The 288358-nt window shown below is 38.3% G+C and overlaps 1 protein-coding gene across 2 annotated transcripts; it reads right to left on the minus strand.

The window, feature by feature from the left end:
• Nucleotides 1-61951: 61951 nt before the first annotated feature.
• On the minus strand, nt 61952-216366 carry PRR16 (proline rich 16). 2 transcript variants are annotated; one of them, XM_063295301.1, is made up of 4 exons: nt 216243-216366; nt 215645-215841; nt 122525-123428; nt 61952-64609 (listed from the first exon to the last, which is right to left on the minus strand). In XM_063295301.1, exons 2-3 carry the CDS (start codon nt 215825-215827, stop codon nt 122670-122672), a joined length of 942 nt encoding a protein of 313 aa, XP_063151371.1. In that variant the 5' UTR covers nt 215828-215841; nt 216243-216366; the 3' UTR covers nt 61952-64609; nt 122525-122669. The 2 variants fall into 2 exon arrangements, with proteins under 2 accessions (XP_063151371.1, XP_063151370.1); XM_063295300.1 differs by lacking the exon at nt 216243-216366 and having other exon boundaries at nt 215645-216224.
• Nucleotides 216367-288358: the final 71992 nt, after the last annotated feature.

Here is a 288358-nt window from a genome sequence, read left to right on the forward strand (position 1 = left end):
TGTGAGAGGCCTTTGGTACAAGTAAAGTATTCTGTGGCAGTTATTCATTAAACAAAAATTTGAGGCTTTAATTTATAAGCACATTTATGTCTGGCTGATATTTAATACTAAAGTGGATCTTGCTATTTTTTGTCTGGCAGGATAGAGCTCTTTGGGAGAGCCTTATGCTTTTGATCTTTACCCCGACTTACTTTTCTGCTGATTCGGTATGTCTGTCTCTTACTATTTAATCACCCTATATAACCACACATCGTCTACAAAACAGCAGTACTTATATAAAGCTCCAGAAGGTAAAAATAATTCAAGGAGGGGGAAAAAAAAGAACAAATTATAGAAGTAGAACTCTCCTCATTCCTTTATTTGCAAAAAAAATTTAACATATATTTTGTTAGGCTTCAGTTGACTCAGTTCCAGATTTTTTAAGAATTGATTTGCACACATATCCCCAGTAGTTTTGAGAAATGTGTCCACATACAGTAATTATGGCTCAAATATAACCATTAATATCTTGTCTCTTAATTATGCTGAACTCTTTTTTCCCTTTTGGGGGATAGTTTAGTGTTTCATTATTTTTAATACCTGCATCACCTTCAGATACACTCATTCATGTGTGCCCTTTCATATGGTGATAATTTTGTACACTAATAGCTAAGAAAAATACTAGATGCTATTATTTCATAGGATAGCCATGCAAATTCACATACAGTACACATTTGTAATATCACACATAAAAAAAAGTTCCATCCAAGAAAGGATTTTAGTTGAAACCTACATTTCCTTAGGAAGAGTCTGATAATAACCAGTTAAAACTAAAATCTCTGTAAGTTTGACAGAAATGTGGGACAGAATAGTGACACCAACTGATTAACAGCATGGGATGTAAATTTTTACAATTGATAAAAGTAAAAAATCAGTCTTAGTTTTATGATCATATAATATCAGTAATTGTGTCTTTTTGCATATGATTTAGTGGGTCTTACTTTTGTTCCTCACTGAGGGTTGTAACCAGTTATATTTGTCCTCTGATAGAACCATCTTCTTCCTAGCATTTTCCTCCACTTTTCAGATAAACGAATGCCATTTCCTCTGATCGAATGCAGCAATTGGGTCCAGTTGGGTGATCTTCATTCCACGTCAATTGTGTCCTGCCACCTTTGCTTTGGTCTTCCACATGGCCATTTGCCACCAGTGTTAAAGTAGTAGGTGGTGCCGGCAATGGTGTGGGGTGCTGCTCATAGACCATGGCCATGCCACTGTAGGTGTTTTTCTTGCATTTTCTCTGTTATTGGTGCAACACCCATCTGCTGCCAGACTGTATCATTGCTGTCATGGTTGAGAAGGGAGATGCCTAATGACCAATGGATATCCTCTGATAGAACAGTATCTGCCAATAAAACAGACTTTTCCTCACCCACCCACATCCTCCCAATTGCTCTGAAGAGCTGGGAATCTGGGCAGGCTAGGATGGACAGAGGATACATGAAATGAGAATTTTCCTCTCTTAATGAGATTAAACTTAACATTTAAAAAGTAGATGTTCTATGTGGGAAACATATATTCTTGAGAAGTAGTTCCCCAGTCTTTTTTAAATAAGAATTTTATTAAGATTCAAGCAAAGATAAAAGCTACAGAAAAACAAAAAACTACAAAGAAAAAAGAGAAAAAACTAAAAAAGTGTAGAAACACAAGAGAATTTTTTTTCAAAATTACAAAAAGAGGTGACTTCCAACATTTAACAGCAAGGATATACAACCAATTTCCATATTCAATCCCTTACTCTATATTAAACTAAAATCACATTATTTCTATAAATCATTCCATTGGCACATTATAAAAATCACTACAGTTGCTCCCTCCCCTTATATTAAAAGAAAATATATATATAAACCTCCTAATCAACTTTCCCCCAAAGATAACACTTATTTAATTATTTCCTTCCTCCTATTCTATACATTCCTGTCTACTATAATAAAGATCAAACTAAAAAACATATAAATTGCCTGCCATTGTACTTGATAATACAACAATTTTAATAATCTTAATCATATTAAACCCAAAACCAGACATTTATTATTTTTTATTATACCTTACTAATCTTAATCCAAAACATTAAAGATAAATGAAATCAGCCAAAGCCTAAAAGCAATCCAGATAAATATTCTTAAACCCTTATCCCACTTCAAAATAAACCAGAGCATTTACATATCCCCACAATGTGCACAGAGCATTTTTCTTAAAATAATCAAACAGCCCAACTGCCCCCCACAAAAATTCCTACTTCTCTTCAGGAGTCCTCCCATACATAATAACCCCTCCTTTTCCATAGCATTTCATCAGAAGATCAATTTCAGTTATGGCTTGCAACTTGGTCTCTCCTTTTAACTTCTTCAACTCGACTATCTGATCTTCATCCAGCATTTCAACAGAAGTCCCGATCTCACTCTTAGAAGAGACATTTCTGTCACTGTTAAATTCCTCAGTTTCACTCATGAGATCGCCAACCAGATGACATTTTAGACCTCATGTTTTCCACAATGTACTGAATGCCTCGCATAAAAGCTTGGTAGGAATCAGAAAGAATCTGTTTAAAATCTTGTTGGAAGTTAGAGAAAGTCTGTTTAAAATCCTCCATGTCTCAAGCAGTACATTATGGCACCCCCAGGAACTTAACTAGTGAAAGTCAAAGATATGAAAGAATTCCAAAATGGGTTTACATAAGCGAAAGTGAGATATACAGACAGTTCCCCAGGGAAAGTAGACACAGAAAACTGGAAGTTCAAATCAGCCAATTCAATGTGTAGGAAAATGCTAATATCTTCAAATTTAGTACAAAAATAACAACAGGGAGACAATTTAATATTTGGATGGAAAACAAAGTCCAAAACTTAAAAAGATTTTTTTTAAAAAAAACTGATCCCAAAAGTAACGATAATCACCAAAAGAACCCACTTCTCCTTGCTGTAGAAAGCCTCTCTTAGGGTATGCATACTTAAAAGAAATATAAATTGGGTGATTTAGAAATGGGGTCACCAGTCTTAGTGTCCCTTTAAGACTATAGCGCAGCTTGGAAAATGGTGACGTCCTAGCTGCTCTTACTAGTCAAATGTGAATGCTGTTTGTAATCTTCTGGCTGCAATCAGCCATCTGGAGGACAGAAGGGGTGATTCCAGGTGTTTTCCTTTTTCCGGAAAAACACTCCTGGGCTTCAGGAAAAACCTGCCTGAGCCCAAAAAAACTGCTGCATTGTTGGTTCTGCCCACTTAGCCTGTGGGCACAGCTATTCAGTCTGCCATGTCCCCACCAGAAGTCTAAGAAGTAGTTCCCCAGTCTTGAAAATGTTTCAAGGCTTGGAAATCTAAATGTTCAGAGTATCAGATATATTGATTTAATGAGCAGTAGTCTGCATCCATTAAGTGCATCCCAATATCTCCAAACACAGTGTTCTTCTTCTTTCTACAGAAGAGCTGAAACTGTTTTGAAATCTTTTCCAAGAGGCTGCATAAAACCTGCTGAAAAATTTGGTTCCATTATTAAATCTCAGGTGGAACTGGAAGCTAGATGGAGTTTGAACAAATAATTCAGGACCAAAACTTCAAACAAACCCAAAGAAAAAATATTCTTTCCCTGGCCTGAAGATATGGAACATTTTTAGGTTGGGTCTTTTAGTTTAACTATCCATATTTTACAAAGCTGACCATGAGTTACATGAACTTATCTTTTTTTTTCCCCCAGAGACTACAAAGAGAATTCCTCCTGTTGCCCAAATTAAATATATTCTATAAAAATATCTCCCAAAATTGATAAATTTATACTCAGCGTAGTGTGCATAGAGCAAAGAGATAAAGAATCTTACTTCAAAAAATTCACTTTAGAACATTTTTGTTCCTCATGAATGTCAGAGAACCTTCATGATTTCATCTATATGCACACAAACTTGAACACAGCAAAAATGAATGTATTTCATATGAAAGACAAATACACATGACCTTGGAGTCACATCAAAATTAGTACATTTGTTTTTTCAGCATTTAACATTACAAAATTACAATTCTAAGGCAACAGTTCCAAAAAAGGGAACTTTAGGAAAATATATATATATTAGGACAACAAATCTTTGAAGGAATGCTTTACTTTAACAAAGGTTCAAGCGAAATAACAAAGGTTCAAGAGAAACATCCCTTCAAAGATGCATCATGAAGCCCTTTTGCTTCTACAACCATGCTCTTTTGAGCAATTCATATACTATAGAGTCTTCCAGCCTTACTCAGCCATCACTGAGGTATATATAGCCTATTCCTTTTAGTGTGATATCAGCACAATGATGATTTGGGTGACTGTAGAAAATGCTATATAACACAAGTGAGGATTCTGCTTCTCAGCAAAGAGAATGGTGGCATTGCTTCACTTACCTCTGATCTACTTTCTTCCTCCTCAGCCTCCTCCTATACTTGCAATACTGAGAAGAAGCTTATTGGTAGGTGCTGCACCTGGACAGAAGCCACGGATGGCTTTTGTACATGGCAGAGATGGCTGCATAGAGGAGGCAAGGGACAACATCAGCACATCAAGTGATCCAAAGTGATCAGATAACATCATGACTAGGGACTCACCATGGTGAGAAGTTTTCTGTGGATGGGGAAAAGCCATTTTGAGGTAGTCCATGCTTTTAAGAGACAAAGTATCACAACCTTGTGCTTTAGGAAAATTGGCTTACCTCCTACTGCCTGGCTTAATTAGACAAAGAAGCCCAGGTGCAAAACTGTTGTCAGTATTGCAGAAAGAAATGAAGTCTTATCATCAGAGTAAGCACAGAAACAGCTAGTCATTTTTTTTCTTTCTAAAATTATTTTGTGAAGGCGTTTAAAGTGGAAATACAAGTGTCAGGCTAAGAGAATGACTTTGATAAGGACTCTTTACTGGATATACAAAAGAAGCTGGCTGAATTTTTAAAAATTAAAGGGGAAATACAGATGATAAGCCAAGAGAACCTGGATAATATCTTTTTATTGGATTCACAAAAGAGGTTTGTTAATACTGCAAAGAAGCCTTTGCAAGGGGACAAAGTAGAATTGAAGAGAGATCAAATCCTACAACAATATTTGAACAAACTACAGATTAAGACTTTCAAAAGTAAAAGGAAGGAATATAAAGTTGGTTTATTTGATCAAGGTTAAAATAAGACATGATTTTATGAAATTCTGGCAACTTATGGAATTTTTGCTGACACCAGGACTGAAAATTTGATGTCTTATGGATTTGTTATAGATAAGGGATGGGCTATGGGAAGAAGAGATACCTGTTTGTAACCTTATGGGGGTGAAGAGCTACCAAACTTGTTTATACTCGTGATGAAGACTGGAAGTCACTTCTTTATATATTTCTTTTCTTTTTCATTATTTCACTCTTTCCTTTCCTTTTTTGTTTTACTTTTTCTTTCTTTGCACTTTTTATGCTCTCTTTTTATTCTCCTTTCTCTGAGTTTAGTTTGTATTGGTTTTTATTACTGTAATTAAAATCTTCAATAAAAGTTATAAAAATATATATATTATTTTTCTGTGAAGAGAAAGAGGGATGCGTATTTGAGCATGAATATGTTGGAATGGAATGAGACTGGCCAGTGACTGAGCACCAATTGGCTGAACATTTTCTTACTCACCTATTGACCAGAAAGAGCTGGAAGTACTTCTAGATTCACCAAAATGTAACCAGATCCATGCTTATGATGCCGTGATATATGAATAGAACTGAAAATTGGTGCATTTTTAAAGTGGAATCAGAAGAGTTAAGAAGCAGAAAGGCTGATCATCTGGAAATGTTCTGATTTTTTTTTCTTTTGAATATAGGAAATTTCAAAGATGAAGAGCTAACTTCTTGAGAATGGTAACCTTTGAAAGGAATACCATTTTAAAAATTCATAAATTGTGTGAGCAGCATATCACAAGTAATTTTAATTCTTTAAACGCTCTATTAATAGCCATTAATTCAGTTTCCTGAAGGGAGGGAGCAAGGGGGGAGTGTCTGGCTATCATTCTAAAAGCAGAAGCTTGTTGCACCTCAATTATGATCATATAGAAATAGTTATGACTAGAACACCTCAGAGTTGGTGAGAGGAAAACATTATTTTTCTATACAATCATAATAGAGGTGCAACAAGCTTTTGTTTTTAGAATAATAGCCAGACACTGCCCCCTTTCTCCCCCCCTTCAGAAAACTATAAAAATTGTTTGAAGAAGATAGTTTTGTACAGTTTCTATAGATAATTTTAAAATCCACAGTCTATACTTTGACCCATTCAATTAAGCTGAAATTATCTTAGCTTGAAAAAATAATTAGTCATGAGGAATATTTGATTCTTATTCTAGAATAAAATCTTGTGAGTCTTTCACTCATCCTATTTTTGCCATGTTATAGACGATTGAATTGCTTTCTGTAAACCACAGTGCTTGCCAAAATAGAAGCCCTGATGATTTTTTTTTCAATTCAGTAGATAACTTACTTTTTCCAATCATTCTGACAACTCACAAAAATATTTTTATGATGCCCATTAATCACCTTATGTAATACATATTTACAAGAAATTTACCTTAAATTGTTCTCCCATCCCGTTTGATTATTTTGATGTACTTCTATGACCAGAATATTACTAGGATGTCTTTCATGAGATATTTTCTCCTTCAATTCTCCATTTACAGTCATTGCTATAAGCATGGTATCAAGAAATGTTCACATATGGCCACATAGCCTTGTTCCTGTTTTATCTTGCCACAGGCAATTCATTTCTAACAGTTCATATCTATCTTGATTTACTCATAAATACAATTTCTTGAATAATATATACTGTACTATGGTTAATGTGATTGTTGAGATGATTCTGTCATTCTACTGAATATGTTGATGTCTAATCCCTGCGTCTCCTCCTCCTGTTGCTTAGGAATTAATTTCAATTTTCTACTATAAGTCTCTTTATAAATAATTTACTCTTGTAACTTCTTGGAGGCCATATTAATTCAGTGCCCCTTTGTACCTTGTAATCCTAGATGTAATTAGTTTTGACAAGATGTCGAATGAGGATTAGGTAGAACATGTATGTTAGGAAACTGCATAATGATGTTTCTTCAGAAATAGCTTTGAAGGTTTTTAAACAACGATATTAGTTTCAATAATGATCTGTGCTAAATCTCTATCTTTTAAAAAATGTTACAGGGCCACAACTTTTATGGAAAACATAAAGACTTATCTTAGAAGACCTTTCTTTAGCTGCTCTCACTTTTAGCCATATTCATGAACCAGTTACTGTTGAATCAGGTTAATTGAATAACAAGCTGTTGGACAAAATATACTTATGTTCTGCCAGAAGCCAAGATATGCTTCTGCACAAACTTCTGTATTCTTACAACTGCCATAACTGATACTGAAGATCTTCCTAACTTGGAACTGTAGACCAATATGTTATTACGTATTCTCATGTTAAAGAATAACGAGCATACAGACAAGTGATTAATGTTGAGAAATGTTTCACCCAGTTCATGATGGACAACCTAGCAGTAATTAGCACATACACAGACACATACATATAGAGGGACACAAGATAATTAGAATAACTGAACATGGAGTTTTAATACAAAAGGATAAATGTGAGACAGTTGGCATAAACCAGATTCTAAGACAGTTGGTACCCAGCCAATACTTTTCACAACACTGGCAGCACTCAAGAGGAGAAAAATAAGATAATAGAGAAAGAGAGGAGCCATGTGTGACAGACTAGCATAAGTAGTGCAGAGTGGAATAGCAATATTTTCATAAGAACATGTGAACATTCACAGATATATTTGCATGAAGGATATGAAAATTGATTTAAAAAAAGATTGAACGTGAGATGAAATGAAAGTGACAGATTCAGCCACAGAAAGAGGGGAAGAGGAAGAAAAAGCAAAAGTTAATGACACAATCACTTAGTAACCTGTAAGTAGCAGGTGACCTTTCTTATGTTCCTATACGTAACAGAAGATCTTTCACTAACAAGCTTCCTTTGTTTCTGGTGGTTTAGAACAATGAAACTTTTAGCAGTTAAATCAGGTATAAGGATTTGAAGCCCTCCAGATGTTGACTTATCATTCAACATTAACTATTGTGGCTGGGGATGGTGGGAGAGCCAGAATATTAATGAGTTAAATTAATGCTAGCTATGATACCCTTCAAATGAAACAGACAAGGCAGACATATCAAGACATGGAATACAAAATACAAAGAAGGATACTATTACTGTACCTAGAATAAGCCTGTGGCAAAGAAAATAAGGATAAGATACAGCTAGTCAGTTATGGCTGACAACTGCCCAGGCTCAGAACTGATACTGTTTGTGGTTTGTCTCTGAAACTATAAAAAAAATATTTCTGATCTGATCTAGTATAGCAACAAACAGTATAAAACCTTCAGATTTAAAGAGATGTCAAGTCACTTTTCTACGGTTTTCCACCCAGGATAATTCATTCAAGGATGTTTTCAATTAATATAAAGCAAACTTTGTCATTGCCAGTTTCCCTGTCAGTTTTGAGCCACTGTTGATAAAAAACATGAGAAGGATACTGAGTGTCTTGGCTAATAGCAACCATATGAAACTGATAAGAAAAAAAGCAGGACATTACTGTGATGTCACTTGTGCCAATCAGTTCTGGCTTTATAGTTTCCATGTGAGAAGATTATTGTTAACCACTTTGGTTCCAGCTTTTAAATCAATAAAATAGTAAAGTTAGGCATATAAAAAATAAACACACAGTGGCATACAAGCAAAGGGAAGCCATAATATGCAACTGGATGCATCTCATTCAGGCAGCCAAATCCAATGACTCAGTCTCATTCTGGCACATCACAATGAACAGTCACAACCACAGTCTGATCCATATGGACTACTACAACCACCAGGGATCTGGGAAAATACTTCCTTGAACTCTGTGATGATATTTCTGCTGTTGGTAAAGCCATAGCCAAGTTATAGATGACACATCAGCACTAAAAAAATCACCAGATGATGATTTCTGGCTGATACTTAGCACCCAACCTTAGTCTTTGAGTGTGTCTATTCTGCCACTACACCATATTTTATAGCCTAGCTGTTAATAGTCTCTTAGTTTATCTTATTTACACAGAACCTCATATATTTTATATGTTTTATACAACTTTTAATGGCCCCTACACCTTTTTATAGCATTAATGCTTCTATGCCTTCTTTTACTGACTGTATACCTTCCCTATACCTTTTGCTGCACTGTAACACAAAGATTTATTGTATTGCTTGTTACATATGCTGTAGAACATGCTGCTATGTTTATCTTGTTTCTTAAATTACTTACAGGCACACATTAGAAGTTTCGGAGACTCCAACATGTGGGCCGAGATGGGATATTCCCAGGTCTGATCCTTAAGCTAAGCTATCATGTGCTTCAACACAATGTGACCATTGCTTGTAAGGCAGCCGTTGGCTTTCCTCTTCTTTGGTAGACATTATGCTAGGGTAGTTGCACAACAAGAAAGGAGTTCAAAGATCTCAGGTCAATGGAGAAAATTAGTCAGTGAAACCATGAGCAGGAAAGAAAAGAGGAAAATGAGATTTACAACCTGTATAACCCAAACTACCTTTTGTTCAAGACTTTTGCCCCCTGTTCTCTAAGAAAACTCAGGCAGACAGCTAAATCTAGTTCCCTGTTTACCATTGTTTCTTGACTTCCCTTCCTCTGCTCATCTTTTAGGTCAATTATTAGACTGTAGGGTCCCAGGGAAAAGCATCTGGATAATAAGACAACACAAATTTACATTACATACATATATTAGTAGGAAATTGGGGGCAAAACTACACCACATGTAGGAGAAATTAGTGTTTTAGCCAATGAATGATGCAAAAGTTACAGGAGTAGGGATGGAGTCAGACTGAAGAATTCATATAAGAAAAAGGTTAATTCCAGCTTGTGGTGTGCCTGTGTGTGTATGTGAATGACTGGACAGATGGATCTTCCAGTAAGACAGAACTGGAATCATGCCTGATTTTAATGAAAAGTAGAAAAGAAAAGCTGAGAGAGCCAATTGTAGATATCCCACATTTTGTGCTGGATGACCCTTAAAAAGTCATCTCTATTGTGTGGACTATAAACTAAAAATCTGATCAAGCCTTTTTCCCAAACTGCCATGTTTTCTTTCACACACATGCATACCAAAATTATTTTCATGCGTAAGAGAATATTCCTATCCAGGAGCAGCTTTTTAGTACTCCTAAATTTAATTTGAACAAGAAAAAGCTTTTGAAATTTGTTATAATGCTTTGCAATTACAAACTCAGGAGACCTGAACTATAATAACATGATGTTCTTATTACCATTTGAATACTGATTCTAAGATTGAGGAAAGGAATTCAAGTAAATGCAAATGTTTTGTACTGAATGAAAAAAGCACTGTATATAAAATTAAATTTAGTTTTTATCTTTGACACAAAGAGAAACTGTTTATTAACTGAACTGAGATGGTTAACCTCCCTGACAACAGAAGTCCATTTTTAACACACACATCCCACACAGAAGAGCAAGTAATTACAATCTATTATTGTGTATAGCAAGAAAAAAAAAAAAGCTAATGAACCAAAGTGTCATAATGATCGTATTTAAAGTAATGAGGATAACAAGGAGATGTTCTTCCATCATGACCTTTATCTTATGGAACAGACTTCTCCCAGAAATGTGACCTGCCCTGACACTTATGGCCTTCTAGAAGCAAATGAAGATAGAGCTCTTCTGAATGGATTTTTAAACTAAGTTTTCAACTTAGCTAAGATGACATCATCTTGGGACTTAAATCAGTATTTATTATCTTGACTGGATAATACTTAGCAAGCCTACCTGGAGCACATGTGCATGCACACACACACATACACAACATGCATCACAGTGTTGTGATGGAAACCACTTGACTTACATACAAATGTATGAAAGTTGGGGGTTGCATTGTGACATCACAATGTATGTTGCATCATTTTTGCATCATTGTGGTTTATACCAGACACCCATGTTTCCAGGGCCTTGAATAGTGAAGTATTTTCAGCAGGCTGCCACACAGGACATGAAATACTGATTACCAGTTCTATCAGAAGGGGTGCAGGAATAGGAGGGAGGGGAAGGGAAAGGATTTCCTGCAACACTGAGCACAATCATATTATTCTTCAATATTCTATGGAACACCAAATACAAACTTAGCTTTGGATGTTCTTAAGAAATAGTTTCAGCCTAGTTTTTGTTTCTACATATTATTGCCTTCGTATAAGAATGAATGTTGATAATGAGTTTTCCAGGCTAAACTTTCATATACTGAAATTACAGCTCCAGAAGTGACTGATGTCTGCTATTTTTTTCCACAAATTTCACTAATTAGTGGTTTCCTGCTTATGAAGGATTAGAATAAACAAATGCATAGCCATTTTCTATGCTTCTTTTAAGTACCAGTTGCTAATACCTGCAGTTCTAAATTCAGCTGAAAAATATTGGAAGCAAGATATTGGACAAATGCAGAAGGAACTTCATATAAGCAGAGGGAGCTGTGAATGGAGTTGAGGAGGAGGAAACCTCTTGGAGTGGCCCATGGTTGGTTGTGGAGTTATCAGTAACTCTGTCCTTTCTCATTCCTACATCTCCAAAAAGGATTTCCATAGTAAGCCCCAACTGAGCTTCCCTAATAGCCCTGGCAGTAGAAATAATCAGTACCAGGAGTGGTACTGTGGCTGGAATCCTGTGGATGCAAAGAGTTTCTAGGTGTTTGGCAAGCTTCCCCTCTCAAAGAGGAAGCCTCCAGTGTTCAGTCAGGGCCAGCGAGAGCACATGCAAATCCAGGTCCTCTGCCCGGCATTGACATAGTACATTAATACATAGAAAATAATGCTTAAGTTGATAGAGTTGGCAGATTATTTTTTCTTGAATTAAAATGGTTGCTTCGTAGAAAAGGGGCCACAGTCTATCCACATCAGTGGACTAATACTGCTAAGAGCACCATAACTTGGTCATTTAAATATTTACATTCCATTCTGAGTAGGCTTCATTTGTCAAGTTCTTTTTCATGTTTAAACAGTGATTCACACACTGGTAACCTTTCACTTAAACAGCTATGTAGTTATTTCCTTGCATTTGGTTTAGAAGCTGCAGAATGCAGTGGGCAGGTCTCATGCTAAACACCTGGCTGTACCATTACACCAGTGCTGAAGCAACTGTATGGGTTGTCAGTTGTTCTTGTCTTACAGGATCTCAAACAACTTGTGACAAAAAGATTCTAGCCAGTTGTTAAGACTGTCTGGGGAGGTTCTCCTGCATTCGCCCAGAACTTCAGTGTCATTTTAGGACTGATCACAAGTGGGCCTTCTTGAGGATGGCACCAGTTTGGAATGTTCTCCTTCAAAGCTTCTTTTTGCAATGTATTTTTTTTTATACTATATCTTACTTATTGCATCTGTTTTTATCTCTTATTTTGTACAATGCTTATGCAGTAATAAAACTAGTAAAATGCAAAAAAGTTTATTAAAAAATAAAAAATAAACTAAATGTTTGTAACTAAAGCCCATTTATAGGTTCTGTTAACTTGCTATTCTGATTCTACTCATTTTTTTCTTCTCCTGAAATCTAACACAGGATGAATAATTGACAAAAAAAAAACCCAAACAAAATATAAAATACAAAGCATGCTTACCCACTGGTAAGGAAAATCATTTTAAAACCATTAATTACAGTGACCTCAAGCCAGTCTCCAGTACATGAAATATATTGGTCTGCGCAGATAATAGATTGTAAGGTCATATTGAACCAGCCTGCTGTAATTTTTACAGTGAGTTACAGTCCATGTAAGAGGAGTGAATTATTGTAACTCTGGAAAGCAGGAGAATGATATGCCTGCCAGAGGCTTTTTAATGAGTCTTACAGTCTGAAGACTTCCATTCATTTTTTTCTTCTTCCTAGGTGGCCATTTTTAAATATTAGCTCAAGTCTTCCTGAAACAAAGAGAAGATAGAGTATGTTTGAACTAACAAACCACTCATCATTAAGTTGTGTACTGCATTAATTTTTATACTAAAAGGACAAGAAACATTACATACTTTTGAGGGATATTTTGTCATTGTGAGATATATGCTGTACATCTTTTTCCCTACTGAATTTTTGAAGTGTTTTGGCATTTTGCATCTGGACTTATCTTCTTTCTGGGGTACTTTTAAAGACAATTCAACTGTAGTATAGAAAGTGGATTTTTTCTCTTGGCCTTTTCATGCATGGCCTTTCATAGGTCAAAGAGGAAAATTGCATGTGGCTCCATATATGGATTATGGTTCATTATGAAATGATCCAGTTGATCAGTACTTTTGATTCAAGGAAGTAAAACAGATTTGTTATTAAACTATAGCATCCCAAGAGTTGTTTCCTTGTTTGAGGTTTTTCCATAAACACCTATTTATTGGAGAAGAAATAATGGAATTTTAAAAAATGATATACTACACAGAATGTAGTAAGAAGGAAGTATATAGGTGGGGAGACAAGGAATGTTTTGCCTTCAGATTTTCAGTTGTAAAAAGGACCCTTTTTATAAGGGGAGAGAAAAGCTGAGATTGTTGGAGCAAAAGGCCAACATCTTTAAAATATTTGTAAAATGTCTTATGAAACTAAGAAGCCTCAAACAAAATATAGTACACAGTGAAAGAGATAATAACATAAAGAAATAAGAACATAATGAAAATTTTGTGGTTCAACTGACCAGGGAGTTGAATTACTAGCTTTACTAAACTAATAATTTAGTAATTATTTGGTAATAACCCCTTGCCATCTATTGTTACACTCCACAAATTATGTGGCTAATAGAGCTGTCTGTCTGAAAGTAAAAGGAATTTATTTATTCATTTGTTTGTTGGTTTGTTTGTTTATAGGCTTATAGGCTGCTCCAATCAACTGAATGGAATTCATCTGGATGAATGGGAAGTTTATGAAAGAGATAATGAATCTATTATGATGAACTCTCTAAAATATACAACAAAGCAAGATGTGGCCAACTGTTTCAACCATTCCTGAGTAACAACAACAGGTACCTATCTCCTAAGGGATATGAGGAAATCTGCCTTCAATTGTGAGTAAAAAGACTCGTATAATGTTGTCTAACATTGGATTACAGGCTGAAAAAACAAGTTTTTCATCATTTGAGGGGACTGTAAATTTGGTTAAATGAGAACCAATTCATGAGAAAATATTGCCTCTGAGAAAGGAAAGGAAAAATCAGAACATATTCTGTGAACTACACTCAGTTTTTGGTTGAGAAAGAAATCCTAACTCCCTAAGCTGTTGTAATACTTCCTGAAATCTGTGTAATACAAAAAGTAAAGAATATTTCAAATAGGATATTACATATTTGGGTAATCAAGTTAAGGAAAAACAACAAAAATTACTTTCTTCAAGCTTCTGATTCTGATAAAACAAAGGGCAAACAGTATTTCAATAATATTTGGGAGAAAATACATATAAATTCATTTATTTATTAGGTAATTGCAATTTATATAAATCAGGGTGAATGACATTTTAAATTTAATTTGGTGATTTGCTTTCCATCAACTTGTCAATTAAGTACAAGGGCAGTTGCAACCAGCTTTTAGCCCAAAATGTAACAAACATAAAGTATCAGTTGAATACCTAAGGAAAAACTGCTTGCCGCAACAATGCATTATGAGATCTATGCTCTTACTAAATGTCAGGGCAAGTTCATCCAATTCATAAAACTATGCCAAAATAATAATGGTGTGCATTAACTGTTTGATTCTGCTAGCAGTACAATATAAGCATCATGAACTCATTGCTAAAAACAGAAACAGATTTTAATTAAGCAACCACAGTTTGCTAATTCTTTGGCTTTAATGCACTTGCTCAGTGCCCTTGATTGTCCAACCTCTTGGTTTCTCAAAGAAAAATGAAACATTTCAATCAGTTGCTTACAAAACATATACTAAAAAACAACAACAACCCACAGCTTTCAAGAAAGTATAAGATTAGCTTTATTTGGAAACTCATCCTTATGGTAATGGTAATTTGTCTCTAATATTTTCTGCTGTTTGGGAGCTACTCTTGGCTTTCTCCTTTCAAGGCCTCTTCAGGTATTATCTTTGCATTTCAGTCCAACATAGGAACAGTAAGCACCCCACTCCTCTCTCTGTTACACTGGGGATGCAAGTGAAGAAACAGTCACCACAGTGACAGCATGGTGTTTAGAATGGAAAGACAAGCTCTACAAATGGCTGCTTCTACCTAAGTTGTAATCCACAAGGATCAGAGTTCTGACTCACATGCTGTATGTATAGAGCAGTGTTTCTCAAGCTGGGCAACTTTAAGATGGGTGGACTTCAACTCCCAGAATTCCCCAGCCAGTTAACTTCTGGAAGTTGAAGTCCACCCATCTTAACATTGCTCAGGTTGACAAACACTGGTGTAGAGATTCATCTTTGCTTATATCATTGTGCAGCAAGGAGAGTGGAAAGGCTGCTCACCACTCCTCCCTTGTTGGGCTGGACATGCAAAGGTAATTTCCGAACAAGACGTCAGTGCTTTTAATATCTAGAAGCTATCCACAATGTTTTCTGGGACTACTGGTTTCTTTATTTCACTGTATGGTAGGTAGCAGAAAGTGAAATAAATCTTACTGTAGAAGTCATTCATTTTGACTTTTTTTAAAAAAGCTTTTTGAACAGTGATGCATGAAGCCATTAGTGTACAGCATATACTTCAGTTTTAATTATTATTTTGGTTTAGTGTTACTGTTTTTCATTAGGCACGGCATACACATAAGCATGATTACAGGAGTTTAACTGCATGAAAGGCCTGTGGATATAGAAAGATTAAGTGAAAGAAAAGCTCCCACAGGAACAGAATAATCATGGCATTAACTTGGAGCTGCTTTTTCATTCATGTTCTTAGAATCAAAAATTAATGCGATTTCTGGATCTTTAGGCCATTAAAATTAAGTATCTGACTAAAATCTTAATTGTTTGATAACTGAATATAATTTGGACTAATTTTAGGACTTCTTTCATCTCTGCCAATAGTAGTCCCATCTTCCCCATAAACCAATTACCAAATATTGAGACTCATATAATTATTCATAGTTATATAAATGTGATAAAAGAATCATAGTATCAGAACACTTATTTTATTTATTAAACAAATTTATAAGGCCGCCCAACTCACACATGGTGACTCTGGATGGCTTACAAAATTAAAAACCATAAAAACACAATACACTTCAATTATGTTATAATAATTTTATTATATGAAGCTATTCACATCAATCCCATTACCAAGTTTTCCTTATCCTTCCTTTCCCTTCCCATCCATTTCTGTATATTGCACTGAATTTTATATGCAGGGGCTAGTTTAGTGGGTTTTCCTCATAATATGATAGAGGTAGGCTATGCATGTTATAATGTTGCAAAGAAAATAATGGTATTTGGTCATGTGTTACTTGTATTTGTATGTCACAAGTATGTATTTAATTACCTATCAGACTTTGATTCTGCTTTTTCCGAAGAACTCATTGTTCACCTATTTTATCCTAAGTACAACCCTCAGATCAGGCTGAGGGGAAGTGACTAACTCAACACCATCTCAGTTAGTGACTGAGTGGGAATTTGGATCCAGATCTCTCTGAGTGGAGATCTGGATCTTCAACCAATATTTCAGACTGCCTCTTACCATCATTTCCTACCCAACGAGGGTTAAAGGAGAAAGGATTCAACAATATTTCATAACCTACACATCTGTTGCTACTCCAGTTCCAGGAAAAAGCTGTTGCTTATATTACTATTCTCCATCTGGAATAGCGGTATACAGCAGCCTTTCCTTTGGATGTGTTGGCTTTCACTTCCATAAATCTCAACTGGTCTGATCTTTAGTGAGTTGATGTCCAACCCATCAGAGGAAACTTAGTTTGGGAAGGTTGTTATACAGGTCTGTGTGTGTGTAGGTGTGTGTGTGTGTGTAGGTGTATGTATGTGTATGTATGTGTATGTATATAGATATATAGATATATATATGCATGCGATATACTGTTTAGGTGATCCTATACACTGTAACTAACATTTTCATAACAAATAATGCTTCAGGTTTAAAAGCAAAAGAAGCTGATGAAGAGAGTTTTGTTCACACCAGTGTTTTGGGCAGTCTTACTGAAGTGTTTATTCAAATTAATAAGCAACATTTTCTCCAGAAGAGGATTTCAAAGTATCTTGGGGAGCTAAGAGGAATCAATAGTCTTTGGCCTGATGCAGTTAATGCAAGTGAATAATAAAGTTTTTAAAAATGAAGTTACATATTATTTTTATTTAAATTATCAAATTATATCCTACTGCAATCACAGGACTCTCAGCATCTTACAAAATAATAATATGCAATGGAAAATACAACATAGACTTAGGACAAATAAAACCTCAACATGTACATGGCACTGAGCCCCTTCAACTTTTTTTCTGTAATATGGACAATGAGGGGGACAGACAAACCTGCAGTGGGAGGTCATTTAAGAGATCTGGCCCGTCTCTGAAAAATAATGCTTCCATGCTTTGGTCCCCCTGACCTCCCCAAAAGTGGGGACAGCCAGCTGCTTCCCCAGTCTGATTGGAATTGTCAGGCTGACTTTAGGGGGAGGTGCTGTCCCACAGATAATGCAGGTAACACCAAGCCATAAAGGGCTTTATAGGTTAAAGCCAGCACTTTAAATTGCATCCAGAAGCAAATAAGAAGCTAATGCAGAGCCTGCAAAACCCAGTATAATGTGTGCTCAATGGTCCACACCCATTTGATCTCATTATAATTAAGGGCAGCAGCAAATTCAATACAGTATGCTTCAATGTCCTTTCTGTCTGGGAGAGCAGCAATAGCCAATGGATTATGCTGCATCATTGTTTTCAAGCAGTAGATGGCAGCAGAGATATTGTGGCAGTTCCTGTTGGCCCTATAATGCCAAGCCAAGAGGAATTGCGAAGTCAGATCCAAGCTATTTGAGCACCTCAGTACTTCTCATTGAAACAATTATTCCAGCCAGGTAAAAAATCCATGCCTTCTTGTGATTTCAGAGAATAATAATTCCAACACAGGATTTCTGTAGGAAAGTGTCATAAATACTCTCAACTTACTTACGGCAGGAACCTAGCAGTTCTTCAGTCCGTTACCAGAAATAGTAGCTCCCAGTCATGACTCCTATTGGATCTCCATTGCTTGAGATCCCACTGCTATTTGTTCTCAGAAAAACACTTTTAAAAAGCAGAAAAATCCAGTGATTAAAAGAAAAGAAGAAGAAAAAGTCCTGCTGGTTTTATTGTGTTTGGTTCAATTTCCACAAAGCTGGTCCTTTACAGGCATGTTCTGCTTAGTGATGAGAAGAAAGTTGATGAGAACACAAATGGGCGAGGGCACAAATAGGAGTTATATAGTGCAAGGATAGGCAAATTGTGCCCTTTCAAACTTTGGGGTGTGGTCTCCAGAGCTCTTGAAAACTTGCTACCTTACTATAATTCTAAATGTGACAGAAAAGGACATTATGGGGAGTATTTAATCAGTTCAATTTTAATAACATTTTAATTTAAATTAGTTCAGTTTAGCATTTGTCCTGATTCTGCCATTTCTTTTCCTCATCCCTCTGACTTCTTGGAATATAGCCAGCCCCAGCATATCACTCAAATAGAAACTGCGGTCCTTGGCCTGAAAAGTTTGCATGTGCTTGCTCTGTGACTGATGTTGCTTTTGTTGGCCTTCAGATATTGTTGAATTTCAACTCCCATCATCCCGCATCAATGGCCATGCTGGTTGAGCTGATAGGAGCTGGAGCTCAGCAACATCTGGAGGGCTACTTGATAACCCATTCCTATTTTACCAATACTGTAATCCCCAGATGCTTCACAAAACAGTATAAAATCAGGACATATTTTGCTTGTTCCATTCCACCATCTTCATCTTTTTCTGATCTAAATCATCAAGGAAAAGTGTGAGTAAAAGTGTGAGTACAGAAGGTAAGATATCTACTAAGCTTTAACTTTCGTAATAGCTTAATAGAGCTTGAATTAGCACAACCTAGCCTTAACTCAGATATTAACAGGTAGGGTTTGTTTTAGTCATTTAATTAAACATAGCCTAAGTATTAGTTTGAGTCCCCACTCAGCTGGGAAGTGAGTTAAATCTTAGACATGTCCTCACTTCTAATAGTGTCAATGGCAGCTTCTCTTCCAAGATTTTCTCTTTATCCACTTATCTATTGACCAAGTCACATTTCATTCCACTGTTCTGCACAATTCAATCCCCTTTAGTTGTCCTCAGTGAAGCCCTGTGGTATGCAAAAGCTTGCCCCTAATAAAGGACAAAGAGATGTTGCCATAGTTACAGTCCAGTGGATACCACCATTAGGTATTTTGTCTGCAATTACACAATGGTTGAACAGATTCAGGATCTATTTTCTGGTGCCCAGTCTAAGGTGTTTTAGTTGCTCAATTCAAATGTCATAAAGGCCAGTGGATTTCATGTGCTTAATGGCATTTTCTAACTCCTGACTATAAAAGAGCCTTTAAAATACTCATTTTCTTGATGTTCCTGCCATGACACTTTCTTTTTCAGCAATCTGTTTGGTTTGCCATATAAAAGGATTGGTATGCTACTTTGTTAGCTGTAATATTATGGTGTCGTTTCATCTTCCTTGGGCCATTGTTCAGCTTTCTGATAGTGATGTAGGTCATGTCCACAACAACAGGTCAATCAATTCCTGTCATGTCTTGTATATTTTTTTTCATAAAACTTTATTAATTTTTCAGAGTATAATTAAAACACAAAATACAGAATATAGAACATATAGAATACAAGTCTAAAAAAGAAACAAGAAAAATTAAAGCAGTGCAAGAATAGACAGAAAAACATAAAAGACGGGTGACTTCCGACCTTCTCCAACACAGATATAAAAGCACTTAAAAGTTAATATCTTGCTATTAATTAAACATTTCGTATCATTATTGCTCTAAAATCAAACCATTTAATCATCAAAACCCAAAATCAGAACTTCATTTTTTTTCTGTTACAAGCAAATAGTCCAAAAGCAGCTTCCAAATAGAAACAAATCCAGTTACAGTATTTTCTCTTACCAGTGCTGTCAGTTTAGCCATTTGCGCCAGTTCCATTAACTTAATCATCCAATCCTCCATTGAGGGAATTTGTGCATCCTTCCATCTTTGAGTGTATAAGAGTCTTGCTGCTGTTATCATACATAAGAACAGAGTTCCATGTTGCTTCTCAAACTGTTGGTCCATCAAACCCAAGAGAAACAGCTCCGGTTTCAATTGTAAGTCCACTTGGAAGATCTTTTGAATAATAATACGTATTTGATTCCAGAATTTCTTAGCTTTTCCACAAGTTCACCATAAATGATAGAAAGTTCTTTCACCATGTAAAGATTTTCAACAAACATTTGATACCCTGTTATATATTTTGGACAGCTTATCAGGAGTTAAATACCAACAGTACATCATTTTAATGATTTAAAAATTCTCTTTCAAATTATAATTCAAAGTAAATTTCATAACTTTGTTCCACATATTCTCCCATTGTTCAAGCATAATACTATACCCAAAATCCTTAGCCCATTTAATCATACAATCTTTAACATATTCATCTTCTAAATTCAATTGCAACAACTTTTTATACATTTTCTTAATAAGATGCTTATCATTTGTACAAAGTTCCATTTGAAATTGTGGTTTTTCATTAACAAAATTATATACCTTCTTATCCAAATTAAACCATTCTCACAGTTGTATGAAATTAAACCAGTGACAAATATGACCTTCCAATTCTAGTTGTTCCCTTGTTTTAGTTTAGGTATACTTTCCTCAAAATTTAGTAAATCGTCATATCTCAACCAGCTTGTCAACTCTCTTCTAAAAAAAGCTTCTTGAGGGGACAGCCACATAGGTATTAGGGAACCATATTGGTTTATATTTATTCCAAACCTTTATATTTATTCCAAACGCTCAGTATGGCATGACTAACAAAATGATTTTTAAAGTCTTTATTAGCTTTAACTTTATCACACCACAAGTAGGTGTGCCACCCAAATTGGAGATCATGTCCTTCTACTTCCAATAATTTCTTGTCCATCAAAGTCACCATTCATCCATAGCAAACAACAGGCAACAAAATACAATTTCAAGTCAGGCAAATCTAGACCTCCTCATTCTTTGGCATCCTGTAACAATTTATACTTGATTCTTGGTTTCTTCCCTTGCCAAATGAACTTAGAGATATCCTTCTGCCATTTGTTTAAACAGTAAATCTGTTGTCAAAATCGGTATTGTTTGTAACAAAAACAACATTCTAGGCAAAACATCTTAATCACAGATATCTGACCCATCGTTGACAATTGTAATTTTTCCCACCTTAACAAGTCTTTCTTAACATCACTCCACAATTTAATGTAGTCATTCTAAAACATGCAATTTGTGTTTGATAATGTCACCCCCAAATATTTGACCTTTTTTTCAATTTTAAAACCAGTCTTACCCATCAACATGTCTCGATTGTGTGTAGTCATATTCTTGATCAACATCTTTGTGTTTTGTTTGTTTACTTTGTCCAGCTAATGATCCAAATTCCTTTAATTTCTTCATAAAATGTTCAACAACATCCAAAGTGTCTTATAATATTAAAACGACATCATCAGCAAAGGCCCTCAGTTTGAAGACCTCCTTCTTTATCTTCAAACCCTTTATTTGATCGTCTTGTCTAATGTCTCTATGCAGGACTTCCAAAACTAGGATAAAGAATAAAGGTGACAAAGGACATCCTTGCCTTGTTCCTTTCTGTATATGACAAGGCTCAGTTAAATCGCCATTTACAATACTACGTGCTTTTTGAGGCACATAAATTGATTCAATTCCTTGTATAAAATTGTTTCCAAAGTCCATATTTTCCAAAACTTTGAACATAAAAGTCCAGTTCAAATTGTCAAAGGCCTTCTCTGCCTCTAAAAAGATGAGAGCTGCTTGCTGTTCACTGTGGTGTTGTAAATATTGCATAATGTCCAAAACTATTCTCTCATTGTCTCTTAATTGCCTTTTGGGTAGAAACCCACATTGATCTTGGTGAATAAAGTCCTGTAAAATTTTCTTCATTCTTTCAGCCAATGTTGAAGCAAATATTTTATAAGCATTGTTCAACAATGAAATCGGTCTATAATTCTTAGCTAAAGTAATATCTTGGCCTTCTTTTGGTAAAAGTGCAATATTGGCTTCTTTCCAAGGGTCAGGCATTGCAGAGCCCTGCAAAATAGAATTCATCAATCTTTGAAAAGGCTGAGGAAGCTGATCCTCGAAGCACCTATAAAGCACCTATATGCTGGCAAACCATCTGGACTTGGTACTTTCTCCAGTTTGGTTATTTTTAAAGCTTCCACTATTTCAAAAGTAGTTATAGGATTGTTGATTAGTAATTTCTGTGATTGTGAGAGTTTGGGTAATTTTTGTTTCTCCAAATACTCATCTATCTTTTCCAGAGAAACTTCTTGCCTTTTATACAAATTGGAAAAAAAGTTGTGAAACGATTTCTTAATTCCTTCATCATCCATTAATTCAATATTTCCTTCTTGAATTTTTAATATCATTTTCTTTTCTCTTTCCTTCCTTAATTTATAAGCCAACCATCTTCCAGGTTTGGTGGCAAACTCAAAATGTCTCTGTTTAGCATAATTCAATTTTGTCTCAATTTCCCTCACAGTCAACATAAATAATTGTTGGTGTAATAATTTAAGCTGGTGTAAAATACCAGTATCTGCTGGGTTTTTCTGTAACTCAATTTATTTTACTTTAATTTGATCCAAGATAGTTTGCATTTTTGTTGACACTTCTTTTTTATAGTACAATTATGGTAAATAAGGTGACCTCTCATAACTGCCTTACTGGTGTCCCAGACAGTTTTTACGTCAGTCTTTTTGTCCAAATTGATGTCAAAAAAGTCTTTTAAACTCTTCTTGCAATCAGTCAAAATAGCTTCATTCAATCTCCATCAAAAAGCCATAGAAGATCTCCTTATTTTCAAACTGACTAGAAACCGAGAAATTCTTTGGTAAAATATCAACCTTACAAATGTTATTGGCTAAATTATTTGAAATCCATATCATGTCAATTCTTGAAAAAGTTTTATGTCTTTCTGAGTAAAAGGTATTTTCCCTTGCCAATCCATTTTTGTGTTGCCAGGAATCTACCACTGCCAAATTGTCTACCATGTCAAAAAAGGACTGTGGGAGTCTTCCTTGTTTAAGCTTAATTTCCTTTTCAGATGTCCTGTCCAATCATGGGGAAGTTACACCATCCTAGTAGGCACCAGCTTTGATATGAAAAAGACAACAATTCATTCAGAAGATGTCTAAAAAATTTACTTTGATCCTCATTTGGTGTGTATATCCCCACAACAATAGATTTAAGTTCATTAAACTTAACTTGCACTGCTACATATCTGCCATGTTCATCAGAAAGCAATAAACGTGGTTTCAGCTGTGGTTTAACATAAATTATAAGTCCATTTATCTTCTTCAAACCTGCTGAAATAAATTCCTGTCCCAAATTTTTATTCATCAAATATTTAATATATTTTTTCCTTATATGAGTCTCCTGAAAGCATATCACATCATGGTTTAATTTCTTCAAATAATGATTTTTTTTTCTTTTGTGTGGGGCATTTGCCTCATTCACATTCCAAGTAAGGTAAGTGCAATCCATGATTAAGCAGACATCTCACAAAGTCCTTAGATGTAGCACCCTTGTCTATACCTTGTAGTGCAGATTCTTGGGGTCTAGTTCCAGGTGCAGGTTTCTCATCTACATCCCAGTCCAAACTAGATCCATATCTACTAAGGAAGTCCTTGACCTTATGAATGGAGATCACTCCGAATCTTTCCTGTTAGAACATAAAACTTACACCTTCCAATCTTTCCCATTGAAAAACAATTTTATTCTTTTTCAGAATCTCTGTTAAAAAAGCATAGTCTTTTCTCTTCCTCAAAATCCTTACAGGAATCTCTCTCAAAACAATTCTATCGACATTGTCAATATTTAATCTTGATTCAAAGTGAGTTTGCAAAGCCTGGTCTCTTATTTTCCTTCTAGCAAAATGATCCGAAACATCTCTTGGTTTATTATTTACAGCTGCATATCTTGAGTTGATGTGAAAAACTTTATCTAATTCCTCCTCCATTCTGTCTTCCTCCCCATCCATTAATTTTGCCAAAGCCTGTAGGACTTTTTTCAACAATATTCTCCCCTTTCACCACAGGAACTCCTCTCAGTCTCAGACAAAAATCCGTGTCCCTAAGTTCTAACGGAGCCATTTTATCTCGCTCTTTTTCTCTCTCTTGCTCAGTATTATCGATCTTCGTTTCTAACACCTGCACTTGATCCATTACTTGTTTCACTCTCCAGCAGTTTTTTCCATTTGATGTTCAATCTTTTTCTCAAAGTCAGAATATTTACTTTCCATAGTTTTCTCAAAGTTTCCATATTTAATTTCCATCTTTTTCTCAAAGTCAGAATATCTATTTTCTATATTCTTCTCAAAGGCATCAAAAGATTGTTTACAGGTATTAGTAATTTCTTCAATCATATTTCTCATCATCTCCACATCATCAGAACCATGATGAGCTTGTCTCCTAGAAGCCATGGTTAGTTCCCTCTAGTAGTTAAAATTAGCCAAATCTTAAAGTCAATGGAAAAATACTAGAGACTGAGATCATTCAAAAGCAAAAATCTTGGTACTAGAGGTGTTTATGGGAAGTATCCAATTAACTTATTAAGAAAAAAGCAACAATACTCACTTTCTCAAGATAACCATGAAAGTTATTTTCAGAACAGATTCATTAAATCAGATTCATTAAATCCCAAAAGGAAACAATAAAAATACTGCCAATTAAACAGATTTGTTAAATCCCAAAAGGAAACAATAAAAATACTGCCAATTAAATTTTTAAAAATATAGTTCTTTGCTTCTGTAGAATAAATTCACAGTTCAGCTTTCAGTTCTTTTTGCCCAAAACATAAAGTATAAAACCAAGTTCAAATGCTCAACCATTAAGTTTCAAAAATAATGTAAAAGTTACCAAGAGAAATCTCATCTCTGTGTTGAAAAAAAGCCTCTTTTAAACAAAGAAAAGGCAAATAAATTGGCGCATTAGTGGTAAGTTTTAAAGTCTGTTTAAACAGCTGCAGTGCAGCTTGGGAAAGATGACAATCCCACCTCCCAGCTGATCATGCACCGTTCAATCTATAAACTCCATTTACAATCTTCTGGGTCATAAACGGATCAGCTGTCCAGAGGACACGATCAGCCATCTGGAGCACACAGGGGGTAATTCTAAGAGTTCTCCTTCATCCAGGGAACACTTCTGGGCTCCAGGAAATCCTGCCCAAACCCTAAAATGCCAGTGCCAGGTCTACTTGCGAAGCTAAATTGCAAAGAGTCTCTGTTCAAGCTGCTGTTCCCATTGGAAGCCCTGTCATGTCTTGTATGTTCTTGAATCTGAAAATATTGTGTTTTCTACTGACATATCAGTATCGTATATTTAGTTGTTGTTATATATAATGTATGAGTGGGACACAAGATCAGGGCTATACCTTGTCTGTTTCTTGGAATAGGTAACCTGACATCATGTTGCAGATCTTTGACATACTGTAGTGTTCATAGTTTCTGGATCTATGTTTATAATCTGCCAGTGCTGTGTTGAGATGCACCATGACACCTGGCAATTACCTTTTTTGTTTAAAAAAAATAAATTAATGTAGAAAAATGTTATCTTTGCTATGCTTACTGAATGAACTTGACCAACAAGAGTGTACTGCTATGAATGAGGAATAGAGTCTATGACCATTTTGCTGCTTAATGAGGCAATATTACTGCTGACAAGATTCCATTCCCGAGGGCATTCATTTTTTCTATTGATCACAATTAAAACAGCTTGAGTCTTGAAGTCATGGCGTTGTATCAGTTACTTACCTTTCTCAAGATTCCATTAACTCACTGTCTTCATCGAACTCAGAACTTTTCCAGCTCACATTCATACTACGCATTATATCAGTTGAAATAAAAATGATTTTTAAAAATCCCAGCATGAGTGCCTTTACTGCAGTATTAATAAGCAAATAAGCAAACTTCACTGAATCTAGATGATGAAAGGAAAACATTGTGAAATATTTAGAAAGGTTGCTTCATGATTGTCTAAAATGTCTCTGTAGAAAGACATATGATCAAAAGCATTTCCAGGCCTTCAGACATTTCCTGATCCAGAAATTCTAACAAGTATTTTACTATTCAAATTATAAGCACCTATGTTACATGGAATTAGCTGTCAGATGGAAAGAGAATGAAAATCTAAAGTGACTCACACAACCTTTATGGATTACAGCCACTAAGTGGCTAACAAGATATTCACAAGAAATCTTTTATTATCTTGCAGCAATTCAATCTTGACCCAGATACTGGCTTCACTCTAGAGGGAATGAAGCTGACTCATTGCCCTGTAATGTGAATCACCTCTCACTCAACACTGAAGAAATCAATATTCACTTGAGCACTTGTCTGAAATACACACCAAACTAAGCAGTTTCATTACTATAATTTTATTACAGTTTATTTCCCAAATATATAGCAAGCTGCATAGAGTGTTCGACTAGAAATGGTGAACCTTGGGCTCAAGTTCTCACTTAGCCATGAACTCAGACTTTTAGTTTAATTGACCCACAGGGTTCTACAGGAATAAAACTTGGGAGAAGAACCATATAAGTTGCCTGGAATTCATAGAGGAAGAGTAGGATGTCACTGTGTATATGGGTGTATGTATGTGTGCTGCCAATAATAATGATAATAATAAACTTTTAACACCATCAAACCACACCATCTGCCTATCAGACTTGATAGATGGATAAAAATGCCAGATCCAGTCTTCACGTCTGGCTGTGTGACTAACAATAACAACAACAACAACACAGCACATGGTTTAGAAGGATAAAAAATACAAGAATTTAAAAAATTAAAACATCCTTCAGAATTCTATAATGAAAGCAAGATCCAACTAAAGCCCCAAGCAGAGTTAGAGGTCGCATTCAGAAGAAAGTTTGGTAAAGAAATAAGTCTTCAAGGCTTTCTTTAAAATCTGTCAGCAATAGGGCCTAAATAACCCTAGAACACCAAGGTATTCTATACATGTGGGTGAGGCCTTTGGAGAAAAGGCCCTGTCTTCCTGGACGCTGGTAAAGAAACGGGGGGGGGGGGACATGTTTTCTTCATGCCTTTCTGTTGAAGGCCTGGCACAGGAAGAGCAATGGATGCAAACAATTGGCTATGCAGATGGAGCCAACAGGAAAGGTTTGGGTTCTTTGGTAATGGGATGTATTTCCAAGATGAAGGATTCCTGGCAAAAAATTGGCTGTACTCCATGAAAGCTGTAAAGAATGTGTTTGGAAGGTACCTTGCAAACCTAATCTAACTGGCTTTAACTTGAATCCTTTGGGAGAGGAGAATAGAGCCCAGAAAACAGTATGATAGCAAATATTGTGAACAGGATTCAGAGTGATATACAGAATGTAAAGGCACCCAATAATGAGCTCATAAATATAGGTAGGAATAAGACAAGTTACATGGCCCAGGACTTCCTGTGTTTCTATACAAATGCATGCAGTATGGGAAACAGGATGAATGCAAAGTCTTAATGCAAAATGCAAATGTGATTTAGTATGAATTACTGCAATCTGGTGTGTTAATGGGTGAAAAAAATGCACATATTTTAGAGATCCAAGAATCTGAGCACAAAGTCAGGTTAAGGGCATCTGGATAAGAATTCAAAGGAAAAGAAACAACAACAATGTTCTGTGGATGTGCTTTAGACCAAATTATCAATTAGTACAGAAACAAAAGTAGTAAAATTTTAAGGTACTTAAGTGATAACTCTCTAAGGGACGCAGTGGCACTGTGGGTTAAACCGCTGAGTTGCCGATCGGAAGGTCGGCGGTTCGAAACCGCGCGGCGGGGTGAGCTCCCGTTGCTCGTCCCAGCTCCTGCCAACCTAGCAGTTCGAAAACATGCAAATGTGAGTAGATCAATAGGTACCGCTTCGGCGGGAAGGTAATGGCGTTCCGAGTCGTCATGCTGGCCACATGACCCGGAAGTGTCTATGACAACGCCGGCTCCAAGGCTTAGAAACGGAGATGAGCACCGCCCCCTAGAGTCGGACACGACTGGACTTTACGTCAAGGGAAACCTTTACCTTTACCTAAGTGATAACTCTAGGAAAAGCCAGTTTGGTATAGTGGTTAAGGCACCAGGCTAGAGGTCATGAGTTCTAGTCTTACCTTACACATGAAGCCAGCTGAGAAACCTTGGGCCAGTCACTCTTTTTCAACCCTGGAAGAAGGCAATGGCATACCATTTATGAAAATCTTGCCAAGAAAACTGCAGGGACTAGTCCAGGCAGTTGCCAGGAGTCAGCACTGACCTGGACTAGTCCCTGCAGTGTTCTTGGGACACACACACACACAGAGACACACACCACACTAGGAAAATAAGCATGGAGAAATGAATGTACATTTTAAACAATTAAAAGGCCTTTTTGGCTACTGTATGTCGGTAGTAACAGGAGGAAAAAGAAAGGGGAAGCGGGCACACATTGTCTGGAGAAAATTACAGAATTGTAATAGATGTTGGATTAATAGATCATAGAATTGTTAACTCCTCCATTGCTTCTCCCAAAGGAGAACTATACTCAAATGGGGCTAAGCTAAACAATTAACAGAAGAGAGGATGGCAACTCTTGGGAAGTACAGAGAGAGTTGGGAAGTATCTAACTACCATGAACAAATTTAAGGCGCCAGGACTAGGTCAATTACATTTGAGAGTCATGATGAGCTTGCAGATGCCATCTTGGAGGCCTTTCTGTGATCTTTAAGAAATCATGGAGAACAAGCAAAATGCCAAGGGACTGGTTTTTGTCTTTAAAAGGTGGAGGGACAGAAGACCAAGGTAATTATATATCAGTAACTTCACTTGAATACTGGGCAACACTCTGGAACAAATATTAAGAAGTCAGTCTGTAAGCATTTATAAAAGAATGCATTGCTTTGCAGGAACTAGTGTAGGCTTATCAAGAACAAACCAACCTGATCTACTTTTTTGATCAAACAACCAGTTTAACTGAACATGAGAATGCAGTACATCTAGCGTACCTTGACTTCAGTAAATGATTTGTCAAAATGTCCCATGAAGTCCTGGTAGAGAAGATAGCAAAATGTGGGCTGCACTATGTTACCATTAAAGGGATAAGAGTTGGTTGAACACCATATTCAACAAGTATATGTGAGTGGCTCTGTGCCAAGTTGAAAGTAGGTGTTAAGTAATATACTTCAGGGAACTGTTCCATAGATAGGTTGAACATATCTATAAATTACTTGGATGAAGGATTAACAAATACAGTTATCAAATTTGTGGACAACACAAAGATGGGGGGATAGCAAACACACCGAGCACAGTATCAAGATTTAGGAAAATCTTGCCAGACTAACAATGGGCAGAAATCGACAAGATTAATTTCAACAAGAACAAAGGCAAGTCCTTAATTTCAGTAGAGAAAACAAATGTTTGAGTATAGGATGAAGACACCATACTGGGCAACAATACATGTTGAAAGAGTCTGAATATCCTCTATGAGTGTGAGCCATTGGTATAATGCCACTTCAAATAAGCAAATGTGTGGCATTTTAGGAAGACATAGATAATGTTCAGCACATTCAGTGGAGAATAACTAAGATAATAAGAGGCCTAGGGGAAAAAAAAGTTATGAGGAATTATTGGATGATAGTGTATGGTTAACATGGAGAAGGGAAGACTGCAGGGATACTTGATAGCTGTTTCAAGTATCTGATGGTTACTATATAAAAGATGGGGTAGACATATTGATTTATACACTTTGGTTGATATGTCACTTCAATTCAGGATACTCAGAGCAGCTTTTTCCATGTCATTACAGCGTACAAGAAAAAGTGGCCTTAAATTACATGGAAGCAGCTTTCCATTAGATATTGGGAAGAATTTCCTAATGGTAAGAACTGTTTAGCAATGGAACTGACTGCCTTGAGGGAGGGTGGTTTCTGTTTCCCTGGAAATATTTAAATAGAAATTAGATGGCCACCAGGACAATACTGGGCAGTATATTAATGGAGTCCTTCACTAGGAATTATGTTTGATTAGGTGATCTCTAAGGATACTTCCAACCTTCGCATCATAGTTGTTTTTTTTTTAATGATTTTAAAAAATTCTGTTTTAATTGTTTTAGCATACCTAAAGGAAGCCAAGAGACTGGGATGTCTGTTCCTGACCTTAAGATGTGGGTAGAATATAGTCCTTCAAATAGTCCTTCAATTATGGATCAGAAAGGAACAAAATAAAGTTTCCAAAATCTTTTCAGTTATTTTAATCTCAAACATGGGGGATTTTTGGAGGCCACCTGAACATTGTGGCAAGGTAGAGGAACTGAAACATTAGGTTACCTTAACGGCAATTTCTGCCTTCCCAGTAGTTCCCTAAAGATTTCACAAGTAGGACTCTCATGCTAAGTGTATGAAAATACTGTACATATGTTTGGAACTTCTTCCTAAGCTACAGAAAGGTGGAATGTATTCCCTAATATGGGCCAGGCCAACTGATATTGTCATATGTAACAAGGGTAGGATCCATAAAAGGTGGATGATCTAAGAGTATGGAACAAATTGTACTGGAGTAGGCAGTCCTATAGGGGACGCGGTGGCGCTGCGGGTTAAACTGCTGAGTTGCTGAGCTTGCTGATCAGAAGGTCGGCGGTTCGAATCTGTGTGACGGGGTGAGCTCCCGTTGCTAGTCCCAGCTCTTGCCAACCTAGCAGTTCGAAAACATGCAAATGTGAGTAGATTAATAGGTACCGCTTCAGCGGGCAGGTAATGGCGATCCATTTAGTCATGCCAGCCACATGACCACATAAGTGTCTACGGACAAATGCGGGCTTTTCGGCTTTGAAACAGAGATGAGCACCGCCCCCTAGAGTCGGACACGACTGGACCTAATGTCAAGGGAAACCTAAGGCAGTCCTATAAGAAGACTGCACCTGACCTATGTAAGGCTTCATACACCATTTTGAGCCCCTTAAATTCCATGTTTTGTTTAAAATTAAATCATTCTTCTGACAATCCCAGCATTGTAGAGAAAAAATTTAAAAAGACCAATGTTTGTATTTTTGTTTATGGATTTTATGGATTCAGCATGCAATTCAATTTAAGATGAATGATTGTTAATTTTTTAAGTATGATTGTTAATTTCTTCAAAGTTGGATACTAGGACAAATGACAAAATCTTCATGTTTTGTGTAGTTATATGCAAAATTGTCATAAATCAGAAAAATGAATTAATAACACAAACTACAGAATGTCTGTTATGTAGCTTCCAGCAGAGCTTTCATTTGTCAGATGCAATTATCAAGGGGGGGGGGTTGTTTCTAAAAATTACCTACTGACTAGAATATAAATACACTAAGTATTTGTTTGGCAGAGACTCAGGGGAAAAAATAGTTGAGACCAATACCGCAATTGGCTATTTAATACCGGTAAATGTTCAACAGAGATGGTTTCCTAACAAATGGTCACAGGATTTATTTATTTAACCTCAATTATACCAATGTGCATTTACATCTCAACTGGAATCTTAATGGTACCTTAAATGCTAGCACATTTCTTATGGGTTAAGTTTTCATAAAATATAATCTACTTCATGAAATGGACTATGTCAATAAAAAGCTTAGTAGGACTGGGCAAATACATTCTCCAATACTTAATTTTTTAAAAAATCCATATGTATCCATATAGGTGTGTGTGTGTGTGTAGAGTGAGGGAGGGGTGGGTGGGGGAGAATTTTAGAGAAATTCTCATGGGTTGTATGTGGTGTTCTTACAGGTGGTTAAATTACATGTGATTGTCTTCTCCCTTTCATTGCACAATCCAGTGGTCTGCAGCATTTCTAGTTTTCTACATGTCTATTCAATCCAAAACTGAAATGCTGTGAGGGAATTTCTCGCATTGTGGGTGTGTGTTTGTTTTTTGGGTAGTGGTGCCACTGCTGCTGAAGAAATTGAGTTCAGCCCTTGAGAATTTGGGGGGAAAATTTCTCCTACTTCCAGAGAAATGAGTACACTTGAGTATCTGCCAAATCTTCATACTGGGCATAGCTATAGAATTTTCTGTCTCTTTCACCTTACCACATTCCCAGGAAACCACAGTAAGATTGGATTATTAGTTTTATTACACAGATTTTAGAAGCTATACACAAGCAAAGAAGCACACAGGAAGCTTGCCCTATATGTATGTCCATGCCAATATTCAAATTCTGGGTGTCTTCCTCCTGCCTTTTCTAGCTAATAGACCTGTGGCAGTTCTTTTCTAGACTTTGAAGTTCTTTACCATCTGTTCCTTGTTTACAAAATAACTCTTTTGGGCATGGGAATCAGAGACTTTTCTGATGCAAATCAGCTGCAGCACTTATCCCACCCTCTTCATCTGCCCACGGATTTGGTGGAGAATTAAAAGAAAAAAGGAAAAAAAGACATTTGTGGCCTCCTATTAGGGTTTGGGAGTTTGGGGTTTTTGTTTTGCTGTAACAGACTTATACAATTGCCCCTGTAAATGTAGATCATCAGTTATAACTATTCATTTCCAACTCTTGTCAATTAATTTTCAAAATACAGAAACTTGGAAAGCTCCATAGGTTTCTATGGCATTCTTCTTTTAGGGTCTACACATTTGCCTACCTATTAACTGGAAACATATAACTACAGAAAGTGAAACAAAATGTAAACATTTGGACAGTGCATTTGAACTTAAGTGCAATATGTGTGAGCTCATGATCTTCAGCAATGTGAATATGATGCCAAAATCAGTATTTCCAGTTGCTGTTGTCCAAATACTCCTAACATCAATACTAATGGTCTTTTCCCATAGATTTAATTCTTCTTGATTGTGACTGTATTTCTTTAACCATCAGAAGATAATTAATCATTGTAAGCAACTGAAGCATCATTCAGACAAGATGTGCTGCTCCATTGATCTCAGAAGGAATTTGCCTCACTTACAGTAACAATGCTACAATCTACAAAACATATACAAATCTATATATTGCTGTAACAACAATTAGAAAGTGTTAATTGATTTTTCTTCTCATTTTCCTGCCGACTCCAACTGTGACTCAGAATGCATTTCTCACATCTGAAAAATAGCCTCTTTTTAAAGAATAGCAATTCTTAGTTACAAAGTAATTTTGGAATGCATGGGACCGAAGTTCCTTCAAACAATTTTGCACAACTTAGGATCCAGCATACTAACTATTTGATAAAGATTTGAGTTGGAAGTGATTACACAACTCACACAAAACCACCTTGAAATCTGTTTCATGTTCAAGATTGTAAATCCTACAACAAATGCCTTCCATCAGGGTCCACAACTTTTCTTGTACACTCCTTCCTTATGCCAAACAAAATTTGAGTATTTGGCCTTCCATTGAAATTATATCATCAGTGTCAGTATTGTTTAATTTTGAAACCCATTATAGATTGAGAAGGGAAATCAGATCAAGCTCACCAGCCTCATCTCTCTTTTACACTGTGCTCATCAGCTTTCTCCCTCACTGATGTCTTAGTTATAAATTTTGCCCTCAGTGATGATTTAGACAGACTGTAAGAAATGGAGCCTTGTTCATATTACACACACACACACACACACACACAGCAATCTTATCCATGGAAGTGCATCTGAATAGGCCCTGCTCTATCTCCTTTAAAGAAGTGATATGTGCAAAGGGCCCTTTCTCATGCCTAAATACACAGAAAATGGATTCATTATTACAGTTGGTAGAACTATCTCATGTACTTTATCCCACACTGTTGTTGCCCAATTGTAGCTTCTCTTCAGGAAGCTTGTATTAATTCTGCACCAAAAGCCACTCATTGAGATCTGTAGTATTGGAAGACTTTTCAATGTCCTCTTTCCATAAGCAGCCCATTATGATAGCAAAAAGTCAGATTAATTCTAAAAATGGACTTTAACAAACAGACAGTTCTATGACCTAGAAAGGCTCTTGAGGATATAACGAAGAAACAAAGACAGAATATTTTTGTTTCAAAATAGAAACAAAAGGTGGTTTTATTTGACCACCTTAAAAGTGATCTTTAGTCATTCTTGGAAATAACACAGTCTCTTCTGATGGGAAAATGTTCTGATTGCATCAATTGGACAAAACATCTGGTTTGCATAATGAGAGCTACAGTGTTGACAAAAGAGCAAGGAATACATAAGACTGCCATAAATTAATTTTTTTTCTATAAGATTACTTTTCAGTAGAGACCACCACAGAACATTATGTCATAAACAGATGAGAAGAATTCTTGCAGGAACTAGGATGTAACAATGGTAAACAAATAGTTTTTAATCCCACAAATGTTTTTGTAGTAGGGAAACAAATGGTTTGTGCTGTCAGTCTTATGAACATTTTGTTTGGTGGCATCTAAAGTTAGACACACCTCTTGTGTTGTGGAACAACTTACCTCCTGATTACTGCTTGCCACCTTATGGCAAGCTTTTTCTAGTCTGGTGCTTTCCATTCCGAATTCCCTGGATCTAACACGGCTTGCCTAAGAAAATGCTGCATTGCTTGTATTAGCAGTAGTGAACATGCTTTCGGTGAGATGTCTTATACTTTATATTGGGCAAAAAACATTTTCCAGAGAATGAGGAAGTTTTCTTATAGGAAATTTTAACTGAATACAACAAGATAGGGGAAAACCAGCAAAGCAAATGATAATAAAATTTGCACAAAATGAAGGCTGAAAAGCAGTATAACATTTACATACATATGCACTTTGCAGTGCAAAATGTGTGTCCTTTACTAATAAAGAATTTAATAGACTTTCTACAGAAGAAGACCCTACAATTATTATTTATAAGCAGTTAAAGAGGCATCTAATAAGAAATCAGAATATCCACACATCCACACCAGCAGAAGCTATGCCGCATTCATTCATTCATTCATTCATTCATTCATTCATTCATTCATTCGTTTATTAAATTTCTCTGCTGCCCATCTCATACACAACTCTGGGCAGCTTACAAAGAATAAAAATAAATAAAAAGCATATAAATACAATATAAATATGAAATATAAAATTCAAAATGGGAAATAAGATCTTATCCTGGCACCCTCATGGGGCTAACCACTCCCATGAATAGCTGTCACCCCTGCCATCCCAGTCATATTTTATAGCCAACAAAAATTATTTGTGTAAATTGGAGACCTGTGCATTATTTCAGAAATATTTAGGCCATAATGATGCTTGTTTGATCAAAGTTAGCTAACAAGAAGATAAAGGAAATAGATAATGCAATTGCATGATTGCATTTTTATGATTGCAAAACGTGTGATATTACAAAGATGGAAGAACACACATTTTTGTCAGTTATGCAATGATTGGAATAATGTACCTTTTTTCTATGTTTGAACTTTTGTAAATTTTGTAAATTCCTATACATACATACAGTACATACTGTATATATATTTAATATTCCATATGTTTCTTCCTTTAAAAAAGAAGAGAACAGCCATTAAGATGATATAAGAAAGACTAATTGACTCATCTATGTGTAAGGGATATTTGACTTAAGTTCTGCTCCTTTTCTTCTTTTAGTTCTTTTTCATTTTGCAAACAATAATGTAACAGATAAAATGAGATAAAGTCTCATGATTAAACATGCAGTGCTTACTATAAAATAAAATAAGTATTTGTTTGGATTATACATAGTTATCAAAATTAAGCTAAGTGGGGTGTGTGTGTGTGTGTGTGTTTTCAATTTGGGACTCATCAAAGCCCCCCCCCCCCAGTGCAAAATAGATAAGGATGGATGATAAATGTGAAGCAAACATGGGCAGATGCAAAAGACTTTGACTTCAAAGATTTCCAAGCAAGGATTAACATTACAGTCTCCCAGGTCCCATAGACAGTATCAAATCTATTTTAATTTGTCTATCCTTCAGAGTATAATAAAAAGTACTGTATCCTGAAACTAAGGCTACTATATATAAGCAGCAAATATCTTGATGCCTGGATGGCAGCAATGAGGTTCATATAGTTCTTAACTCTTGGCTCCCATCTGTGATTTTTGCAACCCAGATATAATAGTCCTACTGAACCATTCTATAACATTCTACACCTTCCTCCCTGTAATGCATAATGATTGGAGAGTACTGATAAAACTAAATAATTGTGATTCAAATTTGATATTAGATCTATTGGCCAAAAACTATACTTGACAGTTCCATTTCTGGTTAACCTAAGCAGAATTTGAAAACAGCAATTAACCTTCATTTCAAACCTTGGCTATTGTCAATTGGAAATGACCAGTTACTGGGTTCAGAGAAAAGCCAACAACTACCGAGTTAAGGAACCAACTGAACTGACTGTAAGATGGTGGTGCATATGTACCATTAACATCCTGGTTGAATCAATATATTATGTGAATATAACCAGTTGAATCTTATGACTGAGTAAAAACACATAGGATTGTGCTGTGTGATGACTGGAACACTTGACTTCCCATTGAATTGCAACTCATAAGCTTTTGCTTAGAAATCTATTTTAATGGGGTGAAGCATTCAGTACAGAGAAAAAGTTGTGAATGAAAATTCCCAAACGTTTCTACAATTCAAAAGACCAGTAAAGCCAAATTCCTCCCCCCCACTCCACTGTCCCCTTAGGTATGTACCTTTCCTTCTCGTGCCAGATGTCTGCAATGGTTCTCTGCAGATGACCTTGGTGCTGGAAGATAGTCCAAACAAAATGATTTACACTCCAGCCATGCTCCCCCTCCCTGCTGGTCGACTCGCAGGTTGACACGCAGTGCACCAAAATGGATGTGAGTGCAATAAGATGTTCTGGGAACATTTGATCAGGGAGCATGACATGCTGATTAAATATTGTGCCCTTCAGATATAGGTCAGGAAAATAATGGTCTCTTGTCACCCCTGAGAGTATGCTTGAAATTATCTTTTGATCTTTACCAAAACCATATCAAGCCTGAACAAATTAATACCAGAGAGAAAGACAGAGAATATACATATGATAGAGGTGGAAAGAAAGGGTGGAAAGAAAGGTCTTCCCAGAACCAGGAGGGGACTACTCTCAGCTCCAGCCACAAGTTGTTCCATAGTCCAGGTCCCACCATGGAAAATGCAAAATTAGCCATTGATGACATGCATGTGCATGGTGAGATCTTCAAGCACTGCCTCTCTGGGGATCATGTGGAGGCTCTCAGAAGATCCAACCTGAACTCCCAGGAAAGGATAGGTACAGCTAGATGTGTCATCAGCATACTAGTGGCAGTAGGTAAAACTACACATGATCTCTCCTAGCAGTTTCTTATAGATGATAATAACATGGGAGGCAAGGTAGTACAAGAAGATTAAATACTATGAATTTCACATCCTGCTTGAAGAGAAATGTTTGAAGACAAATTTTGACATTAATTTCCCAGCAAATTACTGCAGCATTTCCAATTGTTTTTCTGTGCAAAGAATAGCTGAGTAGATAACTGCTTTTCAGAATCAACTTTTGTTTCCTATCAGGTTGTTTTATATTACTTGCTGAAAGTGTCAGCCACCATGATCTACAAACTCATACAGAGCTGTTTTATTACGATTTCCAACATACTGAAAGCCATACAGAAAGTATATCTCTGTCTGAAAGGAGAAGGTAGATGAAATCAATCATCTTGTGAATATTGAAAACAGATTGCTTGCTAAATGAAATAGATTTCAGAAAACATCCATTTCAGAAAACATCTATTTCAGTTCCATACTTATGCTATTCTAATCTAGTGTGTGCATGTGTGTATGCTGTGCATGTCTGTGCATGGGCTAATTTTTTTCAAATTGATATTTCTACAGTAATTGGATGCTTCCAAACTGTGGTGTTAACAATAAACAAGGTAACCTGTATTTGCTTGTTGCTGTGGATGAACCATGTTGAAAGAAATTTGTTTTGCTTGCAGTGTGGATCAGTACTGTTTGTTCATCTGTATGTTAATTTGTTTGTGTCCTTTGCACACTATTGCATTTCAGCCAGCTGTTTTCATGTATCTCATAATTTGCTTCTGCTTTAAAATTTTCATTTTCAAAAGTACTTGGCTTAATGACAGGAAAGTAGACATAGCAGTAGCACTTTTATGTGAAGTTCTCTAGACATGCTTAGCTTTCAGGGCTGTTATATAACACTGGCTGTCTTCAACAAAGTACGTCATGACTGTGCTGGCAACAGGAAGTTGTGCCGTGTTGTATAATTCTGTGATATTTTAAGATGGATAGTACTAATATTGATCACATTAAAATCTGACAGATTGTGAAAATAGAACATGTGATGGTTTCAGTGTCAAGTTGAATTAGAAAAGAGAGAAGCAGCTGTCCTTGTTTATTTGTTATGTAATAATGTATCTTTTTTAAAAACCTGAACTTCAAGATGTTATTATGGAATTGAAGAGAGAATTTTGGATTAACTGAGCAGGAAATTCTACATGCCAAACCTGATTATTGTTAGCGCAATTGATTGCTTAATGGATTGTAGGATGTTGTTGAATAACGAGAACAATTTTCCCCGATTTGGTCCCTCCCTCCAAGTATGGTGGACTACAGTTCCCATAATCATAATAATCGGAATAATAGAGAGTGAGCTTCAATAAAACATGAGGTCACCACATTGGGGAAAGTCCTGAAATGATATGCGCTTTTCTCCCTCTACTATTGTAATAATGATGTAATCTTCCTCTATGTGTATTTGTCTGGAAAAAAAATCACTGCAACTTTTAAGACACTCAGAAGACAGAAGACAATGGAAAGAGAGCAATTCTTTCTCTTTCTCTTTACTTTTCTGCACTTTTGGCTTTGTTCCCTCTTTTTCTTTTCTTTTCTTCTTTCTTTATTCTGTATATGAGTTTCTGTTAGTTTTTATATGTCCTTATAAAAATGTTAATACAGTTATATAAAAAAAGAAAGAGAGCAATTCCACAAAGTGGCTTTTGTGGGAAAGGCTGCTTAGGTAAGACAGGCTATGCTACATCAGACCTAAGGCCCATCTCGTCAGAATTTGGTTTCCATAGTAGTCAAGCAAGGTCTGTCAAACAGCCACCTAGACAGTATAACAACACTGTCCTAATTGTGTTATCCCAAAGCTATTCCCTGCCTGGAGGGTTGTAGCTCAACTCACTTGCAGGACACCTAGTTGGGGAAAGGCTGTTTGACAGCTGCTGGTGATAGTCCATCATCTTTTTGCCCAATGTTGAGCTGGTGCCTACAAGAATGGCTACATAACAATAGCATAGTTGGGAGTAGGTTTAAATTGTAGTGACAATTCTTTTTAAGCAAGCAGTGCAAGAGAAAATGCTTTGTGTGGAAACTTGTGTGACAGATCCTGACACAAGGCAAACCCCACTATGAGGAATGAGCAAGGTGCCCATCTCAAGTAGACAAGTATTGGTATTATGAAAGGACAGCACATTATTTATGACTGCTATATTTTTACTTCAGAGAGAGAATTTTCAGTCTCAGGTACTGCAGTAGCTATCTGGACACTACATTTTGGCTTGGATACAACTGCTTTTTTCCCACAGTTAATAAAAAAAATTGGTTTGTCCCTGATGATGAAGATTGAAAATATATCATCCAATGATTTGCAACCTGTAGCTTCAGGTGATAGACACCAATATATGTATACAATATACTGTGTGTGTGTGTGTATAAAAATAAAAACAGGATTTCATACTGGAACCCCAAAATCTTTGAGATTTAATTAAAATTTATAAATAAAGCAAGTCAACACCTTTCCTCATTTAAGAGTAATCTTCTCTGGGACTGGATCTTGGCTCCCTCATCATCAAAGGAGCTCACTCAGAGTGAGGGCACATATGAATTCATGTTACAGGTAATAAACCACTGTTATTCAGGTTCCTTAGCCCCAAATATTAAGGTATACAAAGCCAAAGTTACCTTTATATTGTTATATGGAGCTGAAATTTGGGATTTAAAACATGCACCATTACTGGAGGAAACACAATTACACCATCTGAGAAGTATTTTGAATGTGGATAAAAGGACCTCAGCTGCTGCAGTTACATCCCAATTGGGAATTTATACACTTTGTTCTTTGTCTAAGGGCATATAATTATTGGTGCAAAATCATTGCTATGGAAACTGACAGACTCCTAAAATTGTGTCTGATAGAACAGATTAAATCTCAATTAGAGACCTCCTGGATCGCACAACTCACAAACTATATCAGGAACTGTGATGTCCCTGTTTCTTGTCCAACTATCTCTGGAAAGCAAGTTAAAAAGAGTGCTGCACAAAGAATTTTGGATATAGAAGCTTAGAGCGATATAACCACCGTCATTAAGGCTAGCACATTGAAATGGATGAGCCACTATAAATGAACATTGAAATGGATGAGCACCTTCCAAATTGCAAAATATTTAAACACAAAAATGCCCGAACACCTTAGGGGGGCGGTATTTACTCAAGCAAGATTTAACACAATGGTTAAATATGGAAGGTTTAACCAAGTTCCTTACGACAAATGTACTTGTATTTGTGGAGTTCCAGAGATAGAGGATATAGCACATATATTGTTTGATTACTAACTGTATACGAAAGAGAGAGATCAATGTCTTGGGATCGGGATCCCTATGGGGGTTCCTACTGGGATCCATACATTAAAATAACATATTTCATGTGTGATCAGAACCCAGATATAGCATGGCCCTTTATATGTACAAAATAGTACTACTGAGAACTGCTTATGTGGATCTGATTGGGGTAAATTGTAGGGGTGACACAGAAATATGATTTACATTTCCTTTTAGTTCTTTCAGTTCTACTTTTTACTCTATTTTGTTACACATGGTCTTATTATTGTTCTGTATTTTGTATTCTGACATGACCTAATGGCTAATCAATAAAGTATTATTGTTATAAATAAATCCATTTACTTTCATTTTTGGACACTGTTGGGGTGGGAGAAATCAAATGTACCATGGTTTTCACAGGTACTGCCTTGAGGACCACCCTGGCTTATAAGGTGGTCCTCAAAAGCTTTGGATGATGATTTAGTGGCCACATGAAAGGAATAATTGGCAACTGATAATCTTATCTATGCATTTTATCTTATCTCAAGAGTGACATCTCTGTTCACAGGTATTTGAGTAAATTCATGGGGTGGCGGGGAAGGAAACATAAGAATTCCTAGTTATGGGTTTTTTTTCCCTTGAGACACAGTAATTTACAGCCTGCTGTAGTCTATCATGCATCCATTAAAACATTTTTCCCCCATGGAGTTTTCCATTCTTTTGTCAGTAATATTATATATCTCTTAATGGTCTCCCTGTTTCAATAGTTAGAAAATGTAAATGTAGCTACTGCTGCTGTATGGACTATTCTTCCTTTCTTGTTGTGAATTCTGCAGGTTCCATGTGAAGAGATCTTAGATCCAGTACTCTATAATCTAGCTCTTCTCCTTGCAACTTTCTGTGCAGCTTTTGGCGTGTTCATCCATTCTTGATACATGTGTTCAAACCTAGCCTTGCTCTTTAATATGCTGGCTATATAGCTATCTATTCCATTTATGGCTTTTCGGCCTTGATTAGAGTTTGCAAAAGGCCTCTTATAAGTCCTTAAAGTTTAATTAAAACCATATTTATTTCTTCTTGCAGCACAGTAATGAAGAAATTAAATAATCTTGCCCTCAGCTTAAATCTCTGTGTACTCCGTGGTATTAACTTTAGTCTCTCTCGTTTATTCATTCTCGATTTTTCTGGTCATTTAAAAAGTAACTAGGTATAGCACTTGTTCAGAATGAAAAAAACAAACAAACCATGTTACAAGGTACTACAGTAGCATGTAGAATTACACTAATTGGAAGTATTAAAAAAAAGAATTGCTGAAGTGAAAGTTAAAAAAATAAGTATATAAATTAAAGGCATTTGCCAATGACTTGATTTTAATTTAGAAAAACCCCTTAGAAGGAATAGATACATTAATGGAAAAACTAGGGGAATTTGGTGCATTGGCTGGATTGAAAATTAATAAGGAAAAAACAAAGATGCTGACAAAGAATATGAGGATGGAAGATCAAAAAGAACTGTCTGTAAAAACTGGGTTTCAGATTGAGAAAAAAGCAAAATATTGGGTATTACTATGACTAACATGAATTGTATGTTATTTCAAAATAATTATGTAAAAGTATGGAATGAAATCAAGAAGGATTTATAAAGATGAGAAAAGTTACTATTATCATTACTGGGAAGAATTCTGTGGTAAAAATGAATGTGTTACCTGGAATGTTGTTTTTATTTCAGACAATACCTGGTTTGAAAAATGATGCACCTTTTAAGCAATGGCAAAAGATATATCCAGATTTATAATGGCAGGGGAAGAAACCAAAGGTTAAATTTAAGATTCTTCAAGATGCAAAGGAAATAGGAAGATTGGGATGAAGGAACGGCTGTTGTTAAGAAATAACAGAATGTTAGAATTAGAAGGACACGGCCTGAGGTTTGGGTGGCATTGCTTTTTATGGTATGATAAAGTTAATGTAGACTTTAAAAAATCATTATATTAGGAGTGCCATATTATGAATATGGAATAGATATAAACCCAGACTGTGCCTAAAAATACTTTTATCGGCCTCAGCACAAGAAGCATTTTATAGAAAAGAAAGCAAAGAAAAATGGTTAACATATCAAGATTTGTTAATATAGGAAAATGGAAAACTTAAGAAGAAATCAAGAGAACAACTGACTGCAGAGGGATTTACTTTTCATATGCACAGCTAAGGGAAAGTTTAATATGGATTAAAAAGCCACCAGGCATAGAAAAACATGTAACAGAATTTGAATGGGTATTATGTACAAATGGTGAACATGTAATTTATTTATTTATTACTCAAATTTAGCCACCGCCCATCTCCCCCAGAAGAGGGCCTCTGGGCTGGCTATCCTAGGTTTTACAATGCAAGTGATGGTAAATGCTAAATATAGTAAAATATTCACTAAATATTAAATACACACAACTAAAGGGAAAAGGAAAGAGAAAAAGCATACTCACTAATAATATTTTAGTGCTATTTATATTGTTTCTAATTTTACATCATTTATTATGTTACAATTGTTAGCCACCGAGAGTCATATATATGAGATTGATGGCCATATAAATTTATTAACTCAATAAAATAAAATAAACATGAAATTAAAGAGGTGATACTATAGGGGATTGAAAAAAAGGGGGTGTGTGCTATTTTCCTCTAAAGGAAAAATCCTTCCAGTAAAATCATGTAATTTCTATGTAGGTTAATTTGGGTGGGGGAGCGGGGGTGGGGTGGACCAACATCCATAGGATGTGATATGCAAGATTTTAACATTTCCTTCTAAGTATTTCTCTCTTAACCTGCTGGTCTTCACATCTTTTGGTACTACAAGGGTCAGAATTATCAAACAAGCAAACAGTGAAAGTCTTTGGCTGAACACCAGATTATTCTATGCTGATTTAGGAAGACAATTTGATTGTCTCCTTGTAGTCAGCATACAACAGCATAAGCCTCTGGGGATGGCATTTGCACTAAAACTATATTTTAAAGCCATTTTAACAAACTATTAAAAAGGCATTAACTTCATGGAGAATAGCTTTTATTGTCTGAAGGAATGAAACTGCCCAGCCATTTTGTGTTTATTCTAAGTAACAAAATTGTTGTTTTCCATTTAGACAAGGAGTTACTTGGTGTTTAGAGATCCTTCCTAATCGGAGGTTTGAAACATTATTAAAACTGCAGTGGGTCAGTCCAGGAAACTCATTCCTAAAGGAGGAAAAGAGACCTACTCACCTTTTGATTAGCTAAAAGGGTTGAAATAGCCTAAGTGGAACTGGCAAGTGGAGGTGCTGACAGAAATCAAAAGATGAAATTAGAGTGGAAGGCCTAGACTCAGTGAACAAAAGAAGCTGAATTGAAAACAAGAAAGCCAAAAGCAGCATTGGAAAGAAATGTGTTGTTGTTTTTCTCTCTCTATTGCCAGGGGTTCCTGTACTGAGCAGATTCTGCAATTAATATTTGTAGGAAAGATGCTTTGAAAAATGTCCTGTTGCCAGAGACTTATTTATCTGGCTGGTGGGAAAGGGTCTTCTCCTTGTTCTCTCTGGGAATTGCATTTAGGTTCCATTCTTTCTGCCCTTCGATGAACAGTTCATTAATGTGAGTAGTAGTTTTAATTTAGGTAAAATTTTAGATTTTACGTTCTGCATTTTGTATGTTATTTTTTGTCAGCCACCTTGAGTTCTCAGATGGAGTAGAAAGGCAGGATAAGAAAAAGTTCATTTGCTCATCTCCCCATTCTTTCTGTGATGTAGATGAAAGGATCTTGTCTGTCATGTTGACCTTAATCAAAAGCAAGCCAATTTTAACCCCTTATTTTAGTGATAAGTAAATCACTTGAAATATGCAAATACTGTACTCTAAGATTACTTCTTATCCAGTACTTCTTATCTTATTCCACCTACAGCAGCTTTGCTTCTTGAAAAAAGAATAATAGTATTTATTAAAATAAGTACAGTAAATGAACATGGGAAGATTGAGGCTTATGACATTTATAAATGCCGCAGACTAGAAAGAGGTCAGCTCATTTGTTCCATTCAGCAGGTGGATTTAGAGTATCCAACAAACTGAGAAATATCTCAGGGGAACAGGGGAAGGGAAAATGCTACATAGATTAATTCTCAATGTATTTCCACATAAAACCTCACTGCATGATTCACTCACTAACTATAGACAGTGGTTCTCAAAAGAAAAATAGAAGTAGATGACTTCAAATGATTGGAGATTGTTTATATCTTTGTTCTAATTTACTAGCAGTTTTGTTTAATTTAGTGGATATTTTAGCATTTTAGCTCTTTTTATATAAACTGTTACTGCTTGCCATTTCATTTTGAAAATGAAAATGAAACTACTTGCATTAAATGAATCTGTTGAATAAAAGAATAGGACCTAAACTGTGTACACATAGATTGCATGACACCTGCAAACAAGAAGAATAAAAAAGTTGTTCATCCAGACTTCCCATTTCTAGGCCACATGAATCAGCACGGCTACAGTTCAGCACGAGGGAAATATAGCAGTATTATTTCACTCTATGAGGTACATTTACTCATGAAGATATGAATCTTCTTGATTCATATAGATTCACTGTAGAGCTGAACCTATAATCCTAGGTAATTAAAGGGCATGGTAATTTCTTTTGTAAATGTTCTGATGTTTCAGAAGGAAGAGTGAAATTCCCATTTTACCTTTCTACTAGGCAACAAAGCATAGGAAAGGGCTGAAATATCCAGTGCAGTATCTGTGGAACCAGCATTCCCACAAACAACTTCCTTAGCATCTTCCAGGTATTCTGCTACTCCTGAAAGCAATTTTAGTCTGAGATTTTATCTTACTTTATTTTATTTTATTTGAAATCTCAGGTGAGTCACTTATCTCTGAGCCTGTAAGTCTGCAGTCTGTGGAATGTGTATTGAAATAGAAAATTGCCTGTTCAAATGTTTGTTCTAATTTTGGAACTGAGAACCCTATCTTTTCCTTCTGGTTAGGTTTTTGAGCAAGTTGCTTTCATCTTTTTCAACTTTTTATCTGTCTTGGGAAATGGATGTTTGTATTAAGGCTGGAATACTTTGAATGGAAAATGGCAACCCTTTGGTGATGTTGCTCACAAGACACTCTCAGGATCCCAAGAGAGGCAATTGGTCTAAAGGGGATGGAAGCCTTGGATAGGAAAAGGAGTATAGATTTCAAAAAGAATCTGGAACAAGGCACTAGTAAAGTTACAGTCAATCAAAGTTATGAATGTGTACTTATGTATGTCTGCAAAATATGGCATTTACAATAGCACACCTCACAGAACAAGAAGCTGCCTCTCAGGTTCTTGATGGGATGGGATTGTCTTTACCTGAAGCCACAAGAGGAGAAAAGGAACAACAGGCAAGTGAATAAGTGCTGATCTCTGTGATCCCCCACCTGCATTATCATTACTCCACTGTTGCCAGTGATTTATTTATTTTTATCTCACGCTGGGAAAGAAAGAGTCAGCAGCCCCTTGCCCAAAGGGAAAGAATGTCCTCCTCTCTCAGGCAACTGCTTATTGTTTCTAATAGGACAGGGAGTAAGTTACTCTTTTTCTGCTTTCTTTGACTCGACTGCCTCTCTTAGGCACCTGCAGGAACTCTGATGGGGGTAGGGGGCTGTGGGTGAGAGAAAGCTGTAGTGTAGGATACTGTAATTTGTTTACACAGAGGCCTGTGCAGAATACTGTGACAGATTCACTTTGACAAAGAGATCACCAGGGTGGCAATGTGATTCTCTTTGTCAAAGCAAATCAGCAAAGTGATTTGCCTTAAAGAAGCAATTTGTATCACCTCCAAGTGCTATGGAGCGGTGCTGAGGGAGAAGCTCTCCTCCTCTGCTCCTCCTGTGTTGATCAAAGTACTTCCAGCATCTGGTCATTCTGAGGAAGTCTTGGCTACTTCTTTTTCTTGCAACTAACAGTATTTGTTGATAACTGGTTTGATAAATAAAAAAGGACTTCCAGTAAGTTTTTGAACACAGTGCACTGAAACCTAGTTTTAATGGACTAATTTGGGGAAGAGAAGGATCGTTACTCATGTATCTCCATTAAATGTGAAAGAATATCATTGTGGTGATTTGCATCATTTGCATAATGACATAATTATGCAAATGAAGCAAATAACATTGAAATGTGGCAGGGCGTGATGATGTTCTTACTCAAACGATTCAATTTATGTAATTACATAATGACACAAATGGATGTAAGTTGACAGAAATGATGTCATCTCAAAAATGATACAACTACATAACTTGCATCATTTGCTTAATGGTTTCACTACACAAATGACATACTTCAGGATGAAAATTTGGTCCATTGCATGTGGAGTCCATGACAATAGGGTCTATTAAATTAAGGACACTGCATATTTAAAAATCATGCAGATAAGTTTCAAAAAAGGGTGGCATTCCTCTTCTTTTCACTGAAACGAATATCTATTCTATGGGGTGCCAGCTGCATTATAACAATTTCACATAAAAATGTATGTGTGCATGTGAATGTTTCATTAAAGCAATTGTTTTTATCCATGTCCAAAGCTATGGAACTTCAGTTGGTAATTTAGTGATATAATTATCAGTTCTTTAAACTGACTGATAATGCAATTCCAGGATCTCATTATTTTGACCATAGATCTGTTATTTAGAAGATATACTGTTGACCCTCTCTTTTATCTCACTTATGAGTTCCTACTCAGGTCATTTCCTTTCTAGAAAGCTTAATGCAATGTCAACTTAATTTCCATCTCCATTGGACTTTATTCCAAACAGCCCATCTGAAATGAGGCTGTCAGAGGAAGATATTGTGCATGTCTAATATCAAACTAAGAGTGGAAAGATACTCTGCTGGCCAAAGTATATGGGGCATATGGGCCAAGTTGTGGGTCCCAAGAACTTCTGTGGCTTCCAGGGGTTCTGGGTAGCATTTTACAGTATATCCTTGTGACTCTGAAAGCAGTTACCCTTTCAGGTTGCTGCATGATGCTTCATTAGATTTGTCTTGTCTGGATTGGTTCTAAAACTTCCATCTCTTCTGCAGCATTTTTCAGAGATACAGATCATAAGACACTGCCTCCTATTGTATAAGACTACAAGAGACCAGCTGTGACTACAGAATTTGAGGCAGTGCTCTTTTGAGTCATGTGTGATGTTTGGGAGAAAACATAGAAGAATGGCTACAGTATATCACTGAGACAATGAATTTGAGTGGGTAAGCAAGCAGTGGAAAAGTCCATAGTTTCTAGATGTCTAGGTATCATCCTTCTGCTGGCTTTAAAAAAACACGGAAGTGTAAGTCTCAATAGACATATTCTGTACATTTTCTAGAAAATTAAGGTAATTGTCAATCATTTGGACAAAACAAAATCCAATTCAAGTGAGAATTCAAATTTGTTTAACATTTCCCAGTAGATAACCCAAATTGTTCTTCTACCTTTCATTATCTAATTTAACAGCTGAACACATTTATTTTGATCTGAAGAATATATTACTGTGGTATTCTTCCACTATTGCCCTAACATTGGGAAGTTTTTTCCTCCTTCAGGAAATAGATAATTGTGTAGCTACTAGGGTGTATGACTCGTAAGATCCTATCTAAATTTTCAATTTAATTACAAAATTCTATTTGGTAAAAATGTACACGTGTGTGTGTCCATTAAACCTTCCAACTTACTTGAAGGGTGAATCACTTTTGAATCAGAGTTTTGGATAATAATTTACAATACCCACCACCCATGGCCAGCTGAAGGCAATGGACATTGTAGTCCAATATTTCCTATAGGAATGCCAGATTGAAGAAAACAATACCACCAAGTAGTCCAAGATAAAAACTCCATTGAGACTACAAATCAATCATTTAATTGCTGAACCTGAATCAATCTTTACCAATTCTCCCAGGAAGACACTGGTAAGGGAAAACTTTATGCCATGTCTTTGATTTGTATTCCCCTAGCACAGAACCTTGCAATTGGGGTTAAGGGGCCTACTTGAAATTTGTTGTGGTTGCTTTCACAAAAGGGCTGCCATAATGAGCATAATCATTCATTAAAAGGCAAAATGATCTTGCTGACCTTCATCTCCTCTAGTCTTAAGGATCCTGGCTTACTAGCTAAGATTTCCTTCCTTCCTTCCTTCCTTCCTTCCTTCCTTCCTTCCTTCCTTCCTTCCTTCCTTCCTTCCTTCCTTCCTTCCTTCCTTCCCTCCCAGCTGGGTACATTTCATGTTTGTGTGTGTGTATAAAGGGATTTGGAGCTGATTCTGGAAATAGGAAAGGAATGAACAAGCTATTTAGGCGGGGTGGGGGGCTATCAGAAAAGATGACACAATCCTGAGAAAGAGGGAAAGTGAGAAATAAACTCAAAATAATCGTACCTTGATTTTCTTTCATCTAAGATAAGACAGAGGGGACGCGGTGGCGCTGCGGGTTAAACTGCTGAGCTGTCGATCGGAAGGTCGGCGGTTCGAAACCGCGCAGCGGGGTGAGCTCCTGTTGCTCGTCCCAGCTCCTGCACACCAAGCAGTTCGAAAACATGCAAATGTGAGTAGATTAATTGGTACCGCTTCGGCGGGAAGGTAACGGCGTTCCGTGAGTCATGCTGGCCACATGACCCGGAAGTGTCCTATGGACAACGCCGGCTCCAAGGCTTTGAAACGGAGATGAGCACCGCCCCCTAGAGTCGGACACGACTGGACTTTACGTCAAGGGAAACCTTTACCTTTACCCTAAGATAAGACAGAGAGAATCTTGGACAGTCTTGTCACTGGTGCATTCCAAACATAGTAGTAAGCTGCAGCAATCCCCATATTATTTCTATTTTTTAATAAAAGCTTCCTTTTTTTTTGGTAAGATTCTGGAAAAAAAATAATGTCAGGTGGGCAGAAAGCCTGGCCTTAAATTAAGAGAGCAGTTCACTAGTATCTAAGGGCATCATGTTCCTTAGCTTTAAACAATTTTAAAGTTCTTAAAATTGTGCTTTAAAGCTGGTGATAACTTGATAACAATAGGGATGACAAAACTGGGATCATTTCAAAATAGTTCTACAGTTTCAGAGGTTATTTTTAAGAGTCCTGGCTTTCTCAAAGCTATTTTCCTGTCAATGTTTCACAAGTTTTACTGTTGTGCTCCTGTTTAGATTCAGGAAAACAGCCTCAAAATATAAAGGAAAATCTGTTTTGTCTGTAAGCAGTAGTTATAGTCTATATTAATTTATAATGGGAAATTATCAGTAGTTTTAATCAGTGACACCATCAGAGTAAACTATCAAAACCCACATGGTGCAGACATCCCCAGCTGTCACAAATCTAAAGATTTTTGTTATCTGGAATGTGTGTGGGATTCCTTTCTATCAGAGAGGCCAAACTATTTTCACTGTGATCTGTAGTGCTGTAAATTAATCCAAGACTGACCTGCTTGCATTTGTGGGTCTGACTCATAGGAACAACTGGCCAGGAATGGGTGCATATTGTAAAATGGTGGATCACAATACTTCTTCTGAAGGTGATGATGAGTGGGAGGAGAGGGTGTGCATCCAGTGGCAAAGCGATACCCCTCTGAACTCTGCATATTTACATAAACAATAAAATATGTTTTTAAATCAAAATGTGATCATTTCCCCACAGTACTTCAATATGTTGGGTTTAAACAAATTCTAAAGGGCATTTACTACATGACTGGTCATGTAGAGACTTGTAGGACTGTGAATTCCCTATTTCAAGAGACTAGAACACATAATAAAAGCTGTCCAGGCAAGAGGTCAAGACCTGGATTTCAGGGCAAAAGTCCTTTCGTAAACCCACAAAGGTAAATTTCCCTAAAAATGCAATGGTAGTGTCCAACCTATATCAGTAAAGGCAAGCTAGTCTGATAGATACTTCCAAATTTCCCAAAGAGAACCATGTAAAAAAAGTTCACCTTACTGTCAATAAATATTATCAATCTATGTACATTATAGTGGTCATCACAGTGATATAAACATAGCCTCCTTCAAAATGCTTGCTTTCTAGGCTGTGTTAATTCAGAGACTGCAAAATATAAATCAGATCCTTTAGGGCGATGTCAAGCCACTGCTATTTACATAACCAGAAATAAAAACCAATTACTTACCCACCAGGGGCTCTTTGCAAGGATCTAGAGGGGGAGGCTGTTCACCATTTCACAGTTTGCCTGTTAAGAATTACATGATATTGTCTCTGTTTCCTTCTGTTCTTCATCAGCTTCACCAGAAGTGCAACACCACTCATGTCAACCAAACAAGATTGGCCTGAAGAAACAATTTTCTTCATCAAAACTCCAACAGATTTTGTTGGAATTTATCAGCAGCAGTCAATCATTCCATGGAGGCTGTACTTTGGCAGGCCTGAAAAACGTGACCTTGAGTTGCTCCAGCTGCTGGAGAACTCCAATCATGTAAGGTTGGTAGAATCTTTAAGTTTCTATTTGGTTGCCATCTTCAAAACTATAGGCCTCTGTTTTTCAAAAGCATGTAGGACTTCAAAAAGTCAAAGTCAATGTGACTTTCCAGGCTTACCAGGGCATGTAACCAATGACCATTTTACTAAATGACAATTATTCCTGCAGAATATGCTCTGCACATGGCTACAGTAGTTACTCTGTAACAAACCTTGCCTTGCAGGACAAGCTTTGTGCATCCATTGTGAGGATGTGTCAGTAATTAAACCTTTGTACACTGGAGTTTAAAGTTGTTGTTGTTTCTTAATTAGCTTTTATTTGCCTTCGGAAAGGCTCAAAATAAGGTGTGCTAGCTATGCTCATTTTTTCATTGCTTGCTGGAGGGTTGGGTGTTTGTGTGTGTGTATCAGTCAATGTACATTTTCAATTAAACTTCGTAAAAATACATGTCTTTAACCTTCAGAAAATACAAAAAGGCTGTTGACAGCTTAAAACCTTTTTTTTCCACATTTAAAGTAGTGATTTTAAAAACTCCAGAAAAATAAAGAGTTTTATTTCAAAAGCAGTGAAAACAAGGTTTGCTTCAAAATATAGGTTTTGGACAGTCACGTGTGAGGATTACCAGAGGCTGATGCAATCAAGTGGTGGGTTATGCTAATCATTAACTTTAGGACTTGCAAGCCGCCTTTCCTGATGGGATTCGGTAACACATACCAGGTAGTGTTTGTAACCAGGTCACATTCGCACCATGGGTTTTGAGTTTTTATTTTGATGATGCCACTGATTAAAGCTATTTGTAAACTCTCATAAGTTAGTATGTACTATAACTATTGGTAGTAAGCAATGACTATCATTTTGAATGTTTGTCTTTAATTTATAATTTAAAGTGGGAACTTTTAGGAGAAGGATTGCTGCCCCAAGAATCAGGGAAATTTGATGTAGGCCAGGTAGAATGTCTTGCAAGTTTGGGGCTGTCCTCAGCTGCAGCATCTGCTGTCATGGTTCCTGTTCCAATGTTCCTGTGAACATCGTAACCAGTTCCCATGCCATGTTGGTGCTGACATGTGTTACTGTTTGGGAAGGTGCTGCTCTTGTTCTTTTGTACCAGGCACTGATGTAGAGGCTTTGGAATGTCTATTTGGCTTATCTCGCCTGTTCAAGGACATTTTCCCAAAGACCGGCAGGAACCGTTAGGAACACCTGCAGGCTGCAGGGAGTGGACTCTTACTGATTCTGGGGGGAGGGATTGGAACTGTCTAAGCTTTAATTGTTTGAAAGACCTGTGCTTTTGCCATTCTCAGCTTTGCTCTTGAACTTGCATACTATCCAGTAATAAATCAGATATCCATAAGCTTCTTGTGTGAGCCTGGTTGGAAACTTGGGTAGGCATTCATCACATAAAGCCGAGAATCTCTAATTTCATTAACTCCTACCAAGAGAATATTCTTGTGAGGAATTTTAGTTGACAATGGCTACAGCAACCCAAATCACAGAAGGGCCAGAGGAGCCCTCCAGCTCTGCCCCTGAAACAGGGGAGCAAGGTGAAGGGCAAGACATCCCGGTTGAGCCATCCCAGGCACCAGCTGTTCAGTGTCCCTCCCCAGATGGAGGAACGGAATTGGACTTGGAGGAGGCAGAGACCAGTGGGGTGCTAGCGGAAGTACCAGGCCCATTGGAGTCCCTCACCGAGTCGATCATCCTAGATGACATCAATGAGGCACAGCCAGGGACATCTTGGAAATACCGGGTGCCGCTGACACCAGAGGGAGAATCCACCAAACTGGCCGGACCCCTGGGATGTCAGGTGAGAGGGGACTTGCCAACTCCCCAGAGACTGCGGGTGTTAGAAGCAAAAATGGAATCTATAGAAAACTTGTTTAAAAATCTCTCCATGTCGATGTATAGCTCATTGAAGAGAGGGGAGGACAGCTACCAACAACCCTCACCCGTACCGGCTGGCAGACCAACAACGGGGCAGGGACAAGCCGCGACAGGGGGGATCCCCGTCACATAGAACTCAACTCTCCATGACCTGGAGTGATGGGGCATCCGCCCCTGCAGCTCTGGCTCCTGCAGCCCCTGTTTCTGTGGCACCTGGCCCCAGCAGGGGTTTTAGAGAGCTGTCAGTTAAATTCGATGGGGACCCAACGAAACTGGCATTTTTCCTCACCAACACAAAGAACTATATGAGGGATTTTGGGATGTATTTTCCGCACAAAAGATCCAAGGTCGATGCAGTTGCAGCCCGGCTCAAGGGGAGGGCGGTGGATTGGTACATCCAGCTGTGTGATGTACCAATCCACGCCTGCTCTGGACACCATTGATGATTTACCACGCCTGCTCTGGACACCATTGATGATTTCATGTGGGAATTAAAGATGCATTTTGAAGATCCCCTGGCAAAAGAGCAGGCTAAGAAGGCCTTGAAATTGCTCTCCCAGGGCCATATGTCAGTAGCTGACTACGCCTTAGAGTTTAAAGCTCTAGCCAATAAAATTACCGATTGGTCAGAGTCCACCTTAGTTGAGTATTTTAAAGAAGGTCTTTCCAGTGACACATTGTGTTGTGCTTTAGGCTGAGACGATCCTACTTCTCTTTTTGATTGGATCTGCCTGGCCAGAAAAGCCAAAACTGCCAAATCTACCTATTTACAAGCCCAAAAAGCTGAGCGGTCCTACATGAGTACCCAAACTCTCAGAGGGGACCAGTTTGCCACCAAGAGAGCCCCAAAGCTTTGGGAGGAAGAGAGGAGTCACCGCTATGCAAAGGGGCAGTGCCTACAGTGTGGGAAGGAGGGACACTGGGCGGCTGATTGTCCGAAGCCCAAACCCGATCCCAAACATGGAAGAGTGCCTACAAAATCTCCGCCGGCGGTACACAGGCCACAGCAGCCAAAGGTGATGTTGACAGTGAGGATTTGTGTATTTCTCTGGGGAATCTGAGCCCGAACCCAAGGAGCCAGTGGGAAACTGCAGCTGCCTGCTGTGAAAAACACCAGTGAGCAGGCGGCAGAGGACAGGCATGAAGACTCCATGGTGAGTGATGACTATCCCACTTTGATGTTAAAAGTCAGACTGAAGTCCCAAATGAAAAATGCTGAAGTGTGGGCACTAGTGGATTCTGGCTGCTTACGTTGTTTGATGCACCCTGAATTGGTGGCAGCCTTGGACCTACCAATGTTTCCGCTTCAGTGCCTGCTGATTTTTACGCAGCTTGATGGTTCAGAGGCTGGAGGGGCCCAGCCACCCACTTTACTGGAACTGTAACCATGCAAGTGGGAAGCCATATAGAGACATTAAAGTTCGTTGTGGCTCCTGCAGGCAGTCCTTGTGTTATCCTGGGCATGCCTTGGCTAAAATACCAGAAACTTATATCAATTGGGAGTACAGAACTGTGACATTTAGAGATAGATTTTACAATGGCCCTGCAGAGGCAGTGTCTATTACGACTTGATTATGCAAGGTGGGGGTTGGTCAAGCAATGCCAGTGCCAGCACAGCTTGAGGGATTGCCTCCCCAGTATGAAGATTTTGCAGATGTATTTGGAGAAGCGGAAACAGACCAGCTTCTCCCCCACCATAAGACCCATTGAACTAGACCCAGAGGCAAAGCTACCCAAGCCCAAAATCTATCCCATGACCCAAAAGGAGCTGGCAGCTTTGCATGAGTTTATTGACAAGAATTTGGCATGCGGCTTTATTGAGCCCGCCAATTCCCCTGTGGGAGTGCCAGTTTTATTCTGTGAGAAAAAGGATGGGAGTCTTAGACTTTGCATGAACTACTGAGGCTTGAATGCCATTTCCACATTTTCCAAGTACCCCCTACTGCTAATGAAGGACATGCTAGCTTATTTAGCTAAGGGGAAATTTTTTTCCAAACTGGACTTAAGGGAAGCGTATTTCCATATTTGCATCAAGGAGGGGGATGAATGGAAGACTGCTTTCAATTGTCCTTTGAAATCCTTCCTATATAAGGTTCTCCCGTTCGGACTTTCAGGGAGAACCTTATATAGGAACTGGAGTTTTTATGCAACTAATTAACGAGGTTGTCCATGACCATCTATTTAAAGGAGTGCTGGTGTATTTAGATGATGTATTAATATACACAGAAACAGAAGAGGAACATGAAGCCTTGCTCAGGCAAGTGCTTGCTAAGCTTAGAGCAGCCAAACTGTATGTCAGGCTCTCTAAGTGTGAATTCCACAAATCACAGCTTGATTATTTGGATACTGGATGTCAGTGCGGGTCATTGAAATGGACCCAGCCAAAGTGCAAGCCATGGTGAATTGGGGGCAACCTCGCACCCGCAAGCAGCTACAAAGTTTTCTGGTGTTCGCCAATTTTTATAGGCAGTTCATCGGGGGGGTTGCAGAGATTGCCCTGCTACTCATTGACTTGTTGAAAACCAGAGACCAAGGGGAAACCCATAAAGTTAAAGCCTCTGGTGCCTTGCTTAATGGATCCCAGACTGCCAGGCTGCATTTGACAAGCTCAAAGCTTTGTTTATTGCAGAGCCTGTACTGCAACATCCAGACCCCAATCGTCTCTTTGTTATGCAAGTAGATGCCTCAGATACGTCTATTGGGGCTATTCTACTTCACCCCTCAGGCAAACTGAGACCTCGTGCTTATTTATCCAAAAAGTTCTCTGACACTGAACGCCATTGGTACGTTTGGGAAAAAGAGGCATTTGCCGTTAAAGCTGCATTAGAGAACTGGCACCATCTATTGGAAGGTACCAAATTTCCTTTTGAAGTTTGGACCGACCATAGAAATTTGGAAGCTCTTCACACACCATGGCTTCTTAGCCCTAAGCAAGTTCGCTGGGCTCAGTTTTCTAGTCGTTTTAATTTCCAACTTAAATATTTCCTTGGAAGACGTAACTTTTTAGCTGATGCACTTTCTCGTTTACCTAAAAATTACCTCGTTTACCTCGTTTACTCAGCAACCTGACATTGTTGACACAGTATTAACAAAATCACAACTAGGTTTGGCAGCTGTCACTAGAAGCCAAACACAGCGCAAGCAACACGAGCCCTGCAGGTGAAAAGCGGAAGTACCTGTTCAATTGCAGGCTGACTTCATGCTTTGAAATCTGATACTTGGTTGCAAGCTAACAAGAGACAAAGTGTCAACTTCTGATGGTTTCTGCTGGGCAGCCCGGATTTCGGCTCTTGGCCTGTTATTCAACAGGCCCTTGCTGATGCTCAAGCCACCTATAAAAAATATGCTGACAGACACCATTCTCCACAGCTAGATTTTCAGATTGGTGACAAAGTCTATCTTTCCACCAAGTACATCAGATCTTCCCAACCTCCTAAGAAACTGGAAGCTAAATTCATTGGTCCTTTTCCCATTATTGACATTATCAATCCTGTTACTGTTAAACTTCAATTGCCTCACAATTTGAAACGCCTTCACCCTGTTTTTCATTGTAGTTTCTTGAAGGCATTGCGCACTTCTGACCACTGGCACCCTTCTCCACCCCCACCTCCTCCAGTCGTGATTGATGGACACCAACACTTCGAATTGAAAGGCATCCTTGACTCCCGTTGCTTTTGGGGCTCCCTGCAATACCTCCTTCGCTGGAAACATTTTCCCCATCCTGAGTGGGTGCTTGCTCAACATGTTACTGCTCCTTATTTAGTTCGCCAAATTCATCTTGCTTATCCTGCAAAACCTTGTCCCTGATTTCCTTTGTACTTCACTGTTTTGTAGTTTAATTTTTTTTTCTATGGGGGCAGAATGTCATGGTTCCTGTTCCAATGTTCCTGTGAACATTGTAACCAGTTCCCATGCCATCTTGGTGCTGGCATGTGTTACTGTTTGGGAAGGTGCTGCTCTTGTTCTTTTGTACCAGGCACTGATGTAGAGGCTTTGGAATGTCTATTTGGCTTATCTCGCCTGTTCAAGGACATTTTCCCAAAGACCGGCAGGAACCATTAGGAACACCTGCAGGCTGCTGGGACTGGACTCTTACTGATTCTGGGGAGAGGGATTGGAACTGTCTAAGCTTTAATTGTTTGAAAGACCTGCACTTTTGCCATTCTCAGCTTTGCTCTTGAACTTGCATACTATCCAGTAATAAATCAGATATCCATAAGCTTCTTGTGTGAGTCTGGTTGGAAACTTGGGTAGGCGTTCATCACACCTGCTAAGACACGCTGTGACTTGCCCATGAAAACCTCTTCTACATTATTGAAAGCTATACTGACAATCATGTGGAAGACATAGATCTGCAAGCTCTGCTTTTTCATAAGCACAAAAATACACTCATGATCCTAATGTTTCAAACAGTACATTTTAACTTCTTGTTATTTATTTCCTTGCTTGCTTGAGTTATATAGCTGCCCATCTCATTTTTACATGACTCTAGGTGGCCTATTATAAAACAAATAAAAACATAAAGTACATAATAGAAAACAAAAATAAAAACCCATAGCAGCCAGGCATGATCTAACCTACCATCCATACAACTAGGAGATGGGCTTTAAACCATGCCCAGGACCTCAGGCTCAAGCACAAAGCCAGGTTTTCAAGGCCCTACAAAAGGCCAACAGGGATAGGGCCAATATAACCTCAGGGGGGATGATGTTCCAGAGGGCACATACCACGGCAGAGAAGGCTCTCCTTCTGCTCCCTGCCAGGTGATACTCCCTAGCTGACGGTACTCAGAGCATGCCCTTCACGCCAGATTGGATAGGACAGGTAGAAACAACTATGTAGTATGTATGTAGTTATGTAGTAATAATGCACTTTATGGACTAATTATTTTGATTGTTAAAATGCTTTCAAGAAAACCAGAAAATAAAGAGAAAAATCTATTTTCTCTTTATTTTCTGGTTCCTGCATGGCATTTTTTTTTTAATCCATTCAATCATGTCCAATTCTTGGAGACTGCCTGGACAAGGCCCTGCAATTTTCTTTGCAAGGTTTTACAGAAGTGGTTTGCCATTCCCTCCTACCTAGAGCTGAGGGAGAGTGTCTGGCCCAAGGTCACCCAGCTTGGCTTTCTACCTAAGGTGGGACTAGAACTCACGGTCTCCCAGTTTCTAGCCTGATGCCTTAACCACTACACCAAACTGGCTCGCATGGCATTAGTATATAGGTTTAGAATATACAGGTTGAAATAGTATCTGCAATTAAAGATTAACATCAATATAAGCCCTCTAGATAAAAAGCCATTAGTCATTATTTGTGACAATACCTAGAAAAATATCTTTAAAGGGGTTTCACTGATGTTAATCTGATGTTCAATAAAAACAGTTTAACTTGTGTACAGAGGCATTTCCACCATCCTGAATTCTAGGTCTGGTGAAACACAAACTGACATAGAATTTCATAAAATTCTTTGCAGGAATCACTGTGGTTGGCCCTGTTTTCACTGACCTTCCTTCAAAAATGTGCCTTCCTCAGTAGTAGATAAAGAATATAGATAGAATATAGTTTTTCAGTAAAGAATATCATTCTAAGCCTGAAGACTATGAGCTGAATTCATGAGCCACCTGCAGACTAACTACTCGTTCTTTTTGCGGGTGGGATGAAGAAGACAGCAATCTTTGTTGATTCTTTCTTCTACCTGCACATGTTTATGTCATCTGCCTCCCCATCTGTTCTGGTGTATTGGGTAGTTTCCAGAACACTGGATGAGATTGTCTTAACGGCTCCAAAGGGAATCAGTGAAAATTGCTTTTCATCTTTCCTACTGGAGAGAATATTCTGAGTGGAACTCATCTTTAGAAACTCTACCGCTGGCAGAAAAGTTGCTGAACACAGAAGCTCATTTTGTTGCTGTTGCTTTCATGCAAACAATATCAAGATATATGTTTGACCTGTAACTTAGTTTTATTACTAATACAACGATGAACAGCATGTTGCCTTAAATTGTTGTTGCTGCAACTTGCACTATTGAATTGAGTAACATCTGGAGAGCTGCATTCAGTTCATCTCTGAAGTTAACAGAATGCAAAGATGTCATCTGTTTAGAATTCTCTGGAACTGGAACAAATAGCCTGTTAGAACTAATACAGTAACCATCGATATGAATTTGCATGACATGGCTTTTTTTTTAAGTTACAATGGCAAAGAGTGCACCATTGGAAGACCTGAAAGACCAGGTAAGGGACAGATTGTCATGGAAAATGGATTACTGCAACACACACTGCATGGGGCTGCCTTGGAGAGTGTTTGAAGCTTCAGCTGGTGCAAAATGCAGCAGCGCAGGCAGTTATGGGTTGCTCAGCACATGTGACACCTCTGCCCCATAAGCTGCATTGCCTACCAGTATACTTCCAGTGCAATTTAAGGTGCTGGTTTAAAGTGCTTCATGGCTTAGGGCCGGGTTACTTACAGGACCATCTCTCCCCAGTGGTCTCTACCTATCCTGTTAGAGCTGGCAGGAGAGGCATGCTCTGTGTCCCATCTGCAAGAGAGTGTCATCTGTCAGGACCCAGGAGGAGATCATTTTCTGCCATTCTGCCCGCCCTCCGGAACAGCATTCCCCCCAGAAATTAAACTTTCCCAGACCCTGATGGCCTTTTGCAAGGCACTAAAAACCTGGCTTTGCCATTGAGCCTGGGGCCCTGATAGCATGAGTGAGCCTGTGGCTTGTCTGAGTAGTTGAGAGTCTTCTCAGCTGCAATTTTTATGTTATTTTTGTTGTTTTCAACTCTGGTTTTTATTGTTTTTTATTCTGTTTTAATTGTGAGCTGCCCAGAGTCATGTATATGAGATGGTGGAAATTGTGCTTTGACTCTATTTTCTCCATATTTTTAGAAAGCATTGCAAGGCATGCCACTTTAGTAGGACTTTTTAATGGCTTTTATTACAAATTTGTTTTACTTTTACTTTTACTTTTAATATTTGATATTTTATTACTATTACTTACCTTGAGAATGCTTATCAGATGGAAAGAGAGCAAACATCCAATAAAGAACATGATGTGGCTTTTTGCTTCAGTTATTATCTTGGTAAAAGAAATAGGCAGTGTTGCTTGTTTTAACATAATTACCATCTCACAGTAAAACAACAACAAAAAAGCAGCATACAGAAAAAAATAGGATTCACACTTTTAAGAAAATCTGACCATTTTAATTGCTTGAGATTAGCACTGGACTTAAATCTGTCCTTTTTTAAAAAAAAAATACTATGTGAAAGAAGCTTTCTTTTTTCCTAAAGGCAAGAGTTTCTCCTAAATTCCTTTTGGTGGTGTTTTTATTTATCATTGCAAAATAGATGAGAACATTGTGTGTTTTATTCTACAGCTTATCTTTTCATTCCTTCACAGCCTTTTTAGCTGCCTACCCTTCTTGATTTAACCTTGATTTCTTCCTTTGACTTTTTACTGAGCAATGGGAAAATGGGATGCTATAAATTGCTGAAGAGATGATTGCACCATCTGATAAAACACTCACAATCCCTACTCACTCCATAATGGAGGTAAGTGCAAAATTCCTTTACTATCACCCACAAAAATACAAACAGAATTTTCTATTCCCATGAAATGTATCTCAAAACCAGTATCTTTTGTATCAGGATTAAATTAGTGGAGTGGAATGGGTAAAGAATGTATATACATATTATAGTAATTAAGCTATTTTTATTTTATTGCTGAGCCAATTGTAATGAAATTTCATTTTAATGTATACTTTGGTGTATAGTGAAATGACAATAAAAGTTATTCCATTCTATTCTATTCTATTCTATTCTATTCTATTCTATTCTATTCTATTCTATTCTATTCATTAAATTAGTGGTTAAAAATGCAGAAGAAATTCTTGAAACAACTTCAGATCTAACAGTCAATAATTTGTTATAATTCAGTTAGGGAGCAACAGAGTGCTTCCAGCTAAAAACTTACAGGTAGGATTTTTTATTTATTCAGTGATCCACACTCCCTAGGCCAAGTTGGCCATGCAAAGACCTGTTTATCTTGTAAACGCCACTCATATAATTTATAATCACTTTGCTAAGAAAGAGGCTGAAGCTAGGCTAACTTTAAAGTAATAAGGAGTTTCTTGCACATTACGAGCCTTGTGTGACCATAAGAAGCTGCAGAAGCTGTGAACTGATGTCTGGACCCATTGCTAGTCTAGAATAAATTTAAATAACAAGGGGAGGACAGACTAGCTTAAATAGGTAATGGTGATTGTCTTGTTTTGGATGGAGTTGGATTCAATTAGCAACATCATTAGAACCGTGCAGTAAAAATGGCATGTGCTACTACAGAGTTTTTGTGAAGCCACATTAGTGGATGAATTTATTTGGATGTTTCCTCTTGTATAAAAATTAGTCTTGCAAATGGAAAACCTTCATATCAAAATGATTATTAGATTAAAAACATTATCTAATTTTTTCCAACAAGCAGAAACTTACATATTTGGGGCATGTGATTCAAGCAGATGATGGACAAGCATTTGGCAAGACCGAGGGAAGTAGAAGAAACAGAATACAATGGGTAAGATGGATGGACAGGATCAAGGAGATCCTAGAATGCCCTTGGAACTGATGCAAATTGCCCACATAGCCACCAGGATGGTCAACTAGATGATGCTGTTCAGTAAAGACTATTTCTACTTTCTTAAACTGTATCATATTCTTGTATGCCTAGTACATTCCACTGTTGATTTAAAAATGCGTGGTATCCAAAGATACTTTGAATGCCGTTCATTCTATGTGTGTGTGACTCTGTGTTTTTGTGTGTAAAATTATACACAAAACAGAGAACTCTGGAAAAGGAAAATATATATTTTATTCAAAACAATTCTGGCATAAAAGGAATCTATGAACTAATAACAGAATACTGCACTGAATGAGTACAGCAAGTCTTCCTGTTTGCAAATTATATTTAACAATCTTACCCAATTTCTCACTGTCTGATATCCCAAATTGTATCTCATTCAACAATGACATGTTATCAGAACTGTAAGTTACAGCTTGGAAATAAATCCCTGCTAAGCAAGAATTACATGGTATCATGTGTCATGTTTAAGTATCAGACCACACTGAAAGTTATTTTCTAAAACTAAAACCAGATATACAACATAGAACTGCATTGCCACACAGAGTTTTACATTCTATTTTTGCAGTAAGTGGACTTTTGTTAGAATTTAGGGATTCTCAGATATCATGCTTTTGTTTTGTTTTGCATTTTTGAAAAGAACACTGTGATGAAAATAAATATTCAAGGCTTAAAAATGGTATCTGAAGAAACAGAGAGAATCACTTTTTTTGGATCCCAATTTAACTTTTAGGGAAATTGACTTGATATTAGAATTTTCGGTGCCAAATGAAAGGGCTGCGTTGATCAGAATAACTTGACTTTCACATGTCTCTCTCTTCCAGTGAAGAAAAATGGCAATTGTAATGATGCCTGAAATCCATTTAAGATTTATAAGATTTGAAGTTAAAAAAATAAAATACATTCAATGCAATGCAATGATTTAATTCTTTTCATGAAAATAATATGCAAGTCAGGGACCAAATCCAGCCCTTCATTTATAAGTGAAAGTGTAGGTATGATACTGCATACTGGTCCCATACCAATCTGTTTTTTGATTAGAGAAAAGGAACAGAATGAGATCTTCTTGGGAAGGAGAAAGAGTGGGGACAGATCAGCCTACAACGGAAAGGGAACAATTTATATGACCCAGGAAAATTCAAAGCTGAAGTGACCCTTTTTATATTTCCCTTGACAGCACATGCATGCCCCAAAAGGGTGGAGTTTGCAGCACCTTGCTGCTTTGGTCATTTTGATAAAAGCAGGACATTTCTGTGGATGCCCATGGATATATCCATTATCTTCCAGCTCCATCCAAAATGCCACACAATCCTGCAAACTGGACCACCTGCACACAAAGGCTATCCTAGCTAACTAAAGGCCTGATTAGAAAACACTGGAAGAGTGATTTTATGGATGTCTCCTGTTACAGCTCTGCAGTGTAACATATGCAGAGATCAGGTGCTGGAGCATGTCTTGTGTTATGTACATGTAGCTTCATTTTAAACTATAGGCAACATAATTAACCGTATCTAAGACTCCCCAACAAACTATGCTAACTAATTACTTTCTTGGAATAGTAAAAATAACCTATGTATTGAAAGTAAAGATTAAAATACAGACTTTCTTACTTTCCATATGTATTTACCAGTAGAAATATACTTTATAATTCTACAAACAACATTTTATATTAAAGCTTTCAGTCTGCAAATCATTCTGATTTTAGCATGGCAAAATCTATGTTTTGGTTCTTGTCTTTATACTTCCCTTTTTGGTGAGAGAGAGAATAATAGTTGCGTAATGAAAATCAGCAAAAATAAGTAAATGCAAATGATAAACACATTTATTTAGAAAAATAAACTGAAAATGCCTATTTATCTGATACATTTTCCATGAAGAACAGATCTTTAGCTATAAAAATGTCATGTGTCAAATACGTAATACAAATATGTTTTTCCCCCTCTTTATAGTAATTGGGAGGTTACTGTCGGTATTCATTAGGAACATACCAGTTGTCTCGGTCAATTTCTTTGTTGTTACACTGATACAAAAATGTATTAAAATTAGATTGATTCTAAAATCCATGTTAGCTTGTTGATGCTTTCTTGTTATCATTATTGTTATCTCAGTTCTAAGGAGCAACTATTTTCTTTTTGAAAGATTCCAGCTGCAAAGTGATGGAGGGACATTATGTTTTCTTCACTTTTGTAGACAAATTTAATTTCTTTTGCTCTCAAGCCCTCAACATACATCTTCTTGTCGGCTAAAATTTCATGTGGCCATCTGTGCAAATGATGGCTTACATCATTCCCCTGAATGAAAATGACAGTGCAAATATTAGAAGTGCATTGAGATGCATGCTGTAACAGTTGAATTGTTTCAGCAGAGGACAGGAAACAACCTTTTTCCAAGCATTTTAGCATCCACTGTCTCTCTTCTATGGCTTTGAATTTGCACAGGAGACAATAATAGCCTTCTCTTCCACCCAAAATGCATTGGCATCGCCTGATCCATTTAAGTGCTTCCAACTTTCATTTTGCTACATCTGTTTCACACATTTGGCTGGATCACAGGAATGCTGTTCGGCGACTGTTGTTTCTGCAATGGTCATAAAAGTAACTGACTTTTGTTTCTTCTGTCAGAGTGCATGGTGCTTAAGGCTGTGGCTTTTGTCAGGACTCAGGTCATAGCTGTTGAATGAGGCCGGTGGATTAATGCAGATGGCACCGGTCATCAGTTGTGCTCAGGCTCAAGGGTGTTCATGCTCTAAGAAGAGTCCCTGTTGTTAGAATTTAGTACTGCCTGAAAGAGGTTGCACTGTCGAATCTGTCATGGGAGAACTGGTTATCGTGTAGTCAAATATTAAGATACCTTCCAGCCTGAAGGAGCTGCAACAGAGAAAAGAGGAAGAAAACAAGTTACCAAATAAACATAGGTATGTAAAAGAGTAGCTTATGATCAATTACATTCCTTTTCCTTTAGAAAATTGCTGCTCGTGTTGCTCAGAAAGAATGCAAAAACTACTTGGAATTCTTTGAATCATCTCTGTGGCAGTTCTCAACGCATGTAATAGTAGCTTTATTCTCAGTGGCTTTAGCACAGTAGCCCGGACCTAAGAGAATGGGTAGAAATCTTGAAATGAGTAAGGGAAGATCAAACTTGCGTCTCATTCCATATCCTTGAATCACCGAGGCCTTAAGGGCATGCCTTTATATTGTGGATATAAATTAAATAGTTACTATTCGTTTCTGAGGAGAAAAATGGTACTAAACTGCAGAATTTAATTTCAAATAAATTAGAAGCTTAATGCTAACTCAGAATCTTGGCTTTATTAGTAAATAATACAGTACAGGTAGTCCTCATTTAGCAACCACAACTGGGACTGGCAACTCAGTCGTTAAGCGAAGCAATTGCTAAGTCAAATCATGACTGTGCTTATCATCTTACTTCAGCTGTCCTTTGTTTTTCAGACCTGCAAAGGTCGTAAATCTGAGGACTGGTTGTAAAGTTACTTTTTCATCACTGTTGTAACTGCAAATGGTGGCTAAATGAGGTAGTCACTACACAAGGACTACCATCTCCAGCGAAGTCCACCGTCACACCAGTTTATTGCAAGCAAAAATCTAAAAATATTTTAGGTTTTCACAATGCAGTTTTACATGCCACTAATCAAAAGCAAATCCCATTGACTCTCAGGACAGACATAGGTGCTTGTTCTTCTGTTCCTTTCTCTCATGACTTTCTCCACAACGCTTAGGATAATAGGAGCAAGCTTAGGGGAAAGTCTCTTATTAATGTTTGCTTATTTTTTAAGAAAAGGTATGTCTCTATGAGCAATTAAACTTTTGCATTAATTTAAACTGTGACATATAGTTTCCTCACTTTATTGGAAATGGCCAACTGTGGACCAATAACTTTGCAAAGATAAAAATTTAAAACTTCTTCATGAAACATTTTTAGGGTTTTTTGTATGATACACACCACTGCTGAAAGCTAGAGCATTATTAAGTTATGTTCAATGGCAGTGATAAAATACTAAATATCATTTGAATGCACCCATGAAATTACCTGAGAATGTTTCACATGATCTCCAGACACTGAAAAAAATTCCTTAGATTTAAAATAATTCTTAAGTCTGTGTAAAGGAAGAACAGCTTCAGCACAGCAGAAAAGTCAACCCTTATTTTAAACTAGGCCCAACTCCTATGTCTAATATAACTCTATTATATTGTTAATATAAATATTTGAAAAATATTTATATTAAATAATACATCTTAGTAGGTTACTCTTTCCTTTCAGTCTGTTTCTATGATAATGCTTGTCATCACATGTTGCAAGAAAGGGTATGACTTACTGAGAAAGTATAGTCTACATATTCAGCTGACTCTTTGGAACAATTATGATCATTGATACTCAATGGAAGATCACCAAGTCTAACATTCAGGCAATAGGAAAGAAAAATAATGTTTCCAATATTCTGTAAGGAACATAAGGCTAAATCTCTCTCTCCCCCCCACTCTCCCCCCCCTCTCACACACAGACACACACACTCCACACACACACACACACACACACACTACAAAGTGAATACAATACATTTTTCAAAAAATTCAGCAAGACAGGACCAATAAGCTAGGGCTACCATATCTGAGCAGCAGAAATCCAGAAAACCGCTAAATGGCAATAAAATGATACAGATGCTACAGACTCTAACTCTGGATTTTTGCAGTCCAGATCTGCAAAAATCTTATGTCTCACTTGGGTGCCTTCTGTAGGAATCTCCTTGAACATTTTTCCTGATCCAGCACAGCTATTCTTATTCATGATTTTGATTAAGTTACACTGGGGATTTATTTCTAATACAAGAGTTGCTGGGACTCAGTCCTTTCCAGAGGTCAAATTTCTCTGATCTTTGCTACTTTGCTTCTTAATTAAGTGGGCCAGTACAACTTAAAACCCTTCAAAACACAAATGTCCCATTTGTGTTATATAGCAGCCCATCAGGCTTCTGTGAGCAGGACTGCAAAACTGAGTAACCTAACCACCTAACCAAACAACTGAGTAACCTAACAACACAAAATTCAAAGTTTCAGCTTAGAATGTTACATGTTGTACATGCTTTTTCCAGACTGAAGTTGGCAAGACATGGTCACTGAATGTCAATAAAAATGTATACCTGACCATCATGTATTCCAAGGGCTGGGACCTACCCTACCCTAAGTCAAGTGCTCTAGACCTAAACAGGTAAAAGTGGTACCCACACATCTGGCACATTCTGATGCCTCACTATTGAGAACAATGTATGCTTCAACTTACTGGGGGTGAGTTCATAATATTCTGTATCTGTTTGATTCTAATACTTGCCATATGGTATTTGCTGCTTACATTTCTCTTCATTCTGCCTTCTAATAGCCATTGTGATGTACTGTACATTTATAGTTCAAATCCTTGTTTAGCCAAGGAATGGTCTTCATATCAAAAGCCTGTGATTGCCCATTTTGTGGGGCAAAACTTTTGCCAGTCTTTTCAATTTTTAGAAAGGATTAAGGGGAAAAATGGGTATCTTAAACTCTGAAGCGTTGCCCATTCTAGCAATATCATGACATCACTGGCCATTCCTGCTTTGTTCCACAGAGTCTCCCAAAAAACAGGTGAAAAAAAGTGCAGCTCCATCAGAAAGTTATCTTATCCTACTTACTTCTATCTACTTAGAATCTTCTAATATCCAAGAATACAATTCAGAAACGAAGGATGGATGGATAAAAAAAGTCAAACATTTTAGTATCAGACAGCTCTGATACTTCCTATTAGTTTTAAATAGCTGCTGAAAGTTCTAACTCCCTAGCAACAGGATTTTAAAGTGTGTTCTTTACAGCTCACTGAATATCATCAATAATGAATATTTGGCAATTGGATCTTAGTTAAAGAATTTGTTGATGCAGGGAGCCAAAAACAAATCCATAGCACTTCCTCAAAGCTATTTTGGTTGTTCTTCTCTATCAAAAGTGTAACTAGAAATATTTATTTTCAATAAAGCAAGGTCTTCGAGTTTCCCTGCAAGACAGATTTTTAGAATATAGAAATCTATTGATATTTTTTAATAATTGTTTTTATCTAGTTGTTAAACTGAATAATAAGGGACGCGGTGGCGCTGCGGGTTAAACCGCTGAGCTGCCGATCGGAAGGTCGGCGGTTCGAAACCGCGCAGCGGGGTGAGCTCCCGTTGTTAATCCCAGCTCCTGCTCACCTAGCAGTTCGAAAACATGCAAATGTGAGTAGATCAATAGGTACCGCTTCGGCGGGAAGGTAATGGCATTCCGAGTTGTCATGCTGGCCACATGACCCGGAAGTGTCTATGACAACGCCGGCTCCAAGGCTTAGAAACGGAGAAGAGCACCGCCCCCTAGAGTCGGATTCGACTGGACTTTACGTCGAGGGAAACCTTTACCTTTACCTAAACTGAATAATACAGAATAAATACAGTATCTGATAACTGTAAAATCATTATGCCCTATACTCTTAAATGGATAGATTTAGATTTCAATGTAAGAGGGATTTTAATTAATTTACTGTGACACTGCAAGTATCTTAAAGTAAGTTTCAAAAGTCAGTTGAATGGACCTCCAGGAAACACAATTTCTGCTATTTCCCCCGTAAAGCAACTGAATAGATTAAAATTACATATGTAAGATCATCAACATTTCAGAATGTCTATAATGTGCTTTAATTTCTGATGGGTTTCTTTCCACAGTGGGAAAATCCAATAATAATACATGTCCTTTTCATGAAAGCTGTATTTTTTATTTTGCATGTGCTTTTAAGCAAACAGAGAGAAAAATGAAAAAAAGGACTGCATAATGAAAAGGAATGAAGAGAAAATAGATTAGAACAATGCATGTATCTGTATAATAGAAATAGGCCTACAACGATGAAATAAAAGTGAAGAGATAACAAACTTCATACACAAATTTTGAGAGAAAAAATGTGCTAAATGTTTGGAACAAAATTGATCCTAAACAAATATATATGACACATGCAAATAAACTTAAGCCATATGTTATTATCCAGCATTCTTACATTCATTGTTATCATTAGGCTTAGAAGAATCTAACTGTGAATAAGGGTGGGTTGCAAACGTAAGCCTTCCAACTAAATGTGCATGATGGCTGAAACATACCTAATTGATTTCATAAAATACTTGCAGTTATAGGAATATGGAAAGTTGTCTCATATCATTGATGCTTAGAGTCCATATAATAGACAGTGACTAGGTGAATCTCTCCAGGATTTTATGCAGGTGTTTTTCCAGCCTTATCTGAAGATAACACTGAAATAAGGACTAGTTTTTCAGCATGCGATTTCCTAGGGTAGGAAAACCATGCTACTTACTCCCCATCAGTAAAGGATATGAAATATCCATCTAGTTTTCATATCTATGAACAATCCATGTAAGACATCTGCAAATTTATCATTAACTTGTAAATGTGACAGCTTTTTAGTTTCCTTTGTTTCCTTCTATTACCCTCCTCCCCCTTACAATTAACACTTTCAGAAGCCTCTGTCCATTCTACATTTCCAGTTTTACATATTTTTCCAATTTCTCAAAATAATTATCTTGATAATTCTCTATGCCCGATATACCCATAGTTCCTCAAAAGTAGTTAAATCCCCCATTTTTGGAGCATAATTCAACATACCTATTTATAATTAAGAGTTTTCTTCACAAAAGTACTTATATATTTTAAAATACTGTTTCAAAACAATTCCAGGAGCACACAAGACCAAATCATTTGAGTCCATAACCCGTTAAATTTTTAAAATCATGACTAAAGAAATCTGAGGTTCATCTTTTCAAATGCATCCCTCATTCCAATAACTTGAAATAGAACCTTTTGATGAACCAATTTCAGTCTTAAGTCTGATGATACTATTTAACGTTCTGTAAAACAAGTTACCATTGGTGTTCCATTACTCCTGTTTTTCCTTCTTGGACTATTGGGTCTTTGGGTTGCTTAATACGTTTTGAAGAGTTTTAGTTGGTTAATGTGCTACGGTGATGCCATGTAGTTGTAACAGTCTGTTGGTGGTTTCTGAGATGTTTCTGATGTATGGCAGTGTTATCCTTTTCATAGCTTCTGTTGGTTGGGTTGTAGTGGGTTGGGTGGTGAGGCACTTTTTGATGAAGTTGAGCGGGTATCCATTTTGCTGGAAGATGCTGTACAGATGATCTGTTTCTTTTTTCTGGTGTTCTGGGTTGCTGCAGTGTGTAAGTGCTCGTCTGAATAATGTTCTTACACAGCTTCTCTTGTGGGAGGTTGGATTGTTACTTTGGAGCACTTGGTTGGTGTGGGTAGCTTTCCTGCAGACCAACTAAAACTCTTCAAAACATATTAAGTAACCCAAAAGACCCAATAGCCCAAGAAGAAAAAACAGGAGTTATTTACAACATACAGTGCAAAGACTGTAACAGCCACTATGTAGGACAGACAGGCAGAAGACTAGCAGAACGCATCCACAAACACCAACTAGCAGTCAGAAGACATGATGAGAACTCCTTAATCTCACAACACATGGACAGACTGAACCATAGTTTCAACTGGGAAACTGTGAGTATCCTAAACCAAGACAAATCCAAAAATGCCAGAGAATTCCTGGAAGCCTGGCACTCAGACAAAGCAGCCATCAACAGACATATAGAGGTAATCAACATTTACATACCATTCAAAAGAGTCAATAGAAAAGCCAAAAGACCAGTACACTCCCTTGCTGGCAATCAACACCCAGATATGCAAAAATCAACACTAGGATTAACACCAGATGAACAATCAAACAGCACAATACACCTTAATCAAGGAACTATTAACTCAGTCAATCAACCAAACAGCAAATAACAGCCCAATCAACTCCGAAGGAGAGAACAACACCCCCACCAACACAAGCAGGGCAAGCCACTGTATATAAACTGAGAGCAAGGCCCACTCCCTGTTCACACTGAAGATGTTGCCTAGTCTGGCAATGAAACATCTGCAAGAAAACTACAAGGGTCAGAGAGCACCAAGGACTCCACAGTTCAACCCTGAGCTACAAATATTCGCTTCGATTAGTGTGTGTGTGTGTGTGTGTGTGTGTATATCTCCCTTAAAATTAAATTCAATGAGGATGTGAAAATTCTGTGTCAAAAAGGTATAAATGTATACATTTTATTTGTATAAAGAATATTAAAACAAGCAAGTCTGTGTCATTCCCAAACATTCATCATTAGATTAAAAAGGGTTTCGATTTTTTAAAAATGCAAGTAAATTGCATTCTTATTATTTATTTATTTTTGCTTAATAATGTTAAAGTTTGCTCCATTTATGGAAGATAACATTTCCTTCTTAATAGTTATTGGTAAAGTCAAGTCTCGTTTAAACTGAACTTAACTCCTGGTGACATCAAGGACATGCCAAGTAGTTTTCTTGGTAGCATATGAATGTGGTTTGGCATGTGTTGTTCCAAGATATTTTAAAAACTTTGGAGTCTAGCTTACAGCTCTGGAGGCCTTCTATCCAAGTCCTAACTAGGGGTGAATCTACTTGGCTTCCAAACACAGCCAAACCAGACACGTCTTACTACCTGCTGAGACAATAGTTGTTATGCTCCATGGAGATGTGGCCAACTCCTGGTGACTCTGTAGATACAACTTGCCAAGCCATCCTGTCTCTTGTCACATTACACAATTGTTGCAGGTACATTTCTGTGACTTCGGTACTCTGCCTATCCACCTCACTCACTGTCAGTCTTGTCTTCTCCTTCTGTCCACCTTGCCCAGTATTACCATCTTGTTCATAGACGCCATGAGCCATCATGATGTCCAAAATATAATACTTTTTGTTTCATGATCCTTGCTTCCAATGTGTGTTTGATTTGCTCTAGTACTGAGCAATTAGTTCTCCTGGCTATCTAAGGTTACTACTAAATGCATCAGCTTGACTATAGATGTTCTGCTTTTATTCACAATTATATGTGAATCTCTAAATCCATGCCCAATATTGAGTGAGATTGGGCATTCTTCAGTAAACCATGTGTTACAATAACTCTAAATGATTGACAATATAATGCAATGTCCTAAATAATAATAATAATAATAATAATAATAATAATAATAATAATAATAATAATAAAATCTATATCCCTGAGAGCCTCTTAGAAAAATCTTTTTATTCCTTCTACATCAAAACTGCAAAACTGCTTGTATAGAGTACAAAAATTTGATCTGGAGAATAGGAACACATAGGACCGTCTGCTATTTTTACAATCCCAGGATGATTAGAAAAGGAATAAATCAGAAGAGGCTTCAGCAAGAAGAGTGTCATGAGCGCTGATGGTGAGCAGGAGGGGGCCCCTATCCAGGGGGGAAAACGCATGCGTAGTAGCGAGAATTTGAGCTGTCATTCAAAGAGACACAGAACAGATCCGCCTTGACTTTTGGGGTTTATCTGTATGGGTTTTCTCACACTTCAGTTTGTTAGGATTTTCTGTCTACTGTAGCAGTAATAAAACACTAGAGACCTATTCCTCATCTCAGCGTGGTTCCTGCTTATCAGGACATCAATCCTAACAAACTCCTACTCCCATTGAAAGAGGGAGAAAAGAAAAGAAAAAAAATTGGGGGGGGGGAAATGTCTTCGGAAAACCAGGAAATTCGTCAAGCCATTCAACAACTGGCAGCAGCCTTGCAACAACACCAGCAACAAGTAGATCTCCAGGTCAACACATTACAAGCGGCTATGCTACAGCAGTTACAACAACCAGCTCCGATCATCCCACAACCGGTGCCAGCAGCAGCAGCAGCAGCTCCGCCAGTAGTCTTGAGATCCCAGGGCAGTTTACCAGAGAAGTTTGGAGGAGAAGCAGGACAGTTGAGAACCTTTCTCACACAGTGCACAATGTTTTTCGACAGCAGACCGGCAGAGTTCCCAACAGACCGAACCAGAGTCACTTTTATTTTAAGTCTGCTAAAGGGTCCAGCAGCCAAATGGGCTATTCCCATGGTGGAGAACAACAACCCAATTCTCGATAACTACCAGAATTTTCTGGCAGGGTTCCGAGCACACTTTGATGACCCGATCAGAGAGGTCACTGCCAGCCAGGAAATTCAGAAGCTCAAGCAAGGCAACAAGAGGGTGGGAATTTACATTGCTGATTTCAAGCTGTTAGCAGGAGATCTGGAGTGGAATGAGAGTGCTTTGAAAGACCAATTCAAACAGGGGCTGGATGAAGAAATGAAAAAAGAATTGGTGCACCAGGGAACACCAGCTACCCTAAAAGCCTATCTTATCAGGTTTATATCAGCTGTCTGTGGTCACAGACGCCAGGCTAGAAGAGCTCAGACAGATGGAGCCGGGGAGAGGCAGGGGCCTCAGGACGCTTCCAGGATTTCCAGCTCTCTTTGCAGCATCTCTCTACTCAGGACCAGAGGAGCCGATGCAGATTGAGGCAAGCAGGAGCCTTATTTCCAAGGCTGAGAGACAGAGAAGGAGAGAGAGAGCCCTCTGTTTCTACTGTGGAGCCCGGGGCATATGGTGAGAGCTTGCCCAGCGAGAAACCAAGCAAATTCTGTAACAGCCCCAGGGCAAGCAGCAGAACCAAGAGCCACCTCCGCCTCTACTTCCAACCAGGGAAACTCCGTTGGTCTCCCTCCACAGAGCTCAGCAGAGAGACCATCAATCAATTAAGAAGGGCTCATTCTGAGGATTCCAGGCAATCCTTTTTCTACTTACCAGTAGAAAACCCATAGCACCATGTCAAGTTAGAGGCTCTTGTGGATTCCGGAGCTTCCACCAATTTTATTGATGTACAAACAGTACAAGACCTGAACATCCTGACCATGGAATTGCCACGTCCCATAGAAGTTGAGACCATTGATGGCCAGCCCCTCAAGGCAGGACCGATTTGAAGTTTCACAGAACCTTTGCAACTAACAATGGGAGACCACACTGAGTGGATCCAACTTTATGTAACTGTATCACTTAATGTACCTATAATCCTGCGCATACCTTGGCTGAAGCTCCACAACCCACTGTTGGACTGGACTACGGGAGCAGTCTCCTTCCCAGCTAAGGAATGCCAGCATCACAAGATTCAAGTCACCCTTCTCTCTCCAGCAACCAATGCAGTCATCAAAGCGGGGGGGGGGGGGGTGCAGTCGCCAGCCAAGTATGCAGATTTCGCAGACATTTTCAGCGAACAAGAGGCCACAGCACTACCCCCCCCTATAGGGACTGTGACTGTACTACTGAGTTGATACCAGGAGCCAAGATTCCAGCAAGGAAACAATATCCCATGTCCCCCAAGAAACTAGCCACCTTGAAAGATTACTTGGATACTAATCTCCAAAAGGGTTTCATCCGACCTTCTACTTCTCCAGCATCTGCTCCTACATTCTTCGTACCAAAGAAGCCTGACCCATTGGCACTGGCAGCTCAGGGGACACCCTTGAGAGTTGTTTATGATTTCAGCTCCCTCAATAAGGTCACGGTCAGGGAAAATTACCCACTTCCCTTAATAGCTGACCAGCTGGATCGCTTACAGAAAGCACACATTTTTACTGAGGGGTTGGACCTCAGGAATGCGTACAGTCTGATCCGGATGAAAGAGGGACATGAATATCTGACTGCCTTTGATACCAGGTATGGAAAATTTTAGTACCTTGTGGTCCATTTTGGATTAGCGAATGTGGCCACCATATTTTCCTGATTTATGAATCAAATTTTCTCTGATTTACTAGATAAGTATCTGGTCATTTATCTAGGTGACTTATTAATATTCTCTGAGGATGCCACAACCCATGTAACCCATGTATGTAATGTCTTACAAAGACTGAGAGAGAACAAGCTGTTTGCCAAGCTAGAGAAGTGTGCCTTCAATTTAACGGAATTACATTTCCTGGGCTATAGAATATCAACAGAAGGCATATCCGTGGATCCTTCAAAAGTCCAGGCAATTCTCTCCTGGCAACCTCCCCAAAATGTGAAAGAGGTACAAAAATTCCTAGGATTCTCCAATTTTTATCGAAAACTTATAAATAAATTTAGTGACAGGGCCAAACCCCTCACACAGCGTTTGAAGAAAGGATCAAAATTCATTTGGGGGGAGAGGGAGCACACAGCCTTCCAAGAATTTAAGCAACTCTTTGCATCCCAGCTGCTTTTAAAGCATCCTGATCCCACAAAGCAATTCATAACGCATTCAGATGCTTCAGATTTTGCTATCGCTGCTGTTTTATTGCAATATACTGACAAAGAAAGGAAGACACTGCTTCCTTGTGCATTTTTCTCTTGCACACTCTTGCCGGCAGAGAGAAACTATGATGCTTTTAACAAGGAGTTGCTGGAAATTAAAGCAGCATTTCAAGAGTGGAGGCATTGGCTAGAGGGTGCGACCTTTCCTGTGAAGGTTTGCACTGATCACAAGAATTTACAGCTTCTACAAAACACCAGATCGCTCACCCCACGCCAAATCAGATGGAGCCAGTTTTTCTCCCGTTTCAATTTTGTTATTTCTTATGTTCCTGGGGCGCAGAACTGTTTGGCAGATGCCTTGTCTCGATCCATTCAGGCAACCCCCGCTACTCACCAGGAGATCCAGGCTACTATATTACAACCTCACAACTTTGATCAGTCTATGAGGGGGAACCAGACAGAGATTTTAGCAGCAGGCAGACAAGCAGAGGACTTCTTTGCAAGGGTCAAATTTCAGCAGCAACAGGACCCATATGCCAGGGCCAGGATGGATGACCTCCAGAGGGGTCTACAAGACACCGCATCCCCATTTAATGTGGAAGCAGGAGTCCTCTGGCATAGTGGGCGATTATACATTCCCTCCTCATTGAGGGAAGAAGTACTGAGACTTTGCCATGACCATCAAGTGGCAGGCCACGGAGGTGTTTTCAAAACTCTCCATAGAGCTCTGAAAGACTACTGGTGGCCTAAGATGACTGCAGACATAAAGGGTTACGTAGCTTCTTGTCATACCTGTAGACAAGCCAAGCCTCTTCCAGAGAAGCCTACAGGACTCTTGCAACCCCTACCCACCCCCAGTGGTCCTTGGGATACAGTTTCCATGGATTTCATCACTAGTGGTGGTGGACCTTTTCACTAAAATGGCACATTTTATTCCTTGCAAGGGCCTCCCATCTGCGCAAGCCACAGCGCAGTTGTTTATAGACCATGTTTTTAGATATAGAGGCATGATAAATCACTTGGTGAGTGACAGAGGCCCTCAGTTCACTTCCAGTTTCTGGAGGGCCCTTTTCCAGTCATTAGGGGTCCAGATCCACCTATCATCATTGCATCATCCAGCTAGTAACAGGCAAGCTGAGAAAATTAACCAATGGTTACAGCAGTATCTACACCACTTATCAGCAAGACAATTGGCCAGCCCTGCTGCCCATGGCAGAATTTAAGTATAACAACTCTGTGCAGTCCTCTACCAAGATGTCTCCTTTCCAAGCACTCTACGGGGTTAACCCTCAGGTGTTGCCCACCTCCTCCCAGCAGGGAACTGTTCCAGCGGCGGCTGATTTTCTTAAAGAGCAACAAGCCGCACAGGAGTTGTTAAAGGAGCAGCTGAACAGGGCAAAAAATGGTTACAAGAGAGCTGCAGATGCTCACAGACAAGAGGGGCCAGCGATTGCTGTAGGAGACAAACTGTGGCTCTCTACCAAGTTTTTGACCTCTACCAGGCCTTCCAAGAAGTTCGATTCTAAGTTTGTGGGCCCTTTCACTGTGATGCAGCAGATAAATCCAGTGGCTTATTGTTTACAGCTGCCAGCATCCATGAAAGTCCATCCTGTGTTTCACAGAACATTGCTAGCCAAAGACCCTCCCCCAAGTGCCTTATGATCACAAATCCCCCCCCCCACCTCTAGTAATTGTCCCCTGACGGGAGGAGATGGGGAGGGACAAATTAGATAAATAAATAAATAGATAGATAGATAAATTGTGGATGGGGAGGAGGAAAGTCAAGGAAATTCTGGACTCTAGGAGGAGGGATATGTATGTATGTCTTATGTAGCAGCAATAAACACTACACACCTATTCCTCATCTCAGCATGATTTCTGACTGTTAGGACAGAGGGGAAGGGGCATCCAATATTTAATACACTGGAAAGGGTACCCTGAGGAAGAGTGCACATGGGAAAATGCCAGAGATGGGCACACACCAGCGCTGGTTCATCGATTCCATCAGCTTTTCCCTCAGAAACCGAAGCCTCACACTCTCCCAGAGATTCCTCACTTGGCTGAGCAAGCAGAGGAATCCCAAGCAGAGGAGTTCGAAAGTTGGCGACCTCCACCTCTGCCAGAGGCTCTGAGGCCAGAGCGAGAGGAGGAGGGGGAGCTGCAGCCCTCCACCTCCGGTTGCATTTCCCAAGGGGGAGGGGGGAAGAATCTTCTAATTATCTAGATATTTTCCAGAAGCAGCCACCTGGGCCAGAAGCGTTATCAGAACTGGAGAGCAGCAGTGATTCGTCCTTAGAGAAGTTTTCCTTTGAAGAATTTCCATCATTGCCCAGTTCCCATGGGAGCTTGGAGGGGGAGATGGACTCTCATGAGACTTTGGAGGGAGGAGGGAACTCTGGAGAGGAGGGGGCTGAAATGGAATGTGAATCTGGAGGGGAGGGTGATGTCATGAGCACTGATGGTGAGCAGGAGGGGGCCCCTATCCAGGGGGGAAAACACATGCATAGTAGCGAGAATTTGAGCTGTCATTCAAAGAGACACAGAACAGACCCGCCTTGACTTTTAGGGTTTATCTGTATGGGTTTTCTCATGCTTCTTCAGTTTGTTAGGATTTTCTGTCTACTGTAGCAGTAATAAAACACTAGAGACCTATTCCTCATCTCGGCGTGGTTCCTGCTTGTCAGGACAAAGAGAATGACTTTCCTGAGCATACATCAAATTAAAAAACAAAACAAAATCACAACACTGTTTTTTGTGGTAGACAAATTTTATAACACAAATGTTTGCTGCCCTCATTTATTAAATATTATTTGCATGCTCTAAAATACTGATTAAAATAAATTGGGCATATGTATATCTATGTGCAGGGACTTATGCTAGCATATGCTCATTTTAGAGGAATTCAAGTTTTATTAAGTTTTTAACAGCCCTGCTTGACATGCTGCACCAGAGATAGTGACTTGATCAGATCCTTTGGCAGTAGATACATGTCTGTTCAGAATTAAGTCTCACTGGCTGGGTTCACCCATTTAGCTAAATAAAGTCTAGGAAACAGATATCACCACTATCACAATGGCTGGATTCACACAACATGCTAATCAAAATCCAAACAACCCCAGCCACTGGATTAAAAAATATGGCTTTATAAATAAGGTATTTATTTATATCTTACATTTATATGTAAGAGGAGAAACTGAGTGGGTTTTGAATAGAAAGCCTAAGCTTTCTTCTGCCCTAGATCAAAATGAGCCACTGCTCCACATGAAGTCATGAATTCTGACAATGAATCAAAAGCCTCTTTTTATGGGTACCATTAAAGCAACATTCTGTGTTACAGAAACTTTAAGCCAAATGCTTTAAACTGCAGCTGAACAGAAAAGAAAAGAGCATGTTTAATTTTGCCCCTTCTATATTAATCTATCCAGGGCGAAGTGCCAGTAAAGACAAATGTTTGGTGGAAGCCAATAAATGTTGTTTACCTCAAAGCTCAACATTTATCTCTTGGGCCCTGATTTTTGTCAACTGTCTGCCCCACCTCTAAGCTACTCTCCTAGGACACTATGTTTCATCTACAACGTAGTATCTTTTGAGAGTGGATGAAGCACTGACCACTTTCAGCTCGCAATGGGAACCTGTAATGATTGCCTACTCTAATAGACTCAGACTCACAAGCAGGAACTTAATGATATCTGATTTATTAAAGAATAGTATGCAAATACAGAGAAAGCTGAGAATGAGCAAAAGCGTGCCAAATACAAACTAAAAACCCTCGGCTAAAATGTAATCCCTCCCCTCACCCTGCCATTGCAAACTCCCCCCCCCCCCCAGGTGCTGGTAACCGTTTCTGCTGATGTCCTGGGAAAGAAACCTTGAACACACAAGATAACCCAAACACATTCCAATCCAGCTACTAACATATAACAATCCCACGAGATGGAATTCTCCTCCCCTCCCAGACGAAACACGCATCAGCCAAATGACATGCGAAACGTTACGATGTACTGACAACATTGGAATGGTGAACATGACATACCGCCCCCCCAAAAACATTAAGGAGCAGGTTTGAGAGGATAAGCTAGATGAAAGCGGCGAACTAAAAGAGGAGAGTGTACATCACAGGTAGACACCCACTCAGGGTGGGGAAAGTGCTTCCAGCGAATAAGGTACTCCAGAGTGCCACATAGTCGGCGAGAATCAAGGACCTCCTTCACCTCAAAATGTTGTCCGTCAATCATGATCGGAGCAGGAGGTGGGGGTTGTGGATGCCAATGATCTGAGTGGTTGACAGGCTTGAGTAAGCTGCAATGAAAAACAGGATGTAAACGTTTCAGATTGTGTGGCAAATCCAGTCTAAACGTGACAGGGTTAACAACTCCTACAATGGGAAAAGGTCCAACAAACTTAGGAGCTAACTTCTTCGAGGGTTGAGGGGACTTAATGAACTTAGTGGAAAGGTAGACCTTATCACCAACTTTAAAAGCAGGTTGAAGGGCTCGTCACTTATCGGCATGCAGTTTATAGGCAGATTGGGCATCAGCCAACGCCTGTTGAATCACTGGCCACGAATCAGCCAGTTGAGCAGCCCAATAAGAAGCGGAGCAAGGCTGTGTGAAGGGTTGAGGCAACTCAGGAATGGGAACAAAGTCCCGGCCAAAAACAGTATGGAAAGGGGTGTGCCCTGTGCTCTGATGGACTGCGTTGTTATAAGCCACCTCAGCAAAAGGTAGGAGATCAACCCAATTATCCTGCTGATAGTTGACAAATGCCCTCAAAAATTGCTCCAGGGTCGAATTAAGAGCCTCCGTAGATCCGTCAGTCTCTGGATGCGACGCAGTGGACAACGCCTGCTTGGTGCCCACCAGCTTCAAAAATGCCCTCCAAAATTGGGAAGTGAACTGTGTTCCGTGGTCTGTGATCAAGCGGGAGGGGCTCCCGTGAATCCGGTAGATGTGGATTAGAAAAAGGCGGGCCAATTGCTGTGCAGATGGAATAGAAGCACATGGAATGAAATGGGCTTGCTTAGAAAAGTAGTCCTTTACCACCCAAATCACAGTCTTTCTCTGACTAGGAGGCAAATCCACAATGAAATCCATGGAAACCTCCTCCCAAGGACAGGAGGGGCTGGCCACCAGCTGCAGTAGCCCTTGCGGTTTGCCCCCCTTCCGTTTAGACATGGCACAGACAGGACAAGAAGCAACACAACTTTTTACATCATGTCTCAATGTGGGCCACCAAAATTGGCGGTGTACCAGATGCAAGGTTTTGACAAACCCAAAATGACCAGCCACTTTATAATCATGAGACCTAATCAAAATTTCCCTTCGCAAACTGTCAGGGACATAGAGGTGGTTTTGCTTCCAAGCTAAGCCTCTGTCAAATGTAACATTGTCTCTATTCGCTTGCAACCAAATGTCAGATTTCAGCTCTAGCAGGAACTGTTGTTGCAAATGCGAGGGAATTGGCGTCCTTCCCCAAGCCAGTGAAACCAAAGCTGGGGGCAGCTGTGCACGAGTCTGACTGTGTGTGACAGCTTGCAACCCCAATTGGGGTGCTGTCCACACTGTACCCACAACGGCAGATGCCTGGACTGAATCCTGGGGCAGGCAGGAAAGCGCATCAGCCAGGAAGTCTTTCGTGCCCGGAATGAATTTCAACTTAAAGTCAAAGCGACTGAAAAATTGAGCCCAGCGGATCTGCTTAGGACTGAGCTTACGGGGCATGCTGAGCGCTTCCAAATTTTTATGGTCAGTCCAAACCTCAAAAGGACATTTAGCCCCCTCTAAGAGGTGGCACCATGCCTCCAAAGCAGCCTTGACTGCAAAAAGCTTCTTTCTCCCAAACATGCCATCGCCTTTCCGTCTCGGAAAATTTTCGGGACAGATACGCACAGGGCTTCAGGCAGTCATCAGCATCCGCTTGCAGCAAGAGTGCTCCAATTGAGAAATCGGAAGCATCCACTTGAACCACAAAGGGTTTAGTGGGATCAGGGTGTTGAAGAATGGGTTCGGCAGTGGACAGGCTTTTAAGTTTGTCAAAAGCCAACTGGCATTCAGGTGTCCAATTGAGCAATGCCCCCAGGTTCTTTACCTTGCGTGTGTCCCCCAACCCCTTCGTACGTAACAAGTCAGTGAGAGGCAATGCAATTTCTGCGAACCCCTGGATGAAATGGCGGTAATAGTTGGAAAACCCAAGAAAACTTTGGAGCTGTGGGTACACGGGCGCTCCCATCCCAAAATAGCTTGAATCTTCGCAGGATCCATTTCAATGCCCTTGTCAGAGATCCTGTACCCCAGGTAGTCAAGCTGCATCTGATGAAATTCACACTTAGAAAGTTTAGTATAAAGCTCAGCCTTTCTCAGTTTGCTAAGCACCTGTTTCACCAAGCGCTCATGTTCCCCCTCCGTTTCAGTATAAATCAAAACATCATCCAAATAGACCAGTACACCCTTGAACAAATGTTCATGTAACACTTCATTGATCAATTGCATGAACACCCCTGGTGCCCCCGCCAACCCAAAAGGCAAAACTTTGTACTGAAAAGAACCCAGTGGACAATTGAAAGCAGTCTTCCATTCATCCCCCTCCCGTATGCGGATACAGAAATAGGCTTCCCGCAAATCCAGCTTAGAGAAGATTTTCCCCTTAGCCAGATGTGCTAACATGTCTTTTATTAATGGCAGAGACCTCATTTAATCCGCAGGAATCTGTACAAAGTCTCAATGTCCCATCCTTCTTCGCTCGAAACAAGACGGGGGCACCCACTGGCGAATTTGCTGGTTCAATAAAATCCCTGGTCAAGTTTTTGTTCACAAACTCCCTCAACGCTGCCAGTTCCTTTTGCGTCATGGCATAGATTTTTGGTTTGGGCAGTTGGGCGTCGGGGACCAACTCTATTGCACAGTCAGTTTTTCGATGGGGTGGAAGTTGGTCCACTTCTTTCTCACCAAACACATCTGCAAAGCTTTGGTATTGCTCCGGCAAGCCCTCCAGTGGGGTGACAGCGAAATGCGGGGTTGCTGCCGCCGCCCTCCCCACTGCAGCCTCCAGAGCATCGTCCTCCCCAGGGGCTTGATAGAAACCATCCCCAAAAGTCAAAGTCCTGTGCACCCAATTTATATATGGGTTTTGTTGGACCAACCAAGGAATCCCCAGAATGACTAAGGGATGCCCCACAGGCGCCACCACAAACGGCAACCCCTCATGGTGGCTGCCCATTTGTAACACCACCATGCCTGTGAAATGGGTGACTGGTTTGCCCCCTGCCGTAGAACCATCCAGCTGGGTGAAAATCATGGGACGTTGCAGTGGAAAGCTGGGTAACTCCAAAGCAGCCACCACGTCAGGGTGCATCAAGCAACGCGAACACCCTGAATCGATCAATGCCCAAACTTCAACCGTTCTTGTGCGGGAGCCTAACTTCACTTTAACGGTCAGTGTGGGATAGTTGGCACTCATCGAGATATGTTCGCGCCCATCCTCCGCCACCTGCCCACAGGCGCTCTTTAGAGCAGGTGGCTGGCGTTTCCTGCTGGCTGGAGTAGATCGGGCTCCCCCTCGCCCCCGAAGTAAGGAATCTCCTCCACTTCAGTTTCAGCCATGGCTGCCTTCATTTTCCTGGATAGAGAGGGAGATTTCCCTGGACGATCATCGGTCTTTCCCTTCGGGCACGCTGCCGCTCGGTGACCTTCCTTCCCACATCGGAGGCATTGCCCTTTCGCATAGCGGCGCTCCCTCTCCTCCTCCCAGACATGTTGACCGGACTTCCCGTAGGTGCAGCAGTGCAGGAACCCTTGCTGAGCCCAGCGTATCTCATCACCTTCCTGTGAGCGAAGGTCTCATGGGCATGCTCAGCCTTCCCTGCCAGCTGTATCCATTCATACAGGGTATCTGGGTCGTCCCTGCCGAGCGACCACCTCCGTATTCAGACCGTCCTTAAAAAGTTCTATTAATTTGGATTGGGACCAATCCTCAACCTTCCCAGCCAGAGTCTTAAATTCCAGAGCATAGTCTGCCACCGATTGTGGCCCCTGGCACAGCTCCCTCAGCGCCCGTTTTGCTCTTTCTTTAGCTAGCGGGTCTTCAAAGTGTAGTTTCAACGCCCACAGGAATTCTTCGAACTCCTCCAGCTCAGGGGCATCCGATTGACATAACTGCACATACCAATCGGCAGCCCGCCCCTTGAGCTTAGTGGCAATGGCATTAATCTTGGCTCTTTCTGAACGAAAATACTGTTCCCATTCATCCATATAACTCCTTGCATTGGTAAGGAAGAACGATAGCTTAGTTGGATCTCCATCAAATTTAACGGTAAAGTCCTTTACCCCCACTCCGGGCGGTCCCTTCGCCACAGCTGGGCGGTCGGGCTTCCTTTTAGCTCCCAGGGAACTCCGCTCTCGAGGAGGGGACCTTGAAATTCTCACCCTCGGCGCTCTTGCTTCCTCTCTGTGCTGGGTCCTACTCCTTTCCTCCGGGGAAAGTGGGGGCAAAGAAGGAGTCGAATGCCTATTACTAGACTCCTCTCTCCTCCTCTCCCAGGGACCCCAATCCATGGACATTTTCCGAAACATAAATTCTAGTGACTCCAAGTTGGCCTCCACCAGTTTTATACGGTCAGGGGTTTGGGAATCCTCCTTTCCCTCCTGCCTCACCATGGTTGGGGACATCGGGTATCGCTGCTTCCAAGACGTTTTGGACATCCCTGGTAGGGATCCCTGTGTTTCATCCCAGGTGATCAGCTCGCCTGGCGACTCACCGGTCGGTTCAGGGGCTCTTTTACCTCCAACCTCCTCTTCTCCTAGGCTGGAGCTTGACCCCTCTCGAACTTCTGAAAGCTCTTGAGGAGGGACTCTCTCCGTTCTTATCACTGTTGAGTCAGGTTCCCCCTCACTTGATTCCTTGCTTTCCGTGGTTTGGGGATTTGGTTTGCTCATCGCTAGTACTTCTCCCTCACAAAATAAATCTGGAAAGGGGCTAACGGAAAAAAAATTGGATTCTCAGCTTTATGTAATGATTGCCTACTCTAATAGACTCAGACTCACAAGCAGGAACTTAATGATATCTGATTTATTAAAGAATAGTATGCAAATACAGAGAAAGCTGAGAATGAGCAAAAGCGCGCCAAATACAAACTAAAAACCCTCGGCTCAAACGTAATCCCTCCCCTCGCCCTGCCATTGCAAACTCCCCCCCCCCCCCAGGTGCTGGTAACCGTTTCTGCTGATGTCCTGGGAAAGGAACCTTGAACACACGAGATAACCCAAACACATTCCAATCCAGCTGCTAACATACAACAATCCCACGAGATGGAATCCTCCTCCCCTCTCAGACAAAACACGCATCAGCCAAATGACATGCGAAACGATGTACCGGCAACATTGGAACGGTGAACATGACAGAACCCTTCATTCAGCCAAAACCCATTTCAGGCCTACTGTACAATCACTGTTATGACCACATGGTACATCTGCTGGGAGATCAGTGTAGTTTTAGAAGTTTAGAGAACTTTACATATAGTACTCCTTTCATGGGCACTGTAAGAACTGAAGTGATGAGGCAGGAACCAGTGGTTGCAAGGCTAAAGAAAGCTGTTACATATATGCAACCACGGTATGAAAGTAGAAGCTTTGGAGACATTAAGTAGAGTTTGGGAATTAAGGTTTTGCTGAATTATTTCCAGTTGCCATTTGTTTTCTTTTTATTCAAGTTTTTAAAAAATGCATCTCTCTTGGTCGTAGATAATTCACAAAATGTATCCACTAACCATTCTGCAGTTCAAACAGCTTTACAGAAATATAAATAGTTCATACTGCTATCTTTCTTCCCTAGTTACATTTTCACAACTTAAGCATTACAATTATTTACGTTTGTAGTGACCAAGCACCTGTGCAAGTAACAAATGTTTTGGCCAGAGAAGAGAAGAATACAAACCCCACCTTCTCTGCTCAAAGGGAATGTTTGTAAAAGCAAGAGCAAAAGGCAGAAAAACAGTTCCTCCACTTTGGATTGCTGCTTTGAACCTCTCACTGTTATCCTTTGGTTTTTCTACCTCTTAGTTTTCCCCACTTTCAGGCCTTCAACCACCCTCTTCTTGTCTCCTTGTTCATTTCTTTTCTCTGGTCTTCCCACTTCTTATCCCTTGTCCTTTCCCAGCTTTTTCTTGTCCTGTTCAACTTTTCTGATTTTGGTCTTGCTTTGCTTCAGCCCCTCCCAGGCCTCTCTGCTCCCAGTTTCCATTTGGTCCCAGTTCAGTGCTGCACCTGCTCTCCAGTTAGCAGGAGAATCTGTCTCACTGCTGCTTTGGCATTGGGTTTTCCTCCTAACCCAGGAGGTATTTCTTTTGGCTTTCTTCTGGACTTATTTTTTCCCCCCCCTTTTTTCTTCACAAGTTCAGGTGCTTCCCTTTTCCATGCTTTGCCTCTACCATTTTCACCTTTAGCCTTTCTGTTGCTCTTCTTTTTAAAGTCTTTCAATTTGCTCTTGCCCCTTCCTTCACTTACTTCTATAAGGTTCTCCTTCTCTAACTCTGTTTCTGAGTTCTGGTTCCTCAATTAATCTTTAATCTATGTCACCCTAAGCAATCTAGCTCTCCAATTTCCTTCATCCTGCATTCTGTTCTACCCAGCAACATTATTCATGCTTCCCAATGAAGAGAGAGGGATTCATAAACATAACTCAATTGCTTCCCTAGGCCACCAAGTGACCCAAATAATATCCATTAATTTGGAAGAGCAGGAGGAAGAAGCCTAGGCTTGAAATGCTGATCCAGTTACAGAAGTCACTAACTTGCTTGCATTGCAATAGGCAATCAATTGCTGTATTTGCATCGTCATTCTTCTTTGCACAAAATTCTGATCTAATGAGTCATGTCTGAGAGTCTTCTATCAAGTCTAGCCAAGAGTTAAATAAGAGTTCAGAAACCTATGATTTACTTCCAAGCCCAGAAGCTTGAGAACTTGATTGCTTCCTCTTACTCCCAACATTATTGGATGAAAGCTCTTGCTTGGGAACCAAGCACAAGGGCTCAATCCTCTACTTAACTCCACTAACTGCTGATCAAGTCGCCAATCATTTGTTCCAGTCTCAGAATCAAATGACACACTAGATGCACCAGTTAGCTCAAACAATAAACCAGCTAGCCCAGCATATGGGACAGAATCTACAACAAAGCCAGTCCCACACCAAGATCCTTCAGCCATTGTTACAGCAGCTGCAGCAGCCATAGCTCTTCGTTACTTTGTCCTTGTCTCCTTGACAGACAAATATGATAGAAATTCCAGAAAATGTACTTCTTCCATCACAAATGTGAACTACACATCTCTCTGAGACCAGATGGTTTCCTTAATGGCTGAATGTATCTGCTAATATACATTTGCTAAGGTAAGAGTTCCTGGTAGTCCTATCATCCATGAAACAGTCTAGCTTCCTTTAAATGATCTAAAGTGATGATAGTCAACACATCTAATGGCAATGAATTCCACTTTGTAAAGAAATACTTCCTCTTATTTTTCCTAATCTCTTTACATACAGCATCAGTGGATAAGCAAACTAATAATACTGAAAGAAAGAAAAAACTTTGTAATTTCCCATGTAATACATACATACATGTGTGTGTATGTCATGTTCACCATTTCAATGTATGAGTATTTGGGATTAGGCAACCATTACAGTGTAGCATATTCCACCCTTTATGAATCTTCTTTTAATAGCAGGAAAATCCAAACCCAAATGTACAGGAGCTAGTTTCGTCCTTGATAATTTACATTTTCCCTATTGTGCATCTTTTCTAGTTTTATACTCTTTTCCCCAGCTTTAGTAGTTTAATACTACTAAACAGAGTAGTTTGTTCCAGTCTCAGAATCATGACAGAGATGAGATATATGTTATTCTTTAAAGAACATAAACATTTAAAAGCTTATGAATATTTTTAAATAACCTCTTTTAATTAATCTATACATTTCTACTTCTAACAATTCACACCTGCATTCTTGGACATGGGAACGGGATTACTAAAATTTCCGGTGGTTCTGTTGAACTCACCAATATTCTGTTGCTGTGGGGAAAATAGGAGGAGAAGGGAGTATTAGGTATGTTCACTGCCTTGAGTTATTTATAAAAATAATAAAGGCATGATAGAAAACAAACAAACAAACAAATTTATTCTAATTCTTGTTTGGAAATCTAGTGCCTCATCACAGTAGAAAAAGCTGTTTGGTACTCCAATGAATGGGCAGCCAAAATAATAAGTTTTATAGTTTCATTCTGCACAGAATGGGGCTTTATTCATTGCCTCAATACAAGCAAGACCATACCACAAATGTATTTAAACTCTTCAAACCACTACAGATGCTGCTCTTCTGTTTTAAAGTCTCTGCAAAACATTTCATTCCCTGCATGAGACAGATAGCTGACTCGGTCAGTAGATTCTGACAGAGGATTTGATTAACGAAAAAGGTTAAATGGCAAAAATCAATGTAGCAGCATAGCTGAAGCAGCTACGGTAAACTGATGGTCTAGACTGATAGCCATTACATGCCTCTGTATCCAGAAATAGATTTGTTCTCCACATATCTGCTAAGAATAAATGGAAACAATGCATAGTTCACAAGAAATGACAGCTGTAGATTAGAAGTATCATTTCCAACTTGGTCTTTTTCAGGTATGTTGGCGCCAACTTCCCATAATTGTGTTGTTCATGCTGACTGGAAGATCACTGAACAAAGTTGCCATGATTACAAGGACAAAATCCACCGAAATCAGTCTATGCCACTGGTTGGGGAAGGCTAACTTAGATTGCCTATAATATTAAAAATAATATTTATACTGTTAAAAGGTTCTGAGACTTTTTGGATTTCAAGAGTTGTAATGTTTTGTAATCTGCTCCATATAGGTAAATCCAGATTTAAATGTATTTACTTATACACAATTCTGAGAACAGCAGCATCTGACTATATCTTTTGGAATGTGACTGTCCACATATGAAAGGCATGAATTGTCAGTAGCTCTGAAAAGTACGCTTTTTTTTCCAGATATGTATATACATCTTTTCCTAGTCATAAAATATGTCTTAAGAAGAATATTTTAATTTATGTGAGTTTCAACAAAAATCAACATCTAGTAACATTCTGGATGTCAACAAAAGTCAAAGAGTAGCAGCCATAACAAAGATAAACTTCCAGCTGAGGCTCATAATCAAATACAAGAACAAGAAATTGCTCTGCTTTTAAATCATGGTAAGCGATTGACAAATATGACTGATTAGCCAGCACATCAATCCAAGGAACAAGTCCATTTGAAGTAAAGAAAGGAACTGTCCAGGTGATAGACAAGAAACGTGGAAAACAGAAGGACTGGAATTTTCTAGTCAAACTGCTCACATAGTGAGCATCACAGGAATTATCATTAGAGGATCCACCAGAAACATTATCTCAGTCGATAGTTATATGTATGACATGATAATTGTCTAATACAAATTGGCCATTCTTAGTTATTGTATAAAATGAGAAATGATGGTAAATGGTTTAGCATCAAACTTTAGTCTTTGTCAATTGTGTCTAAAATGTCCTTGCTTATTAAAATTTGTTACATACTTATATAAACATTGTGGGAAAAATAATCACTTTTAGATTAGGAGCCCTAGGGGCATCAGTATGCCAGGGAATACTTTGGCACCCACTCTGTCTTTTAACTGTTTTTTTAAGATCAGTTTGCATGCTACAGATCCAAGCACTATCCTCCAGCATCATCTTTATTTCAATAATGCCTCTAGGCCACAAATGGATTCATAAGCTTTCTTAGAAAATAAAGCAATTACCAGAAATGTGCCCACCTGTCCCCCCCACCCAAAAAGAGGCAAAGATAAAGGGAGGGTGATAGGGAGTAGGGTTACCAGTTTGCAGTTTTCTAATAAACTGGTCCTCTGTTATCTACCACTGTGATAGGCATTTTTTAAATGTGCATGTTCTGTCCCCCCTTTCAGCAGCCTTCCCAGACAAAGGACAAAGACAAGCAAGGGTAAATGTATTATTCAGAAGTGGCTCAGGCAGATTCCTCCCTGATTAACTGGAGTATAAGAATGGGGAGGAAGTACAGCACAATCAGACTAGCAAGATTCTATTATAGCCAGTCTTGTAGTTTTAGCTTTCCTGTAGAGTTAATTTCCTGATTTGGTCCTACCTAGTGGGGCTGACACTCCCCACTCCTAATTCCTTGAACCAGTCCAATAATTGGACTGTACTGAAATCCATCAAGAAATCCAGGAGGGTCAGGATGGACACTTCACCCCATCCTGAGCCCTATACAGGTTATCTAGAAATTCAACCTATGCTGTTTCAGTACTATCACCTGGCTTGAAGGTAGACTGAAAAGGGTTTAGATAATCTGCTTCATCCAGGGCCCTCTGCAGCTGGGGACCTACCACCCTCTCAACAAACTTCCCTAAAAAGGGAAGGTTGGAGATTGGAGGAAAGTTGTCCAATTCTCTTGGGTCCAAGGACGACCTCTTGAGAAAGGGATACACCACTGCCTCCTTCAAGGCAGGCAGTCTATGAATACCTGCCTGTTCTGTTGATGGCCTTGGAAAGCACCTGATCTACAGTTCCTTCTAGCCTGCCGCCCTCCCCAGCTTCATTCCCTTTTTCTTAAAAAAATAAAAAGAATTTTATTCAGTTTCAAGACAAGGATAAACACTATGAGAAAAAACAAAAACCTACAAAAAAATAAAAGAAAAAAGAACTAAAAGATGTGAAGACAAGAGGATTTTTTTTTTTTTCAAAATTACAGAAAGATGTGATTTCTGACTTTTAACAGCAAGGATATACAAAAATTTCCATAATCAGTCTCTTACTCTATATTAAACCCAAACCACATTATTTCTATAAACCATTCCACTTTAGCTTATTATAAAAATCACTTCAGTACAGTTTATTTATTTTTCAAATTTCTATTACCGCCCATCTCCCCCCATAGAGGGGGACTCTCTCTCCCCCATATTAAAATAAAGAAAAAAAATCATATAGACCCCTGAAACAACTCCCCCTCAAAGATAACACTTATTTAATTATTCCCTTCCTACTATTTTATACATTTCTGTCTACTACAATAAGAATCAAACTAAAAAGCACATAAACTGTCTGCCATTACACTTAATAGTACAGCAGTTTTAATAATCTTAATCTTAATAAATCCAAAAACCAAAAACAATTCAAAACAGTAGCCTTAAATCATATCCTTAAATCCATCCAAATAAACATTTTTATACCCTAATAATCTTAATCCAAATCCTTAAAAGCAAATAACATTAGTCAAACCTTTAAAGCAATCCAGATAAACATTCTTTAACCCTTATCCCACTTCAAAATAAACCAGAGGATTTACATATCCCCACAATGTGCACAAAGCTTTTCTCTTGAAAAAAAAAATCAAACAGCCCAACTGCCCCCCTCAAAATTTCCAGCTTCTCTTCAAAAAACCTCCCACACATAATAGCCCCTTCTCTTTCATGACATTCCACCAGAAAGTCAATTTCACTTATTCCTTGCAGAACTCTCTCTCCATTAATTCTCCAACTCCACTATCTGATCTTCATCCAGCATCTCAATAGAAATCCCAATCTCATTGTTAGCAGAAACATTTCTATCACTGAATTCCTTAATTTCATCCACCACATCCCCAACTTGATGGCACATTTTAAATCTCATATTTTCCCTATGTCCCGAATAGCTTGCATAAAAGCTTGGTAGAAGTCAGAAAAAAATCTTTTTAAAATCTTCCATGTCTGACACAGTAGATTATAACACCCCCTAGAAGCTTAACCAGTGAAAGTCAAAGATATGGAAAAGTTCTGGAATATATTTACACAAGCAAGAGTGAGATAGGCAGACAGTCTGCATGGGGAAATAGAAACAGAAAGCTGAAGGTTCAAATCAGCCGATTCAACATGTAGGAAAATGCTAATATCTTCAAGTTTAGTACAAAAATAATAACAGGAAGACAACTGCTTATTCTCAATCTTCCTTTATATTTGGAAGGAAAACTTAAAAAGATTTTTTTTTAAGTTATCCCAAAAATAATGATAAGCACCAAGATAGCCAGCTTCTTTTGCTGTAGAAAGCCTCTCTTAGGTTACTCATACTTAAAAAAAACCCATAAATTTAGTGATTTAGAAATGGGGTGGCTGATCTTAGTGTCCTTTTAAGGCTACAGCACAGCTTGGAAGATGATGTCAGCCCTGCCTCCCAGCTTACCAGTCAAACGTGAAACGCTGTTTGCGATCTTCTGGCTGCAAGCAGCCATCCAGAGGACAGAGGGGATGATTCTAGGTGTTCTCCTTTATCCGGAGAATGTTCCTGGGCTTCAGGAAATCCTGCCTGAGCCCCCCAAAAATTGCCCTGTTGTCAGCTCTGCCTGCTAAACCTGTGGGCACAGCTGCTCAGTCTGCCATTTCCCCACCAGAAGTCCCCCAGCTTTATTCCTTGTACTTCCTGCTTCCTTACTGTCTTCCACCTTTCCCCCTCTGTGCTTAGAACTGGTAGGTATTCTTCCTGCCTCTCATTCTGGACAGGGTCAGCTGAAGGACACTATCCTGACTGAAGATAGCAGGAAGGAGAGAGAATTTCCATTTCTGCTTAGCTGAATTGATGAAATCTCCCTGTTTTCAGGTAACTGTATTCCTTTCTTCCTCCTGACAACAGTTAGAATGAAGGCATTTCCATCTCTACTTTTTTTTTTTTTTTTTGCTAAAATCTCTCATTCCAGAGCTCTCTTTGGATAGGACAGACTCTGTTCTCTCTCATTAGTTGCACAAATGTCTTTCCCACCCCTTGGAGTTAGAACAGCCAGCAGATGCTGAAGCCTGATTGTTTGCTTGGGCTTGTGAAAGTATCGCAAATGGAATTGTTGAAGGAAATGTGATGAGTGAATGTCATCTGCAGCCTCTCAAGAATGGTCAGTATGGGTAGCCCTGCCAAAGAATCATCTATTAATATCTCTTCTGCGCCAATAGTCCCAAATACATTCTAGCATGAATCTCACCTTTCTGAGTCAACGGCTAATTGACCATACTATTGATAATTTGAGAAAACACTAGATCTATGCTGACAGATTTTTTATCTAACCTGGGAACTGCTGGTTCCTGTCTCACCACTGATAATCCTTACAGTGTAGATTATCCTCGTAACATACTTTTACAGAACAGGAAAGCAGCCACAAGAAAGGAAATGCACAGGTTCATGTTATATTTCTGTATAATGTATTGCAAAACCTGAACTGACTTGTATAAGCTGTCTACTGACCACATAGGAGGATCACTCCTGCTTGATTCCTCCCCCTGGTGTCCATGGTTAAAACAAACCACTAAATCTTAATGTGTAATCCAAAATTGGGATCCTGACTTCTCATTCTTTTAAAATTATAATTCTTAACCTGATTTATTCTTGTTTAACCATCCTCATTTATTTAAAAGCTACAAGCCACAACTGTGGGTTTAGGCAATATGCTTTTTTATTTACTCATTCACACCAATAGGAATAGCCATGCAGAAGAGAACAAGCTGGGTCCACTTGTATATGGATTATGATTCTATATAAATGCAGAGTTTAGAAAATGTGGTGACTGTCAATCTCTGGGCAAAGATGAGTATGTATCAAAGGAATAGCTACTTGTGAATGACTAGTCTCACAAAGAAGTTAAATACTGGGGCATGAGGGCATATTGATTTATTTTATTTTTAAAATAAATATTAGTCCTCTCTGTTTTTCATTAATACTAACCTGAAAGTGGGATATAATAATACAAACTAATATGGTCAGAGGATGTAATAATATAAAATAACTACTGCCCCAATAATAGCTACATCTATGTGGCATAGCAGCAGCAGCAGTTCAACTAAAATCTAGACAAATAGCCAAGATGGATAGCCCAAGGAGTATTTCTCCATGCGTCTTGTCCACAGCCTCAAATGCAATTTGAAATTTACCTATAGAAATTAAATATATGAATAAATTCAACAATCTGACCAATTTTTACTGGAAATATGGAATCTAAATCAGAGTGGATGGAAGTGATTTTATCAGTAAGGTGTCTTCAAAGCATCTGAGGAAATTCATTAGTAACCTGATATTTGAAATGTAATAACCCCCTTACCTCCAAAGAAAGGCAGCTGGATAGGTTGTGTTAATGTAACTGAAGCAGAGAATAAAGACTTGTTGGTTCCTCTGTCATAGGGTAAACTGTAAACTATGGTGTCCATCTATATTTCACTCAGATTCTTTTCCACGGTCACTTTAACAGTGATATACATGCACAAATATAAAATAAATATTTCTGATACATTCGACTGCATCAGATTGTGAAACTGTATTACATATACAGCATAGGCAGATTTTTTTTTATTGTTGCCAAGAATGTTTTCTTCATGAGATGTTTCAATTATATATTTTTTCTAAATAATCATCCAAAAGCAAGTTCCTTGAATTACTGCCAGCAGCAGAGAATAGTCTATGCGAACTGAAATGAAAGTTGGCATGGTAAAAAAACAAATAATGAACAAAACATTTGATAATTTCTATTCTTCTGAAAGACAAGCATTCTTCTAAGACTGGGATGGGCAACTTTTCAGGGTCTGAAGGGACCACATTTTGCATTTCTGCCTGCATGGGGACTACTGGTTTTCGAGGCCATGGCTGACACCGAAATATTCAGCCTTTTTGTTTCATTTTTGTTGGGGGGGGGGGGAAGGAATTGGAAAGGGTTTTTGGGGGCATAATGTTGCCCTTAAAATTCCCTGGAAATGAAAAAAAAATGGTAATTTTTTTGTTGGATCAAGGTTTTTAAGGGGTGAAATGGCTTCTTTAAGCCCCACAAAACCACAAAAGGGGCCTTGCAAATGGGTGCAGAGGACCACAAGTTGATCGCTTCTGCTCTAATATACTAAATAAAAGCACTGTTTTTTATCACTTTATAGGAAGCACTGTTCTTCAGAGGTAAGGGTAGAGAACACATCAATACTTGCCAAGTATCTCAGTATCTCATGACCAACAGTTGTCCTTAAAATATATATACTATGTATGAAAGGAACATCTTACCACTGATGTAGACATTTCTATTGAGACTTACAAAGTCCAGAAATAAATGAGTACAATATAATAGGTTTTTTAATTTTAATTTTATTTTTATCCCACCTTTATTATTTTTTTAAATAAGTAACTAATACTCCTTCCTCCTCCTATTTTCCCCACAACCACCACCCTGTGAGGTGAGCTGGGCTGAGAGAGTGTGATGGATAGAATGTAGAATTACAGACTACTTTACAGATCTCTCATCTCAAGTCATTTTCACAACAATCTTGTGAAGTTAATTCTGCCTCATAGCTTTCCTTTATATACTTTATATACTGTCATACTTGCCAGCCCAAATTGAAAGCCATTTTAGAAGTCAGTCATTTGCTATTCCCAATGAATTATTGATTGTAGTTGAAAGGCAGTTTATTGTTAAACAGGGAGAAAGTAAACAAAGCAAGAACTAACTGTAATGTAATAGTCAACATGTATCGTGTACTGATATATAATCAAGATTTCTATAAATTATAAAATGGGCATGGTTTTTAACCAAACAAACAAGATAATAGAGAAATTATATATGCTAATCATACATGATGCTTCAGATGAACTGCTCTGCTTTCATTGGCTGGGAGATCCTTTAAAGCGCAGAACAAAATAACTTACTTCGGTATGCTTAGTTAGATTAATAAACAAGCTGATGTAACCAATATGACAGAATGTGAGATATGTAGATGTGATATAATTGGTTTGCTAAAAACTATCTGTTACTATGAAGAAGTGCTATAAGACTTGCTGCAGAGTGCTGATCCTGAAATATGTATGCTAATACATTGCACTGCTGGAAAATACCTGCCACTAATATCTAGAATTTAGTATACCAATATATTGTACAGCATTTTCACCTATAGCAAAGGATGTCTAGGTAGAGGGCATGAGAAGAAATATACTGTACTACTTCTCTGTTAATGTATCTGAAGAGTTCAGAACCAGCTTCTGCAACCTTCCTAAGTTCACGCACGATGACTTGAACTTAGGAAGTAACTGAATCCAAATTTCATGCAATTTTAAATTACTACAAAAAGGTTTTAACTTTGGAAGTGATCAAACTGGAACTCTTACGTAATCTTTGCTATTTGCATCCCTTGCCTAAAGCACCTGATCCATCCCTTAGTGCTCATCCACTGTTAAAACTATCATGATCTCATCTAGTCTAAATATTTTACGTGATATTTCTTGAACCACATAAATCATATGTATATGCATATGTATTTCAGTTTCTCACAAGGGAATCAGATTGTACGTAAAATGTGCTCTGATGAAGAACTGTACCAAAAGATCTCTTTTTGTATTAAGAATGAGGTTGCCGAAACTTACAATCAAACAGAAAATACACAAGACTCCAGAAAATAGGTTTTCGTATGAGTATCTGAACATTATACTAGAGGTATGTGGATTGTAGGTGATCTGCCATATAAAATCATAGGATATATGACTTGGGAGGGATCTTACAGATTATCTAGTCCTGCTCATTGGTTAAGAACGGTAATTGGGACCAGAATCTGAATCGCTAAGCAATGTGGTCATAAAGTATGATGATGTCACGTAACTGCTTTGATTAGCAATGGCAATCCCGGCAGTCCCCGTTGCCATCGTTAACTGAATCCCGATAGTTAGATGAGGACCCACTCCGATCCAAGCCATCCCCGGCTCTCCCAGCCCTGAGCCTCGGTAAGAGACTGCCTCCCCTGCCTCCTCTTGAACTTTTCCACCTGCCTATCTCTCCCTCATTTCTGTCCTTTGGTCACCTGCCTACCCACTGCCCCCACCGGCCAGCCCTACCTGCTACCACACCTGCTACATTGCACACTACTACTGTGCCACCCAGGGCCTTCTTTCGCACCAGTGCAGCTGAGATGTCTGTTCATGCCCTGGCCAGGGCTTCCGTTTGTGTGCCAGCTGGGGCCTCTGTTCATGAAAGAAGCCCAGTGCATGAAAGAAGGCCCCGGTTGTGCCAATGCAAAAGAAGGCCCTGGGCAGGGCATGAACAGAGGTCCTGGCTGGTGCACTAACAGAGGCCCTGGACAGGGCATGAGAGAAGTCCCAGCTGCAAGGCACAAAAGAAGGTGGTGCAGTGGGTGTGTGGCGGTGGGCAGGCAGGGTGGTGGGGGCAGCTGGTGGCAACAGATAGGTGGGTGGCCAAAAGGTGGTAGTAAATGCAGCTGGGCCTGAGTGGGCCCAATTTTTTTGACATGACCGCAGGGATGTTGCAACTTCCAGAACTTTAAGGATCAGTCTAAGTCACTTTGTTCAATGCCGTCGTAACTTTGAAAGGTTGCTGAATGAATGTTAAGTGAGGACTACCTGTATCCCCAGCTGATGACTTATCCAGCCCTCACATGAAAACCTCGAGCACTGGGGAATCCAGTACTATTCAAGGCAGACTGTTCCTCCGCTTAACAGCTCTTACCACGAAGAAGCATCTAATATGCAGCTTGAATCTCCTTCCTTTTAATTTCAGCATGTTGATTTCAATGGAGAACAAGTTGCATATGAGAGCCTTTTAAATATTTAAATATGGACCTTTAGTCTTCTCTACTGCAGCCATTCCCTTGTACCATTCCTCTGAGGTCATTGCTTTCAGACGCTGTGTCACACTGCTAGCTCCAGCTTTTCTATTTCTTTTGAGGGACAGGGTCATAATGAGTTTGCTAACGATGTAAAGTGATGGAGCTGTGTAAACACCTATGTCTGAGATGTTCAGTATTATTCCAAGATTAGAAACAAAAGTTAACACTAAGCAAGTTATTTTTATGCTTCATAAGACAAAGTGCATTTTAAAATGAGGCAGGTGGGTAAACAAACTTCATTTGCAATCAGCTTTGAAGCTTTCCTTTACTGGTAACATTCTCCAAGTAACTGTGTCACTATTAAGTACTGCCCAACATTCCTGTTGAAACAAAATATGCTGACATTACTAAATTTATTGTGAATGCAGTTTTCCAGAATTTACTGTAGGTTAATATTTTATAATAATTTGTTCTATTTCTCTGATTAGTTTTTATTAAACATTTATTGAGCCACTCTTGTGTTAAGCATTATTTTTCCCTTCTTCTTGCTTGTTTATTGTTCCAGATGTTGTCTATCTCTTTTCCAAAATTATCAGCCAAGTTGATAATTTGGTTTTGTCAGCCAAAACAGTGTGCAGTCCAATTATATAATCATTTCAATTCCTGAGCAGCAGTAGGAATATGCAGCATACAGACCAACATTATCATACTAGAGAATCTGGTCTGAAGATGCCAACAAATGACTGCTGCAATTAGAATCCAGGAGACTGGGAGTTTTAGTCCCACCTTAGGCATGAAAGCTGGCTGGGTGACCTTGGACCAGTCACTCTCTCTCAGCCCAACTCACCTCACAGGGTTGTTGTTGTGGGGAAAATAGGAGGAGGAAGGAATATTAGGTATGTTCCCCAACTTGAGTTATTTATAAAAATAATAAAAGGCGGGATAAAAAAATCTAAAAAAATATGCAGCATACAAACCAACATTATCATACTAGATAACCTGGTCTAAAGATACCAACAATATGACTTTAAGGGTTCCCTGAATCACAAAGTTTTGGAAAACAAGTTGGTATAAGGTATCTTTATATCAACGGCATAGGACCAAGCAATTTCCTAGCTTAATAGATATATCCTCATAGGAAAAATATGCTAACTTTTGAGGGATATACATAGAAAAGATAAATAAATGGGATGGCTAGATCTGTTTTAAAAAAGAAAAATAATTCTGAAGATACTTTAGTGCCTCTAAGAGGCTACAAAATCCTTACTTTAAGCAATTGCCTTAAGTTAATTACCATCTGTCACCATATCATGTAAGAGGTTTTTTTTTTTCCAGCAGCCCTAAAGGAGTTTCAATTAGTCCCCAGTAGACTATTTTGTCGTTAACGAGTTAAAATTAGATGGAGCTACATTTAAGCAACACTGCTTTTTAATATAGGAAACTAGAATATTATTGGTGAAAAGTTCTTGAAATGAGATGGGGGGAGGGGAACCTACACTTTTTACTCTGAATAGTAAAACAATAACAGAATGTGTTCATAGTTAAGCAGCTTTCAAGCTATGGCCCACTACCACCACACTTAGATCAACCATGTTTTGAATCTTGGTATTTACAGAAGTCCTTTATTTTATCCTTTCTCCAAACACTGCCTCTGTCAATTCTATTGCAATGATATATAATTTGAATGAGAGCCAGTCTGGTGTAGTGGTTAAGGCATCAGGCTAGAAACTCGGAGACTGTGAGTTCTATTCCCGCCTTAGGCACAAAGCCAGCTGGGTGACCTTGGGCCAGTCGCTCTCTCTCAGCCCTAGGAAGGAGGCAATGGCAAACCACTTCTGAAAAATCTTGCCAAGAAAACTGCAGGGACTTGTCCAGGCAGTCTCTGAGAATCGGACATGATTGAACGTATTAAAAAAATGATAGTAATTTGAATACATGCAGCCCTAGAGTAAAGTAGCAGAGAAATTACTAAGATTTGATTTTTTAAATTCCTTTCCAGGTGGTTCTAAAAAGTCAGCCTTTTCCTGCAGAAATTGAAGATCTCATTGCCTCTGGACAGATGCAATTAGGTAGAATGGGGGTAAATAAGGGGTGAATCAAGGAGCCTCTGACTTTTTGAAGAATTAAGGCAAAATAATGTATTTTATGTTTGACCTTTGCAGGCAAACCTCTTCTTTTACATTTCCACTCCGTTTGGTACGAGTGGGGAATCTGTGGTCTTCCAGAAGTTTTACTTTGTTAAATAAAAACCTGAAAACTTAAATACATAAAAATAAGTGAGATTAAGATGGTACTTGAGTGTTGCAGAGTGTTAACTATGTGCTATTTTTTACAAGCCTTTACCAACTGAAGTTTTATAACTACGTAATTTACCTGCTAATAAACATCAATGTGACTTAAAAATTCTTTTACGCATGAATGAAGAATGATTTCTTCGACCTTCTCAAGATAAATGATACTGGCATATGATTTGTAAGACTATATTTTTAAATGTAAAATCAAATTTACAGGTCTGAGAGCGATTTTTAAATGAGATTTCAGTATCTATGCAGGCAGTATCCAAATATCTGTTTTCACTGAAGGAAGAGTTTGTCTATAAAATCTTTTTGTCTGGTATGTCATATATAATATCATCCAAGCAATTCTGGGTGACATGCAAATAATGGTTATGCAGACTTTGGGAGGATGGGATAGTATCCTATAGGGCAGGCATGGCCACAGAAAATGTACATCTCCAAGGTCGCAGAAGATGACAGAATTTTAAGAATTGGACCTGGAACATTCCTGCACTGCTAGAATGAATAGGATGGAAAACATAATCAAAGAGATTCCCTCAATTATTAAACCACACTTCAGAGGAAGCGTGGCCCTGAATTGCTTGGAAGCCAGTGTGATTCATTGGTTAAGGTAATTATTTAGGACCTGTAGCAATTCTACATTCAGCTATTGAGACTAATTGATTGATTTTAGTATGGTCACTGTCTTTCACTTCCTGTATCTCCTAGGGTTTTTGTCATGAGATAAAACTAAAGGAATAATTATGTGCCACCAAGTCTGTTTTGACTCCTAGCAACTACATAGATTTTCTCCATGATGATCTATCCCTAGCCTGGTCTTCCAGGTCTTCTAACAGTGCACTCATTGCCACTGTACCTGAGTCCATCTACCTTACTGCTGGTGATCCTCTTCTTCTCTTTCCTTCCAGCTTTCCCAGCATTACAGCCTTTTCCAGAGAGCTAGGCCTTTGCGTAATGTGTCTGAAGTAGGATAATTTGAGCCTGGTCATTTGTGTCTCAAGAGAGAATTTTGGGTTGATTTGTTTGATGATCCATTGGTTGTTTTATTGGCTGTCCACCGTACTCTCACTCCAAAACAAAACTCTCACTTCAAAAGCATCAATGTGCTTCCTATCCTGCTTCTCCAAAGTCCAACTTTCACTTCCATAGAGTATCATAGGGAATACCATGGCTTGCATGAGTCTGATCTTTGTAGGTATAGAGATATCCATGGTATTTGAATATCTTTTCCAAGGCTTTCATGGCTGCTCTACCAAATGTTAGTCTGTGGCCTATTTCTTGACTGTGTGTTCCTTTACTATTGAAGGTTGATTCTAAAAGGCAGAAGCTATCCACCACTTCTATATCTTCATTGCCAGTTCTAAGACTAGTTGTACTACCTGTTGTCATTAGTTTGGTCATCTTTATATTTAATTTTAGTCTCATTTTTTCACTTCACTCCTTAATTTTTATTACTAGAGCCTGCAGATCCTTTGCATTTTTGGCTATCAGGGAAGTGTCATTGGCATAGCACAAGTAATTGATGTTTCTTCCTCCAATTTTAAAACCACACTCATCTTCTTCCAATCCAGCTTCTTTTAATTCTCTATATTTAGCATATAGATTGAATAAATAAGGGGAGAGATTACAGCCTTGTGTCATTCCTTTACCAACCTGTGGCCAATCTGTTTTCCATGTTCCATCTGTACTGAGGCTTCCTGACCTGCATATAGGTTTCTCATGAGGAAAATGAGATGTTCTGGGATTCCTGTTTTAATGAGCACAGCTTGATGTGATTGACACAATCAAAGACCTTTCTATAATCAATGAAGCACATAGTGATTTCTTTGTGGTATTCTTTGGCTTTCTCAATTATCCGGCACGCATCAGCAATAATACCTTGTGTTCCTCAGCCATTTTTAAAGTCAGCTTGAACATCTGGCATCTCTTTTTCCATGTAGGGCTCTAATCTGCATTGGATGATCCTATGTTATTTTGTTAGCATGTGAAATTAAATATGGGCTAAATAGGCTTTTGATCTGTGTTTTTCAGGATTCTTTTATGTTTCAGTATAACATTTTAAGACAATCTGCCATTAGGATATGATTTTAAAAGTTGATTTATGAAGCCACCTTCTGTATTCAATGTTTTAAATTCAGATTTTCCAATTCTTTAAAGGATCTTTCAATGGATGATGCTTTCAACTGCTATATAACTTCCTGTAAATATAATTTCCACTTAGCTATAGAGTTACCTGCATTAGTTTTACTAATGACTTTGTACTTGACCTGATCTAAATCCAGACAAACTGTGAGATATTCCTGCTGGGTTCTTAAATGAGATTTAAATTGACTACACAGATTCTTTAAATTGACTGCACAGACTGCTCAGTACAGACAGACAAGACTTTCCTTATGATCTCCAGACAACCATGAAGAACTAGCCTCTACGATTAATCACTCCTTCATTGTTTCTTTGCTTTTAAACTGTCATTCACCAAAAAAGACAAGTGGTTCTCACAGTATGTTTCAGATACATAGTGTATATGCAGTGTATATTATAAGTTGTTATAGCGTGTTTTAGATGCACCAGTTAAGTGCATGTTGGAAGGGTTACAAAGCTGACGTATTAAATACAAAAAGAATCTAAGGTAATGGGAAGTTCAACAATATTATTATTCCCACATGAAACATTTTTGAAATTAATGTTTCTCTATATGTTAGATTTAAACAAACTTAACTATAGGAACACTGTAACTTGATTTCTTTTGATCTCATTCATATTTTTTCATAGAGATATAGTCTGCATCAATGAAACCTCAACATGTTATATTTTACTGTGTAAGATTTTGATTATGATAAAAAGCTGGCAGGGTCAGAGAAACTGGATATTTCTGTATTTGAGTCCTTCAAGGCTGAGGTGGCTCCAATATAACTAAATAAATATTACCACCTTTAAAGCTTATATTTTAACATCAGAAAGAAAATTATCACATCTGCTTATACAATAGCATAATTCATATGAGATAACTAGTTCAGAAAACGTCTTTCTTAGAGTAACTAGTTGACTATTTTTCTTAGCACATTTCTTAGTTTCTAATCAAACAAAATCTGCCTTTTTCCCCAGGCTCTGGGATAGCTGGGATGCTTCCACCTGGATTGTACTATGTCAGTTTGCTATACTGTATGTTTGGTTTTCCCTATCATATTTATTTTATCTCTGTCTCTCTTTTGGCTTTTAACTACTGTGGTTGTCTTCAGCTTGTATGCCACCAAGAAATGGGCAGCCTTAGAAATCTAAATTATAAATACTTAAATAAATATTATACTGGCTGACATTTGGCAGTAACACTCTATTCTATAAAGAATTATTGGGGTACTATAGGCCTTCATAACATTTCAACAAAATACCAGTTTTTTAATTCTCAATTTTGCAAAACAATAATTCACCAATATTTTTGAGTTATATTAGGTACAGTGAATAAATAGTGTATCACTAATATTTTGTTTGGTACAGTAAATAAGTTGCAAGACTATATTTTCAAACAATGAAATACAAGAGGTCCTTGTTTAACAACCACATGTTCAATGACCATTCAAAGTTATGACAGCACTGAACAAGTAGTGCTTATAGTCCTCATAGTTGCAGCCATCGCAGCATCCCTATGGTCACATGATTACGATCTAGACACTTGGCAATCATCTTGCAATTATGATGTCACAGAATCCAGCAGTCACGTGATCAACATTTGTGACCTTAACTGCGGGATTCTGATAAGCAAAGTCAATGGGGAACCCAGCAGGAGGTTGCAAATGGTGACCACATGATGTTGTGCTTAACGATGTCACGAGATTTGCTTAACAATGGCAACTGGAAGGGCGCGGTCATGTGATGTTGCACTTTACAACCACATCACTTAGCAATGGAAACTCTGGTCCCAATTCCGGTCATTAAGTGAGGTTTACCTGTAATGTTAAAGGATGAAGCATCATCACAAAGTATGACATTTGTATTCTAAAGTAATTCTGAAATTCTAAGTACATTTACTGACAAAATATATTTTTATATATAAATACTTAACATGGAATTTCTGTATTATATATTACATACAGGTAGTCCTTAACTTACGACCACTTGTTCAGCAACCATTTGAAGTTATGGTGGCAATGAACAAAGAGACTTATGTCCAGTCCCCAAAGTTACAGCTGTTGCAGCACCCCAATAGTCACGTGATCAAAATTTGGGTGCTCGACAGCCTGCCGTACTTATGACCACAGAGGTGCTTCAACTCCCCCCACCCGCCTATTTACCCCCATGCCCTTTTGGCCCCCTGCCACCCTGCGCTCCTCCGCCCCGGCTGACCTTTGCCATCTTCTTGCTCCCACTGCTGATGAGGCATGCCTGGCCTGGCCCTTCATGAGGCAGCTGCTGGCTGCATGTCTCCTCGTGGGACCTGGGGAAGATGGCCTTGTGTGGCCAGCAGCTGCCTCGCAAAGGTTCAGGCCAGGCATGCCTTCTCGGCAGCAGAAGCAAGAAGATGATGATGGTCAGCTGGGGAGGCAGACCACAGGGCGACAGGGGCCTCAGGGTACAGGGTGGCGAGGGCAACTGCAGCTGGGATTGGCTGGGGTGGCTGCAGCTTTGTGCTGTGCTGCTGTGCTGGGCTGGGGCTGGGCTTCTGCAGCATACCAAGAAGACTTTTTGGACATGCCTTAATGCCTTGGCCATGCCATTCTGCTAGCTATCCTTCTAACACCTCGAAGACAAGAACAGAAATAGGACAATTCTATCCACTCCAAAGCAAGTGTGCTTGGAGTTCATTTCGCGAGCCCCTGGGTAAAATTTCACTCCCCTTCATTCGTTCACCCATCTGCCTTCTCTCCCAGTTCACTGCACTGACCCTTTGACTTCTGCACCCAGCCACTGTGGCCGAAGCAGAAGCGCCCCATTGCCTTTGCTGTCTCCTTTTCAGACCCACAGCCGCCATGCTACCCCAGGGGCTCCAGCTTCTCCAGCGAACACTTCCTACATGTGGCTCCCCCTGGTGCTTTCCCACTTGGTGAAACCGCTTCCAGCCTTCCCCATTGGCTGGCATTCTTTGCACAGTGCTGCTGGGCCAGGCTGGGGCATTCACTGGAGAAGCTAGAGAGCCCAGGGTAGCATGACGACTGCAGGTCTGCAAAGGAGACAGCAAAGACAGTGAGGCGCTTCTGCTTCGGCCACAGTGGCTGGGCACAAAAGGCAAAAGATAGAGAAGGCAGCTAGGTGAACTAATGAAGGGGAGCGAAGTTTTACCCAAGGGCCTCAGCAGCTGGGTGCAAAAGATGAAAGGTCAGTGCAGGGAACTAGAAGTGAAGGCAGCTAGATGAACAAATGAAGGGGAGTGAAGCTTTCTGCAGAAGTCCAGCCCCAGCCTGGCCAGCAGTGCAGCACAGAGGGCCTTCTTGGAATCAGTAGTGGGAGCAAGAAGATGGTGAAGGTCACCTGGGCAGCAGAGTCCAGGGTGGCAGGGGTCTAGGAGTTCAGGGTGGTAAGAGTGACTGGCTGGGACTGGGCTGGGGTGGCTGAGGCTTCCAGGGGTGGCTTGGTGCTGTGCTGCAGCTCAGGGGCTTCTTGCAGCCCCAGAGCCACGGCACACCAAGAAACCTGAGCCTCAGTGTGGCAGCCCCAGAGCCACGCGGTTTTGAGGCTGCTTGCTGCCCCACGAGGCAGGGTGAACGGCAGCCAAAAGGGCAGGGATTGGGGAAGATAGGTGGGTGGGGGGGAGTTGGAGGCAGTCCCTTACCTTACTGAGGCTTGGAGCTGGGAGGAACCAAGCCCAGAATGGATTGGATTGGGGTGGGTCCTTGACTAATGACTGGCAGAATTTGCTTAATGGCAAGGGGAATTGCTGGGATTGCCATCGCTAAATGATGAGGTCACGTGACATCACACTTTATGACCACATTGCTTAGCAACAAAAATTCTGGTCCCAATTGTGGTTGTAAATTGAGGACTACCTGTACGTACACATACAATAACAATATTCCCTTTCAGGGTAAGCAACATTATACAAAGCACAGAAAAACAGCATGTTGAAGTAAGCAAAAGAAAGGCAAGGCAGAAAATAAGAATAAAAGGAAATCTAAAGCTATTCTACATCATCCTTACCTACTAGATTTTTTCATGTCTTTCTATACTTGCAAACTCAACCTGTTTCTACCATGCCATATACCAATGCTTTATCTTATGTTCTTTAAACTCCTAACCTCTCTATTTAAGGATCTCATTAGGTTCACAACTGTCTCAGTCTTCCCCTAACTCTTAACCTATTTATTTCTCCTTCATATATTTATTTTGTGATTCTCATTCATTCTCTGTATATGACAAAACCACCTCAATGTCATTCTTTTGCATTGGTCACTTATTTTTGTATTTAATCCACTTAGTTTTTCCTTAATAGTAACTGGGAGGATACTATCAGTATTTATTAGGAACATGTGAATTGATTTGGCCAATTTCTTTGTTGTTACATGATGTAAAAGTATATTAATAATTTCTAATATCCGTTTGATGCTTTATTACTCTTTCACTGAGATATGGGCTAGATCTAGATTTCCTGTGAACAGAATTATTTTCTCAGTTCCAATAAGAGACAGTTGGCCTTGTGAAAGATACCACTTGCAAAGGGATGGAAGAGCATCATGTTTTCTTCACTTTTGTAAACAGATTTTATTTCCTCTCAAACCCTCAGAGTACATCCACACAATTTTTCATTTAACTTATAAAATTGACTAGTTCAACTACCATTTGATATTCATCAGAAGAAAAAATTCTAGGGAGCCAAGAAAATAAGTAGATGAAACAATGACTCACAGAAGATGAGCACATTAGTGAACCAAAACTTTAGTGGAGCAAATAAAAACGAAAAGAAGTCTGGTAACTGTAATTTTGTTTGGAAAATATACTTAAAAGCAACAACGCTATTGTATTAATTTAGGTATCAGTACCTTATTGCAAATACAAAATTATCAATCAAAGCAAATGGAGAAATATACCAAGAGATCAAAGGAACACCCATGGGATCACCGATTTCAGGACTTATAGCAGAGATCGTAATGCAGCGTCTGGAAAGGATAGCACTCCCACACATACAACCCAAAGAAACCCACAAAACCATCAATAACATCTTTAATGGAATAAAATTCACAAGGGAAGAAGAAAACAACAACTCACTACCATTCCTGGACATCCTCATCAGTAGAGGAAATGATGGTAAGTTAGAAACACAAGTCTACAGGAAAGCTACCCACACCAACCAAGTGCTCCACTACCAAAGTAACAATCCAACCTCCCACAAGAGAAGCTGTGTAAGAACACTATTCAGATGAGCACTTACACACTGCAGCAACCCAGAACACCAGAAAAAAGAAAAAGAACATCTGCACAGCATCTTCCAACAAAATGGATACCTGCTCAACTTTATTAAAAAGTGCCTCACCACCCAACCCACTACAACCCAACCAATGGAAACTATGAAAAGGATAACACTGCCATACATCAGAAACATCTCAGAAACCACCAACAGACTGTTACAACCACATGGCATCACCGTAGCACATAAACCAACTAAAACTCTTCAAAACATATTAAGCAACCCAAAAGATCCAATAGCCCAAGAAGAAAAAACAGGAGTTATCATGTATGCTTTTTTCCTTTCCATATCCTAACTATGTTGAGAAATGAAAGCTGGCTGCTGTTTTCTATTTTTTGCTAGAAATAAAGACATGCCTGAAGCTAGAGAAGCTGATCTCTTAATTCATTATATGAATACAAGTGAACATTAACTGAGTATATATTTTTGTTAACATTTTGAGCCACTGTTTCTCCTTTTGCCACGTTCCATCATAAGACACACCTTTTCAAAAATCAAATTAAAGATTTGACTTTTGAAATAGTCCAAGCCATAAAAAGAACTAAATTGGGAAAAGCACCAGGTCCCAATGGTTTACCTGCATTATATTATAGATGCTTTGAAGATCAGATTCTTCAACCTTTTAAAAGACTGATGAACTCTATTTTGTTAGCTTCTAGAATGCCAGATTCATGAAAAGAAGCTAACACTGCACTTTTACCAAAGGAAGGACAAGACCCTTCTTTAATTAAGAATTACAGACCAATTTGCTGAACAATGACTATAAAATATTTGCTTCAATATTGGCTGAAAGAATGAAGAAAATTCTACAGGAATTTATTCACCATGCTCGCTGTGGCTTTTTACCCAAAAGACAGCTAAAAGATAATGTAAGAATTGTTTTGGACATTATAGAATATTTACAATATCATAATGAATGTCAAGCAGCTCTTATCTTCCTAGATGCAGGGAAAATATGGACTTTGGAGAGTATTTTATTCAGGGAATTAAGTCAATTTATACACCCCCAAAGGCAAGCATAATTGTGAATGATGAGTTAACTGACCCATGTCATATACAGAAAAGGAACAAGACAAGGATGCCCTTTGTTGGCTTTGATCTTTATCTTGGTGTTGGAAGTTTTTAATAGAGATATTAGATAAGATGAACAAATAAAGAGATTAAAGATTTAAGAAGAGGTCTTTAAACTGAGGGCTTTCACTGATGATTTAGTTTTGATATTACAAGACCCTCTGGATACTGTGGAGCATCTGAGGAAGAAATTGAGAGAATTTGGGTTATTGGCAGGACTTAAAGTAAATAAACAAAAAAAAAGATGCTGACCAAAAATATGACTTTGTCCAATCAAGACTCATTGATGGGTAAGACTGGTTTTAAGATTGAAAAAAAGGTTAAATATTGGGGGGCAATTTTATCAACCAAGAACAGTATGTTGTTTCAGAATAATTATGTTAAAATTTGGAATGATGTGAAGAAATATTTGTTAAGATGTGAAAAATTACAATTGTCTCTTATGGGGAGAATATCTGTGATTAAGATGGATGTTTTGTCTAGGATGTTGTTTCTTTTTCCGACTATACCAATTTTGTCAACAGATTTACCATTTAAACAATGGCAGAAGAATATCTCTAAGTTCATTTGGCAAGGCAAGAAACCAAGAATTAAATATAAATTGTTACAAGATGCCAAAGAATGAGGAAGTATGGATTTACCTGATTTAAAATTGTATTTTGATGCCTGTTGTTTGCTTTGGATGAAGGAATGGATAACTTTGAAGAACAGGAAATTATTGCAACTGCAGGACATGAATTGAGATTTGGGTGGCATGCCTATTTGTGGCATGATAAAACTAAATAAAGATTTTAAAAACCATTTTGTTAGGAGTGCCATAATGAGGGGTTGGAACAAATATAAAGCAAAACTGTCTCCTAATATACTATACCATTGTGGTTGTCATCTCATGAAGCATTTGTTAGAAGAGAAAATGTGGGGGGAATAAGTTGGTTAAATTATAAAGATTTTTTAAATTTTGAAGAGGGTGAACTGAAGCTTAAAACAAGGGAACTGTTAGAGTTGAAAGGTTTTACATGTCATTGGTTTACATATCTACAATTGTTAGAAAGTTTTAAAGTGGATAAAAAGAATTTCAGATTTGTTAATGAAACAACTCCGTTTGAAATGGAACTCTGAATAAATGAACATGTTATTACAAAGATGTATAAAATGTTGTTACAGATGAATTTAGAAGACAAACAAGTTAAAGAACGTATGATTAAATGGGCTAAGAATTTTGGATAATATATTGGAGCAATGGGAGAACATGTGGAACAAAGGTTTGAAATTTACTTTGATTTATAACTTAAAAGAGAATTTTTATAAAATGATGCATTGTTGGTATTTAACTCTTTATAAGTTGTCAAAAATGTATAATGGAATAACGAATGTTTGTTGGAAATGTTCTCTTGGTGAAGGAATTTTTTATCATCTTTGGTGAACTTGTGAAAAGGTCAAAAAATTTTGAGATCAAATATGTGCTAATATTCAAAAGATCCTTAAAATGGACTTACAAAAACCCCCAGAGCTTTTTCTCTTGGGTCTGATGGAGAAGCAGGTCAAGAAACAACATGGGACACGGTGGCGCTGCGGGTTAAACCGCTGAGCTGCCAATCGGAAGGTCGGCGGTTCGAAACCGCGCGGCGGGGTGAGCTCCCATTGCTAGTCCCAGCTCCTGCTCACCTAGCAGTTCGAAAACATGCAAATGTGAGTAGATCAATAGGTACCGCTTCGGCGGGAAGGTAACGGCGTTCCGTGTCATCATGCTGGCCACACGACCCGGAAGTGTCTACGGACAATGCTGGCTCTAAGGCTTAGAAACGGAGATGAGCACTGCCCCCTAGAGTCGGACACGACTGGACTTTACGTCAAGGGAAACCTTTACCTTTACCTACAGCAGCAAGAATTCTATATGCACAATGATGGAAAGATCCACAAATACCTACAGTGGAGGACTGGATTATTAAACTGATGGAGCTGGCCCAAATGGTCAAGTTAACAGCGCTGATAAGAGAAAATAAAGTTTCTGGATTTGTTTCTATTTGGCAACCACTTTTAGACTACTTGCTTGTGTCAGAAAAAAAAGAAGCTTTGATTTTGGGTTTTAATGATTATATGGTTTGATAGAAATAATGTTACTAAGGTTTAACTAATTGTAAGAGATTGTATTTGTAAATGTATTCATATCTGTATTGGAGAAGGTCGGAAGTCACTTTCTGTTTCTGCTCTCTCTGTTCTGCACTTCTATAGTTTTTCTTTTTTCTTTAGTTCTGAAGTCTATCTGTTCTATATTCTATAATTTGTATTTTAACTATACTCTGAAAACTAATAAAGTTCTTTAAAAAAAATAAGACAAAAGATTTGTTTAATAGCTATCATTAGAGCTCAATCTAGTGAACTGCAACTGTGTTTTCCCAAGCTTATTCCATAAGACTCAAGATAAACAACTATGTGGTAGAATAGCTGTGCCCATTTTAGTTACCATAGTTTCCTAAGGAAATAAGATAGAATAACATCTTCAAATGGTCAAAGGTCATGTACTCATATTATGTGATAATGAAATTCATTAAGTCATCCCTGTTCACCTTGTCAAAGGACACATTTATTTATTTTATTTTATTCATTTATTTAAAACAGTTATATAGCCACCCATCTTATATTGTACTCTGGGAGGCTTTCATTTTCAAAACCTGAAAGCTGTCAGATAAAATATGAAACAATAGAGGAAACACAAAAAGCTTAATGACAATCATTTTCTCTTTGGGAATTGTAAAATGTTTATTTCATCAGAATACTTGATCTGCCATCCTGTTTATATACAGGTATAAGTTTCTGCTCTGATATTCAGAAAGTACTTCTGATTTTTAAAAGTACAGGGAACTATTTCTGTAGTTTAAAACAAATTAGGAAGAATCTACTTGTCAAAAGCTGTAATCCAGTTTTAGAACTCTAAGACTGATTAGGAAGTATTACAATGTTGTATATAGCTATAATGTAATCTATTATCATAACAGCAGTCTGATTCTCTGCAGGCATATCCTTAAACAGTCAAAAGAGCATCATCCATATATTTATTTATTGTTCAAATTTCTATCACCACCCATCTCCCCCCAAACAGGGGGACTCTGTATATAACAGAAGAAAACCAACCAGAGTTTTGCAGAAATCCTCACAGTTTGCAGAAGAATTTGAAACGGGATCCAAAGTACTATAATAATATGCTCAGGCACAGAATGCTGACTACAGGCAGAAAAAAATGAAGCATTGTAATTGACTAACTGGAAAACAGCAGAACATAACTAATTATCTGCTTCTTTGGAAGAAAAGTGGTATAGAAATCAAGAAGGGGCTGAATTTTTTTGGTTGGAAACCTGGTCCAACTTTGGGCTAGTATTGTGGTGTTTCTCTAATCTGGTTGGGATGTAGATTAGATGTTCTTGGCTCCACCATACTCTGCCCCTTTTAGGTCCTCTTATTGTTTTGGCAGATTTGTTGTTGTTGTTGTGAGATCTTGTAAACAAGTTCAGGTACTAAGAGGGCAGTACCAGAACACATGAGCTTTTAAACAAAAAACTATCATTTATTGAAACCCCAGCGTTCATTTAACTCTTTTGCACATCTTCAAATATGGATTTAAAAATTAGGAATCAATCTTTGGCTTTCACAGAAAATAAGCTTAATGTTTGCCCTTCAAGATGTCAAATAATATCAAAAATTATTTTGCACTCAGTCTGCAAATTTGAGTACTTATTGTATTCATATTGTTTTTGTACAGGCAAAAATCTGGGTAATCTATAGTTTTGGCTTCCTTATGATGCCCCTGCACAAATAAATTCACATGATCAGGTACAGATAAGCATCCAGTTTGATTCATGTTACATCACAGAAGAAATCATTGTAAAATGGTATAGCACCTGGGGCACAAAAAGTAGAGTTTCTTGGCCTCATGCTATCTGTTTTGGGTCCTCCAGAATCCTATTTTTTTCTGTTTGGAATCTGGAGAAAGATTTTAATGAGTGAGGATAAAGTCTGCAACCCTTAAAATGTCTGCCCTAAATTAAGAGATTTCTTTCCCCTTCTCCAATTTATTGTTTCATAGAAGAAATTGGATACCTTAGGCCTCTGAAAAGCATAAGGAACCCATTTTGACTCTTGTACCCAATACAAAAAAGGGGACCTTCAACCCAACTTAGTGGGTAACTTTCATTATCCACTTACTCTTCCAACAGAACATTTTTTTAAGCAGAACTTTTTTTTTAGGTGTAATTATGAATTCACACTTCTCATTATGTGGCCATGATATTAAAGGCAAAACTGAATGAGAAGACAAGACGCCCTGGAGAAGATGCTGATGCTAGGGAGAGTGGAAGGCAAAAGGAAGAGGGGCCGACCAAGGGCAAGGTGGATGGATGATATTCTAGAGGTGATGGACTCATCCCTGGGGGAGCTGAGGGTGTTGACGACCGACAGGAAGCTCTGGCGTGGGCTGGTCCATGAAGTCACGAAGAGTCGGAAGCAACTAAACGAATAAACAACAACATGAATTCACAACCTACCATTATTAAAATTAAAAAAATAGAATGAAATTTAAAAATAAAAACCATAAAGGAAAAAATAAAAACCAGTTCCATCCAGTTTTGGAATGTGGCCATTCAAGCTGGTAGGACTCTCAAATCAAAAGTTCTACAGACTTGCGTTATACCATTGTGAATTGCCATGTTTGTTCCTCTTTCCCCTCAGTAACCCCTTTGCTTGTGCTTTCATGTTTATTTCTACAAAGCTAACAACTAATTTCATTGTTTTGCTGTCAACTACAAATGCCACACACAAAGTATCATAATTGTATTTCTGAATACAACTATGTCTTCTGTTCTATCATTATACAATTATTTTTCTTTTTATTATTGGAGCACCATTCTCTAGAGAAATATGGAGTATACGATGAGCACAGCAAGCAATCCTATGCTCTAATAAATAAGCACACATGGCAGCTTTTACATCTGTGGTAACACAGCTCAGTAAGAATTGGTTCACCAAAATGTATGCTGTCTCAAGACATTTTCCAAAATGAAAATGAAGTGAGTATCTAATAAGAGCATGCACATATGAAAAGTAAATAGCTAACAGGATCACCCCATGAACCTTTCCTCTGCTTGAAAAATAAGCAGCAGGTTTGCAATGTTTATCATAAAATGAATTTGTTATTAAATTCTCCTGATACACCAAATTCTCAATTTTTTCCAAAGTGAGAAGGAGCATGCTCTTATAAACAGCTATTTCAAACATTCATTCCTTACAAGAGAACATACACTATCCACTATCTTTATAGTATCATTTGAACATCTTAAAATTTCTTCATCCACCTTCAGTAAACATTCTACCAAGGTACAAATTCACCATTTACTGGTTCCTATAACTTGCAATTGTTCACTCAATTTCCTTGGCCTTCAGTATGTTAATTTTCCAACCATGCTCCTCTTTGCATCATACATTTTTGGCAAATCATTTGATATCTGCTGTGGCTCCCACCTTATGGAACAATCTCTCCCCCCACACCCCAAAGTGAGGTTAACTCCATCCCTTTAATGTTCCAGAAGTCCCTCAAGACTTGGCTATGTCATCAGGCTGGGAGATCCCAGGGAACCAGTGATATTCTAAGATGGCTCCATCATGGTAGTCAATATTTACTCTCTCCTGTGCCTTTTTTATATTTTAATGACTGTTTATATTTTTAATGACTGTTTTTATATATGTATTGTTTTACTTAATGGTTGTACACCACCTAAAGTCAATTTTTGAGATGGGTGGCCATATAAATTTGATAAATAAAATAAAATAAAATAAACTACCTTTGTATGCCAACCAATAGATTTATAACATTATCACAATGATTTCATATTCATTTATCATGCATGAATACATTAAATAACCAAGGGTATATCACAAACCCTTATTTCACTCCCTGCTTGGTGTTTAACCATTCATTAATAATTCAATTAATTCTCACCATATTACTCTCTTATCTCATTCTGCAACCAATTTTCAACTCAATACTTGTGTAAAACATTTCATAATTCAAGCCCACTCACTTTATCATATACTTTCTCTAAATCAACAAATGTACAATAAACTTTCCTCTTCAGATTCATAAATTCATAAGTTACCTGATAAAGAAGAAAAATGACATCTGCATGCTTCCTGCCTGGCATAGAGCCACATTACAGTTTCTAAATTTTACTCCATGTCACCTGGCATACCCTTTCTATCAGACTACACTTTCCCAGGTACATAGAACAAATTAATCTCCCTTCAGTTTTTACATTCCTCTTTTCCTTTGTACAAGGGGAACAATAATGGTATTCTTTCAATCATCAGGCACAGATTTAGTTTCCGTGCTGTTAAAGAATTTATGAAACCTCTCCATTAAACAAACCACATCCCTGTTTTAACATTTCTCCAATCTCACCATCTATACCTGCTGTCACCATTCTTCAACATTCTCACAGTGTTGATTTCTTCTTCAACACATGAGCATTTTCAGCAATTGTTTAAATTCTACTCTTCAACACATCTCTATCCTTCCCATATAAATATTTAAAATATTCCTTCCAACATTTTCCTGCTTCAGTTCCATTCCAAATAATTTCATCACTAATATTTTGGATCCCATTCATTCTGCTGGACTCTCTTTGTTTAGCCTTCTTCACCCATTACCCAAATATTTATTTATTTATTTCCATCAAAATCACTCATATTTTCTCTGCCTCTTTTCATCTAAACTGTTCGTTGCTCTGTCTGACTGCACTCTCTGTAGCTGTCTTTTCTATACACACACACACACACACACACAGTTTAGATCAGATCATGCTGGCGGGGGAATTCTGGGAGTTGAAGTCCACACATCTTAAAGTTGTCAAGGTTGAGAAACACTACTTTAGATAATATCTTTAATTCCCCACATACAAGTAATCCTGATTTAGTGGCTGTCTCATTTAGCGACCATTTGCAGTAACTTTACATCCAATCCTTGTATTTACAACCTTCACAGGTCTGTAAAGCAAAGGAAAGCTGAAGTAAGACCGTAAGCACAGTTGCAGTTTCACTTAGTGACCACTTTGCTTAACAAAGTGCTGGTCCCAATTGTGGGTGCTAAATGAGGCCTACCTGTACTTCTCTGGTACTCCATACCATAAACAGCTTCTATATCCTCCATTCTTGTATCAACTTTCTTGTATCCATTTTCATTTTGTGGAAAATTAAATTATCTTCTGATAGTTTTCATAAACTACTAATACTTCTCTTCCTGAAGTTGTTGAACTTTCACTCTGATAGTTTTTTCTTCTATATCTTCCATGTCAGTTTTTTCCACAATACATTCTTCACACTATCAGAAAAAGATCTACTGCCTCCCACTATTCTTCACTAAGACTCTCAATTTTTCATTATAAACAATCAAATTATGTTTTTAAATTTATATTCATCCCTTTGGCATGTGTACATATGAGTAACCTATGTTTAAAACATCTACTTAAACAGAATTGTCTCTAAGCAGATACCCACCAGTCATTATTTTTAATCATTCATTCATTGAAAGAACTGTAACAGAAAATAACATACCACTCCTTCTAGGGAACTCAAAAACTCCAAGAAAATTTGAAATTCTCAAGGATCTTGATATTAAAATAGATGAAAACTTTTTGAGAAACTATGAATCACACTTTGCCAGAGCACTACTTTTAACTAATTATTCACGGGTTGAATATTTATTTATTTGTTTCTCATATTTCTTCAGCACCCATCTCACCAAGCGACTCTGGGTGGTTTACAATTATAGAGCAGCGACTAGATTCTTGTTTTCATGTTAATACAGAACAACATCAAGTACTTAACCAAAAAGGGATGTGGAACAAAATACTCATCATGATGAGGTTATAAAATATCATTTTAACTTATTATACTGCCAACTCTGAGACTAAGACTGCAGTTTCCACTTGAGAACCTTCCCCTAACTGTAACAGGAATCTGATGAACCCTTATACAGCTTGGCTATTTTATAACCCTCCATTATATTGCTATCTGCTAAGCTACTGAGTATCTTCAGGTGGCATGCAGAAAGTTTTTATATGGACCTTTATTAACTTCTAATACTTTTATTCCATATATAGAATATGCTTTATCATTCATAATACTTTTCAAATATTCATAATAACCTGTACAATAAATTATCACCATCACCTAAAAAAGAATTATGTGTATATCAGATTTCACTATGTAGTCTATATATTAGGGATGTGCAGGGTTCGGAAGACAAAAATGTGATTTCTTTTTTTTTTAATAGTAAATTTTATTAGGTTTCAAGAGAAGAATAAAAACTATAAAAAAAAACAAAAAACTACAGAGAAAAAAAAAACTAAAAAAGTGCAAAAACACGAGCAAAAATTTCAAACTTACAAAAAGATGGGGCTTCCGACTTTTAACAGAAAGGATATACAAAAATTTCCATCATCAATCTCTTTCTCTATATTAAACCAAAACACTACATTATTTCTATAAGTCATTCCACTGTAACACATAATAAAAACCACTAAGTACAGTTACTCCTCCCCCTTATATTAAAATAAAGAAAAAATATATATATATAAGCCTCCTAAATATCTTTCGCCCCTCCAAAAGATAACACATATTTAATTATTCCCTTCCTACCACTATTCTATACATTTATGTCTACTATAATAAGAATCAAATTAAAAAGGACATTAAGTTGTCTGCTGTTATACTTAACAGTACAACAATTTTAATAATCCCAATCTTAATAAACCCCCCAAAAACCAAGACAATTCAAAACAGTAATTCTGTATCTTTAAAAGGGAATAACATCAATCATATCCTTAAAGCAAACCAAATAAACATTCTTTAAGCCTAATGTTGTTGTTGTTTATTCATTTAGTTGCTTCCGACTCTTCGTGACTTCATGGACCAGCCCATGCCAGAGTTTCCTGTCGGTCGTCAACACCCCCAGCTCCCCCAGGGACGGGTCCGTCAACTCTAGAATATCATCCATCCACCTTGCCCTTGGTCGGCCCCTCTTCCTTTTGCCCTCCACTCTCCCTAGCATCAGCATCTTCTCCAGGGTGTCCTGTCTTCTCATTATGTGGCCAAAGTATTTCAGTTTTGCCTTTAATATCATTCCCTCAAGTGAGCAATCTGGCTTTATTTTCTGGAGGATTGACTGGTTTGATCTTCTTGCAGTCCAAGGCACTCTCAGAATTTTCCTCCAACACCACAGTTCAAAAGCATTGATCTTCCTTCTCTCAGCCTTCCTCATGGTCCAGCTCTCGCAGCCATATATTACTATGGGGAACACCATTGCTTTAACTATGCAGACCTTTGCCGTCAGTGTGAGGTCTCTGCTCTTAACTATTTTATTGAGATTTGTCATTGCTCTTCTCCCAAGGATTAAGCATATTCTGATTTCCTGACTGCAGTCAGCATCTGCAGTAATCTTTGCACCTAGAAATACAAAGTCTTTCACTGCTTCTACATTTTCTCCCTCTATTTGCCAGTTATCAATCAAGCTGGTTGCCATAATCTTGGTTTTCTTCAGGTTTAGCTGCAAGCCAGCTTTTGCACTTTCTTCTTTCATCTTCATCATAAGGCTCCTCAGTTCCTCTTCGCTTTCAGCCATCAAAGTGGTATCATCTGCATATCTGAGATTGTTAATGTTTCTTCCAGCGATTTTAACTCCAGCCTTGGATTCCTCAAGCCCAGCACATCACATGATGTGTTCTGCATACAAGTTGAATAGGTAGGGTGAGAATATACAGCCCTGCCATACTCCTTTCCCAATCTTAAACCAGTCTGTTGCTCCGTGGTCTGTTCTTACTGTTGCTACTTGGTCGTTATACAGATTCTTCAGGAGGCAGACAAGATGACTTGGTATCCCCATACCACTAAGAACTTGCCACAATTTGTTATGGTCCACACAGTCAAAGGCTTTAAAGAGGTAAAGGTTTCCCTTGACGTAAAGTCCAGTCGAATCCGACTCTAGGGGGTGGTGCTCATCTCCGTTTCTAAGCCTTGGAGCCGGCGTTGTCATAGACACTTCCGGGTCATGTGGCCAGCATGACGACTCGGAACGCCGTTACCTTCCCGCCGAAGCGGTACCTATTGATCTACTCACATTTGCATGTTTTCGAACTGCTAGGTGAGCAGGAGCTGGGATTAACAACGGAAGCTCACCCCGCCGCGCGGTTTCGAACCGCCGACCTTCCGATCGACAGCTCAGCGGTTTAACCCGCAGCGCCACCGCGTCCCTATTGTCAAAGGCTTTAGAATAGTCAATAAAACAGAAATAGATGTTTTTCTGAAACTCCCTGGCTTTTTCCATTATCCAGCGGATATTGGCAATTTGGTCCCAAGTTCCTCTGCCTTTTCTAAACCCAGCTTGTACATCTGGCAATTCTCGCTCCATGAATTGCTGAAGTCTACCTTGCAGGACCTTGAGCATTACCTTACTGGCATGTGAAATGAGTGCCACTGTTCGATAGTTTGAACATTCTTTAGTGTTTCCCTTTTTTGGTATGGGGATATAAGTTGATTTTTTCCAATCTGATGGCCATTCCTGTGTTTTCCAAATTTGCTGGCATATAGCATGCATTACCTTGACAGCTTCATCTTGCAAGATTTTGAACAGTTCAGCTGGGATGCCGTCGTCTCCTGCTGCTTTGTTATTAGCAATGCTTCTTAAGGCCCATTCAACCTCACTCTTCAGGATGTCTGGCTCTAGCTCACTGACCACACTGTCAAAGCTATCCCTGATATTGTTATCCTTCCTGTACAGGTCTTCTGTATATTCTTGCCACCTTTTCTTGACCTCTTCTTCTTCTGTTAGGTCCTTGCCATCTTTGTCTTTGATCATACCCATTGTTGCCTGGAATTTACCTCCAATGTTTCTAATTTTCTGGAAGAGGTCTCTTGTCCTTCCTATTCTATTGTCTTCTTCCACTTCTGTGCATTGCTTGTTTAAAAATAATTCCTTATCTCTTCTGGCTAACCTCTGGAATTTTGCATTTAATTGGGCATATCTCCCCCTATCACTGTTGCCTTTTGCTTTCCTTCTTTCTTGGGCTACTTCTAGTGTCTCAGCAGACAGCCATTTTGCCTTCTTGGTTTTCTCCTTCTTTGGGATGTATTTTGTTGCCGTCTCCTGAACAATGTTGCGAACTTCTGTCCATAGTTCTTCCGGGACCCTATCTACTAAGTCCAGTCCCTTAAATCTATTCTTCACCTCCACTGCATATTCCTTAGGAATATTAGTGAGCTCATATCTAGCTGATCTGTGGGTCTTCCCTAATCTCTTTAGTCTGATCCTAAATTGTGCAAGAAGTTTGTGATCGGAACTACAGTCAGCTCCAGGTCTTGTTTTTACCGACTGTATAGATGTCCGCCACCTTTGGCTGCAAAGGATGTAGTCAATCTGATTTCGGTGTTGTCCATCTGGGGAAGTCCATGTATAAAGCCATCTCTTAGGTTGTTGGAAGAGAGTGTTTGTTATGCAGAGTGAGTTGTCTTGGCAAAATTCTATCAGCCTATGTCCTGCTTCGTTTTGTTCTCCCAGGCCATGCTTACCTGTAATTCCAGGTGTCATCTGACTGCCCACCTTAGTATTCCAGTCTCCTGTGATGAAAATAACATATCTTTTAGGCGTGCTGTCCAGTAGGTGCTGCAGATCCTCGTAGAACTGCTGTACTTCAGCTTCTTCAGCATCTGTGGTTGGGACATATATTTGGATCACTGTGATGTTAGATGGCTTGCCCTGAATTCGAATTGAGATCATTCTATCGTTTTTTGGATTGTATCCAAGCACTGCTTTAGCCACTTTACTATTAATTATGAAGGCTACTCCATTTCTTCTGTGGTCCTCTTGTCCACAGTAGTAGATCTGGTGGCCATTTGATGTGAAGTGGCCCATTCCAGTCCATTTCAGTTTGCTGATGCCCAAAATGTCTATCTTTAATCTTGACATCTCACCAACAACCACATCCAATTTGCCCTGGCTCATAGATCTTACATTCCAGGTTTCAATGGTGTGTTGATCCTTAGAACATCGGATTTGCCATTCACCACCAGCACCGTTGGCCGCTAGCCGTCCTTTCGGCTTTGAGCTAGCTGCGTCATCACGTCTGGGGCTAGTTGAACTCATCCTCTGTTTCTCCCCAGTAGCATTTTCACCATCTTCCGACCTGGGGATCTCATCTTCCGATGGTATACCGACATATCTCTGGCTGTACTGATCCATTTAGTTTTCAGGGCAGGAATACTGGGGTGGGTTGCCATTACCTTCCCCAGGGATCGCATTTAGTCTGACCTCTCTGTCATGACCTTCCCGTCTTGGGTGGCCCTTCACAGTTTAGCTCATGGCATTATTGAGGTGCTCAAGTTCCAGCATCATGACAAGGTAACGATCCTTTGCTTAAGTTAACCCTAATACAACAGTTATAATAATTTTCATCTTAATAAACCCAAAAAACAAAGCCAATTCAAGACAGTAAATCCAAATCTTTAAAGGCAAATAGCATCAATCAAATCCTTAAAGCAAACCAGATGAACATTCTTCGACCCTTATCCCACTTCGAAATAAACCAGATCAGTTACATATCCCCACAATGTGCACAGAGCTTTCCTCTTTGAAGAATCAAACAGCGCAACTGGCCCCCACAGAGATTCCAGGTTTTTTGTGGCATTCCACCAGGAGATCGATTTTACTTATGGCTTGCAGATCATCCTCTCCCTTAGATTTCTCCAACTCCATTATCTAATCTTCATCCAGCATCTCGATAAAAATCCCAATCTCAGTCTTAAAACAAACAAACAACCCTTTCAATCATTCTTGAATTCCTCAATTCCTTCTACCACATCCCCAACCTGATGGCACATTTTAGATCTCATATTTTCCACCATGTCCTGGATATCTTGCATAAAAGTCTGATAGAAGTCAATAGAAACCTGCATAAAATCCTGGTGAAAGTCAGAAAGAATCTGTTTGAAATCCTCCATGTCTCACGCAATATATTATGGCTCCCCCAGGAGTTTAACCAGCAAAAGTTAAAGATATGGAAGAGTTCCAAAAAGTGAGAGTGAGATAGCAGGTAGCTCTCTAGGGAAAGTGAAAACAGAAAACTGAAGGTTCAAATCACCTGATTCGTGTAGGAAAATACTAATATCTTCGAAATTAACATTCATACTTGTATTTATATGCTTTTATTACACGGTGGTGCTACGGGTTAAAGCACTGAGCTGCTGAGCTTGCCGATCGGAAGGTCAGCGGTTCGAATCTGCGTGATGGGGTGAGCTCCCATTGCTAGTCCCAGCTCCTGCCAATCTAGCAGTTAGAAAACATGCAAATGTGAGTAGATTAATAGGTACCGCTTCGGCGGGCAGGTAACGGCATTCCGTGTAGTCATGCCGGCCACATGGCCACGGAAGTATCTACGGACAAACGCCGGCTCTTTGGCTTTGAAACGGAGATGAGCACCGCCCCCTAGAGTCGGACACGACTGGACTTAATGTCAAGGGAAACCTTTACCTTTACCTTTAAGATGCCCAGAGTTGTTGTGTATGAGATGAGCAGCAGAGAAATTTAATAATAAATAATAATAAATAATACAAAAATAGTAACAGGAAGATAATTGTTTACTCTCAATCTTTGGAATTTCCTTTAGAAGGAGAACAAAATCCAAAACTTAAAAGAATTTTAAAAAAAGTAATTCCAAAAATAACATTAAGCACCAAGAGAACCAGCTTCTCCTCACTGTAGAAAGCCTCTCTTGGGTTACATATACTTAAAAAAAAATACAAATTGGTGATATAGAAATGGGGTGCCCGGTCTTAGGGTCCCTTTAAGGGTACAGCACAGCTTGGAAAGTGATGAAGTCCCTGCCTCCCAGCTGGCTCTTGCCAGTCAAAAGTGAAATGCTGTTTGCAATCTTCTGGTTGCAAGCAGCTGTCCTGAGGACAGATGGGGTTATTCCAGGTATTTTCCTTGATCTGGAGAATGTTTTTGGGCTTCAGGAATACCTGCCTGAGCCCCCAAAAAATTATTGCGTTGTCAGCTTCACCCGCTGAACCAGCAGGCACAGCCGTTCAGTCCGCTATTCCCACTGGAAGCCGACAAAAATGTGATTTCTATTGTGCATAGGTGCATATATAGCACCTGCCAGAGATATCTCAAAGCAGTTGCTCCCTTGCACAGCTCCTCAAAGATGCTCATGAATGGGTGCCAAGGCTTAACAGAAAAGCAAGTGAGAAAGTCCAAATGTATTTCCAAGGTTCCATTAAAAAAAATAGATGCAAATGAAATGACTGGTATGCAAACTTTTTTGTAAACAGGCTTACCATAAGATGACTTCACTGATTTGATTCACATCTTTTTCTTCCAACTCACTTAAAATAAATACTATTTATAACTTTTTCAATAAATAAATACGTATCAGAAGATCCTTTGCAATAAGTGAGACAGTCAAGCATGTAGTATAAAGATTGGAGGATGGGGAAAATATCTCCAGAATTCAAGTATTTAATTTTCAATTTTTTTTAATATTGTCAATAGCTTTTTCAAGTGTTTAAGCAATTAATCCAATAATTTACATCAAAATTCTTTATGTTCTCAACTGAATTATTAAAAATAACCTGAAGTCTTAATGTATTACCTACAATTAACAAATAAATAAAAAAATATTTCATGTTTTCAGAATGGCAGCAGAAGTTGATATCCTCCCACATTCCCCTCTGAGGAATTATATTGTTTTTTGCAGTCATTTTCCTGGATGTATAAAATATTTTGGAACATAGCATTTTAGGACATTTCTTCATTGGGAGTACAAATTCCCTTTTGAAGCTACTACTCAAGTGTTCTTAGTTCTGTGTAATCAATGATTACATTCCAAGAAAATATCCTTAAAACTATCATACTATAAAACCTATTGTGCAGTACACATTGTTTTCCATAGAAGTCAAATCTTCCATAGAAGATTTGACTTCATTCCTAATTGGTACTCCACATCTATAGTTCCCCAGATGAACTTTTAACTGCTTGTGCTATAACTGAGCGTGTCCTCCTTAATAAGTGCCACCAATGATTAGCACATAAAATCATTACACCATTAAATCATTGGATTTCAGTATCAACAACATTAAACGATTTTCTCTCCACTTACCATGTGACTTTTTTGCCACTTCATAGAAGAAAGGGTGCAATATATTTGGGCTTTTATTGCTTTTGTAGAAAGTGCTCATTACCTTTTTTCAATGTTTGTACGTAAGAAAAAGAAAAAGCAAGAACAGTTTTCCAGGTGGGAAACATCACACTGTCGTCGTGGTCGATTTCCTCAGGATGGTCTTTTGGGGTTTTGGTGCAGTTGGTGGAGGCACAGTTGCAGGTCTGAGAGGGGGAAAGCTATTACTAGGACTTATGCCCACCCCTCCATTTTCTAATGGGGGGGGAGGAAGCGGTGAAGGAGGCAGTGGCAAGGGAGGACACTGCTGAGGAAGTTTTCCTGGGATGCGAGCAGGCTCATTGTGCAAATGAACCTCCCTGTTCTTAATATTATACCGCACGTCACAATCAGCACAATAGCCATGGTACTGCACCTTTTCATTAAATCGTACCCGTTCCCGTGTTCCAGCCTGAGGACACCTGCCTTTCTCAGATCTGTGCATAAGAGGTTGCATTGGAACTTTGTCCAAATTATTATTTGATATACAACATATATCTCCATTTGGAATTTTATTAGGTCCTCCTGGTAAGCCTCCATTTCGTAACAGAGTCCCATTAGTCTTTACAGGATTGGCAGAGATTACTGGCCTGTGAGGGTCTTCACACTTCACTGGAGTCAGCCGTGGAGGAGGTGGTGGGGGGTTGGGTTTCCTTAATACGGTTAAAATGGCAGATGGATGGGTCGGGGCCTTGGTGAGTGGGGCGCTGCTTTGCACCTTGATTTTTTCCAAACTTGACGCTGTTGTGCTACTTGAACTGCTATTCAACGTGTCTGTTTTTGAGCTGTCAGTCATTTCATCTTCCAGCTGCAGATCAGAAGTCAGTGTATCAATCTGGTCAACCACCTGCATGAAAATCAAATGCAAACAGTGATAAAGATTGATGGCAGTGAAAAAAATACTAATTTGCAACCTTTCTTTTATAGTTTTTGTAACTGATATGATATTCATATTTAATCATCAGCTTTGAAAACCATAGTTTCTTTCCTTTGATTGCCTTTATCTTGTTTTATATTATCTATTTTTTTTAAAAAAATTCAGAACTGCACTGCAATTAAGTTCTTATATGTTACCTATAATTTTCTTTATGTTTTTAGAACAGTCAGTTAAACCATTTATCCTAATTTAGGAACAAATGATTCAGAAATCAGATCTACCATGAAAGATCTTTTAATAGCCATCCCTGAATAATGTAAGTTTTAACATTATTTTAGGTTTTAATGTAGATTTTAAAGATCACTATGTAAGAAGTGCCATATTGAGAATATGGAATAGATACAAATCCAGGTTGTACCTGAAAACACCTTTGTGGTTCTCAGCACAAGAAGCATTTTATAGACAAGAAATAATAGGCAAACAAAAATGATTAATATACCATGAGATCCTAGAATTCTGTCAAGGGGAATACAAAATAAAATCAAGAGAACTGATGGAAGAGGTATATAGTTGTCAATGGTTTTCCTATTCAGTTATCAGAAAGATTCAAAGTAGACAAAATAATTTATTGTATTGGATATTCTAAGACTGACTTTGAAATGGAATTGTGTACAATTGATGAACACGTGATTGCTAAAATGTATAAACTTCTATTGAAATCTGAAACAGTAAAAGAACAAGTAAAAGAATGTATGATAAAGTAGGCTAAAAACTTTGGTTATAATATACAGTGTAGATGGAACAATGCAAAAATATGTGGTTGAAAGGATTGAAATTTATACTATGTTACAATCTTAAAGAGAATTTTTATAAAATGATGTACCGTTGGTATACTATGACTCCAGAAAAATTATCTAGAATGTATACAGGTACTATGTTGGAGATGTGAACAACAAGAAAGATAATTTTATCATGCTTGGTAGACATGCAAAACAGCTGATTTTGGGTTCAAATGCATACACTGATTCAGAGGATTTTAAAGATTAATATACAACTGAAGCCAGAACTTCTCCTGGGACTGATGGTTAAACAATTGAAAAAAAGTCATGGAACTTTGTTTTTATATATAACTGCAGCATGATGGAAAGACCTAGCAATAGCTACAATGGAAGGATTTATAGGACTTGCTGAGATGACCAAATTCACCTGTTTGATTAGAGAAAAGACAATGTCTATGTTTATTGCTGACTGGAAACCCCTTATGGACGGTGCAAAACAGAAAAAAAAAACTTATGATTTATGGTTTTGATGATTAGATAGGATAGATTATAGAAAGAAGAGTTATTATGTAACTTCAGAGAAAGAGGTAAATTTACAATTGCACTTAAAACGGCTGTAAAGAACAATGCAAGCCACTTCTTTATATCTTTTTCTTTCTTTTCTATTTTTCTTTTTTTTCTTTTTGCATTTTAGCCTTCTCTTTTATTTCTTTTCTTTCTTTCTTATTCTATTTTAATTTGCATTAATTTTTACTCCTGTTTTTAAAACGTTCAATAAAATTATATATAAAAAAGAAAATATAAATATGTTCTTCTAAATCAGAATAATGGAATACACATTCCCTGATAGATACCAATATATGTTTAGAAATTTGTATCAGGGATGGGAATATGTATTGTTTGTATTAAGGATGGGAATATATGGCATTGCAGATCAGGGGTTTTCAAACTTTCGAACTTTTCAAACACTTTTCAAACTTAAGCACTGCCTAGGGGTTGAGGCTTCTGAATGTCAGTTGACTTGCCCTGTTGTTTCCACTGTACTTTAGGAAAAAAAAACTAAGGATGCCACTGGAGGCCCTGCATTTGAGTTAACTTCTCCCACCCCTTAGTCTTTCATAGAACCCCATCAATGTCTTGCAAAACTCTAGGGATCTATGGAGCACAATTTGAAAAACTGCTCTGGATACTAATCAACTGCAGCTGCCATGAATGTCACAAGATTAGCTAGTGCTGTGATGCATGGGGAGCTGCAGTCCAACAATATATGGAGAATCCTATGCTGCTTGCCCCTAGCTAATAACCACAGCATGAACACTGACATTTCTTTTTCCTAAAGGACTGAAGTAAAACTCTGTCAAAGGCATCCTTAGGAACACTGAGGCAGTTTCTTTCTCTTCTCTCTCTTTGTGGTCAAATCCTCATGAAACTGCTGCAACAAGGGAAGAAAAATTATGATTTATAAAACATTTGCGTAGAAAATGTGAAAAAAACTAGGTGTAACAGAATCATTACATGATACAGCTCAATGCCATTTGACACCATTGTTTATATTTTTCTCTTGCTTCATATTACTATTATACACTACCAATTCATATCATTTAATCATTTTTGACCACTGCTCCTCTTTTTGGCTTCCATGTACAATCAGATTAATTGGTCCAAACTGTACCACTTCATAAAGATTCCTTTATAACTCAAACACACACACACACACGTGCATACAGAGATGGGACCAACAACAACAACAACCCAAAAAGCTCAGAGGAAACTTCAAATAAGGCAATTACAGTTACCCATGATTGCCTTCACCATAGCCACTAAGGATTCTAGATGAATCAAACAGAATTTCTTCTAACTGGCTATTGGGTAATAGCAAAAGTTATTGTTCATCTGGCACCTGGCCCCAGTCCTTGCCTTGTGCTTGTTTTTCACAGGAAAAATGCTGGCAACCAGATGAAAAGTACAAAGTCATCCCTTTACTCTGTTTTGGAAGCCTGGTACCTGATACCCATCTGCAGCATCTTAGCAACAAGGAAAGGAGAAATCCAAGGGCTTGGAAATAAAAGGAGGTAAGTGTTCTGTCAATGAGAAATGGCCTGCTCACCCCCAAATTAATGGAGCTCCAGCTTGGATCAGTTCCATAAGACATTTTTGCAAGTCTTCCTGAGACAGACCTAAGCCAGATATAAATCAGCTTAGCTGTTCAACTGAGACAATAACAGAGGATATTAGAGGTGTGATGTCATCTAGGACTGGCAACAAAAGCCCATGTATTTTTGTTGCCTAAATAAATACCCTAACTACCAGTTTACAGTTGCTTGAATACAAAAAAAGATATAAAATTTTTGTTGCATTTTTCAGCTCTTGTATTTTCTCAGAGATAGGAAATAAACAAATAAATAATCATTATTTCATAATCACATATTTTATATGGGATTTAAAAGGGCATATACTCCATTTGTGTCATAATTGTTCCACAAGTTTTGTCCACCATATTTTTGTTATCTATAAGATATAGTTTACAAACTGTTTATAATTTACATATTTTCATAGAGTTATAAGGGCATCAAGTCAGAAGTTATCCACTAATGTTTTCTTCTTGCATGTCAGATTCTATTAATTCCTTGTCAATTAAAACCACAATGCTCTTTTAAAACAATTAAACATACTTTGCTGTAATTAATTTCATTGCAATAATCGCTACATACTCTATTTCTTACCATTGCTGTTCACTAAGATTATTTATTTTGCTTAAAATTGTTTGAGAACCCCAATCTTTTCACATTTAAACTAGTGTTAAGAATCCAGAGATTATGTATAATATGTAAATTCCATTCAACAAAACATCAATTTATAAGTATTTTTTTGGATTCAAATTCTACATCCAATCAAATGATCCCCAGAAAATCTAGTCTTAATTGACTACACACTTTGTAAGTCAGGTCTCCACCTTAGTGACCTACCAAGCCAACCAAGTCAATTATTTTGGCCTGCCAAGTTTTTGACAGACCATTTTTGCAATCTCATGTAGGCAGGAAAACAGCACACTAATATTAATTGACCCAACATGTCCTTAAATCATTAACTGGCAGTGATGCTGCAATCATTATATATGAGTCCTTTGAATCTAGTTCAAAATAGAAAACTACATTTTCAAAAACATCATTCCAAGTGCCACTAGCAATTTCAAAATGGGCAGAAGATTATCTTTCTATCATTTCAGCTTAGTTTTGTACTGGACCAAATCTTGCCTATTATCGTTACTGGCAGGAATCTTTCCAAGGTCTACTAATGAGAGATGATGTGGACCAGTCACAGATAAAATAAGAATATACTAAGTTTATATGTCAGATCACTAACTTAGTACTGTCCATACTAGATTTGCCCAATGTTCTACTTTCCTTTCCATAATTCCAAGACAGCATAACCAATCCAGGGAACTAAAAAGCCACACCCCAGCACTTGCTAACTGGAAATTTTGAAACCTTCAAACGAACGAACATTCAAGACACCAGACTGGGGAAGGCTGGTCTGCACTAATAGCTGCTTACCAATATAAACATCATGTTTACCAGGGAATATGAATCCCTTGAGATCCAATGTAAGTCTGTGATTCGATTTAAATATTCAGTTCAATTTTGCAATTCAATTTAACAAGTCAAGTCATGTCATGAGTTCAATTCAATTCATTCTGAACAGCTGATTGGATAATAACTGTACAGTATGTGTTTCAAATCCAAGCTTCAAACTAAAGCATTGCCAGTGCCAGTGATTACTTTAGCCCATTTTACAACTAAGCACCTTAATAGTCACCATCATAAAGAGCTCAAAGAATGTGCCTTGCAAGTATAATTTAAAGATTATTTATTTAGTCACAAAAAAAGAAGGTCCCAGGCCTACCATACAAAGACCACAGTAGATTATGAACAACTCTAAGTTACATCCTGATTTAAGGCTGGTAAAAGTCCTAACATTCTGATTAAAACCTCCAAAAAAAGTGTAAGATTTATCTAGGTCTTATATTTTAAAAATATAAGATGTGGATAATGAATGGCATAGTATGAAAGTAGGCTTACTATATCTAAGCTGCAAAAATCATTTCCTGAGCTTGCATGAACAGAAGGAAGTTAATTTTCTTTTATGAAGCTTCTCTCCTGCTGCCTAGAAGTAGTTGCATATGTGTAGATTTGAGCATATCTGCTGTTACTGTATGTCAACTTCAATATTTAAGAAATCAGCATTTGAAATATCTTTGATCCACAACACTTTAAAAGAACTATATTAGTAAATGGACATGGCAGAAGATGAGCCATGTTAGACCATGGTAACTACAGTATGGCTGTCTATGGTAAATGGACATTACAGGTAGTCCTCGATTAATGAGCTCTCATTCAGCGACCGTTGGAAGTTATATGATGCTGAATGATGGTACTTACAACTGGTCCTCAAAGTTCTGTCTGCCCCAGCAGTCCCGCAGTCACATGATTGTGATCTGGCAACTGGCTCACACTTACAATGGTTGCAGTGTCCCATGGTCATGCGATTGCCATTTGCAACCTTCCCTGCCAGCTTCCCACAAGCAAAGTCAATGGGGAAGCCAGCAGAGAAGGTCACAAGTCACTCCAGTAAGTAGCTCACACCCTCCCCCACTAGCAGCAGCCATCCCCAGCTCCAACACATTGCACTGCACATCACCAGCCACCCATGCACCCTCTCCAACCCATCAGCAGCCATTTACCTGCCCACTGGCCTGCTTGTGAGCTGCCTGGGACCTGTGACTTCTTGCCAGCTTCCCACTGACTTTGCTTGTGGGAAGCTGGCAGGAAGTTGTGAGGAGGTTCTTGTTTAATGGCCTACAATCCTCACTTAACAATGGCAACTGGGAGTGCCAGGATTGCCATAGCTAAGCAATGCAGTCATGTGACTTTGTGCTTTACTACTGCTTTGCTTTTGCATAGCAATGGAAATTTTGGTTCCAGTTACTATTGTTAAGCAAGGACTACCTGTATAGTTGTTCAGACTTCACAGTAGAATACACAGTTGACATTCATACAATACATTCAGACTTCAAAATTATTTACTTTCCTATGAAAGTATACCTTACTCACTAAAGGTTTCAAAGTAACTTTTTTAAAGAACAGAATGTGATACAAATACAATACAAAATACAATACAATACAAATAATACTTCTACCACCTATTGATTTAAACACAGGAGCAAATTAATTGAGATTAACTAACTGTATGTATAAAATGTACTTAACAAGTAGATCTACAAAAATGTATTAAGGAAAATTAAATGAAAACCTGATTTTAAGAAAGTATGAAGCAAGATTTTAATCTAAGCCACATATCAATGCCAACTTTATAAAGTATCTGCAAATCAAATAATACCACATTTTCATTTATTTTATTTCTATCTTGAACGGTCTATAACAATACAATGCAAGAAATAATAAAAGAAAAAAAATCAACTTAATAAAAGATATTCTAAGTCTCAAAATATATGAACATCCATAAACTTATAAACACATTAATGCATACAGACTTTAAGAAAAGGAGGGGGGATGGAAGCAGCAAGTAAAAATATTTAATTTGCACGTATCTCCACTTCAGACAATTAAGTGTGTTTGTGGAATAATGAGGCTGGGTGTCACTCTTATGTGGATAACATCCAGTTCTATTTCTCCTCATCATCATAGTCAAATGAAATTATACAGCTGGGTGACTACTGTAATGTTTGGGTCTATAATGTCCAATACTCATAGTCAATAAACAGAGAGTGAATTCTGATAAGAAAAGCAGTAGTAGATTAGCGGCATATGGATTCAAGAATTGTTTAGTCTTTGTCTCTGAATATCATTGCAATGTTCCCGAGGAAACAGGTGCACAGACTTCAGCTGTTCTGCAGCTTTGGTATACAGATTTTTCTTTGTCACCTGTGGCCCAAAGTACATTTGGAGAGCTGTAAGTAGTCTGTGACCTTTCGTGGTCAGGGATGTGGCCTCCTCACAATAATGCATGTTCTGGTTACCTCCTAATATGACAACGTCAAATTTCTCATGTGCGGCTACCCTCAAACACGGCTCAGAAGCTGTAGTTGGTGCTATAAGGAACATTTTTTTACATAGCAGTAACACCAGACTAAAAGGCACTGCACCAGCTGACAATGCTTCTGAAGGTTTCACTAATGACATTTTTAAACAGGTGAGGAAGTTCTTCACCCAGTATATACTGTAACTGCCCAAACATTTAGATCTATGGGGCAAGAGGCCTTTCAGTACTCCATTGTGAGGACGGGGGGTAGGTGTTCCTATCATGGCACCTCAACTTTGAAATACCGTTTCCTTAGAACACTGCCTGTTTTTTGATGCCACTGCTTCTTTACCCTTGCATTTACAACTTGATAGCCACATGCTGTACTGTACTTTTCAAACATTCTACTTTATACTATTGTATCATGGTTACTGTTGTTTTAATTTTTTAAAGTATTTTTATTTCATTTTCTTGCTTTACCTTATGTATTTAATATTTAATAGGATATAAGTATTTAAATAAATAAACAAACATGACTAAAGAATAATGCTTGCTGGCAGTTTTACACTGTTGTGGCCTACACTGAGATTTTTTTTAATGAAATGCAAATTACAAATGCTATAAATAAAAAGTCCTGTGTGCAATTAGAATGTGTATAAATAACATCTTAGGTATTTACTTTTTTGCAACAAAGTATCCAATTTAGTACTAAGTAAATCTTAAATGCAAGCTAATACCGAAAAATTGACCCCAAATTTAATAAAAGCTGGAATAAAATACATTTTCTTTTTATTATAACTTCTGATATACATTCTATGGAAACCTTGCATTCTTGTTATGCCAAAGAAATATTTATTATTCACAAAGACATGTAAGCAATGAGAACATTGCAAGTTTAGCTCAGTAAAAGCCATTTCAGAGGGATAGGTGCATTTTAGGGACTAAGCTAGGAAAGCCACCATAAAACTGGATTATTTTTATTGCTGATCTATCTTTTAAATGCATTTAATCCAATCTCAGAAACTCTGATGCTTAGGCAGAAGAATAACTGATGGAAAAATATATGCTACAAACATCACATAAATAATTTAGTTAAGTGTTCATCCAATTTATATGAGTGAATTATATATTTTACATATAACTGCACTTTATTTTTTTATAAACTCCATTGGCAATTATAATATTCTAGAAACTCTCTGAATCTCTAGGAAAAAAGAAAAATCATCTTCATTCTTCTATTCATGAACTGGGTATTTTAGAGGTGCTTTGACACACAGTAGGAATCAGAGCTAACAAAAGTCTACAATAAAGTAAAGTGAGTAAGTGCAGAATCTGGCCTCTATTATTTATGCTTTTATTCCATCTATATTAGATTATTGAATTGCATTCTGTGTGGGTCTACCTTTAATATGGTTTGTCCACTGGAACACAACACAACTGGAACAAAATACAACTGCCAGGATTTATGTAAGAGACAAATCTTCAGAACATGCAGAGTATGAAAGTATGCAAGTTGTGTTATCTATCTATTCTTTTCAAGGTTCAGATTATAAAATCTTAAACAATTTGGAATCAAGTGTTTTAAAGGACCAATCAAGCATTCCCAGGGCTTGCCTTCTTGTAAAGAACATCATCAAGTTCCTAAGGCTGGAATAATATTAAATAATATTTTTATTATTTTAAATAATATTTTCTATTACAGCCCTTTCTCTCTGGAAGTTGCCCCCCCAAAAAAAGTTAACATTGTTCCCTCCTTGTTAATATTCAGGGTCATGGTTAAAACGTTGCTTTTCCACAAAACTTTATCTTAATGTTACCTTGCAAACTGTAGTTGTCTTATTTAGTGGTTATATGGGAGTCTGAGGATCTTATTCTGTTGCTGATTATTGTTAATTGTTTACTTATTTTGACATAATTGTTGATTTTATATTATTTATTATTTTGTGGAAGGAAGGAAGCAAGGAGTAGATATATACATGGATATTATTTCCAAATATTAATCTTCATATAGACAAATGAAAGTTAAGTAGAAAACATTCCAAAGCATGATATACATACTCAGAAATAGCAAATACCTCATCCCATGACAGAGATCAGAAAAACCATTACAAAAGTGTGGGAAACAAACACAAACACATGCTATATCTGAGTCTTAGTCTTCTGGACTGATTCCTTCCTCTGAGTCACCTAAAATTTTATTTCTTTATTGAAATTTATTAGCTGCCCAACTCTAATGGACTCTGGGTGGTGTACAAAACCAAAAAATCCATAAAAATAAATAAAACATCAAACCACCCAGACTAAAATGATCTTATCAACAACACAAATCAAACAAAAAAGAAAATACAAGATGAGACATCCTTGTTATTCAACCTCTTTTCTTCTTCTTTTCTACAATATTTCCTTGTAGGTTTATATCTTTTACTACAGGTAAGTCCTCATTTAGCAACCACAATTGGGACCGGCAGCTCAGTTAATAAATGAAGCAGTCGCTAAGTGAAACTGGAACTGTGCGTATGATCTTACTTCAGCTTTCCTTTGCTTTACAGACCTGCAAAGGTCGTAAATTCAAGAATTGGTCACAGAGTTACTTTTTCATCACTATTGTAACTGCGAACAGTCACTCTATGAGACAGTCGCTACACAAGGACTACCTGTATTGCAGTTTTGAAGTGACTGTTGATTTCATACACTGGGGAACAAGTTTTAAATATATATATATATTATTATTATTCAAATTTCTATTACCGCCCAAATATTATGGTAGTATGCAACATCATATAGTTTCTGGTGAGGAGCTATCTCTTTTGCATTCACTGTATCACACTGAACTATCTTTTGAGCAAATTCCTCGACGGCATGTCAAAAGACTTTTGCTTGATTTTGTAAATGGTGGTGGGGTTCTCATATCATTCAAAGCCATGGTTTGTTGTACCCATAGGTAAAGGTAAAGGTTTCCCTTGACGTAAAGTCCAGTCGTGTCCGACTCTAGGGGGCGGTGCTCATCTCCGTTTCTAAGCCTTAGAGCCGGCGTTGTCATAGACACTTCCGGGTCATGTGGCCAGCATGATGACACGGAATGCCGTTACCTTCCCGCCGAAGCGGTACCTATTGATCTACTCACATTTGCATGTTTTCGAACTGCTAGGTGAGCAGCAGCTGGGACTAGCAACGGGAGCTCACCCCGCCGCGCGGTTTCGAACCGCCGACCTTCCGATCGGCAGCTCAGCGGTTTAACCCACAGCGCCACCGCATCCCGTTTGTTGTACCCATGGTTTACTGAATAAATCATAGTGGTTTGTTTCATACATAATGCAGACAGAAACCATGGTTTACAAGCCATAATGGATGGCTTCACACATGATTCTGAGCCAAAATCAAACATCATAATTAAAAAATGTGACTTGAATACTTCGTGTTTTTTCTTATCAAGTTAAAAGAGGCAATCAGCAATAACTTAAGTCAGCTCAGCATGCAGCTGAAGATTGCAAAGCTGTGTGCAATTATAATACCTCTAGGTGCATTTGATTTACATTAGGAGAAAGGGGAAAAATTACAGGTACCTGGAATGGTTTTTTGGTGCATTTTATTGCTCAACTTTTTAAAACTGTAAATTGATTTAAATGAATAGGAAAAGCTTTTTGCACAGGTCTACATAATCTCTCTTATGCTTTAGTTGAGCTTTGATAGTTAACAGATGTTGCACTTTGGTCTTTACTATAAAAGTGTGTTTTTAATGGCAGTCACCATTTTTTTTAAAAAAGGAATGAACTCCATTTTGCTATATAACAAGGACTGTGTAAGCATCCATGTCCCACGATCAGGAACTAGCATTATTTGCCTTATGGGGAGTCAGAGGCAACTCATTGAATTCTGGAGCATGAATTAGAAGAAACACAATCCTGCCCTCACATTAACTGGCATGAAAAAAGAAATGTAAATGCATGGCTATAACTTTTTGAATTTTATCAGAATGTCAGAGCTTTAATATGAATAAAAAGTATTGAATATCTTATGATACAGCTCAGGGTCTATGTACAACAGACTGTAAAGACAGCTTTAATGAATTATGCACAACTTTTTTGTTGTGCAACAAAATTTTCAATCAAGCAGATGAAGAGTTCATGTAAAAGGAAGCCATGGTGGGAAGGAATAATAATATATTTTTGTGAATAGAATAGATAAAAGACAGGGATAAATATAAGGGATATTTATAAGGGAACAAATGATGAAACTCTCTCAAGATTTCTCCACCACCAGCCCAAGACAGAAGGACTAAATCAACTAGTAATCATATGATTGGAAAGGTCACTGGACAGACCTTTCAGCGACTGAATAAATACTTCCCATTCTCCTTCCTCAGGTGTTTTAGAATGCTGGGAAGTGCCAAAAGGTTATATTTTCTTTTTAAAACTTTTCCTCTTTGGCAAGCAATGCCACATTTCACTGGCTCTTGAATCTTGATTTTCAATCAGAGACTGAGCAAGTTAGCATACATGTTCTGACTCAACTGAATTAAAACCTCAAGTCACCCATTCTGTTCTGCATTTGGATTTCAGCTGTAGATGGTACACAGCCCTAACCCAAACCTACTTTGTATTCCCACAGGTTTTGCTCATGTGGGAATTTCAAAGCAGGTAAAGGCTCTTTTATTGTGAAATTTATGGTAAACTTCACAGGCAAACAATGTTAACATAACATGTTCTACCTGAGGCTGAATTAATACCATAGGAACAAAATATAAAGTTAATGGAGATTCTGCCTCATGTTTCTGGATATTTTCTTTCTTTCTTCTACTCCATACATTCATGAATGTCAAGACAACTATCAGAACAAAAGGAAGGAGCAGTAAAAAGCAGAATTAAAACAAAAGCCATCACATTTGCAGGTCAAACTTGAAGTGAACTATTAGCTTTGAAATAGATAAAAGCAAAGAATCTATAACAGCAGCCAAGGCAATTAATTGTAAAAGGTAAGGTGACAAAATTCAATTGGTATATGACAGAAATATTCATGAAGAATGAAATATAATAGAGCCACCAGCTATAAGAAGTGGTAGAAAATCTTATTAATGATGAAAAGAACAGTGAAATTGGCGTATCTGTGCTCAGAAGTGCAACAGAAAAAGGGGAAAAACCACTCTGCAGGAGGCAATATATTTAATGTTTCTCTACCAAATAGCCATATATCATTACTAATTTAGACGTATCTAGGTTAACTTAGCTATAAGTTAAGTGCCTATCAGGCCCAGTAGTTTCACAAGCTTTTGTGATCTCATACGTTTAGCATTTAATGTCACTCTGGATTCTACTGTTAAATTCTGAGGATTGTCAAAAAATATTATGCTGCTCTACATCCTATTTACCTATATATATTTATACTGTAAGCCCCAAATGTTGGAACTCTTCAGAGCTCTTTATAATTCTCATAGAGAAAAGGATGTCGTCCACAGCAGTGTGATGAGGTTTTGCCAATTTTCATCCTGTAACACCTTCTTGAAGGATTTTTATTTTCTTTTTTCCAACTCAATGGAATGCTAGAAAGTAATTTCAAGTGAAGGGGCTGAGAATACTGTTTGTCAGTAGGATAACACTCCAAAAACTGAACTTAATGGGAACAAAATTGGTATGGTCTAAGAAACTGGTAAAAGAAGGACCAAGTTTGAAAATTGGCCAGATCTGGCTTGGGGCTACAGAGAAAAACATTCCAGAAAAATGTCTGCATTTCTATGGGACAGGCAATTGGGCAACAACTCAAAATATTGCCAAATGCTCATTTCTAAGCCCCTTCCCTCCTCCCTCCTGGTCACATAACACAGAGTAGAATATATATAGCTTGCCCCTATGATTCCCAGGGCATGTACACACATAAACAGGCACAATGCAACATGAATAGAAAGCCAAATTACACCCAGAGATACAATATGGAGTCCATTAGGAAAAAGGAAATATGAATGACTCATTACAGGCACTAGTGGTAAACAGCTGGCAAGAATTCCCAAAGCCATGCTCTGCACGCTTACCCTAACTTGTCAAATTAGGAAAAGGCTAGATGTAGCAGTGGAAAACTTGTTATCGTGACATCTGAGCCCCCTGTAAAATTCTATGAATAAAGTAAGGCTGGGCTACCATACAATAAAATTTTGGTTTGGAAATACCTGACACCTGTCACCAACCCATCATGTGGCTTGTTAATTTTATATTAGCATGTGAATGCAGACTTAACTAACATCATAACTGAGCATGTTAGAATGGGATAGAGTGGGTGATAGATATTCTGTGGGATGCTCTCTAACTGATTTTCTCTGGACTCTCTTTTGATGGTTTGTGTTTTTATCGTTGCATTTAGTAAGCTGGCCAGAGTTGTAACAGACTGCAGTGGCCTATAAATCTAATAAATAAATACATAAAATAAATAAATAAATACACATTACACATGAGGCTGTGTCTTTGTCAGCAACCTTTGGATAAAATCATAGCTTAATGTACAAACTCAGTTGTTCTAGATGGTATTTAATTGTTTAGTAACTGATTACATTATTTTGAATCTATCAAAACTGATCATTTGTTAAGTAAACTGTATGACTACCACAAAATCTTCATTTATTCCCTACAATATCTATAATTAAATACTTCACTGAGGAATCAAAAGAACTCTGTGAATGGTTTCATGCTGTATAATAAATAATGGTTTACTTAACCATGGTTTGTAGAATAAGTAATAGTAGGCTGGGGTCTCACTGCATATTAAGACATAAACAATGGTTAACCAATTATAATGGCTTAGTTCATTTCACACAAGTCAAAACCAAACCATTATGATTTAGTATGATGTACACCCAGTATAACTCTGAGTAGGGCTTTTAAATAACCAGCTTTTCCACACCTTGATCCAATAGTCCATGTATACACGCGCATGTACAAATGCACATACAGATACAAACAGAGGGGAAAACTGCTAAAGGAGGGGAAAAAACGTGCAAAGGAAGGAAGTATTTGTATAAAAGTGTATGTATGTATGTTTGTATGTATTTACTCATTGATTTAAACAGTTTATATGGCTACCCATCTCACTGCAGTAACTCAAGGTGGCTAGTAGTAAATAAGTAATTTTTTAAAAATCCAAAATTGTATAAACCATTGCCACAAACAAACAGTACACAATGCACCGGAAGTCCAAATAAATCTATTCCATTTTGCTGATCAGTAACAAGACAGACAGACAAAAGGCAGCTAACAAACAGGGCTCACCTAACAACCTGGTCCCAAAGCTTGAGACAAAATTCAAGCCTTTAATGCCTTATATAGAAGGCTAAAAGGCTTGGGGCCATCTGGTTCTTAGGGGGAATGCTGTTTCACAGGGCAGGCCCCATGACAGAAAGCAATTATAAAGCAGTTATAAAAGTTAACTTACTTTTATTTCTTTCATTAGGGGTTTTTGCAACACCACACACTATTCTCTTCTGCTGAACTGCTAGGTCATCCCATCCACAGAAGAGGATTAGGTTGCGTCTAAGTACCTTCCCGGCTAACTCTTGGCTGGACACTATAGATATCAGTCTTTATCTAAGGAAACACCTAAAGATGGAATTAGTGATGTTACATTGCAATCTGCAAAGAGGAGGTTTGCAAGCAATTTAATAGAACAACTTTAGTAATAAATGCAGCAACTGGCTTCCCTTTAGCTTTTTTTTTAGGGGGGGCAGAAAACAAGAACAAGAGAACATCCACCTATTTATTTAGTGCCAATAGCAGCAGGAAATTGCAAGCCAAATTTCCACAATAGAATTCTGATAAATAATGTGTAAATGTATGTGTTGATACAGCATTTTTATAATTAACAATAGACAATGAAAGCATATCCCACTTTTAAAGCCAAGAAAAAACTGAAATACAATATTGATTGTAAAAACAATCTTGTTTGTGCTTAAATATTTAAGAAGTCTTATTAGAACTTCATTTATAGTCTGCATTACCTTTAACAATATACTTAATGCATTTGCAGGGTTAAGAATCAGAATGCCATTACTAGCATTACAAGCATTCCTCACATTCCTGTGAGCCATTATTGTAACTTTTAGAATGCATGGTACTCAAAATGGGTCATTCAAAATGGAACTATCTTTTTAGGTTATAGAACACATTAGTAGGACAACAATATCTGATTAAAATACATGTAGTCCTTGTTTAGTGACTGCCTCATTTAGCAACCATTCACAGACATGAGGGTGACGAAAAAGTAACTTTACCACCAATCCTTGCATTTACAACCTTCACAGGTCTGCAAATCAAAGGAAAGCTGAAGTAAGATCATAAGCACAGTTGTGGTTTCACGTAGCAACCGCTTCGCTTAACGACTGAATTCCCAGTCCCAGTTATGGTAGCTAAACAAGGACTACCTGTTGGTGCCATTGACAGAGCATAATGACATATTAAAGCTATTCTGAATGCTTTCCAAGCAGAAAATCAGGTTTAAAATACACACATACCATTATGTATAGGTAATCAATACATCAATATAAAAAAAGGAAGATAGCACCGCATTAGAGCTTTGCATACTGGAAGATTGATTATTCTGCCTGGTTCTTCTTTCAATTGCCCAGAATTCTGTACCGTGACACTTTGGCCTCAAATCACTAGGGGTATAGTATGAAGTATAAAATAAGTGTTATTGGCAGAGATACTTATTTTTAATTTTTTAATTAAAAAAAAATTATTTGGAACAATTCATCCGGCAAGGTTTTACAAAAATCAGGGTGACAGAGAAGAAGCAAGGAAGTCCAGAACTAAAGCTGAATGTTTAATCTATGAGGTTTGCCTGTCTCAAAATGGATGCCAGTCGAATCTTGGTGGTGTCAGGTTACAACTAGGAATCACGGATGATTAGATTTCTCTAGTTCTAATACTATGTAGTTCTGATAATTACTTATTTTCCCAAAAACAATCTATAGGAGACATGATGGATAGTCTTTGGACTACACAATGTCAGTCAATGTTGTTATTTCTTCATTTTTCTGAAGATATATCTCACATCAATTTCTTAGAGAACTAGCGCAGAGCATTATCAAAAATTGATGCACCCCAAGGCAGAAATTATATTCTCTTATTTTGTACCCCTGTTCTTACAGATTCTGTGTATCTCATGGATATTTAGCATAGTAGTCATAGATATTTAGTAGTCAGTTGTCTACTGGCTTTAGACAATTGAAAAAGTCAGCTTTCACTTATGAATACTTAAAATATGAATTACTTATTGAGCAGCGTAACTGAAAATCTATGTACGTAGAAGTAAATCACACCAGGTTCAATGGGACTAACACCAAGATAGGTGTGCATAAAATTACTGTCTAGATAGACATGGGACATTAATTCTTTTCATGAAAGATTTAACACATCGCAAAATTACTTCTAAAATAATCCCAAAATAACAAATGTAAATTTAAATTTTTTTCACTTACATCTGAAGATGGCTTTTTGTACTGCTAGAAATCAGTTTCAAATATGATTACCTGTTAGGTTAATTTTTTAAATCTTGATTTTTTAAGAAACATAGTCATTCATAAAGCAAATGTTACATTTTAATCAACAGATTTTGAACAGAATCCAAGCTATTCATTTAAGGCAAATTCAAATAGAATAGTTAATTGTGCTTCCAAATAATACTCTGAAATTACTTGATGTGATGACTTGTGAGGCATAGCAGCTGTTTGTTAAGCAGTATTCAGATGATGGCTATTCTTGCACAATAAAAGCCATAACTTCACAAGAACAAAACACATAAAACCTTACCTGATGTTTCTTGAATCTTGTGAGTATATTACACTTAATTTTTTTGATTGTGAATTATTTAGCATATCATATGTCTTTGGAGTTTTATTCAAGCGAGGCATTATATTAATATGTATCCTTAAGAACTTTATAGAATTTACTGCTGTTTATATATTATGCCTGTTTATTTCAACGGGCTTGAAATAAAACAGAACTGTGTCTGCTTATAAGAACTCTATACTAAAAGAAGAAACCTCACTTTCCCATTTGTTTTATACTATTATGACAAACCTCCCTACCAAACCAGCCCACTCTCATAAATAATGAAATCTAGTAGATATTTTCAAAAAATAAGCCTTGATCAAATGATTTCATATTCAATCATTACACGCACACACACACACACTGTGTGTGTATGTATATATATACACACACACGTGCCCTCGTACACACACACACATATACATACACATACATACATATATATCTATATATACACACACATACAGTATATGTGTGTGTGTGTGTGTGTGTGTGTCAATAAATGAATGAATGAATGAATGAATGAATGAATGAAAGTAAGTAAGTAAGTAAGTAAGTAAGTAAGTAAGTGGGTATATATGTATGTTTGTTTGTTAATGGAAAATGACCTAGAGCCCAAGAGAACTATTATTTCTTGAGACATTAAGTTTTGCATATTCAAAACCTGTTGAGTTTCTTCCAACACTTCAAAAATTCATGAAAGCTGTAGGGCAGGAAGATAGGAAGGGGTTAAACTGTCTACAAAATCAATGCAAACCAACGTCAGCCAAGAAATTCTGATTTTTTTTTCCAGTTATCATTCACTTTGACGAAAGAGCATTTGTTTTGACAATTCATTCAAAGGAGAAGAAAATTTTGGAGACATTTCCACATGTGGTATGTGATGTTACCTTACGTACTTATGAGGTGGCCAAGAGGTATATCTGAATCATTATTTAATGGAACTCCTGCCCTTGAGAAATTGTTGGATTTTTTTTTCTTAAGAAATTCAGAGAAATCATCCACCACAACTCTGGTGGTGAATTTCAAAAGGCAATTTGTTTCCAGCTATATTGCAAACAATGTTATTTATTTATTTAAAACATCTCTATATCAAAAAGAAGAAAAAAGTAATCACTTTTTAAAGGATTTGAATGCATAATTCTAACATTGAACAATAAATATTTTGGAGTTTATAAAATTTGCCGATTTCCTTAAGAAATAAACTAATACTATGAAATATTTTCTTTGTTGTTTATTTGTTCAGTCACTTCCGACTCTTCGTGACGTCATGGAGCAGCCCACGCCAGAGCTTCCTGTCGGTCATCAACAACCCCAGCTCCCCCAGGGACGAGTCCATCACCTCTACAATATCATCCATCCATCTTGCCTTTGGTCAGCCCCTCTTCCTTTTGCTTTCCACTCTCCCTAGCATCAGCATCTTCTCCAGGGTGTCCTGTCTTCTCATTATGTGGCCAAAGTATTTCAGTTTTGCCTTTAATATCATTCCCTCAAGTGAGCAGTCTGGCTTTATTTCCTGGAGGATGGACTGGTTTGATCTTCTGGCAATCCAAGGCACTCTCAGAATTTTCCTCCAACACCACAGTGCAAAAGCATCGATCTTCCTTCGCTCAGCCTTCCTTATGGTCCAGCTCTCGCAGCCATATGTTACTACGGGGAACACCATTGCTTTAACTATTCGGACCTTTGTTGTCAGTGTGATGTCTCTGCTTTTAACTATTTTATCGAGATTTGTCATTGCCCTTCTCCCAAGGATTAAACGTCTTCTGATTTCCTGACTGCAGTCAGCATCTGCAGTAATCTTTGCATCTAGAAATACAAAGTCTTTCACTGCCTCTACGTTTTCTCCCTCTATTTGCCAGTTATCAATCAAGCTGGTTGCCATAATCTTGGTTTTTTTGAGGCTTAGCTGCAAACCAGCTTTTGCACTTTCTTATTTCGCCTTCATCATAAGGCTCCTCAGTTCCTCTTCACTTTCAGTCATCAAAGTGGTATCATCTGCATATGAGATTGTTAATGTTTCTTCCAGCGATTTTAACCCCAGCCTTGGATTCCTCAAGCCCAGCATGTCGCATGATGTGTTCTGTGTACAAGTTGAATAGGTAGGGTGAGAGTATACAGCCCTGCCGTACTCCTTTCCCAATCTTAAACCAGTCTGTTGCTCCGTGGTCTGTTCTTACTGTTCCTACTTGGTCGTTATACAGATTCTTCAGGAGGCATACAAGTTTTATTTTATTTTTTATTTATTTATCTAATTTATCCCCGCCCATCTCCTCCCGTCGGAGGCCTCTTTACTACAGTCAGCTCCAGGTCTTGTTTTTACCGACTGTATAGATGACCGCCACCTTTGGCTTCAAAGGATGTAGTCAATCCGTTGTCCATCTGGGGAAGTCCATGTATAAAGCTGTCTCTTAGGTTGTTGGAAGAGAGTGTTTGTTATGCAGAGTGAGTTGTCTTGGCAAAATTCTATTAGCCTATATCCTCCTTCGTTTTGTTCTCCCAGGTCATGCTTACCTGTAATTCCAGGTGTCATCTGACTGCCCACCTTAGCATTCCAGTCTCCTGTGATGAGAACCTATTTTAGGCCTATTGTCCAGTAGGTGCTGCAGATCCTCATAGAACTGATCTACTTCAGCTTCTTCAGCATCTGTGGTTGGGGCATATATTTAGATCACTGTGATGTTAGATGGCTTGCCCTGAATTCGAATTGAGATCATTCTATTGTTTTTTGGATTCTATCCAAGCACTGCTTTAGCCACTTTACTCTTAATTATGAAGGCTATTCCATTTCTTCTGTGTTCCTCTTGTCCACAGTAGTAGATCTGGTGGTCATTTGATGTGAAGTGGCCCATTCCAGTCCATTTCAGTTCACTGATGCCCAAAATGTCTATCCTGAAATATTTTCTAGAAATCATATTAAAAACTTTTTAAAAGCTTCATCTTTTATTCATAGTAAATCACACAAGCTTTTGTGGTTCTTTCTCATATGATTAAATTTGGTTTTCCTTGTGCTCCCATCATGTAAAGATGATAATGTGCAAAGCATGAGTTGCCAATTATTGGATAAAGAAAGAAGTCCTATATCATCTCAATGTGGCAATAATATACAAGAAAATTACTTTAAGAGTAAATTGCACGCCAGGAAGATGTGACCTGTGCTTTTCTGTGCTATCACTACCCACTTTATATTATTTCACAGTATCTCTGGACTTTCAGGCAGTGCCATATCCCCTTATAATTACATCTCTTGAAATGAATAAAGCCCTGACAATCTAAATAGTGTGGAATTAATACAAGACACTGATTTCATCTTACACCTTATTTTGTATGTTACTATTTTTTATTCTTTCTTATGATCAGTGTATCTATTCAATGATAGGTTTTAAATCATCCATAACTGCTATTTCTAATTGCTTCAATTTGAAGTTGGTAATTTAACTTTGTAGGACCAAGATCAAGTATTTTTAGGAAAGGAAGTCTTCATTTACACAGCCCACACAAAGCCCCCTCCAACACGTCATTGACTCTGCTAGACATTTTTTAGCAGGACAAGGAGACATCAGCTTAAGTGTGCTTTGTTATTCATGCTCCAGAAAAGCTGCCACCAGCTGTTATTATTATTGCATTTCTGTGATGAAGGGAATGCAAAATAGGATACTGGTAGTACACACTGAATTTTAAATCCATATATGTAAACATAAATAAATGGTATCCTCCACATATTTGTTAAGTTTTAAACATTAAAAAATCAACTTCCAAGTTGAACTTGCAGTAAATTAATCTTGATGTTTATTTACTCTGATTTTTTTATTGACCAAACACCAGGGATCTGTTGTAAATGGTACTCTGATAAAAGCCTACTTATAGGTGGAAACAGGGCGATGTTTTTCATATTTCATCCTCAGTATTATTATCATTTTCACCATCCTAGGACTTCTCTCCCTTTCTGTTCAACACAGTGTTTTGGCTTATACATCATACCTAAATAACATGAGTGGGAGTAGAATCGTTGTTCAGACAAATGTTTTAGTGTTTCAGTGTTTTAATAGCTGCACATCAAGAAAACACATCCAACAGTTGGTTCTCAATGCTACATACATTTTAATGCCCCCTTACCAGCATACGTTCATCCTTGAAAATTAACTAGAGTGCATGTTCCTTGTATGCCAGTATTTCTCCAATATGTACATAAAACCTTTGTTCCAATATACTTTCCCCCAATTATTGGCAGCCTCAATACATAACTGTTTTAATATTAAACACTTAACCTGACATACAGCTAACCGCACTGTGAAAATCCAAATGGAAAGTGTCTTTCACATAGTCTGTGATCACAGCTGCTGTCAGTATTTCTGTGTTGTCGTTCCCATTTTTTCATCTTCTAAGTCAGTCCTAGTCATTCATTCCCTAAACATATGACAGAGAGCACCTGTGCATTTTTATGGGACAGATACACATCACATAAATGGAAAAGAGTGGAATATAAAACATCCAAATTATGTTCTTTCTTTAGCTTTGTCTCTCTCTCTCTCTCTCTCTTTAACAAAGGGGAAAAAATTCAAATGCCTCCTATGTTACTGTTTTTAGGTACTAGGAATGTATCATTTATTTCAAGCCCAGAGTCAACAGCTGCAATGTGTGAATTTAGAAAAAGGGTTTTCCAAATGCCAATCTCCAAAGAAAATCTGTAAAATGCCAGACCACTCTCAAATATATAGGGCTAGTTTGCAGATAGTTCAGTATATAAACTATCACAGAGACACATCATGGCTTGGCTCTAATAGCAAAATTAACTGAAAACAGTTCAAGGAAATATAGCTTTCTGTTCCCTCTTCCCTCTACATTTATAGCCATTTGCCCCCAAATCCTTCTGGAGGATCGAAGGCTAGGTAGGAAGATAAGGAGGTAGTGGGGTAAGGAGAAAAATCTTTCTCCTGCTGCTTGCTGAATCCTTATTGTAAAGCACCCCAACCTCATGTCCCTGAAACCTCCTCTGTTCCCCATTGCTGAATACACAGACTCTAACACTCCAAAACTTTTCATCATACCCAGTAGGTACTATGGGATACAGACTTCAGATTTGCCCAGGCAGCAGAAGTGGGAATGAAAGTGCTGGTATAAGAGACTATTTGTAATTCTGACTTTATTTGCTGTTTGACAATGTTCAATAAATACTATTAGTTGGAGAGGTGCTGAAGGGAGAATAGGGATTGCTAAAAAGCAGACAACAGGCACTTAACTTTTCTTATTATCTAAGTCAAGCTGAAAATGGAAATGACATGGAGATTAGTAATATTAAAACCAAGTCCCTGATGATAATCTCTGAAAGATATCCCATGTTGAATTATTATAAAAACACATTATGTAGCTTAGTAAAATAAACAAATAATTTATCAGAAATAATTTTACAGCAGAACTATAGCCTCTATAAATACAGATTTGCAATTGATATGGATTTGCAATAAAGAGGAAAATACCTACATGATATACAATAATTCTGATAAAATTAATACTAATTATATCTGTACACTAGAGCAATTCTCATTCTACCATTAGCATCATGGATTTGGCACAGTATGGTTTTTGGGAAAATGAATGTAGCTGAAGTCCAATGCATTAATGTGACACTGCAGCATGACCTATTCTAGTGTGTACTTTCCAAACAGAAGAAAATAATGTGGTTGTAAAAAGAAGGGCTTTCCTGCTGTGGAGGAATAGATATGTTAGCCTATGATAGCCAAAAAGTAGAAGGAAGCCAGTTGCATCATTTCAGATTAACAAACTTTTATTAAAACGAGTAAGTTTTCATGGACTACATGGATTTACTTCAAAAAATGTACAAAGTGGCTAAAGTGATTTAGGATTTAAATTAGGATGAGGCAGAGGTGGGAAAGGGATAGGAAGACAGGACGGTCATGCAATGCAGATTGCATGTGAGCAGGTCTCAACAAACACAGTGGATTTTTAATACATTATAATTGTTAATTGATAATGAATTTGTATCTGTCTCACATGTAACCCACATCTCTATACAATGATTACATGCCATCACTACTATAACTGAGTCTGACCACCGTGCTGTTGGTCATCCTCTCCTCTCCTCTCTCCTTTTCTTCCACCTTTCCCAGCATTAGAGCCTTCTTCTGAGAGGTAGATCTTTGCATAATGTGTCCAAAGTAGGATAATTTGAGCCTGATCATTTGTGCCTCTTCATGGTAGTGGGGTGTTCCTAGAAGGGATGAGTGAAGAATGTTGGGAGTGTATGTCAAGAGTATATATTCCCAGCAGGATCATATCTGCATAACCACCTGTTTTACCTACCATTCCCCCCAACCACCGTATGCCAGTTGAAATCCAACAGCAATTTAACTATGCCATGATCTGATAGCTCACAAAAGTGTATGCCTTTTAATAACATTTGTTAGTCTATAAATACGTTACGAGACCCTTTCTGATTCTACATATCCTTAGTAAAAATACCATATTTCCTTTTATTTCTGTTACAGAAGCAGATTTATTATTTTTCATGTAGGGCTAAACTTGGTTTTGTCTTTAAACTTGAACAAAATATCCTTAAGATATTTTGCAACTTTAAAGTTGCATTCACCTTCCACATTCATATATTGTCATGTTCATCGTTCCAATGGTTTGAATACATCATAACGTTTCACATGTCACTTTCCTGTTCCGTGTCTGTCATTTGCGGGGAGGGGAATTTCAGCCGTGCCAGGCTGTAATCTCCTTGCTGTTCTGCAGGAATGTATGTTTGGGTTATGACATGTATTCAAGGTTACTTTCCCAGGCCGATGTGTGACGGTTGCCAACACCTGGGAGGGGGTGGTTACTATGGTGGGGTGAGGGGCGGGATTGGGTTTGAAGCGAGGGTATTTAGTTTGTATTTCGCGCGCTTTGGCTCATTCTCAGCTTTCTCTGTATTTGCATACTATTCCTTTAATAAATCAGTTATCTTTAAGCCCGAGCTTGTGAGACTGAGTATTTGGGATTAGGCAACCATTACATATATAGCCTTAATTTAGAGTCACAGAGCAGATTAACAATTGGTTCTGAGTAAGTATTAGACTATATCATAGATTAAACTACAATACAAAAAGCTTGGGAGGAAGTATCCACATCATTGTGAGGTTTTTAGGTTCTACAGAAAGAGAAAAACAGAAGGGTTGTACATGCACAAAAGAGCTATTCTGTCTATATATATATATTATTATTAAATAAGCTTTTTTATAGAATAAAAACAATACTGATTTTAAATTAAAGATAAGAGAAACAGAGAAAGGTGATAGAAAATTTTAAAAAATGAAGAAAAATAACAGAAGGAAAAAAGAAAAAAGAATAATAAAGAAGGGGCTTCTGATCTTCTTAACAGCAGCTATAAGTACATTTATATTTTACTCTGCCCCAGATTACATGAAAGTTTCCTCTTTCCACAATCTACCCTTTCTAATAATCAAATCCATAAATCATCAGGTCATTTTTTTTCTTTTTTTTCAGCAAAAGGTTCATAAGGTGTTAGAAGAGCTTAAAAAAATACAAGCTGGGATCTCATTGATAGAAATCCTCAGGTCAAAGGAACCACAGTAAGGTTAGGAATGTCTTAAAAATAAGATGCTGGAAGTACAATCTATTGGGAACAGATAGGTTGTCTGGGCACTCTTTAAGAAATAATAGGAAATATTCCTCTAGGGAGTTATGCGAGAAACCTCCAGGAATTGCTGCCACTACAAAATCTTTAGGAACTCTGTTTATTTCAGTAACGTGACTTAACGGAATGTGGGGATAATATCCAGTAGAAGGGCTCAGTATGGTATGATGTTTATAAAAAATGAAAAGCAATAGGAAATGAAAAAACAAAGACTATCAACTGTGTCATTGGTAAAAGGGAGAGAAAAGGGATCTGTGGGTCTCCAGGCATAATGGTCTGTGGGAATATTCTTGAGAGATAGGAGGGGGAAGAACCACAGCCAGGGCAACAGTCGGATAAGAGACATCTCAGCCCACAGAAGGAATGAGGGTAGAGAAAACATCTCTGAAGGGACCCTCCCTAGTTCCCTGGAAGTAAAGGCAAAGGAAGAGAGATGTGCTTTCAGACTTGCAAGGTTCTATTACTGTAACCTTACAATAAAGATAGTGTTAGACTTCATGGTTTGGGTTTTCTTGTCTGGTTTGGAGTACCTCAAAGGGCAGACACCAAGACCAGAACAATTACATCAGAAAGGAAATAGATGTCATATCAGAGCCCCATTATATGATCTTTGAAAAATCATGGAAGATGGACATGGTCCCAGATAATTATTTAAGGGCAAATGTTATTCCTAACTTCAGAAAAGGGGGAAAGAGGAGACCATATAATGTTCATATTGGGCAAAACTCTAGATGCAATTATTAAGCTGTCAGTTTGTCAGAAATTATAAAAGAATGTATTACTTGGCAGGAGCCAGTTACTTTGCCTAATCATTTTATATTCCTTAAACATGTGTATAATTCTAAATATTCTGTCTTCTTTAAAGATGGGTAAATTGTATGCATGCATACTTGGCAATTCAGTGCCAAACCTTGATTTCTGACGAATCTGGACAAAGATTTATTTTTTAAAAAAGTATGTCTTAATGCTGGCTATATGTTAGGCTGTTCCTATGACCAGTTGCTGTGGGATTAATTAGAATCACATTACTCTTCAGATTCACAGGAGTGGGCCTCACCACTACAGGGCCAGCTTACCAGCAAAATAGGACAGCCTGACATGTATTGATAGGTCTCCTTTAAATTTTTCCTTTTGAAACAGAGTGACTTTAAGATGGTTTTTATGAGTAGCGTCTATCAGATACGCAATCCATCTCAGTGACTATTGCTGTAACACTTGCATCAGAAAAAAGTTCCCAGTGTCCCTATTATGCTACCTTCACCTCACCGCTATACTATGAGTGAGGCCGGCTTAAGCCATCCTTAGCTACCTGTGCTAGTGTTTCCCTTTTATTCTGATACTATCTAGCAACAGAACAAAGGAGCATACAATATAATTGGTTTTGCTTTCCCACCCCTAATACTGAAGGTCAAGTTAGGTAACCAGTTATAGAAATGATGTCAGGTAATATGCACAGGGTGTTTCAGGTTGATGCAAGTATATTTTCTTTGGTCCATGTGCAGCCTCTTCTGTTTTTTATTATGTGTTAAAATGGAATGTTTAAGAACTACTTCGCATAGAATATTGCTGAGGCCTGAAATAGCATAACAGGTTTTAATAGCATAGCACCGAAATGTCAGGCCGATTCACATACTCATTTTGCTCCCTGAACACATAACAGAGGAATTTGCAGACTCGCAATTAGGAACTACAGTATATAGAAAAATGAGAAGGGAAGGAGAGAAATCTTAAATAACGCTTTCCCCTAAACTGCTGCCATTAACTTACCTTCCTTTATTATTTTTTCTTTTACACTTTATTTAATTTGTGTTGTAACAGAGTGCAGTCTAGGAGGAGAGACAGACAAAACAGCTGAGAGACACCTGAGACCTGGTATTAGACCATTCTGTTCCTGCCTCAGTGCTGAGATTGGTACTGTAGGTATTTTGGCTGCAGGCTGGTGATATACTGAAGAGGGAGAGCAGATGGAGACAGCACCATATACTTTGCCTATCATGCTCTGCATATACTTAATCAGGACATAAACATTTGCTTTTGCAAATCAAAATAATTAATTTTCAACAACTTACATATGTATGCTGTTATGATACATAAAGAAAATGTGCCAGGGAAATTCTACTGACCTTACTTCCTAAGTTTGATCACAATGGCGATGCTTTAGTTACTTAATTATTTCCTGTCTTTGTTCAGAGTAAGGATTTTCAATGCTATGTAGCATGATAACTGCCGAATTTTAATTACCTGGATCTAGGGAAAATAATTCCAAATACTGTATCTCACTATCAGATACTACTACTCTGATACAGGAATTTTCATAATGAAGTCCAACATTCGTAAACAATCGACACAGAAATACACCCTAGAAACTGACACTGGTAGAATATCAGGCAAACTTATCATACACTGGCAATTCAGTTTATTATTTAGAATATTTATTGGGTGCTTTTCAGCATTAAGCAATGAATCCCAAACTGAACATAGATAATAATTTATAAATCATATTAGGTTCTTTGCAGTTAAACAGCAGAGCTTTCAAACAGGCCAGAAATCGTCTTTAAAACTAGATTCTAGAAGTTTATCATTGTAAATAATTGTAACAGCCATACCCAACCTAGTATCTCCCAGATGTATCACCCTGTAAATCCCATAATTCTCCCGTAACACAGCATTTGAATATATGGGAGCTGAAGTCCACTATATTAGGAGGATATATTGACAGATACTATATTGTAGTATCCTGATTGCATGCAAAGCTATTTATTCCTAAGTAAAATTTATTTCTACTGTATTTTAGTTTATTTATTTAATTTACTATCACAGACCAAAAAGAAAGCAACAATACAGTGTGAATCAATAGAACAAGATGAAAAATTAGTATACTAGAGGGACATAAATTAGTGACAAATGTTAAATGTTGGCGAAATTCTACACAACACATAACTAACCAGATCACCAAAATTGGAGCATAATTCAAACCTTGCTTCTTCTAACAGCGATCGTAACTGACCAGAATTTAACACATGAAAAACTTCAATATATAGATCCACTGGTCTAAACCCCCCCAAAAACCTTCTATTTCAAGCCAACCCATGAAGTATAGGATGCTGTTGAACTATCTATTACACCAACCTGAAGCTATTATCCATCCAAACTTTATTTCAGTCATCACCAGCATAAAATAAAAACAAACAGGCAAACAAGTAAAAAAGAGATACAAAGCAGAAAACACGAGACCAAAGTGACTCCTTAAATGGAAATGGTGTATAATATGACAAAATATTAATAAAAGTAAAACCATAACTAACTCTGAAACTAATACTTAGAACCTAAAATACTTGTATATAGTATCATTAACACAGTTTTTACTAGAACTAATACATATACTATCAAAGAGGGAACATGAAATCTCTTTGTGTACGCAGCAATAATGTCCTTTGTCATCAATCAGTCAGCATTTTTATTATAGTCAATGGCTGATGGAAATAAAAAGGTATTACAATAAAAGAGAAGCAATCAGTTCATGTCTAGTTCTGCAGGCAAAATAACAACTTTTGGCACTGTCCAAGGATGGAGCTATTATCATATTTACTCAACACATGGTCTCTTCATACCCTCTGGTCAGAAGTCAAGTCAATGCCTATTATATTCCAGATATTACAAGAAAGGGAAAGAATACAAAGCATGGCTTCTAGATTTTTTCCCAATCCCTTAAGAGCAATTCTGACCTGGGACCCCACTAGGAAGAAGAAGCAAGAGGACATGAACGGAGCCACTGACAACGTTACAAACTGCTGCCCACTGCTTCTCCATAGGGAGAATTTGGAGGGGGAGGGCATCTGCATGTTTTTCTCTATAGTTTCCAACCAGATCCAGACTATTTTCAAAGTTGATTCTTCTTTTGCTGGCTTCTCTCAGCATGCCAAATTTAGTCCTGTTCTGTTTAGTTTGGAAGAATTACCTGCTGACAGCCAGACAAGAGACCTTAGCAACTTTACATATATATTTTTTTGGAAAATATTCTGTCAAATTGGAAAGAACAAAAATTAGGCTTAAAAGCTGAATGTGGATTTAAGATTTCCCCCTTTTTCTTTTGTCTGTTTTGCTTAAATAACATTATGATGGACAAATATATTGATCCCCTGGTATTTTTGCAAATTAAACCCATTTTATTATGAACCATCTGATCCCACAGAGCTCAAAATCATAAGTCCATTTCAAGGTGTATTTCCCATCCTAGGAAACTGTCGCAAGTCACAGTCACTACTGCTTTACAGTATATCACAGTTCCATCAGCTGGCTTGAAATAAAACTCAAAACATAATTTCAATGAAAATGAAGCTAAGCATTCCATTAATTTATGGATACTAAGTTGTATGAAATTGGTGCTATCATTCAGAAGCAACAGCATATGCCTTCTTTCTCTCTCTCTCCCACACACAAACTTAGCACTTAAAATTTAAAAATTGCATAACTTTGCTACTAACAGAAGCATGTGTTGTCTAATATTATTCAACTAAAAAGTTGGAAAAAAATTCATGGACACTTCTTCAAAAGTATTTATTGTAGGTGCTATTCAGAAATCCCCTTTCCAATAGCAGCCCCAGTGATGGAATCACTTGTTATGACTTTGTTTCTCTAATTCACTTCTTCATTTCACTAGTCTCCCTTTAGTTAAATCTGATTTTTCAGATTAAGCTTAACTGTTTAAATATGCTGATACTATTCAACATATCATTTTTAAAGTCACCAACTTGGAATTCTTCCTCACTATAAGTACATTGAAAATCATAGTAAGAAGCACAATCCCATCCAAGGTCAAAGTTGGAATATCCCCAGATCTGGGCAGCTCAAACACCCCCAACTACTTGGTCTTGGTAGGACTGAGTCAGAGATGGTTCCTCCACATCCAGATCCACACAACCTCCAGGCACTGGGACAGAATCTCAACAGCTTCACTTGGCCAGCCTGGAGTCAAAAGATACAACTGGGTATCATTGGCATCCTGATGATACCAAACCCCAAACCGGTGGATGACCTCACCCAGCAGTTTCATTGTAAATATTGAAAAGAAAGGGAGAGAGAATAAAACCCTGTGGCAACTCACAAAGGAGGAGCCTAAGGGATGATCTCCACCTGCCAACCAACACTGATTGGAAATGGCCCCGGAGAAAGGAAGAGAACCACCCAATCCCCAGCCCATGGAGCTGGCTCAGAAGGATACCACGGTCAACTGTATTGAAAGCCACCGAGAGATCAAGGAGCACAAAGATGGATGCACCACCACCATCCTGGCTCCACCACAGGTTATCAGCGAGTGCAAGCAAAGCATTCTCAGTACTAAATCCCAGCCTGAAACCTAACTGAAACAGGTCTAGATAATATGTTTCTTCCAGGAATGTTCAAACATAGCATGTTTTCCTTGAACATGATTAAATGTCAGATCTGATAAGCCATGGTAAAACACTGGCCACAAAGAATTTTAAAAAAGCAAAACTGTGGCTCTAAAATCATGGCTTTCATTCATTCATAATTCAAGTGTTAAGGTATCTGCAGTGATCATAGGCAAAACAGCTTGCTAATCTGTCTGCTTCCAAATAATTACATTCCCATTTTATGTCTGATACTTTAATTAAGAATAAACCATAGTTATTGCTACCTATGTTTGTACTATGCCTGTTTCTGGATAAAGTAACAAAGACAAAAATAAACTTGATGTCTATGTTGATTGCACCTCAACCTCAGGAAAACAGATTAAAGAAAAAAAAAGATGAGATTATAAAGACAAATACATGGTTCAGAAATCGCTCCCTCAGACAGAATATGATCTTGCCTCTGTATTAATCAAATGCCATCTCACACATACAGAGAGAGAGAGAGAGAGAGAGAGAGAGGTGCAGATACTATTTCATGAAAAAGGACATCAACATTAATGTTTAGATTAAATTGTCTAATGGATAATCAGATAATGTATTTTAAAAACTATATGTCCTAACAGCCAGGAACCACGCTGAGACAAGGAATAGGTCTCTAGTGTTTTATTACTGCTACATAACAGAGAATCCTAACAAACTGAAGAAGCGTGGGAAAACCCAGACATATAAACCCCAAAGACTAAGGCAGGCCCGATCTGTGTCTCTTTGAATGGCCACCTAATTCCTCAGTACTACGCATGCGCTTTACAGCCTGGATGGGAGCCCCCTGCTCGCCATCCTCACTCATGACACTATATATTGCTTCAACATAACACAAAGTCACATACTGAGATGCTTAAGTAGGTAACTAATGTTCTGTGATAGGACACACAAAATCATGTGGTTTAAATAGAACCCTATAACTCTGTTGAATGAAAATTAGTATACACCATCTGTTAAAAAGCAACAGTGGAAAAGGGAAGGGCATTTTTTTCAACATGAGGAAAAAAAATTCAGGAGTAATATGAAACATTGCTAAAAATTGTAGAAAACTGAACAATTTATTCTCTTGAAATCCCTTCCTATCCAATCGCTCCACTCTTCTGGGGGGGGGGGTGTCAGGCAAAGGAGAGATTGCCTACAGAAATCACTTCCCCAACACCCCACAGAGCACAGAGATTGGAGTGGAAGAGATTTCAAGAGATTACTGTAAGCTGTTTGTGTAGCGCACCTGCAGCCCCCAGCCCTGAGCTGCTGGTGCAGTTGCATTGCTTTCAATATGTAGATCAAACAGCTTACTCTTTTGCAAACCCTTCCTCTCCAATTTCTCTGCTCTGCAAGGGGCAAAAAAAGAAAAAAAAAACAGGTCAGGCACAGGCGCGTACTGACTGTAATAGTGATCATGTGAGTGAGGGACTCTGCAAAGATCATAAATGGTTGTAAATGAGTCATAAAGTTATTTTTTCAGCACCATCATAACTTCAAACATTTGCCGAACAAGTGGTCGGTAAATGAAGACTACGTGTACATCAAAATGACAATACATTCACAATGATGTTTTCATACAAAAGACACAATTATGCCTGCCCCACATAACCATACCTGTTATTATTTGCCCCCCATTTCACTCCATAGATACCCATGAACTTAATTAAATAACAAGGCATCTTAACATGTGCATTAATTCCTTTTAGCAGCACAACGTACTCATTTGTGAAATCAAAACACACAAAACAGATTATAGGCACACTGCAAGGTACCAGTGGCAGAATATTGGCCTATGCCATTAAGACTCCTGTACGTATGGCAGCTCTATACAGTCTAAACACTCCTCCAAAAGCACATACTATTCACCCATAAGGCACAGCTGGTACTGAATGGCTTATTCAACAAGGAAATGAAGGCTTTCTTGATTCCTTAGTTTTAACAGAGTAATTCTTTAGGGTAAAAAAATTCTAAATTCTTTAAATTCTAAATTCCCTAAATTCTTTAGGGTAAGCTTTTCGCCACAAGGGTCGTATATTTATTTATTTATAATGATATTTATATTGTAATTTATGTTTTATGGTTTTGTTATTGTGTTGTAAACCGCCCAGAGTACCCCTTGGGGGAGTTGGGCGGTGACAGAAATTCGAAAAACAAACAAATAAATAAATATAAATATAAATAAAATGACAGCTTGTATTAATTGTATAGCATGAAGCTCGCCTTATTTATTTAGTTACTTACTCACTCACTGTTCTCCTCTGGGTTTGGAGTGGAAGATTCAACCCTCAGCTACTTCATTCCCTAAACCTTAATCCACTCAGAGTTTTTAAAAAGGCATGGGAGTTTCCACTGATGCTAGTTAAGGTGATATGGTGAGCAATTGTTTGAAATGAAGAGTTCAGTGTGAGTATCTGCAAGATAAAAACTTTGGTGCATACAGCAGAATATGCAGAAGTCCATAGGAAGCTGATGTCTTTTGAGTGACCAGTTTCCTGTTGAGCTCGGCACATTTTGCTTGGTATCAGTACAGGGGGGCTTACCCGAAATGTTCCCTCATGTGTATTCCCAATACTAGGACATCTGAACAGAGCTTAAAGCCTCCATATGAGATGAAGATGAGGCCTCTGTCTTGAACATGTGTTTTCATTCTCTCTACCCTGCAATTTCACTTAATGTTTACACTGAAGTTCAAAATGCATATTTTACATTTTTTGGTATCTAATGCTTTGAAAAATGGATTTCTCCCTTTTTGTTATTTTATGTTTTATTCTATAATGGTTTGTGTATCAGAATGAATACAGGTTGACATTCCAAAATGTGGTAAACATCACATATTTCCTCTCATCCAAAACCAAAATTGATACACTTAATTTGTGCAGCATATTTCAAATTCTCTGCAGCTTTCTCTACACATTTGTACTGGTTTTAAATTGTATGTTACTCAGTCATAACAGAAGGTCTGTCATCTTTGCTTTAGGCTTCTGCCCCACCTGACAATCAGTAGAACTTACATCTATAACCATTTTACACAGCTTGACAGTCACCTTCTATTATTCTCTCTCTCTCTCTCTCCTGTCTCTCTCTTTTTTCCTCTCTCTCTCTCTCTTCTATCAAGCTAATCCTCTGATTCTCAAAGACCAGCTAAGCAAGTGTGAGGAAGAACAGTTTAATCATTACTCTTTGAAAGAAAATGTGATCAAACTGAATGTGACAGAAATTTCCTGGCAGGTGTAAAATAAAGAATATCCAAGTTTTAACCATCATAGTCTGATGAATTACTAATAAGAGTATGCATATTGCACTTAGTTTCCCAATAAAATTTATGAAAATTATCAAAAGATTCCATCTTATATTAAAATCATGAAATTACTGTAGAGGATTAGGGATTTTTTCATTTATAGTTTGATTTATATCCTGCCTTTTTACTCAGCTGAGTATCTAAGACAGCTAGGAAAAAAATAAAATACAAAACACATAATAAAAAGTTGAATAAAATTAAAACTATTGCTGAAATTAAATAACTATAAGCTTAACTTCTGAATCTATGTATACTAAAGAAAAGTGCATTGCATTTTATTATGTTCTATTGGCAAAGGCATATGCAAAATTTAGAGTACATGCAACTTTATCTATTCTAGTCTAGCAGGGAAAAATATAAAGATTAAGAGTGCAATCCTATGCAACCAAATATGCACTCATAGCATTTGAAGCCTATTCTCATACAGTCCTATCATGAGCCTAGAATAACTCCTTGTAAGTCTCTAAATCTTTGCACCACACTTCTGTTGTTGTAGATGTTCTGTAGCCAAAGCAGTTTTTTAACAAAGCGACTCTACTGCAACTCACCTTATAGTTATAGACCCTGACCTTATTCCAGGCCTGCTCACAAAGACTGTTAATTATCAGAAGAATGAAAGAGAAGAACAGAAGAAAAAACAGAGAAAGAACCAAGAACAGAGGAAAGTTATGAAAAGGCTTTAGGAATAAAAGTTTCCCACTTTCAGAAAAACTCAATTATGTCTCACAACTTTCTCTCTTTATTTAACTCTAGTCTTATCTATTGATTCTACCGCCTGGAGAAGCTAATGTATTGTTTTTTGTTGTAATTTTTAAAATTTGATATTAACTTTGCCAATTTTTGAATTTAAGTTTTATTAAATAATTTTTTAAAAATAAAAATACAATTTTTCAAATAAAGAAGTAAAGTAGTAAGTGAAAAAAGGACAAAGAAAAATAGAGATGAGGAAAGGAAAGGAAAGGAAAAGTTATAAAGAAACAGCTTCCAGTCTTCTAACAGCAGTTACAAGTTCATTTATATTCTACCCTTTCTCTCTCAGGTTATAACATAATTTCCTTCTTTTTGTAGCCTATCCTTTTTAAACGTCAAACCCATAAATTCAAATTTCCTTTTTTTCCAGTCACTAATAAATATAGTTATTGTCCTTTCTCTAATCAAACAAGTCAATTTTGCTATCTCTGCTAGTTCTGTCATCTATACCAACCATTCCTCTGTTGTGGATATTTCAGAGTCTTTTCATTTTTGTGCATATAATAATCTCACAGCAGTTATCATATATAAAAGCAATCTTCCATAACTCTTTTCTACTTGCCTATCCATTAGTCCCAACAAATACGATTAATTTTTGAATTTAATTAAGGATTCAGAGGTGTCAGCAAATGAGGGGCAAATCAAGAAAGCAGTGCCATCCTATTGCAACACTGGATACATATACGAGAGGGCTGAGCTGGTGCCACAACGGCACAATACTGCTCTTGTCACTGTAATGGAAGCCTTCAATTTCCTGATCTAGTCCAAGGATTTCTCCCATGAACTGATATGCTTTGTATCTGAGATTTTAGTTGAAAAGCCTTCTTTCTGGTATGATTCACTGTTTTGCATTCTGTATTTTAGAGGAAGAACTGATCATCTTAAAATTAGCCAGGCTGTCTGGTGCTGATGGATTTCAACAACCACTAATAGGCCACAGCTTTCTCACCCTTGCTTTATTTCAGGTTTTCACAATCAGGATACTCTACACACCAAGAGCTTGCATTAAAAAATGCCTTTTGTTTAAAAAATCTGGGCGTCCAAACCATCTCCTAGAAATTAAGGAAGATGCATATAATCTGGAAATTTGGTCAGCTGCTTATTTTATCTCCTTTTCCTACTAATAAGGACACAATATATGCAAGAAGCAATATAACAAATAAAACATTTTGAATAACTCCTCTATTCTGCTCAGTTATTAGGAAAATCTATAAAGACAACAGGAGTAAAGTACTCCCTGTTCTTTCAAATCACTTACAAATGACATAAGTAAATGCACTAATTGTGTTGTAACTTCCCATGAAATCAATTTAAGCAGAATCAACTTCTCCAAAGATTTTTCCGAACATCTTTCGTTATAAAATGTTCAACATACTGCCTTGTTTTAGTTTCAGATATCACTTCTGGAGCAGTGCTAAATTAGTATCAAACCTATAAATTCAGTTTGCCGAAGTAAGTGCATGGCTATTTCCATACTTCAGTTGGGCACACCACTGTAAATGCTTTCACTAGTACAGTAAGAGTTGCCACTGCTCCTACTGCCAACCATCTTTGTTCACCCACCCAGGTACAACTTCTGAAAACTTTAAACTCTCTCAAAATGCAGCCTTCAAACACCTACCTATGTGTGGTATTGCTGGTCATTTATCAAGACAATTATCCTCAACTCAGACTTTGCAACCATCCTCCACTCAGCTCAAGGCCCAGCACATCAAACACATGCTTCTGGTAGCACAGGTACTTTTGACTGTGAAACAAGGCACATATTGTCCTTACTCACAGCAGCTACTCATCAAGTTGGGATATCCAAAATGCAGTGCTATTGACATTTAGGTAATATTATATGGTTGACAGCCACTATGGATGATAGCTGTGTAACTTGGCTCCTTTTGGAAGCACTACCATAAATGTCGCAGGGAATCCTGACCATTCTCACTGAGATTAGCAAAGGCAGACATGGAGCCTTCAGCAGCTGATCAAGCATGGCCATCCCCTCAGCACCAGCCTGATCATGGAGGTAGTATCTACAGCAGTTTATCTGAAGGATGCTGTCCTTGGAGATCTGATATCTTCTTAGATAATAACGTTTATTCTTGAGTAGTTGCATCTTTTATTGAAGAGTTGCTCTTCAATAGAATTTCTTCAGAATCTAGCAATCCTTTCCTGTGACCTCATGTTTTTCTTCATTTAGTCAGGTAAGACCAGAATGAAGAACTGGGATTTCTAGGGAAAAAAAGTTACATTTCCTGTTGCCAGTTGTGAGTATGAAGAAAATTTAGACTAGTTCTTAAAGGACACTTTAAGCCATTCCTCTCTGAAGACCTTTTACGCTTTTGGTCAGCTATACTGCACCTTAATGATGGAATGGACCAATATTACAAGGACAAACAGTGATTCTGGGGGAAAGCCAATACTTAGTTAGGAGCTAGTAGGAAGAGAGCCAAATTAGCCAAAAATCAGGAGGAATGTGATCACATCTTTTCCAACTAACATTTTTATTAAAAGGCATAAACTTCTGTGAGCTGCAGCTAACTTCATCAGATGCACAGTGTGTCTAAATCAGTGTTTCTCAAACCTTGGCAACTTTCAGATGTGTGGACTTCAACTCCCAGAATTCCCCAGCCAGTCATGCTGGCTGGGGAATTCTGGAAGTTGAAGTCCACATGTCCGAAAGTTGCCAAGTTTGAAAAACACTGGTCTAAACTAATGTAGGACTTAATAAAATAGTTACAGGGAAAAGATGCTACTAGACTTCTGATTTTTTACTTAAGACCTTGTGTCAGGCCCACTGCCTACAACATAATAAGTTGTGAAGGTGGAAGAAGATTGGACCAAAGCAATTCACCATAATGATAATATGTTATAAACAGCCTGAAATCTAAACAAATGGCACAAAAAATTAATCTAAACAAATGGCACAAAAATTAATTACTGTATTTTTATGTTTCAGCTTTCCCTTTGAAAATGCAAGCTTTTATCGTATGCTAGAAACAAATATGAAATTATTCATAACTAGATATAAGAGCCTAAGATAATAAAAACCATTCTGTCAAAACCATGTTCGTTACCTAATTAAAAGGCTTTTGGAATCACTTACTGCTTATTCAAATTTCTTCAGATTTGTGTCTAAAATAGAGCAATTAACAGATGCAGAACCATTCGTACCCCTTTCTCACCATACTTCCTTAATTTCAGTGCTCTCCTTTCATATATCTTCTCTGTTCCTCTACACAGAGTGTGTTCTGACCCATTTATTGCAACAAACCATGATTTCATTAACCATGGTTTATTGAATAAGCCGCAATTGGTTGAGTTCATACAGTACACTAGCCACACACGTCTTGCCATATTATAGCTTAACACAATGTATGAACCCAATTATCTGCCACAGCTCCCTTTTCATCAGTTCCCTGTATGTAACGTCCTACAAATTGTTGTAAGGCAGCAAAGCAAAGGACGATGATGATGCAGCTGCTTTCTGGTGATAACAGCAAATTCTGACAAGTTTTCAATATATACTGAACAAGCTACTAATGCAATCTTTCAGCCAGTCCTTTAACCCAAATACTTTCACAAATCTTACTGTTTAATGCTCCATTTCTCCAACTTAACAAACCACTGCAGCTTGACAGTGGAAATGATTCATACACTGACCTGTGAATACAGGCACTGTGGTTTAGCATTATGTGTGAATCCAACCATTATAACTTAGTCATCAGCTATGATTAAACATATATCTTATGAACCAGTCACTCCTCTTCTGCCAAAACTACATATACCTTCAATTTCTATTATTTAAGGATTATTTTAGCCAAACCAACATTAATTCTCTCATAGTTCATTCTGTCAATTTTCTCTTAATTCAAACATGGTTTTATGTTTGTGGTTCAAGGTAAGAGAACAGCCAGTTTTAAGCCCACTAAACATTTTCCTTTCCAAGTTCTGTTACAGCAACAAAAACACACTAAGCTACAAAGGCAATTTATATCTTGAATGCCAGTAATTTTTCAAACATAGCGGAAATCTTGAAAAATTCACTGTTTTTAAATTTAAATGGATTTGGGTTCTTCAGCACTGTTATCAGTTCTCAACAGTATACTTTCCATTTCAGTAGGTATGAAAAATCTATGGAAGGCGTTTATTGCTTGCCATAATTTTAATATTTACGGTTTGTTTTTTTCAGCTAGGAAATAAATACAGATTTAAAAAAAACTGTATAAAACACATTTGGCCTGTCTTCGGCTCTAACATTTGCCTAACAATTTTTTAATTTTTTTAATTTTTTTTTTACAAGAAATCTATTATAACAAATTACATCATTGTGTCAGTTATACAGCTAATCTTCTAAAAGTAATGGACCCTACTTGCGATATGAAAGAGAGTCAGATTAATCTGGACAAAATCCCTCACTGGCCTCCACTTACAGCACAAGAGGTATCCAGGCTGATTGAATCCCTTAAGGTTAACAAGGCTCCCAGTGCTGATTGTGTCTTGCCTGAAATAATTAAAACGAACTCTAGTTGGTGAGCACCTCTACTAGCATCCCTCTTTACATATATAGATCAGACTGGTTATATGCCAAAGGACTGGGGAATGGCTATTTATTTATTTACTCAATTTGTCCCCACCCATCTCCTCCCATCGGGGGACTCTGCACAGTTTACAACAATCAATTAAAACAACAATCATAAAATATACAGTGTAGAATTACAATAATAAGTAATATAAATAAGATTAAAGATAAAAAGTCCAAGTGGCGAAAGAATCTAAAACAGTTCAAGTGTGGGAGGAGTGGTCTATAGCAGCCATCCCCATGTAGATCTATTCCCCTCTCCACCCCAAGTGAGGCGGCAGAACCAGATCTTCAGACTCCTCCGAAAGGCCAGGAGCGATGGGGCCAATCTCACCTCCGGGGCCAACATGTTCCACAGGGCAGAAGCTACTGCAGAAAAGGCCCGCTTCCTGGATCCCACCAGATGGAATTCTCTTACAGACGGGGTCCGCAGCATGCCCTATCTGCACGATCAGGTTGGACAGGTTGTTGTAATGGGGAAGAGGTGGTCCCTCAGTAACCTGGCCCCATGCCATGTAGGGCTTTAAAGGTAATAACCGACACCTTGCATTGGACCCAGAAACAAACTGGTACCCAATGCAGCTTGTGCAGCAGCAGTGTTACATGTGCCCTTCTGGGGGCACCAAAAACAGCTCACGCGGCTGCATTCTGGACCAGCTGAAGTTTCTGGATACTTTTGAGTAGCCCCATGTAGAGTGCACTGCAATAGTCTATATGAGAGATAACAAGGGTATGAGTGACAGTTCAAAGGGCCTCCCGATCCAGGAAAGGGCGTAACTGGTGCACAGCACGTAGCTGCACAAAGGCTCTCCTGGCCACAGCTGCCACCTGCTCTTTGAGCAGGAGCCGTGAGTCCAGGAGGACCCCCAAGTTACACACCGGGTCTGTCTGGGGCAGTGCAATCCCATCCAGAACCAGAGATGTTAATGTCCCAGATACGGAGGAACCATAAACCCACAGCCATTCAGTCTTACCAGGGTTCAGTTGAAGCCTGTTGTTCCCCATCCAGGCCGCCACAGCCCCCAGACACTCAGAGAAGGTAGTCACGGCATCACTTACTTCACCCAGGATGGAGATATACAATTGGGTATCATCAGCATACTGATGATACCTCATCCCATGGTGACGGATGATCTCACCCGGAGGTTTCATGTAGATGTTAAAAAGGAGAGGGGAGAGTACTGATCCCTGCAGCACCCCACAAAGAAGGGGCTGTGGGGTTGATCTCTCCTCCCCTATTAACACCAATTGGGACCAGCCCTGGAAGAAGGAGGTGAACCAGCGTTAAGACTATGCCACCCACCCCCAACTCCCTAAGCCGCCCCAAAAGGATACCGTGGTCAATTGTATCGAAAGCCGCTGAGAGATCAAGGAGAGCGAGGATGGATGCACTGCCACCATCCCGCTCCTGCCAGAGATCATCCATAAGTGCAACCAATGCCGTTTCTGTCCCATAACCGGGCCTGAAACCTGACTGAAAGGGTTCTAGATAATCTGTTTCCTCCAGGATCCTCTGGAGCTGCAAAACCACCACTTTCTCAACCACCTCCATCAAAAAGAGAAGATGGGAGACTGGACGAAAATTGTCCACAACAGTAGGTGGCCGGAAACACCCCCTCTTCCAATGATGTATTAACCATCTCACGGACCCAACACATGTTACCTCCCAGGCTGCTTTTACTAGCCAGGAGGGGCACAAGTCTAGATGGCATGTGGTGGCATTTACTGTCTGTAGGATCCTGTCCACTTCCTCAGGTCCAACAGGATCAAACTGCTCCCAGATAACTGGGTAAGCCCATTCCCCTGGTATCTCTCCAGACCAAGCCTCACGCCTGGAGTATAACGTGGAGCAGATCCGAGCGATTTTGTCCTGCAGATGGTCAGCAAATTCCTCTGCATGGCCCTGTAGATGGGTCACTAAGCCCACCTTCCCCAGAAGGGGTGAAGCGAACTTAAACAGGGCCATCGGGCGGCATTCTGCAGACGCAATAAGAGCGGAGAAGTATTGATGCTTCACCACTTTTATCGCCACAAGGTAGGCCTTAATAGAAGCTCTAACCTGTGTTCGGTCGAATTCAGTCTTTGTCTTCCTCCAGTGGCGCTCTAGGCATCTCTTAATCCTCTTCAGAACCCTCAACTCCTCCGTAAACCACAGGGAGTGCCGGATTCGATGGGACGAGAGAGGCCGCACAGGCGTGATCCTGTCCAAAGCCCCAGCTGCCTCCCTATTCCAGGCTGCGGCTAGGGCCTCCGCTGGACTGTGCAGATCACCAGGTATAACCCCCAGTTCCTTCTGAAACCCTGCCAGGTCCATCAGTCGCCAGGGGCAGACCAATTGAATGGGTCATGCCTCCCTGCAGAGGGATTACAATTATTGTACCAATCTATAAAAAGGGCAACAAAAATGACCCATGTAATTATAGGCCCATTAGTTTATTGAGTGTATTTAGCAAGTTATATGCTAAGTATTTAAACAATAAATTACAAGACTGGATTTTGTAAGAGGACATAATTAGAGATGAACAGGCTGGATTTAGAGAGGGAAGATCAACAATTGATCACATCTTGGTGCTTCATCACATTGTATTAAAATATACATATAAAAAGAAATCTTCCCTCTTTGTGGCCTTTTCTTGATTTTAAAAAGGACTTTGATTCAATAGCCAGAAGTGTTCTTTGGGAAAAATTAAAAAATACAAATATTGACAGATGCCTCCTCTACCTTATACAGAAATTATATTCTAATTCCACCTTAAGAGTGAGGTGTAATCTTCTAGGGACCTTATCTGGCTTAGTAACTGTACAGAAAGAAGTACGTCAAAGATGTATTCTTACCCACTCCCTTTTTAATCTATACATTAACTCCTTGATTGATCTTCTTCACAATTTGGATTCCCATCCTCCCAATATAGCACAGCATAAAGTAACGATACTTCTTTATGCTGATGATGCCATTATTATCTCACAAACCCCAATTGGACTGAAAAGAGCCATGGCAGCAACACTAAATACTGCAGACAAAACAATTTAGTTCTTAATTTTGACAAATCAAAAATCCTGGTCTTTGCTAAAAGAGCTATTCAATATTCTTGGAGAGCAGAAGGGCATAATTTAGAACAAGTTAATGCATTAAATATCTTGGAGTGATTTTCCACTCAAAAGGTACCTGGAATGCACATTTGAATTATGTAGTGTAATCAGCCCTTAGGTCCTCAAATGCTATCAAATGCTTTTTTTACACAGGTGGAGGACAATTAGTCGCTGCAGCCTTAAAACTTTTTGAGGACAAAACATTTGACACAAATTCTTTATGGGGCACGAACAGAATTTTTTTGAAGAAAGAGTCACAAGAAACTGTACAAACAAAATTCCTGTGATCAATTTTAGCTGCACCTAATGGAACATCAAATGCCCAGCTGAGACTAGAAACAGGAATGCCTCAAATTCAGGTTAGGGCCTGGAAGATGATGTTAACTTTTTGGTTGAAAATTCAATTCTTTCCAGTTGGTTTGACCCTTCTAGTCCTGGCTGATAACTTTTCCTCTCCCTGGAAACAGGTGATAGAGCATAAGCTGGCTTTACATGGGCTTTCTCCATTATTCTTAAAATCTTTAGGTTATGATCAAGCCAAGCAATTGGTTATCAATAGAATAAGAGATACGGAATTTCAGTTAGAAGTTAATAGGATCCCTCTTCACAGTAGAAATCAGATAAGATGGGGTACATCGGAACCAGCAGGTTATCTGAAAGACCTAACATTTCCCAAGATTAGAATAGCATTTTTTAGAGCTAGATTTAATATCCTACCATCAGCACTAATAAAATCCCCTCAGCAGAGAGAATTTGTACATGTGGCAATAAGGAGGTTGAAAATATATCTCATGTTTTATTACGCTGTAAATATTACAGGGATATTAGGTCAATATATATTTGATCTAATGTATATCAGAGTCCCCCTTTGGGGGGAGATGGGAGGTAGTATAAATTTGAGAAATAAATAAATAAAATTTACCCCCTAATAGAAAGATTTCCAGGGAGACCAGTTAGCTTTTATGAGAGCCATCTTCTTCAGGACTTAAATCCAGCCATCACGAGTGCAGTAGCTAAATTTTGTGCTGCTGCAATGATAATAAGGCAAAACTGGTTAAAGAAGTAGGGATTTTTGCTTATTTTACTACTTGTTTGGCTCTGAAGCCAATTAACAGCTTCATATTGTTAAACACAATTTCATAATTTGATATTTCCAAGTTGATCCACTTTCATTAAATTCAGAGATAATGGACTACAACAGATTTTTAATAGCAACTATCGAAGACTTAACATGTAACGTAAGCCTGTCTTAATGGAATGCAACTCTTAAGCAAAAGGGACAACTTTAAATCTATCTCATCAAATAGTTGATGTGGAATATATCTTCCCCATCCACCAAATAGTTTCTTTAATGTTGCAGAATAGAGGATCACCAGGTTTTCTACTTTCCATCTCTATTTTGCTGCTATTATGTACATAAGGCTGGAATAACCAAAGGCCATTTCTTTTGGGGCTGTCCATGCTAATTACCCACAGTACTGTTCCCAATGGCTCTGGAAAGTTCTGTGCTTTGTGACTGAGAGACAGATAATGTAAATTCTTGCCCACTATTCATGCTTTTCTCTCTCCCTGCTTTGCCTACCTTTTTATCCTCTTTTGCAGTTAACTTTTCTGATGTTTAATAAATAAAGTAGAAATAAACAATAATAAGTAAACACCAATCTGTATTTTTGCTACCTGAAATGAATGGCATATGTGCTTACTCTACTCTGGATACAGAGACTGACTGGGAGGGTCTGGGCTCAAACTAAACTGGAAATTACTCGCATTAAATTTCCAACATCCAAGTGGCCTTAATCATACTTTATTCTCCTCAAAGGAAGAGTGAGATAAAAATGTGAAACAAACAACTGACGCACTAAATAAATAAATGAAATAATATACAGTATATTTTCTCTGGGAGAAAAAAAAATCCTATTTCTAATATCAAGGATAAAATAGAGGCCTAATTGCCTTGAGGGGAATTTGGAGTCAATTAATCAATGTGATTTTTAAATAATTTATATTGTGATACTATGTATATGTACTCAGAGGTAAGCCCTACTGTATGAATCAAGTCCTATTACCATCTAAGTCTATATACAATCACAGTCTAAAAGTCTTTCAGTTGGTTAAAAAGGTGTCCCTAGTATAATCCAACAGTACATTATTAAATATCTGAATTTGAAATAAAACCCATTCCAAAACTGTCACTGGCAGGTACAGTACCCTCTAATAAAAGGGGTTTTTTCCCCTTCTTTTAAGAAAAGACAGAATAATCTGACTCACATAATATCCCAATCAATATTGTGATTTGATTAGCACAAGGGTCAGCAACTTCTCAACTTCCCAAAATCTAGGGCTCATTTTTGGACAATTTTTAGGAATGGTAATAATTGAACACTTCAGCAAAGGATCGTTACCTTGTCGTGGTGCTGGAGCTTGAGCACCTCAATGATGCCATGAGCTAAACCATGAAGGGCCACCCAAGACGGGAAGGTCACGACGGAGAGGTCAGAATAAATGCGATCCCTGGGGAAGGTAATGGCAACCCACCCCAGTATTCTTGCCCTGAAAACTAAATGGATCAGTACAACCAGAGATATGTCGGTATACCAGCGGAAGATGAGACCCCCAGGTCGGAAGATGGTCAAAATGCTACTGGGGAGGAACAGAGGATGAGTTCAACTAGCCCCAGAAGTGATGACGCAGCTAGCTCAAAGCCGAAAGGACGGTTAGCGGCCGACGGTGCTGGTGGTGAACGGCGAATCCGATGTTCTAAGGATCAACACGCCATTGGAACCTGGAATGTAAGATCTATGAGCCAGGACAAATTGGATGTGGTTATTGGTGAGATGTCAAGATTAAAAATAGACATTTTGGGCATCAGCAAACTGAAATGGACTGGAATGGGCCACTTCACATCAAATGACCACCAGATCTACTACTGTGGACAAGAGGAACACAGAAGAAATGGAGTCGCCTTCATAATTAATAGTAAAGTGGCTAAAGCAGTGCTTGGATACAATCCAAAAAACGATAGAATGATCTCAATTCGAATTCAGGGCAAGCCATCTAACATCACAGAGATCCAAATATATGCCCCAACCACAGATGCTGAAGAAGCTGAAGTAGAGCAGTTCTATGAGGATCTGCAGCACCTACTGAACAACACGCCTAAAAGAGATGTTATTTTCATCACAGGAGATTGGAATGCTAAGGTGGGCAGTCAGATGACACCTGGAATTACAGGTAAGCATGGCCTGGGAGAACAAAACGAAGCAGGACATAGGCTGATAGAATTTTGCCAAGACAACTCACTCTGCATAACGAACACTCTCTTCCAACAACCTAAGAGACGGCTTTATACATGGACTTCACCAGATGGACAACACCGAAATCAGATTGACTACATCCTTTGCAGCCAAAGGTGGCGGTCATCTATACAGTCGGTAAAAACAAGACCTGGAGCTGACTGTAGTTCTGATCACGAACTTCTTCTTGCACAATTTAGGATCAGACTAAAGAGATTAGGGAAGACCCACAGATCAGCTAGATATGAGCTCACTAATATTCCTAAGGAATATGCAGTGGAGGTAAATAATCGATTTAAGGGACTGGACTTAGTAGATAGGGTCCCAGAAGAACTCTGGACAGAAGTTCGTAACATTGTTCAGGAGGTGGCAACAAAATACATCCCAAAGAAAGAGAAAACCAAGAAGGCAAAGTGGCTGTCTGCTGAGACACTAGATGTAGCCCAAGAAAGAAGGAAAGCAAAAGGCAACAGTGATAGGGGGAGATATGCCCAATTAAATGCAAAATTCCAGAGGTTAGCCAGAACAGGTAAGGAATTATTTTTAAACAAGCAATGCGCGGAAATGGAAGAAGACAATAGAATAGGAAGGACAAGAGACCTCTTCCAGAAAATTAGAAACATTGGAGGTAAATTCCAGGCAAAAATGGGTATGATCAAAAACAAAGATGGCAAGGACCTAACAGAAGAAGAAGAGATCAAGAAAAGGTGGCAAGAATATACGGAAGATCTGTATAGGAAGGATAACAATATCGGGGATAGCTTTGACGGTGTGGTCAGTGAGCTAGAGCCAGACATCCTGAAGAGTGAGGTTGAATGGGCCTTAAGAAGCATTGCTAATAACAAGGCAGCAGGAGATGACGGCATCCCAGCGGAACTGTTCAAAATCTTGCAAGATGATGCTGTCAAGGTAATGCATGCTATATGCCAGCAAATTTGGAAAACACAGGAATGGCCATCAGACTGGAAAAAATCAACTTACATCCCCATACCAAAAAAGGGAAACACTAAAGAATGTTCAAACTATCGAACAGTGGCACTCATTTCACATGCCAGTAAGGTAATGCTCAAGGTCCTGCAAGGTAGACTTCAGCAATTCATGGAGCGAGAATTGCCAGATGTACAAGCTGGATTTAGAAAAGGCAGAGGAACTAGGGACCAAATTGCTAATATCCGCTGGATAATGGAAAAAGCCAGGGAGTTTCAGAAAAACATCTATTTCTGTTTTATTGACTATTCTAAAGCCTTTGACTGTGTGGACCATAACAAATTGTGGCAAGTTCTTAGCGGTATGGGGATACCAAGTCATCTTGTCTGCCTCCTGAAGAATCTGTATAACGACCAAGTAGCAACAGTAAGAACAGACCACGGAACAACGGACTGGTTTAAGATTGAGAAAGGAGTACGGCAGGGCTGTATACTCTCACCCTACCTATTCAACTTGTACGCAGAACACATCATGCGACATGCTGGGCTTGAGGAATCCAAGGCTGGAGTTAAAATCGCTGGAAGAAACATTAACAATCTCAGATATGCAGATGATACCACTTTGATGGCTGAAAGCGAAGAGGAACTGAGGAGCCTTATGATGAAGGTGAAAGAAGAAAGTGCAAAAGCTGGCTTGCAACTAAACCTCAAAAAAACCAAGATTATGGCAACCAGCTTGATTGATAACTGGCAAATAGAGGGAGAAAATGTAGAGGCAGTGAAAGACTTTGTATTTCTAGGTGCGAAGATCACTGCAGATGCTGACTGCAGTCAGGAAATCAGAAGATGCTTAATCCTTGGGAGAAGAGCAATGACAAATCTCGATAAAATAGTTAAGAGCAGAGACATCACACTGACAACAAAGGTCCGCATTGTTAAAGCAATGGTGTTCCCTGTAGTAACATATGGCTGCGAGAGCTGGACCATAAGGAAGGCTAAGAGGAGGAAGATATATGCTTTGGAACTGTGGTGTTGGAGGAAAATTCTGAGAGTGCCTTGGACTGCACGAAGATCAAACCAGGAAATAAAGCCAGACTGCTCACTTGAGGGAATGATATTCAAGGCAAAACTGAAATACTTTGGCCACACAATGAGAAGACAGGACACCCTGGAGAAGATGCTGATGCTAGGAAGAGTGGAGGGCAAAAGGAAGAGGGGCCGACCAAGGGCAAGGTGGATGGATGATATTCTAGAGGTGACGGACTCGTCCCTGGGGGAGCTGGGGGTGTTGACGACCGACAGGAAGCTCTGGCGTGGGCTGGTCCATGAAGTCACGAAGAGTCGGAAGCAACTGAATGAATAAACAACAATAATTGAACAATATAAGAAAAAAAAAAAGCCCATGGATTAGCATGATGTGTAAACATGAGCACATGCCTACAATGTGGTTGAATATAAAGCATCACTATTGTCTGTTGCCATAGCTTGTTCTTGGCTTAGCTGGTCCAGCCATGTGCTTTGTGCATCAGTTTCAGAACTAACTCATGATTAAAGACACATTAATCTACTGAGAAACCAAGTCAGGAGAGGGGGCAGGAGCAACTGCAGACAGAACTCTTACTATAATAACATAGCAATATTGGGTACAAAAAAATATTTTTCCCCACTCAACACATTGTGTCTTTTTGGGGATGGGGGTGGATGGGAGGTTGGTGAACAAGCATTAGTCTTCTAACAAGCATGGCAAATCCAGCTGCAATCAAGCCAATATGAACCTATTTTTTGTTTGGTTATGGTTTGGTTTGGTTTGGTTTGGACTGGTTTGGTTCAACTCTATAGCACTGCCATCTGACAAACCACAACAAAACAGGTTAAGATATTAGCCAGGAAGGAAGGGCCCAACCCTGCTTGTCACCTGGCACATGCCTCAAGAGGGAGTTCTAGTATTTCTTGAAACGCCTTTTCTAAAATGTTGCCTGGTATGTGCCATATGCATTATTAAATATTTAGATAATAACTACATATTTAGATGATCTAAAAACCTTCTAAAAATGTCACTCAGTCATGTACATTTGGATCCCAGACCTCACTGTTAAACTTCACATATATTCCATTCAAAGGTTTACTTATCCTGTGCAATAAGCTTGAGGTGCCACTTTATGTGCAATTGTTTGTTTTCTTCTTAGCCGGCTGCAGTTGCCAGAAACAGATTGTTTTATTCTTCTCATGTATCTTTAATTAAAAATATCTCATGTTCATTCATAGATACTAACTGTAGATCAATCTCCAAAGGTGGTTATGGCAGAAGCATTGGGAGTAATGATAGAATACTGTAACTCCAAATTTACAAACTTATGGGAGATTTAATCAGCTGTGGGATAGGAAAGAAGGAATAATAAGCTAGCGTCTGGGAAAATACAGCAGTGATGACCACAACGGCTGGAACAGGAATATAGGATAGACTTTTGGCTTCTGGCTGTCACATTTTACTATGCAAATCCTTAAATTTACAAAGCAACTCTAATGGCAAACGAATTGAAGATTTAGAATGAAAACTACATAAGAGAAAGAAAATTGTAGAAACAGCAATTTATTGTAAAAAAAAAGGTAGAGATACACATGCATTTTGAATATATACCCTATTTCCTTAACTAAGTCCATTCATCTAATAAAACATTATTGGAAAGCACCACAAGATACAGAAGCTATAGAAGTTAGTATCTCAGTGACCCAATTCATCTTACGAACTGTATTAAGCCCACATGGAATTGAGGATTAAAAAAAGGGATGGAAAGGTTCATCTGATTCTCAGACAGAGCAAGAACTGGATTTCAGCTTTTATGATACTGGCTCTTGCCATTTTCATCCACTGTGCTCAAAGCACTCCCGCTCTGAGTACAGCTCTCCCTTATTGTGGGAATAAGGGAGAGCTGTACTATATTCCATTTAAACAGTTTACTGGGTCCAAGCTCATAGCTTGAGACTGCAGCTTAAAGGGAGGAGGAGAAAGTTTTACTTAATAAACCTTAACACAGAAATAAAGAACTCAGTGTAGAACACTTTTGGCTGTTCTTTTTTTCCTAAATTTGGATATTTTGCATGCTCTTTCTAGGGCTTGCATCATTCTCTTAAGATAAATTAGAATCACATTTTCCAAGGTTTTAACAAGAAAATAAACCAGCGAGAAAACATATATGGTACACAATAAAGTAAATATCATATAATGGTTTATAACTGCCATCTTACATGTATTTTTAAGATATTTTAAGAATTTATGCAAATTGTTGAACATACTTTGAAAAAAGCGAACATGGTAAATCATAGTATGATTTCTTTGTGTGGTCTAAAGCTGTGGTGAGTAATCCAAAGTTCAGGGATCAGCAAACCATGGCTTAATGCAATGTGTGAACCAATTTACCATGCACATATGTCTCCAAAATAATAATACAGACCAGAGGGAAGATAAAAATGAAATATAAATGAAATATAAATGTAAAATTCACATTTAAAAATCACATTATTTATTTATTTATTTATTTATTTATCATATTTTTATCACCGCCCATCTCCCTCATATGGGGGACTCTGGGCGGTTCACAATAAAACAGTTTAAAACAGTTTAAAATTCAATAAAATCATAAATAATATCATTCATCCATAAATATCAATATCAATAAATATAAAACGTAATGAGATCCAAGTAATGGCAGATCTAATACCACCCACAGGGGGACAAGACCGGCCTCGGCAGGACTAGGGAGCCAACCAACCCCAAGAGTGGCTCTTCCTCTCCCCACTCCAAGCATGGTGACAAAACCAGATCTTCAATCGTTTCCTGAAGTCCAAAAGAGAGGAGGCTAGCTTTACTTCCAGGGGAAGGGTGTTCCAAAGGGTGGGAGCTGTTGCAGAGGGGGCCTGCCTCCTGGACCCCGCCAGATGGAATTCTCTTGCAGACGGGGTCCGCAGCATGCCCTCTCTGCATGAGCAGGTGGGACAGGTTTGATATAATTTAATAAATTATACTGATATGGAAATTGATGTAATTGTTAATGTATTTGGTTATCGCGGTGAATTTTTTTTAATTTAAAAAGTAAGTTAAATCACATACTTTTATAAGCACCAATCACAGAAAAGTTAGCAATAAAACTTTACTGTGCACACTGTTTAAATTACCCCAGGGTGGGGGAGAGATACTAATTCCTTAATTCTTCCTTTACCTTTTTAAAATTTTTATTTCATTATTTAAGGCAGACTGTTTAACAGGAATATTTAAACAAGTTTTGAGAGAAATGTGCAACAGGTATTCATAAATACTGAAACGGAAAACCTCTTCTCCACGTTCAATTAAAAGCAATTAGCACCAGAGCAACTGCCAAGAGTTGGCAATTATTCTCCATCATGCAGGCACATTGACATTTTATCTTATTAACAGACCCAAAGTATCCTGCTAAATGTTGAGAGTTCACAGCATAGATTAAAAGATCATGACAGTAGCAGGCAGCATTTATTGCATGTAAAGTCTTATGAAAGTCTGAAGTCATGCCCTGAGGAATCATAATCAAAGCTACTATTTTTTTTTAATAACAGCAATTATGTAAAGATCCAAACACTTTTAAGTATGTATCTGCATAACTATTCATCTTTTTTTCTCTTTTATTATATTGTTGTAAATCTTAAAACATGATATTGCTTTGATACAATAATATTTGTAAAGTATTAATTAAAATTATTGACATTCTATTGTTTAGATAACTTAGAGTATGAGAAATAAAAGAGAAAGAAATATTGTAAATTACAATTTAAGATGTTGATATTACAAGCATCAAATTATTTGACTTTTTCATACAAAATTTGAATTAGAAAAAAGAAAACTGAAGATTGCATTAAAGTATCTGTTGTACAATAAAGGTTTGCTTAAGTATTGAACTCTCCATTGTATACATTGTAATATTGTATATATATATAGTGTTAATGAAAGGAAAAAATATAAGCAAAACCTATTTAACAAGAATTAAAATACCAAAAAATATTTTAAAAAGGAAAAGAAAAAAATGGGTTTCTAATTTCCCCCTTTTTGTATATCTGCTAATTTACCACAGTGTAGACATTTAAGCCCCTTGGAAGCCAGATTATATTTGCCATGCTGAGTGATATATTGTATAGGTGGGAACCATTCTTGCTTAAATTTGGTTAAACTTCTGTTATGTATACATACTGTTAGTTTTGCCATTGCAGCATCTTCTCCAAGTTTAAGTTCCCTATCAGATACTGTAGGAATTGTATCTTCAGTGTTGAGCAAAATTTATTCTCGCTGCTATAAGCATGTATCTCCTTAAATTATGATGTTTCTTGTTGTTTCTGAGATTATACTTAGTAAGAAAAGTTGTGGTTTCATTTCAAAATTAAATGAGAGCCAGTTTGGTCTAGTGGTTAAGGCAACAGGCTAGAAACCAGGAGACTGAGAGTTCTAGTCCCGCCTTAGGCATGAAAGCTGGCTGGGTGATCTTGGGCCAGTCACTCTCTCTCAGTCCAACTCAACTCACAGGGTTGTTGTGGGGAAAATAGAAGGAGGAAGGAGTATTAGGTATGTTCGCCACCTTGAGTTATTTATAAAAATAATAAAGGCAGGATAATAAATACATTTTAAAAAAATTATAATAATTTTATTAAGTATAAAGCACAGATAAAAGCTACAAAAAAGAAAAAAAACTACAAAAAGAAAAAAACTAAAAGTGAGAAACACAAGGAATAGAATTTTAAAGATTACATAAAGAGGTGACTTCCAACTTTCAACAACAATATACAGCGATTTCCATAATCAATCCCTTACTCTATATCAAACCAAGATCACATTATTTCTATAAATCATTCCATTAGCACACATGAAAATCACTAAATACAGTTGCTCCTTCCCCTTATATTAAAAAAAAAGAAATATATAAATCTCTAAACCAGCTTCCCTCCCCAAAAACACTTATTTAGTTAGTTCCTTCTTAGCACTATTCTACATGTTTCTGTCCACTATAATAAAAATCAAATTATAAAAACATATAAATTATCTACTTTTATAATTAATAATACTACAATCTTACCCTACTGAACCTAAAACCAAACAATTATTATTATACCTTATAAGTCTTAAAAATCAAACAGACCTTAAAGGGAAACCAATAAATCTTAATCCAAATCGTTAAAAAGAAATGAAATCATAAAAACCTCACTGTCAATTCAATTAAGCATTCTTAAATTTTTACCCCACTTCGAAATGTACCAAGACATTTACATATCTCCATTTTACACCAAGGCATTTTTCATACAGAAATCAAACAGCCCAACTGCCCCCCTTAAAAACTCAGAGTTCTCAGCAAAGAACCTTCCACAGAACAAAACCTCTTCTTTCCCACAACATTCCCACAGAAAAACAACTCTATTTGTGATTGATTGATTCATTGATTCAATCATTTATTATTCAAATTTCTATCACCACCCATCTCCCCCCAAAAAGGGGGACTCTGGGTGGTTTACAATAAAATTATCCTTTTAAAAGCATCAACATATAAAATTACAAAGTAAACAACTAAGATACTAAAATAATAAATATAAATATGCTCTCCCTTTAACCCCTTCACCACCAGAATGTAATCGTCTGGCATTTCAGTAAAGACTTCAGTCTCATTGTCAGTAGAAACATCTCTATCTTTAGTAGGATTTTCATCTTCTTCCAAAACGTCCTCAGCCAGATGGCACATTTTAAAGCAGATATTTTCCATGATATCCCGAATATCTTGCAAAATAGTTTGACAGGAATCTAACAAGATCTGTTTGTAGGTCTGCTTAAGCTCACAACAGAACTCTTAAGAAAACCTCCTTGAAACCCGCCATATTTCAGGCAGTAGATTACAGTGCCCCCCAGTTACTTGACTAGCACAGATAGAATAATGAGTTAATAGAAAAGTTCCAAATGGTATTGACACCAGAGAAGGTATGCTAACCAGCAGCTCTCAGGGAAAGTGAACAGAAAACAAAAGCTTCAGAACAGCAGATTCAATGTGTAGGAAAATATTAAATCCTTCAAATTCAGTACAAAAATAATAGCAGGGAGGCAATTATTTACTCTCAGTCCTACTTAATCTTTAGAAGGGAAAACAAGCCAAAACTTAAAAGGATTTTTAAAAATTTATTCCAGAAATAACGATAAGTACCAAGAGAGTCCTCTTCTTCTTGCTGTAGAAAGCCTCTCTTGGGGTACATAAACTTAAAAAAAATATATAAATTGGGTGATTTAGAAATGGGGTGGCTCAACCTAATGTCCCTTTAAGGCTACAGCATGGTGTGGAAATGGTGACGTCCCTGCCTCCTGTCAGGAAACAGGGCGGAGAACCATGCTGAGTCAGGAATTCTACTCTAGCATTTATTGTTCTACCCTAATAGACAGAATCCTGCTAAACTGAAACAGAACCAGGAAACTCTAAAGGAAAATCCTGGGAACGCTAAGGTGGTTCTTTTCTGATTTTCTTGGCTGGGAGCCCAAGGGATTCCACACTGCACGTGCACTTTTCCCCCTGGAGAGGGCCCCCTCCTTCTTCACCAGTGATCCCCATAACACCCCCCATTGTCTCTTACTGGATCGTCGTGAACGCTGATTATGATTCTTTGGCTACAAGACAGCGTTCTGGAGAGCAAATGGGATGATTCTGAGCTTTTTCTTTATTCAGGAAAAAGCTCTGGGCTTCAGGAAAAAGCCTACCTGAGCCCAAAAAATTATGATGTCAATTCTGTCCACGGAACTCGTGAACACAGCTGTTCAGTTGGCCATCTTCCCACTGGAAGTTATTATAAAAATAATAAAGGTGGGATATAAAATAAATAAATTTTAAAAAAATAAAAATTCCAAAGTTTTCTGCATTGTACTATGTATATCCTTCCAATACGTTTGGGTTTTTTTTACATGTCTACCACATTATATTACATTACTTCTACTTCATCTCATTTCCAACATTTATTACTGTATGATATTAGATATTATTGGAGTTGTATACCATCTTCTGCCACCTAGTGGTCATCTGGAGTACTGCAACCTCAATCAGCAATGCCTATTTTAAGACCAACCACAAAAAATGAATGTTTCCAATGGATTTTGAATGAAAAATAAATACACGAAAAAACAACAGAGAAATATCACTTTTTAATTTTATTTAATAGTCGTCCATCTCACATTTGTGACTCTGGGTGGCTTACAATTAAAACATAAACAGTACCCCCCACACCAAAAAATAATAGCCATACAAACAATACAAACATTAAAAACAATTAAACAATTAAAGACATACAGTACAATTGCCAGGAGAACGCAGGCATTCAAGAACAGTACAGCCATTTTATGGGCTCCACACAACTCTGATCCCCAGGCCAGATGGCAAAGCCAGGTCTTCAGGCCCTTCTGGAAGGCCATCAAGGTCAGGGCCAGCCTGACTTCAGGAGGAATGATGTTCCATAGGTCAGGTGCAGCAGCAAAAAAGTCCCTCTTCCTGGGTCCTACCAGATGACACTCTCTAGTGGATGGAACCCACAACAAGCCACTTCTGCTGGACCTGATGGAATGGATAGATGTCACTGAGGAGAAGCGGTCCTTCAAATAACCCGGCTCCATGTTATGTAGGTCTTTAGAGGTTATCATCAGCACCTTGAATTGGACCTGGAAGCAAATTGGTAACCAATGTAGCTGAGGAGCAGAGGTGTAATTGTGCACATAACTGTCTGTGCTGCTGCATTTTGCACCAACTGAAGCTTCTGAATACTCTTCAAGGGCAGTCCCAGGTAGAGTGCATTACAGTAATCCATAATGGAGATGATCAGGGAATGAGTGACTGAGCACAGAGCCCCCTGATCCAGGAATGGGTGCAATTGGTGCACAACTTGAAACTGTGCAAAGGTCCTCCTAGCCACAACTGCCACATGCTCTTCAAACATGAGTCCAGAAGGACACCTGGATTGCGCACCGGCTGTCTGGGGAAGTGCAATCCCATCTAGAGCCAAAGATGGTAAATTCCTAGATACAGGTGGCCCCAAAACTCAAAGCCACTGAGTCTTGCCAGGGTTGCACCAAAGTCTGTGGTTCCCTTCCAAACCCCTACAGCCTCTAGACACCAAGGCAGGATGCTGGCAGTATCACTTACCTTACTAGGGGCAGAGATATATAGCTAGGTATTATCAGCAATACCTCACCCCATGGCTATGGATGACCTTATCCAGTAGCTTTATGTATATATTAAATAGGAGTGGAGAGGGTACCAAACCCTGTGGCACCCCACAGTTTAGGGGCCGAGGACAGAACCTCTTGCCACCAGTCAACACCAACTGAAACTGGCCACTGAGGAATGAAGAGAACCAGTTCAATAGTGCCACCCACTCCCAACTCCCACAGCAGATCCAGAAGGATATCATAGTTGATGGTATTGAAGGCCGCTGAGAGGTCAAGAAGAGCAAGGATCAATGCACTACCTCCATCCTGGTCTTGCCAGAGGTCTTTGCCAGTTTTGCCAGGAAACACATTCTTTGGTAATGATTTTTCATCAGTTAAGCATAAAGTTAAAAGTTAATGGTAAATGCTTGTCATTCAACTGAAAGTTCTATGTTTTTCTAACATGTCTCAACAGAGCTGTAAAGTAGAAAAAATGGTAACGAAGAACAGGGATCTAGGGAATATATATATCCGAAACTGTGGTGGAATTCAGCACTGCCACTGATTCCCAGGAAGGAGTGAACGCATTCCAAGCTGGTAAGAGAACTCGCAGTTTGGAAAGCCTTGGCAGGGGGTCAGAGAGAGTCAGGGTGGCCCCACCCTAGACTCTCCTGGGCTATTTCCCCGTAGGTTAGTTAGGATAGCTTTAGTCTGGCAAGATTCTGTCTATTTGGTGAGAACAATAAAGAACTAGAGTTGGAATACACTGACTCAGCATCATTTCTTGGTCTGGTCCCGACAAATATTATTATTATTCACTAGATTTACATCCCAATTTCAAGAGCTCAGGGTAGCATACATAGCACTTCCTCCTCCAGTTTACTTCAAAACAACCTGTGAAGTTGGCAGGCCTAAGAGAGTCACCCACTCAAAGTCATTCAATCAGCATTCACAGATGAGGGTGGACTTGAACCTTGGTCTCTTTAAATACTATACCACGCTAGTTCTCATGATCAGATATTATCATCTATGTTTCTATTTAGAGCCTTTTCATAGAATTTTCTTGGCGAACATTTTTACAAGGTAGGTTGTCAGGTCTTTCCTTAACCCTCCCCATTTGTCCAGACTTGGGACTGGCATGTACACTTGGCTGAAGGTATCAAGAACACCTGACACCTGGCAAGGTGTCAAGACTAGATGACGAGAATATGCGGAAGAGCTGTATGGTACTAGTATAGAGGAGCAACATCAAGGAGAGGAGGATAAAGAAACAGAATTAGAACCAGCCATCCTTGATGAAGAAGTCAAGTGGGCAATGAACCAACTGTCAAACAACAAGGCCCCAGGAGTTGACAACATCCCTGAAGAATTGCTAAGACCAGTACCAACTGCAATTATCAGAGCTCTGTGCCAGAAAATTTGGGAAACCAACACACGGCCACATAACTGGAAACAATCGGTGTTCATTCCATTGCCAAAAAGGGGGATTCAAAGGAGTGTTCTAACTAGTGCACTGTTGCTCTCATATCTCATGTTAGCAAAATTATACAGAAAATCATACAACAACACCTGGCTCCAATCATCAAAAGGGAACTGCCAGATGTCCAAGCTGGTTTCAGACGGGGTCATGGCACCCGTGAACACATTGCAAACATACAATGGATAATGGAAAAATGTCACAAATTTCAAAAGAACATTTATATGTGCTTCATCGACTACAGGAAAGCTTTTGATTGTGTTGACCATGACAAACTATTGAGAGCCCTAGCAGACCTTGGGGTGCCACTACATTTGGTGAAATTGGTAAAATCACTATATGTAAATCAGGAAGCCACTGTACAAACTCAATATGGAGACACTGATTGGTTAAAGATTAAGAAACGGTGTGACAAGGTTGCATTCTGTCACCTTTCTTATGCAATTTGTACGCCTAAGTGATCATCAGGAAACTGGAGCTAGACAAATCAAAAATTGGGGTAAAAATTGGCAGAAGAATCATCAATAACCTTCAATATGTGGATGATACAACCCTCCTCTCAGAATCCCAGGAAGGCCTAAAGCACCTAATCATGACTCAAAGAAGAAAGCGAGAAGTTTGGCCTCTTTCTGAATATCAAAAAGACCAAACTCATGACAACTGAAAGGAATGGAAACATCAGAATAGTAATTGATGGAGAGGAGGTGGAATGCGTGGAAGAATTCACCTTCTTAGGATCATTGGTCAATCAAAATGGTGAATGCAGCCAAAAAATTAAACTCTGAATCATGCTGGGTCTCACAGCAATGATGAGTATGAATCAAATTTGGAAAAACAAGGATGTCAGCTTGACGACTAAGTGTAGACTAGTCCGCACTATCATGCTCCCCATATCTACATATGGCTGTGAAACTTGGACAATGAAAAAGTTAGATAGAAGGAAAATTGATTTGTTTGAACTATGGTGTTGGAGGAGGCTCTTGCGCATCCCTTGGACTGCAAAGATAACAATAAAGAAGTGTTGAAGCGCATAAAACCAGTCATGTCACTAGAAGGAAAAATAACAAAAGTCAGACTTAGTTACTTCAGACATGTCATGACATAGACATCGTTGGAAAAAGACATTATGGTTGGAACGGTCAGTGGCAAAAGACAACAAGGACGCCAAAGAACGCGCTGGTTGGATGTAATCAAAGCAGACACAGGCCAAAAATATAAAGCAACTGAAAGAAGCTGTACAAGATCGGAAGCCATGGAGAGAGCTGGCTTATGGAATTGCCAAGGGTCGGATATGACTGAATGGATAATTTGATTTGATGTTTCTATTGGTTAAGCACTGAATAAAAAAAACAGCAGAACCCAATTTATGAGTTTATGAGTGTGAAAAAGCAGATGCTGATAGAGCAGAGGCACAGCAGTTACTAGAAAGTTTGCTGAAGTCTGAATTCCCCATTAATGTATTAACAAAGCATTGTTATTCTGGAAAAAGAGTACTGTACAGGTAGTCCTCACTAAATGTACAATTATTGTACACCACCCAGAGTCACTTCCCATGAGAGAGGCAGCTATATAGAATTGACCGACCAATAAATAAATAAATAAATAAATAAATGACCATTCGTTCAGCGACTGTTCAAAATTACAACAGTGCTGAAAAAATGAACTTACGGACTGTGCCCGAAATTACAACCATTGCAGCACCCCCACAGTCATGTGATCAAAATTTGGGTGCTTGGCAGCCTGCCCACACTTTTGACCACAGGGGCGCTTTAACTCCCCTCACCCACCTATCTCCCCCCCCACTGCTTTAGCCACTTTGGAAATGGGGAGGGGAGCAGCTAAAGCAGCTCTCTCTTCTCAAGCCTTCCCCTCCCCATTTCCAAAGTGGCTAAAGCTGTGCTCTCTCTGCAAACCTTTCTAAAGAGCGTGCAACTTTAGCCACATGTAGGAAATGTTTGCCAGAAAAGCTGGGTCCAAAAAGGAGAGAGCAAAGGCAGTGAGGCGTGGGTGCAAAAGGCAAAAGGTTGATGAGGGGAACTGGGAGAGAAGGCAGCTCAGCGAAGGAATGCTTGCTGGGGAGCAAAGGAATGCTTGCTGCCTTGTTTGCTGGAACAGGCTGGGGAGTCATGTGGGACTGGAAAGAAGGCAGCTGGGCAAAGATATGCTACCTGGCGCTGCTGAGGCTTCCTGGGCATGGCAAGCAGCCACAGAGCTGTGTGGTTCTGGGGCTGCTTGCCGCCCCACAAGGCATGGTACAGGGCAGTCAAAAGGGCAGAGAGGGGGGAAGATAGGCCGGTGGGGGGAGCTGGAGGCAGTCCCTTACCTTACTGAGGCTCAGGGATGGGAGGAACCAAGGCCAGAATGGCTTGGAATGGGGTGGGTGCTTGGCTAACAGCCGGTGAAATTCACTTAACAACAGCAAGGGGAATTGCTGGCATTGCCATCGCTCAGCGAAGCAGTCATATGATGTCTCACTTAATGGCCACATTGCTTAGCAACCTAAATTCCAGTCCCAATTGTGGCCATTAAGTGAGGACTACCTGTATCCTATTTCTACTAAATGGTTACAGTCTTTCTCAAACTAGCAGTTAACTTATTTGTATTATATATCTTCCTTTTTCCCTGTTTACCTTTGGTAAACACATTAGAATATATGCAGTTCAAAGATACTATTATTATTTATTCTGAGAGAATCACTTTTCAATTTACCTCCCACTAGGAACAGCACACGAAACATATCTCATTAATTGGAAGTTACCTATCACAAAGCATAATGAGCTGGATCCAAACCAACACTGCAATAAAATTAATGGGAGAAATTAGTTATCGCTTAAGTTCATTGATCTTAATATAAACTAAATGAAACTAATATCATCTGTATCCAATAAAAAGTGTGGGATGAACCCTAACAAAAATTATAATCACACCATTGCGTTATGACAGTTTTCGGCTATAGGTTTAGCAAAAAAAAAAAAATTGGCATCACACCTCTCAGTCATACCACTGCATGCTAACGCTGCCTGCAAACCATTCACAGTGACGGAAGTGAGCCACAAGCAGTCTGCAGGCAGCGCTCATTTCTGGTGGCACAATCGACAGGCCACTCCACCAACATCATGAAAAATGATGTTGCGGGACAACTACATCAGCAGCCAAGCAAGTTGCCTGAAGTGGCCAGCTGCCATGAGTAAGCCATGTGAAGCTCTGCAGCCAAGCTAACCCAGAAGATCCACTGCCATCAAGAAGAAAAAAAGGGGAAAATGTAGGTCCATAGCTTATGGGAGGAAGACGGTGGCCTAACTGGGGGGCTTATACATTTAAATAAATAAATTACCATAGACAAAGTCTTGCTCTGTTATTCGTAGTTTTACTCTGGAACAGGCCCCCTGCAAATAATGACTACCTGTATGCATTTTTGTTCACATACATAACCGCTTTCACTAAGTAATTCTACAGGTAGTCCTCACTTAACTACAGTAATTGGGGCTAGCAAATCCACCACTAGCGACACGGTCATAAAGCACATCATGTGACCACGCTGACCAGTTGCGGCGGGTCCAGTTGCCATTCTTAGGTGAACCCCACACGGGCAGTGTCACATGATCACCATTTGCCACCTCCTGCCAGCTTCCTCACTGACTTTGCTTGTTGGAAGCCAGCAGTGAAAGTCGCAAATGACGATCACGCAACAGCGGGACACTGCGACCACTGCAGTTGCAAGCCAGTTGCCAAGTGCCTGAATCGCAAGCACATGACTGCGAGGATGCTGCAACAGCCACAACTACGAAGAATGGTTGCATGTCCCCTCATTCAGCACTATGGTAACTTTGATCAGTCGCTGATCAAGGGGTCATTAAGCAAGGACTACCTGTACCAAGCATAATTTTTCATACTTCCCCGCAGCATAACTCCACACATTCCTGCAACATTTTTTACTGCATTTCAAACAGCTTCCACATCTTATTTCCTTTCGTCCACTTTCCATTCATTTTGTTGAAAGATTAATCTATCTTTTTTTTTTCACTAAGACTCGTATTTTATCTTGCCTGCAATGATTCTACTTTAACTCTCATTTCTTTTACGTTTTTCTTCCATGCCCATTTTTTCCAATATTGCCATTCAGAACCACTCTTCCCCATGAATTCTATGAGTTTTTTCAACCTTCTATCATAAACAGTCAAATTAATCATGTTTTTGGATTTAAATTCACTCATTTATCATGAATACATATGACTAGAATCTGCTTGAATTATGTATTCAAAACAAACAGATCTATTTCTAAGCAATATTCACCAAGCAGTCAACATTCTCATTCATTCTTGGGTCTCTTAATAACCGAACCACTTTTTCTATACTCTCTTGCCTCATCCCTACTTAATACTTAATAGAGCCAGTTTGGTCTAGTGGTTAAGGTGCTGGGCTAGAAACCAGGAGACTGTGAGTTCTAGTCCTGACTTAGGTATGAAAGCTGGCTGGGTGACCTTGGGCCAGTCACTGTCTCTCTGCCCAACTCACCTCACAGGGTTGTTGTGGAGAAAACAGGATGAGGAAGGAGTATTAGGTATGTTCGCCGCCTTGAGTTATTTATAAAAATAATAAAGACAGGATCGAAAATAAATAAATAAATATTAAATAAATACCTGTGACTTAGGAAAACAATATTTCCCCCTAGAATGTTGAACAATTCATTCATGAGTGGGCCAAGATCAGCACATGTGACACCACTGCTGTGCGAGCTGCACTGGGTGCCAGTTTGCTTCTGGGTCCAATTCAAGGTGTTGGTTATGACCTTTAAAGCCCTACATGGCACGGGACCAGTTTATCTGAGGGACTATCCCATCCCTGTAACATCGGTCTGTCCCACCCGGTCATGCAGAGAGGGCATGCCACAGATCCCGTCAGCAAGTAACTTCCACTTGGTCGGGTCCAGGAAGCAAGCCTTCTCTGCAGTGGCACCCGCCCTTTGGAATATTCTGTCCCCAGAGGTGAGGCAGGCCCCTTTGCTCCCAACTTCCAGAAGGGTTTGAAGACCTGGTTCTGCTGCCTCGCCTGGGGTGGGAAGGGCAATAGCTCTTCCTGGGGTTGGCTGGTGGCGTAGAGTTCTCCCTACCGAATGTAATCTCTCCCACGTGGATTTTATATTTATTAGTTTAGTATTTTGGCTGTTTATTTTGCAATGTTATATGTTGACACTTCTAAAAGGATAATTTTATTGTAAACTGGCCAGAGTCCCCCTTTTTGGGGGGAGATGGGTGGTGACAGAAATTTGAATAATAAATAAATAAATAAATAAATTTAGGAAGTTGAACAATTTTGCTAAAATTGATCTCTGGTTCATTATCACCATTCAACAGAATATGCAACTATCACCAACTTGTGGATTCCTACTTGTATATACCCCTGTAGCAACCTATATGACACCAGTTCATATTTTCTGAAATTCAGTATATATTAGAATTATTTATTCATAATTAAACTACATCTTAACTTCCCTGCAAGCCCCAAATCCTGATCACATGACTGTGGGGACACTGTGACAGCTGCAACTTCGAGGACTGGCCATAAACCTCCTCATTCAACACCACTGTAACTCTGAACGGTTGCTAAGTAAGTGGTTGCTAAGCAAGGACTACCTGTATAAATTATGTTTAAATTACCATTTAATTTCTTACATTCCAAGCAGTAATTTTGAAGATGCTGTGGTTATTACCCAATGGACTCAAAGATACTGACTTCCCCTGCCCTTCATAGCTTTGGGCAACTGATCCTTTTGCTTAACACTCTTTAGAAATATAGGAAAGCATGTTTTTAAGTATGAAGTCATTAGCATCAGTCATATCTGAGCCCATGTGCAGAATTCTCTGGTAGTGATAAGAACAGTATTGGTCAGTTGTGGCATATTTTAGACAATATGCCACAAATGCAACCAAAGCCCATTTTTACCATTATTCTATATAAGCTAGGGTTCCTTGCAAGACAAAATATTGTTGTGTGCATCGTAACGACTGTGAAGTATATGCAATGTACTGAAATACACTTAGGATGCACTTATCTAGACAGCAGAGAAAGTTACTTTGGAGCATCTTTCAGATCTGCTTAGACAATAAATTGCAGAATAAATAGTCCCCAAATAATATTTATTTTGGAGTACAGTTATGTGGCAATTAGTGCAAGTTTGAATAATGCAATATTCAATTTAGTGCAAATTGTAAATTGATACCAGGTTGCATTTAATGCGACCCAGAATTCAGTTCAGAATTTAGAATTCAAGGCTAGTGCATGCGCAATTGAGGCTAGTAGATGAGCAATTGCAGTTCGGGTTTTAGATGCTGATAACATTTCTATATGCAAAATGGAGAAAAGGAGGATTCCATCAGAGGAAAACAATACGAGTTTAAAAAAGAAGAGCTCGTTTATATTAGAGCAAAAATTTGATGTAATTGAACAACGTGAACATGCTCATAGCAGCACTAAAATATGATGAGATGTTCGAATGTCTGAATCTACACTACTCTCTTTTGTTTTTATTTTATTTTCTATAACAACTCTGTGACTTTGTTAACAATTAATTAAAACTATAAGTATATTCTTTTTATCTTTATTAATATACATATAAAAATTTATGTTTAAAATTTTTCATTGTCTATTTCTGTTGCGCTGGAACCAATTACTATATTTTCCATAGAAATATCACTTTGAATAGTGTGAATTTGAATAATGCAACCATTTCATGGGATTCATTAACTGCACTAATTGAGATATAACTATATGTAGGGTTCATTAATTCCCTGTATCAAATAAAATTCTGATGCAAGAAAATCATGTTTTGAGGACATATAAGAGCAACTTTCCTGCCCAAGTTAAGCAGATTTAGGACAGATCAGTGCAAAATAATGAATAATTATTTTGTAAATATTTTTATTGTGATTTATATCAAACATCAACTCCCTGATAATATGCAAGTGACAAAATCAAATTTGATGCTATCCATATACATACATTAATAATGCATTATTGATACATCTTTTTTCTGTATTTCGGATAGACATATAAAAAGAACGAAATATATCTTCTGGTTTAAAAATGCAAGTAGTAATAACAGGTGTTCAACCAATTTTTTGTCCTAGCCTACACCTGTGACATGAAACCAAAGTTTTCCACTGTGTCCTTAAATATTATCACTTATCATGTAACTTCAGAAAATAATTCACTGTTAGTTCAGCAAACGTTGGATGTGCTTCAGGAATGGAAATACAGTCATGCCCATATGACTTGAATACAATTTTCAACTTAGACTGATGTTTTGAAAATCAAGATCTTTGTATTCTGTAATTTAGCTCATAGTTGTACAATGTACTACTCTTTTATTGGCTTTGGAGATGCACAGGAGGATTGACTTCAGTAGACACAAATATTTAGAAAACTGACAAAAATGTGATAGATACTTTATTCTTTCAGGATTCATGAAGTTTCTGCTCCAAGCATATATGCTACAGTAGACTTAATTTTGCCATTCAGCATTATTTCAGGATTAAAATGCTTTTGCAGACTAATACAAAATGGATTCAGTAAGATTCTGAACAAATATGCATGATCTCCATAAGCTATGCATAAAAAGGCTCCTTGTGATCTTATTTATGCCTTCATCTTGCTGCATGTCTAGAAATGCTTATAATACTGAAGTTTTGATATGTTCATGTCACATGAATCTGGCTAACCACAGGAGTCTTTCATAATGTACAATTTTAAGGTGCTGGGCTAGAAACCAGGACACTGTGAGTTCTAGTCCCACCTTAGGCATGAAAGCCGGCTGGGTGACCTTGGGCCAGTCACTCTCTCTCAGCCCAACTCACCTCACAGGGTTGTTGTTGTGGGAAAAAGAAGAAGAGGAAAAAGTATTAGGTATGTTCACCGCCTTGAGTTATTTATAAAAATAATAAAGGCAGGATAAAAATAAAATAAATAAATAAATAAATATTTGCTTTTCAGCTGCTAAAACACGTGTATATCTGTCAAATATATACAAGAAGAAAGAACAACAGTAAGATATCAAAGATTTAATAAGCAGTAACCATATATAACAGAAGAATAATACTGGCAAGTTAAGATATACTTTAAGGATACACATTAGACTAGGATCACAAAGATAGAGAGCCTAGCATGAATTCTACATACAACTAGTGAACTTACAACTTTTAAACTTGCCTCAAGTGTATATAAACAAAACCACTAACAACTGTCTTAAAACATTCAAAATTCAGTATTTGATTTCAAACAGCTAGTCAAACACCAAGCACGCTTGTTGTGAAAGCATACCTTCAAACTTGAAAGACATGACATGTCAAGGCCATGCCCAATATATTCTGAATTTGGTCATTTCACATTGTTCCATTTCAACTAGAGCCAGAGTTACACACCAGATAATTAGAAAGATAAATGAATACTAAGAACAATGTTCCAGAAATACTACTTAAAATACCTGTGTAAATCATGCAAGCATACACAACAAAAATTCCAGAACTACATATTTTTCTAACTGTAAAATTTATTAGTAATACAAAATATATAGTGCCTAATATCATGAATATCAATTATCACATGAATATCACATGGAAGGATGCCCAAGACCAAAAGAGTTGGAGAACCTTTACTGCCCAATATGCCATGGAGCATCCAAGAGAAAGAGAGAGAGCCTAATATTATATAAAACATAATACATGGCCTGAAATTAAAGTGACCCCTATGAAAGTATGTTGACAGAATTGCCTAAGTATTCTGATTCCAGGCTACTTAGGGCTTTAAAATTCAGTGTTGGGCTTAAGAGCAAACTAGTAACCCATGAAACTAAAGGAAGATCCGTTTTTGTTATCTAAGAATAATGTACATGATTATCATCACAGCTACGTTCTAATCCAAGTGAGGTTTTTATACTGTGTTCAAGCCATGTATTAAGCATATTATATAATTGGAAGTGATAAAATTGTGAATTACCAAAACCAAACTTGATTTCTCCAAGGAAGTGACAACTACAAATACGTTTAGGCCACTATTAGGTTCCTGTCTCAATTGGACATTAAATATATGACTACACATTCAGAAATGTGAAGAGCAGAAGCATCAACAGTCTAAATATGGGGAAAAATTGAAGCTATTAAAGCAAAAAATAAAAATAAAACAACTAGTGTAGAACAAAGTTATACACAAATCAAAGGTACTATGAATATGACAATAAATGTTCCAGATTACTAGCCTCCGTGCTGAAGAGAAAATATGAAGAAGTAAAAATTTGTTCTATTATTAATAATAAGGGCAAATCACCTACAACATTAAAGAAATTAATATATTTTGAGATCCTATTATCAGGCACTGTATAGATCAGATAACCCAGAACCAAAAGAAATAGTGACTATAATAAGGATATATTACTAAATCCTATTTCCTTGGATCAGAGGTCACTGAAAAGAGATATCTACACATCAGAAATATTCAATGTCATAAACAACCTGAAGGTTAATAAATCACCAGAACCTGATTCTCTAGTTCTTTTTATAAAAATTTAAAGACAAATTAGGTCCTTATTTCTGTAAATTATATGATATCCTTAAAGGTGTCAAAGTGTTGATATGTGGTCATACCAAAACCAAACAGAACCAACAAAGGTAGCTAATTACAGACCAATCTCACTGCTAAATCAAGATTTTAAATTTTTACAACTATATGAGCCACAAGACTGAAAGATTAATAAAATTTATTAAGAATGTATTAACTTGGACTGATATGACTTTGTAAAAGAATAGCAAGTCTCAGATCCTGATATGTTAATTTTATTGAATACAACTAAAAATACAGGCCACCTTTGGCTGTCTTAACTCTAGATGCATAATATAAATCCTTTGTTCAGTTAGAATGGTCTTTCCTAGGAAAAATCTTAAGTAAATATAACTTGGGTCATAAAAGTTGGTCAGCTATCTTTAAACTATATAATAGTGCATAATAGTGTAAAGGCCACAGTAAAGACTGTAATTTTGAGTCAGAAACATTCCAGTTCTACAAAGGGACAAGACAGGGATGCCCTTTATCACTTTATCACTTACTGTATGTATTATTTGTAGAGCCTCTATCAGTGAGAATCCAAAATAATGAACAATTGCAAGACAGTAGATACTTATGTGAATAGGAAGTAAATGCATATGCTGATGATACTGTGCTCTTTTTATTTAACCCAACAAAACAGCTACGAATTATTATTTAAGAAATTAACAACTATAGAAAACTAGCAGGATTGAAAATTAATTATAAAAATACAGAAGCACTTTTCATAAATATAGGCTCCAAGATTCGGAAAGAAATTAAGAAGCTATGGAACATTAAAATCTGTCAAAAGTCAGTAAGATACCTAGGAATTAATATTCCAAAAAAATTTATTTGGTATGTTAAATTATAATCTGTTGCTGAAAACAATTAAAAAACAACCTAGAAAATGGTCATCACTTAATTTATACATTCTGGGCAAATTAGCTCCCCTAAAATGATCAGTATTTCCAAAGTTGTTTTACTATCTCCAAAATATATCAGTATCTTTGAATTCTAAGACCTTAAATGCTTGGCAACAAATGTTTATAAAAAATTATGTTCAACAGAAAAAGACTGAAAATAATAAAAAGCCTATTATTTTTTAAATCACAAAAAGGGGATAGGGCTTCCGAAATAAACATTTATACTATATATCATTTCAACTTACAGTAGATAATTTTTATTTTGGCTGGAAAACTCAAAGTATAGAAAGTGGGCAGAAATGGAGACTAAGTGGCTGACAAATCAAAGAACAGAATTGATACCTTTTTGAAAGCAAGAGGTATAAAATATAAACCTTCAAGTGTTCTCTGAAGATATGGAAGTACTGGGGGAAAAAAGTTCCATCTCCTTCCCTGTTAATGCCAATTATGGGTTATGAATCTTTCCCAAACAATTTAGCAGGGCTATCTACTAATATGTGGAAGCAGCAAAATCTGTTTAAAGGACTATTTTATAAATGATCAAGTATATGCCAGAATATATTTTAAAGCAGAAACTGACATGTATCAATCCTAATTGATTGCAAGTTACCAAAATGAGTCTTTTTGTTACAAAAACAACCCATAAGATAGCAGTATTATGACCATTAACAGCCTTTGAAAATCTTATGTTAGAACCTTCAAAGTCCTCTAAATGTCTAAAAGCCAAAATATATAGTATTTTGTTAGAACTTGTTGAAGTTGGATCAACATCTCTCAAAGAAGTATGAGAATTAGATACAAGTCATAATATTTCTTACACACCTTGGGCTACCCTTTGGAAGAACCCTACATTACCATCAATATCGGTAAAGATCGGGGGAAATTCCTTAAAAGTTATTCATAGGTTGTATTTTGCCACTATTCAAATAACTAAAATTACTGGAAAAAGCCCATATCAATGCTAGAAGTAGGCACGTATGGTGGTCCTGTAAGGTTGTACAAAGATTCTGTCATAAGTAATTAGAGAGATTAATAGAATGGATATAGGAAAATTCAGTTATGGTCCCTAAATTTGTTTACTGTCATTATTTAGTGAGGTAACCCAAAGATCTAAAAATAAGGTAACTGTTCAATTCATGATGGTTCTGGCAAAGCTGCCTATAGGTCAATATTGCAACAATCCAGAGATCCCATCACTAAATTTCTGATATGAAAAACTATGGAAATTGTTGTAATGGAAAAATTGTCATATAAAAGATGAGAGGGATACATCAGAAAAGTTAGGTTTGATTCAGTTTGGAAAAATGTAATCCATTCTGCAAAGTATAATAGGCCAAACTTCTCTTTGTATATTCAAAAGGGTTTTTTTTGTACATACATTTTTTGTATATACAAAAGTTGCTATTGGAATCTTGACTTGTATTTAAATCCTTTTAACGTCTCTGCTGGCTTTTAAATTGGTAAAGTTTTTTTTTTAAGGTGTAATTAAGGATTTACTCTGTATCACCTCTTTGCTTGCTAACCTCAGGACAAGGACACTTCCTGCTGCCTCTGAGTCGGATGTAGCTAGCTAGGTGCAAAGCTTTGCCTAAATCAACAATGTATCTCTTTAATCTCTTTTTTTTTTAATAGTTATAAACTCTGTTTCACTATTCCTGCATGAGGCCAGATTCCCACTCTAAGAAGCACTCACATGTAGACGCAGAATGCCACTTTTACTTCAAACAATTACTATGGATTGCAACTAGGCCCTTCTGCACGTACATTATAATTAAGCTAAGAATGTTCATGTTTACTGCTCCTGGAAAACATCAATGTTGCAACAAGTAGACACTGTAGGCAGGAATTATAGCTGAATAAGCTCCATATCGTCTAATTGGGCTTGCATGCAAGACAAATTTTATGCACTAAGAATCTATTTTTACTATTTTCCACAATTTTATAATGTATTTTGCATGTTTATTAAAGAGGAATTGTCAATAGTTTTAAGATACACAAAAAATGATTCAGTAAGTCAATCAAAACATGGCAGGTTTGAAGCATAAATGGATTCAGTGATGCACAGAAACTACATGTTTAATGGCAGGCAATCAACTAAATAAATTGCTAGCATAGGCAACATTTGCATGGAGCCAAAACAATTATGCACACTAGCCACTATTTTTCTTGCATATCACACAATACAGATAACCTCAGTTTGGAGACTTTTCTGCAGATTACTGGCAACACCTACCAGGTCTGTTTCCTTTTGATAAAAAGCTAAAGCACATTCATTTGCTTATAAAAAGTTATGCAAATAACTTTCAAAAATATGTTCTAGCTGATACTTTATATTCATAATAATATTTCCCTGTGATACAATGCAAGAAAATTCTCTGGAATTATCAGCTGAAAATGCATGTTAATCATGACCTTATCAGAAAATTCTGGATGGAAAATATCACTGTCATAAAGGCTGCAAAATGTATGAATTATGATATTACTTGTCTCTTTCTTTCTTTTGTATCCTGAAGCCATCTACAATAAAATACAAAATATTTAAACAGCGTAACATATTAATTCATTCATTTTCTCCACAGATTTCTATTTCTGAAGTATTTGAAACACAACTAATAAGGCAGTTTATCCAATTGGCAGAAATGGGCATGAGATAATATTGCATTTTTTGTCAAATACCAACATCTCCTTAATTCAATAGGTACTATTCTGAAACTTGCAGAAAAGTTGAAGATGCATCTTAGGCTACAGTCCTGTAAGTATCAGTGAATAAGTCCTGTTTAACTTGAATAGTTAGAATTGCACATAATTGGGTAAGAAGAAAGAATGCTAAATCATCACTCTATGCTTTCCTGATAAGTTGAAGATGCATCTTAGGCTACAGTCAAAGTCTTAGTCCTAGGCTCTTTCCATTTTCTCTCTTTCTCTCTCTCTCTCCCTCTCTCTCTCACACACACACACACTGTGTGTGTGTGTGTGTGTGTGTATGTATGTGTATATATGTATATATATATATATACATATATATGAATCAGTGTATAGACATCAGTCTATGGACATGGTGAAAGTAAAGATGATTTCCAAAGACAGAAAGGTATGGAGAGGTAAATGGTTTTGATATAAATCAGATGTAGTTAGATTTCCTTTTTTCTTACCTCCAACCTTTAATTTATTTTGCTCATAATTTACTCTTTTTCTCCTTTACATAACATTATTTACCCCAAAAAAGAATATTGTAATGGGTATGTATGGATTGTTCTGGTTGCACAGAGCATAAACGAAAAAAAAAAATCAATTTTCTCTGCTTGAAGAAACTTTGTAAAACAACATGATTTTTTTCTATGTAATTCAGGACTGCCAACTACTTATAAGAAACAGATGAGCAGGGAACCCTGAAGTTTGTATATTCACATAAGCCCACTTGTAATTTGTGTAAACTTGCCCATTCTGCTGTATGAATTCTGTGGGTGCTCTTTTTCATAACTGGGGGATCAGCAAATGGAGCTACTGTATTATTAGTAAGTACTGTAAAAACCATGTTGTTGCAGAATATAGTATTTTTCATTAATATGGATGGAAGAATTATTACTAACCAGTATTATTACTACTGTAAGTATGGTCTGATGGTGAAAGGTCCCCTGTGCAAGCACCAAGTCATATCTGACCCTTTGGGGGGACACCATTTTCATGACATTTTGTTGGCAGACTATAGCGGGGTGGTTTGCCATCCCCAGTCGTCACCTTCCCCAGCAAGCTGGGTGCTCATTTTACTGACCTCGGAAGGATGGAAGGCTGTAATGATTGCTTATTCTAGGACACCATCAGACTCATGAGCAGGATCACAAAGATATGTGATTTATTAAAGAATAGTATGCAGGATCACAAAGAAAGCTGAGAATGAAAAAAGCACACCAAATGCAAACTAAAAACCCTCAGTACAAATGAGATCCCTCCCCCCGTAGAATCTTCCCAAGCTCACAATCCCAGGTGCTCCTAACAGCTTCTGATGGTCCGCGGGAAAAGACCTTGAGCAGAGCACATAACCCAAACACACTCCATTGAAATGAACATAGATACAGAGCTTGGCACAAGGTTTCACAGCAGCTTCCTCCCAAACAGAAATGCACGTCAGCACCATGGCATGTGAAACATTACGATGTACAGTGCACATTGAAACAGTGAACATGACATACTGCCCCCAAAAAGAAAGAAAACACTAAGCAGCAGGCTTCAAAGGGTAAGCCAAGTGGAAAGGTGGCGAGCAGGCACCCATTCAGGATGAGGAAAGTGTTTCCAGCAGATCTGCTACTGGAGGGTGCCTCAAAGCTTGCGAGAATAAACGACCTCCTTGACTTCAAAGTGCTGTTGGCCGTCAATCATGATCGGGGCAGGAGGAGGAGGTTGGGGATGCCAGCGGGAAGAGTGGTGGACAGGCTTAAGCAGGCTGCAATGGAAAATAGGGTGCAAGCATTTCAAATTGTGAGGCAGGTCCAACTTAACAGTAACAGGATTGATAAGACCAACAGTAGGGAAAGGACCAATGAACTTGGGAGCAAGTTTTTTAGAGGGTTGTGGGGACTTGATGAATTTGGTAGATAGATATACTTGATCCCCAATTTTGAAATCGTGTTGCAAAGAACGTTTATCGGCTTGAAACTTGTAAGCAGCCTGGGCATCAGCCAAAGCCTGTTGAATCACCGGCCAGGAATCAGCAAGCTTAACAGCCCAGTCAGAGGCAGAACAGGATTGGGGAGGGGGTTGTGGCAGCTCAGGGATGGGAACAAAATCGTGACCAGAAACCACAAGAAAAGGGGTTTGCCCGGTACTCTGATGGACGGTCGGAGACGGCAGATGTGGATGAGAAATAGGCACGCCAATTGCAGGGCCGACGGGATGGACGCACATGGAATGAAATGGGCTTGTTTGGAGAAAAAATCTTTTACAACCCAAATGACAGTTTTTTTCTGACTAGGAGGTAGGTCCACAATCAAAATCCATAGAAATCTCATCCCAGGGACAGGATGGGCTGGCCACTGGCTGTAGAAGCCCCTGTGGTTTCCCTCCTTTTCGCTTTGACATGGCACAAACAGGACAGGAAGCAACATAGTCTTTTACATCACGCCTTAAGGTTGGCCACCAAAATTGACAGCGAACCAAATGCAAGGTTTTGACAAAACCAAAATGTCCAGCAAGTTTATCATCATGGGAACACTGCAAAACATCAGCCCTCAAAGTTTCAGGCACATAAAGGCGGTGTTCCACCCACACCAGACCGTTTTCAAAAAAAACATTGTCTCTATTAGCTAGCAACCAAGTGTCAGATTTCAGTGCCTGGAGAAAGTCCTTCTGTAACTGACAAGGAACTTGCACTTTCCGCTTCCCAGACTGGGCTGGGGGCAGGGTTGCCTGCGCATGGGTCTGGCTCTGAGTGACGGCAACCAAGCCCAGTTGTGGTTCAGTGAGAACAGTCCCAACCACATCTGCCACGTGGTCAAGGTCCTGAGGTAAACGTGACAAAGCATCAGGCAGAAAGTTTTTCTTTCCCAGAATAAATTTTAACTGGAAGTTAAAGCGACTGAAAAATTGAGCCCAGCAAATTTGTTTAGGACTGAGATGCCGGGGGGGTGCAGAGGGCTTCCAAATTCCGGTGATCAGTTCAAACCTCGAAAGGGCATTTAGCGCCTGCCAGGAGGTGACACCAGGCTTCCAAAGCGGCTTTTACAGCAAAAGCCTCTTTTCCCCAAACATGCCACCGGCGTTCAGTTTCAGAAAATTTTCTGGACAAATAAGCGCAGGCTTTTAAGTGATTTCAGAATCTCTCTGTAACAATAAAGCCCCAACTGAGGAGTCAGAAGCATCAACTTGGACCACAAAGGGGCGTTCAGGATCAGGGTGCTGTAAAATAGGCTCAGCAGTGAAGAGGGTTTTTAACTTCTCGAATGCTGCCTGGCATTCAGGCGTCCAATTCAGCACTGTCCCAAGGTTTTTTACTTTGCGTGTCTCCCCCAAACCCTTGGTATGGAGTAAATTACTAAGGGGCAAAGCAATCTCAGCGAACCCCTGGATAAATTGGTGATAGTAATTACTGAACCCTAGGAAACTTTGCAATTGCCTCTGGGTGCGGGGATGTTCCCAACTTAAAATCGCCTGAATTTTTGCAGGGTCCATTTCAATGCCCTTGTCAGATACCCTATAGCCTAGATAGTCAAGTTGGGTCTTGTGAAACTCACATTTGGAAAGCTTGGCATAAAGCTTGGCACCTCTAAGCTTACTTAACACCTGTTTGAGAAGGCTTTCGTGCTCCTCGGTTTCAGTGTAAATGAGCACATTGTCCAAATAAAGCAGGACCCCTTTAAACAAATGATCATGTAATTCTTCATTAATCAATTGCATGAAAACTCTGGGCGCCCCTGCTAACCCAAAAGGGAGGACTTTGTACTGAAATGAACCCAGTGGACAATTAAAAGCGGTTTTCCACTCATCTCCAGCTCGTATGCGGATGCGGAAATAGGCTTCACGAAGATCAAGCTTGGAGAAAATCTTTCCCTTAGACAAGTGAGCTAACATGTCCTTCATGAGTGGCAGAGGGTATTTGTTGCAAATTGAGATGGAATTTAACCCCCAATAGTCCATACAGAGTCGAAGCGTGCCATCTTTCTTTTCCCGGAAGAGCACAGGTGACCCAATTGGGGAATTTGCAGGTTCAACAAACCCCCTTGACAGATTTTTGTCAATAAAGTCCCGTAATGCCTCAAGCTCCTTCTGAGTCATTGGATAAATTTTCGGCTTGGGCAATTGAGCGTTGGGAACCAACTCTATTGCACAATCAGTTTTTCAATGGGGGGGTAGCTGATCTGCTTCCATTTCTGCAAAGACATCTGCAAAGTCTTGGTATCGATTGGGCAAGCCTTCTAACCGTGGCGAACTAGGGCGCAGCATGGCAATTGCAGCCCTTCCAACCCCCGCACTTGAAACTCTCTCCGCGCTGGGGCTTGGTAAAACCCATCATTAAAAGTCAGCGTTCTGTGTTCCCAATTTATATGTGGGCTTCAATAGGTCAACCAGGGAATCCCCAGAATGACCAAGGAGTTGCCAACAGGTGCCACTACAAATTTCAAAGTCTCACGGTGGCTGCCCATTTGCACTGCGACAGTTCCAGTGAAATGGGTTGCCGCCGCCCCCCCCCCCCCCCGCCGTTGAACCATCCAACTGTGTGAAGATCAAAGGCTGCTGGAGGGGGAAGCTAGGCAGATCCAAAGCAGCAACCAGATCAGGGTGAATCAGACATCTGGAACACCCAGAGTCAACTAAAGCCCAGACCTCTGTAGTCTTTGTGCGGGAGCCCAATTTCACTTTTACTGCTAAAGTGGGACAGTCAGCACTCACCATAGCATCTCGCGCCCATCCTCCTCCACCTGCCCGCAGGCGCTCTTCATGGCAGGTGGCAGGCGTTTCCCGCCGGCTCCTTAGAGTCATCTTCAGCCTCACCCGAGAAGTAGAATACTTCCTCAGCATCGGCTGCCCCCTTGGCTGCTGTCATCCGCCGCGAGGGGGGCGGTGATTTGGCCAGCAGCTTGCCCGCTCGATCTCCAGCCTTGGCTTTTCGGCAATCAGCTGCTTGATGTCCTTCCTTTCCGCATCGTAGACACTGACCCCTCACATAGTGCCGATCTCTCTCCTCTTCCCAGGCTCTATAGCCGGGCCGGGCAGCAGTTGCAGCACTTCGGGGTCCCTTCACGGTGGCTGGTGGTTTTTCAGGTCGTTTGGTTTGCATGAAGGTATGCTAGGCGTCCTCAGCCTTGCCGGCCAGACAGATCCATTCATACAATGTCTCTGGGTCGTCCCTACACAACGCCCACCGCAGGACGTCCAGGTTGAGTGCCTCTTTAAACCGTTCTATTAAGGTTGACTGAGACCCGTCAGGGATTTTCCCAGCTAAAGCCTTAAACTCCAGGGCGTCATCAGCTACAGACAGTTGGCCCTGGGTAAGATCCTTCAGTGCCTTTTTAGCTCTTGCCTTGGCTAGAGGATCCTCAGAATGCAGCTTTAACGCCCACATAAAGTCCTCGAAATAATCAAGCTCAGGGGAGTCAGCCTCACTTAATTGAGCATACCAGTCAGCCGCTCGTCCCTTCAACTTGGTGGCAATGGCAGTTATTTTAGCCTCTTTGGAAGGGAAGTATGGTCCAAGCTGCCTCATGTAACTTTTAGCATTAGTGAGAAAGAAAGATAACTTGGTTGGCTCCCCATCAAACTTGACAGAAAAGACTTTCACCCCCAATCCTGTTGGAGCTGAATCAGCGCCTGCTTGAGTGGTTGGGCCCCAGGTTACAGTAGTTCTCACTCCTCGGGGTGAGGACACTGGTGGTCGAACTCTGCGGGGTGGAGATTCATCCCGGCGCCGTCTCCGGCCCCGCTCCGCCGGCGGTCTGGGTGGCAGGATGGGGGATGTTTGCGTGGAGCTGGAATCTCCTTTGCGCCTCAGCTGCCCCCCCCCATGATAAGAGACAAGTTTCTTAATATGTACTCCATCGATTCTATTTTGGCCTCCACCACTCTTAGCCTTTCAGGGGTTTGAGATTCATCCCTCCCTCGCGTGTTGGGCTGTCTCCCTGTTGATACCATGGTAGATTCTACATTTGGGGTCAGTGGGAACCGATACTTCCAGGATGCCTGGGACGTCCCTGGCTGGGGTTCTCCCATTTCATCCCAGGTGATCAACTCTGCAGGCGATTCGCTGGGTGCCGGTTGCTCTGGTTCTCTCCCATCATCAGATTCCTCCACCGCAGGGCTGGACTTGAATCCTGCTGGAAACCTGAAGGTTCTGGGGTAAGGCTCAGTTCTCCGCTCTTGACCGTTGACTTGGGCATCAAGCCAGTCGGTTCCTCAAGTACCCCGGTCGTGAGCTTGGACTCGGCCATCGTTAACTCTTTTCTCTCACAAGCAACTAATCTTGGTAGGAGCTAACAGTACAACTTTGGTGATTCTCAGCTTTATGTAATGATTGCCTATTCTAGGACACCATCAGACTCATGAGCAGGATCACAAAGATATCTGATTTATTAAAGAATAGTATGCAGGATCACAAAGAAAGCTGAGAATGAAAAAAGTGCGCCAAATGCAAACTAAAAACCCTCAGTACAAATGAGATCCCTCCCCCTGTAGAGTCTTCCCAAACTCACAATCCCAGGTACTCCTAACAGTGTCATGTTCATCGTTTCAATGTTCTGTATACATCGTAACGTTTCGCATGTCACTGTTCTAACATGTGTTTGCAGGTTGTAAATTTCCAGCCGTGCCGGGCTGTAATCTTCTTACTGCAACTGTGGAATGTATGTTTGGGTTAGTGACTCTGTTCAAGGTTACTTTCTCAGCCCGATGTGAGTAATGGTTGCTAACACCTGGGAGGGGGTGGTTGCTAAGAGGGAGGAAGGGCGGGGTTGGTTTTGAAGCGAGGGTTTTTAGTTTGTATTTGGTGCGCTTTTACTCATTCTCAGCTTTCTTCGTATTTGCATACTATCCTTTCAATAAATCCATTTTATTCACTAAACACTGGTGAGACTGACTTCGTTGGGATAAGGCAATCATTACAAACGGCTTCTGATAATCTGCGGGAAAAGTCCTTGAACAGAGCACATAACCCAAACACATTCCATTGAAATGAACATAGATACTGTCATGTTCACTGTTTCAATGTGCCTGGTACATCGTAACACTTCACATGTCATTTGCTACTCCCGTATTTGATTTGTAACACTTCACGTGTCAGCTGTTAATTGCGTGTTTGATTTGCAGGGAAGGGAGGCTTCCGTACCCTGGACTGTTATCTCTGGGCTGAGGGAATGGAATGTGTTTGGGTTTTCTCAAATGCTCAAGGTTGCTTTCCCAGGGATGGTGAAGACAGTTACTGGCACCTGGGGGGGGGGGGGTTTAGAATGGCTGGGTGTGGGGAGGTCTTACGTTTTGAGCCGAGGGTTCTTAATTTGTATTTGGCGCGCTTTTGCTCATTCTCAGCTTTCTCTGTACTTGCATACTAATCCTTCAATAAACCAGATTTCATAGAATCTACTTGTGAGCCTGGTTTTGTTAGGTTAGGCAACCATTACGTAAAGCTGAGAATCTTAAACCCTTACCGCTAACCTCTATCCAGAGCAATCTGTGAGGAACTAGAGTTAGCGATGACTGAGCCTACTCCTTTCTCGGGGGAGAGCGAGTATTCAGATGCTGGGGAGCCGGATTCCACGGCTAAAAGAGGTGGGAGAGAACCCACTCCGGAGTCGGAGGATCCGTCAGGGGTGTCGAGTCCCAGTCCTGCGATCCAAAAGGCTGTGAAGTCCAAAGTGGTGAAGAAGGCGGAAGAGGCGCCGACCAAACAGGTGATGTGGAATAAGGAGCAGGGACCCCTACCAGGGACATCGAAGACGTCTTGGAAGCCGGGGTACCCGCTGCCCCCGAATGTGACCGTGGACGGTGAGAGAGGGTCGGAGGACTCTGCAACCCCTGTGAAAGCACAAGGGTGGGACGCCAGGTTGCAATCCCTAGAGGCAATGGTGCTGAAAATATCGTTGGCTTTGTGGGACCCAGTCGGGGAGAGAAGGGAGCACCACTCCCGACAGTCGTCCCCCTCTCCTCCCCCCTCCCCAGGTTCGAGGATGAAAGGTCGGAGGAGACATCGGGCGGGTTCACCATCTAGCAGCCCCAGACGATCATCCCCATCTCCCCCACGGCATTCGGACGACCGAGGAAGGAGAATGGAAAGGGGGGAGAAGAGACATCCCAAAGTCAGGATTTCGGATTCCCCCCTCCCAGATGAAAGATCGATGGGTGCTAAGCGAAAGGCTGGGCAGAAGGAGAGGAAGAAGAGCCCGCTGGCCGCTAGATACAGGGACTTTACAGTCAAATTTGATGGGGACCCCACAAAGTTGTCATTTTTCCTGACAAATGCGAAGAGCTATATGGAGGAATTTGGGACGCTGTTTCCTTCGGAGAGGGCTAAGATAAATGCGGTGGCCACCAAACTAGAAGGCAGGGCAGCTGATTGGTTTGTACAATTGACTGAAATGGAGGCCCTAGAATTGACCGACTTTGAGGACTTCTTGTGGGCGCTCAAGTTACATTTTGCTGACCCGTTAGCAAAAGAAAAAGCCAAAGTAGCCCTGAGGGAGTTGATCCAGGGATCAAGGTCGGTGGCAGACTACGCCCTAGAGTTCCAAGCTTTAGCTGCCAAGGTGGATGATTGGTCGCAGACGACCCTGATAGAAATGTTCAAGGATGGTCTGCGACCCAAATTGTTGAGGTGGTCCTTGGGGAGAGGAGACCCAATCAGTCTATATGATTGGATACAGCTAGCAGGGAACGTGGAGCAGGCCCACGCAAAGTTTGCTCAAAGCAAGAGGGGTCCCAAGCAAATGGCCATGATGAGAGCTGCCAAACCCATGGGCACTGCAGCCAGAGCAGAAAGAACAGCGTGGCAGGAGGAGAGGGAAAGCCGCTATGCGAAAGGGCTGTGCCTCCGGTGTGGGAAGGAGGGCCACCGAGCAGCAGCATGCCCAAAAGGGAAACCTGAGAAGCGCCAGGGGAGATCGTCGGGGAAGTCGCCCACCTTGCCCAGGAAGATGAAAGCGGCTGTGGCTGAGGGCGAGGAAGAAGGAGTCCCGTATTTCGGAGAGGAGAGGGAGCCCGATTTGCTCCAGCCGGCGGGAAACGCCAGCCACCTGCTCTAAAGGGCGCCGCTGGGCAGGTGGAAGAGGGAGGGTGCGACTACCCCTCGGTGAGTGGAAACTTTCCTACGTTGTCAGTGAAAGTTAAGCTGGGCTCCTGCACCCGAACTGTCGAAGCATGGGCGTTGGTCGATTCAGGGTGTTCCCGCTGCTTGATGCACCCGGACGTGGTGGATGCGTTGGAATTACCCACGTTCCCCCTAAAACACCCTATGATTTTTACCCAGTTGGATGGTTCTACGGCGGGGGGGAAGCCAGTCACCCATTTTACGTGTATGGTGGCATTGCAGATGGGTAGCCACCGGGAAGGGCTGCCGTTTGTCGTGGCGCCTGTGGGAGGGCCGTTGGTCATTCTGGGGATGCCCTGGTTGGTCCAACAAAACCCACACATAAACTGGGTGCACCGGACTTTGACATTTGGGGATGGGTTCTACCAAATCCCTATAGAAGACGACGCCCCGCAGGATGCAGTGAGGAGGGCGGCGGCAGCGACCCCGCATATCGCGGCCGCCCCCCTGGAGGGCCTGCCGGAACAGTACCAGAGTTTTGCAGATGTGTTTGGAGAAAGAGGCGGACCAACTCCCTCCTCACCGGAGAACTGACTGTGCCATAGAGTTGGTCCCTAATGCGCAGCTGCCCAAACCTAAAATCTATGCCATGACGCAAAAGGAGCTGGCAGCGCTATGTGAGTTTGTGGACAAAAATCTAGCTAGGGGTTTTATTGAGCCAGCTAATTCACCGGTGGGCGCTCCTGTCTTGTTCCGAGCAAAGAAGGATGGGACTTTGAGACTGTGTATAGATTACCGCGGGCTCAATGCGGTATCGGTCCTAAACAAATACCCTCTGCCCCTCCTAAAAGACATGCTAGCACATCTGTCTAAAGGGAAAATCTTCTCTAAACTGGACTTGTGGGACGCATACTTCCGTATCCATATGCGGGAGGGGGATGAATGGAAGACGGCTTTCAATTGCCCGCTGGACTCCTTCCAGTACAAGGTTTTGCCGTTTGGGTTGGCAGGGGCACCTGGGGTGTTTATGCAGCTGATCAATGAGGTGTTACATGATCAAAAACAACTGGACTATTTGGGGTACAGAATTTCAGATGCTGGGGTTGAAATGGACCCTGCCAAGGTACAAGCTATTGTGGACTGGGAGCGCCCGCACATGCGCAGGCAGCTCCAAAGTTTCCTTGGATTTTGTAACTATTATCGCCCGTTCATCCAGGGGTTCGCTGAGATTGCATTGCCTCTAACTGATTTACTGAAAACCAAGGGGCAGGGTGACACACGCAGGGTGAAAAACCCGGGGGCTGTGCTCAATTGGACGCCTCAGTGCCAGTCGGCGTTTGACAAACTTAAGGGGCTGTTCGTTGCTGAGCCTATTCTGCAACATCCTGATCCCGATAAACCCTTTGTGGTTCAGGTGGATGCTTCTGATTTTTCCATTGGGGCTCTCTTGATGCAAGCCGATGCTGCCGGCTGCCTCAAGCCTTGCGCGTACTTATCCCGAAAGTTTTCTGAAACAGAAAGATGGTGGCATGTCTGGGAGAAAGAGGCTTTTGCGGTGAAAGCAGCTTTAGACACTTGGCACCACCTTTTAGAGGGGGCTAAATGTCCATTTGAAGTGTGGACTGACCATAAGAATTTGGAAGCCCTTAGCACGCCTCGTAAGCTCAGCCCTAAGCAGGTTCGTTGGGCTCAGTTCTTTAGCCGTTTTGATTTCCAGTTAAAGTTCATCCCGGGGAGGAAAAACTTCCTGGCCGATGCGCTTTCCCGCTTGCCTCAGGATTCAGCCCAGGCACCTGACGTTGTCGGGACACTTTGGACAGAGCCCCAGTTGGGGATGCAGGCTGTCACGCGCAGCCAAGCCCGGGGCCGGTTGCCCTCAGTGTCAGTTTCACCAGCTGCTAGAGCGCCGGCTGTCCCCTCCCAATTGCAACAAAAGTTTCTCTCTGAGCTGAAATCTGACACCTGGCTGCAAGCGAATAGAGACAATGTTACTTTTGACAAAGGCTTCGCTTGGAGGCAGAATCGCCTCTATGTGCCTGACAGTTTGCGAAAGGAAATTTTAAGGGGGTCTCATGATGATCAGCGGGCAGGTCATTTTGGATTTGTAAAAACCCTACACCTGGTCCGCAGGCAATTTTGGTGGCCCTCCCTAAGACATGATGTCAAAGACTATGTCACTTCTTGTCCAGTGTATGCCATGTCAAAACGGAAGGGGGGCAAACCACAGGTTTTGCTGCAGTCTGTCGCCAGTCCCTGCCGCCCTTGGGAGGAGGTCTCCATGGATTTTATTGTTGATTTGCCCCCCAGCCAGAGGAAAACTGTGATTTGGGTAGTGAAAGATTACTTCTCTAAGCAAGCCCATTTTATTCCATGTGCCTCCATTCCGTCTGCGCAGCAATTAGCCCGACTTTTCCTAATCCACATCTACAGGATCCACGGGAGCCCCTCCCATTTGGTCATGGATCGCGGGACACAGTTTACTTCCCATTTCTGGAGGGCATTTTTAAAACTGGTGGGCACTAAACAAGCCTTATCCACAGCGTGGCATCCTGAGACTGACGGGGCCACAGAGGCTCTTAATGCCACCCTTGAGCAGTTTATCCGCTCATTTGTGAACTATCAACAAGACAATTGGGTTGATCTCCTCCCCTTTGCTGAAGTGGCATACAACAACTCCGTTCATCAGTCCACAGGACACACACCTTTCAGTATTGTATTCGGCCAAGATTTTGTGCCAATTCCTGACCTTCCTCAGCCCACCGTTCCACCCTCGTCTCCTTCGGATTGGGCTGCGCACTTGGCAGATTCCTGGCCAGTGATCCAGCAAGCATTGGCTGACGCCCACTCAGCTAAGCTCCATGCTGATAAGAAACGTGCACCTCAGCCTCCTTTTAAGGTGGGGGATAAAGTTTACCTATCTACCAAGTACATCAAATCTTCTCAACCTTCCAAGAAGTTGGCGCCTAAATTTGTTGGTCCCTTTCCTATTGTCGCTGTTGTGAATCCTGTCACATTTAAATTGGACTTGCCACACAATCTTAGACGTTTACACCGTTTTTCATTGCAGCCTGCTCAAACCCGTCACCCACTCCGATCACTGGCACCAACAGCCCGCTCCTCCCGCGCCAATCATGACTGACGGGCAGCAGCACTTCAAAGTGAAGGAGGTCCTGGATTCTTGCCGACTGCATGGCACACTACAGTACCTCATTCGATGGAAGCATTTCTCCCACCCAGAGTGGGTGGCTGCCCGCGATGTGCGCTCTCCCCTTTTAGTTGCACTTTTTCATTCTGCTTATCCTATGAAACCTGCGCCTTAGTATTCTTTGGGGGGGTGGTATGTCATGTTCACTGTTTCAATGTGCCTGGTACATCGTAACACTTCACATGTCATTTGCTATTCCCGTATTTGATTTGTAACACTTCACGTGTCAGCTGTTAATTGCGTGTTTGATTTGCAGGGAAGGGAGGCTTCCATACCCCGGACTGTTATCTCTGGGCTGAGGAAATGGAATGTGTTTGGGTTTTCTCAAATGCTCAAGGTTGCTTTCCCAGGGATGGTGAAGACAGTTACTGGTACCGGGGGGGGGGGGTGGGTTAGAACGGCTGGGTGGGGGGAGGTCTTACGTTTTGAGCCGAGGGTTCTTAATTTGTATTTGGCGCGCTTTTGCTCATTCTCAGCTTTCTCTGTACTTGCATACTAATCCTTCAATAAACCAGATTTCATAGAATCTACTTGTGAGCCTGGTTTTGTTAGGTTAGGCAACCATTACAGATACAGAGCTTGGCACAAGGTTTCACAGCAGCTCCCTCTCAAACAGAAACGCGCGTCAGCGCCACGGCATGTGAAACATTACGATGTACAGTGCACATTGAAACAGTGAACATGACAAAGGCTGAGTCAACCTGAGCCAGCTATCCGAGAATCCAGCTTTCGCTGGGATCGAACTCGGATCGTGGGGAGAATTTTGGTTGCAATACTATTGCCTACCACTCTGCACCACACGAGGCTCCTAAGTATGGTCTAGTAAACAGAATACTAATTCAAATATTTGCTTCACTGTAAAGTTCCTTGGGTGCCCTACAGCCAATGACTTCAACAGGCTTGTTGTAAATATGGAAAGAAGGAAAAAACGTCTATACTGCCTTAGTCTCTTTGAGGAACTCAGCATGGAATTAAAAAAATAAATAAACAGATGAGCACAGCTTTTCACTTAAAATTTAGACTTTCTTGCACCTACGTACTTTTGTGTGGCATTATATGTATTAAGAGTAGTATCAGCAAAATCTCTGATATAGGAAGTATTTTTCTGGATTGGATCAAGTCCCATCTATTTTAATGTTCCATGTACCTAGCAGTTACTGACACTTAGAAAAAGGCATAAGCTGGGCATGAGATCAATAGTAATCTCCCAGAATTGTTACTGACAGCCATATAATCCCTAATATAGGAGACAGTATTCAGTTAACTTAGTTTAATATAAATTTAGCATATATTAATAATAATTTAAATATAAATATAAAATACTAGTACCATAATATAGAACTAGTCACTGATTATTCTATTCCCCATACATTTCATCTAAACACTTTTTGAAGTCATTCAAGTTGCTGCTGCCACTACATCTTTTGTTATCAAATTCCTTTTATTGTTCTCACATAATACTAGAACCCAGAGTCAACTATTCACCCCCCCTAAACAATAGTTCATATGTAAATAGCAGCTCCCACGGAACCATTTTCTGAGATACCACAATTCATTGGGTTTGAGATTCATGAAGAAAATCCACCTGAATTCATAACTGGGATTGTTCAAAAATTTGCTCCCATCAGTAACATTTAAAAACATTTAAAACATTTATTTAAACATGTATTAAATAAAGCCACCTAGATATTACTACATAGGACTGTTTTACACTATTACATAAGTTTGAAGAACTCTCTTAAGTTTATTCAATTCTAAGTATTGACTTAGGCAGTTAGCCAAGTTCCTTGACAATTCAAACAGCATATGACTAAGTTCAAGCTAACAGGCAAAACCCTGATGCTGCTAGAGACTGAGCCAGCAATACACTTCAGTGATTGAGCTTTCAGAGTTAGCAGTTCCTTGAACTTAAATTTACACAGCTTCTCATATCTAATTCCTCTAACAGAAAAGATCTAAATCTCTTGCAGATTATGCATGGATAAACCCTAGGTGACATTATAAATTATACAGCTGACAGAAGAGGATATATGAGGTCACAGATTATTCAATATGATGCCTTGGATAGGATGGGCTCTCATCAGTTTCACAGATTTGTTTCTGATCTTTGATTGTGAATAAATATATTATTGTTGTTGTTGATATATATAAGGACAACTCCTTCTATACACCTAACAAGGTAGAAAAGTGGTTTCTGAAGTAGACTGGAGTCTGAAAATAGGCTGAATTACATTTATAATTCAGTCAACCCAACGGCAAACCTGGAAAAAGCTGGAGCAATCTTTGTACCTTCCCAGTAACAATCAGAATTCACTGTTGAAGCATTTCTCTTTTGTATTTTGTTTTTATGTTTGCCTCTTTTGTTGCTCATACTTTAAAGTAAGATATTTAGGGTAAATATTTAAGAATACTTAAGATAGCAAATATGGCTCATGCTTATAAATTGGCATCATCAGTTAACGTGCCATGTACAATGAAACTTGTCAGAAAATGATTACCCAGTTATTGGTCACTAGTGCTGAGCAAACCATCAGGGGTTGCACTTTGCAAAGCAGCTATTCGTGAAGCATTGAGCCCACCTCATCCTTGGAAGACCCACTGTGGCTTTTCCAGGTGGTCTGCTTATCAATGCACCAATTAATACTTCCACTGAAACCACTAGCAAAGGATAGCATAGAGGCTATGCATGAACACACACGGAGGAACAACTTGTGAAAGCCCTCAGAGCAGCAATTCCAAGACTTCCAGAGGATGAGTTTGACTGAAAGCACCTCTTTGAAAAGAGGTGCTTTGCTAACACAAAAGCTTTTCATCCCCCTAGTAACAAGAACATCTTCCAAATTCTATGTAAATATTTGTTCAGTGATAAAAATTCACCTGCGTCATTTAAGACTGCCTACATATTTGTTAATGGCCAAAAGAATAAGAAAATGATTTTTCAATGAGAGATATGTCAGTCCTCTTCCATCTGTACTGTACAGTATAGCATAGTGCAACATATTTCATTTTTGCTGGGCTGAATATAATACACAGGTACCTATCCTCATGCAGCTTCTAAACTAAAATAAAACAGGAGCTAGTAAAGAAATGGAAAACAATGGAAGTTAGAGAGAGAGAAATATATATTACTATAAATTCAGCACAAAACTAAATTTTGGCTTAATTTCAATAGCTAATGAGGTTGAGGCAATTAAGATTTCACTTTTTTTAACTGACTCCCACAATTGTTTTTTCCAACAGATGTTTGTTTATTTGGCAGCCATTTTCTCATAATAGAAGTAAAGTGAGACAAACCATCTTAAAGAAAGGTGACAAAGATGTCTCAGTGGTTAACACTCAATCTGCAGGGAAAGAGTTTATGATTAAATTCTCCCACATAGGCAATAGTAAATTTTTTCTAAACCATTTTCCTCTCCCAAAGTTCTTTGGCTAAAGATTTGTCAAGGATAGCATCAATTTATTTCCTCCAGAACTGTTTATTAGGCCTACTTTTATGTTTCCAATTTGTATGAATACTTAAAATTAAAAAACTATGTTGAGGAAAAATACTATGTACATTTATCCATTTTTAATATATTTAAATAAAAAGGAGGCACATCCCTGAATTCTAATTGAGGCCTAATTTTATTAAAAGGAATGTCTTGTGTGGATTTAAATTTCAGTTTTCGGCTGGCATTCTCCATTAAGCTAATTGTTGTAATAGCCAGAAGAATTAGAATTGCCCATAATCAAATATAAGCCATATTTTTCTGGTATTGCTGATATTTAATACATCTGTGGGTGGAACAACAGCTGCAAATGAAAGGTGATAATATAAAATAAATCAGGTCATGCTAGTGCCCTCCTTTTTTTAATCATTTATTGATTTGTGTATATATTTACAATATTTGTATGGCACTCATTCCCAAAGGCTCCAAACAGCTTAAAATCAGATCATGGGGGAAAACGCTAAAGAGCAATAGCAACAACAAAAATCATAATAGTGTCATAAGAGATTTAAAAAAGGAAGATTGTGTGCCAGCCAATGCATCCCGATATTGAAAGCATGCTTTTCTCCTGAACTGGATGGAAAATCAGGGTCTTAACTACTCTACTGAAACTCAGGAGGGAAGAGGTAGACTGGATAGCCATTCAGAGGAAGTTCCGAAGTATGGATGCAGTGACAAAAAATTCCCATTTCTTGGTCCTTTCAGACAGCATTCTTGGAGAGCCAAGACTTAGAGGGAGTTTGATCTGATTGGATGGGCAAATCCAATCAGAAGGTAGTCCCTCAGATAACCAGTTACAGAACCAGGTATGGCTTAAAGCTGACAATCTTGAATTGCACTCAGAAGACAACTGACAGCCAATGCAACTCCTGAAGCAGTGAGGTCACCTGAGTGTAACAGGGAAAACCCACCAGTGCTCAGGCCATTGCATTTTGTACCAGCTGCAGCTTCCCAGTGTTTCCAAGGACAGAACTGTGTACGTATTACAGTAATCCAAATAGGTCATGACCAGGGCATGAGTGACTGTGAGCAGAGTTTCCCAATCCAGATGGTGCACAAAATGTAACTGTACAAAAGCTTTCCTGGCCACAGCTATCACCTGCTCCTTCAATAGCATCTGTGAATCCAGGAGAACCCCCAAGTTGTAGACTACCTCTGATCAGGATACTACATTTTCAGAGCCAAAGATGGTGCTAGGCTGCAATCATTTGATCCACAGACCCTTGTCTTGGTGGGATTAGGTCTGAGTCTGTTCCTCCCCCTCCAGACAGAAGGTCAGCACTTCTACTGCATCATCTCTTTGGCACAGTGGCCAAGATATATAATCTGGTATCATCAGTGTATTGATGACACTTGAGCCCATGATGATGGATGACCTTTCCCAGTCATTTTATGGTGATGTTAAAGAGAAGTGGGAAAAGTAGAGAGCCTTAGAACTCCAGAGAAGAGATCTCTAGCAGATCTCACATTCCCAATCACTACAAACTGCAATCAACCCTTAGGAAAGAGGAAAAGCACCAAAGAATGGAGTCTCTAAGTCCAGCCCTGCAGAGCTGTTCCAAAAGGCTACCAGATGATGATATTGAAAGTCACTGAGGTCAAGCAGGCCATACAGGTTGATTTCTCCCCCAGTACAGGTGTCTCTAAACATTATCCACAGTTGAGAGCAATGTAGCTGAAGACCATGCTGAATCCTAGTCTAAACACAAGTGCCATGGGTCCAGATAATCTGCTTCTTCTAAGGTCCTTTGAAGTTGCAGTGCCACCACTTTCTCTACCATCTTCTGCCAAAAGAAATGATTAGAGATTGGTCTAAAGTTGTCCAAAATAGTTGGATCAAGTGATAACACCACAGCCTCTTTCAGAGAAGATGGAAACACTCCCTTACTCAAAGAAGAGTTTTGGGAAGATTTCCTGTTTTTAATCTTTTAAAAACCTATTTTACATAAAGTTTCTTAATTTCCCAGTTTGAAATGGTAAGAGATAGGACTTCTAATTTTAGGCTGCAAAAGGGGGTTGAAATCTACATGGTGCCCTGATTAGCCCCAGATTTAAATCTATGGACCTATTTTTTAAAAAGATACTTAGGCTTTGATTTCCATAACGTTCACACATCCATAACATTGGGAATGTATACTCTTAATATGTATCAAATCTTAAAATATTAGAATCCCAAAGTTATCACTGTGGCCCACATGAGACATATATCTTAGATGAAAGGAAGAAACACAACAAAAGCCTATACTGTTTTCAGTTGTGCTCCATGATAACTCTGCTTTTCCAGGAAAAAGACTAAGCAGCCATGACTAGAAGGAGTTGAAACACTAGATACAAATTCAAAACCCCACAAAAGATAATCCCCAAATGTTGTAACTGCATCCATTTATTTATTTATTTATTTATACACACACACGGATACACACACATGCATACACATACATTCACACAATACATAAACATACATACACACACACATATACACACACACACATACACATACATACACACACAAGGCAGTTAGTATTATAAGAGAAAGGAGATAAACCCTAGTGCCAGCCTTGATCTCTTGCACAGACCAATTCAGTCTTAAATTTGTCCTCAAATATATTTGAAAAACCTCCCTTTTACTGGCCTCTCCTTGCTTCAGTTCCTTGTCTTCCAATCTTTAAAAATCTCTTTTTTCCAGTTTTTTTCCCCACATTCTTATTTCTTGGGTGACTATTAACTCACTCCACAATTCTGCCACTTTCCTTGGCCATCTAGTCCCTAGGCTCCCAGTGTTTAGCTTTGTTATTTCTTGAATTATTCACCAGGTCTTTCTAAATTGCCCGTGTCATTCCTTCTTTTCCTAGGGCCTACATGAATGAGATTTTTTCCTCTGACAAAGTAGCCTCTCACTGTCTGCAGCAATGATGGAATACTGTAGACAATCTATTTCAATCAGCTTCATCCCCTCATAAAATGGATTGACTGACATCACAACAGCTGTTGAAGCTGTTGTTTTTTTTTAATTAGGCATTTAAAAATATAAAATGCTGCATTATATCATAGCCTATTCAGTCTATCTTTCTGTCCTCATAATGGACAACCAGACGTCTATTGGAAATCCTCAAGCAGAACATGAATGAAAGAGGACCTCATATATATGTTTTCCAGCTACTGGTGCTAGGAGGCATTATGCTATATTATTGAAAGGAACATACAGCATCATAATTAGAAATTTTTTCACAGCTTCTACATTTTGGATTAATATTTTCATCAAGCTATCCACCTGAGATCTCTTTTCTAGTTAACCACCTCCAGAGTCATAAATAAGAAGTTAGGATTTTACTTTGTTTTAATAATGTACCCTTTTTAAAACAGATTTGTATTTGCTATATTAATGCTGATTCCCTACTTTGGAGAGATTTATAACTCGTTGTTTTCCTTCTTTGTTGTAGTCACCCTACTAAATCATTCGATGTATTAACAACCTTGGCCAATTCATAACTCCTCGCTTCATATCATTTATATTCAAGTTATACCAGTTCCAATGTAGGTCTTTGGGGGAATCCCATCTTTAATCTGCTCACTTCAGTAAGATTCCTATAGTCGTATTCTTCATTTCTGTTCTTTAATCAGTTACAGATTTCTAATCTTAATCCCATGACTACTAACTGTGTTCATTAATACATGGTGAGAATCAAAATCCTTTGGAAAGGCTATGTAAGACATGTCTATTGGTTCACCTCTTCTATATGTTTGTTGATATTTTCAAAAGACTTTGAGAGATAGGATATACCTTTTTAGGTACCACACTGGGACTTTTTCAGCAAAAGTGCCCTTCTATATGGTTTTAACTTCCCACCATCTTTATTAAACAGCTATTAAGTTAACCAACCAGAACTCCTTTCCTAGAGCAGCCATGTATAGAGTGAATCCAGTATCTTCAACTATACTTTTGTCCTTGGATGGGAAGCCATTCAGGTATCCTATTTGCATGACTGGGTTCCACAAAGGAACAGTGAAATATAGATAAAATATACCATATAAATGCACAAGCTAATACTTAAGTCTACAATTTTTTCACTGCTTTCTTAGCCTTCAACGAGCTTGTGCAACATAAGTTATCAAATGAACTAGGCATTCTGCAATTTCAAAGAGACCTTGCATGTCTAAGAAAAGGCAGGAGTTGTGCGCTAATGAACATGGCCTTATATCTTCCTGAAGTAATCATTATATTAAACATGTTGTTTTAGATGCATAATGTTACAACTTAAAGTTTTAGATTTTCCTGATAAAATTTTTACACTATAGTTTCCCTTCCATGAAAACCATCACAGTTAGAGGCAAATCATTTCTGGCAGCAAGCACTAAAGGCCATATTTATTGCTACTGGATTTTGCTTAGTGAAGCAGCCAATGATAATAGATCCAAGTCACAGTAAATGTCATGTGACTACTACTTACAGAAATCCTGCTTAGTTTCTAGAAAGAAGCCCTCAGAAACTATATATAACATAGATCACATTAATGTGATAGAAAACAAGGTTTTGTTGCCAGATGCTAAAAAGCATATACACTATAACAGAATTAGTTGTCCGATTTAAATATTAAAAGATAAAATTATTACACAAATTGCTTACATGAAGATAACCAACACCCACATAATACTTAAAATGTGCATTAAGATTTGTCAGTTAAAATAACAAACATGTTTGCCAAGGGAAAATATCCAATAAAATAGATATTCCTGAATCATTTAAAGTTCTTCAAATTAAAAATTGTGTCTAAAATCTCTTAGAGAAGAAATCTCTTACAAAATTAGGAAACAGAGGAAGGGAGAGTTGTATAAAGTAATGTAAAGGATTATAAAGAATGCATACAAGCTTGGGCTCATAATCCAGAGCAAAATCCAAACATCTGTCTACCAGTTTCACCATCAAAACAGAACAAAATATAATCCACTAAAACTAAACAGCAGAAAGAAATGAGGAAGCTCTGAGAAGGTCAGATAAGTTGCATTATTTGAACTGCAGTGTTTGCTGCTACAGAACATATCCACCATAACTCTCTGCAAATTAAACCATAAGAGTTGACATTTGCCTGGCTAAAGGTTATATTATATCAGTTGCCAAGATATCTGAGGCCAATAGGTATTATATATAACATTTATTCTGTAATTCAACCCTTACAATTCAGATTTTTTCAGCAATTTCATTTTCAAACTATGAAATGATATTTTTACACTTCCAACTGCCACTCCCCCAAACATTTACAGCCAATCTCTATATATTTATTTATAAAGAAACTTCTCTGATGCTGTATCATCCACCTGCTTACCTGTGCAAAGATCTACAGTATTTAACTGAAGGAGATTTGTATCTGTATAGTCATGTATCAGACTGCACCATGAGCTAAGTGGGACTTAATTCCTGAGAGAAATTGTAAACCTTTATAAATGGGGGGCCTTAAGTTGTGTCTGCAACTATTTCTAATTCCCTCTTATCATTCGGACTTAACCCAATTCAGATAACAATTCCAGAGTCAAATAACGTCAAACAATGTGGAGGTGGAGGGTAGCTCTTCATCCTGTCTCATAGCATTATTCAGATCAGCATGTACACATTTGGGTAAATAAAAATGCATCTGTTAACTCTTGATACCTATTAATTATAGTCATATAGAATTATATATACATTTGAATATAATTTGTATAAAGGTGTCAGTTCTTATATAACTGGATCTGATACTTTTTCTGCTTCTATTGCACTACAAAACTCCATAATCCATTACAACCTACAACCTATCACAGCACAAGAGGTCCAAAAGCTGAAGAAGTTGTTAAAATAAATCACTCAAGAATGCACTCCCAAATTTTACTAGATCGTATCGAACAATCCACAGCATGAAGTTTGCAGAAATTAGGAAAGCTGGAAGAGGTAATATTGATGTGTTTAAAGAGAGCAGTTGTGAAATGGATTTTGATTGGGAATTGAGGAACTATATTCTTATTTACAGATCCTTGCAGGCAGATTATCTTTATTGTTTTTGAGAGGTTGGTGGTCTCTTTATGTCCACAAAACATAATTTGGGTCCTAAGAGTGGAATCTGGTATCCAAGCAGGCCCACCTAATTCAGCATAATCCCTCAGATTTAGATTACGTGCTTCATACTAGCCCTGCCTCTAGGAATATCCCTTCCTTGATAAAGACTGGAAGTTTAATAAGTTTGACCTGCTCAAAGCAGCGACCTCCCCCAACCTCTTAAAATAACACCCACAACAGAAAGAAGTGAAATAAGTAACCACCCTCGGAAAACAAACCGAGGCATTCAGTGGCGGCGTCGCTGCTGTCACGAAAGGAAGTGTCTCCGTCGCCAGTGACTAAACCTAACACCCAAGATACTGGGTGGGGAAAGGAAAAAGAGAGAAATGCCCACACATGGCTTTATACGAAGAGATGGAGAATAGCAACTCCCGTGGCCGCTGTTGCTCGCCCGGCCGGCCGCCCCCCGCAACTCACGAGTGGGTAGCCATGGGGAAAGCGTCCAGGTCTCCCCCGCCCCGCCGGCCCCAAGATCCCTCCCGAATTTGGAGGAGGTACTCCTTTCTGCTCTTACTCATCCTAAAGAAAGCCAAAAAGCTGCGCCGCCGCGTCTCGATCCCATCCGCCCCGGAGGCTCGGAACCCGGAGACAGTTTGACTGGAAGCCAAGCGAGCACCCTCGGCTCGCCACCCGCAAAAAGCCAAAGGCAGAGGCGGGTCTGGCTTGTCCTACCCGCTCCCAAAGAGGGAGCCACTAGTTGATTTCTGGCGGCCAGGCAAGACTCGAAAGTGTAACAAGTCTGGCGCAGTCCGGTCCACTCCTGCCGCCGCTTCGGCCACAGTTCCCCAGGAGTTGGGGCGGTCCGGGCTGCGGGAAGCGCGGCAGGAGGACCGGACTTACCCCAAGCGGCCCAGACGTGAGGGTGGCTGGCTTTCTTTTTTGGCCACTGCCACCCAGCAGGCGGTTCTCTCACCTCCTTGAGCTCCTTAGCCACGTCCTTCAGGTCCCCCAGGACTAATTCCAAATCGTCCACGATTATCTTGATCTGCTCCTTCACCTTGGCTTTGGAGGCCGGCGGCACCCCTTCGGCTGGAGAGGACACAGACGAGGAGGTGGCGGAGGAGGAGGATGTGGTCCCCTTAGACTTGGCTGACATTCTTTGGGGGAGCGCTGGGAGGGGGGGGGGAAAGGACGGAAGGCAGGTCAGGAGAGCCGACTTGCCACGAGCGATGGACGACACTGCCGGTCCCCGTCCCGCTTTCGAGCCCCGGAGATGCTGCAGCCGCTGCCTCTGCTCTGCCTGCACATCTTGGGCTCCAGTACCCGGGGCGCTGAGCTCCCGGCGCGCGCCGGCACTGCCATCAACTGCACTGAGCGAAAGCGCCCGGGCTGCAGGCAGGCGAGCAGACGGGCGGGCGTTGCGCCTGCGCTGGTCTCCCTTCCCCCCTCACACAGACACGCAGACATGCAGGGCGCTCAGCTCGCCCAGGGCTCCGGGAGGAGGCGGGGAAGCGCCAGCGGCACGCGTGGTTTTCCTCAAAGCCCCCGCCACATGCTTCGCTAAAACTCACAATCCGCTCGAATCCTTTGGACCGGCTGAACGAGAATAAGGAGAGGAAGGGGAGAGGAAGCAGAGTCGCTGTTTGCAAACTTTACCCCCGCCCAGGACCTAAAAAGAAAGAAAAACCGCTAGGAACGCCCCTCCCCCGGGATGGTTTGGCCCAGACTCTGGAAAGGCGTCAGGAAAATGTTTATTTTCTCTAGTGACTGCGACGGGAAAGAGGTGTAAGTGCGTAAGAGCCAAAGGAGGCGGAGAAAGAAGGTGGGGATCATTTTTCCACAAGGCTCGCTTTTTCTTCCCCCGCCGGATTCCCGATTTGCTGGCAGGGCGCAATCCCCAGTTCCATCAGAACGCGCATTTGTGTACGGTGGCGGGAGATAGTTCGGAGCACCCCTTAAATCGCATCGGTTCTGTTATTCGGGGTGGGGGGAGCTTATGTGTTACTCAAGAAGCATAAGAAGCGAGGAGGCTGTTGGCTTTGATTGCTCGGGGAGAATGGACTTTGTTTTAACCCACACCGCTGTCTTTTGTTTCGAACAGTTCTCCGAAAGGGGCAGCGGGGCGCGGGGTGCTCTGTGCGCGTGCCACGAGGTGCCTTGGCGAGGGAAAGAAATGCGCCTAACTTCTCGAAGGAGACCTTTATGACGATGCTTGATTTCCTCTGAAAGGAGAAGGAGTGTGTTAATACTAAATTATGACATAACAGCTCCTAGAATTCAATTACCTTTATTACAGCGAGAGGGAGAGAAAGATGGAACCCACTGGAATATAAAATTGTGAAATGACTTTATAGGAACGGGTCATAATGAAGAGGAAATACAAACCCTGGAGGCTGTCCAGTAGCATTCAGTGGATTTCATATTTCTTAAGAGGTTGTATAAAAAACATTTTTGATGGACTTCTGAGCCAATAAGATAGTTGCACAGGGATGAAATGGAATGGAAGTTCCATCAGGAAACTAACTGGAATGTTGATAGAAAATCAGAACAAAATATCCTATATAATTTAAAGAATTATTACACATAAAAATTGTTGATAAAAACAACTTGTTATAAGAACAAGTTAAAATCTACTGCACCTAGCATGTGAGTGGTCAATAGGATGCCTTTAAGACAAATACCTGAAATTGTTACTGAAACCCACAGAAGCAAAACAAGAATATATTAGGGAGTAACTGCAACAAGTGGCACAAATAAGAGAAAAACAGTACCTGTCTTAAGAACTGAGCAAGAAAAACTGAAGAGCTCAGCGTTGCGAGACCATATTGCCAAATGACAACTGTGCCTGTTTTAAGCATCACTGCTCTAATATATAGGCAAGGAAAGACAGTTGCCTTATTTCTTATGTTGATACATTTGTCAGCATCTAATCTTAACTTATTTTCCCATATTTTCCATAACAAGATATATCTGATCTATTCAGAAAATTCATGGTAAGTTTTTTTAAGCTTTATCTTAAATTTCTGGTACACACTATTTTCTAGTGTGTACCAGAAATTTCTCACTTATTTGTGCCACTTGTTGCAGTTACTCCCTAATATATTCTTGTTTTGCTTCTGTGGGTTTCAGTAACAATTTCAGGTATTTGTCTTAAAGGCATCCTATTGACCACTCACATGCTAGTAAAAATTCTGTGTGTCTAAGTAGTCAGAAACAAAAACTAAACTTGCAATATGTATTGATTTCTGAGGAGTGAAAAACATTAAACTATTAGTACCCAAATTTAGTGGGGGGAGGGGTTTCTTGTACTTTTGCATAATTCCTAGACAGACTGTAGAGACCATTCTTACAGTGATCGATAGTAATATTCACTAAAACTCTACTTCCATGGTTCTGCTGAAAAGTAAAAACGGTATATTTTGGTTCTTAGTTCATCATGGTTTCTGTATATTTCCTGTTTTCAAGATACTTCATATATTTGCAGTCATCAATAATGTCAATTCTTTAAATAACTTCACACTCATTCTGCTTTGCTTCCATGTTCTAAAATTAGTCAGTGTGTTGTTGTTTTTAACTCAAAGCAATCTGTTAGATGTCTTTATCTAAGCACAGAAGGTACAGGGAGAACCACGTAATCATATCCATCTATAGTTACATTTACAAGTAAATCCCACAAAGACATTCACAATTTGTTTGACGTATTTAGACATTGCATAACTTAAAAAATCTTCCAAAACTCAAATCAGCAGTTAAATAATAATAATTTACAACAATTGAACATACATTACATAAAGTATACAGAATAGAATAAGGAAAAAAAACTAATAGAACGAGATGAAGTTAAGAATGCTGCATGTCTAGACCAACTTAAGAAAGCTGAGCTTGACATTAATGCCACCAGGAATTCTGGAGCATCCTAGAGAAGAACTGCATAGAACTGAGCATGCTGAGCAAGGAATGATGAGTAACTTGGAAAGGGAAAAGGGGGAAAATAGCACCATACAATCCACAAAGAAATCTTAGAGCAAGTGTTGCAGCACACAGGGATTTCAGCCATCCCACCTGAACTAGGAAGAAAGATCAACCCGAGTTTTATCTCTTCTCCCATGGCTCAACATCATATTCTCAAGCATCTTCTAGATACACCTACTACTCTGGGAAATCCTCATATTCAAGTAATCTTTGGCTGCTGCTGCTGCTGCTGCTGTCACTGTCAAGCAAGAGCTGAGACAGCAGGCACTTAAAAATATCCTGAGTCTGCTAAAAAAGTAGTGGCCCTAGAGTTGGAAGCAATGCATCTAGATTTTATTTCATTCAGTTAATGAAATGAAAGCACAGCTAAAAGAACAACTAGTCACACTGAAAGAAGAGAAGCAGGCTATGCAAACTGCAGCAAGAGCTGATGTACTCAAGAGCACAATAAGACCATAATACCATATGACCTTCTTGAGTTGCTAGATAAAGTGGAAGTAGCACAGTTATGTCTTACTCTTTGAGTCTATACCCATGGATCACACTGATGCCCTTGATGAGAGGGTCCCCAGTGGCAAAAAGCTTCCAGAACCTCCCAAGTCTAGTAACAGCAATCAAAGATCCTGGCCCATCCCAGCAGATTTGGCCAATCCTGCCACGTGAGTGCCTGATCTTGTCATGCAACTAGCTATGAGAGAGCTTGTGACTTTGCAAATTGTGAAGTTCAAAATTGCCCCAAGAGCTACACAGGTTGAAGGGAAAGCTTGTACATGCTGCAACTGGGGGCATGAAACTGATCCCCACTACATCTACCTCAACCTCCTGATAAAATAACTAGGATGCAAATAAGACACACAAGCAGAAAGGATCAAGGCAGATTGTATTAATAATCCAGAGAAACCATTGCACTGAATCAGGCTCAGACCGGAACTTCAACATAGTGCATCTAAACTAATAAAGATAACTCTCATGCAGAGACTGAAGAACTCCCCAAAGATAGCAGACCTCTCTCCGTGCTATGGGGCCTGCACTGAGGTGCTAGTGGCCAGAGAGGACTTAAGCCTAATAGGTCTTGCAACCCTTGAAATCTCCAGCACACAATGTCTTATGACTGAGAAACAGCTCTACAAAAGAAGTACAGTAGATGCCTGCAGTCATGAACTACAAGGCAGACCACCTACTCTTTTATGTTTTCATCCAGTTTATCCAAAAAAAAAATGCAAAGAGAAGAAATGATCCACTGGCTTTGTTAAATCAGGTTCAGTCTTTTTAAGTCAGAGAATGAGAGAGCTTTCACAGCAGACAAACCTAAAGGAACTGTGTCAGTGCCAAAGATACAGGTCACAGACATCATGTTCATGGCTAAAAATAAGCTGGAACCTAAGCCCAAGGGTACAATGCAGCCTGGCAAGCTGTTTCCACTATATAAGAAAGCTTGCCCATTGAACAAGTGCAGAGTAATCAGGTAGAGATCCTTTGAGAAGTGCAAAGCTCTGCTGAAGGATTATCATACTTGGTTTTGATGCTGTGTAGCTACAAGCCATTCCGCCAAAGGTGGAAGTAAAGTCCAATGACTGCCACAGTGAAAGCTACATCTCTGCCCTCCATCCAGACTCATGCATATACAATAGCACCCCATCTGCTGTATGGTATGCAAATCTATGGTAGAGAAGAGAAAGGCATGGCAGGACAGGAACCAAAGAAAACACTGAGCTGAAAACTCTGCCCAGAGTTAGCTGCCCAGAAGTGTGCAGAGAAAAGTCCACAAGGAAATTGTGCATATGTTGTTCTATTTGCTCAGAGTTTCCTAAGAGCTTAACCTGAGAAGACAATGCACACCATGTTAATCCTGCCATGTTCTGACTTCCCTAGTGAAGAGGAATACTTCTATGAGCTCAAATCACATGGAGCACCATAAAAGTGTCTGGAAGGTGAGCTAATGTCAGCCTTTGAGTAGGCGAGGTCAGGAAACACGGCACCACAAAAAATACTAGAAATCTATTTTATTGATGCAAGTCATAATAATGATATCTTGAAGGTTTCACAGTGTTTCCCCTTCTTTCCCTCTTATACCAAAAAGAGTCAAGCTGTTTCTCACACTGTCCTGTTTTCCTGGACAGAGCTCATGTTTTGCTAACAGTCCCTCCATATCTTCTCCAAGGCCATCTCTTTGTTCCTCCACCGTTAGTGACTTCCAGATCAAATCCACCGATGATACCATCAGGTTCCTTCTTTCCATTCTGATGGACTGTGAAACATACAGGTAGGCTTTGCTTACCAACTATAATTGGGACAGGGAACTTTGTCAGTAAGTGATACAGTCATAAGGCACGATGTCACGTGATCACGCCAACTTACGACAGCAATTCTGGCAGTCCCAGTTGCCATTGTTAGGTAAATCCCACATGGTCACGATGTCCCACAGTCACATGATCGCCATTTGCAACCTCCTGTAGGTTCCCCATTGATTTGCCTTGTCAGAAGCTGGCAGTGAAAGTTGCAAATGGCAATTACGACCATGGGACTCTGCGATGTACTTGCGAGCTGGTTGCCAAGCACCCAAATCACAATCACCATGGGGACAGCAACAACTACATTGTTCCTAACCATGTGCAACAGTCACAACTACAACTTCTTTTATACCTTATCATTTGTGGCCCTTTTACTATCTCCTCATCTGAAGCAACAAGCAGCTGTTGTGGACTGAAAAACACTGCATTTATATTTGTGCTATGTGTAAGTCAACCCCTCTCCCTTTTGTCTTCCCTATGACACAATAAAACTTACACTGGGCATTAAGAAAACTTTGGAATCATATGAGTTAAATGCTTTGTGATAAGCCAGATTTCAGAACCATACCTCATGATTTAATATTAACAATAATTCCTGTAAAATTGAGTTTCTACCCATAATTACTAATGAACGAAAGGTCTATTTTCAAAGGAGAAAAGTGCTGTAAAACTGATTACAGCAACCAGTTTCACAATTTATGCTAACCCTAAACTGTAGTTTTTAGACATAATTGCTAAGTTCATACACTGCATTATGCCCAAACCAACTCAAACTACCTGATGGCTTACCATGGTGAATACACGTAGCAAGTAAGTGAAGGGCTATATAGTCCATAAGAATTCCAAATTGGAATCCACTGTTTCCATTTTGCAAATGGGGAATAAAGTTTGGAAAGATAAATAATACTAAGAAATTCACATGAGATGCTTGATTAAATGGATTATTAACATTAAGTTGCTCCTACCTGATGTGAAGTATAAGAAAATATATATACTTTATACAGGAGATGTCTGACCTGGCACTTGATTTTTGCTTCAACGTTGCAGAATGAATATAATTCTCCACTGAACCTGAGGGCAGCAGGACAAGTTGGGAAGGATAAGATGGGCCACCTAACTCATCTGACTTCCAACATTTCACCGCCACTCTATGGTACCCAGCATCTGTTATCTCATTCACTTTCTTTCATGATTCAGCCATCTTTTAAGAAACTAGGTGCCTTTTGACAAAGGTTAAATTCTTAACTCTGTGACAACCTGGTTCTCTTCAATGTGTTGGGAGTAAAAATCCTGAAATTCTCAGACAGAAATTCTAGAGGAAGACACCACATTTGGGGAGAATGTTCAGTGATGTATGATTATGGATTATTGGAACTCACAATGGACATGATTCTACTCCCCTTTCTACAAATGAATGTAGCATAACTGGAATCTGAAACTGGATCCAAGGTCTACAGTTTATATACTGTACATGCCTCACAGAAGGCTTCTGTTACTACTATGGAAACTGCTAAGGAAACATTCGTGGTTTTGAGACATAAAAATATGTGGGGTGTGTGAGAGAGCAAGATATTGTCAAATAATTGCTAAAAACAATTATTCATGCCCATCTAGTTCTGTTAGCATACTTAAACACCAGGTATTATGATATAATTGACTAGAACAGGAGCAGAAATCCAAAGTTAATTAAATTTAACATTCATAAAGTTAATAAGCCCTACGAATTATGACTACCACATGTGAGCTACAAAAAGCCAGACCACCAATAGATGGCAATTTAGAGTTAGATCTTCTGAATTTCATTGATGCCATCTAGTGTTTATATACATTTTTGTAGCTCACATCTGGTAGCCCTACTACTTTATCATAGACTATCTAGTCCAGAACATTTTTTTTTCAGCCTGATGGGAGTTACCCAGATTTTTAGCCTTATCTTAAAATGTCAGAATAAGGAAGCAAATTTTCCACTGTCATTTTTTCAGGTTTGTCTCCAGCATTGTTTACTATAATTAGGCTACACACCTGCTTAAATGCTATCTAAATGCCACCTGTCTTTTTGAAGATAGCTAACCTAGGGAAATATAATGGAATTAGTATAGGAGTTTAGTCACAGATAGATCTAAAGCCTGGTAGAACTTACTAGTTCTCAAAAATTCACGAGTGGTGAATTCATCCATTAAAAAAGAGAGAGAGAGAGATGTCTGCTCCTTGGGAGAAAGGCTATGGCATTTAAGTTCAGAGATACCATATTATCTACAAAGGGAAATGTCTGTCAAGGTCATGTTTTATCCCAGTTGTAATATATGGCTGTGATAGCTGGACCCTCAGAAAGGCTGAAGGAAGAAGAAGGGATGCCATTGAATTGTGCTGCTGAAGAAGATTATTGTGAATACCTTGGACTATAAGAACAGCAAATAATTCAGCATTAGATGAAGTAAAACCAGACCGCCTACTGGAAACACTATTAATGAAACTGTAGCTTATATATTTTGGACACGTATAATGTGAAGGCAAAAGTCAGTGGAGAAGACTCTGATGCTTGAAAAAATTGAAGGCAATTGAAAAAGAGTCAGACAGAAGACAAAGTGGCTAGATGCAATCACTGATGACACAAGCATGAGCTTACAAGAATTAAAGCAGTTACTGCTAGACAATCCTGGTGAAATGATGTCCACCGGGCCATGAAGAGTCAGAAGCAGTTGAATGATTGAACAACAACAAGAAAGATCTAAAAGGTGTCATGTCCATAACAGTCTGATATAAAAGCTGTAGGGATCTGTAAGTTTATGAATTGTCACCTAAAGATATTCTCACAGGCAGCTCATGGAGAGCTTTGTTCAGAATTTCCGTTAGACACTTGCCGAGTCTTGCTAGCTAACCTAACCCAAGGAGCAAATCATGCCATCAAATACCCTGGAGTATCACTGGTTAAATTGTAAAGTTCCCCACGTGCATCCATTTTTCCAAGCACAATGCATTTTAATTGCCTGCACACACAACTGAATGCAGTCAACTGGAATAAATTGTACAAGCACTCAACAATTAGCTTTGAACATTTGTTGGACTTTTATATTATAAATCCACCCTCCCCCAGCTTATTTCCAGTAAAAATCCAAGTTATTAGAAGTTGTTTGCATTTTAAGGAAAGTTTTACTTTAGTACAACTTGTCAAAGCTCTGTAATAGTTTCCTGGTTCGATTGTTTATTTGCCTAGATTGCAGAAACTAGTACATGCTGAGATGTCACAATCCATATTTAAGACATAGTGTTTGGGACCACCATCAAACTCTCAGTGATTATTTTTTACATTCATCATTCAGCAAGAATTGTAATGTGGATTTTTTTTCAAACATAAAAAGGACGAATATGAAAAACAATTATTACTAAACTGTGGCTATACTTATTCTCAGATATGATTTGCAAGGCATTTTTCTTATGGTTTTCCTCATAATTGTAAAAATAATTGTTGATATGTTTACACTTGTTTAATGTGTACTTGTCCATTACTGTATCTGTCCACTGCTGTAGAAAGAACATATAAACAACAACACTTTAATTGGATTACAATTCATTTGGGTTTGCTCAGATATCTTGAAGAAGTCCTCATCAAAGTTCACATGTGAACTAAAAAATAAGCATACTAAATCAGTGAACTGAATATACTTTGTATCTAAATATCTACCTGTTGATTGGCAAGTCTCAAACTGAAAAAATCTTAAGTTTTTTTCTTTAAAAAAAATCCGTGCTATGCATGCTTCAGAAACACATCAGGCCTCACAAAAGCATAGCATCCCTCTGCTATTCATTAAACTGGCCCATCTTTTTTCAGTTTATATGTGTCTTAATTTTAGTAGGTTAACTTCTTAAAGCAGCTGCATTAGCTTTATTGACCTAACTCCTTAAAACAGCTACAACTTTTTTTCAGGTTCTCAGAGAAGGTCTATTTTTAACATATCGATTCTATCTAATTGTGAGAAAAGGATCCATATTCAAACTCCTCTCTTTTTGTTTCTTGCTGGGTGCAAGATCACAACTCTCAAATAACCAACCAAGACTGTGCCAAAATTGGGGTATATCGAAAAGAATAAATGTTACACTGAGTATACTAGAGTACACTGAAGGTACTCTAGCACAACAGCTGAATTTGCACAAATTATTAAAGATAAAAACTTCTCCCTTTAGTACAGAGATGATAATCCATGCCTCATGATCATGTTACCCTGTTTGTGGCCTCTAATACTCCAAAATGATATTTGAGGGTAAAATGGTGAATAAAATCCCTCTCCCCAAAACAAATGAAGAGTGGAAATGAAACCAGAAGGCTTTTGACTGGCAAACTGCTTCTGTTGAATTTTGGGCATTTGTTGCCAAATTTCAGAACTATTTGGGGGCATATTAGATTTTAAGAGAGATGTTAAGGGTACAAATTGAAGTGATTTGCCTTGCAAAGCCTTCTTGTACCCATTCTACCCACAAAAACACAGAACAACACTTTAAAATTGGGGGAAAGTAGTCCATCTGTTCCTGAGCTGTTAGTGACTTTCTGGTGGCACCATTTTTGGCCTTCTAACTGCTCAAGAATTATTGCCCCGAAGCGACAAATTTGCCGATTCCTGCTTTAGGCAATGTAGCCTTCTGGGTGTTAATAATGTATTCTGGAGATGATCCCTGGAATCAGTTGCCCCACCCATTTAAAGCAGTAATCACTGTGGTTCCAGCCACAAAATAGTTAGCATATTCTGTGTTGATTCCCATGTAGGAGCTTGATTCAGCATCCCATTCACAGCATTTGCCTTTTTAGTTCTGCTCATACTAATTATCAATCTCAGCAGAAGGAATGTGGGCTGTACACTTAGAATAAACTCAAGATGTATCTTAAGATATTTGCTAGTCAAACCATTTTGTGGATAATGCATATAAAATGCTGGAATTTTGAGTTTATGCACTATTTGACTGCATGAAGATTTATACAAAATAATTGTAATCAACTGCTAAATGTCTAGCCAAAATATAAAATGAAAAACACATTTCAAGATGCATTGAAACATAGATAGTTCACAGAACATCCACATCACTGAATCAAAGATTAATTTTTTCCAACAAAATATAAGGAGACTTTGGCAACGTTGCCTGAAGCTGGACTTACCCCTTAATAATTTGTTCTGTTATATGTTACTGAAGGAGATATCTTCTTTTCCTTTAAGATCTCAAACAGTATATTCATGCAAACTTTTTCTAAGTTTCCTATTATTCTTTGAAAGCAAACATACTAGCACCATTAAATTCTTTTACAAGTCTGTACATGTGCATTTAAATGTTTTACAAAAGAAAGCAGAAATGTAGCCTGTCTGTGTGACTTGTGCTCATCCTGCTTCTTTTATGTCATGGCATCTCATAAGAATTTTTTCTCCTTTAGCAATATCTCTATTTCATCATAGAGGAAAGGGAGAAAAAAGACCAGTTTGGTGGCTAGCAGCTGGGGCACAGATAGAAAACCTATCTATTTGCAGGATCACCTCTCCCTGAGGGTATCTGCTCATTCTACCAGGTTAGATAGGGTGAACATGCCGCAGGTCCCTTCCTTTAAATGTCATCTAGTGGGACCTAAGCAACATGCCTTCTTGGTAGCAGGCCCTGTCCGTTGGAACAGTCTTCTCCCTGAGATCCAGCAGACCCCCTACCCTCCTTTATTTATTTATTTATTTATTATTTATTTAAGTTTGTTTGTTTGTTTGTTTGTTTTTGGTGCCTTTGAGTCATTGTTGACTCCTAGCAACTGCCTGGACTAGTCCCTGCAGTTTTTTTGGCAAGATTTCATAAATGGTTTGCCATTGCCTGCTTCCTAGGGCTGATAAAGAGTGACTGGCTCAAGGTCAACCAGTTGGCTTCATGCCTCAGGCAGGACTAGAACGCCCTGTCTCCCAGTTTCTAGCCTGATACCTTAACCACTATACCAACCTGGCACTCCTACCCTCCTAGCCTTCTGGAAAGCCTTGAAGACCTGTTTTTTTCCTACAAGCATTGAGGTGGAGTGAGGCTGGAGCCCAGTAAAGTTGTTTGTGGATGTGAGTGGGTATGTTGGTTTGGGTGGGCCAAGAGTTTTTGTGCTGGTTTTTATGCTTTTTTACTGTTTTATAATTGTTTGTAAGCCACCGAGGGTTACGTGCATAAGATGGGTAGCTAGCTGAATCTTAAATAAACAAACAAATAGACCTGTTGTCCATCAGAAGTTGTTGGACCAGAATTCCTATCTTTGGCTATGCTATGTTAAGGTGTAGTGGAAGCTGGAATCCACCCACGTTGGAGGACTCTGAGTTCCATACTGTTGACTAAAGGTTCCACACAACTCTCCATTCCTCCATAGACCACTAGAATCTGTGCTTATTTGGGGAGAATCGTTCCAACTCTTATTTTGTATCCCTCCTCCCCATCCATCAGCTTTGCAGATGTATACATTTAAATGTAAACATCTTAAGTGAGGGAAGGTTTATACACTTACCAGGAAAACTCTCCAGGTTTATAGCTGTTTATTGCCTTTAGGTTCCCTCTCAAATTCACTTGATCCCAGTGAACCAGCAAGGGTTTGTGCTTAGTGATAGATCCATCACAAAATTCCATCAGCCTCCTTCTGTTCCTCTCAGGTCCATTAAGATTGCTTGTAAGACATTTTTCCATTATGAATATTAACTATAGCTTCACTTCTTTATTTATTTGTATGTGCAAGTGTCAGATCAATTCAATATTCACTGTTCAAAGTTAGAGTGAGGTCAAAAGTCAGAGGAAAAATAAGGAGATACCCTTCCTTAAGGAATTATTTAAAAATAAATGTGAAGAGATGTGCTTCATGAGTGCTTGCAAAGCAATTTAAAACATCTGTGAAATCCTGAAAAGTTCATAGCATGAAAATGATACTAAGGGAGCATTTATTACCAGGGAAATCACCATTTTGAACTTTTCATTTTCAAGTAGTGGAGTGAAAGGTTTATATATTAAGTTAACTGACTGACCTCCCATTTCCAAATTAGTTGTGAAGTATTATACTTAAAATAGTTGTGACTGTTAAATTAATAGCACATTTTATTGCTGTTCCTGCCTTACTCATCCATATTGTTTATTTTGTTAAAAGTAGCAAGCCCTAAGCATTTTAATTTTCTTGAATCATATTTGCACTGATTGAAACTCTCATTTGCACAAAAGAGCAATAGAAAATTAATTTAAAAACACATTTGGTTTCACATATGTTTTGCATAAAGTTGTTATTTTAAATTGACTTAATTAGAGGCATTTGTCATACTTACTGGAAACTGGCATAATGGCATGGTTTCAGCCATCAAATTTCAACAGCGAGAGGGTAGAGTGAAAAGGCAATGTCCTCTAAAAATGTGTTCCCCAGTAGCCACTGGAAACTAATGAAAACATATTCTGCTTAACTGACCCTAAAATGGGTAAATGAATATATGTGTACATGCATCATTTTGACCTCAGAGACCCAGGATATATGCACAAATGTGGATTTGCTTAATACATCATGCCTCTAACATGTTTATTAAGGTTGTATATGATTGGTTAAGTGCCATGAAGTTAGACAACTCTTTCTAACTACATAGATTGTTTCAGTAAAGTTGATCTGTCTTCATTGTGGTCTTTTAGGTCTCTCAGTGGTTCGTTCATTGCTGTTGTAAACAAGTCTATCCACCTTGCTGCTGCTTCTGTCTCCTTCAACTTTTCCCAGCATTAAAGACTCCTCACTGGAGCCAGATCTTTACATAATGTGTTTAGTATTAAGTATCATAGTTTGGATACTGAGCCTGGTGATTTGTTCTTCAAATGAAAATTCTGGATTAATTGTTCTATGATCCATTTGTTTATTCTTGTGCTTATCCATAGTATCCTCAAGAGTCTTCTTCAGCACCAAAGTTTAAAAGCATCAATATTCTTTCTATCTTTTTTCCCCCAAGTATTGTTTATTTTTAAAAAATTATAAAATATAAGCAAAGTATCAAAATATACAACAAAATTAAACAATCCAAAAAACAAAATAAAAAAGGGGAAACAGAGAAAAAAAGACCCCTCCCCACCAAAAATAACAACTTTAAATGCCTTAACAACAGTGGTCTGAGTAATGCTATGGAGATTCTGTCTTGGTGTCTGGAGAGTGTAAGGGTCTGGATGGGGAACAACAGGCTTCAGCTCAATCCTAGTAAGACTGACTGGCTTTGGGTTTTAGGACTCCCTGATTCTGGGGACCTTCCATCTCTTGTTCTGGATGGGGTTGCACTTCCCCAGACAGATCCTGTGTGTGCAATTTGGGGATCCTCCTGGACTTGCAGCTCCTGCTCAAGGAGCAAGTAGCAGCCATAGCCAGGAGGGCTTTTGCACAGCTTTGTGTTGTGTGCCAATTACACCCATTCCTGGACCAGAAAGCCCTGCTCAGTCATTCATGTTACCTCCCAACTGGATTAGCGCAACACACTCTATATGGGGCTACCCTTGAAGAGTATTTGGAGCCTTCGGCTGGTGCAAAAATGCAGTGGCATAAGCAGTTATGGGTGCCAGTCATTTGGCACATGTGCCACCTCTGCTGCATGAGCTGCATTGGCTACCAATATGCTTGCAGGTACAGTTCAAGGTGCTGATGGTTACCTTTAAAGCCCATTATGGCTTGGGGCTAGGTTATTTACAGGACCATCTCTCCCTAAAGGTATCTACCCATCCTGTTAGATCTGGCAGGAGACGCATGCATTGGGTCCCATCTGCAAGGCAGTGGCATCTTGCAGGACCCAGGAAGACAGCTTTTTTTGTCATGGTGCCCACCCTCTGGAACATCATCCCCTCAGAGATGAGACTCACTCCAACCCTGCTGGCCTTTTACAAGGCCTTATACAGTAGATCTAGTTTTGCCATCAAGCCTGGGGGCCCTGGTAGTATGGATGAGCCCATTTCTTGGTTGTGCTGATTGTGAGATATTTTTAGCATGCTTGGTTGCTATTTTATGTTATTTACAATTTTGGTCATTGTCTTTATTCTTTTTTAATAGTTGACTGCCAGAGCCATGTATATGAGATGGGCAGCCATATCAATGTATAAAATAATAAAATAAAATAAAATAAAATAATAAAATAAAATACTAAAGGGTTAGGGTTGAAACAAAAGAACTAACGTATATGTTGAACTTATTGATAATCACTGGTTTACAAAAAATACCATAGAATACTCTATTACAATCAGATAGTATAATCAACAGCCAAAGCATCTTGCCCATAATGATCCATTACAACATGCCTATGTTGAAAAGACTGTCGCTGTTGTGAACTAGAAAAACAAAATTCAAGTTGAAGTTGGGAAAAATAATCCTTAAAATAATTGTTACATAATAAATTATTTGAAATCACCATCCCAGCTTCCACCCATACTTTCCAATACAACATTTTACCACCTATTTTTAAAATAGAATGTTTCCAAAGAGTTAAATATTCATGAACCTCATTATTGAAACCCAATATGGCCCAAAGGTTTCTCACCACCCAATTCAATCTTTTTAAAAGTTTCAACATATTTATTATCACATACTGTATTTAGAAATACTTATAGGAATATAAAATTCCAAATATTGAATATACTCAGTAGAAATCACAAAGCCCAACTCTTTACATAACTGTATTGATATGATAGAGCCTAAAGGAAGTAACAATGATTTATCCCAGTTGATCTTATATGAGAGTGCTTTCCAAACTACTGCTGCCTGTATAAAATGAGACAGAGAAATAGAAATCTTATCCAAAATTGCTAAAATATCATCAGCATATAAAAATACTCAGTCCCCACCACAATAATACCCATAATGTCCAAAGGTTGCCTTACCATAATAGCTAAAGCTTCAATAATCAAATTACAAAGCAAAGACAAAAGTGGGCAACCCTGCCACCCTGTAACTCAAAAGAGTCTGAAATAATTTGGTTTGTTTTGACTCTAACACAGGGTTGCAAATAATAAATCTGTATCTCATGAACTAAATCCATTGGAAAACCATAACTAGCTTTAGAAATTTAATCTGAACCAAATCAGAAGCTTTTTTTCTATTAGAGATTGTATCTTTAGTTATGTCCAATACATCAATTAATAAGCATAAATTATCTGATGCTTGTCCATTTTTGAAAAATCCAGACTGGAAAGAATGAATTATATGTAATAAAACCTTCTGCAACCACCTAGCTAATAGCTATCCTGTGTCTTCAAAGTCCAACTTTTCTTTCCATGGATGTCAAACAATTGCCTGCACAATTCTGATCTTTGGACACATCACAGCATCTGAATATTTTTTCCAAGGCCTTCACTTTTATTCTACCAAGTGCTAGATTGTGGTATATTTCTTCACTGCTAGATCATTACTGTTGATGGTCAAACCTAAAAGGCAGAAACTATCCACCTCTCAGTGTCTTCATTATCTATTCTGAGACAGGTTGCTGTACTTCTTGTGATTAATCATCTTTATATTTAATTGTAATCCATTTTTTTCACTGTGCTTCTTGACTTTCATTACTAGAGCTTCCAGATCATTTGTATTTTCAGCTATCAGAGTAGTATCACCACCATAGCTTTTGATGTTTTTTTCCTTGAGTTTTAAGGAAACTTCTACCAAACCATCTTCGCTCTGTATATTTTTATCATATAGGCTGAATAAATAAGGATATTATCCAGCCTTGTCTCACTCCTTTGCTGACCTGGAGTGGTTGTTTTCCCATATTCCAAACTGTGGTTTCCTATCCGATGTACAGATTTTGTATGAGAACAATAAAATGCTCTGGAACTCGCATTTTCCTAAGGGCATTCTACTGCTTAATGTGGCTGAAACAATCAAAGCCCTTTCTACAGTTAATGAAAAACATATTAATTTCATTTTGTATTCTTTGGCTTTCTCAATATTCCAGCATGCATCAACAATAATGCCTTTTGTTCCTTAGCCTTTTCTCCTGTAGTAAATTTTATTAAGTCTGAAGAAAAGAATAAAAATTACCAAAAAAAAAATGGTACAAAGAAAGGGAAAAAAAACTAAAGAAGTGCAAAAACACAAAAGAATTTTTTTTCAAATTTATAAAAAATGTTGCTTCTGACTTTTAACAGCAAGGATGTACAAAATTTTCCATAATAAATCTCTTACTCTATATTAAACCAAAACACCACAAAATTTCTATGTCATTCTACTTTAACACATAATAAAAATTACTAAGTACAGTTACTCCTCCCCCTTATAAAACACCACAAAATTTCTATAAGTCATTCTACTTTAACACATAATAAAAATTACTAAGTACAGTTTCTTCTTTAAAATAAAGAAGAAAAAGTTCATATAAACCTCCTAAACATCTTTCTCCCCTCCAAAAGATAAAACATATTTAATTATTCCCTTCCTACCACTATTCTATACATTTCTGTCTACTATAATAATCAAATTAAAAAGCACGTTAAGTTGTCTGCTATTATACTTAATAATACAACAATTTTCATAATCCCAATCTTAGTAAACCTCAAACACAGAAACAATTCAAAATAGTAATTCCATATCTTTGAAAGGGAATAAAGCAAACCAGATGAACATTCTTCAACCCTTATCCCACTTCAAAATAAACCAAAGGAGTTACATATCCCCACAATATGCACAGAGCTTTCCTCTTGAAAAAAATCAGACAGCCCAACTGCCCCCCTCAAAGATTCCAGGTTCTTTCGTGGCATTCCACCAGGAGACCGATTTTACTTATGGCTTGCAGATCATTCTCTCCCTTAAATTTCTTCAATTCCATTCTCCAATCTTCATCCAGCATCTCAATAAAAATCCCAATCTCAGTCTTGAAAAAACCATTTCTATCACTCTTAAATTCCTCAACTTCATCCACCACATCCCCGAACCTGATGGCACATTTTTGATCTCATATTTTCCACAATGTCTTGGATATCTTGCATAAAAGTTTGATAGAAGTCAGAAGAAAGCTGTTTAAAATCTGGTGAAGGTCAGAAAGAATCTTTCTGAAATCTTCCATGATTCACGCAGTAGATTATGGCGCCCCTTAGGAGCTTAACCAGTGAAAGTCAAAGATATGAAAGAATTCTGGAATGTGTTTACATAAAGTGAGAGTGAGATAATAGACAGTCAAGGGAAAGTGAACAGAAAGCTGAAGGTTCAGATCAGCTGATTCCGCATGTAGGAAAATGCTGATATCTTTAAATTTACTATATAAATAATAACAGGAAGACAATTGTTTTAGTCTCAATCTTTGGAATTTCCTTTGGAAGGAAAACGAATTCCAAAAGTTAAAAGACTTTTTTAAAAAAAGTAATCCCAAAAATAACATTAAGCACCAAGAGAACCAGCTTCTCCTTGCTGTACAAAGCCTCTCTTAGGGTACATATGCTTAAAAAAAATACAAATTGGTGATTTAGAAGTGGGGTGGCCAGACTTAGTGTCCCTTTAAAAGCGGCTTAGAAAGTGATGAAATCCCCGCCTCTCAGCTGACTCTTACCAGTCGAATGCAAAATGCTGTTTGCAATCTTCTGGCTGCAAGCAGCCATCCGGAAGACAGATGGGATGATTCCAGGTATTCTCCTTGATCCAGAGAACATTTCTGGGCTTCAGGAAAACCTACCTGAGCCCAAAAAAGTCACCATGCTTTCCACTCTGCCCGCTGAACCAGCGGACACAGCCGTTCATTCTGCCATTCCCACCAAAAGCCTGTTCCTTAGCCTTTTCTAAAACCAGCCTGAACATCTAGTATTTCCCTTTCTATGAAGAACATAATCAATGTTAGATGATCCTGAGCAGTATTTTGCTAGCATGTGACATAAAGGATTTTGTGCGATAGTTTGCATAAAATTTTAAATCTCCTCTCTTTGGTAATACTGTATAGACTGACCTCTTCCAATCTGTTGGACACTGTGTCATTTTCCAGATTTGTTGCCATAGTTTGGTTAGAACTTTATTGATTCTTCTTCCATTGCTTGTCATATTTCAATAGATGTTCTATCAGTTTCTGTAGCATTTCAGCTTGGTAGTGACTGAAGTGTTGATCTAACTTCATCTTTTGGTACTAGAGGTTCTTGTAAGAAGGGAATATTTTCTAAGATATCTTGAGTGTTGACATCTCTATTGTACAATATTTCAGAATACTCTTTCCATCTTTGTTTGATTTTTGAATTGGTTACTATCTGTCTATTGATGTCCTTTAGCAATTCTAGGTTGGAAACTCCTGAGTTGTTTTTCACTGTTGGTTTCTATATTTGATGTCTTGATCCACCCATTACATAGGTGAAATGCTGTTCCTTGTCTCTGCTGGCAGCTTTCTGAAATTCCTTATTAAGATGATGATGATGATGATGATGATGATAATAATAATTTAATTTATATGCTGCCTGACTCCCAGTGCCTCTGTGCAGTTTACACTTGTTAAAAACATTTAAGAACAACAACAACAAAAATACAAAAAGCACAAAAACAGCATAAGACAAAAAATCTTTTGAAATCTTTTTGTTGACTTTGAGTCCTATTCTCTTCTTGGGAGTTTCTACCATCTATTCTGATATCCAATTTGTTTTCTTGGTGTTTATTAGTCTCTTTTCACATTCACCCTTCATAGCATCTTTGATTTCATTCCTCTGATTCACTATCTGTGAGGTTCAGGACTTCAACTTAGTTTCAGATGTTCTTCCTGAAAATAGTTGTTATATTCTGAAGATCATATTATGGAAATTAGTTGGCTTTATTATTCTGCTTTAGCTTTACTTGGAACTTGCACCTGAGCAACTCATGAAGTGTCCACAATCAGCCTACGGTCATGTTTTTATTGTTATAACTGAGTTCTTCCATCTACTTGTACCAATAATATAGTCAATCTGATTTCTATGTGCTCCATCTGATGATTTCTATGCATATAGGCATCATTTGTTTGTTTGAAGAATGTGATAGCAATGAAGAAATGACTGGATTGGCAGAAACTGGTAAGTCGTTCTCTTGCTTCATTTCTGTTTCCTACACCATAAAGTCCAACTACATTTTCCCTTTACTATTTTTGGCATTCCAGTCTCCAGCCAGCAGCAAATCTTGCTTGTACACTGTCAATTTCAGATTGAACTTGATCATAAAACGCATCAACTTCCCCTTGTCCTGCATCAATGGTTGGGGCATAAACATGAATAACTGTCATGTGCAGTTCCAATCCATTTCAATTCACTGATGCCCAAGATGTCAATCTGTAGTTGATTTATTTTATCTTTTACTCTATCAAGCTCTTTCATGGTTCATGCCTCTTACATTCCATGTTTCCACTGTATTTCCATCTTTGCAACTTCAGATTTTCTTTTCCTGTTTGGGAACATCAGTAACTAGGAGTCCAGAAGGATTTAATCTAACTGCATCATTAACACCATCAGTACTCTGAAAATCCTCAGCTCTTTCTCAATAGCATATTCAGCACCTTTCTACATCAGGGACCCCTCATCTGGCACCACAGTACTTTAACAATCTCTATCTTGTCTATCCATGTGTTTTCCATAGTAAAATACAGGTGTGGTTTACCACTGCCTTCTCCCACATGGTATGAAATGATGCCTTTTTCACTGTCATTAAAGTGATCATCCACCACTATTACTTTCCTATATAATTCCTTTCCAATATAGATGCCTACTTGCTTTAGCTGGGCACCTCCCTTAGGTGAACCTACTGGGAATGTACACTCTTGCAGTATATTTCCAGCATACTTGATTCATCCCTTCCAGAAACACCATCACCTCCATTATGTGTCAGCATAACAGGACTTGGAGGGGAAGTTTGCATATTGTATAGTGTATAATCCAAAAACTGAGATTATTGGTACAATCTGCATCTAAGCCAGGTAAGTCTGGAATTTACAAAGCCTTGCCCTGCCTCATAAGTCTAAACTTTCCAAATTCTCTGGGGTATATTTCATACTTGACAGCTCCACTTAGTTCTTTATCAGTGTCTACAATGCATCTTTGCTGTATTTAATGTAGGGATGAGCAACCACTTCAACTTTTTTCATGCTGAGGTGATACGAAGTTGTAACTAGATACTAAAAATGTTGACTTTTATATGAGGATGGTTAGAGGGGTTTAAAGATGGAAATGGGTGAGTTTTGCAGCACAAAGGATTACTTTAGGCTAAAAATAACAGTAAAAATCACATTGCAGAAAATTGGCTGTTTTGCTGCCAGATATCATCTGTATTGTGTTCTGGGGCACTCTGGGAGTCACAAATAGGCTGGAGAGCTATATGTAATCTAACTCAAAAAGGAGGGTGAAGGATGAAGGAATAGTTCTAGTTTTTAACTCTCCCAATGTATAGTCTCAGGTTGTTCCTGTAGCCTGCAAGTTGTCCATCCTGTTCTAGTCAACCCCCCCACCCAAAAGGGAGGGGGAGGAATGGATAGTTCTAATTTTTGTTTCTACTAATGTATAGTCACAAGTTGTTGAGGTTGCCAACTAGTCAAAAATGTTTTAACAAACTGTATTCTGGGGGTTTTAGGCATAAATTTTTGCAGATGCCTAACACAGCCCTGGACAAAGAACTTTCATCAGAGACTGAAGTCTCCAGAAACATTCACTCAATTCTAGGGAGTATAGTGATTCTAAGGAATAAACCTACAATGTTCCAGTAAGCTCTCCATAACTCAGACCCTGCAGAGATTGTACAAAAAGAAAGTAGCTCTTTAAGATAATATTTCAGTAAGAATAAAAAGCCTGACAATTGCTTCAGGCCAATCCTTAAACTGCATAGCTGTAACCCATAACCCTGAACAAAAGCCAACAATTACTAGGCCTGAATTGGCAGTACTGTCCATATTTCAGATCTTTTTGTACCTTAACTCACTGGGACGACAGAATCCCTGTTCATAGCAAGACAATGATGGATTTCAAAATATTGAGACTATTTTTTCTGGGACCCAAAGTAAGAGTTTTGGCTCAACCAATATATATGGGTGGTAGTGTATTGGACTCGCCCCTAACATCGTTCATTTGTAAGATTTCTGCCACCATCCTTTGTCCTCAGCTGCTATTGTCTTCCTTCCTCCAGTTAGTTATGCTGATACAGCCATTATTTGTTTCATTGACTACAGTTTGGACCTTTTCCAGTGAAAAAATAGGACTTTAGTCTACTTGTTAAGCAAATTGCAGAGTGGTTACTCAGAACTGCTTCCTAAGATCACCACCACACCTTTAACATCCTATTAAAAATAAATAAATAACTTTTTGGCACTGTGTCAGAGTAGTGGTACTTCAGAGGCCTCTCAAGCCCATGCTGTCGTGGTGGGCTCAGATTTAGATTCAGAGGCAGAGACTGACGAGCAGCCAGCCTCAGAAGTGCCCACAGATAATGAACAGTCAGCTCCAGAGCTACTGACGGACTGCCGTCTGAGCAGGCAGAAGAGGTAGGGCTGGCCAACAACCAGCAGAGACAGCTCTTGCCACTCGCTGAAATTACCGCCCCCTCCCAACGCAAGAGGTTGGTGGGTGCAAAGACAGTAGAGCAAAGGTTCTCTGCGAGATTATTTGCTAGGAAGGAGCCTCACCCTCCTAAATGAGCCACAGTGGGACTGCTCTTATTTAAGAAGAGGTATGAGCTCAAGCCTTTCTGTTGGTAACAACCATTCACAAACCCAGACTCTGTGCACCTTGCCTTTGGACTCAAACCTGTGTTACTGTGACTCTGAACCTGGACTGGCTGATGACCTTGCTACAGTGTTTTGGACACTGGATTTTGCCTGACTACTCTTATGCCTACATTTTGGGTGTCAGTGAACTGAAATAGACTGGAATGGGCCACTTCACATCAAATGACCATCAGATCTACTACTGTGGACAAGAGGACCACAGAAGAAATGGAGTAGCCTTCGTAATTAATAGTAAAGTGGCTAAAGCAGTGCTTGGATACAATCCAAAAAACGATAGAAGTATCTCAGTTCAAATTCAGGGCAAGCCATCTAACATCACAGTGATCCAAATATATGCCTGAACCACAGGTGCTGAAGAAGCTGAAGTAGATCAGTTCTATGAGGATCTGCAGCACCTACTGGACAATACGCCTAAAAGAAACATTGTTCTCATCACAGGAGACTGGAATGCTAAGGTGGGCAGTCAGATGACACCTGGAATTACAGGTAAGCATGGCCTGGGAGAACAAAAAAAGCAGGACATCGGCTGATAGAATTTTGCAAAGACAACTCACTCTGCATAACAAACACTCTCTTCCAACAACCTAAGAGATGGCTTTATACATGGACTTCACCAAATAGACAACACTGAAATCAGATTGACTACATTTTTATTTATTTATTTGATTTCTATAGCCACCCATCTCAGCGACTGACTACATCCTTTGCAGCCAAAGGTGGCGGACATCAATACAGTTGGTAAAAACAAGACCTGGAGCTGACTGTAGTTCAGATCACGAACTTATTGCACAATTTAGGATCAGACTAAAGAGCTTAGGGAAGACCCACAGATCAGCTAGATATCAGCTCACTAATATCCCTAAGGAATATGCAGTGGAGGTGAAGAATAGATTTAAGGGACTGGACTTAGTAGATAGGGTCCCAGAAGAACTATGGACAGAAGTTTGCAACATTGTCCAGGAGGTGACAACAAAATACATCCCAAAGAAAGAGAAAACCAAGAAAGCAAAATGGCTGTCTGCTGAGACACTAGAAGTAGCCGAAGAAAGAAGGAAAGCAAACGGCAACAGCGATAGGGGGAGATATGCCCAATTAAATGCAAGATTCCAGAGGCTAGCCAGAAGAGACAAGGAATTATTTTTAAATAAGCAATGCATGGGCCATAACAACTTGTGGCAAGTTCTTAGTCGTATGGGGATACCACGTCATCTTGTCTGCCTCCTGAAGAATCTGTTTAATGACCAAGTAGCAACAGTAAGAACAGACCACGGAACAACGGACTGATTTAAGATTGGGAAAGGAGTATGGCAGGGTTGTATACTCTCACCCTACCTATTCAACTTGTACAAAGAACACATCATGCGATGTGCTGGGCTTGAGGAATCCAAGGCTGGAGTTAAAATTGCTGGAAGAAACATTAACAATCTCAGATATGCAGATGATACCACTTTGATGGCTGAAAGCGAAGAGGAACTGAGGAGCCTTATGATGAAGGTGAAAGAAGAAAGTTCAAAAGCTGGCCTGCAGCTAAACCTCAAAAAAACCAAGATTATGGCAGCCAGCTTGATTGATAACTGGCAAATAGAGGGAGAAAATATAGAAGCAGTGAAAGACTTTGTATTTCTAGGTGCGAAGATTACTGCAGATGCTGACTGCAGTCAGGAAATCAGAAGACGCTTAATCCTTGAGAGAAGAGCAATGACAAATCTCGATAAAATAGTTAAGAGCAGAGACATCACACTGAGAACAAAGGTCCGCATAGTTAAAGCAATGGTGTTCCCAGTAGTAACATACGGCTGCAAGAGCTGGACCATAAGGAAGGCTGAGCGAAGGAAGATCGATGCTTTTGAACTGTGGTGTTGGAGGAAAATTCTGAGAGTGCCTTGGACTGCAAGAAGATCAAACCAGTCCATCCTCCAGGAAATAAAGCCAGACTGCTCACTTGAGGGAATGATATTAAAGGCAAAACTGAAATACTGAGATAATGAGAAGACAGGACACCCCGGAGAAGTTGCTGATGCTAGGGAGAGTGGAAGGCAAAAGGAAGAGGGGCCGACCAAGGGCAAGATGGATGGATGATATTCTTGACTCGTCCCTGGGGGAGCTGGGGGTGTTGACGACCGACAGGAAGCTCTGGCGTGGGCTGGTCCATGAAGTCACGAAGAGTTGGAAGCGACTGAACAAATAAACAACAACTCTTGTGTCTGCTCCTTGGATTTTGGACTATCTCTTAAGGCAAGTTTGATGGACTTGTGGGGACTTGATTTCTCTTGGGTGTGTGTGTATGCGCTTGCACATACCTTTCCCTCTGCTGGTTGCTATTTGCTTAAAACCCATCTAGTAAAAGTTTGCAAATACTTCTTTGTGTATTTGGCCTGAGACAGGACACATGCTTTGTGCTGATGAAGAAATCTGAACCGGGATGTAGAGTTCTTTTTTAGACCAAGGTATTGTGAGATAAGATTGCTTCACTGAGTATCTGTACAATACCGTTTGGAGTGGCAGAAAACACAGTTATATTATTTATTGTATTATTTGTATTATATTTTTATATAAATGGATATGGCATGGTTGGGCTAAGTGTAGTCAGGCATCGAGCTGTACCATCCAGGAGTTCTGGGAGTTGTAGTCCCCACAAATCCAAAAAGCACCAATTTAGCAAAGCTTCATATAATCCTTTACAGATGCAATGTCCTAGGTTAAGACATTCTTGGCCACCCTACTAATATTAGCTTTTTTATTCTGATATTTTGAAAAGAACAACCTAAAGAAGTGATATGGCTTTGTTTCTTTCCATTTATTAGTTCTAACCCTTATTTCAGAAAAGGGCATTTGAAGCCTGCATCACATGATTGCTCAGAGCATGAATCATACCATGAAAAGTCTTTATTGCTATCTAGACTTTATAATGTGTAAGCAACTTGTACATATAAAGCAAAACATCCTGCATATAAACTATAAACAGTGAAAGGATACTATAACCATCTGACCAGTTCATAGAGTAACTGAAAACAAAAATGTCATTTAATATAAAAATTATATCAAAATTATACCACATCCATCAGATAATTATATTAAATATTAAAACATCCTCAGTTTATCAGGTAATACATTTTGCACATTTAGCCATTATTTCTTTGAACATATTTTGCCTTAATATAACTGCTGCTATTGCACTTAAAGCAACTCTTGCAGTAATTTGTTCTGCCAACCTTCTTAGCAAATGAGCATTTTAAGCTAGTATTTCAGCTAAGGGAGAGCCAGTTTGGTGTAGTGGTTAAAGCACCAGCCTAGAAACGAGGAGACCGTGAGTTCTAGTTCCTCCTTGGGCACAAAACTAGCTGGGTGACCTTGGGCCAGTCACTCTCTCTCAGCCGGAGGAAGGAGGCAATGGCAAGCCATTTCTGAAATCTTACCAGAAAAACTGCAGGGACTTGTCCAGGCAGTCAGCAGGAGTCAAAGGCACACACACACACAAAAAGCTAACTGTCATTATAAATGCTACTACTGAAAACAGCCAAAATAATATTTGTACCAAAATATTTAATATAACATTGGGATTTTCTGATAAAATTTACAGTTACAATTAAAGGATGAAATCTTCATTTCTGATCATAGAAGATGGTTAGGAAGGGCTTAAGTTTCATTCTTCATGCAAACACATTTTCACAGTTCTGGGCTTAGGTACAAGTACTGTAACTCTCCAGTAGGATTTCTTTGCTGGTTGATTTGTTTTACTTCTCAGGTATCTTAAGAACTACATTTCTCTAGGGTGATGTACAAATCCTTGTTCTCATAGATTGTAACACAAGAAAAGTAAACACCTTTCTTAGAAATCAATGTGACAAGACAAATAATTTTATTTCCTGTACACAACTCCAAAATCTTTTAGCCATGGGTAAAAGCAATATACTTTTGTTGCTGCCAAGCCAAGCTGAACCACGATATCCCACAGGCTAGAAAGAAAGAAAAAGAAAAAAACAAACCTAGCTACAGTTGAATTGAAATGTGGTTTATCAGGTAAAAAGCAAGTCCCTTCAAAATATTCTTTTATCATCATCATCGTCTGACTTGCAAAAGTGGCCTCTTTTCAGGTTTTGTCCTAATAGACAATTATTGGTCAACCTAAATTGGTCCATAATCTGCATTCTCAATAAGAATATGAGGCAGTAATCCTACCTCTGCTTATCAGGAAGTAGAAATGTAATCCTAGGGCTAAGAGGCTGTGGACTTTGACTGAAATTCCATAATAATGCTAGAACATTAGATATGCTGCCTTCATGACACGTAAAGCAGTAGAAGTACAATGGTGGACTGATGGTATAACTGGTTTCCTGATGTCTTTTTTCCCACCAGAGTGATACAAATGGGGTAGAATCACAAACAGAATGATGGCAAAATGGCAGAAAAGCACACGTACTACATCCTATATTCTCTTCTGCCATCTGTCAGGATTGAATAAATCCACCCAGGTATTGGGGTGATAATATAATGAACCCCACAAGGAAACATAACTATGATATATTGCTAAAGGCAAACTGCCAGAGAAGAGTAACAAACCTGAACAAAACATCCAGTATCTTCAATTAAGCATAGTGCATTAAATAATTAAAGCAATTCTTACGAGATTTGCTCATCCTGTTGCTTTTCTTAACTATTTCAAAGTAGCTCTGGCATCCTAAGAGAATTTAGATCTATACTCAGAGTTAAAAAAAGAAAAAAGGGGAAACGATAAAAATGAAACTAGTTCATATTTTAACATATACAGTATTATTCAATGTTTCAATTTTGATTTTCTCCTTTTCTTCATACTGTGTTTTAATAATAAATCCTTTGCTTTTATTCCAACTGATTAACACACTCAATCCAAGTTCTTCAGAATGGAAACAGATCCTAAGGCCCTCATCATTATTTAATAGCTAATGTAAAACACATATTTGCTAGGGAATAAGCTTCAATTGACAAAATGGTTGCTTGCTTCCCAAAGACATATATAGGACTTCACTCTTTAAGTTTTCATTGGAAAACTCTTGCAATATTGACTTGTAACTAAATCTTCTTGTTCCTGGTTTGTCACAAGCCACTTGTTCTTACGCATGACCCCTCTCCCATAGTTTTAATTAGTCCAGTAGTTGAAGGGCTTCTTGGAAAAGACAGATGTTGCCACTATTACACATGTTTTAGCCATTTCTCAGTTTATCTTGTTATAATATTTTACAGTTGTACATATGTATATGTATGGTATATGTGGACTCCTTTGTTATACCATTAATTAATTTGATTGATAAGCCACTCCAAACCCCCCAACTGACTCTAGGCAACATACAATATATTAAAACAATAAAATAAGTAGAAATTTGAAATAAATATACATATATATGAATAAAAACCCAACATCAGTATGGAGTCACAAAACATGGTGCTCCAAGGCCTGTTGAAAAGGTAATGTTTTCAGGGCTTCCTTATTTTATCCCACAAATCATTTGTTAAAAATGTAAAAAGCTTTTAAAAATATCCTCAGTGAAATTCTGATGAGTCTATCCCTAGTGTTTTTGGTTACTCCAGAGTTATCTTACCTGGGGTGGGAATTTATTTATAAATGGAAAGGCTATTCTATGAGCCATGATATTAGAAATCCATGCAGGTGCTCCAAAGCAGGGTTCCTCAACCTTGGCAACTCTAACCTGTGCAGACTTCAACTCCCAGAATTCCCCAGGCAGCTCTGCTGCCTAGGGAATTCTGGGAGTTGAAGTCTGCACAGCTTAGAGTTACCAAGATTGAGGAACCCTGCTCTAAGATATTATTGCAGAATTAATATTATCCCAGAGGACTAAGAATGAATAAGTATCCAGACATGTTTTTTTAAAGAGGATTTTAGAAAGAAGTCAAATGCTAACCTCAACAAATACTCTTTTGACTTTATGTTACTCCTAATAGAGATGTCAGCTAATGAGACAGAGCATTGTAATACAGAAACATGAGCAGCTAAAGGATGGCAGTAAAAGAACACTGAGTGATCATTAATGAAAACTAGTGGTCCTTGTTACTATGGATTTGACTTCCTTTTATACTAATAACCCTCAGGAATGAGCCTTAGATTATGTCAGTATGACTCTAAGGTCTAGAACTGTAATAAAATTTCCCCTACAGAGTTTATTTATAATCTGGCAAGGATTGAACTACAAAAGAATTCAATCAGTCTTATTGATAAGTCTTGTGGATAGCCACGGACTGCAAATTCTTCCTGAGTTTTGAATAAAATCTACCCACTTCAAGAATTAAATATATGTATGTGCTATTTAAATGATATATTTATAATCTGGCAGGGCAAGGAGGATTTGCTTATCTAGTCTGGCCAATTTGTCAATACCCTACATGAGACTATTCAATATGACATGCTTTCTAATAATCTAATACAATGATGTCTTCAGATATTTAATTTAGTATAGATCAGAACAGCATTTTGAGAGACAGCATTAGTGGAAATATACAGATGTTACCTCCCTTTTGAGATATGTAAACCACAGCCACCACATCTTAAGAAAAAATATCAGTTATTAGGATTAAAAATAAATTGCACAAATACCACAGGACATTCCTGGTTGTAAGAATATACCACAGATTACACTTAGACCATGTAACAATATTAATGATTTCCTAGTGTATACAAAGGTGCAAGATGATAAGACAGATGTTGTAAATTACCAAAGGGTGCCTAAGTATATAGCTCAGTATTACTGTGGTAAGTGCACCCTTTGGTAATTTACAACATCTGTTTTGTTGTTCTCCCAGGTCTTGGGAGAGGTTGGTTGAGGAGGTCCATTTGGTTTGATTTTGTTTTGTTTTGTTTTGTTTCATTTAAGGCTGGCTGTTTGTTCTTCCAATAAGCTGTGTTTTCTTTTATATATATTTTTCTTTTATCTGTAAGACATCAAGAGGTCAGGCAGTGTCAAAACTGAATAAGAGAAAGGAACAAATAAATAATGCCACACCAGCTTCTATCCTTCTCTGTGTTCTTGAATTTGAATGGGAAAAAAAACATTTACTGCTGTTTTCTTGAACAAAACTGGAGTCTGGTTAAGTTTTATTATTATTTATTATTACTTTAATGCCTTCCTTGCCCAAGAGAAAATGAACATGAAATTATGATCCCACTGAGTAGTTTTCAAAGGCAAAGATATACCATTCAACTAGCAAATGTTTTGAGCAATTGTGGAAAACTTAAAAAAAAGCACATATAATAATAAAGCTTATTTCAGTGTTAACTCTAATAAAAATATTAAACATTGAATATCTGCAGGGGAGAGGACAGTGTTAGCCTGTCATCTAAACATATCCAAGAAGTGCATCTAGGCAAACTTTCCCTAAGAAGTGTCTTTTACAGGCAATAAAGAAGGTACTTTCCAGCCACCCACATCATCATAGTGGGTGTGGCACCAGAGAAAAAGTTCCAGTGAAATGGTACTCCATAACATAGATCTGTCAAGTTGTTTATGGCTTTGAAAAATTCACCAAGACTTTGTTTTGTTGTTGTTTATTCGTTTAGTCGCTTCCGACTCTTCGTGACTTCATGGACCAGCCCACGCCAGAGCTTCCTGTCGGTCGTCAACACCCCCAGCTCCCCCAGGGACGAGTCCGTCACCTCTAGAATATCATCCATCCATCTTGCCCTTGGTCGGCCCCTCTTCCTTTTGCCCTCCACTCTCCCTAGCATCAGCATCTTCTCCAGGGTGTCCTGTCTTCTCATTATGTGGCCAAAGTATTTCAGTTTTGCCTTTAATATCATTCCCTCAAGTGAGCAGTCTGGCTTTATTTCCTGGAGGATGGACTGGTTGGATCTTCTTGCAGTCCAAGGCACTCTCAGAATTTTCCTCCAACACCACAGTTCAAAAGCATCGATCTTCCTTCGCTCAGCCTTCCTTATGGTCCAGCTCTCGCAGCCATATGTTACTACAGGGAACACCATTGCTTTAACTATGCGGGCCTTTGTTGTCAGTGTGATGTCTCTGCTCTTCACTATTTTATCGAGATTTGTCATTGCTCTTCTTCCAAGGATTAAGCGTCTTCTGATTTCCTGACTGCAGTCAGCATCTGCAGTAATCTTTGCACCTAGGAATACAAAGTCTTTCACTGCTTCTACATTTTCTCCCTCTATTTGCCAGTTATCAATCAAGCTGGTTGCCATAATCTTGGTTTTTTTGAGGTTTAGCTGCAAGCCAGCTTTTGCATTTACTGAATTCAAAAACAGATGGCCTTCGGTATGGATAGTAGTCTTCTATTTATTTAAGCATTCAGCAACAGAAATTGCTCCTCAGAATTAGAGGATCCTCTGGAACATTATAAGATTGCAGTGGCTTCCCCATATATTGAAGGAATGATAATGATAAAAAAGTGGTGCCTTGATTGCCCAAATGGAACAATTAATGGTAAGGCAAAGTCACTACTGGCTGCAAACCCTGACCATTTGTCCCAAATTCTCAATCAAAATCTTAAGTATGTCCACATTTCCAATAATATCATCAGGCTTCTCATTTACATGACTATGATCAAGAAATGTATTCTGGGTCAATTTGATTGGAAATAGTTCAGTGCATAAAATTGTTTATTAGCTGACTTACCAGATTTCAGAGTTATGCAGTTTAGGTAATTTTTTTTTTTTAGAATTGCTTGTCGCCTTCTTATAAGAACTGTACTCAAATGAGTTAAAATTAATGTAATTAAATCTTACTATCCTATTAAACAAAATACCTCAGAAGGAATCTTATTTTGATTTCTCTCTCCATATATTTAAAAAACAGAATAAATAATATTTTTCTGAAATTAAAAAGCAAACCTAAGCTAACATTAACCCAGTTGATTAGAATAAGTGAACCCAATGAAAACTGGAAAGAAGTTTCCAGATAAAGTAGAAAGTGGTGCTTGGATTTTGATTACACAGGTATGTAACTAGAAGCAGAGAAAATAGAATTCTCAGAGATGGAGGCAGAGGTAGCGATTAAGGATGTGATGAAGTGGCTGCTGGCAGACAGCTTGGAGTCAGTAAGGAAATCAGAATTGGGGATCTCTAGAGGGGAGGGAGTTGTCTAGACGAGACGGTCAAAAAGGAAGTTAAGAGCCAAGAAAGATATAAATAAGTTGTGGATACAAGACAAGCCCATGTGCAAGGGAGAAAGGAGATGAGCAGTAGATTTACCCAGAAATCAGTGACTATGAACAAGGAGAAAGAAGAGGAAACTTAGCCTAGAAAGGGACAACCTAAGGAGATAAAAGGAATAAAAAGCAAGACTTTAAAGCAATAGAGGTAGAAAGATGACTTGTGGGTAGGCAACAGGTAAAAGGGAGAAAGCAGGAGGCTTTTCTCTCTGCCACACTTTGCCTGGCTGGGATTCGACTTCCTGCAGCTCGAAAGGAGAGCAGGATATCTTGGGGGTGGTAAAGGATTCAAGAACATCAGTAAGGAAATCACCAGTGAATTGGCTGGGACAGAACTGAGGCTTGAGTTGCTGGCAGGAGGAGAAGCAGACTGAATTCAGATGAACCAAGTTGAAGAAGGCTGGTCCAGGAATTGGAATCCCACAGTCAGGAAGAGAGAATCTGCTACATGAGAATTTTACAGAACTGCAAGCATCTTAGTTACAGGTTCCAGCTACAGGTGGGCATTGCAGAATGGCTGTTTGGTTTGAGATGGACATAACAGTAGAAATTAACTTACAGTGTATTCTATTAATGTTTACTAAGATGTAAACATTAAAAATTTTATATAACTGTTGCTATGGGCATTTTCCAAGGGATGGTAGTGGAAATGATTTGTTAAAATACGTACTGTACTTTAAGGAGACTCCTCTGTCAGTTCTGTATGAACTGCTGGCTCTGAGCAAATCTCTCTGCAAGACACAGGGGAGGTTATCACATTGCAGCTATTGGTTTACCATCATTTAAAATAATTTTTGTACCTGCATGATACTATCTGTGTATCTGTATAGTTGTTGTTATTCTAGTGCATGTTGTTCTCTGGTCATAACTAGAGGTTTAATATTTTTTTCCTGTTAGGTGCCTCAGGAGAAAGGGGGAAAATTACCCTTCACACCACCTTGCCCCCACCACCACCACCACTGGTTGGAGACTTGGCAGCAAACTTATTGGAAGTGAACAGTTGCTGGAAAATCCTACTAAGGAGATCTCTGGGAAACCCATTCCTTAAACCTAGAACAATTTCTGTGCTAAAGCAGAAGCTACAAATAATATTATGAACCTTTTCGTTACTTATTTATCACACTAATAACAAGACTTAGAACATTTTAAAAGGCAAATATCAGTCCCCAGGGTCCATGTGAATTAAACAGTTGTTAGGAAACAAAAACCAAGGTTTTTCCTTTCAAACTTGCCCAATGTGGCTGCATATGGAACTCAATTAAGATTGACAATCTATAAACATTCATTTGATATATAATCCTATTATGGCATCAGTAATATTTACATCTTAGTAAAATACACTGTAAGTTAATTTCTACTGTTAAGTCCATCTCAAACCAAACAGCCATTCTTCAATGCCCACCTGTAGATGGAACCTGTAACTAAGATGCTTGCAGGAATTTTCAGGGACAAGATCAACTAATGTCAAATATATCTATGGATTTTCAAGAAAATATAGATCCACAGTCTTACCTACAGAGTATGAATCATATTTAGCAGTTAACTTTTTCTTTGTTTTTACTTACTTAGATGTCAAAGTAAAAGGAAAGTACTTAATTATACTGTAATATACAAGCTCATGACCTAGTAAATGTTTGCTAAGAAACATACTTACTCTACTAGGAAGCTTGGATTCTCAGAAATCCACTTAATTCTCATCTACTTAATTCTCATGGTAGGTTAATTTTTGCATCTGGTATTTTTTCCAGAGGTTCAAAATCAACAAACATACTACAAAATACTTGAAAAGCTAGACGTACATATGGATAATAGCATAAACGGGCAAGGTTGTTGAAGGATTGCACCTGGCTTTACGTAATTCTTTTGAAGCCTGACACACGTGTTATGCACTGCATTCTCAAACAAACAAACTTAGTGACTGATTCTCATTTTCTCAAAATATCCATGAAGGACTGGATGACTGATCTTATTTCTTGTTGATGAACATAGTGGTTGGGGATTCTGTTCCACCTTTGTCTAAACTTTAAAAAAATCTAGTGTTCTTGCAGGTGCCTTCCCTTCTCCTTCCCTTCTTCTGTCCTGGAATAATTACATGACATGTAATATGTCATATGATCAGTATAAGAATGCTGGACTTTGCTGTGTCTAATGCTTGTCTTGCTAAAGTTTCCCTGAGTGAAACTCTAAGATCTGTTTCCAAAAACATTTGTGGCAAAATTCTTTTACATCCCTAATGCTTCCTGGCAAGTATTTAATATATATTTTACCATAACATTTTGACAGCTAAAGCATTGGGATTTACTGACAACCTAATAGCCTGTCGATGGATGGATGCTGAATAGAAATTGAAAACATTTGACTTCAGAAAATACCATGGCTGTAGCACTGATGGGCAAAAAATAGTTTATTGTCAGATATTTCGGTTCAAGGTAGGCCATACAGCATCAGTGATTTAAAAAACAACCCAAGAGACTAGAAATAAAGAGTAAATGAAAGACACAGCATACATCACTGCTTTTTCATTACTTCTAGTCCTTATTGGTGCTGAAACCCTAAATTAGTACACAACTACATACAGTAACTGTTGTTTTAATAACCCTCAGTAGAAAAGCACCCAGGGACTAGGTTTTATCCTAACCAGGATGTGTTCCCTGCTGGACCCCGACAGACTCTGTTAATCTTGCTTTTGGGTAAGCCAACTGAGAGCAACTAAGGTAGGAGATGTCTTCTAGGAGGCTCATTGCCAGTGTTACCTTAAATTTGAAACTAGTCAATCCTACAAAAAAAAAAATGATTTCTGATTTGTTCATGTGTAGTACTCCCTGCTAAACTGAAATGGTGAGATTGTTCCAACTACCAAATCACATTGGTAAACACAGCTATATTCCATGGGAGGGAAAGAGTGTGAACAATTAGTGGGTTTTGATATGGTTAAGAGATAAAGCTATTTCTTTGGGGTCCTAGACCTTTTCCTACTCAAAATGTAGTGAAATAGGTATTTCATAATTGGATTAAGATTTATAATCTGGTGGCCAAGGAACAAATCAGACCAGAATAAAGCATATAATACAGTTCTGTATGGCACGTTAACTAAATCTGTGATTCAGAAATTCCCGTTATAATGTGTATACTGTACGCATATATCCCTACACAAGTCCTTGAAATCATCAGTCAATCTTAGTCCAAAACTTGATGCCTTCCTCTTCAGTTTGCCCTTCAGAATCCTGACTTTTCTCCAAACTAAATCTTTGACTGCCATTTCTACAGTTTTTGGCTCATGAAAGTGAAACATTTTAATTAAAACATGATTCACAATAAGAACTTGAAATGTAGGACATGGAACCTGTCTGTTGCTTTTCTATCTTTTGTGAAGGACTAATTAGAGCTATTATGTTAAAAAGAACATTTCTTTCCTGGTTTTCTGCATGAATGTTGCAAGTTTTTATTAAACCTCCTCTTGTATCAAAAACTCCCTTTAGCCTATTGAGACAGGCAATGATTTCAAAGTATAGAATAAAATGGGAATGAACAGACTTTAAGGTTGCACAACCTACTTTGTTTCTATGAGAATAACATGGAACCCAATGAAGGGTAGCTTTTCAGCAGGAGTACACATCAGTTTAGAATGCCTCTGAACTGAGTATAAATCCATACTATGTTTTCAATATGACAATGGTCTAACCTACTGATTTTCCCCAAAATTTTCTATCCCAGCAGCCTAATATTTTATTTTAGCAGCAGTTAGGCTGTTTACTGGGATTTGTATTAGTGTAGTTAATAAGTAAATTTAGGCCATTATTAATTTTGCAGTATTATTTTCATTGTGACTGTAAATATATTATGGTATCTATTGTTTTTTATTCTTTTTGTTATTTTAATTGCTATTTAGTTCTTGGTTCTTGGTTAACTGTTATTGTAGCTAGACTGTGCCCCAACATGGAGGGTATGTTATAACTAAAATTTGGGTTTGTTAGTTTGCATTTATTGATTTGCATCCTGACTTTCCTCTACAAAAAAGTTTTTAAAGATAGGAAACAAAAGAATGAAAAATACACTGTTCATTATTGTTTTCTTAGAAAAATCTGAATTGGAATAAGATTTGTTCAATTATTACTGCAATGCCTTCCTTTCCTAAGATATAATGAACTTATTAGCATTCCCTCTTAAAAGTTCTAGAAAAAGCAAAGAAAATGTCTTAAGGAGACAATTTATCTTCCTTATCCTAAAACCGAATTAGATCATTTGATTCTTGATCAGCCATAACGGTAGCTATAAAATCCAGTAAACTATTCATGTCATGGCCCCTATTAAAATATCATTAAAGATCAATTGCCACCTTTATTCAATATGTTGAAACAATTTATGGACAACGTGGCTCGGTTATATGCTTAATACTTCTAGATAGATGCTTCTGCATTTATATCTTTCATTAAGGAGCATTTTTCTTTTCCTTTTATTTTCCTAGTAGAGCAATACTTTTATGTATGATGAAGTGATCATCATGGTGAACATTGGCCTACAACAATGTAGCTGAGTCAAAACTGAAAGGGAGAAAAATGTGCAGAATGGAAAATATACCTTATATTGAATTATGTTGGTACAAACATCAGAAAGTTCTGTCTTTCATTGCTCAGAACATGACGCGATGAAGCCAGTATAGACTAACCAGTGGATTAAGACCAAGGAAAGTCACATTCACTTTATTTATTCAATTTATAGTCACAGACCAAAATGCAGAAAATAAAAGTAAAAGAAAAAAATGTTATTGCTGTTGCTTTTTAAGCTGACTATAAGAAAAGTTTTACTATTTATTATTGTATTTTATATTGATATGGAATTCTAAACCCTGTTTTTGTAAACCGTCAAGAGTCTCTCCTTTGAGGGGGAGATAGGTGGTGATAAAATTCGATGAATGAATGAATGAATGAATGAATGAATGAATGAGACAAAGATCAGCTAGGATTTTTATCTAGGGCAGAGTATTTCTCAGGTTGGATCAGAATTTGGCTTCTGATCTTAAAGGCAGCAAAGTCAGGTTAAAAACCTCCACTCAGTCATAATGAACATTTGGTGACTTTAGCTAATCACTGTCACTCCCAGACTAATTTATATTCCAAATACATTGCTGTAAAACTAAAATGAATGATAAATGTTGTTCAATATCTTCAGCACCAAAAGGATGTATGAGATACAAAATAGAATAAATATATAATTCTCATCAGTCCAAAAACACATCAGCTATATATCCTGAAAATATAAATAATAAAATACTTAAAAGTCTAAGTCTTAAAAATACAAATTATTGCACAGAAACAAATTAAAATCATACACACACATACACACATGGTTCTTGCAGAATGTGTCATCTAATTTGTAAGGGGGGCAACAGTGTCTAACAGTTTTTCATACTGTTTTATTTTTCAAACCGGGTGAAAAATTGGCAAGCTGGAGTATCTCTGAATATCAGACTACTTGGGATTTTAAAAAAAATATTTGCATTAATATCAAATTGAGCATTAATTGTATAACTTCAGAAATTTTCTTTGTCCACTTATTGATATTATCTGTTTCAAAACTATATCTTTGTTTTAAATAAATAAATAATGGTTAACTTGAAAAATTGTGTTTGTGTGTGTCTGTGTGTGTGTGTGTGTGTATGTGTGTGTGTGTGTGTGTGTGTGTGTATATATATATATATATATTTGTTTGGCATTTTAATTCAATAAAATCTTAATACGTCCAACAGTTCTATTTTCCATATCCTACAAACCAAAGTTTTTCCCACTGAAGTATTTGTATGCAACATCTGGAAACTGTTGCCATTTCTATTCAGCCATGATTCTTCAGCTGGATTGCTAGCTACTAGAGCTTTGCAGATAGTATCCTACCAAGTTTAAAAACCTGTTCTAAAAATTTGGAAACTGGTGAATTAGGAAACTGGAGCCCCATTCTATTTGGGAGGATTCTCCTTGTACTGCTGAAAAAGGGTCTTATTTCTGACTTCTTTAGCAGAGAGAAAGAAGGGTCACAACCCATCTACCACCCTGCAGCCATGTCTCATGTGTTTTTCCCTGATGTTCCAGGCAGCAACTGTCCTGAATTTCTCTAGAACAGTGTTTTTCAAACATGACAGCTTTAAGATGTGTGGACTCCAAGTCCCAGAATTCCCTAGCCAGCTGAGTTGAAGTTCACACTTCTTAAAGTTGCCAAGTTTGAAAAACATTGTTCTAGATAAATTGCAAAGACTTAACTGCCCAGAACTGATTTTGTAAAACTGTCCCTAAATCCAAGCTGAAGGCTGAAGAAACAATCTCCATTACATGACTATGCAGGTGTCGTCAAAGTGTTTAGAGAGTAGTAGAAAAGACAGACTATTCACATAGAGAGGGAGGCAGGCTGGATTGCATTCTTCTCCCAAAGTGCCACCTGGATGCCCTGCCCTATTTACAATTCAAATTAGATTGCAACTTTTACCTTTGGTCCAGCACAACTATATAGTTTGGGGAAAGTTTTTCCCCTCTGTTTTGACCACAGCAACAGCATGCTTTATACTACTTCCACAGCATTCTCAAAACTCCCAATGGTCCTTTTCACTGGAATGTACCCTGCCTGCCCTCAATCCTCTGGTCCCTTGTGCTGCCCAATCAGTGCCTGAGGTCCCGTTCCCATGTCCTTGCAACCTGTCCATATTCTGATCAAGGTGATCATTGGTAATCTGATTATAAGAATGTATTTGATTTCAGGACGTACTTCATGATGATGATCAAATCCAATTTTATGTAAAGAAAAGCCAAAAATATTTTACTCCATTTTCAGTGCAGCAGAAGCTGAGCTTTGTGGGAAATCTGGAGCCACTTAAATTCAAATTAATAAAAATCTATCCCAGTTAAATTCAGAATCAGAGCTTGTTCTAAATTGCAACACTCTCTTAGTAGCTACCGAACAAAATATTGCAGCATATTGCTAGAAAGCAGAATTAAATTGAAATATATTAATTTATTTATTACAGTTGTTAACTGTAACAAATACATGGAATGTTTGATTACTTGTAATAGATAATTGGCAGAGCATTCTGATAAGTAAATAAAATTGCTAGAGAAAAGTAATACACTGACAAATAATGCATATGATTCAATCTTACATGCTTAATGCTCTTTCACTGATCACAGTAAGCTTCTCAAGGCTTAGTTTTGGATGGATTATTTTCTTTGTTTCTGGATTAAAAAACACAGCATTTTTTAAAAAAAGGCTGAAATGTTCCCTGATTCAACTAAATCTTCTTTATACATGCAAAAGCAATAAACCCAATCAGGTAAGAAATGACATAAAAATGTCTTAACCATAGGCATTTTTTCCTCAGAAAACAAACTAAAAAAAAAAATCAGTTACCAGAACATGACAAATCAAGAATAAAAATCATCTAATGGACCATTATGATCTTATGAATCATGTTATAAGTTTATAGTAATAGAAACATTAACTAACTTCTTATATTTTCTCTGATTATATTGCTACATTGGTATTAAAATTTCAGCCAAGAAGTTACAATAACATCATGATCATCTAAATACCCAGAACTTAAATCAAAATTTCCATAAAAAGTCCCAGCAAGATATATTTTATTATTGTGTATGACTGAAAACTATCTTTCCCTTAAGATTTTGAAGAATTGTTATTGAGAAGCTTCCTGTCTCTCACATTTGAAGTTCTGCCATCATGACTGATCCAGTAGCTGTTTACAAACTGATAGATTAAGGTAATCTGTATTGTAGGCATTTTATCCTTCTGGTCTTTGTTCTATTGATCCAAATTTCCCTTCTGTCCTATCCTCTCATAAACTGTCTCCCTCACTAGGTCTGTAATGAATCTTTTGCATGTTTTTGAGGCAGTTAGACAAGACTTGGAGCAGGACTATGGGCATTACACTAAATGTCTTTTGAAAGCAGGGTTGAAAACATAAAGCTATGTAGCAGAACCATCGGTGAGATGAATTTAAAGAAAAACAGATTCATTTGGGAGAGGAATTTAAAGGAGAAACAAATTCCAGAATAATATTATCTCCTAATGTCTTGCTCAAAGAAGGCATCCTAGAGAGGAAGTTTTCTTACCACTCCTGCAATCTGTTCTCTGCTCTGGAAGTCAGTCCTGAACTGGTTTTGCATCATTCAGAAACTTGTGCTCCTGTTGTTTATCAAAATGAATTGTGATGAAAGAAAAGTAAGGTTGTAATATCATTGTATTCAATATCTCACTAAATGGGGATGAGCTAAGGGAATTGGATTCAATTCATCATTAGAACAACAACCATAGTCAAATTGTAAAGAGAAGTAAGAGAACCTAGATATGCCTTCAGTTACCTTTTCTACCCTAGTCCAATCTCTTCACTTTTCCATTTATTGTGTTGGGTTATTTTCAGTTTTCCCACTTCTAGGTATTCTGGCATGTCACAATCCAATTTCCTCCCTTTTGTATTTGCATCTAAATATCACACAGAGGTACATTAGGGGCACAAGTTGCATTGTACCATCACAATGCATGTGTTGTCAATTGCCCGCTTCCTGTAGACACCTATAGGTGTGGATAATGATGGCTTAGATGGATTCTGATTAAGGAACGTTCAGCAAGTGTGGGATTTCCAGATGTTGAAAGGGCCCTGAAAATTCATTCAAATGAATTTCAGCATTCTGGATTTTCCCTATTTTCCTTCCTTTTCTCCACTGTTTCTTCACAACAAACATGTCAGAAAGGTAAGGCTGAGAGAGAATGACTGGCCCAAATTCACTCACTGAATTTCATGGGTAAGGGTAGATATGAATCTGGGTCTCACTGATCCTGGTGCAGCATTTTCACCATTATGCCACACTGGCTGTTGGGCTGATACTAGCTCCAAAATCCCCCAGGAAGTTTTTGTGGGTAAGAGGACTAGAATTCAAGTCTCCATTCTCTTTACTCTCATAGTCCAACTCCTCCACACTGCACAAATCAGCAGGGCAGTTGAAACTGGAGCTGTTTCTCTTGGGTTTGATGGACCAACAGTTTGAGAAGCAACATGGAACTCTGTTCTTATATATGATAACAGCAGCAAGGCTCTTATACACTCAAAGATGGAAGGATGCACAAATTCCCTCAATGGAGGATTGGATGATTAAGTTAATGGAACTGGCGCAAATGGCTAAACTGACAGCACTGGTAAGAGAAAATACTGTAACTGGATTTGTTTCTATTTGGAAACTGCTTTTGAACTATTTGCTTGTAATGGAAAAAAAGGAAGTTCTGATTTTGGGTTTTGATGATTAAATGGTTTGATTTTAGACAAATAATGTTACTAAATATTTAATTAGTAGCAAGAGATTAACTTTTAAGTGCTTTTATATCTGTGTTAGTAAAGGTCGGAAGTCACCTGTCTTTTATGTTTTTCTGTCTATTTTTGCACTGTTTCAGTTTTTCTTGTTTCGTTTGTAGACTTGTATTCCATCTGTTCTATATTCTGTATGTTGTGTTTTAGTTATATTCTGAAAAGTTAATAAAGCTTTATGAAAAACAAAAACAAAAAACGAATCAGCAGGGTAGGAAATCTAGTCACATTTACAGTATTGAATACAGATGGGAAAACTTGTCAGTTTCCAGAGCAGATGAACATTTTCTCCTGGTTGTTCCACTCCTGGTTCAGATCCTATAAGTTGAATGCTCAAGAAGATACTTTGAGGAGATAAAACTTTGCAGTCAGTTTAAAGGATTGTGAAGTGAAAGATCCCCTGTGCAAGCACTGAGTCATGTCTGACCCTTTGGTGGGATGCCGCTTTTGCCATGTTTTCTTGGCAGACTCTATTGGGGTGGTTTGCCTTTGCCTTCCCCAGTTGTCACCTTCCCCAGCAAGCTGGGTACTCATTTTACCGATCTCGGAAGGATGGAAGCCAGAGTCGACCTGAGCCGGCTACCCGAGACTCCAGCTTCCGCTGGGATCGAACTCGGGTCGCGGGGAGAGTTTTGGTTGCAATACTGCTGCCTACCACTCTGTGCCACACATGGCGTTTAAAGGATTATAGCATATAAACTAAACCATTATTTAGGAGGACTGATTTTTCAATAATGCCTTAGTTTTATATATGTTGTATGTTGCTTTTATAATTCAGATGTAATTAAATAAGTGACTATGCATAGATTTGGTTATATTCGGAGCCCATCCAAGACTTTTTGCAGTTTGAGGGCATTGTGATCTGCCTTCTCTCAATTTTCAGCTCCTCTACTGTTTGCATGTTTTTAACAAGAGCAAAAGGATGTATCTTCAGCCTTACCCAGGGCAGCACCTTCACAGAAGAAAAACGACACAGACCAAGTGACATATACAACTCTATCTTCCAAAATCTCCCTGCCACTCCCTGCAAGCCACCTCTTCTACTACTGAGAACCTGAAGCAGCTGGCTCAGTATGGCCTGATTATTTGTATGTGACTGTAGGTTACCATAGTACTATTGCTTTTAAAAGTGAGCTATTCGCTCTCCCTAAAAGCCTTATTTCCACATCTAATGTCAAAAAGCAGTCCTCAGATGCTTCACTTGAATTACTGCTCAAAAAAAAGAAAAAAAAAATCAGTCAATTCTCTTGATAAAAGGGAGCATGATGATTTTGCTTGATGTAGAGAGTAAAAGGCCCAAACCCTAACCTTTTCAGAACGCTAAAATGCTGTATATCTGCAAAGCTCCTGCATTCAATTAGGCAGCATACAAGTTTAGTGCACTCTCTTAATTATTTCTTCTAGTCAGGCCAACTGAGTTACAGAGACCAAGCTCTATAGATGAAATGACTGATCTGGGTTAACTGCTTTTATAATACATTCCTCCTAAGCTTGCTTACTCATAACATCAATGCATATAAATGAATAAAACTACACTTTTTTTTTTGTAAATATCTAATCAGAAAAGGTGTTCTGGTGTAGTCAGCAATAATGACTGTGGGAAGAAACTAGGTAGGGTCCCTTCTGAGATGTTTCCCATGCCCCCATTCCTTCTGCAGACTCAGCTACATCTATGGGTCAAGGGGAAAAAGTAGGCTGGAGCAGAGCCTCAGATAGTCTAATGAATAATTTCTTCATTTCATCTGTTTGCATTGCTCAATATGTCAGAGCAGTAACCCACGCTACAAACAAAACTGCATGCATTGCATTTTTATTCTTTTCATAATTTTGAGGGTGTTTCCCCCGGGTTCTGTCTAGCACACTTCACCTCTTTTTCAAACACTCAAGGAATTCAGAATGCTATGAGCATAGATGACTTTAAAATGGATACACTGCCTCCTTCTGATGATGATGATGATGATGATGAATATAGGCGATGGAAACAACCCTTGTACAGACTTTCTTTAACAAATTAATTGCCAAGAATATTTGAGAAAAAGGAAGTATGATACTAGTTGCTTTGGAGAAGATCTGACAAGCATTTCACCCTGAAGAAATACAACTGAGGAAAGAACTTGGCTGTAAGGATTATTTTCATCTTCCCACTAGATAATTGTGCAGTTCCAAATAGGATATGACTAGCTGCATGATGAAATAGCAGTTACCAGATTGTTAACCATGAACATGATTCACAGCCTTTCTCAAAGGAGGGCAATCTCAATACAGCCATTCACTACAGTTCTTTTTCATTAAACTCTGTGAAAAAACAACGCTGGAGAGATTGACAGATGAACATTTAAGGAAAATATATGTTCACACTTAAATGTCAAAAGCACAGTCTGCTGAACCATAGTTGCCCCACTCTTGCCCACCAAGCAGCTGTTCATCACGATTAGCATCACCATATGCATGTCCCCCACCCCCATGTCCTCCTCCTCAGTCCTTCAGTGCTCTTGCTTGCTGGGGGCAGGGTTTTCACCTAAAAAATGTTCAGGATTCTGTATGAGCACACAAGCACAATAGTCTCTTCTTCCTTTTTCTTAATCTGGGCTTCCTTTCTTCACCTTTACTGATTGGGTTCCATAGCTTCTACTAGTGAAACCTATTGTCAGCTTATGAGGTAGTCCAGACAAGAAGCACACCCAGAAGTACTGGCTGAAGTACTGAATGTATTCCTGTAAATTAGTAAGGAAAGGAAATAAGAGTAATAATAGAGGGTAGTGAGAGGTGGAAACTGTTAAGACATTTGGGATAATACGCATCTACAAGGGAAAGGAAAACATTCTCAATTCACTGGATTCTGCCTCATTAATGACAGATTCTTCATAGGGTAGCTCTTTTGTCTAATGTACATACTATCTTTCTGTTTTACTTCCAGCCAAAATAAAATAGTACAATCATATTATTGGTTACCCTGCATATTTTTCCTCCTATCATCCCCCCAAGTTACTTTGTACACTCAAGTTTACCCATTCTAAATGCTTATGCAAGGGAATACAAATTGTTATAAACTAGTACAAATAAAGTACACCCTCCTCTTCAGAGTGTCTTCTTCTTTCAAAGTTCAGCTAGAGTAACTTCATCCAGGAGAGTCGAACTGAATACAGACACAAATATTAACTTATGTGAGGTTATATATAATGCTAATGGATCTAAGACCTGGTTCATAGAGCTGCTGATAAGGAAGTGATAGCCAAGACCAATATTTACATGGAATATTTATGTAAAACAGTTTAGTCCTTTTCTGTCATAAAACTGCAATGCATTGTCTCAGTGCTGGCAATATCTCTTTCAGAAGAAAGCAGCACTTAGTCAACTTTGCCTGGGCTTGAAACCCAAGCAGGGTAGACCCTGCTTGGTGCTTGGAGAGGTGATCATTTCAGAATATCAGAATTATAATTCAGAGGAGGGCTCCCAACCATGATTCACAATCTTGTGGGTGTTGCAAGCAACCTGGGAGGCACGGTGTTACATTTTTTTAAAAAACTTGATTAGACTTAGGCAAGCAAAATAGGAGCACTGTCAAAATTTGCTCCGTCCTCCTCATTTTGCCTCTGCAAACCTGAAGTGGGCACTTGTGGGTACTGCCAAGTGGAGAACTCCTATGATATATACATGAAAATAGATTTTTTTTAAAGTATATTTCTTGTACTACCCTGATCACATTAAATCACAATTCTATTTATGAAGAGGGATTGCAAGCTCATTTATCCTTTTGGGGGCTCATGGTATGGCAAAGTTTGAGAATTCCTCAGTTAGGCCAAAAATTGGAAAATGTCCCATTAGAAGGCATTAGCAAAGCACTTTTGTAATACTGCCAAGGACATTATTGTTTTTTTTTAATCTGTTCAATTGTGTCCAATTCTCAGAGACTGCCTGGACAAGTCCCTGCAGTTTTCTTGGAAAGGTTTTTGGGAAGTGGTTTGCCATTCCCTTCTTCCTAGAGCTGAGAGAGAGTGACTGGCCCAAGGATGCCTAGCTGGCTTTGTGCCTAAAGCAAGACTAGAACTCATGGTTTCCTGGTTTCTAGCCTGATGCCTTAACCACTATACCAAACTAGCTCTTTAGCACATTATGTATCAACCCAAAAAAGACTTTAAAATGATCCGTTAGCTAGCAGTTGATTTCTGGGAAAAAATTTAAATGTAATCAAAGACTGAATTGCCTGGATCCCATTTTTCTCAAAAATCACCTTTTTCCATACTAAGGTGACTGAAAACATTGAGATCTTCTCAGAACTGGATCCAGATCCTCTTGATATCTCTGTTGATGGTGGGTGATGAAAATATATGTACTCAGAGAGATTCCTTCCTTCCTTCCTTCCTTCCTTCCTTCCTTCCTTCCTTCCTTCCTTCCTTCCTTCCTTCCTTCCTTCCTTCCTTCCTTCCTTCCTTCCTTCCTTCTCCTATTTGCTATTACTGATAATGAAAACAATTTAAAGGATTTACTAGTTAAATGGCATTAGTTGTAATCCTAAATTCACTATTTGGTTACAATAGGGTTGATACAATACCATTTTAGGGGCAGAGTTCTATTGAACTAAATAGGCATACGGTATGTACACATAAAATTTGGAAGAAATATTCATCCATAAACCACAGTGATGCACATCAAGTCTCTTCAAAAGGAATCAATAGAAGTCCCAATATTTTAATACAATTAGAGCCCAAACCTCACATTTTCTGGAAAAGCAAGAAAAAGGCTTTGGCTTTAAGTTGTATTTTTGGCTTACCTGCTGTAATGTGTGGGAAATTTTAACAAATAATTCTCGCGAACTATATTGAACTGGATCAATAACATCCCTGCTGTTTACAGATCTGCTTCACAATTTTAATTATGTTTGTAAAAATAAGTTTGTTTTCATTAGGGTTATAATATTTTCAAACTTTAGTGTTCAAATAAAAAATATTTGAAAACAATTAAAGGCACTGAATTGAAGATGTACATTTCAAAATGAATCATACATAATGGTTAAGGCAATGGGCTAGAAACCAGGAGACTGAGAGTTCTAGTCCTGCCCTAGGCATGAAAGCCAGCTGGGTGACCTTGGGCCAGTCACTCTCTCTCAGCCCAATTCACCTCACAGGGATGTTGTTGCGGGGAAAATAGGAGGAGGAAGGAGTATTAGGTATGTTCGCTGCCTTGAGTTATTTATAAAAATAATAAAGGTGGGATAGAAAATAAATAAATAAATAAATAAATAAATAAATAAATAAATAATGTTTATGAAAGCTTGTCGTAGTAAGTCTTATATGATTCTTGTACATAATCAAACATTTAGACAGATGAACAGTTAACTGTATCATAAAACTCCACATGTAGTAAAATGTTTTTATTGTCTTTTCTTTTTATTTAACAGATCTGAGCATGAAATTTGAAACTATATTACACTGACAGTGATTTCAAAACAATATCCATTGTTCTAGAAATATATGATTAGTGGTGGTTGACTAATAATAAATATTTGATATATTAATCGCTTTCAAGAAAAGAAGACATATACTTCTGATAAAGAATTAACAACTGGTTCTAAAATGGACCAAGCTTAAACAGTATTTAATGGAATTCATTATCTTACACCCAGCACTGAAAAAGTATTGTGCTTGAAAAATGACTGTCCTACATATCAAACATAGTCTCTTGACTACTTCACTATTTATCGATTTTATATTCTGCCTTTCATTCAGGAGCTCATGCATATGTACATAGCATTCTTTCCTACTTTTTCCCCCACAGTAACACCCTGTAAAGCAGGCTGTGCTGAGTGAGAACAATTAGCCCCAAGTCATCCAGTGAGCTTTCATGGCTAAGGCTGAACTAGAACCTGGGTCTTCCAACTCCTAGTCCAACACCATGAATACTTCACAGGACAAGACATCTGGTCAATATACATCATTCTAGCTTATCTGAATTTACTCTGTATTATATCAGGGAATTATGAGATTCTCTCTCAAAAATATGCAATAAAATTTCTCATTCTAGGGATGAGTGTATTGATTCCATAATTTGGAAAAGAAACAATGAGCAATTAAAGTATTTTACTTAGTGTTGTAGATGGTAAGGTCCAAAGGCTTCCAATATTTATATATGCTATCTTTATCAATAGTCTCTCTATAGAAGATAGGTTGGAGAAATAATTAGCCATCTATATCTTACCAACTTTCCCATTTCTTCTTTTTTTCCCCCAAGTAATTGTTTTATTGCATTGTAAGTTGTGAATACTACATTATAAATATAAACTAGAAATTGTTAACGCTGTGATGGTTTAGATAAGTTGAACCTTAAAAGATAAGGAGAAAAAAGTTTATATCAATCTTAAATATAATTTCTAAAATGGTAATAAACAATGTTGCTTGAACTGTATAATTAAAGCTAAGTATGACACTGATAAACAATTCCAAAATTATCAAAGAAGGCAATTCTTACATACTTGAGGCCTGCCAAGCTAGGCAGCTGGGTCTGTCAGAAGGCTGGCAATCCATGACTAATCACAGCTATATAATATGCCAAACTTTTTTGCTGTGTCACTGAAATAACTCATGAAGTTATAGTATTTGTAGCATAGCTACAAACTTTACTAGGCAGTTTCTGGTATTAGAGTGATAAAGTGCATTGTTGCCCCATAGGGTTAACCCATATCATGAATTCTCTTTTAACACTCATTATGTTATTATATGGCATCAAAACTGGAAGATATTCTTGCTCCCATAAATCTTATAATGTATTGTTCCTAAGAATGATTCCTGTACTTGCATCATGTAGTGCCACACAGCTAACAGGCTTTGAGTAATCCACTTAAAAGAAAAAAAACTATGGAACACCAAAGAGGTCCAAACTGTGTCTGGGCTTATTATTTAGGGCCTGCAAATAGTATGCAGCCTCAGCTGCCAAAGGAAATACAGCTTATGGAATCATAGGTGCTTTTTCCCCTTTGCTGTTAGCCAAGTAATCAATCTGATCAGCTAGAGGGTGGGAAGCAGAGAACTGATTTCCTGTTCCAGCAACAGCAGGAAACAGCATTCTGCCTGACCGGGGGGGGGGGGGGGGGGGGGCAGGGGATGGTCGAGTAGGGGAGATGTATTAGAATTCCTCTAGCTCATCCAGAGCTCCTTTCTCTTTCTCTCTCTCTCTCTCTCTATCACTTCCCACTGTGAAATTAGTATACTGCTGTCTATATTATGTTAATAAGAGTTAGTTGACAGTATTGCAGAGCCTAAATTATATTTAAAGTCTGCTTTATGTTGAGTTTGACTCCTGCAACATCATAAACACGTCTGTGAAATGTTGTGGTCTATAGTATGACAGCTGTGTCTTCTTTCAGAATGTTTGTTCAGTCTGAATATTTGAATTCATATATTTATGAATATTTCCTAAAATTTTCCCATCAGCAAAGGTCAGACAGGTGCTTCAGCCAATTCTAGAGAGGGCTCTTTTATTGTGTTTCAAACTATACTTGGGCAATTAATCATTCAGATTTTTAAAAAGAGATATTGCTTTTCTATACGGAAAATAGCAGACTCAGAAGTTCATTTTAGTATACGTAGATCATATATAAGCATGATTAATATAGTACTGAGTGAAATACACCAATCAGTACTCTAATAAAAATGTATGTAGTATGTCCCAAGTTAGAAGGTGTTTGCCATAACAGATGGAACAATTTGCAGTATTTTTATACTCTCTTGAGTACCTTTAGTGTATCTATTCCAACTTGAAGATATTACCATAGGAAGTATATCTTCTGTCTTTTGAGATCAAAAGTAATAATCTTTATGCTCCTATTTTAATTGTTATTGCTGTGTGCCCAACCTATATACAATGTACTGTACTTGTACTTGACAAGTGAGTATGAACAACATCCCATTTGGATATGATTATAATGCAATATATTTTAATATGATTATTCTTTGTTTTTCATTGTTATATCAGTTAAAGTGACTGAATATTCCTTTTATGTTAAAGAAAAAAAGCCCACCTAATGTTAATGATTTTATTCCTGCAGAAACGTTTTCACAAAAAAAAGTGTCAGAAAAAGGCCCTTTATTTTTCTCCCTGAAGAAATCTTTTAATTGATGAACCACTACTATTACAGGTGGGTTCTTGCCATTGAAGTGTTATCTGCTATACGGACAAGTGAGGACAGTCTTTTATTCATAAGATGTTCTGAGGAGACTTGGCTCCATCAGTATTTCAAAACCTATATGATTTAATTAGAAGTTCTAATTCCAGACATTGGTGCTATTGGGCATTTGCCAATTCTATAAAATGACTGTAGGCATTCAGCTTTTCTGAAGGTACCACAAAGGTCTGTGAGTTCAATTCCCAGTAGAGAGTTGGAACCCCATTAAATAATATCTGGTTTCCCATGCCTGAGGAATCCCAATAAGGTCAAAACTGGTCACGTGGTGCCTCCTGGTGGTCAGTGTAACTTAAAATACCACACAGGATATACATTGTGTGAAAATAGGCAACCCCCCCAAGAAGGGGGTGAAAGTCATATAAACCTTGTACATGGGGGTATGACATAACATCTAATCTGTATCTTTCTGTTCTGAGAGTGTAAGAGAAGGTGGACTGTGTATACCATTCAATAGCCAAGTTCATGCAACTCAGCACAGTGACAAAAAAATGTAACACTTCATTTTTATTTGCTCACCAAAAAGAACTCTACCAGGTGGGCCTGTTATAAGACTTGCCTGGTGTAGGCCTCTAATATTGACTTGTGGACTCTGATATAGACTTGACTGGAGCCTCTGGTAATTTAATATCGCTCAGAAACATAACCTTCTCTAAAAAGAGAGCAAGAACTGTGCTGTTTGATTCCAGACTTATTTTTTCTCTTTAGAACACTGAGAATTATAGAAATGGTAGTGCCTATTTGTGATTTTAGATTTCAGGTAGATCTCCTCTTCCCATGAATTGCAGAGTCATTCTCAAGGCATAAATCGATTAATTAGAAGCTCTAAACCCCTAAAACACTTTAGGGCACATAATGAGAGAAGGAAAACTAACTGATAGTATTTTTGTACTCTAGGATGACTTTTGCTGCTGTAAGATGCCTGCTCATGCAGTGTGGTGCGTTGAATTATCATAACACTCTCCAAGCTACTGTAGATATTTGCAACAAGTTTGTATTGTTTTGCAAACCATAACACCTTGGGGGAGTTTTTCAAATGGTACAGAACTGTCCCACTTTCTACAAGTGGAAGTGTTCCTGTTAAGTATGAAGCCACCTTTGAATGCAATGTTATGTTCTTACTGTATTTCATAATTGGGTGACATCTATAGAACCTCATCCTCTTGGAAAATCTGAAAGCAAAAATTAATAAATCAATGACTAATGTTGTTCAAGTTGCTTGGATGTTTATGTTTTACAATTCACACATTTTTTGTAGACATTTTAGTGTGAATTACTTGGGGTTATGGTCAGTGTTGGACCTCAGGGTTTAGTGACTATGGTCAAGACAACAGATTTCCTGACGTTTCGCCAACAATTGTGGCTGGCTGGCATCTTCAAAGGCAAGGTGGCCTGCTACACAGACCACAGGAAACTTTGAGTTTTCCTCTAAATAATCAATAGATAATTGTGATAATGTTAATTGTTGTTGTGAGCCACCAAGAATTAGGTTTTAAGGGCAGCCATACAAATCTTTCAAATCAATAAATAATGTTAACAGCACTACTTTTTCTGACTTCTGCCAACAGTGGAAAGGAAATCAAGTTCATACTGAATCTCCTATTACTATAGTGCAGCCTTTCTTAACCTTTTGACCCTGGAGGAACCCTGGAAATACTTTTCAGTCCTTGGGGAACCCCAGCACATTCAGGCTCAAATATAGGCCAGAAATTACAAAATTATTATATTTCATGTGTAGGCCTGTATATATGCATTAACAGTATTCTTAAACTAAAAATAAAGAATGAAACTTACCTCTTTAATGTGAAGTTGCCCAAACTTGAAATTATTTTTTAAATTAATTGTGATCTCCAGGGAATGCCTAGTGACCTCTTGTGGAACCCTAGGGTTCCACAGAACCCTGGTTAAGAAACCCTGCTGTAGTGAAATAAATAATTCTGAAACCTCTTCAACTTAAGACCCAGGGGCATATTTAGAAGTTTGGGCAAAAAATGTCCTAGATATCACCCAAAGTTTACTGCTATAAATATTGTGGCTAATTACAAAATGTTAAAAAATGTCTGCCCACCCCCCAGCCCACAGGGATGAGGATAAGCTCACTGATTATCAAAAGCAAGGTTATTAAAAAAAAAAAAACAGCAACTGCTAACTGGCAGGGAACATAGCAGCTCAGAAACCGAGGATTGTAGTCTGGGTAGAAACTGAGAGGATGCCAACTGAGAATGATGAGGATTGAGGGGAGTGAGAAGATTTGGGGAAGGTGAGGAAATCACTGGTCATAGAAAATTCATTGATTTAATGGGCATTGTTGTCTCACCTCCAACACTTTTTTAACAAAGCAGAAGAAAACAGCAGCCCAGAGCAGCAGCTCAGCATGAAAAAGCTGCCCAGGGTAGCAATCAGCCACTGGAGGGGAGGGGTGTGCCAAGCCCTGCAGCCAATTGCAGCTGCAGCTGTAAGAAAATTGGATGAAAGCACTGGAGACCATCTGCTCTGAAGGACAGGGGTTGCATCTGAACTGAGCTGGGAGGAGGACTCAGGAAGCCATGGATGGCTTGCACTGGCAATGTGCCCAGTAAAAAATGTGGGTCTGCTCCATGTCTGCCTGATCCTTCTCTCTCTATGACTGTTTCCCACCAGTTTTCTGCATTTCTCCCTTTTCTTACAGGACTGGGCATGGTGCCTAAAGGGAATTACCACTTTCTTTTCCTTAAAATATATCTTGACTGCATGGTTCCTAGAGATATTATGCAGAAATTAAAATCAGGAAGGGTTGGTTATATCATCAGGTCCAGAAAGATGGATGTGTGGATGAAGTTGTCCCCACATCCATCATCTTGCTGATGCACAAGCATAAGTTGAGACTAGCCTACAGTACAGTTGAAAAGGGGTGGTTGTAATAAAAGTTCCTGGAGAAGTTCCTATCATTACATCTCTAAAATGTATATCAAGGAAAGATAGACAAATAGAAGATTCTAGTGGAAATAGAAAGCCCGAGTAAGCATGCTTCAGTTTAAGTAATCCAATCTGTTCGAAAGTTTTTTTCTCAAAATTTATATCCCACTTTTCATTCAGGAGCTTAAGGTGGTCTAAGTAGTGCTCCCTCTTCCCATTTCTCCCCATAACAACCCTGAAAGGTAGGTTGGGCTGGGAGTCACCTAGTGGCTGAGGGTCTCCCAAGCTAGCCCAGCACCTTCCCCACACCACACTGGCTCTTGGAAGATCTTCACAGAAAAAAGACTTTCTCCTACCTACTAAAGGAACAGATGTTATTTCAAAGGGAAATTCATTTGCTATACTTCATATTCCTATCATGATACATATCCATATCTTGAATTGTTAGAGGTGTCTGGGCCTCAGAACTGTAATTTACTCAGAAACTGAATAAAATTGTAATTAGGCAATCTCATTAAGCTATAACATGGTTTGCCTGCTTGATTTTGGTTGGCATGTTCTATGAATTTACCCATCGTGACTAGCAAATTCCTGTTTCTGTCCTAGCATGTTGTATAAAGTTAGCCAACTGTGGCTTTTCAACAATTCATGACTATAAAAATCATAGTTTCATGTGATGTACAGTATATAAGCCTTATATTCAAGTCTATTTATTTATAAATCCCATTCTGTGTATTTTGCCTCACTGGTAAAGTTAGTCATATAAGCAAGATATTTCAAAACACAACAGAAAAAATAAAATTAATCTGCATTCAGCACCATGATTTGAAGATAAGATGCTGTTTGCCCATGTAAGTAACAGGTGTATACTATGAAAAGCTAAAGCAAAATTTTATCAGAGCAATTCAAATATAACCAACTTCTCCTATTATGAATGAAAAAGCAAAAATAATACAACGTAAAATTCCAGACAGGTGTCCTTATTTTCTACACCAAAAAGAATCTCATATAACTCCAGGAACCTCTTAAACTGACATTGTGTCAAACAATATTAGCAAAAGATGTAATGGTAAATGTACTGAATGTAATCCAGAAATATTTGAATCAATAAGAGCCTTTCCATGAAAGACACTTAAGGTGATTGCAACCAATGGGTTTTGGGTAAATACACTGAATCTGCTATTGATACCAGTAACTGTATAACAAGCAAGCAAGAGAAGGCAGTGGTTTCTCAGACAATCAAGCCATCTGTACCCTCAAATGCTTTGCCAGTGGTATATTCCTACCACAATGAGCAATTTATGCAATTTTCAGGTCTCACATTACTGGATAGGAGAGCAGAGGATAGTGATTTAACAATAACAAATAAAATTGTTCTTCCCCAAGTAAATTAAATGAAGACAGGTGAAGCCAAGATTGTGAAGGTAAGTAACTTTTTAAAATGAAATGTGGCTGAAGGAAGTCTCCTGAAGGAAGCATAAGACAAACATATGCTTCCTTCAACCAATATGGAAATATTATCTGGAAAGATGAAATGGTATATAGGATGCTTTGTAGCACAGTTTGGAACAGCCCTACTGAGCAAGGTGGCTACTCAGTGAGCTGCCAAGAAGTGTGCTACAAAGCAGACCAGTTTTACCTCTGAAGATGCCAACCATTGTTGCTGGCAAAACATCAGGATTAGACCATGGCCTATTAGCCTGGAAGCTCAGCACCACCGGAGAGCAGTAATAGATTGGAGTATATTTTCCTCCATGCCCGGTATTTTGAAGAGAAGCCAAGCTTCTGCAATAAATCTGTTCTTCTATATACAGTACAGTCACAATGGTTCTAGAAGAAACCAGGATCTATGTTCTTTGCCTAATTGTCGGCTTCTAACTGATAAACAGAACTCATAGAGAAGCAGAGAGGATGGTTGGAAGGCAAGATTGCTCCTGGCAAGATTGCTAAGTTGCTAACTGGCAGGTGGTGATGGACTTTCAACTGTGTTGGACAAGGAGTGGGTGTCTTGAACCTAGAGCATATCTGTCCCTCTAAAAATGACATTAAAACTTGAGTCTAGGAACATCATGGGAAAGCCAGGAGAGCTACTGTACATACACTGTTGTGGGACCAACACAAAGAAACAGTCAAATGAGAGCTACATGCAAACAAAGGAGATAAAAGGTAATGTTTCATCTCAAGAAAGACACACATAAAACTTGAACACCTTATACCATAAGCTAAGAAAATATTGTGTGAAAAGATGGTGAAAATGAAGGAAGTTTAGAAAGAAGGAAGGGGAAAAAATCTGCAGCTTAAAGGACTAGTGGCAGAAATAAAAGCAGAGGCTCTTATATGCAGTCAGCCCACCAAGTTAAGGAAAACACTGAGAGCTCTGTAAATAAGCTTTTAAGAAAATATTGGAGTTGTAGGCTAACTGAGGTAAAAGATTAGAATTAACAATTTGTTAATAAATCTTAAGCACTATTGTGCATCCCTGAAGCAATAAATACAATCCTTTGCAGGTGAAACCTTTACCTGGTTGTCTGACCCACTTTTCTTCAATCATCCAAAATGACCATCTAACAGGTTTCTTAACATTCCTCCAGGGTAGGAGAAATTCCACAATAAATTCTCATAAGCAGAACATCCTTCCCATAGCAATAACTGTGTCACCACTAATGAAAAAGCCCCCTTGGAGGAGTTCCTTACACATAGCCCACAGAATTGGCTTTTATCTGTTGTGTTTTTAAATAGTATTTAGATTGGTTTTGGGATGTTGTTCTTCAGATGCTTCTAGTGTTTCATTTATGGTAATTATTGTTTTAGTTTGTTTTATAATTGTAAACTGCCTAGAAACTGATGGAATAGGGCAGTATATAAATGATGCAATAAAATTAATATATAAATGATGTTCTTTTCTTTTGTGGCTTAGTGGAAATGTGGGAAGGCTGCAGACTCTTGGAGAAGTCATAGGACAATGAAGAAAGAACATCTTACATAACTACCTTTAGCCATTTATTTATTAAAGGTAGAAATGGCAAAGAATATATACCAATCATAAACATAATGAATATATAACATAAAGAAATAATTTCTAAAACCTATACTTTTTCATTGTTACAAGCAAATTGATAGGGAAAATGTAGAACTTCACACAATTTTTTTACTTACATGAATTAGATTACTTGAATGTATGTATGTTTTCAAGGCTTTTTAGATCATATTGAAAAGTTTGCTCTTTGCCCGTCTTCTATTTCCTATTACCTTGATTGATCTAAGAGTTCAGCTAGGTCTTTTAGGCCACTCTGTTCAACTTCCCGCTCAGGATAGGAATCCCAATAAAAACATCCAAACAGATGTCCAATGAATGGAGACCCACTTTTCTGGGTAACTGGTTTCACTGCTAAAATGATGTTACTGTTAAGAAAAATTGCTTGACTTTCAGTTGGACTCTGCCTTCCTCTGTCCTGAACAACATAGTTTAAGTCTTGACTTCCCTATGGCATCCTTTCAGGTATTTGAGGAGTGCTATCATCTTCTTCCTCAGTCATTCCTCTCAGGAATAAATATTCCCAGTTTCTGCAATCTCTCTTCATAGGATTTAGTTCTCTGGTCATCCTCATTGCCCTTCACTGAATATATTCTGATTTGTTTGAATCTTTTTTAAAATGGACTGCCCAGAACTAGGTACAATACTCAAGACAGGGTCTGCCCAACAAAGTGGAACTATCACTTCTGGTGATTTGGAAACTATTCTGCTGATGTTACCTAAAATTTCATTTCAGTTTTGCCTTTTTCTTTTTGCTGCAACATCATCCTGCTAAATCATATTAGATGTAAGTAACTCCTATTCCAAGATCTTTTTCAACAAGTACCATCACATAGTCAGATATCCCCCATTCTATACTGTTTTCCAAGTGAAAAATCTGCAATGAAAATTTGTCTCATTACTTTCTGTACATTTCACTAGCTTACCAATATCAGCTAAATTTTATTTTTCTGTTCAAAAGTATTAGCTCTTTAAAGTAGTTATCTGAATATTTGATAAGCATTCCCTTAACATAATCATTTAGGTCATTAACAGAAATGTTGAAGAGTGCAGGATACAGGATTTAACCTTTTGGCACCCTACTTGATAACTCAATCCAGTTTGATGAGAACCCATTTATGAGCACATTTTGAATATGATTTTCAGCTTATTTGATTAGTTTGCTGATCAGAATGTCATGAGATACTTGTCAAATTCTTTCCTGAATTTGTAATATGTAATGTCACAATCTCCAAATGAATTTACCTAATCAAAAAATGATGAAAGATATATCTAGCAAGGCTTATTCTTGACAAATTCATCCTGACACCTGGTAATTATTGCATTTTTAAAGATCCTTGCAAATCAATTTTTATAATATGCTTTAAAATCTTCGTGAGTATTAATGTCACTTTGACACTAGTCTGTAGTTCATCAGATTCCCCATTTTCTTCTCCTTCTTCTCCTTCTCCTTCTCCTTCTCCTTCTCCTTCTCCTTCTCCTTCTCCTTCTCCTTCTTCTTCTTCTTCTTTTGAAAATAGGGACAACATTTGCCTTCCTCAAGTTGGATGGCATCCATTCATCAGAATTCCTCAAAGGTAAGATATAAAGTTTTGGACAAACAATCAATAACCTAGGATGCAATTAATCTGGTCCAAGAGATTCAAAGTAATTAAAAATAAATAGATATTCCCTGCCAGTGCAACTCTCACTTCTAGTCCTGCCTCTTCATCTTGTTCTTCACAATTATCTGGCAAAATATATATACTCTCTTGGGGAAGACTGAGCTAAAGTAGCTGTTGAATAGCTCTACATTTTCTTTGTTAGCGTTTTGCCATATTCATTGAGCAGGTTGTATACTGATCCCTTTCTCTTTTTTTTCTTTTGAACTTATCTGAAGAAACGTTGTTGTTCTTAGCAAATTTTGCTAAACTCAGTTCATTCTTTACAGTTTCATGCAATATCTAGGTACCCCTTTTTCATGGTCTATCACTTTTCCCACCTTCTATATCCCACCTTCTTCTTTTTTTGTTTTCAATTCCTCGCAAAGTTTTTTGTGCAGCCACATTGGTCCCTACTGCAATCCTACTTTTTTTATTTTGTGGTGGAATTGTTTCTAACTGTGTTTTATTTGCATATCCTTTTTAATGAATTCCCATTGATCTTGAGCCCTTTTTCCCATATTCTTCTCCCGCTATGGAATCCTATTACAATTTCCTTGTCAATTTTTTTCCTGAGTTCTATGATATCAATTTAAATCTATTCAGCATTAGTTAAGATCAAGAACTCCAGCATTATATGCTCATTTTCCCTCAACGATGCTGCTACTTCCACTTCTTTGATTAAGTCTTCCTTCTTGTTTAGTATCAGGGCAAAAATAACTGATCCTCTTGTGAATTCTTCCACCCTCTGAAAGCGAACATTATAAGCAATTCAAGTTAGAAATTTCCAATAAGGATCATAAAGAATTCTCATCTAACAGATTTTAAGAGTATTTAAAGTTTCTCAACACTCTTCCTTCATGACTTTTGAAAGATCTACAGTTTGCTCTGAAAGCATATTCCATATCTTTTTCTTAGTTGGGTGGGTGATAGCTTTTATTTGTTCCTTCACTTGTTTTAGCTGTGGTGCTCTCTACAGATCATTCACTTGGATACTTGAGCAGGTGTAGCTGTATTTAACATTCAGTATAACTCATCCTCCCCCTCTATTGCTTCTTCCCACAGTTAAACTTATTAGTTCACATTTGTTTTCCCCTGTTAAGAATTCATATTAAACTTGTTTTTTCCCCATATGCTGAGCACTAATGCACAAAGACCATGAATTTTGTCAGCAAATGTTCTTTCAGCATTTAATTGGCTTAAGAGACCAAGAAATCAAACCAGTGACTTTCATATTTTTTCTTGGAATTCATATTTTCCTAGTACAGGAAAATTTGCCTCAGGACTTGTCTATATTCCAAATAATTACTACTTTTGTAAAGCTAACTTACAGGGCCTCTGTATCTATCTGACTTCAGATAAATTATAAATGATTTTCCTTTATGTCAGGCAATAGATAATCAATGCAAAACAAAGTTTCTTAAAGAAATGTTTGTTCATGTGTGTATTGTGTTTTACATGACTCCGTGCTTCGTATTTGAACAGCTATATAAAGAGCAATAAAGCAAAGAAATAGAAAAAAGTTTCAAAAGATTTGTTATTGGCTTTTGTAACTATAGAATTAGAGAAGGAGGAAAAGGGAGGCACGCTGTGTCTTATTTTGCATAAAAGTAAGCTTATTCCTTCTCTGGAATAAACTTATATAACATTTCTCTAATTCCTCCAGAGTGTTGCCTCAGCCAGCTGGCAACTTCTCCAATTGGAGAATGTATTTAAATTTATTTCTGTTTTATTTCCTTACTTTGAAAAGTGTTTTAAAATCTCTTCTAAAGGAACTCACTTTCTACCTCATTAGCCTTTTGCTGGTTGCTGTTATCCTGTCACACTAGAATTCTGACATTTGTTTCTACTTTATAAGATGATATCTACAGGTCTTCTTTTAAAATACATTCTCAGGATGATGGCAAAATAACTTGTTGAACATAGCTTGGAGGGTGGATAGGAGGGAACTGCCGGCAATAATGCTAAATAATGTAAAATACTTTCTCTTGATGATATGACACTGAATATTGTATCATAATGCCAATGAAGGAATAAGCAGCAGAAGAAATTTCATTGTTTATCTACTATACATAGTGGAAATTTTTATGCAGTTACAAATTAAAGATATCACTGAGTGAGTTTATCATAGTCATATTAATCTAGGTAATAGTTTCAAAACTATATACATATTGCCAGATTTTGTGAACTATAGTATTGTTGTTATTCAGTCGTTAAGTCGCGTCTGACTCTTCATGACCCCATGGACCATAGTACACCAGGCCTTCCTGGTGTGCTATGGTCCATACTACAGTATGGACCATACTGTATAACTACAGTATATCAATGGCTTATTACTCAAACGAAAATACGAAAAATAAAACAGATTGAGGAAGCATTGTGACTGATGCAGTTATAGCTTCATTTCTATTTGAAATAAAATAATATTAGTCACTAATACCCAACAAATGGGAAGGAAGTTAAACCACAGTGCCAGATCATAATAGAATATAGATGCTACTATGTGGATTGTTTTCACATAACATGGTAAGCCATGATTTCTTCAATCAAGATGTAGTGAATAAGCCACAATTGACTGGGCTCATATCAAAAATTACGGCAGGACCCAGAGTTTATAAAACACAGTGATTGGGCTTTCATAACACACAAGCAAAATCATTATATCTTAGCATGTTCTATCATCCCAGGTTGTACCGTCACAGTTGATTTATTAGATAATGCTAATGCAGAATGTTTTACCAACTAAAACATTTAGGTTGGGTTCCTAAAACATATTGAGTTAATTAAACAAACCACTGATGTGTGAATTAAGCCAAACTGTGACCAACTTTATAGAGGCATTATCTAGCTTGTTCAGTTGGATTTTTGTGAACCACTTGTTAACTTCTTCCTCCAAGGAAGAGACAGAAACCCAGCAGGCTCTGTTTGAGCAGTGAGATCATGATATCCAGTAACAGGCGATATTGCATCTTTATTCATTGTCATTGTTAAAATTTCCTTTCTTCCTCCAAAAAACTAACTGCTGGATGAGAATTCAGCATGCCAACCAAGCCTGAGGAAGAGAAAGAGCTGCAGCAGAACTGGTTGTTGCCTTATTTAGATAGTACTCCTGCAACTAGGTCATTCAAGGAGAGCAGGAGAACATAATGTGCAGCCCAAGAGCTCCTCCCAAATCTTTGATGCACGTCTCAAGGCTGTCACAGAAGGAAAAAATTTGTCAACATAAGAGACTAATCATATTAATTGTACTTAATCAATGACATTTAGTTTTAATTAAATTTAATCAAATAGTGTTTTGTTTTGGGCCCATTCACTTTTAGAGAGTAGGCCTCAGGACAGCAGTCAGAGGCCAATGCATCAAATCACATTGGGGAAGAGTTATAAAACCGAATCCTCAAATTTAACTAAATTGTTTTAGATATTATGCAAATTGGGTACTGATTAATTTTCAAATTCATGTCTTGCATTTTAGTCATTTACTTCCAATTATTCTGTGTAGGTGGCTCTTTATAATCTGTCATCTCTCTCTCTTTTTGGCTTGTACCATGTCATTATGGAAGATGACAAATCTATTCTTTCTGCCTATGGTCGTTCACTAAGGTTGGAAGCAAAATGAAAGCTGCAGGAAAGAAACGTGGCAAGCTATTGCATCACACTGTTTCTCAGTGAATTTGAAATTAATATTATGGACAATGACGTGCATTAGATTATGCATAGGAAAAGCACATATTAGTCAAATTGCTATTGCATTGATCCTGTCCAACACACTTACTGCTACATCATAAACATTTCTTGACCACATTGCATCAAAATTTAAAGAATAAATTCCTCCCCCCACCACTATGTATTATCTATCTATCATTATCTATTATCCCTATTATCATACAGTATATGTGTGCGTTTATGTGTGTACACACACAGACACACATATATGCCAAAACATACACATTCAAACATAAGTTTCACTGAGTTCACAGTAGTATCCTTCTATTCAAAACCCACTGATTCAATGGGAATTACAGAAGGGAAATTGGGCACAGGATTACCAAAACAATCTCTTTAAAATGCCAAGTGGACTGGAACTGGACAAGAAACCAATATTTCTAATTCCCTGATCATGATAACGGGATATATAAAAAAAGACAAAGAATAGAACTGAGACACAATTGGGTTTCAAGAAGACAGAATAAAGATTGTGTTTCATTATAGTTTATGTGTTTGTATGCAATTGTTAATGTTTTGTGAGGATATACAGTGTGTGTGCGTGTATATATATATACACATACATATGCGTGCATACATACACACATACATACATATATACACACACATACCACACACATACACACTGTATATCCTCACAAAACATTAACAAAGAGAGAGAGAAAGAGAATTTTAAGAAATGCTGTGCTGTTCTGTAACATCATTGCTGTATAGATCTTTCCCCTCTTTATCTTTTTGTTCTGCTGTCATCACTAAACCTTTTTTTCTGGATTAAGAGATTTGTTAAATCTCTAAGGTAATGTAATTGGAATGTGGGAAAGATATATGACAGGAGAGACACTTGGTTAACAAAAAAACAAATTGAATTTTATTAAATAACTAAAAAATGTTTTTAAACAAATTTAAAAGTAATTTATAACCTTTTAATACTAGCCTACCTTGGTACTAGAAATGTCCCTAACCATTTCTCCCCATTAGCAGGAGGAACTGGGCTTAGCAAATGAAATAGGCCTGGACTCTACACTTCCCTCAGGCCTGTCCTTCTACTTGCAACTCCCAAATTCTTCTTGCTGGCTTTCTCTTTCTGCTGCAATACAGTATGCCCTGAATTACCATCTTTTAATCAGCAGTTCCACCACCCAATCATCACAGATGTCCATTCCAGGAAGCATCAAAGTAAAGGGTTGGGGAGAAAGTAAATGTATGAGAGATATACCCTTTACCTCTCATGTCTTTGTAGGGGTTATGATTTATAAGAAAATGTATTTTTAAAAGTAAAAAGAAAACCAAATAATAAGTCTGGTCTCCATGTGTTCAGTTAAAAGTCTAAAAATTTAAAATTTCTAAAAAATTGCCTGCTGTAGTCTGGTTTGCTGGGGCATGAAGTATACAGATAGGATGAGAGAAGGGGAGAGAGAGAAAGAGAAGCTTGAACTCAAACAGGGCTCAAAAATAGGAGCTTAATCAAGCAGAGTCTAGACCATAAACGCAAGACCATGTCTGCTTCACAGTTCCAACTACATGCATACAGTGGAGGCCAGGAAAAGAAAGGGACAGATTGAACAAGAATGATCCCCTGCTCTATCTAGTCTAAACCTTTACTGCATTCATATGATTACCTAAACAGGCACATGTAGTGCTCCATGGCATCAGTTTATTTATTTACTTTACACATCTGGTGGCAATATTTGGCTTACCAGTTATGATACTGAGTACTCTGAGACTTTTGAAAGACACCATGTAATAATTTAAATAGTAATTCTTAAGATGATCAATGTCATGTCAACAAAAGGTCTGTTTTTGGTTTTTTCCCATTATAGGATGGATACTTCACAAGCACAGGAAGGAAGGAAGGAAGGAAGGAAGGAAGGAAGGAAGGAAGGAAGGAAGGAAGGAAGGAAGGAAGGAAGGAAGGAAGGAAGGAGGGAGGGAGGGAGGGAGGGAGGGAGGGAAGGAAGGAAGGAGGGAAGGAGGGAAGGAAGGAAGGAAGGAAATTTTGCAGTGGAAAATTGGAATTTTTAACTTATAGTTTTGTGTAATTTACATTACTCTTCAGCTATAGCATTACTGCAGGCACACTGTACTTCAAGCAGTAATTTCCATTTGAAACTCAAACAAGAGAAGTGAAAAACTATACCTGTTTCACACAACTGATTTCACTTGGAAGAGTGATTTTCACTGTAATGCCAATATCAGTGTTAATCCAAAGGGCGGTGTCATGTGTTTGTGTATCTCAGGACTGGACAGGAAAAAACACAACACAACAGGACCACCTTGTGAACCAGTTAAATTTTTTTTCTTCACTCATTACATGGCAAGATAGTAAACTTTGGTTTCTTTTAGAATTCAACTTTTATAGCTATATCACTCTATATGTGCCATGCAGTAAAAGCAAACAAATACATCTTCAGATCCCCCTTTCTTCTTTTGGCATAATTGCTATAAAAAGGTGAAATGCAACAAAAGCAATAAATCCTTTTATGACTCTAATTGCTCTGCAGTTCAGTGATTACCTATTTCCCTGCCTGCAAAGTAAAGTTTCTTCTGAAGTCAGAGGACATAAGCTGTTGCTATGTGGGTCCCAATGATGAAGTTCCCTTTAATATGAACAAATAGACTAATATGTGAGTCAACAATAACACTAGCTTTATAATATACAATCTATTTTTTAATGTTTGGTTCCTCTTTTCAGTGAGTTATCTGTAGGTCTTACTTCCTATGCTTCTTGTGAACAAAAACACCTTTCAAGGCTTTTTGAAGATATTCTCAAAAGCAACCTGATCTCAGGGTGAAAACCACAACGTGAACAAACTTCAGCTGCAAGAACATTCATCTTATTACAGCAGCCTGTAATTATTTTAGACCAAGAAAGAAATCAGGTTATACAGGAGAAGACAGAATGAAAGAATGAAACAAATGTGCAGGGATGCACAAAACAGTTCAGTTATTCTTTTTCTCTCTCTTGTTCATTTCTTTATTCTTCCCCCATTTGTAATAGTATGAGTTCACATTAACATTCATATTATCTTAGTAAAAACTCTCCATTCAGCATATCACTTGTGGATAGCTGAGACCAGTTTGCCTCAAGAAAGAAAATTGTTCACTAATACATTGGCTGATTTTAGATTATGTCAAAGAGCAACCTAGTACACTGTTTCTAAATTCATTTAGTTTTGGAGCTGATGACCAATATATAGGTAAAGGTAAAGGTTTCCCTTGACGTAAAGTCCAGTCGTGTCCGACCCTAGGGGGCGGTGCTCATCTCCGTTTCTAAGCCGTTAGAGCCGGCATTGTCCGTAGACACTTCCGGGTCATGTGGCCAGCATGATGACATGGAACGCCGTTACCTTCCCGCCAAAGCGGTACCTATTGATCTACTCACATTTGCATGTTTTCGAACTGCTAGGTGAGCAGGAGCTGGGACTAGCAATGGGAGCTCACCCCGCCGTGCGGTTTCGAACCGCCGACCTTCCAATCGACAGCTCAGAGGTTTAACCCGCAGCGCCACCGCGTCCCGACCAATATATAGTTGATGAAATATCTAAACAGTTCGTTCTACTATCTGTGACAGAATATCATACGATATTCCAGACAGACTGAAGGTCCTGCCTGGTGATGATAAGCTGAAGAGAAGAAAAAGAAGGTGAAGGTGTGAAGGTGAAGGTAGGGGAGTGGGGGGAGGAGGAGGAGGAGGAGGAACAAGCAGCAGTAGCTGACAAATTAAGTGAAATATTGACTGAAGAAATGCTTGTTCTAGGTTGAACCAAAGACCACTTTGGATCACCAGAGGGTTCCTGATGAAAGGAAGATCACTGAAGATGGAGAGGGAACATGCTTCAAAGAATCAGTCCACCTTGCACAGAATTTCTAAGGAAGAAGAGGGTCCAATCAATATTCTGAGAGCCATAAAGGAATGCCAGCTAAAATTTGTTTGAAGCCTTTGACTAATTCTAAGGGGAATTTCATTATTAGTACCCACACAGCAACAGCTTATGTGCTCTGACTTCGGAAGAGTCCAATGTCGGTCTTACTGTACATTGTTCAAAACCATAAAATCTTTTATCCACTTTAAATCTTTCTGATAACTGTACACAGGAAATCCACTGACAAGTATATCCTTCTGTTACCAAATCTTCTCTCGATTTTATTTTATATTCCCCTTGAGAAAATTCTAGTTGATAATGATAAATTAACCATTTATGTTTACTTATCATTTTTCATCTATAAAATGCATGAGAGCCACAAAGGTGTTTTTGGGCACAATCTAGATTTGTATTTATTCCATATTCTCAAAATGGCATGCCTGACATAATTATTTTTAAAATCTACGTTAACCTTAGCTTTGTCATACCATAGGTATCCATGCCACCCAACTCTCAGATTATGCCCTTCTAATTCCAATACTTCTATTTCTCAGCAACACCCACTCTTTCATCCAAGCTAAACAGCACATGGCAAAATATACTTTCAAATCTGGTAGACCCAATCCTCCTCTTTCCTTTACATTTTGTAAATGTATCTTATATTTAACTTGTGGTTTTTTTCCCCCGCCATAGAAATTTAGATATATCCTTCTGCCATTGTTTAAATGGTACATCAGTTGTCAAAACAGGTATTGTCTATAACAAAAATAACATTTTAAATAAAACATTCATTTTAATAACTGAAATTCTCCCCAATAACGACAATTGTACTTTGTCCCATCTTAACATATCTTATTTAACTTCATTCCATGTCTTGACATAGTTATTTTGAAATAACATACAATTCGTATTTGTCATAGTGATACCCAAGTATTTTACCTTCTTGTCAATATTAAAACCCATTTTATTCATCAATTCTGTTTGATTTTGTATTTCCATATTTTTATTAACATCTTGTCTTCTGTTTTTTAATTTTGAAACCTGCTAATGCACCAAAGTCTTTTAATTTACTCATTAATAATTCAATTCCCTTCAAAGGGTCTTCTAAAACCAAAGCCATCTGCAAAAGCTCTTAACTTACAGTCTCTTTTTTAATCTTTTGCCCATAATCCTCTCATCTTGTCCTACGTCTCTATTCAATGTTTCAAGAACTAAAATAAACAGAAGAGGGGACAGAGGGCAACCTTGTCTTGTTCCTTTTTGGATCTCACATGGTTTGGTTAAATCTCCATTAACAACAACTTGTGCCATCTGTGAAGTATAGAACAATTTCACCCATTTTATAGAATTCCCTCCAAAATTCATATCTTCCAAAAGTTTAAATAAAAAAGTCCAATTCAACTTGTCAAAAACCTTCTGTGCATCTGAAAAGATTGATCCAGCTTGTTTTTTATTATGTTTTTCAAATATTTCAAAATAGACAACACAGTTCTAACATTATCCTTTAACTGTCTTTTAGGAAAAAAACCCGCATTGATCCTCATGAATAAATTATTGCAAAATTATTTTCAGTCTTCCAGCTAAACCACTGTAAACAATTTAAAGTTGTTATTCAATAATAATATTGGTCTGTAGTTTCTTGCTAAAGTCAAATCTTGTCCCTCTTTAGGGTATTAAAGTTATATTGGCCTCTTTCCAAGTCTCTGGCATCTTTTCTTCCTGTAAAATAAAATTCATCATGTTTTATAAAGGTTGTGAAAGTTTATTCTCAAAGCACTTATAATACAAACTCAATAATCCATCTGGTCCCGGCCTGGTTCCTGATTTACTCTTTTTAATAGCTTCTGAAACTTCCCTTATTATTATAGGTCCATTCATAATTTGTCTGTTTTTCTATAATCTTCGGTAAGTTTTGTTTTCTAAGATTTTAATCTATTTTCTCCAATGGAATATCATGTCCTTTTTACTAATATCATGTCCTTTATACATTTTAATATTGATAAAATGTTACCATGTAGAAGAGTTTTCCATGAATAATTGATATTATAAGAATGGGATCAGTATAAAGACAGAATGACAGAGAATAGAACTGATTGTTCAACTACATGTGCTTGAATATATGTGTTTGAGCCTCTAATGAAAAGTGGTACTACAGCACATATGGAACTAATTGGGATAAAAGCCACTGGATTTTGAAGCATTTACTTAGTAAAAAAAAAAATACAGCTTGTATGAAAGAGAAGAGTGAGAACTGAAAAATAATTGGAAACATATATTATAAAGCAGAAAGCTGGAAAGTATCTTATTACTTACATTTTAGGAAAAACATGTAATAGGATAGATGTTTCCAGTTTTTACATTAGGTATAGCAGCAAACAGATCTTGGAACTTTTGCTAGAAATTAATTTCAGAAGTACCAGTTTGTATAATCAGCTTTAATCCCTTTGAAGCTCCTAAAGTGTTATGTGTAGAGTTAAGTTCTTTCTCATTTTTTCTTTAGTCTTTGTTGCCAGGGTAACAAATATTAGTTTGATATTTTCTGGCACATCTGAGTTAATGCAACCATATGGGACTCATCATGTTTTAAGTTTTCATTTTCTGAAAGCAAGACTAATTTAACATATTTATAGAAAGCAAAATGAGTACATTTCTAGGTATTTTCTGCTCTTTTTTAGCTATTCTTCTTTAATAGCTTTGTCTAAGATTAATCTTTTTAGTTAATTGATTTTATTTTTGGTAGCAAACATAGAATATGTCAGTACTAAGATGTTTAAGGGCAGTATTTTCTTTGTTACTGTTCTGTTTTTATTCAGGTCTCAGTTGTGAAATGTGAAGCTCTACCATATTGCACAGCCATAATGGAGAATGGAAGAACAACCATTTTCTTTCTTTCTTTCTTTCTTTCTTTCTTTCTTTCTTTCTTTCTTTCTTTCTCCCTCCCTCCCTCCCTCCCTCCCTCCCTCCCTCCCATGGAAAGGAATGTCAACTCTTCAGTTGTCATACCCATGTTGTCTATTAAGGGTATGATGAAGAACATGGCATAACGGATTGGATAGGCCCTTGGCAGAACGAATCTTGAAATTGGGTGATAGGAGTTGGTGTTGCTGAGAAATAGAAGGCGTTTAGAGTTAGAAGGACATGAACTGAGTTTGGAGTGGCATGGATATTTGTGGTATGATAAAGTCAAAGTTAATGTGGAGTTTAAAAATCATTATGTTAGATGTGCCATATTGAGAGTATGGAATAGATACAAATCCAGGCTGTGCCTGAAAATACCTTTGAGGCTCTCAACACAAGAAGCATTTTATAGTAATAGAGAAATAATAGACAAACACAAATGGTTAACTTATCATGAGACATATAATTTTGTCAAGGGTAATACAAAATAAAATCAACAGAACTATTGGCAGAGGGATATAGTTGTCAATGGTTCTCCAATTCACAATTATTACAAAGATTTAAAGTAGACAAACGAATTTATGGTTTTGAACATTGTAAGACTGATTTTGAAACAAAATTGTGTACAAATGATGAACATGTAATTGCTAAAATGTATAAACTTTTATTAAAATTTGAAACAGAAGAAGAACAAGTGAAAGAATGTGTGATAAAGTGGTAAAAATTTAGTTATAATATACAGATGGAACAATGGGAAAATATGTGGCTGAAAGCATTGAAATTTACATTGTGTTACAATCTTAAAGAGAATTTTTATTAGATGATGTACCATTGGTATATGTCACCAGAAACATTGTCTAGAATGTATAAAGGCACTTCAAATGTTTGTTGGAAATGTGAACAACAAGAAAAGACATTTTATCATGTTTGGTGGACGTGTAAAAAAGCTAGAAAATCCTGGAGTCAAATACATACATGGATTCAGAGGATTTTAAAGATTAATATAGAATTGAAACCAGAGGTTTTTCTTTTGGAATTGACAGACAGTTGGAAAAAAAGTCATGGAAGATTGTTTTTATACATGATAACTGCAGCAAGATTATTGTATGCACAAATATGGAAAGATTCGGCACTATCCACAATAGAGGAATGATGGAACTTGCTGAGATAGCTAAATTGACTTCCTTGATCAGAGAAAACACAACATGTACTGCTGACTGGAAACCCCTTTTCTGAGTGAAACAATAACAAATGAACTTATGATTAATGGTTTTGATGATTATACAGAATATATTAAAGAAAGAAGAGAATTATGTTGTAAACACAGAGTAAAAGGTGAATTTATACTTGTATGTATAACTGTTGTAAAGAAAATCAGAAGCTACTTCTTTGTATCTTTTTTCTTTCTTTTCTATTTTTGTTTACTTTTTTCCTTTCTTGAACTTTTATCTTTCTCTTTGATTTCTTTCTTCTTTTTCTCAATTTATATTAGTTTCTTTAGTTTTTATCTCCTTTTTAAAAAAAATCTTCAATAAAATTATACCAAAAAAAGAGAGTAATTGGGTGAATAGGAACTGACATTAAAAGGCAATTTTGATGTTATTCTTCACTAAAGTGAAGCAATTAAAAGGGATTTGGATTGTCAGAAAGAAAGCCTTAATATTCTAAGGGGACTTTTCTTAATGGAATGTACTTCTGAATAAACTTTATTAAAGTATTTCAGTTCTGCTAATACATTTTGTTGGATAAAGTAGCCAGAGTCAGAGGAACCCATTTTCCCACCTGTGACAAACAACAACAACAACCCCATCTCTCTCAGTGAAGATTCACTGTACACAATGCTGGTCAAGTTATTTTAGATTCTTAATGCAGAAAATCCAATGATTTTTTTTTCTCTGCATAATATAAAAACAGCAATAAAAAATTAGAAAAATAACAATTTGCTGCCATTTTGTGACTCCTATACCAGTTGCCTTGCTATCATATAGTGCTGGTATATAAAGTGCTCTATATAGGCATCATTTTAATTCTACTTTAATTTCATTGAGGAAATTCTGTAAGGATTGGAGTATATAAAAACTATTGCTAAGCATTCAGCAATAAGCTTTTTTTTTTAGTTTCAGAAGGAAGAATTTCTTGAACGTATTAACCACCAAATTCCTTCAATTTAGCTTTTACTTTTTAAAAACATAAAGCTTCTACAAGCTCAACAGTTACCATACCTTAGAAGGGATAATGTCAATAAACATAATAAATTAAGTTTTGGAAAGATTCACAATTCTTACTTATTGATTGATTGATTGATTTTCACTAAATGTGGTAACACTGAAAAGGAAAAAAAGTACTATGATATAAAATTTAGCTTGACAAAGGACAAGGTTTACAGGGTATTAGATAAAAAGTTTATAGCAGGTATTTATTTATTTATTTATTATTCATATTTCTATTACCGCCCATCTCCCCCCAACAGGGGTTCCTAAACTTTTTGCCATCACACCTCCCTTTAATGTAATCTTAATGTACACATCTCCCCTTAAAAATCCAAAGACCAAAATGAACACAAATGAACAATGAAAACAACACAATAAAACAAAAAGACATAAAAAATAAAATAAAATAAAAATCTTCCCACCTCCCCTGGATTCCATCTGTACTTCCCCAAGATAGGTACATCTCACAGTTTGGGAAACCCTGGTCTATAGAAATACTGCACAGATCATTTGCCATGGTTTGTATACGTGTTCCAGTAAATGTTTAATTTAACAATGAAAACTATAGAAGCCAAACAGCATGTATGAACATAGGTGGAGACAAATCAAAGAAAATAATTTTAAATGAATCCAAAAAGTTCTTTGTGTTTATAATGTTGAAGGGAAAAGAATGAAGAATGAATTTTCTAAACAAATAGCTAGTTTTGCAACACATTTAACATTTTACAAATATTAACCATTTTCTTTTCTCCTCTCCCCTTCCTCTATCATTTTTGAGAGTAAAATGAACAAATTCTACATTAACCATTAACCCTAAGGCATTGTTCTCTAATTGTGAGGGAATCCTCTGAAAAAAGACAGCTCTCTAATGTAAGAGAGAAAGCTGTAAGACATATGATAGTGATGTGCTGCTAAACATCTGGCATTCATCTGTTTACTGCTCAAAAAATGTCAAACAACACTAACATCCTGGATGTTAACATAACCTAGCAGTGACTTAGTCTAAGTAATGGCATGTTAGAGGAATAGAAGCTATTATAATAAGTTACTGTAGATAATTCTATTTAAGTGCTGGCCAGCTTTCATATAGGTGGTAAATTAGAAGCATCTGTGGTTAGATACATTTGCCCTAGCCCTAAATGGTTTTTTTAATATGATTTTTATTGAAAAATTTTACATGAGTAAAAGATAAGCGTGAAAACATATATATAAAGGAAAGTTAGGAAAAAGAAAAAGTGTGAAAGACATTACAGATAAAGAAAGAAAAATAGAAAAAGATAATTAAAGAAGCGATTTCCAATCTTCTTTACAGCAGTTATGAGAAAGCTTACAGTATTATCCCTCTTCCCTCTCTAAGATTACATTACATAGTTCTCCTCTATCCCATATTCAACTTTTCTCTTTTTAGTCAGCAAATCCAGAAATCACAATTTCATTGTTTTTTCCACTTTCAACAAAAAGTTCATAAAAGGTTCCCAGTCTTAAAAGTATGTATTGTTTTATCCCTGATCAAACAGGTCAATTTTGCCATTTCTGCAAGTTCTGCTATCTTCACAATACATTCCTCCACTGTGGATGTTTCAGTATTTCTCCATCATTATGCATATAATAACCTTGCTGCAGTTACCGTATATAAAGTCTTTTCTAAATGATTATCCATTTGACCTAAATGTAATAACATACTTAAAAACAAACCTTCCTGGACAATATAAAGGCGTAAGATTCTTCTCATATAAACTGCTATAGTGACAAATATGTTTAAAATTGCTTCCAAATAAAAATGTAGCTAGCTTGCAGATTGTTGTGGAACTGCATAGGGCATAGCAAGGTTCACATTAGCTAAATTTACGTGCAAAGGCTGATGATTTGCGGTACCTACACAAAACTTGCCTTTAGCGGAAGAGACTTAACAGAAAAACAAATAGATCAGTGCTTCCCATGCTGTCTGGGGAATTCTGAGAGTTGAAGTCCACATATCTTAAAATTGCCAAGCCTGAGAAACACTGAAATGGATGGACCAAGTGATTTCTAGAGCCACCACACACACAGCCTTTTTCTCTTCCCATGAAGAGAACCGAAAGATTTGATCAGTGAACTGCTAATTGATTTCCACTTGGCTGTGGAGGCTCTGACTTGATCTTCAAAATGGCCTGCAAATAAAGGTAGTCTGAGAGCATTTGAGTTTTAAAAGTTCCTTCTGGAAGCAGTATACAATTCTACATAGTAAGTAGCATTTTGTTGTTCCCTGTGAACTGTTACATTGCTGTTGTTAGTGTGCAACATTAACTATGCCCATAGGGCTTCATTCCAATGTGAGAGTGAATTACTCCTGCATAGAAACTATTACATAAAAGTGACTTTAGGGAGCAACTTTTGAGCAGAGGGACATGGTGAGTTATGTGCATCACTGAGACTGGGATTATTATTGTTTAACTTAGTTTTGTAAATTGTTTTAGGTTTCTTACAGGACTTGTGCTACCATTCACCTGAGCTTCTAGTCTCCAAATGGCAGAAACTGTGTCACCAACTTCTGACAATTTCTGAAATTTTTCTCAGTACATTTATTTAATACTGGTGGATTTAGTTCATGTTTTGTCTGATGTTGTAGGCAAATTGTCCTATGATATATCATTACATAAAACCTCTTTTGGTGTTTCAGCCCCTTCAAGCATAGTTACCATGGAAAAATAGAGTTCAAATCTCTGTTGATAATGCTGACCGTACCTTCTAATCTGGGATTAATTACTAGTGAATTGACTGACCTTAGGTCTTGAGAAATCACCCTAACACTGGGCACTGTTTTGTGTACAATCGCTTAAGATCACCAGGCTGTGAATTGTTGGATTAAGATGAAAAGACAAAATTCTTTAAGTGTAGAAATAGAAAGCAGTGTCCTGAAGAGAGACCAGTCTTCTGATAGGATAAAGCCAATATTTGGAGCAAATGGAGGGTAACAAGATCAATATACAAGGACAAATGTAATCATTCATTCCAGAATAATAGAACTAGTGTTGTTTATCTTAACAAGAATAAATCATAGTAAAATTATTAGCACTATCATATATTTAATGATATTGAAACCATACCTCTGGACAATCACTTTACAAATCTGCCACCAGTTGTCATGGACAAGTGAATTCCTCTCAAAATGTCTGATCAGATTCTCCCAATTTCCTCATATGGCAAGAAATGTATTACCTGAGTTGCTTTTCCTTTTGCAAGTAACATTATAGGAGATATGAGGTATAGTAATATTTGAGTTCATTTACAAATATTTAAGCTGAACATATAGGAGGCAGATTTCATAGCACTTCTGAAAAATGAAAAGCTATTAGTGTTAATCCAATTATCATTAAGGGTTTTTTTGTATGTAGCCTCAAATCTTCTGAGCTCAAAGCTAACTTTCTTTTCTCATTTTACTCCTGTAAAAGCTTATATAATCCCCATCTCAAAGTATCTTCAGTTTTACTCTCCTGTGTTCCTTCCTTTCTACATTGCTTTGCTTTATCTGCTGGCCTGCCAACTCATTAAGAGTATTTTCAAGACACTAACTACAGTCATGTACCATCCAATCAGCCACTTTATCCCAGGTGATTTTGTTGTTTTCTTCTCCAACTAGCTGACAGAAAACTCATGGTTCTTTTTCATGGCTGCTAATCACGTTCCATCCTCATTTGTTTTTTTACCATTAGATTAGATTTATTTATTTATGTGTTTATTTGTCAAATTTATATAGCTGCCATCTCACAAAACAAGTGGATGGCATACAACAAAGCTAAAAAACAGTTAATGAATACCCAA

This window comes from Candoia aspera, chromosome 2, assembly GCF_035149785.1.
Source record: "Candoia aspera isolate rCanAsp1 chromosome 2, rCanAsp1.hap2, whole genome shotgun sequence".
NCBI classification, from domain to species: domain Eukaryota; kingdom Metazoa; phylum Chordata; class Lepidosauria; order Squamata; family Boidae; genus Candoia; species Candoia aspera.

Bases quoted from the DNA above. Each gene is read 5' to 3' on its own strand.
- PRR16 (XM_063295301.1), bottom strand. From the start codon at position 215,827: ATGTCAGCCAAGTCTAAGGGGACCACATCCTCCTCCTCCGCCACCTCC. The intron at 123,429-215,644 runs GTGAGAGAACCG...ATTTTCATGCAG, and splicing joins TGGCTAAGGAGCTCAAGGAG to GTGGTTGACCAGATTGATAC.